General features: G+C 40.2%; 8 protein-coding genes and 1 pseudogene across 12 annotated transcripts; 5 read left to right on the top strand and 4 right to left on the bottom strand.

The window, feature by feature from the left end:
- Window positions 1-8,686: 8,686 nt before the first annotated feature.
- Window positions 8,687-38,390, bottom strand: LOC108428802 (annotated as a pseudogene).
- Window positions 35,745-39,334, top strand: si:ch211-256a21.4. Its single transcript, XM_017700010.2, has 4 exons — window positions 35,745-35,842; window positions 35,973-36,149; window positions 37,417-37,608; window positions 38,443-39,334. Exons 2-4 carry the CDS (start codon window positions 35,981-35,983, stop codon window positions 38,751-38,753), a joined length of 672 nt encoding a protein of 223 aa, XP_017555499.1. The 5' UTR covers window positions 35,745-35,842; window positions 35,973-35,980; the 3' UTR covers window positions 38,754-39,334.
- A 19,984-nt stretch (window positions 39,335-59,318) lies between these two features.
- Window positions 59,319-83,262, bottom strand: accs (1-aminocyclopropane-1-carboxylate synthase homolog (Arabidopsis)(non-functional)). Its single transcript, XM_017700097.2, has 15 exons — window positions 82,338-83,262; window positions 79,437-80,116; window positions 77,847-77,906; window positions 77,515-77,585; window positions 77,275-77,344; window positions 77,101-77,167; window positions 75,146-75,243; window positions 74,968-75,045; window positions 74,775-74,875; window positions 74,338-74,427; window positions 72,926-72,971; window positions 72,678-72,819; window positions 70,150-70,292; window positions 60,001-60,154; window positions 59,319-59,903 (listed from the first exon to the last, which is right to left on the bottom strand). Exons 1-15 carry the CDS (start codon window positions 82,966-82,968, stop codon window positions 59,476-59,478), a joined length of 2,859 nt encoding a protein of 952 aa, XP_017555586.1. The 5' UTR covers window positions 82,969-83,262; the 3' UTR covers window positions 59,319-59,475.
- On the bottom strand, window positions 63,569-67,486 carry LOC108428805 (E3 SUMO-protein ligase ZBED1-like). Its single transcript, XM_017700101.2, has 2 exons — window positions 65,564-67,486; window positions 63,569-64,879 (listed from the first exon to the last, which is right to left on the bottom strand). Exons 1-2 carry the CDS (start codon window positions 66,276-66,278, stop codon window positions 64,311-64,313), a joined length of 1,284 nt encoding a protein of 427 aa, XP_017555590.1. The 5' UTR covers window positions 66,279-67,486; the 3' UTR covers window positions 63,569-64,310.
- Window positions 83,263-85,006: 1,744 nt separating the features above from the next.
- furinb (furin (paired basic amino acid cleaving enzyme) b) lies at window positions 85,007-195,168 on the top strand. 2 transcript variants are annotated; one of them, XM_017700099.2, is made up of 16 exons: window positions 85,007-85,520; window positions 94,275-94,540; window positions 146,268-146,366; window positions 153,596-153,691; window positions 161,435-161,563; window positions 163,209-163,285; window positions 171,120-171,208; window positions 171,953-172,125; window positions 173,548-173,760; window positions 181,014-181,114; window positions 187,129-187,232; window positions 187,437-187,554; window positions 188,845-189,024; window positions 190,523-190,647; window positions 190,841-190,969; window positions 192,968-195,168. In XM_017700099.2, exons 2-16 carry the CDS (start codon window positions 94,364-94,366, stop codon window positions 193,660-193,662), a joined length of 2,505 nt encoding a protein of 834 aa, XP_017555588.1. In that variant the 5' UTR covers window positions 85,007-85,520; window positions 94,275-94,363; the 3' UTR covers window positions 193,663-195,168. The 2 variants fall into 2 exon arrangements, with proteins under 2 accessions (XP_017555588.1, XP_017555589.1); XM_017700100.2 differs by lacking the exons at window positions 85,007-85,520; window positions 94,275-94,540 and adding an exon at window positions 143,661-143,726.
- A 3,431-nt stretch (window positions 195,169-198,599) lies between these two features.
- On the bottom strand, window positions 198,600-225,363 carry man2a2 (mannosidase, alpha, class 2A, member 2). 3 transcript variants are annotated; one of them, XM_017700103.2, is made up of 23 exons: window positions 225,162-225,363; window positions 223,031-224,402; window positions 222,173-222,409; window positions 220,818-220,962; window positions 219,564-219,735; window positions 218,761-218,888; window positions 218,443-218,616; window positions 217,582-217,768; window positions 217,223-217,400; window positions 216,757-216,959; window positions 210,166-210,348; window positions 209,777-209,891; window positions 209,571-209,638; window positions 209,198-209,363; window positions 207,980-208,216; window positions 207,109-207,231; window positions 206,750-206,998; window positions 206,195-206,336; window positions 204,885-205,018; window positions 204,404-204,481; window positions 203,778-203,972; window positions 202,791-202,901; window positions 198,600-202,443 (listed from the first exon to the last, which is right to left on the bottom strand). In XM_017700103.2, exons 2-23 carry the CDS (start codon window positions 223,160-223,162, stop codon window positions 202,291-202,293), a joined length of 3,510 nt encoding a protein of 1,169 aa, XP_017555592.1. In that variant the 5' UTR covers window positions 223,163-224,402; window positions 225,162-225,363; the 3' UTR covers window positions 198,600-202,290. The 3 variants fall into 3 exon arrangements, with proteins under 3 accessions (XP_017555592.1, XP_017555591.1, XP_017555593.1); XM_017700102.2 differs by having other exon boundaries at window positions 222,173-222,430; window positions 225,162-225,362; XM_017700104.2 differs by lacking the exon at window positions 204,404-204,481 and having other exon boundaries at window positions 222,173-222,430; window positions 225,162-225,361.
- Window positions 225,364-228,732: 3,369 nt separating this feature from the next.
- unc45a (unc-45 myosin chaperone A) lies at window positions 228,733-240,988 on the top strand. 2 transcript variants are annotated; one of them, XM_037543045.1, is made up of 20 exons: window positions 228,733-228,914; window positions 229,203-229,308; window positions 229,404-229,599; window positions 229,774-229,949; window positions 230,290-230,379; window positions 230,464-230,631; window positions 230,837-231,005; window positions 231,750-231,920; window positions 232,175-232,346; window positions 232,585-232,885; window positions 233,090-233,184; window positions 234,920-235,061; window positions 235,534-235,674; window positions 235,798-235,925; window positions 236,582-236,648; window positions 236,751-236,864; window positions 238,334-238,449; window positions 238,530-238,647; window positions 238,767-238,922; window positions 239,900-240,988. In XM_037543045.1, the coding sequence occupies exons 3-20, from the start codon at window positions 229,404-229,406 to the stop codon at window positions 240,182-240,184; spliced, it is 2,805 nt and encodes a 934-aa protein (XP_037398942.1). In that variant the 5' UTR covers window positions 228,733-228,914; window positions 229,203-229,308; the 3' UTR covers window positions 240,185-240,988. The 2 variants fall into 2 exon arrangements, with proteins under 2 accessions (XP_037398942.1, XP_017555594.1); XM_017700105.2 differs by lacking the exon at window positions 229,203-229,308.
- A 2,364-nt stretch (window positions 240,989-243,352) lies between these two features.
- On the top strand, window positions 243,353-245,317 carry gdpgp1 (GDP-D-glucose phosphorylase 1). The gene has a single exon (XM_017700108.2). The coding sequence runs from the start codon at window positions 243,585-243,587 to the stop codon at window positions 244,677-244,679; it is 1,095 nt and encodes a 364-aa protein (XP_017555597.1). The 5' UTR covers window positions 243,353-243,584; the 3' UTR covers window positions 244,680-245,317.
- Window positions 245,318-260,441: 15,124 nt separating this feature from the next.
- rhcgb (Rh family, C glycoprotein b) lies at window positions 260,442-276,147 on the top strand. The gene is made up of 11 exons (XM_017700109.2): window positions 260,442-260,700; window positions 266,224-266,416; window positions 267,436-267,586; window positions 269,832-269,979; window positions 270,151-270,317; window positions 270,659-270,796; window positions 272,315-272,451; window positions 272,692-272,816; window positions 273,958-274,031; window positions 274,409-274,485; window positions 274,969-276,147. Exons 1-11 carry the CDS (start codon window positions 260,484-260,486, stop codon window positions 275,000-275,002), a joined length of 1,461 nt encoding a protein of 486 aa, XP_017555598.1. The 5' UTR covers window positions 260,442-260,483; the 3' UTR covers window positions 275,003-276,147.
- Window positions 276,148-288,358: the final 12,211 nt, after the last annotated feature.

Here is a 288,358-nt window from a genome sequence, read left to right as displayed (position 1 = left end):
TTCTGTCTGAACCTGACTATAGAACACCAGAATTCTGTCTGAACCTGACTATAGAACACCAACATTCTGTCTGACCCTGACTATAGAACACCAACATTCTGTCTGAACCTGACTATAGAACACCAGAATTCTGTCTGAACCTGACTATAGAACACCAACATTCTGTCTGACCCTGACTATAGAACACCAGAATTCTGTCTGACCATGACTATAGAACACCAGAATTCTGTCTGAACCTGACTATAGAACACCAACATTCTGTCTGACCCTGACTATAGAACACCAGCATTCTGTCTGAACCTGACTATAGAACACCAACATTCTGTCTGAACCTGACTATAGAACACCAACATTCTGTCTGACCCTGACTATAGAACACCAACATTCTGTCTGAACCTGACTATGGAACTCCAGAATTCTGTCTGAACCTGACTATAGAACACCAACATTCTGTCAGAACCTGACTATGGAACTCCAGAATTCTGTCTGAACCTGACTATAAAACACCAGAATTCTGTCTGAACCTGACTATCGAACACCAGAATTCTGTCTGACCCTGACTATAGAACACCAACATTCTGTCTGAACCTGACTATAGAACACCAGAATTCTGTATGAACCTGACTATAAAACACCAGAATTCTGTCTAAACCTGACTATAGAACACCAACATTCTGTCTGACCCTGACTATAGAACACCAACATTCTGTCTAAACCTGACTATAGAACACCAACATTCTGTCAGAACCTGACTATAGAACACCAGAATTCTGTTTGAACCTGACTGTAGAACACCAGAATTCTGTCTGAACCTGACTATAGAACACCAACATTCTGTCTGAACCTGACTATAGAACACCAACATTCGGGCTGAACCTGACTATAGAACACCAGAATTCTGTCTGAACCTGACTATAGAACACCAGAATTCTGTCGGAACCTGACTATAGAACACCAGAATTCTGTCTGACCCTGACTATAGAACACTAGAATTCTGTCTGATCCTGACTATAGAACACCAACATTCTGTCTGACCCTGACTATAGAACACCAACATTCTGTCTGAACCTGACTATAGAACACCAGAATTCTGCCTGAACCTGACTATAGAACACCAACATTCTGTCAGAACCTGACTATAGAACACCAGAATTCTGCCTGAACCTGACTATAGAACACCAGAATTCTGTCTGAACCTGACTATAGAACTCCAGAATTCTGCCTGAACCTGAATGCATTGCATAATTCTGTTTGAACAAACTGTAGACCGACAAATTTTTTTCCCAGCCTCTCTGTAGCCAAGTTTCTTTCTGAGGCTGACAAATTTCAGGTTTTGAATCCAAATAAAAAGCCTGACAAAATGCTGTCTGGACAGACAAACATTTGTCCAAATCTGACCTCATTCCAACAAGGTTCTGCTCATACCTGTTTTCAGAATGAAACGTTTCTTACTAGATTCTGTCCAAACCAGACTACTGCTTGATAAAATTCTTTCTGGACCCAGCTATAGTCTGAAAATTTCCATCTGAATCCAATTGATGCATCCTAAACACAACAACCCAAACTGTTATTACTGATAGTAGTGACAGCTGAAACACCTTAGCTACAATGAATGATTGTCATGGTCTTTCCTGCGTATCCATTTTAGCACGTTGGCCCTTTGGACCTGGCTACCAAAAACATAGGTTACTCCAGTATGCCAAATTAAAACAGTGATAAAGGTAGGTGGAAGAAAAAAGTAGGGAAAAAACTAAAGTGGGGGTCATTCAGGCCAAAATGAGTTAATAGTGGGAGGCAGCCTATAAGAATGTGAAATTGGACCTGAGGCCCAGAAATAATTGAGAAATGACACTCAAACTCGACTGAATCCAGCATGAATTTTAGGACCCATCGAGGTCAAACAAATGTTTCAATTCCAGTGATAGCGTTATAGCATTAGCCTTTGGGTTGTGCAGATGACAAGTTTAGCATACTGTACAGACCATAAAGTCTAATGCTCCTTCTGGCCTATGTAAAGTATAGACTGCAGTAAGGAAGCAAGGGGAAGACTTTGAGTGGGTAACTGAAGAACACTGTGGTAAAGGGGCTCAGTGGGGAGGAAACAGGATAAACACTCGTCATTAGTCTCTGGCAGTCGAGTGATAAATCTGAACGGCCTTGGGGAAACCGTTAAAAGATATATTGTGTCTGAGCGGAAGAAGTGCGTAAGTGAAGCACACTCGGGATAAGTAGGAAAGAGAGGGCTGAAGGACATGTGCCACAGCCAGGTCAAACACAGTCCAAACTGATAACGCCCCCGAATGAATTTAATCCTATTTTACACTCATCTCCAGTGTCACCTCACATTCTCTCCATCTTGCCATCTCTTTCTATCAATTTATCGGTTAAAGTGCAGACTCTCAGGCTGCCCCAGCCTGTGTTCCTGACCAAAAAGGCAGCCAAGCTGTGAAATCTCAAGTCAAATGAGATTTATTCAATGATCTAGAGCCTGAACAAAATGTATTCCATAATTTCTCATATTGCTGGACTCTGTGCTGCTTTTTTAAAATAAGTCAGAAATTGAAGTATTTTGTCTGAATTTGCACGTGTTGAACAGATGAGCTGTTTCACACAGTTACACATACACGTGCGTGTACACAGGCTCACATACACACACACGCACACACACACATAAGTGAGCACACGTTCGGCTCTGGCGTGAAACAGCCCACTCTGATTTCATTAAATGCAAAGAAAAGGAGGGTTGCTTGTTTCCACAGTTCATGCAGTGATGTCCATTTCCACTAGACAAGCTCCAACAGTGCCACCAAGTGGCCAAAGCTGAGAATGCGGTCTCCTCCAACAGTACAGGGGGGAAAGGCAGTTTACAGCTCGGAAAATCTGATTAAGGCCAGCTTGCCTTGGCAGTCTGTGTCTTTATTTATTTATCTCAATAAACACACACTCACTTTATTCTGGGTATGGGAAGCAGTGGCATAATTAGCAGGACGTGGCTCCCTAATTGGATTGTAATTGATACGAGGAGTGTGGCAGGGCCCTGCACACTGCCACCTGCTGAGCTGGGGGGCGTGGCCATGCTGTCACTCAATCACAGTGGCGCAGCTGACGGATGGTCACAAAGGAAAGCTCCGCCCACTAATTAGTTAGCAGGTGTAAAACATATTAGCGCTCCTCTGTGCCAGTTCCAATGTTGACTTATAGCATATGTTTGTCATGGCTCTGCAGCAGATACCTGAGCGTTTTTCTATGTTTTTTTTTTCTTTTTCTGTTTTTAAATAATTTAACATATTCAAGACGGATCGAGCTTATTCTGAGAAAAGCAATATCACACGTGTAAATCTTTAAGAGAATATAAGTATTTGCCTCTCACCAGAATTCTTCAATTTTTTCTAATTTGTCACATTTAAATGTTTCAGATCATCCAACTACTTTTAATACAAGATAAAGACAACATGAGTAAACACAACATGCCACTTTTACATGATCATTCCATTTATTAAAGATAAATATTTATTCTAACCTTCTATCACCTATGTGGAAAAATAATTGCACCCCTAAACCTAATAACTGGCTGCACCACCCTTGGCAGAAACAACTGCAATCACACGTTTGCAATAACTTGCAATGAGTATTTTTTTTTTTTACATCACTGTGGAGGAATGTTGGCACTCTCTTTTTTCACAGAATTATTGTAAATCGGCTACATTAGAGGATTTTTGACCCTGAACCCATTAGGTCTTGACACAGCATCTCAATGGGATTCAAGTCAGGACTTTGTCTCGGCCACTCCACTGTTTTTTTTTTTTTTTTTTAACCATTCAGAGTTGACTTGTGTGCTTTGGATCATTGTCCTGCTGCATAACCTAGCTGTGTTTGATCTTTAGATAAAGAACTGGCTTCAGGATTTCATGGTGTAGAGCGGAATTTATTTCCATCAGTTATGACAAGTCATGCAGATTCAAAGCAGCCCCAGACCATCACACTACCAGGACCATGTTTCAGATTCAGATTCAGATTCAAATTCCTTTATTGATCCCAGGGGGAAATTGACTGTTGGTATGATGTTCTTATGGTGGAATGTGATGTTAGCCTTATGCCAGATGTAACAGGACCTATATATTTCACCTGTGAATCATCAGTCCACAGAATATCATCCCAAAAGTCTTGGGGGTCTTCTAGATGTTGCTTGTCACATTCGAGTCAAGCCTTTGTGTTCTTTTTTGGTCAGCGGTGTTTTATGCCTTGCAGCTCTGCCGTGAATGCTGTTTTTGCCCAGTGTTTTTCTTATTGTGGATTCATATTCATTGTTTGTCTGGGTGTTTTCCTGACCTGGATGAGTTGTTGATGCGGTCTTGGTCAAATTTTGGTAGGCCGGCCACTCCTGGGAAAGTTAACTACTGTTCAGGGTTTTCTTCATTTGTGGATAATGGCTGTGACTGTGGTTCACTGGAGTCCCATAGACTTAGCAATGGCTTTCTAACCCTTTCCAGATGTTGTTTCTCATCTGTATTTGAAATTCTTCAGAGTGTGCTTTTGAGACCCTCTAGCCTGTTTCACATTGCTCTTTTGCTCAAGTGATCTTTAAATTCAACAGGTCTGGCAGTAATCATGTCTGGGTGTAGCTAGTGAAACTGAACTCAATGGTCAATTGAATTTGGTTAAATGGTTGATTTAGTAGCTATGGGGTGAATTACTTTTTCATGTTAGGGCTGATCAGATTTTTTCCTTCAATAAATTGATTCATTTAAAAACAGCAACCATATACAACTTCACCCCCCCCCCCCCCCCACACACACACACATACATACATATATGTGTAAATTTCATGAAGAATGGACCAAAAGAAACGACCCAAAATGACTTGGAAAAATACATTAAAAGTAAAGCAGTAAAGTTACCATTTTGGAGATACATGGTTTACACACTATATTGCCAAAAGTATTCAGGTGTTCCAATCACTTCCATGGCCACAGGTGTATAAAACCAAGCACCTAGGCCTACAGACTGCTTCTACAAACATTTGTGAAAGAATGGATTGCTCTCAGGAGCTCAGTGAATTCCAGCGTGGTACCATAATAGGACAGTCGTGAAATTTCCTCACTACTAAATATTCCACAGTCAACTGTCAGTGGTATTATAACAAAGTGGAAGCAATTGGGAATGACAGCAACTTAGCCATGAAGTGGTAAGCCATGTAAAATGACAGAGTGGGGTCAGCAGATGCTGAGGCACAAAGTGTGCAGAGGTCATCAATTTTCTGCACAGTCAATCACTACAGACCTTCAAACTTCATGTGGCTTTCAGTTGAGCTCAAGAACAGTGCATAGAGAGCTTCATGGAATGGGCTTCCATGGCTGAGTAGCTGCATCCAAGCCTTACATCACCAAGCGCAATGCAAAACTTCAAATGCAGTGGAAGCGTCACCACTGGACTCACAGTGGAGACATGTTCTCTAACATGGACACTGCGTCCACTGGGCTGAAGACCACTACGTTTGTTATCAGTGCACAGTTCAAAAGCCAGTATTCATGATGGTATAGGGGTGCATTAGTGCATGTGGCATAGGTGACGTGCACATCTGTGAAAGCGGCATTAATGCTGAACAATAGATATAGGTTTTGGCAAAATATGCTGCCATCCAGACGACGTCTTTTTCAGGGAAGGCCTTGCTTATGTCAGCAAGACAGTCTGAAACCACATTCTGCATATATTACAAAAGCATGGCTTTATATTAATTAGAGTCTAGGTGCTAAGCTGGCCTGTTTGAGGTCCAGACTTGTCACCCACTGATAACATTTGGTGCATTATGAAATGAACAATACAACAAAGGGGACCCCAAACAGTTGAGCAACTGAAATCATATATCAAACAAGAATGGGAAAATAGTTCACATTCAAAGCTACAGCAATTGGTCTCCTCAGTTCCTAAATGCTTACAGAGTGTTGTTAAAAGAAAAGGTGATGCAGCACAGTGGTAAACATGTCCCTGTCCAAACTTTTTTGGAACGTGTTGTTGGCATCAATTTCAAAATGGGCCTGTACTTTTCAAAAAACAATAACATTTCTGTTTCAACATTGATATATTGTCTTAGGATTTTCCTTTAAAAATATGGTTTACATGATTTGCATATCATTGCATGCTGTTTGTATTTACATTAGTGTCCCAACTTTTTGGAAATTATTGTTATTTAATACCCAGCTAAACTACTTATTTCCTCATGAGGCACAGTTTCTAGTTTGAATGATAAAATATTTCTACAGTCTATCAGAGCTCAGTGCATTATAAAGTTTAGGGCTTTTTTTTACTGTTCTGAGACACCTGACTTAACTTATCAAGCTTTGTATGAGTAGATTCAGGTGTATTAGAGCAGGAAAAGCCCATAACTGTGCAACACATGGGTCCCCAATGTCTGGCTCTGAACAGTTCCTGAGAGTGGAGCTGAGGAACTGCGCAACACCAGCACTCCCTTAGTATCTCCCTTAGTGTCACAGTTGACTCCTCCCAGTTGGCTCCTCCCACTACTCCATGTGCTTTTTCTGTTTACTTTCTGATCGTCCACATGCCCCTGTGTTTTGATCTTCCACATGTTTTCTTTGTTTTTGGTTTCCTAGTCCAGCCCCTTGTTTTGTAATTCCGCCCCTGATTGTCTCCACCTGTTTTCCACCTGTCCCTTGTTATCCCTGTGTTTTATAAGCCCCGTGTTTGCCCTTTGTTTTGCTGGTCTTTGTACTGGTTGATGTTTGTTTGTTGGATGTACTGGTTGAAGTGTATGTGTTGTTTGAAGTTTTGTTTATTTCTGGTCTGTTTGGAGTTCTGTGTTCATTTTCTCATCTCTGTCCCTCCTGCTCTCCGTACTGGCCATTTGAACCTGGACTATCTTGAACCTGATTTTGGATTTGCCCATAATAAATCTCGCTTGTCTCCGCACATGCGTCCACATCAACATCGCTCCCCATCATCACACTTGCCTTGCAGTACATGGTTGAGCTGCTGTATTGCAAAATGAAGATATGAAGAAGTTCTAAACAGCAGTCTTCAGTACATCTAAATGTATTTTTAGGGAGTCATACACAGAGTAAAAAGAGGAACTTTTCAAAGCTGCACTAGAGAAGTGAGAGGGACTGTATTTGACTCTCATTTGAACTGATTAATTCTGAGGAGCTTTGGTGTGTCAGTCAGAATTGGAAATGAGGAAATGAGAGGGTGTAGAAGGGCTGAGTAGAAACCATTATGTTTAAAGGGCTTCCTTTGGGAATTCTGGAATTCCAAAGTTGTCCCTATGTTGAAAATGCAGTGGTTAATTTACACACAGGCCACATGCAGACTCAGCCACACACACATAGTGACACATAAACTGGCTTTGATGCTGACTTGGAGGCAGGCTGGCTTGACATTCAGTGAACACTAAAGCACCCTGCTGTCATGACCTTCGAGGACACTCAACTCCCATTAAAACCAATAAAGCGTTATCCTGTTGGTAAATTAAAAAAAGAAGTCCTCTGTGGATTTAATAACAAACTCATTAGCCACTGCTAACAGGGCAGAACTGCCTTTTAATTAGTGCAGCACCTGATTAATGCACAATTAGCACAAGCCAGATCCACTTCATTCTTCTCTACTTTGGTGGGATCAAACAGTAAACACAGGCTCAGCAGCATCCTTGTCTGTCTGTTTCCACTTTCAACCTCTCTCTCTCTTTCTCCCCCTTCCTCCCTTCTCCTCCCTTCTCCTCCCTCTGTCTCTACACAGCATTCTAAATATCTGGCAGTAGCTGTGATTGGCCTGGTGACACATGGGAGGCCTTTATCTGCTTATATAAACTCCAAAGTATGAAATATTTACTTATAAACTGAAAAATTGAAAGCTAGAAAATCCATTTTCTGAAGAAAATGCAATGATTGTGCAGCTGAAACAAATGCCAACACTGGGTGCTGGTGTGTTGCTAAATGGTGGTTATGGAATCCCTGGTGGTTGCTAAGCAGTTCCTATGGCATCCCAGGTGGTTGCTAAGGTATTACTAGGTGGTTACTACTGTGGTTATCTCTGGTTGTTCCTAGGAGTTTGCTATGTGGTTGCCATGGTATTGCTAGGTGGTTGCTATGGTATCCCAGGTGGTTACTAGGGTGCTGCTAAGCGATTGTTGTGGTATCTCTGGTAGTTGCTAGGGTGCTGCCAGGCAGTTGCCATGGTATTTTGTCTACAGTCTTTTGGCCACATAGGTCTGCCATTCATTCTATAGGGAAAAACATTCTGAATCTGAACAGACGCGATGCAGAAGCTAATCATAAATCTCACAATCAAACCAAATGCGTTGGAGTTGTTTTTTGTCGATATCTCAAAAACTGTTGGACACAGGTGCAAATAAAAAGAAAAAAAACAGAAGAAAAGAAAAAACCTGTTCTGTCCTTGGATCCTCACGTTTGCATGTTTTTCACATCTTTCTTTGTCTAGCACACCTTACTCAGCTAGTGAGTGGTTTGATAATACAGCAGGCATAATATGTACATAATATGCAGGGAATATAAGCCAGGACTTAGAACCAGTGGCCTTGATGTTCAACATCCACTGCAAAGAGACCAAAACTTTGTCAAGTAAAGTTTTTGTTATGAGACAGCACTGCCACAAAACAGACCACAATACAAAGTCAAACAAAAATAGCACAAAGGAGACAGACTTATAAGCAATATACGCATGACTAATGCTTTAATTGTTAACTTATTTATAATTACAAGACAAGAATACAAAACATAAATCATTATATTATCAGTATAAAAACATTCTAGGTGACTACATTACATCATATCTGAGCTGGTCGGATAAGAGTATGAGCACCCTTTTGTTTGTAGATACAAATTGTAGCAATTGTTATAACACAAATTGACCACATGAGGGGGCTGGTACAACAAAAATAAATCATCTTCCCTCACATATCCTTGCTCACAATAACCTGTAGCCTTAAATTAATGCATGTTGATTGAAGTACAAAACTTTTCAACTAGGTCCATGGTTGCATTAAAGTCAGTATGTAATGTAACAGGGGTCTTCACCATGCACCACTTAGCTCACTGATGGTTTTAGTATTTTTAGTCTTTAATGTGTTGTAGTTTACAACATTAGCTTGAAAGAAATTATTAGGAAAAGAACAGTCCTTTAATGTCCATCCATCAATGAATTTCAGCCCATTCGTTCTTCAGGCTCTGAGGCCTGACAGATCCTGGCTAAAGTGCAATAAACCATCTACAGCCTTCTGAGATTCTGGAGGCCTTCTCCTGCTGCTCAGTCCTTCCACTGGCTAATCGAGGGTGCAGATACTGAGACAGCAGCAATATTCAACTCATCCTGTGTATCTACAGTCGTCCTCAGGGCACTGACAGGTGCCTCTTGAACCCATTGTCAAATTTTGCCCCCTTGTAGTAGCAGCTCTCGCTGAATGAGCGAGCGTACGCCACCTCGGGAGCTTTCCACCACGTCTCAGCTGCTCTCATCAGCTCAGGCAGGACGTCCGGCACCACACACTGCTCTACCAGAAACACGACCGGCAGCACGGCCAACAGCAGAGCCCAGCCCACCACGCCCAGCCAATAGGAGGAGCCCAGGCGTGTGATGTCGTCCTGGATTTCAGCAATGTGCTGACTGGTAAATAGTGCCCAGCTTAGAAGAAAGAGGAACCCTGTGGAGAGAGAGACAGAGAGATGTGGAAGGGAGTCAAAGACAGCTGAAGGAGCTGGAGGGAAAAGAGATCATTGCTTGTTCAGTGCAGTATTTGTTGATACAAGGAATCAGTTCACTGAAGCGGTTGTGGATTCTGTTCCCGCTGCGCTGAGAAAAAAGGGGAGAAGGAGGAAAGAAATGGGTAAAAGCGGCTAAATGTGAGGACGACTACAGCGCAGGTACACAAGACATCCTCCCCCATCTATCGTACTTACCAACCTGCCCTTGATACATAATGAGATGACAGGTATGACAGGTATGACAGGTACTGCTCTGAGTTTGCTGTGTTTTGCTGTGAGTTGGTTATCACCCCCATCTCCGACCCTGTCTAAGAACTTGAGTGATTTACATTTGTGTGAGTGGACAGAAGTGCTAGTTTGAGAAGCAGTAAAGGAGAGGGTGTTTGTGTGTGTGTGTCATTCTCCATTTGGGTTAGGAAACCCTGTCACAAAGGTTGCAGGGCTTAAAAAGATGTTTAAAAAATCAGGCACAGCTCCAGAAGTCAATATGTATAATGACACAGTTGATCTAAGATTAAATAATACATTTTAATCATCACAACACCAATTTTTGTTTCAACATTTTTTATATCATTAACGTTCTACTACATTTTAAAAATATGCATGTGGCACGCTGCCCTTAATGAGAGCAGCTGATGCTGATCTGGCTGGCAGCATGAGTGCTTTAAAAAGAGCTGAGAGGGAACAGTGAGGGAGAGAGATGAGCAGCAGCTAAGGAAGGCAGAGCTGAAAAGCTCCACTAAAGAGAAGGCCTGAAAAGTCTAACTAGCGTCGGCCGCTGAAAAGTGGCCAGCTGAGCGTTTGGTTTGTTTATTTTGGGAAATAAATAATGGCTGCTGCAATTGTGAACCCTGCCTCCAGTGTCCTCCTTGGGCCATGTTGTGCTACAATATATTTATTTATTTATTTATTTTTATTCATTTGTCACAGATTTTGGTCACAGGTGTTATCAGGACTCTTTCTTTTTTTATATTTTCAGCTCTTTTAAACTACCTCCTGGGGTCAAGGCTCATCAGAGAGGAAGCATCTCAATTCATGACCAGATGAGTCCACACTCGCTCTGTCACGGTTGGCCCCTCCCAGTCCTGTCCATGTGTTCTGTTTTGGTTTTGTTACTCCGCCCTTGATTGTGTTCACTCCCTCATTGTCCTGTGTATTTAAGCCCTGTGTTTGCCTCTTGTGTTTGCCAGTCTTTGTATGAATGTATTGGTCTGTTTCATGTCCTTGCTCTGTTTTTATGTTTGCTTCGTTGGACTCTGTTTGCATCATGTCTGAACCCCATTCTATCCGTGTCGGCTATATGACCTTGGACCGTTATGACCCTGATTCTGGATTTGCACTTAATAAATCTCGCTTATCTCAGCGCATGCATCCACCTCCTCGCTCCCCATTACACGCTCACTATATTTCAATAAGTTTAATTTTTTTTTATGAGGCAGCATGTAACGTCTATGCGTCACTCGTATTATGTGCTTTAATGGCTAAATAATTTTGCTTAAATAATGCTATACATCTCTTTTATAACTAATGTTATATAGTTGCACAGGGTCGCCTGACCACCAATGAGATGGCCAACTTTAACCAGAATGTCACTGGTGTTACACCATATTTATATAAAACCAATGACTTGTATGTTTAAAATTAAGCTCTCCTTTTTGCATATATGCTTATAGGAGATGTTAATGGACATATTAAGATTTTTTAGTTTTGGAAATTTTAGAAATTTTATTTTTAAAAAATTTATCCACCAGAATTCCCACTACAAATGGAGAGTGATCCAAATATTAGCAACTGATGGTGTCAACTTTACACTGTTAATGAGAAAAAAATGCCACAAAAATGTTGAAATTCTGGACATAACACGGAGACCTTTCTATTTCCAGCCAGAATTCAGCTGCATTCTGTTGTTTGCCTCTTATGTTCCTCTCAGTGTTAAAGGGACAGAAGCAGCCACTGTTACTGTGGATTGTGTATATCAACAGCATTGGAAACACCTGAATGCTCCAACTATAGTGCTGGGAGATTTAAATCTGTGCAAACTGAACAAGACGATTCCTGGGCTTCACCAATATGTTGGGAATGGGACAAGGAAGGAGAATATGTTGGACAAGTGTGTTGTGAATATAAAAAGGCTTATTTGTCAGAAATTAGGTCACCTTTAACAAAGTTTGATTATAATGTGGTATTTTTAATGACCAATAAGTCAAAATAAAAAAAATGTCCACCATTTCATTCTCAAACCTAGTAAAATGACTATTCAGTAAGTTTGAGATTTTAAAGTTATTTTCCATCATGTTCCTCATAGTGTCCCAGAGTCTCTTTAGGTTTTAAAGGGTTTTAAAAACCTCCTCCAGTCTTTTCTCATACATCCAGTGGAAGAAGAGAGGAAAGTACAAATGAGCTGAAAGCTTGATTTGAATGCAGAGATTGGAATATATTCCAACATAGTTCATTAGATAAAATTATTACAGTTACAAGTGATCATGTACGTTTTGTGTGTACAGACAATTTCTACAAAAAACATGAAGGTTTACCCAAATAATAAGACTTATATCACTAAGGACGTTAAACTTGCCATCAATAAGAGGAGGAAGGCTTTTAGAGATCGAGACTGGGGTGCTGCTAAACTGGTGGAAACTGAGAGTTGCAAAAATGATGTATAGGAAAAAGGATGCTTTTAAAACAAAGAACCCAAAGAGACTTTGGGTCACTATGAGGAACATGATAGGGGTATCTTCATTAAGGAAGTCCATTCCAGTGACTTTGAATTCTCAAACTTACTGAATGTTCATTTTACTAGGTTTAAGATTGAAAGAGTGGCATTGAGGACAAATGTACTGATATTCTCAGGGTTATTATACCATCTAGCAGAGATAGGATAGTAATTTCTGTAGATGATGTATTAAGAACATGCAAAGGCAGTAATGTAAGCAAAGTTCATGATCCAACTAATGTTAGTGCTTTTGTTCTAAAATCGTTTGCAAGAGGAACTGGCTTCAGTCTGGCAAACGATATTCCAGCTTTCTGTAGATGCACATGCTGTTTCTAGAATATGGAAGACATCATATATTACTTCAGCCACTAAGATACCCAGAATTGTTTTTCGTCCAGTAAAGGTTACATCAGTTGTTATGAAATCTTGTGAGCAGATCCTAGAAAATGCAGTAACTACACTGGTCCATTTTGTGTTAACTTATTTGGACAAGCCTCATACATACGCTATAACATGGATTTCTCATCTGCATTTAACACTATTGGACCTGATATTCTACTCTTAGAAATGGTTGAATTAGATATTAATCCTTATCTACTGGTATAGGGATTTTCTGATTGATAGAGTACAGCAGATGAAAGCAAATAAAGTGGTATCACTGTCTATTATAATTAATGTTGGAGCACCACAAGGATGTGTTGAGTTCTCTGCTTCTGTTTACATCGTATACAAATTATTTCAAAGTTCAGGAACCAAATGATTATTTGATTTTTAAATATTGTGATAATTCTATGTTATTAGCTTTGTTGATGAATAATAATAACAATCTATATCAACAGGGTGTTAATAGGCTGGTAGATTGGTGCAATCAGAATGCTCTTACTATGAATACAAAGAAGACAGGGGAGATTATCTTTGGTCTCTTTCTTGATTAATTTCCACCTCCTTTGAGAATTTACAATCAGGAAATTAAGCAGGTTATGTCATATGAATACTCTGATGTACATATAAATACAATGTTATCATGAAATAGTCATATTTATTATTTCTCTAGCAATGTACATCAACATATTTATTTTATTTATAGGTAAGATTGTTTGGGGTCAATAATCTTTTATCTTTGTTTTATATTACAGTAATCCAGAATGTGATGCAATACAGTGGAGCAGGCTTCTACAACAGCCTGTAGGAAAGGTATTGAAAGATTATCATGTGGTATTTTATCTAATCCACTGCATGTGCTATATAGAGAATATAATATTTTGCCTTCAAATAGACGTTTTAGAGTGCCAAAGTCAAGACTTAAACTAATTCCTTTATCCACTTGTTACTTAATCAAAAGAGCGAACTGTTTACATAGATACACATATAGTATCGTGTGCGCCTGTTCAGTATTAGGGGTAGTAGCTAGTACAGTGGAATTTGGTGGTGGTATAAAGTATATTGTTGTGGTTTGTTGTAATGTTTCTGTTTGTATGGTTGTGAAAGTCAACTCCTGCTCCCCCACTTCTCAAGCAGCCGCTGTGATGCGAGATAAATTGCACAGAAATCTGACATACCATATCGTTCTAAACAATGATCCTCACCCCAAAGAAAAGTTAATGTGGCAAAACCTTTGCAGGGCCAAAAACTCAATCATTTTCTTTGTAAAATTGTATAAGGAAAGCACAAAACTGGAGATAAATGTCTGAAATCCTTTTTTAGTTTTCATTTTAGTCCTTTGAACCCTGGGTTTAATGAAGTTTGTGTGGTTTCATGTACTAGAAACCATCATCATTCATTTTTACATAACCATTTTCTAACCTCTCCTTATCCCTAGAATTAAACATGTGTGTGTACATCGGGTGTTTAGTATTCAGGCTTATTATTCGATTATTTATTTAACACCTAAAAATCCCAGGTGTACCGTATACTGAGGCTGTTCTTAGGTTATAGAAGTATGTAATCAAGCTTTGGCCATTTAAGGGGTTAAAGGCTTAGATAACACCAATGATACATTCAGCAACTACCATGTGACTAATGTATAACTGATGTTATGAGAATGAGGAACTTAAGTGTAGAAATAAACCGTTCAAAAGGTTTTACTTCCACAAAGGGATTTACAGAATAAAAAGGTGATCACTGAACATCTGCTGTGTTAGTACTGACCTGTAGGGGCGAGTGTGATGAGTAGCAGGGTGGTGGGGTAGAGTGCCTGCCCTGCCATCAGCAGAGAGCGCGTGTTGGAGTAAGAGCGCACTGTCCGAGACGTCCAGCAGAAAGCAAAGACCAGACACAGAACTCCTGAGCTAATGGCCATGAGGAAAGAAATGGCAGCAAAGATCCTCTGAGCCCCCAGACCTGTTTACACCAAAACAAACAATAATTAATTACTGACAAATACTATTAAATTCCACTGACACAGTTATGACACTATATCTGTACAACAATTCAGATATTCCAAGACTTTCATTCCACAACATAAATCTGCTAAAGTAATCTACATGAATTTTCATGGTACAAGCAATCAATCTTACTACAATCTGTCTTGTCATTTACAGGAAAATGACAAACAGCCCTGCTGAAATTGTCATCCAAGTAGCTATGAAACCTCAAAAAATCTCATAAAAATTTTGTCTCTGGTAGTTAATATTCTGCTTTGCTCAAAGCAGAGGGGAATAGTGGGACATCCCCACAAGAAAAATTTCAGAAATTCTGGAAACACAAGCCTGAGCATGCCAGCTTGAACTCAGACCTACCATAAAAACTTGATTATGTATGAGTGGACAAACTTTGTGCATATCCAGCTCAACAATGGCAACAAAGATGTTTTTAAGGCATTTCACACCAACACCTTCTTTAATAAGAAACCACTGTTCTTTAAGATGCTTTATTAAAAGAGATATTCTTTCACAAGCACAAAGATTTTCCTGTCACTAATTCATAGCTTAACAAGTTGGAACCTGCAAGTCTTTCAACCTTTCATTAACCGTCCTGCTTTCAAATGGCTTCTGGAATTTCCATTCAACTTGTTTTCCTACAGCTATTCAAACAGAACATAATAGCACACTTTCAATTTACAATTGTTGCCGTATATGTGTACTATAAATGTTCATCTATAATTACTGTATTAGACCCCACATGAAAAATATATGTTGCCTGGAAAGGTTAAGGGAACAGTGTAGTGGAACCACACTCTTATAACAGCAAAGGTGCCAAAAGAGCTCTTTGGAGCAATGACACGAAGAACCAGTTAATGGATAGAAACAATAACACTAGAATAAATACAAATAACACACATCTTACGTTAATATGTTCTCTTCCAGACCTCTGGAAGGAAGGTCTTTATTTAGTTAATCAGTGATTCATTAAGTTAAATCAGGTGCTGCTTATGGAATTTTAAAAAAATCCCTTCAATGGCTGGAGGCAAAGAGGAGCCAAACCTGTGCTTTTCTAACCAGCTCATTAGGTGCTTTTTGAAAGCAATACTGCTTGTTACATTTTACTGTATTTATGTTTATTTGTGGGTGATGGTTTCTGCTTTGCACTTAGGTACATTGATTAAAACTGTATGTTGAAATGATGTATGTTGTTTATCCAAATCAACCTTCATCAGTCACCATCAGAATCACACTGCTGACCGCAGAGACTGGACTCAGGCACTCACCTTCGATGCCCTGTCCATCTGCCCAGCTACCATCTGGACTGGACTCATTCCTATTTGCCCACAGTCCCTTCTTGTCCAGCCAGTGAGGCGTCCAGACAGCGTAGCTGATACACAAGCAGCCTGCCAGGCCCAAACATGACTGAGCGAATCGAAAGCGGCTTGCGGAATCCTCTAGCTCTAGTCCTTTCATCACTCTCTCTTTGCAAGACAAAAGTCAAAACACAGAGAAAAGAAGGAAAGTTAGACATGGAGGTGAAAAACTCAACTTGCATATGAAGTGTTTTACAGAAATAATCCATGCCAGTAATCCAGATTAAAACATCCAGTACAATGCAGTCTAACATTGGCATACATTAAAGGTTAACATTTCAAGGGTTGTCCTACCTTAAGATGGAGTCAGTTGGAGCCTTTATAGATGATTCCACACAAACAAGAGAAAGACAGAGAGCCGTGGCGACACACTCCAGCGTTAAAGACGGTGAGAGTGAAACTGAGATGTGATGAACACTAGTCATACACACACGCACCCTCATTTCCCCCTCACACAGTGTAATATGACACCAGAGGTTTCCCTCTGCCTACAGTGGAGACTTACAGTAGATGGAAACTCCCCCTCACAGAAAAAGCACTCAAGACCAGTTTGGTTAAATTCCCCCAGAAGTCCATCTGACTCAAACTAAGGTTTGTGCTCACTGTAATTTTACAACACATATTGCATTCATACAGGGTGGGCTGTGACATTTTGTGTCAGTAACCAGAACAAAGCAGCTCTGACTGTAATCAGAACACAACTTTGTGGGCCTTCTGACCAGCACTGTGACTGCAATTTAAACTGTGATCTTTTCTTTATAAATTGAAGTCAAGGTTTTTTTAGACCACCAGCATTTCCACTTTTTCTGACTTGTGGTTGTGATGTCACAGCACATGGTTGCTTGTGTTTGGTCTAACTTATCTACAAGCTGTCACAGGCTCTGTGTTATTAGCTTAAAACTCCCCACTTAAAACTTGTTGATAATACTCAAATAAAAATTGCACTCTTTCATATTTTTCATATTTTGATTTAAAAATATAATTGATATTCCAGACCTATAAAAACATGAACACAGTCTGGGTTAAATAGTTAAATAAGATAAAAAATACACAAATAAGATGTTACAAAGACAATTTTTTAAATCATAAGACAACGTTTATACAAATATATTCGTCCTCACGTGTCACATATGGAATCATGTTCTCACGTATGAAGTCATGGTAACTTTCTGGCAACCCAAAATAAATAACAACCCTGTTTAAAGGCAACATAAAATGTGCTGTCAGTTGTGTTATTATCAGTATTATTTTTTTTTTTACATAATTCAACTTCTGAAATGTAAACAAACATTGAGAGTGGTTTGATATGAAATGCTTCGTTGTAGAGAAAGTTTTTTTCTCTCTTGTGAAGTTATCATTTTGACAGTCTGACAGTATATAATGTGTTTCACAACGCTGCACATGTACCTCTCTGATATAATTTTAAAAGTTCCCAAAGTTTATTGCAAAATTATCATAGAATAATGACTTAGGTATCAGACAATATATTCCTAACCATTACATAAAACAGCTTTCTGTGATGGACGTCTGGTTCCGATCACCACCATAATGAGCCATTCAGAGTCAGTAAGTTTCTCTAGAATGGAGCATTTCCCATCACCACTCTAAATGACTTTGTCTACATCTAAATGATTTACTTTAGATTTACATTTTAAAAGGTGTTATTTCCCCTCTAATAGCTCATGGTGTGTTGAGTTGAACACATGTAATCTTTAACATTATGCATGTTCTTCTGATGTCATACTACATTTTACATTTACATTACATTTACAGGATTTAGCAGACGTTCTTATTCAGAGCGACTTACAAAAAGTGTCTATCTAGAGAAAGTATCTTTGCCAAATAGGTTAGAGATAAAGCTAGTGCTGAGCTCAGATACTGCTAGTAACAAAAAGTCACTGTTGATACCCAGAGAAAAAAACGAACAAAGTGGAACACAGAACAATACAATGCATAAGTGCAGTACAATACATTACATACTGATGTCACACTTGTTTTGAGAGCGGAAGTTGAAGGTTAAGGGCAGGAGCCGCAACTCTTAGCTGTGGTGATTCGGGGTTGCTCTGTCGTCATAGCAACAAAAACCTACACAGGAAAATTGAGCCCACTCTTCACTCCACCAGCCCAGTGGGCTCAAAGCAAAGCCTGCCCTCTTTTACTTCCTCTTCATTAACTGCACATCTCACAGCAGTATTGCTCTCTCTTTTCATCCAGGCTCAGCATCGGGAAGATAGTTCTGACCTTAGAGCTAAAGCTTCTCAGGGTTGGCTCACCAGGACAAATAAAACATTAATAGCAATAAACAATACTCTCTTTAGTTTTAGCTGTTATTTAGTGAAGGGTCTGTATCCTGACAGTAATTTCACACTGAGAAAGCTCATGAAATATGCAACAGCACAAAAAACAAGTTTTTTAAGGTTGTAAACTCCTTAGATCCAGCAAAAGAATGCTTCAAAGCCTGTAAATAAGCCTTTTAAAGCTGTTTAGCGATGGCAGACTGAAAACCCTAAAGGCATCTGAAATCCCAGCCCTTTTCAAAACAAAGTACTAGTGCAATTCTTTATTGTGCCACATGAAAAATAAAACTGACAAAGGAATTTACAATATTTCAAGTAAAAAGACTCTGCTTATAATAAAAAGTGCATCATTAAATGTACTGTTAAAAACAGTAATTTCTTAACAGTAATTTGATGTATTGTTTATTACTTATTATAGAAAACAGTTGATCAGAATGCCAGTCTCATATGTTAAACATAATAACTAACTCTGCTGTTACTTACAAAGAACTGAACAAACACGGCCCTGGTATAAAGAATTCTGCTCTCTCTAATGTGTCATTATATCCTCGCCCGGTCCAACAGCTCCTTAAAAACATCCAGTTGTGTCGGGTCCTCTCCAGCAGCCAGCTCTGGCCTGTTTTTCCTTAACCAAACCAGACGACTGTATCTGTTGTCTCAGAGCACCAATCAGGGAGTCCAGACTCTCTGAGGTAGAGGAGGATTGACAGTTGAAGACCACAGTGTCCTCATCAGCCAATAATAAGCTTTCAGTCTCGGTATTATTTCCCTCACAATGCAGCTTTGTTGGTGCACTGAAGGTGGTGGTTGTCATTTCTCTGGCATTGTCTTCATAGTTTTTTTCCTCTCTATGTGTGGCGTTCTCTGTTTGTCTTTCTCTGTGTTCTCAGAAGTAGGCAGCATGCTGGAGGCCTGGAGCTCCTCTAACATCTCTCAGTTTCTCTTCAGGCCTGAAGAAAGAACAGAGCAGTATAAATGCATATGTACATACACCAAACACCAATTAACATGATACAGAATAGAGCTCAAGTTCAATTCAGAATCCTTCATAAGAGGTATAATGTGTAAACAGACCCAGTTAGAGGTGGCACTGCTGGTCAGAGAAGATGATCTGTGCTTCAGAAATCACCTCCACAAGCACAACTCCTCCATGAATGTCTGTTCCTTCAGATACGGAATCACACACACACACACTCACACAGACATACACACACCCACCCAGACAGATGTCAGAGTCAGTGCCACAGATCAGAAACAACTGTGCTTCAGAAAACACCTCCACTAATATGACCGGCCTGCTGATTATACACTATACTGTATGTCCAAAGGTTTGTAGACAACTGATTATCCAACATTTCTTCTGAAATTAGGGGTATTAATGCCAGGTTAGTGACCCTTTGTTGCAGGAACAGTTTCTACTCTTATGGGAAGCCTTTACACTAGATGTTGGAACTCTGCTGTGAAGATTTGATTGCATTCAGCCACAAGAGTGTTAATGAGGTCAGCATCTGATGTTGGATGATTAGTTCTAGATTACAAATGCCACTCCAACTCATCACAACTCAAGATGCTGATCCATCACTCCAAGTTGGTTTTGACTAGACCCTTCTGGGTTTAACTAACAGTGCTGTGCAAAAGTCAGAGCCCACCCTTTATTGGTCCTGTTCATTATGTTAATTTCAGCATATAAACAGTGTTGTGTAAATTCATGATTTGTGTGATGCAATAAACCCCAAAACGTAACAAGAGAACACCACAAATTGAATTTCAAAAGAAAAATAGATTACATACATAAATATAGATGCAAAAAAAATAGATGTGTAATAAGAATGACATATTCTGATGACAGCACCCACAGGTGTCTTCCTCTTCTAACATAGATTTGACCAAAGTTACCTTCAGAATTGAAATTGGTTCAGGTACATGACTGAACACAGTGGCACCAGGCCTCGATTCCCAGCTCTGTTCCCAGTTCTATAATGATGGAAATGCCCAGTTCCAACTCCAACTAGAATACACTGGAGATAAACATAAATAAGTTTTTATCTTGAGTCACAATAACTTTAGCAAAAAAGATGGCTATGTAGATGCTTTATGGGAAAGAGAGCATCTTTATAATTCACTGAGTTATAAGGCAACACTGTTAGGCTTCAAACTTCATTTGAAGCTTCTGCTTTTGGAAATGGAGAAGAAAATGAAGACAAAAATATTGACTATTGAATGACAGCCATAGCAACAAGATAATCTCTGTTTTGACCATTTATCAGTGCAGAAATACTGAAACAGGTTAAAACAAGATTCAGTGTTGTAAAAATTACACCAACACAGCACAGAAACATTGACATATTTCAGAGGATATTTTATAATCTGCAAACAGTGTTCTTGGCCTGTATTAGGGGCTTGTATCATGCTGAGAGTCACTTCTGAATCGAATGCATCGCCTGTGTGTAACGTGGGGGAGTGATAATGAGGCGGACACATACAATGAGAGAAGCAAGATTTATTAGGGGCAAATCCATAATTGTAGACCCAAGGCACTTACCTGGGATCTCATCGTTATAACACAAAGTGGGACCTTTCTTCAAAGTTCTACGAGAACAATGAGATGCCCGTGTACCCTCAGCGCCAGGGGATTTGCTGTGTCCAGCTTGGTGGCATTGAGACATGGCTAACTCGGGCTGCATCGAAACAGCCGGAGTTTCATCCCAATGAAACAATCACATACTGGAGTCTCTCTCTCTCGCTGCATCCTTGGTAGGCTGGTCTTTCCGTAATGTGGAGGAGCGCTGATGAGGTGGACGTATAAGATAAGATAAGATAAGATAAGATAAGATAAGATAAGATAAGATAAGATAATGCTTTATTAGTCCCACAGCAGGGAAATTCACAGTATTACAGCAGCAGCAGAGTAACAGGAGTAAGGCACTCAGTAATAAAAACGGGTGTACGCTGAGAAAAGTGAGATTTATTAGGTGCAAATCCATAGGGGTCTAAACAGGAGCAAATCTCATCAGGGTCTAAACAGTCCAGGGTCAAATAGCCAACACAGAGAGATCTAGACAATACAACAGAGGCCAGAAGAAACAACACCATACAAAGACCAGCAACCAACAAGGGAAAACACAGGGCTTAAATACAAGAACAATGAAGGTTAACAAGACACAGGTGAAAACTTCTAGGAGTCTAGAAACAAAGGGGCAGAACAGGGAAGAATTAAAACAAGGAAGCACATGGACAAGACCAAAGGTAAACAAAATCACATGGAGGACTGTGACACTGTTCCAGAAATATCATAGGAACGTGAATATTCAAGTGTTGTGAAGGGGCACATTCTATGTTATGGGGAAGGATCTAGTTGCAGTGAGAAGTAGAAATAATTGGAACAATGAGGTGAATCCTCAAGGACAACAAAACTACAAGGAAAATGTAACTTTTCTAGGCCCCCATGTTGTTTATGCCATGAAACCCCTTTTCTTACATTTTGTTTAATTACCCAATCATTGCTCATCAGACTAGGGCTGCAACAAACAATAAATTTCATAGTCGAATAATCTGTTGATTACTGAAAAGAATAAACGATTATTTGGATTATGAATTCCTACATTACCCAAATACTTTTATGTAGCTATTAGTTTTTAAATTTAGCTTGAGGTTGTTTTATGCATTTGTTAACTAACAACAAAGACAATAAAGATGAATAACATTAAAGAATTGACTGTTTTAATAAAATACAATACAAAAGATAAAAAAATAAACCTCCAATATATTTTTCCTGTCAAAATTTATAACTAAGGATGTGCAAAGTAGCAGTAATAAAGTATAAAAAAAACTAAATCAGTTTTCTTTTCATCAAGTAAATTAAGAAAAATCAATCTAAATGTTCATTTAAATGTTAAATGTAAACAGTGCAGTCTGTGCTTCTGCTGTCTGTTTACACTCTGCTGAAACTGAATTCTACAATCACAGGTCTTTATTGAAATGGAGGAAGCATCCAAATACGTTGTGGCAGTTTTGGAAATTAAATAAATGAACTGTGGTCTCTGACTTTTACACAGTGCTATACACTGAATATCTACTGCTTGTAGAGCACTGTGGCCTAGCAGTCACCAAAACAGAGAGTAAGTCACTGTGGCAGAGGTAAACAGAGAGTACACATACCTTTGTCTTTCAGCAGCTGAGCAACCTGGAGCTGTAAGGGTCCTGCTACTCCATGAAAGTTGCCCAGCTTATCCAGAGCCTGCAATCCCTGTTTTTTGAGTACACTGTACCCACACGCACACCTGCCATAGCAAAGTCCTGCACACACAACACAAAGCCAAGGAGATTTACACTCTCATGCTGTCTGTTGTACCAAAGCAAATTCAATTACTTTGAGCACATATGCACATTTCTTTGCTCTCACCTTGCTAAGACCTCACATGAGTTCTCTGAGCGTCTGGTATCCTGACGATAAACACTATGATTACTGCAAGTGATTATGATTGTGTATCCAAGACACACCAGAGTAAAAGGTGGTATTTGCTATTACACAGAGTGTTCAGTTTATTTTGTACACTGAGCTTGTATAACCACGCATTGGTAATTTTATCAGAAACACTGATGATATAGGTGCACTTTTTATGTTTGCAGTTACTGACTAAAGTCCATCTATTGCTGTACAATTTCTCAACCCCAATTATCAATGGAAATTGACACCAGAACCACCACTGAGCAAACAGTATTTAGGTGGTGAGCCATTCTCAGCACAGCACTGATGAAATACTAATAGCTACTTACATCAGAACTGTAAGAACATTTTTGTGTGTTGTAAGGCTGAATAAGGATGGGCTGTGTGACTGATGTAAAGCACTGAACTTATGAAGCATCAAAAGCTATTTGATTGCTAATGGCACCCCATTATGGAGAATCTGTAGCCTGCAAAATGTGAGTTCCATGAGGTGCTTTAGTGTAAAAATAATTAGGATTCCTTGAACACACACACACACACATTTTCTAAAGTGCTTATCCTTCTGGGTTGTAGGGGTACTAAAGCCTATCCTAACCTGTTCCTAGCTGTCATTGGCCAGAAGGTAGGAAACACCCTGGATGTTATGCCATTCTGTCACAGATTCAACAGCTTTTTCTAATTATGTTTGTAGTCAGTCTACAGACACAAATCAATATGTATATATATTTTTTTCAATTTAGGCCTACAAAAAATGCACTAGAAACCTGAAAGTGGACATTGAGATGTCAGTTCTTTGGACTCATGAGTCTAAATTTACTATTGGGATTAGTTGAGTCACACAGGAAATGCAAAGAACTGAGACTAAAATGTGGAGGTATTTTTGTCTGTTTTTCTTTCTCAGGAACAGCTTCTTGAAAACAACACATCATTTAGCAATAAGCTAGACTCATAGCAATAAGCTTTCATCTCAGAGTGGAAGGATGGACAGAAATACCTGTAGTTTTTTTCAAAGTACTGTTTATCTGATGGTGACACTTTTGGTGGTCTACCGGCTCCTGCATGTTTGTTAAGAGTCTCATTTTCTCTAAACATTTAATAAACTGCAGTATTGAAAACTTGTGATTTTCATGTTCCTTTGAAAAAGGAAAATTTAATAACTTGTACTTAATTGTCATTTTGGCAAGAAAATAAGGTGGCTAATTATGCACAGTCTAGGTACAAGTTCCATCCATCCATCCTCAACCTCTTATCCAAGTCCACCCGCGGGGGCAGCAGCCTAAGCAAAGAGGCCCAGGCCTCCCTCTCCCCCGCCACCTCCTCCAGCTCTTCCGGAGGGATACCAAGGCATTCCCATGACAATCGAGAGATATAATCCCTCCAACGTGTCCTGGGTCTTCCCTGGGGTCTCCTCCCCATCGAACATGTCTGGAACACCTCTCTAGGTAGGCGTCCAGAGACCATCCTTACCAGATGCCCAAACCACCTCAACTGGCTTCTCTAAACATGGAGGAGCAGCGGCTCTACTCCAGGCCTCTCCCGAATTGTCGATCTTCTCACCCTATCTCTAAGGGAGAGCCCAGCGACCCTGCAGAGAAAGCTCCTTTCGGCCGCTTGTATCCGCGATCTTGTTCTTTCGGTCACTAACCAAAGCTCGTGACCATAGGTGAGAGTCGGAACGTAGATTGACCATCCTTCTGGCTCAGCTCTCTTTTCACCATGACGGACCGGTATAGGGTCCGCATTACTGCAGACACCGCACCAATCCGCCTTTCAACCTCTCGCTCCATTCTTCCTTCACTTGTGAACAAAATCCCAAGATATTTAAACTCCTCCACTTGGGGCAAGAATTCACTCCCAAACTGGACAGAGCATTCGACCCTTTTCCAACTGAGGACCATGATCTCAGATTTAGAGGTGCTTACCTTCATCCCAGCCGCTTCACACCCGGCTGCAAACTGGTCCAGAGAGAGCTGGAGGTCCCGGCCTGATGACGCAAACAGGACCACATCATCCGCAAAAAGCAGATGTGAAATCCTGAGGCCACCATACTGGACACCCTCTGACACTTGGCTGTTCCGAGAAATTCTGTCCATAAAAGTTATGAACAGAATCGGTGACAATGGACAGCTCTGGTGGAGTCCAACTCTGACTGGAAACCAATCTGACTTACTGCCAGCTATATGAACCAAGCTTCTGCTCCATTTCTACAGGGACTGAAAGGCCCGAAACAACAAGCCCCTCACCCCGTACTCCCAGAGCACTCCCCATAGGATCCCCCAGGGACATGGTCAAATGCCTTCTCCAAATCCACAAAACACATGTAGACTGGTTGGGCATACTCCCACGCATCCTCCAGGACCCTGGTGAGGATAAAAAGCTGGTCCAGTGTTCCACGACCTGGGCGAAACCCGCATTGTTCCTCTTGTAGCTAAGATTCAACTATTGGTCGGACTCTCTTCTCCAGTATCTCCAGGGCACTCTTCCCCTGCATAGACCTTACCGGGTAGGCTGAGAAGTGTGATATTGCTGATAGTTGGAACACACCCTCTGGTCCCCTTTCTTAAAAAGCGGGACCACCACCCCGGTCTGCCATTCCACGGGGACTGCCCCAGATGTCCACACGATGTTGCAGAGGCATGTTAGCCAAGAGAATCCTACAACATCCAGAGCCCTCAGGAATTCCGGGCACCCCCAGTGCTCTGCCACCAAGGAGTTTTCCAACCACCATGGCTACCTCAGCCCAAGTGATGGACAGACCCTTGCTCGGATCTCCAAGCTCTGCCTCCTCTGGGGAAGGATCGTTGGTGGGATTGAGAAGATCCTTGAAGTATTCCTTCCACTGTCCAATGATGTCCCCAGTCAAAGTCAGCAGCCCCCCAGCCCCACTGTATACAGTGTTGGTCGGGAACTGCTTTCCTCTCCTGAGGCACCTGAAGGTTTGCCAGAACCTTCTCGGTGCCTGTCAATAGTCTTTCTCCATGGCCTCACCAAACTCCTCCCACACCCGAGTTTTTGCCTCAGCAACCGCCAAAGCCGCGACCCGCTTGGCCCTTCGGTACCCATCTTTTGCCTCCAGAGTCCCACAAGCCAACTAGGCCTGAAAGGACTCTTTCTTCAGCTTGACGGCTTCCTTTACCCAAGGTGTCCACCAACGGGTCCAGCCACAGCTCCGATTCGCTGCATTTACAATGGAGGCATGGAACCCAATTGGACTCAATGTCACCAGCCTCCCTCGGTACGTGGTTGAAGCTTTGTCCATTATTGAAGGTCTGTCCATTTATTTTCACCCGCCATCTGATCCAACTAGGTGGTGATCAGGTTGACAGCTCCAATCCTCTCTTCACCCGGGTGTCCAAAACACATGGTCGCAAATCCGATGACACAACTATGAAGTCAGTCAATGAACTGTGGTGTAAGGTGTCCTGATGCCATGTGCACTTATACACACCTTTGTGTTTGAACATGGTGTTTGTTGTGGACAGACTGTGGTGAGCACAGAACCCCAATAACAAAACACCACTCGGGTTCAGATTGGGGAGGCCGTTCCTCCCAATCACGCCCTTCCAGGTCTCACTGTCATTGCCCATGTGAGCGTTGAAGCCACCCAGCAAGACAGTGGAGTCCCCACAGGTGCACTTTCCAGTACCCCCTCCAGGGTCTCCAAGAAGGCCAGGTACTCCGAACTGCCATTCAGTGCATAAGCACAGAAAACAGTCAGAGCCCATTCCCTGACCCGAAGGCACAGGGAAATAACCCTCCACCGGAGAACACCCCAATGTACAGGCGCTGAGCCAGGGAGCTATGAGTAAGCCCACTCCTGCCCAACGCCTCTCACCCTGGACAACCCCAGAATGGAATAAGGTCCAACCCCTCTCGAGAGAGTCTGTTCCAGAGCCCCTGCCATGTGTTGAGGTGAGCCCAACTATATCTAGTTGGTATCTCTCAGCCTCATAAACTAGCTTGGGCTCTTTTCCTGCCAGAGAGGTAAGATTCCATGTTCCGAGAGCCAGTTTCCAGTAGCCGAGGATCGGAACGCCAAGGCGCCCACCTTCAGCCGGCACCCAATTCACATTGTACCGGACCCCCATAAGCGCCTCTCCCATGGGTGGTGGGTCCATGGGAGAGTGGTCCCATGTAGCTCTTTCGGGCTGAGCCCGGCTGGGACCCATGGGTAAAGACCCGGCCACAAGGCATTCACAGATAAGCCCCTCCCCCAGGTCTGGCTCCAGGGTGAGGCCATGGTAACCCTAATCCGGATGAGGGAAACTGGGTCCTGGTCTTTTTGGATCACCCTTTGACTGGCCCATCACCTAGGACCTGTTTGCCTTGGGAAACCCTACCAGGAGCTTATGCCCCTGACAACAAAGCTCCTAGGATCATGTATGCACGCAAACCTCTCCACCACGGTAAGGTGGTGATCCAAGGAGAGGATCAAGTTATTTAAAATAAACTGGCAACTCACTGTATCTGTGTGCACACAGTAGAAGCATTTGAACAAACAGCACAACTGTCACTGACCTCTCCAGACTGAGGACGCTGTGAAAGGAGAAATCCTCACCAAACACAGACAGCATGTAGACCTCATCCACTACAGCATGCAGCTCATGTCTGTGGCGCACCAAAGAAGAGAAATGTAAAGCATCAAAAGGAATGGAAGCACAACGTGTTGTTTATAAATTCATTATCAATCAACTACTTAATGAAAGTAAACCAAAGCAATGCAACTCCCTCTACACCAATATACAGCTTAATTACTGGCAGTTAAGACTAAATGTAACCGTGTAGAAATAACATCCAGTTGTGGACCACAGGGGATCATTAAAGATGAATTTTAGTAATTCACTTGGAAAACAAGTGCTTCTGCAGTATGTTTATGTGTTTGTTCCAAAAAGGAACAAATACAAACAGTCACCAGTTGTGATTTAGTACTGAATGAGTATTTGTTAAAATGACCTTTGGCAAAGTTCAGAAAGCTGGTCATCTCTTCAGCAGTGTAAATCTCCCCCAGAGGATTGTGGGGGTTAACCAGGATGACAGCTCTTACATTCACTCCCTGCAAAACACAACAGAGCTCATTCATTTTGTATGTGTGAGCTTATGAATGTTTATGTATATGTATGTGAAACTGTGAGCTCCATGAATCACCTCTTTCTTTGCCCTTTCAAGAGCGTGCTCCAGTTTTTCAGCAGAGAGATGGAATGGTCTAGCATCACTTTCACTGACCTGAAGGTAAACAAAAACAAATGATGCTTAAAATCACACACCACTCCAGAAATAAGCCCCACAGAATGTACTGAATATTCAATGGACCCTTGATGAGTACCTCACTGTCAAGAGGAACACAGTTGAGTTTCACACCACTGTACAAATCAACATCCTCTGTGATTACGCCATAGAACGGGCTTGGAATGAGGATTGCATCTGCAAAAGACAAAGAATAATAGATATATTAGTTTACACTGCTTGTCATAACTGGCACTTGGCTCATTTTTCTGAGTAATGCTTTTCAATTCTGTTATTTATCATTTAAGAAAGAAAAACACCTATTAATGTATCTACTAAATTAATCCAGCTACATTCCAGATAATCCAGTTTTAGGTACATTTTGTGACATGCAAATTCATGACAATCAAAGTGTCTTCACTGGTATTAAGAGTAGGTTTTGCTTAAATAATTCTTTAGTATCTTTCTTTTCCAATTATTGTTCTAACCAAAATCTTTTGACTCAAGGATTCATATAATTTATATGAATTTTTATTCATTTATATAATGAATTTATATAATTTGGAGACTGAAGATAATTCATTAAACTTGCCATGTTAATTAATTACAGGGAAACAAAAAGAGCCCAAAGCCAGAGTGTTCTCAGAAAGAAACTACTGGTCACGATTGCTATTGTCACAGTCACTCCTTGTTCTTGTGTATGTTTCTTGCCATGTGCTGTCTGTCATGTGCTTGTGTTTTTATTTTGGTTCCCCATTAGTATCTTCACTGTCTGTAGTCTGTCTCCTCCCTCTCCTAGGTGTTCCCCATTTGTTGTAACCTTTATCTAGCCCTTTGCTTCATTCAGTGTTGGTCTGGTCTACTTGTCACCTGTCACTCGTCCTGATGTTTTTGGTCTTCCCCTGACCCGTGTTGTGTTTACTCTTTGTTGCATTCCATACTTGACAGCTATAGAACAAAAGAAATATGAGAACAGTCTTAGAAATATGGTTTAAACATAAATTGTACCAGGAAAAATATTATATATGGTGGTTTTGATTTGAATAAATGGGTATACATTTGCATAATAATATATTATATATGGGTAACAAGAGAAAATACATCAACAGAAATTTTTTTGTCTCTTCCAAACAAGTTGTTAAACAATGTGTGGTTAAAAAGTGAAATATAAAATTATAAGGAACAATATAAATTTGCTGTAACATATCTTGACGTCTTTAATATGGCTGAAAACTATTTCTGAAAAATTATATGTGCATCTTGACTTAAAAATAATTTTCTGTAATGACTTTTGATATTGGGATGTGACAAAATACCTGCATAATGTGACACTTTGTAAAATGGTATGTGATGTGATTGTAATGACCTTTGTTGATATAGATGCAATGCTCATGGTACATTTTATTGTAATGAACGTGTTTTACGTAGATCGCAAGAAGTCGAAAAACTGACTACCTAGACTGGAGGTGGAACTTTGGAGGTGTGGAAAAACATCCCAACAGATTTCTTTGAGAAAATGAAAGCAAGCCTCTCGAAAAGAAGAAAAGCTGTAGTAAAGTCATAGGGTATACACACTATACACACTGGTCTCTACCTTTTACACAGCACTGTATACACAGGAAATTTGTGCTAAGCAAAGATTGTGGTCATATGGACTCTTACCATCAGGATCACAGAGCACAGCTGCCACAGCACAGAAGATAGACCCACAGCCGTTCATCACAACCATCTGAAAAACACAGACACACACACCATTGTGTCTTCTGCAAAGAGGAAATTTAAATCTAACAACAATTCACTTCTTGCTGATACGGCTAAAGTCTGCGAGAAACTTACATTCTCAGCTTTCAGTGGGACGGGAGAGCGGCAGTGTTCTGACAGAAACTTAGCTACTTCCTCTCTCAGGCTGAGGAAAAGAGAATTCAGCACAGTTAATAATATCATTACAATGAAAGTAAAGGGAAGAGGGCTTTTGACAAGTTTACCTATCGATACTGCTCACCTAGTCGTCAAAACCCCATTTGTTAAAAGTATAATATACCAGAAAAGCACTCAACAGACTGAATGTTTGCATACAAGCAGTGGCCTTTCCAGTCTGGATACTGCAGCAGGGACGGCTCCATGAGCAGCATGTCAGGCTGAGTCAGCTGAAGCAGAAAACACAGAGTCAGAGCCATGTGCAGTACACCATAAACAGCAACCATTTCCTGAAGCTAAAAGATCACTGCACTCCCTAACATTAGAGTCTAATGCATGATGGCTGATGTCTAAACAATAACAGAGAAAAATCCACGGCATGCTGACTGATGTGTGCCCTTTAGCCTCATGCTGTTTAAAACGCTTGTAAAAGCAGTGCATGTCTAATGTGACAGACTTGTGTGGGTGATTTTCACTTCAAAATGCCTCACCCGTTCTTGCAGCAGGTCAAAGCAAAGCTTGTTCTCACATCTAAATTATGCCCTGAAAAAAAGGACAGGAAAACACAGAATGATTAAAACTGGCAAAACACTTTACATGACTTTATGCAAAAAAATGACAACAATTAATACACACACAGGCTATATTGCTCTGCTTGGGGTAAACATAGTACAAAAAAAAACAAAAAAAAAAACTAATTTATATGCTTGTATTCGATTAGCCAAGACATGTTTGATGTCCAAAGTTTGCTTGCATCATGCATGACCTGTCTCTACCTGGCTGCTACTACTGTCTGTAGATATGCGACGTGTAGTCGAAAGTTTGAACACTCCTAGTCAGATGATGTTTTGTTGATTTTCTAAGTGAAAATATCTCAACATTCTATACAGAGAACAAACATATATGGCATATTACTGCAAATTTTAACATACTGAAAAAATAAAGCATAAAATACAAAAAGTGTTATTTTTCCCCAATATGGCAAATTCAAATTCATTCAATAAACAGTAACTGTGCATTAATTTGTGCAGAAGTGTGTTGTCTGTAGGGGGTGTGTAATATTTTCACTTAGGAAACCAATACAACTTTTGCATACATAAAACTGTACTTTAGTACTTTTATCCTTTAGAAGAGATGACAGCATGTCATACCACATCAGTACCAACATAACTGAGTGTATTTAAGATTACTTAATAGATTGACATGGATTCAGAAATGATGATCTAGACATGTAATTGAGTGATGACGTGTGTGCTAACCGATGTGACAATAAGCTTCCATTCAGGGCCTAAGTGGGGCTGGTTTTCAGACTGGGAGCTACTAGACGACCTGCCCTCAATATGTAAGTGTAGTCTTTCTATAGCTGATGTCACACCCATATTAGGAATTATAAGTCTAAACAGATTTCTAAACAGCCATTTTGATAAACTGTCTCATTCACTTCCCATGATAAACAAAAATGCTCCAAAGGCATGACATTTTAACCCATGTACATTTTCAATCTGCCCCTGGATCCTGTGAATAATGAGGTTGTTAAGGAGTGGAAATATGGATAAAATTAAATCCACGCAATAAGCAAGCTATAACTCCTACACATTGCATGAGAGTAAATAAATACTATAAAACCAACACCATCTACTCAAACTGTTGACTACTACCGCCAAAGTAATTTAAATACCATATTTGACAAAGCTCACTGGTTTATATGGGGTAATTTGGTGAGGTTATCAGTCTTACAATGTGTGTAGCACAGTGCACAGCTTGTAGGTCAGCATGTATGTAGCAATAGTCAGCAGTGTTAGCTTGCAAGTAGCAACAGTCACATTTCGACTTCTAAACTACCCCATAATTCAGAGGATCTGGTGACATGTAGAGCAAAAATGTTCGTACTGCAAAACATCAGGTTTGGAACACTTTTGTTCACTACATGTCGTAGAAGCTATTGGTATTAGCTAGGTTGAAAATGTGAAAGCCAACTACTTTTCTCTAAAAGCTGGTCATTTTCATCTCAACATTCAGTCGATACTGCTGACTCTTCTTATTTGGTATGGTGAGATAAACAGGGCTGCCAGCTTCAGATGAAAACTGAAGAAAACTTTATGTGAAATGTGACCTAACTACAAACCTAATTCCAAAAAAGCTGGAATAGTATGTGAAAAGCTCAGTCTAAAAGTAAAATGTATAAAAGTAAAGCCAAAAATCTCTCAGCTAATCAACTTGATCTGTGGTCTGTATTGACTTCATTTATCAAGTGTGATTTGTAAACACAAGCAGAAAAGGCGTGACACAAACAGAGAGACTAACATTAAAATTGCTGTTCTCATCATATTTGGTAGCATGGTACTGCACAAAGCCTTGCCACAGGATGCCTTGGTGCTGCTGGATGCTGTTACCTCTGTGGAACAGGTAACAGCTGTACTGGGGCACCTCGTCACATCTCAGCATACTGGATATAAAGGGGACTGTGGAAGGATGTACAGCGAGGGATACGGGTTCTGATGCTGCTGTGGAAGGAACTGGAAATAGGCAATTTTTCCACTTGCTGCATCCTGCGCTCCCTTCAGAGTCCTCTACATCACCATGGATACCCCCGTCTTCAATCACCACAGGAACTGTTGCCAAGGAAATGCCTGCATCACGAAAGCAAACCATGTTATAGTGGCTGAAACCTATGAGGAGAGACGTAAAAGGAAAAAGAATGATTGTTGCTGGCAGACACTGATGAAGTTTCTGAGACCATATGACCTACTATCATCTACAAAAATGGACATTAGTACATGCACATCTCAGGCTTCATAATATCTGCTGCCACTGTTTCTAGCTATGCAACATACTCTGTACTACTGTTCTACTGCATTAGTACTACAATGTAGTACTTCCATTTATACAACACTTAGTTCTGATGATTGAAAAGTATTCTACCCATACTGTTATTTATGATCACAGCATGTTTTATTTTCCACAATTACTGGAGCATTCTGTTGTTATTTGGCCAGAAATACTAAAGTATTGAACAAGCTGAGATGAACCTGTCATTGTGGCAGTTTTATAGCTCTATCCGTAACGCGGAAGAATTCTACTTTCATTGTGGAAGGAAGTGCCAATATTCTTCAGCAAACAAGAATTTATACAGCAAAACTAAAGAATTGAACATGTTTGGCTGATCAACAACATTTAGCATAAGAAAGTCACTGTGTAAACTTGACAAAACTTCTAAGAAAAGTGTTAGAAAACTGACAAAAACAGTGAACTGAAAGACAGAAATTCACATTATTCTATTCAGCAAACATCTTTAAATATTCAAACAACACTTACCTACAAATCTCACTCTTTAGATCAGTAATGAGGTCAATGTGCCTCAATTAGCAATGCCGAGCAAGATATAGCTCAAAGCACCACAGAAGTCTTTATTATGTAAAAGTGTGTTTTATTCATGAGTTTGTTAGAATCGAGCCTGTATTGAGGTGGGAAGCACTGTACACGGGTGTTCAATCAGATCAGGTCCAATTTCAGCTTTCTGTCACTTCACCACCAATTTTACGCATTCTGTGTCAAACCATGGAAACAGTGGAAAAGCCACTGAACAGGTTACCATCCATGCTCAGAACCATTCAGCCCTGCAGTGGAAAAGAGGCAATAGTGTTCTAGGCTCTTTTATGTCCTGAAGTCTACAGAGAATGTTTATGCACAAATTAATTGAGCTTAAAATGTTGAGTCAAGTGTGTTGTGGGCAGTGAGAATACAAGTATGTGCTGGACAGTGGTACTTCAATAAAAATGCAGCACTATCCCTGTATTGAATGACTTGTATGGAACATTTTCAGTGGGTGAAAATGTTGAGCACTGTTTTACAAACAGAGCAAATCTGTGCATGTCATATATACAAACACCCCGGCACCCAGGAAAAAGTTAATATGATCTATCAAACAAGACAGAACAACATTCTGTGTTTCTGTGACCTGTGCACTTTATTTCTTCTTAAAGTGATGGAAATTTTTGTACATACATTTGCATAAGTGCAACAGTTCCTTTAATTCTATTTGTTTCTGATTTTGTGATTAGTTTATGAAACTAAAAAGCTATTTGACACATCGATTTTTCCACTTAAAATTGAATCATTTCTCATTTTTCAATAATGGATTTTGACATTAAAATCAAATAAACAGAGGGTACACAGTCTGTGTATGTAACAGCCAAAAGATTTCCAATTTTTTAAAAAATGCGAAAACAGTTCCATCTTTAGTTTTAGCTTTCAATGTACAAATGAAAAATCGGTAAATACTACTGTGCCTAACCAATTCTAAGTAAGGGTCAAACGATTACTGGCCTGACTGCTAAGTGTTAATATAAAATAGCTCACTGGGGGCATCCTGGGGACATCCTGGACAAATAAAAATAATAATCTTGTTCCCACACTTTACTAAGTCGTGGCCACAACTCATCCCATTCCTACGACTTAGTAAAGGGTGGGAAAGAGATCTTAATGCATGGCAACGACTTAGTAAGCTGTGGTCTCGTTCCCACACCTTACTAAGTCATGGCCACAACACAATCATCTCGTTCCCATGCATTAATAAGGTGTGGCCATGCATTGTTTTTTATTCATGCAGGATATCACCAGTGGGGCTCTGTAGTTCATAGAGAGGTTCGCCACAAACATTCGCTACTTTCCCCTCTGCTATCAGAGCATCTCCTCTGCAGTGGGGAGTATCTGCTCTCAGAGGACAACGAGGCTCTCACAAGAGCACAGAGATGCTTAGTTTCCTCCATTTCAATACCTGTGATTGTAGAATTTAGTTTCAGCAGAATGTAAACAGAGAGCTACAGAGCCCTGCTGGTGACATCCTGTATAGATAACAACAATGTGTGGCTAATGCGACTTAGTAAGGCATGGGAATGAGATGATTAAGTCGTGGCCATGACTTAGTAAGGTGTGGGAACAAGATCACGGCTTACTAAGTCGTGGCCACGCATTAGGATCTCATTCCCACGCTTTACTAAGTTGTGGCCATGACTCAATTATCTCATTCCCATGCCTTACTAAGTCTTAGCTTTATTTTTAGTCTAAGTATTATTTTTATTTATACAGGATGTCACAAGCAGGGCTCTGTAAAAAGCAGAAAGCACAGACTGCACTGTTTACATTTAACATTTAAATTAAGATTTAGATTGATTTTTGTTAATTTAGTTGATTAAAGGATTTTTTTAAAATATAATTTATTGCTGCTACTTTGCACATCCTTGTTTATAAATATTGACAGGGAAAATATATAAGTTTTATTTTTTTTATCTTTTGTAATGGCAGGAAAGTTTATTAAAACAGTGAATGGTATTCATCTTTATTGTCTTCATTGTTAATTAACAAATACATAAAACAACCTCAAGCTAAATTTAAAAGCTACTGCTACATAAAAGTATTTTGGTAATGTTCCGCATGAATGCATTGTAAAATTACAGTTTATATACAATTACACACCTCGGTTTGAGTCAGATGGACTTCTGGGGGAATTTAGCCAAACTGTTTGGTTGTGTTTTTCTGTGAGGGGGAGTTTCCACCTACTGTAGAGGGAAGAGGTAGAGGGAAACCTCCACTGTCGTATTACACTGTATGTGTGTGTGTATATGACTAGTGATCATCAACTCTCAGTTTCACTTTCACTGTCTTTAGTGCTGGAGTGTGTTGGGTCACGGCTCTCCGTCTTTCTCTCGTGTGTGTAGTGTCATTTACAAAGGCTGTGACGGCAGTACACCACTTCACTCCAACTGACTTCATTTGAAAGTAGGTCGACTCTTTAAATGTAATGTGGTTGTTTATAAGTGGTATCCTGAAATGAATAATTTAATTGTTTTTTCACCTCCATGTCTAACTTTCCTTCTTTTCTCTGTGTTTTGACTTCTGTCTTGCAAAGAGAGAGTGATGAAAGGACTAGAGCTAGAGGATTCCACAAGTCGCTTTCGATTCGCTCAGTCATGTTTGGGCCTGGCAGGCTGCTTGTGTATCAGCTACGCTGTCTGGACGCCTCACTGGCTGGACGAGAAGGGACTGTGGGCGAACAGGAATGAGTCCAGTCCAGATGATATTGAAGGTGAGTGCCTGACTCCAGTCTCAGAGATCAAGGGTGTAATTTTGATGTTTGATGGAGTTTAATTTGGGATGCTTTATTGTTCTTTAAGGGTAAATTCTGTTTTACGGTCTGTGCCAAACACTTGTTTACTCAGACACTATTTTAACACAAAATTTTTAAACAGTGTGTGTAGGTGCCTAGTATATTTGCATACTGTTGTACATTAATGACCAAAGCAGAAACCATCACCCACAAATAAACATAAATACAGTAAAAATGTAACATCAGCTATACATTAACAGCCAGCCATTGAAGGTATTTTTTAAATTCCATGAGCAGCACCTGATTTAATTTAACTTAATGAAGCACTGATAAACTAAACAAGGACCTTCCATCCAGAGGTCTGGAAGAGAACATATTAACGTAAGATGTGTGTTATTTGTATTTATTCTAGTGTTATTGTTTCTATCCATTAACTGGTTCTTCGTGCCTCGCGCCTTTGCCAACTTTGTTTTAAGAGAGTGGTTCCACTACACTGTTCCCTTAATTTCTCATGTGGGGTCTAATACAGTAATTATAGATTAACATTTATAGTACACATATACGGCAACAATTGTAAATTGAAAGTGTGCTATTATGTTCTGTTTGAATAGCTGTAGGAAAACAAGATGAATGGAAATTCCAGAAGCCATTTAAAGGAAGGTTAATGAGAAGGCTCAAAGACATGCAGATGCCGACTTGCTATGAAACTATGAATTAGTGAGAAGAAATCCTTGGAGCCAGTGAAAGAACGTCTCTTTTAATGAAGTGTCTTATAGAATGGTGGTTTCTTATTAAAGCAGATGTTGGCGTGAAATGCCTTAAAAATATTATGGTTGCCACAGCCAGATCTGCACAAAGTTTGTCAACTCATACATAATAAAGTTTGGTTTTTATTGTAGGTATGAGTTCAAGCTTTTTCTTGTGGGGATGTCCCACTATTCCCCTCTGCTTTGAGCAAAGCAGAATATTAACTACCAGAGACAAAATTTTTAATGGGATTTTTTGAGATTCATAGCTACTTGGATGACAATTTCAGCAGGGCTGTTTGTCATTTTCCTGTAAATGACAAGACAGATTGTAGTAAGATTGATTGCTTGACCATGAAAATTCATGTAGATTACTTTAGCAGATTTATGTTGAGGAATGAAAGTCTTAAATTGTTGTACAGATATAGTGTCATAACTGTGTCAGTGGAATTTAATAGTATTTGTCAGTAATTAATTATTGTTTGTTTTGGTGTAAACAGGTCTGGGGGCTCAAAGAGTCTTTGCTGCTCTTTCTTTCCTCATGGCCATTAGCTCAGGAGTTCTGTGTCTGGTCTTCGCTTTCTGCTGGACGTCTCGGACAGTGCGCTCTTACTCCAACACGCGCTCTCTGCTGATGGCAGGGCAGACACTCTACCCCACCACCCTGTTATTTATCACACTCACCCCTACAGGTCAGTACTAACACAGCAGATGTTCAGTGATCACCTTTTTATTCTGTAAATCCCTTTGTGGAAGTAAAACCTTTCTGAAAAAACTGTTTATTTCTACACTTAAATTCCTCATTCTCATAACATCAGTTATACATTAGTTACATGGTAGTTACTGAATGTGTCATTGGTGTTATCTAAGCCTTTAACCCCTTGATTACAAACTTCTATAAATTAAGAACAGCTCAACCAGTTTGCACTGAAGTCCCTGTAGTTGCTGAATAATAAGTATGTGATCCATTTTTTAAGGGGTTAAATGTTTGGAAGGATAGGAGGATCCCAGAAGGATAAGCAGCTTAGATGATGTGTGTGTGTGTGTGTGTGTGTGATGTAGTATGTAAAATAGTATGTAAAATGTATGTAGTATGTAAAATGTAGAGTTCACTCCTCAGTCCATACAGCCTATTTATGTAAGCTGCAAAAACAGCCCATTTTGAATTAAATGTTTTTGTGATGTCACATAACAAATAATTTACACACTATGTCTGTCTACATCAGCTAGCCTTACCTTTTCATGTTGAATTTAAAAGGGGTGTTCTGGTCCAGACAGCCAATTTGCACAAACCAGCGCAGCCAATCTAAAGAGAACTCAGCTATATGTTCAGTCTTTAATGTATACCACCAAAACAGCCCGTTTAAATCTAGGGGGTAAAGAGAGCCACATTATCTATTTCCCTAGAGGTGAGGATCACTGTTTATAAGCCCAAATACTGGTCTGAAAGAAGGCAAGCAATGATCTCTTTTCTCTCCTCCAGCTGTCTTTGACTCCCTTCCACATCTCTGTCTCTCTCTTCACAGGGTTCTTCTTTCTTCTAAGCTGGGCACTCTTTACCAGTCAGCACATTGCCGAAATCCAGGACGACATCACACGCCTGGGCTCCTCCTATTGGCTGGGCGTGGTGGGCTGGGCTCTGCTGTTGGCCGTGCTGCCGGTCGTGTTTCTGGTAGAGCAGTGTGTGGTGCCGGACGTCCTGCCTGAGCTGATGAGAGCAGCTGAGACGTGGTGGAAAGCTCCCGAGGTGGCGTACGCTCACTCTTTCAGTGAGAGCTGCCATAACAAGGGGGAAGAATTTGACAATAGGTTAAAGAGGCACCTGTCAGTGCCCTGAGGACGACTGTAGATGCACAAGATGAGTTGAATATTGCTGCTGTCTCAATATCTGCACCCTTGATTAGCCAATGGAAGGACTGAGTAGCAGGGGAATGCCTCCAGAATCTCAGAAGGCTGTAGATAGTTTATTGCACTTTAGCCAGGATCTGTCAGGCCTCAGAGCCTGAAGAACAAATGGACTGAAATTCATTGATGGATGGACATTAAAGGACTGTTCTTTTCCTAATAATTTCTTTCAAGCTAATGTTGTAAACTACAACACATTAAAGACTAAAAATACTAAATGTTTGCCACCATCAGTGAGCTAAGACCACACTACTGTAAGTTGTTGGTGCATGGTGAAGACCCCTGTTATGTTATGTTGGATCATTTTGAACCTGCATTCTGAAGTTAATGCAACCATAGTCTGAGGTGCAAATTTGTACTATGATTAGCATGCATAGATTTAAGGCTACGATTTCATGTGAGCAAGGATAAGTGAGAGCAGACGATTTATTTTGTTGTAACAGCACCCTCATGTGGTCCATCTGTTTTGCAACAATTGCTCATGTACCTACCATCATTAAAGGTGTTTATACACTTACCGGATCAGCTCAGACTGAGCTTACATTAAGATATGGTATTATACTGTTCTGTATATATACTGTGTATATATGTATATGTACAATTCAAGTTGCTGAAATTGGCTTTTGGAACTTGGAACGTTACCTCACTGGCGGGGAAAGAGCCTGAGTTGGTGCGCGAGGTTGAGAGATACCGGCTAGATATAGTCGGGCTCACCTCAACACACAGCTTGGGATCTGGGTCCAATCTCCTTGAGAGGGGCTGGACTTTATTCTTTTCTGGAGTTGCCCATGGTGAGAGGCGGCGGGCAGGTGTGGGCTTTCTCATAGCCCCTCGACTCGGTGCCTGTATGTTGGGGTTTTCTCCGGTGGACGAGAGGGTAGCTTCCCTACGCCTTCGGGTTGGGGAACGGGTCCTGACTGTTGTCTGTGCTTATGCACCGAACAGCAGTTCAGAGTACCCAGCCTTCTTAGAGTCCTTGGGAAGGGTGCTTGAAGGTGCTCCTCCTGGAGACTCTATTGTCCTACTGGGGGACTTCAATGCTCACGTGGGCAATGACAGTGAGACCTGGAGGGGTGTGATTGGGAGGAATGGCCTCTCTGATCTGAACCCGAGTGGTGTTCAGTTTTTGGACTTCTGCGCAAACCACAGTTTGTCCATCACGAACACCATGTTTGAACACAAGGATGTCCATAAGTGCACATGGCACCAGGACACCCTAGGCCGCAGTTCAATGATTGACTTTGTAGTCGTGTCATCGGACTTGCGGCCATGTGTTTTGGACACTCGGGTAAAGAGAGGAGCTGAGCTGTCAACTGATCACCACCTGGTGGTGAGTTGGATCAGGTGGAGGGGGAAGATGCCGGTCAGACCAGGCAAGCCCAAACGTATAGTGAGGGTTTGCTGGGAACTTCTAGCAGAAGAACCTGTCAGATTGATCTTCAACTCACACCTCCGTCAGAACTTTGACCAGATATCGGGGGAGGTGGGGGACATTGACTCAGAATGGGCCATGTTCCGTTCCTCCATTGCTGAAGCGGCTGACTGTAGCTGTGGCCGTAAGGTAGTTGGTGCCTGTCGGGGCGGTAATCCTCGAACCCGGTGGTGGAAACCCCAGGTGAGAGATGCCATCAAGCTGAAGAAGGAGTCCTACCGGGCATGGTTGGCCTGTGGGACACCAGAGGCAGCTGGCAGGTATCGACAGGCCAAGCGATCTGCGGCTTCAGTTGTCGCCAAGGCAAAAACCCGTGTATGGGAGGAGTTTGGTGAGGCCTTGGAAAGTGACTTTAAGTCGGCTCCGAAAAGATTCTGGCAAACCGTCAGGCGACTCAGAAGGGGAAAGCAGTGTGCCACTAGCACTGTATATAGTGGAGATGGTGTGCTGCTGACTTCGACTGAAGACGTCATTGGGCGGTGGAAGGAGTACTTTGAGGACCTTCTCAATCCCACCGACACGTTCTCCAGTGAGGAGGCTGAGTCTGGGGACATGGGAATAGGCTTGTCCATTACTGAGGCCGAAGTCGCTAAGGTAGTTAAGAAGCTCCTTGGTGGCAAGGCTCCAGGGGTGGATGAGATCCGCCCTGAGTTCCTCAAGGCTCTGGATGTTGTGGGGCTGTCTTGGCTGACACGCCTTTTCAACATTGCGTGGACATCGGGGGCAGTGCCACTGGATTGGCAGACTGGGGTGGTGGTGCCTCTTTTTAAAAAAGGGGACCGGAGGGTGTGTTCCAACTACAGGGGAATCACACTCCTCAGCCTCCCTGGCAAGGTCTATGCAGGGGTACTGGATAAGAGAGTCCGGCTTATAGTCGAACCTCGGATCCAGGAGGAACAGTGCGGGTTCCGCCCTGGTCGTGGAACACTGGACCAACTCTTCACCCTCTCCAGGATTCTGGAGGGTTCATGGGAGTTTGCCCAACCAGTCCACATGTGCTTTGTGGATCTGGAGAAGGCATTCGACTGTGTTCCCCGGGGTATTCTGTGGGAGGTGCTTCGGGAGTACGGGGTACATGGCTCTTTGCTACGAGCCATTCAGGCCCTGTACAAACAAAGCAGGAGTTTGGTTCGCATGGCCGGCAGTAAGTCAGACTCGTTCCCAGTGAGAGTTGGACTCCGTCAGGGCTGCCCTTTGTCACCGATTCTATTCATAATTTTTATGGATAGAATTTCTAGGCGCAGTCAAGGGATGGAGGGTGTCCGGTTTGGTGACCTCAGGGTCACATCGCTGCTGTTTGCAGATGATGTGGTCCTATTGGGGACATCAGGCCGCGAACTTCAGCTTTCGCTGGATCGGTTTGCAGCCGAGTGTGAAGCGGCTGGGATGAGAATCAGTACCTCTAAATCCGAGACCATGGCTCTCAGGCGGAAAAGGGTGGAGAGCCCTCTCTGGGTCGGGGATAGGCTCTTGCCTCAAGTGGAGGAGTTCAAGTATCTCGGGGTCTTGTTCACGAGTGATGGTACAAGGGAGCGGGAGATTGACAGGCGGATTGGTGCTGGGTCAGCAGTGATGCGGGCTCTTTACCGGTCTGTTGTGGTAAAGAAAGAGCTGAGCCATAAGGCAAGGCTCTCGATTTACCGGTCGATCTACGTTCCCACCCTCACCTATGGTCATGAGCTTTGGGTAATGACCGAAAGAATAAGATCGCGAATACAAGCGGCCGAAATGAGTTTCCTCCGCAGGGTGTCTGGACTCTCCCTGAGAGATAGGGTGAGAAGTTCAGTCATCCGGGAGGGACTCGGAGTAGAGCCGCTGCTTCTTCACGTCGAGAGGAGCCAGCTGAGGTGGTTCGGGCATCTGGTTAGGATGCCTCCTGGACGCCTCCCTCGGGAGGTGTCACAGGCGAGTCCACCTGGGAGGAGACCCCGGGGAAGACCCAGGACACGCTGGCGCGACTATATCGCCCAGCTGGCCTGGGAGCGCCTCGGAATCCCCCTTGGAGAGCTTGTGGAAGTGGCTGGGGAAAGGGAGGTCTGGGCTTCATTGCTTAGGATGCTGCCCCCGCGACCCGAACCCCGGAGAAGCGGAAGATAATGGATGGATGGATGGATGGATGGATGGATGGACAATTCAACAGAAAGGCAAACTCTGCACGGGAGTCAGGATATAGCGTCCAAGCTCCAGTGCTTTTTTTGTATGACTAAATTGAGATTAAAGTTCAGTCCTTCTTTCTCATGAGCAGGATGACCCCAGATACATGTCTCAGGAACTTCTTGCATATCCCCTTTTTTACCTTAAGTGTGACTTTTCAAATCTTTCCATTATCACTTGGGAAAACACTGGTGACTAATGCCACTCACCGGTCATTTCTCACTGTCTGGTCATCTTTTAGCAGCACAACGTTGCCTGCTTGAGTGTTTGGTAGCGACTCTAGCTATTTATAATGCACTTACAATGTATACTGTCATTTCAAAAGGTTCCAAAACTGGTTTTCCAGGCTCTGAACTTGGTGCCACTGTTGTTTGTACCAATCTTTTCCTGTGAAGTTCCCAGGAGGAGGCTGAACGTTTGCCTTGTGGGTGAGTAGCATTTCTAGGGTAAATATCAATGGTGAGTGTACATCTGTGGAAACAGGAACAAGCGGTGTTGAGTTAATAATAGCTGACACTTCTGCCATAAGCATGCAAAGTACTTCATGGGTGAGGCTGGAGGACTCTGTGCATGTCAGAATAAAATCCAAGATTCTGTGTGCAACACCAGACATTCGTTCCCAAACTCCTCCTATGTGTGAAGAGTGTGGTGGATTAAAGATCCGAGTGCAGCCTTAACTGTTGCCATGTCTGTGAAGCATCAGCTTGTTTGCTACTTTTTGAAACTCAAGCTTGTTGCAGGCTCTAATTATTATTTGTTCTAATTATAATTAGTTCTGCAATTGGAAAGAAACTGATTAGCTGGACCAAGAGTGGCAAAGAACTCTTTATTGCATTATTGCATCGACTCAATGACCTCAATGTGAACTGCACGAGTGCTCATATAAGTAAAAAGCACCACACAGCATTTGGTGAAAGCCTGGCCTCCTCTTATGCAGTGTGCATTAACAGGCCAAGGGCTGAAAACATTCAGGCGAGTGTTTGTGAATGGCAACTCGGTCACTCTTCAGAGAGATTGGGAGACATCTTCTGTCTCTCTCTGTTCTGCCACAAAGCTTCCAACAGATGATACAAGAATGTAAAACACTGTTTATGCATCTTTTACCACCAATCAGACAAAATCCAGCAGCATGAATGGCACCTTCTGTGAATGTTCGGCCTTGATGCGGCACTTTTTAATAATAGTGGCATATAAGTAGTATAGAAACTTGGTGCTTTCCAAGTAGGATGAGGGGATTTTTCTTACCAGTTCTGATAGTTTCAGTTCTGAGGGAGACTGATTACAGCACACAGTATTAACAGAATGCAGCAAAGACTCAGAGACTGGCAGGTCTAGCTATTACAACCTAGGGAGAGCCAGAAGGTAACAAAGATACAAAGACAACCTGAGATGCCAGCACACCTCCGCTCCACCGTCAGCAAATTGAGTCAACACAACATCTGAGAGCAGAAGGAAGACAGCACCAACACTCCTAGTTTACCATAATAGCATGGTTCTCGTTCTGGACTATCTGCAGCTTGTTGAGGCTTTTGCTGGAAGATCCAGACAGCAGGGCAGTGAAGAAATCCAGCCTTGAGGTAATAAATGCATGAACTAACATTTCTGCATCCTGTGGAGATGCATTTCTCAATTTAGCAAAATGGCGAAGACAGAGGAAAGCTATTCTGCTAATGCTGGACATGTGCATTGAATGACAGATCGGGACCTATCGTGACACCAAGGTTTTATACAGATGTACCTAATGCAACTGAGAAACTATTAAGTCTAAACATTAAATTAGTCTGTTTGTAAGTTAGTTGTAGCGATGCTGGAGCCTATTCCAGCAGTCATCAGGCGGAAGGCAGGAAACACCCTGGACAGGTCAGAAGAACCTCTGTTTTGTCTAGTAGCATATATAATGTGAATAATAAAGGTCCTTAAACAGAGCCTTGTAAAATTTCCATTTACAGACTGATAGCAATCAGTCAGATAAGATCTGAACCACAAAAGAGCTATTCCTGTAACTCCTACAAGGTTTTCTCGCCTATCTTAAATTAGTAACATAGAGTGGTAGAGTGGTAAAATAGAGTAATCTATCATATCAAATGCCACGCTAAGAGCAAGCAGAACCAGCAAAGATACATTTCCTTGGTCAGAGAATAACAACATTTACCATTTTCACTAGTGCCGTCTCTGTACTATGCAAGGCCCAAAAATTGTCATGTATGTGATTCACATTCAAATAGGAACTTAATTGTTTTGCCACAGCTTTTTCCTAAATCTTTGGAATAAAGGAAAGATTTGAGATAGGCCTATAGTTTGATAGCCTGCAGGGATCAAGATTAGCCTTCTTAAACAGATGTCTAATTACAGTCTAGTGCTGTCTGTCAGTTACTGTGCGTTTTGTATATTTTGCCTGAATGTTTCAATATCCTTATTAAAGGAATTCATAAAATTGTGCTAAATAATAATCTAGGATTATTCTTATTGTTTTCAATCAGAGAGGAGAGATAGGTTGAGCATGCCACAGTAAGTACCCTTCTATAGTCTATAAGGCTCTCCTTCCAGGCTCACTGGAATACTTCTAGTTCAGTGGGGTGCCATTTTCACTGTGTGACAGTCTGATTTGAAGCTTGAGCTTGATCATTGTACCATGGGGCAAGCTTTTCTGCCTAATTCGTTTACTTTTTAATGGAGCTGCATTACCTAAAGTAGAACAAAAAGCATCCCACAAGCATGCAGTCATATTATTTTATTTGGTAGGTTCAGATGGATAGCTGATAGAAACGGATAGATCTGGGAGGTTTCTGATAAAGCTACTAACTGTGGAGGGTGTTATAGGTCACTTAACGACACTGTGGCAAAGAACATATATTATGATCAAAGCGACACTTAAGTGAGATTAGGTAATAATCTGACACTGTGCTCTGGGAAGAATGGCTAAATGATCTATGTTTATATCAAAGGTCAAAATTAAGTCAATACTGCGGTTGAAATAATGAAAGTGCCCCTTTGTATTTTGAGTGAAACCAGCAAATTCCTGTAAAGACTCAGAATACGGCCCTGGTTGCCTATAGACTGTAATTAGTGAAATTAAATTCTTATTTGTTCCTTGATCTATTTTACTAAGAAAAAGAATTTCAAAAGAAGACACTTTGTAGCCTGCTTTCTGGATCATGCCTGAAGCTTGCATAAAAGGTTGCCATACCTTCACCCTGGCCGCTTAAAGGAGAACTGTGTACATAAATGTAGCCTTTGGGGATGGCTTTGCTCATTTAGAGCAAAGAATTCATCAGGTCTAATCCACGTTTCTGTGAGTCACAAAGTGTCAAAATCATGATCAGTAATACGTTCATGTACAATGACGACCATGGATGTAAGAGCTCTTATGTTAAGCAGTCCTTGTTTAAGACCCACGGTGCTGTTATTGCAAGTTTGTTTTACTGGTCTGAAATTGATTAGGTAGTGATAGAGAAAGAGGACTTAAAGGAATGAGCTATATGGATGAGAGATGTGATAGCTCATACAATACAAAAAATATGTGCTCCAGGAAAAAAATCTTTCAAATCTGTCAGGGGAAAAGTTCTCTCTGTGCTGGTGACATAACTGATCACTCAGGGATCAATCTCTCTGTTTGCTTCGGGGTCACCCAGCTCATACACGTCCTCTGCTCTGCCATAAGCATTGTGAGGTTTGTACTGAGAGGCTGGTCCTGTGAACCATGTGGTGTTGACTAGCTGAGTTGCCTGAACAGACTTTGAGGCATTATCAGCAGGATTGTCGTCTGTGGGCACATAATGCCACTGCTCTGGTCATGTGGACTGACTAATCCTCTGCACTCTGTTATGGAGATATGGAAACATCTTGACTGTTTATGTATCCAATACACTGTTTATGTATCCAACCACCACCTTACTGTCGATGAAGAAAGTCACTGCATCCATCTTCAAATCAGTCTCTCGCACTATGGGCTCTGGGCCCAACTTGAGGTGCAAGTCGTGCCTTTCTCAGGGTGAAGCCAACATTGTCTTGGCTTTCATTGTTTGGTGTCTCGAGATTTGTGACTGCACTTATTTTCTTTGTGGGTGCATCTAAGTAGATACAGATGTCTCTTCTTTTTACAGAGAGAGCTTGCTGTGTACATGTGGGGAATATGAAGTTGCTGTAAGTCTTGCAGGGATCCTGGTCTTCCCACAATATGAAACTATAAAACATCTGTTCTGTGTCTGCTGTCACTGCCACTTGTTCTCTTTCTGAAACAGATTAGGACATCCAGTAGACTATTATTTAAGTCTGGCCCAGTAAGAATGACATTGTTCAGGGAGATGCCATTATACTTTGTGCTAGAGTCAAATACAACTCTGATTTGATCTGGCTTTTTTGGATGACGAACAACACATATTGGCAAATACCAGCAGTTTTTTCCCTCTCTTTAGTGGAGGTGCAGGATCAGCATCATCATTGTTGAATATCTTCTGCGTGAAAGTAATGAACCAATCTTTCATCTTAGGTTTTCTTTCCAGAGTGCCTTAAAGAGGAGAAGTGAGTTAAACCTTGTTCTCCATTGTTAGAAAGGGGCTGTCTGGGGCTTCTGAAAGCAAAAGGGGATACCCTGCTTTTTGAGTTGTCTTGGTAGACCTCTTCATCCGTAAGTGTTAAAAAGACATCATCTTTGATAGAAAGAGGGGGCTTGTCATCGTTGCAATCTCTTTTGAAGACAGTGAGCCCAAACCCATCATCTGATTTGCTCCTTCAGTGGCCTTTGAAAGCATGTAGCTCAAGGCTGCGGTTTACACTTTCTTTTAAGTGGATGTTGCTGTGGCACGGAGTGGAATGGAATGATGGCCTTCCATCCTCAAGCACATTCGTCCTGTAGCTTTGCACAGTGGGATTGTGGACTAGGCAAAAATCACCTATGAGAACCCACCCAAGATATTGTTTCTGAGCAAAGTGTGCAATATTAGGTCCATCGATCTGTCTCACTTTATGAACTCTGGGAATTTCTCTGCCCAAGAGGAGAATGTGGGCATCAGGTTCTACTTATGGGATCTTGGTTGCAATGTACTTAAGGTGAGAATGAGGTAAAGCTGGGGTGGGAATTTAATCTTGTTTTTAACAGGATTTTAACGTGTGAGGAAATGCACTGCTGCAAATGCCAAACAGATCAAAGAACTCTGATGTAGCTAAAGATCTGTTGCTCTGGTCATCAAGTGTGACACACATCTTAATGCAATGTCCAGGATTCTCTTTAGGACATACTTTGATGCGACATATTTTGAAGCAGGATTTCTCTGAAAACCCTTTACTACAATTCTCAGTGCACAGGGGGTTCACAGCAGGTGATGATGAAGCACACACTTCTTCCTCCCTGCCATGCTCTGATAATGGGTTTGATGCTTTCAGTGCCCATGGGGTAGACCAGGATGAAGGTTTGTACTGTGATTGCTGCTGTCACACTCATTACTTTCAGTGTAGCTTTACAGTTGTGGACAATGTGTGAAGCTGATGTGCAACACTTGAAGCATATTCCTTCATCTTTTAGGTAAGCTTTCCTTTCTTTGATCATTTTAAGCCACATCACTTTCTCAGTGGGTTGGTTTTGTTGTGAATGTGGCAGTGTTTGGCTGTATCATCTGTGAAAGTGCTGCTTGTGTTTGGGTCTACAGCTGGAGAAATATCAGTTTTGTGTACAGACTCCAACATCCTGTAACTAGCATGTTTCTGTTGGGATTTTTCAGTCCATGAGCTTTTGCTGTTTGAATCTTTGCTGTTGGGACATTCTTCATTTTATCTTGGAAAGGAGACATTATACACCTCCTTAAAAAAGCCTTTTTCCTGCAAACCATAGGGGAATTTCTCCACCACGGGCCCAATACCACTGGCAGTGTCCAAGTAGGCCAAGCCAGGTAAGTAGCCATCTTCCTTTACAGAGAGTAATTCCATGAAGAGATATTAAAGTTTCCTCAGCTTTAGACTGTCTTTATCTGAAATCTTAGGGAAGCTGTCTAGTTTCTTAAAAAGACCACTAATTTAGTCTGTCCCACACCATTTTCAAAGCTGTCTCAGCGTTGTATATGTCAACTGCCATAATGCACTTCACATATGCACAAGACTCTTTCCCAAGCCATTTTGATAACAAATCTAACTCCTTGCTAGCTTTAAGGCCTAAGTCTGTAATTGCGTGAACAAAAGAGGATTTCCATGCTTTGTAGCTTTCATGACGATAACTGAAGTGAAATATTTCACTAGTTCTTGTCGAGCTAAATATCTAGCTAAATCCATCATTAGAGGGCCCTCTGAGAGAGCCGGTGCTGATGAAGCTAGGGGCTGTGAGGGGGCTGACTTAGGTTGTTGAAACCAATCGCTAAACTTTGGGCCTTCCCTTTTAGCAAGAGGAGGAATCTACACAAGGTGTTAGCTGAATGTTGTGTTCTGTTGTGTAAGATGCATGACTTGATCACTAACATACTCACTTGTCTAGCTGTGCTTTGAGCCATGATGGGGTGGCTTTTCTAAATATAGAGCTCCTCACTCTCTTGTTCTGCAGCTGCCTCCAGTATCTTTGCTTTAGTGCAAGATACTTCCAAGTTAGCCTCCAGCTTCCAGAGAGAGAGAGAGAGAGAGAGAGAGAGAGAGAGAGAGAGAGAGAGAGAGAGAGGGAGAGAGAGAGAGAGAGAGAGAGAGAGCGAGAGAGAGGGGGGGGTTGAAAGTGGAAACAGACAGACAAGGATGCTGCTGAGCCTGTGTTTACTGTTTGATCCCACCAAAGTAAAGAAGAATGAAGTGGATCTGGCTTGTGCTACTTGTGCATTAATCAGGTGCTGCACTAATTAAAAGGCAATTCTGCCCTGTTAGCAGTGGCTAATGAGTTTGTTATTAAATAGAGGACTTCTTCTTTTTTTAATTTACCAACAGGATAACGCTTTATTGGTTTTAATGGGAGTTGAGTGTCCTCGAAGGTCATGACAGCAGGGTGCTTTAGTGTTCACTGAATGACAAGCCAGCCTGCCTCCAGTCAGCATCAAAGCCAGTTTATGTGTCACTATGTGTGTGTGGCTGAGTCTGCATGTGGCCTGTGTGTAAATTAACCACTGCATTTTCAACATAGGGACAACTTTGGAACTCCAGAATTCCCAAAGGAAGCCCTTTAAACGTAATGGTTTCTACTCAGCCCTTCTACACCCTCTCATTTCCTCATTTCCAATTCTGACTGACACACCAAAGCTCCTCAGAATTAATCCGTTCAAATGAGGGTCAAATACAGTCCCTCTCACTTCTCTAGTGCAGCTTTGAAAAATTCCCTTTTTTACTCTGTGTATGACTCCCTAAAAATACATTTAGATGTACTGAAGACTGCTGTTTAGAACTTCTTCATATCTTCATTTTGCAATACAGCAGCTCAACCATGTACTGCAAGCTAAGGGAGATGCTGGTGCTTGTGTTGCAGTTCCTTAGCTCCACTCTCAGGAAATCTACAGAGCCAGACATTGGGGACACATGTGTTGCACAGTTATGGGCTTTTCCTGCTGTACTACACCTGTTAAGCCAGGTGTCTTAGAACAGTAAAAAATGTCCTGAACGCACTGAGCTCTGATAGGCAGTAAACAAATTTTAGCAGAAAATGAGATAACAGTTTAGCTGGATTTCTTTGAGTCAAATGTAAGTAAACAAATAAGAATTTACACATGCACACACACACACACACACACACACACCTATATATATATATATAAATTGTGTCTGTTTCCTAACAGCCTTTCCTGCCCAGTGACCGCTGCGATAGGCTCCGCACACACACACACACACACACACACACACACACACACACACACACACACACACCTATATAATAATAATAATAATAATTAATTAAAAAGTATGCAAACCAGGAAATTCCAGTTCTGACTGCCCTAACATCTCTTCTGTCATCAGGTCAGGAGTTGCAATACAAATACATGTGGGCAATACAAAAATCACACCTGAAACCAGATAAAAAGGAGAGAAGTCTTTGCTTTGTGTGTCTGTGTGTGCCACACTAAGCATGGAGAGCAGAAAGAGGAGAAGAGAACTTGAGAACCAAAACTGTGGAAAAATACCAACGATCTCAAGGTTACAAGTCTATCTTCAGAGATCTTGATGTTCCTTTGTCCACAGTGCGCAACATAATCAAGACGTTTACAACCCATGGCACTGTAGGTAATCTCTCTGGACGTGGACGGAAGAAAAAAAATTGATGAAAGGTTGCAACGCAGGATAGTCCAGATGGTAGATAAGCAGCCCCAATCAAGTTCCAAAGAAATTCAAGCTGTCCTGCAGGCTCAGGGTACACCAGTGTCATCGCAAACTATCCGTCGATATTCGAATGGAATGAAACGCTATGGCAGGAGACCCAGGAGCAACCCACTGCTGACACAGAGACATAAAAAAGCTAGACTGCAGTTTGCCAAAATGTACATGAGTAAGCCAAAATCCTTCTGGGAAAACATCTTGCGGACAGATGAGACCAAGATAGAGCTTTTTGGTAAAGCACATCATTCCACTCTTTACCGAAAACAGAATAAAGCCTACAAAGAAAAGAATACACTACCTACAGTCAAATATGATAGAGGTTCAAAGATGTTTTGAGGTTGTTTTGCAGCCTCTGGCACTGGATGCCTTGACTGTGTGCAAGGCATCATGAAATCTAAAGATTACCAAAGATTTTGGGTTGCAATGTAGGGTCCAGTGTCAGAAACCTGGGTTTGTATCCTAGGTCATGGGTCTTCCAGCAGGACAATGATCTCAAACATACTTCAAAAAGCACCCAGAAATGAATGGAAACAAAGTACTGGAGAATTCTGAAGTGGCCAGCAACGAGTCCGGATCTAAATACCATTGAACACCTGTGGAGAGATCTTAAAATTGCTGTTGGGAGAAGGCACCCTTCAAATATGAGAGATCCCTCAGCAGTTTCAAAGAAGAGTGGTCCAAAATTCCAGTTGAGAGGTGTAAGAAGCTAGCTGATGGTTATAGGAAGCGATTGATTTCATTTCTTTTTTTCAAAGGGTATGCAACCAAATATTAAGTTGAGGGTGCCAATAATTTTGTCCGGCCCATTTTTGGAGTTTTGTGTGAAATTATATCCATTTTTATATGAAATTTTTTCTCTGTTTTTTGAGTTGTTCCAATACAATAATGTAGAAAACTAAAAAGTAGCTTATGGACCTGATTTAAATGTGTACATCATTTCACATTTATGAAGCAAATCAACATTTATGAAGTAAATCAACACAATCATTGCAAAAAGTAAGTAAATTAAAACATTTTCTCTTAAATGTATGACTGTGTCATTTTTATTCAAGCAGGTTTCCACACTTAATTTGTGAAAGAACATTTAGGCCTACATTCTAAATTCCCCAATCACAAAAATAGCCTACCTGTTGATAGCCTCTTTCTTTAAGTGTCATATACTTTAAAGAAAAATAGTTTTTATCTTTTGAAGTCATTACCTGAACTTGTTAATTTGCTTGTGCAGGTGCAGGTTTTAGAGTCTCAGCAATAGGAGACTTTCTTTTTCTGAACAATAATCACTGTATAAACAACAGGAATACCTGCAAAGTGCTAAAATTTCTTCACAGAAAGAATTTAGACTCACATTTAATCACTTTGCACATAGGGGAGCCATTCAGGAGCAATTTCTCCCTCTTCCCGTTCAGGCTATAGTTGCTCCAGACAGCTTTTGTTGCAACTGCCCACATCACTCTCCAGACACGCATTGTCTTGCAGAGAAAGTGAATCTGTAAAATAATGTATTAAGAAATCAAAACTAATTAACCAGATAATTTCAGTTCAAAGGCAATTTGTCATTGTGAAAGAACTTATTTAGAGTTCATGTTAGCAATGCAGTATTATTGTTTGAGCAATATTTCACCATTTAAAATTATAATGTATAATTAATATTTTTTTTTTTAGCTTCTACAATTTAATCAGTAAGGACAAAAAAAGCATGTACATTATTAACACACTGTTTAGCCATGGATTGGTATATACTTTAAGTGAGTTATCACATATACAGTGCCCTCCATAATTATTGGCACCCCTGGTTAAGATGTGTCAAAAGCCTTAAAATAAATTCAGTTTTTATTGTGGAAACATACTGTCACACTGAAAATTGTAGAAAAATGTAACCTTTAACTCAAGTAGAGTTTTAGGGGGAAAATAAAATCCCTGACTAAGAAATAATTTTTCTTCATAAAATCACCTGTTCCACAATTATTGGCACCCCTAACAATTCTTAGGAAATAAATGTAATTAAAGAATTTCTGTCACTTCTACAGTAGTTTACGAAGTTAATCAAAGTATGTAGGAACATTTAATTAGCAATTCACAACTTCCTGTTTCCCTGGGGTATAATTATGACGTGACACAGAGGCCATTTCTCTTCAACATGGGAAAGACAAAGGAACATAGCATTCAAGTAAGGCAGATGTGTGTTGACCTTCACAGGTCAGGCAATGGCTACAAGAAAATAGCCACTCACCTACACCTGTCCGTATCTACTGTCAGAGGAATTATTAAGAAGTTTAAAACAACTGGAACAGTGGTAAACAAGTCTGGACGAGGACGCAAGTTTATTTTGCCACCACGCACAGTGAGGAGGATGATAAGAGAAATAAAAAGTTCTCCAAAGCTCACTGTTACGGAACTGCAACAAATGGTAGCATCTTGGGGTCACGAAGTCTCCAAAACAACCATCAGACGCTATCTACACGCCAACAAGCTGTTTGGGAGGCATGCACGGAAAAAACCTTTTCTCACTCACAATCATAAACGTAAACGTTGGGAGTTTGCTAAGCAGTACTGGGACTTCAACTGGGACCGTGTGCTTTGGTCAGATGAAACAAAGATAGAGCTTTTTGGCAACAAATGCTGTAAGTGGGTCTGGCGTAACACAAGAGCTGAGTATGCAGAAAAGCACCTCATGCCCACTGTGAAATACGGGGGAGGATCAGTGATGCTGTGGGCCTGCTTTTCTTCCAAAGGCCCAGGGAACCTTGTTAGGGTGCATGGCATCATGAATGCTTTGAAATACCAGGACATTTTAAAACAAAATCTGGTGGCTTCTGCCCGAAAGCTGAAGATGGGTCGTCACTGTGTCTTTCAGCAAGATAATGACCCTAAACATATGGCAAGATCTACACAGAAATGGTTGACCACACACAGAATCAAGCTCCTCCCATGGCCATCTCAGTCCCCAGACCTTAACCCCATTGAAAACCTGTGGGGTGAGCTGAAGAGGAGAGTGCAGAGGAGAGGACCCAGGTCGCTGGATGATTTAGAGAGATTGTGCAAAGAGGAATGGTCGAAGATACCTCTTTCTGTGTTCTCCCATCTTGTGAAACATTATAGGAGAAGATTAGGTGCTGTTTTGTTGGCAAAGGGGGGTTGTACAAAGTATTAACATCAGGGGTGCTAATAATTGTGGCACACATTATTTGATGTTAAACAATTATTTCTTAATGTGGGATTTTTTTCCTACTGAATAAATGCACTTGAGATAAAGGTTGGATTTTGCTCTTCTTTCCATCGTGGTCCTATATTATTTAAAAAAACCCTCAATTTATTAGAAGCTAAAGAACACATCTTAACCAGGGGTGCCAATAATTATGGAGGGCACTGTATCTTGAAGGTTTTTCTTAGTTGGAGGCTTCCAGGTATCCTTTGTTCATGAAGGTCTCTCATCTAAAAAGGTCATACAATATACATGTGCTGGGTAAGACAGTCGGTGTGATATTACTCTGACCTGTTTTGCTGCTTCATTTCAGCAGTACACAGATATTTATACACAGAACAGCCAGTGTGTCATTTCTGGTTAGTTATCTCCTACCTTCACTGCTGTCTCCAAGTTTGACGGGTCTCTCTGTTGTCCATTTTGGATGTACAATGCCTTCTTCTCTTTCGACAGCAGATTTGTACTTTCTGCTCTGGGGGCTTTCTGAAACTTATCCAAATATCAAAAGGTAACAGTGAAATAAAAACAATCTTGTTAGGTAGAAGACTTGTGCTGCCTCAGGTTCATTCCACAACAACTCATTTGGGTCTGTCCATAAAGCTGATTTGTCAAGCTTTAAAAATGATTTGCTAAACAAAATATTTGGAGCACAGCTTTTAGAATTTACATGGTTTTCTAAGTCAAATAGAAGTTTTTATAGTTTTAAAGTAACCTTTAAACCTGGAAAAAGTGAATGGAATGGAAAGTGAATATTTGTGGCAGTTATGGCTGAATTAAAAGGCTTATTGAAAGATTGATTTCATGCAATCTTGTCAGCAATGAGTCAGCATGAGGTAAATGAAGTCTTCCTTCATGTGAAATGTGTCAAAAGAATTTTTTGTATATAGCCATCCTCCAAGGCTTTTTAATTCAGTGGAAGTGCCATGGACATTTTTTCCAAAGCTTTTAAAGACCAATTTATAAAAATCTTTCAAGATTTATTTCCCTTGCATTAGACCTTAAGATTTTGCAGTTTTTAGAAGGAATCTATAATGTATCAGGACTGGCTCTACGTGAGTTTGTGTGGAATTAACAGTGATGTACAGTCAATTAATCAAATAAGACTTTAAAATAAGACTACCCTTATAAAGCGTTTTAAATGGTTTACAATCAGCTTATTAATGGTTATTAATTAGGCTGTAAACACCTTAAAAATTATTATTAAGCAGTTGTAACAAAACAGGGCCAAAGTGATCTGTTACTTGCCCAATAGTGAACCAGCATTAATTTATATAGTCACTTAAAAAGGATGGTTTGTTAAGGGTTCTTCAGTAAAAAAAAAAATGGTTCTATATAGAACCATGAACACTCCAAGTACTCGGTGCATGATTAAAGGGTTCTTTGCATCATGAAAGGGTTCTTCAGAGTAATGGAGAATGTGCCGAAAAGTGTTCTAAATAGCACCAAAAAGGTTCTGTTATTGTTGTGATGTCAGGCTTGTTACAATAGATGAACTGTTTTTGATGCTATATAGAACCCTTTTCAAAAAGATTCTATTCTACATCAATCTGAAGAACCATTTCATAGTGCAAAGAACCCTTTAATCATACACAGGGATCTTTGAGTGTTCATGGTTCTATATAGAACAAATTTCTTGGCTAAAGAACCCTTAAAGAGCCATCATTTGTAAGTGTGTAGATAAACTGCAATTCATGCAGTTATAATGTGTTATAACTGTTTACTAATGATCGTTGAGGTTTTTATAATTAATAACAATTAATACATTCATTTTAAACCATTCATAAACCACTTATAAGGGTCGTCTTTTTCTGAAGTGGTAATCAAATAATTTGTCTTCTCACTCTGACTTTAGTTCAGTACATAAACCTCATACACATTAAAAACAAGTAAAAGAACTATGAACGCTGCATTGGCCACCATTGTATATAAATTTTGCATGCTTGGAAACTCAACTTTACCTGTTGTGGCAACGACACATATTTTTCTGGACATCTAGTTGTCTTCATCCAGGATCTCCTCCTTTTTCACCCTTCTGGTAGGACTGGTTTGCAGCCTGTAACTGTACTCTTACGGAAATACACACAGCTTGCACACAGCTACTGTATATTACTTTTAGAAAAGCTTTAAAAAGACAATTAGATTTTTATAAACGGTACAGTTCTGACATTTTTATTATCATAATAGAACATATAGAGCATAAAGGCTTTCGCCAGAGCATCACACACGCACACACATGCAACATCACACAAGCAAAGACTGTTAGTTCTTAACGTTCTCTCCTTGTACTGTAGGCCACTACTCAACACTTCTTTGAGGTCTGCTACTATGTCATCCAGAAAATGCAGACTGTTGGACATTTGTTTCCACATAATTCTCCCTGAGTTAGCCTTTCCACCACCATGGACATTTACACCTCCAGATGCAGAAAAAGGGCCACTGGCATCATGAAGGACCCCACTCACCCAGCACCCACACTTTTTGTCCCGCTCCCCTCAGGTAGGAGGTTGCGGAGCATTAAGAGTAAAACAACCAGACTGAGCAACAGCTTCTTCCCTGAAGCCATAAGACTCTTAAATTGCAATTAGACGTCACTGCAATGGCACTTTGTGTCCACTTATTTATCACCCCTAACACGTCACTTTATACATATCACTTATACATCACCAGTGGTTCATGCTGCTATTATTTGCACCTTTTATTTATTTTTTATGTTACTTTTGGGATTTAAGTGGGACCGAGAGTACAATGTTTAGTTCCACCACATGTACCACATGTGATGCAAATGAAAATAAAGCCTTATCTATCTATCTATCTATCTATCTATCTATCTATCTATCTATCTATCTATCTGAGCTCTAGAACAGTGACTGTCCATCAGCATTAAAAGACAGGTTAACTGTGTCATAATCTGACAGATGTTCACATCTACATGCCTGTTTAGGCATGTAGAGGTGGTCAAGACAACTTGCTGAAGTGCAGACCGAGCATCAGAATGGGGGAAGAAAGGGAATTTAAGTGACTTTGAACGTGGCGTGGTTGTTGGTGCCAGACTGGCTGGTCTGAGTATTTCATAAACTGCTGATCTACTGGGATTTTCACACCCAACCATCTCTAGGGTTTACAGAGAATGGTCAGAAAAAGAGGAAATATCCAGTGAGCGGTCAGTTGTGTGGACGAAAATGCCTTGTTGATGTGAGAGGTCAGAGGAGAATGGGCAGACTGGGTCGAGACGATAGAAAGGCAACAGGACTCAAATAACCAACCAAAATCTCTGAGGAATGTTTCCAACACCTGGTTGAAAGAATGCCACGAAGAATTAAAGCAGTTCTGAAGGCAAAAGGGGTCCAACCTTTTACTAGCACTAACCGGTGAGCATATTTTTCCTGTCAAAATGTATAACCAAGGATGTGCTCTTGTGAGAGTGTCTCCCCACTGCAGAGGAGATGCTCTGATAGCGGAGGGGAAAGTGGCGAATGTTTCAGCTCCATTAGCGATTCCAGAGAACAGCATTTTAACGGAAACAGTTCCGGCTCAGCTCACAACATGGCGCGAGGCGGGGTTTAGCATTAACATTAGCGAACTAGCTCGCTAGTGTCCCAAACCACACACTTCTGAACTTCGCATATTACAGTAATGAGTGCACTTCTAATGGTATATGTGCCATTTTACACTTAGTGGTCATGTGCGCGATTTGGGACGAGGCGTATCTTACTGCGATTAATCTTCTTCCCCCAACTGCTCCGGCATGGAGGATGTGCTCCCGTGCCAGCTACGGTCGGCTTTACAAAGCCGTCAGCACTGCTGACAACCTTTTTTCTGGGTTCAGCTTCCACACTTCTGAGGGCTTTGTTTTTGAGGCTGTCACCGCGCTGTTGTTAACTCTCCAGTAAGCGGTAATGTCTAAACATTCCTGGCGAGCGCGAGAAGGACGCGTAATGACGTCATCAACCAATCGACTACTAAATTAGTCGCCAACTCATTTGGACGTGGATTTTAGTCTAATAAGTCGAATAATCACTGCTCCCCTAATTGTTACTTCAATTTAATCTCTGATAGTTTTCTATTCATCGAAGTCTAAGTTTGTTTATTTTAGACCACCAGCATTTCCACTTTTTCTGTGGTTGTGATGTCTCAGCACATGGTTGTTTGCTTGCTTCTGAGTGACTGATCTACAAGCAGTTCACAGGCTCTGTGTTATCAGGTTAAACCTCCCCACTTAAAACTTGATAATATATGCTCGAATTAAAATTGCACTCAGTCATGATTTTATTCCACAACAACCGGTAAACTGACACACACTCTTCTGTGTTGTCGTTTCATCTTTTTTCCCTACTTTTTGCATAATTAGGAAACTCCAGATACACTTTGCATTGGGTTAAAATTCCATTATGATGGAACCAACAGAAAAAGTCATTAACAAGTCCTGTTAAAAATGTTAACAGGTTAAAAATGTTTTTTCCTTCTCTCATCAAGTTACCATTTTGGAGATACAAGGTTTTGACAGTTGTGTTTTCTTTGGTACTGTTCTGTTGCACAATGCTGTGCATGTACTTCTCTGCCATAATTTCAAAACTACCAAAAGCTTTTCAAAACTATCAGAAAACAATGACTTGGTGTGAGGCAATGTATTCCTAATCTCATCCAACAGCTTTCTGTGAGTCGGTAAGTTTCTCTAGAATGGAGCCTTTCCCCATCACCACTCTAAATGACTTTGTCTACGTCTAAATGATTTAATTTAGATTTACATTTTAAAAGGTGTTATTTCCCCTTTAATAGCTCATGGTGTGTTAATTTGAACACATGTAATCTTTAACCTTATGTATGTTCTTCTGACATCATACTGATGTCACACTTGTTTTGAGAGCAGAAGTTGAAGGTGTTAAGGGCAGGAGCCGCAACTCTTAGCTGCCGTGACTCAGGGGTTGCTGTCGTCATGGCAACAAAAACCTACACAAGAAAGTCAAGCCCACTCTTCACTCCACCAGCCCAGTGGGCTCAAAGCAAAGCCTGCCCTCTTTTACTTCCTGTTCAGTAACTGCTACGGCACATCTCACAGCAGTATTGCTCTCTCTGTTCATCCAGGCTTCTCTATGGGAAAATTCTTCTGACCTTAGAACTAAAGTTAATGTCTTGGTGTGGGCTCACCAGAACAAATAAAACATTAATAGCAACAACGAAATAAAAGCTTTTTTTTGTTCAAGCTGTTATTTATTGACAGTAATTTGGCGCCGAGAAAGTTCATGAAATCTGCAACAGCACAAAAAATGTTTTTAAGGTTGTAAACTCCTTAGATCTAATAAAAGAATGCTTCAAAACCTGTGAGCTTTTTAGCGATGGCGGACTGAAAACCCTAAAGGCATCTGAAATCCCAGAGCTTTTCAAAACAAAGTACTAGTGCAATTCTTCATTGTGCCACATGAAAAATAAAACTGAAAAAGGAATTTACAATATTTTGATGTATTATTTATTACCTGTGATAGAAAACAGTTGATCAGAATGCAAGTCTTATATGTTTAACATATTAAGAAACTCTCCTGTTACAAAGAACTGAACAAACACGGCCCTGGTATAAAGAAATCTGCTCTCTCTAACGTGTCATTATATCCTCGCCCGGTCCAACAGCTCCTTAAAAACATCCAGTTGTGTCGGGTCCTCTCCAGCAGCCAGCTCTGGCCTGTTTTTCTCTAACCAATCAGACGACTGTATCTGTTGTCTCAGAGAACCAATCAGGGAGTCCAGACTCTCTGAGGTAGAGGAGGATTGACAGTTGAAGACCACAGTGTCCTCATCAGCCAATAATAAGCTTTCAGTCTCGGTATTATTTCCCTTACAATGCAGCTTTGTTGGTGCACTGAATGTGGTGGTTGTCATTTCTCTGGCATTGTCTTCATTGTTTTGTTTCTCTCTTTGTGCAGTGCTCTCTGTTTGTCTATGGCTCTCCTGTTTGTCTTTCTCTGTGTTCTCAGTGGTAGGCGGCATGCTGGAGCCCTGGAGCTCCTCTAACGTCTCCCTGATTCTGTCCAGCCCTGAAGAAAGAAGAGAGCAGCATAAATGCATAAGTACAAAAAATATACCACCAGTGTAAATGCATATGTACATACACCAAACAGATTGTAAACAGACCCAGTTGGAGGTGGCGCTGCTGGTCAGTGAAAACAATCCGGAACCAGCCTGGAGAGGAACAGCTAAAGGCCTGGCTACAGCTCAGCAGCACTCTGTGCTTCACAAAACACCTCCATAAACACAGCTCCTCCACGAACGTCTGTTCCTTCAGATACTGAATCACACACACACAGATGTCAGAGTCAGTGGCACAGATCAGAAACAACTGTGCTTCAGGAAACACCTCCACTAATATGACCAGCCTGCTGATTATACACTATACTATACGTCAAAAAGTTTGTAGATAACTGATTATCCAACATTTCTTCTGAGACCAGGGGTATTAATGGGGAGTTACAGACCCTTCGTTTCCACTCTTCTGGGAAACCTTTACACTAGATGTTGGAACATTGCTGAGAGGATTTGATTGCATTCAAGCACAGCAGTGTTAATGAGGTCAGCATCTGATGTTGGATAATCAGTTCTGGATTACAAATGCCACTCCAAAATAATAATAATAATAAAAAAAAAGGAAATGTATTAAAAAAAAAAAAAAAAAAAAAACACAACATTCATATGTTATGGAATAAACCCCCAAAACTAAAAAGGGAAGACCACAAATTGAATTCAAAAGGAAAACAGAGTGTCCCTTATGTGCATCCTAATGGCATCAGTTAGTGTCACCCTCAGTCAGGCACCAGGCCTTGATTCCCACCTTTGTTCCCAGTTTTACAATGATGAAAATACCCACTTCCAATAACTGTACCATAGGCCGCCACCATGTCTCACAGGATAGACTAGAGACAAACATAAACAAGTTCTTATCTTGTGTCACTTTCTCAAATAAATCATTCTCCAAATGCCATGATGTTCATTAAAACAACAAACGCCACACAAAAAGACACATTCACACAAAAACACAGAGCCAAAGAAATATACTTTATAATAAAAACATACACGTTTGATAACAGGAGATAATCTATATCACTTCTGTAACTGTGCATGAAAATGTGCAGTAATGTTTTCAGTGTAGAGCATGTGTTAACTGATTTTCACGTAGAAAATCAACTAAACGTGTCGTTTAACCCGGGACTTCCAACTGTAATGCTTAAGGTCAATGCTCTGTATTATCTCTCTCTCCAGTATCAGTAAACAGGGCCTTGGCTGTGATGATGCTTTAAGGAAAAGAGAGCATCTTTATAATTCACTGTGTTTATTTTAGCAAAAATATATATATATATATATTAGCCAACAAGGCAACACTGTTAGGTTGCTGATTCTTCACATTTCATTTGAAGCTTCTGCTTTTGGAAATGGAGAAGAAAGTGAAGACAAAATATTGACTATTGAGTGACAGCAATAGCAACAAGATCATCTCTGTTTTGACCATTTATCAGTGCAGAAATACTGCATGAAACAGGTTAAAAGCAAGATTCAGTGTTGTAAAAAAATTACGTCAACACAGCACAGAAACATTGACATATTTCAGAGGATATTTTATAATCTGCAAATAGTGTTCTTGCTCAGTACATTTCTTGGCTTGTATCAGTGGCATCACGGTTGTCACAGTGGAATCAGTTCTCACTTCTCATGCTGATTGTCACTGAATCGAATGCATTGCCTGTGCCAGAAATATTGTAGGAATGTGTGAATATTCAAGTGTTGTGAAGAACAGGCATATTCTATGATATGGAGAACAATCTAGTCGCTCACACAGTGAGAAGCAGAATTAACTGGGACAATGAGGTAAAATGGGTTATTTTTTTATATGTATTCCAAATCAAAAGATGTGCAAAAGACTTAAGCGCAAAATTCCTGGGCAATGTTTTCCACACAATCAAACTTTGTCATTTGTTGTGTGAACATTTTCAGCTGAAAATAAACACTAGGACAAGTACATGATGGGAGATTCTGAAGACTCTGCTTTTATTTATTTATTTTTATTTTTTTTAAATGGAGCAATGATTTGAAGAAGAATATTTGTCAAAGTTTAGGGAAGGAAATGAAAGGTGAAAAGAGAGGGACTGCAAATATTCCTAAGGACAACACCTTATCTGTGAAGCATGGAGGAGGACTTGGGCATGCATGGCTGCTTCTGGAATGTGAAGAGTTTGTGACTGAACACTCATTTTAAACACCGTCATTTTGCTTCTAATTTATTTATACCAATACTTACACTAAGCCAAAAATACTTGTGTATTAATTACATTTTACCTTATGGTTTACACTGTATGGAAAACACTGCACAAGAATAAAAGCAGACATGCTATGCTCTAGTCTCAAATTTTTTATCTGGAAAATAAACATTATAAATACATAACTAATTGAACCCATAACTGTCTCTATATTTTTGCATCTCAGTATAGTACTTCCTAACCACGAATCTGTGTGTGCTGTACTGCGTATTGGATGATATGAAAGCTCTATGGGCGTGGGGTATCTTATACACAATTTGGATTTTAAGTTGGTTTGTGTTAAGGCACTCCAGATGTCTCTGGTGCTGCCCAGAAAAACAGGACAACATTAATTAGGATCAAAGGGAAGTTTTGGAATTAAGAGTCAACAGATGCAGTAGGGTCACCAGAAAGCTGTAGAAAACACATAGAAAAAGAGGAGAAATAAATGGAAAGAAGAAATGGTGGTAGTAGTTAAGGTGTTAGAAAGCTGAAGTAAACAAACTATCTGCAAGAGTGACAAAGAAAGAGGAGACGAGTTTCAGACATTCAAAAAACTTTATACAAGAAATGATGACCAGCTGTCATGATTGTACAATATCATGAGATGGACAACCGTTTATGTTCATTCATTAAAGTCTTTTTCGTGGGCAACCTGCAGTTTACTTCTTCAGCATGTTTTCACATTCCCACAACATCATGTGAATGCATTAGTGGGACTTTTGAAAGGAATAGTTGGATAGTGCAGTGTAAAATGCCATTGTCTTGCACAGAAGAGACGGGAGGTTTGATTCCCTTCCAGACAAGAACACCACCAGAACAACACTAATCAGATTATTGGGGCAAAACTCTGAACACTACATACACCATTACCATTCACCACTGTCAAGAGCATCTCCCAAATGTGCAAAATCATGAGGAAGGTTTTTTATGTTGATTTGTTTATGCTTCTATTCTGTTTTGCATCATTACAACACATAATGTTTTCTTTTGAAGGCATAATTTGCCTTCAATTAACCATCAAACCACAAATCTGTGAAAAACACAACTGAATCGTATTGTGACTCTAGTATCATAACACAACTGCATGTTTGGGGTTGTTGTCTTGTTGAAAAATCCACTGTTGTCCTAGATTGTTTCTTGATCTAAATTCTCTTTTAAGATCTCCTAGTGTGTTGTACCATCCAGGCAGGGCTGGACGATATGACAAACATATATATTATACGATATATTTCTTAATTTTGGTCGATACGATATAATTCCGATATCGATATGAACTACATAAAACCACAGAAAACTGCCAAGAACATCCACAACGAATGTCTGTACCTACAAACTTCTGAAAAATAAATTTGCCAAGTCTATGAAGCCTCCTCCCTTGTAAGCTTTTAGAAATACAAATGGTACAAATGAAACAGTGTTCACCTTTTATTTGTATTCAGCCGAACAAGAAACATGACATTGCCTTCAAATAAACAAACTTCTTGGCTTTGTCAATATTAATATCTTCAAACTACAACATGGGCTGATTATCTTATTCTTATGTACATATAATGAAACAAAAGTGCTTCATCCAAGATAAGGAATATGAAAAGTGCTCAGAGTTTCTGCAGAATACAGAAAAATGAGCGGGCAACAATAAAAACACATGTTGCTGGTGAAGTGACATGTTTGAGGGTTGATGACACCCTATGGTGGGCCCTAGAGGTTTCTGGCAAGAAATACAAGCTGGTCTACATTATCTGGCTTCAAAGCTGCCCTTTTACATGTGACGATGTTGCCACCTGTGCTAAAAGCCCTCTCAGAGGGGGAGCTTGTGGCCTGAATGCACAAGAACTGTTTTGCCAGTTTTCTTACATTGGGGAAATTCTTTTGATAGACTTTCCACCAATCCAGAGGATCTGAGTCACTGTCAGCATCTGGAGTCAGAAGGTAGTTGCCGAGCTCCCTCTCAACTGCCTGCTGTGCACTCAGACCTGCTGTATTGCTAATGGTGGGCTTGTTTGAAAAAAAGCTAGCCAGAGACCGCTTTGCTTTCTTGGCTGGTGGCACTGCTACAGAAGCTTCTTCCATGGCTTCTTCACTGGACTCTTCTGCCCTTACCACAACAGCTCTCTCTCCCTTCAGCATCTCCAACATGGCTCTGTCTTTGATGTATTATCTCTTCTCCTCCTGAGTGTAATGAAGCTTGAATCTTGGGTCAACAAGACATGCCATGTCAAGCAGATCATCCATTGCTGGGTCATCATACTTTTCGTTGAGGTATCCCATCACTGTCGTCTTTATGGTCCGGGTGAGCTCTGTGTCATCCTCTGCTTCCTTCAAGATGGAGGTGTTGAAGAGATGCATGACTGGTTTTAGGAATGACACACTGACGTAGGACTCACCGGACAAGGCATCAGTGAATTCAAGAAGTGGGCTCAGAGCTGCATCTATAGACTCTAAAATATCCACATCTTGCCAGGTGGGAACCAGTGACCTGGTCTTCTTGTCCTTTGAGAGGACCTCTGTGATGGCCCTTTTCTGCTCCAGAACCCGCTTCACCATTTGTTGACGGGAGCCCCATCTTGTTGGTGTCTCACTCACAAGCTTGTGCTTTGGCAAGTTATACTCTTCCTGAGCAGCTGCAAGGTCCCGCTTTTTCTTCCAGGAGAAGGAGAAGGCAGCCACCACCTTTTTACAGACCCCAACTGCTCTGTCTACTCCCTTGTCTTGGTTAACTTTCTCTGTAGATAGAGACAGAAAAATGTTGCAGTGTATGGTTCTCATTTGTAGCTGTATTTTAACTACAATTTTTAAATTATTTATATCACTCTTATAGGAAAAACACAATTCTCCTGCTTATTCACATTTTTGTTATTTCACACTTGATTTGGCAAACATCTGTTCCAACGGTAATAAAACACCTTTGAATTTGAGAGAATTGCTGTATGTATCACCCATACAAATATGTATTTCTTGACTAAAGATGAAATAAATGGCCTACAAAGTCACATAAATCAGGGAATTAAATCACCTAATCAAAACTTTAGTCCTAATAAGTAATAGTGTCTGGGTATGGTATGGAGCATTATGCTGAGTAGTGAGCAGTCTGTGAAGGGTGCAGTGCACCACATTTATCAAATGCACAGTGTAACACATGCTCAGTGAAATTGTCATGGCAAGCAACAACTAGAAAGCAGGCATAAACCTCACACAATAAAACTGTGTGAATATGAGAAATACAAACAAATATAAAGAATATAAAACAGATATCAAAAACATGCAAGCACTGCTGTGATAGGTTTAGGTTATTTTGTGTATGGTGTGAGTATATTTTTGTTAGGGAAGTCATTGTAGTAACAAATAGACTATGCCATACACAGAACTTAACACAGGCCTCAAAGGAATATTAACTGTGTATAACTTACCAATAGCAGAGTTCAGTCGGTGCCCGAAGCATTGTAGCCTTGTCCATCCGTTCAGCTCAGCAGCTTTGATGACATTGGTCCCGCTATCTGTGGTAACGCAGATCTGGCGGTCCTCGCCGAGTCCCCAGGAAACGAGCGCGTCGGCAAGTCCGGCGGCAACTGCTTCGCCCGTGTGTTCCTCAGGAAAGTAGACCGTCTGGAGGCATAAGCTGACAAGCTTCCAGTCTTTGTCGATGAAGTGGACTTTCAGGCTCATGTACGGTTCGGCTTGACCACAGGTCAGCTGTGGTCGCAAAAACGACGCGGACTTCAGCTGCTCCTCCACCCTTTCCCTAACTGCACCATAAAGCTTGGGTATAGAAGAACACCGGCGGCCAGGGAGTTCGTATCTGGGGTGGATGACTGAAATCATTTTCCTGAAGCCTACATTCTCCACTGTAGTAAACGGCATCATGTCCTTAGCCAAGAAGTCTGTTACAGCTTTAGTGCTGTCTTTATGACGCTTGGCCTGTTTGTCATACGGCATGAACGCAGCTATCCGTGTTTGCTGCGTGGGGTTCCCTTTGCTTAACACACCTGCTGGTGATGGTGGGGGTGCTGGTGATGTCTCAGGGACAGGTTGGCTTAAACTTTTATGGTGCCTCATCTTCACACTCTTCCCTTCATTCTGTCGAGTGGAACTCCCGCTGCTAGTCGGCACCACTCTACGGCACATTTTGCAGCACACTGAAACCTGAATCTTCGATAGCCGAACCACTTCCACACCACTGAACTTGTCTTTCCTCTCTTATCAACTATTTCGTCTGCTTTATTATCACTCGTGGAAGCTCGTTCAGTCACATTTGTATTGCGGTCAGCGGTACTCATTTTACAGCTAGAACGTGCCGCCGAACCTAGCCTAGCCTGCTATTGCTGAGCAGTGGCTGCTGCCTGTGGTGTACGTCATCAGCCACTGTGCTTTGCTTTTTCAGTTCGGCTTGAATGTAATGAACTGGTGGCAGCGCCCTGTAATGAACGTCAGCGCAGATGTTGTAAATAATATTTATCGAAATTTTGGAAATGTGCCTAAAAATCATATCACCGTTATTGAAATATTTTCTATCGCGATATATATTGATAGAGTTATTGTCCAGCCCTACATCCAGGTGTCTTTCAGTCGTGTGTTTTGCTTCAGTACTGATTGCAGAGAAGCAGCCACATATCATGACTCGCCCACCACCATACTTCACTGTGAATATGGTGTTCTTGGTATCATAAATGTCGCTCTTATTGTTCTAGACATAATGATCTAAATTATTGCCAAAGATCTCTTTTTATCTGCCCAGAGTATTAAAGCAGGAAAAATATGGCAAAGTTGCAAAAGCTGATCTAAGGTTGTTGACATTAATGCTTTTAAAAACATCAAATTTCAGATCTTTAAAAAGATGGCAGGAGAGTCTTTCGATATGTGATGAACATTAATTTGTATGATGAGGCAGTTAACAACAACTACTAGAATAGTGATTACGTAGCTGGACACAATTTCTAAATTTGAAACAGGAAAAGAGTAACAGAGCAGGAAGTCGAAGCCAGAGTCTTTATAGACCTGAGGGTCTTTGGCTTAAGTAGCCTAAATTACCAGTATGCACAATGATAAGTATGATGTAGCCGGACAATTTCTTGATATTTTACACTAAAACACCAAATGGTATGGTGAAGATGATGGAGAAAGAAGTTAAGGCTAAGACTCTTACAGATGCTCATCAGATCTTGTTGGCACTGAGACAACAATTGACATAGGTGTGTAAAGAAAATTAACACCAGATACTGTAATGACTATAACTATAACCACTGATGTTTGTTCATATTAAAGCAGGAAAGGAACAGCTGAAGAAGACATACTGAAGCTGAGGTTGAAAGCAGGAAACAGTTTACTAAAGCTGATGGCTGATATCTTTCAACATCAGATGCAAATTCAGTTAGATTTTAAAACAACAAATAACTTTTAGGTTAAGACAAAAAATGAATAAAATCTAAAGTTTTATCTGTAATCACTACAAGTGGGATAGATGCTTAATGCGTTATGTTAATGTTAGTTCAGTATTTAAAATGATTTATTTAACTGATACAAGCAAATCCAAGCCTAAATATACAGGTGGACAAGTACAGAAGGCTCAAACTCCCTCCTGATAAAAACATCCTCAAAAAGAGAGATGATTATATGTGAGAAAAGAACCAGAGGAACTAAAGAGGCCAATCTATGAAGATATAAAATACAAGAGGCGAGAGGGCCTACTCAAAGCTGAACTGAATCAAAGTCACTCAGAATTGGTACTTCAAACTGGCCTCCACAGAATAGAAGTGAGGAAGCAAGAAAGCATAAAGAGATCCTGCCTAATAGGAGGTGAGAAAAGTACAGTCCTTTACAGGCTTGGAGAAATGGCCAGGGGGAAAGAAGGAGAAGTGTAAGTGGATGAAAAGCATCACAAAACCACTAGCGGCAACATGATGACCAGCTTTTATCAGAGAATAAAAACAGAGGATGGAACAAGGCAAAAGTGGGTCACAAGATCTGCACACTCACATTCAAAAAAGGTGGGCCAGGCTCAACACAGTAATGGTTTTTACTGATGGTTACTGAGTCCAGATTTAAATCCTAAAGAAAATATTTTGGCTCACATTAATCACAAATTAGCTCTGCAATTTTTGTCAACTGTTTGAGGCCATCAGTGCTGAGAGGAAAAATATTGACTCTTCTTTCTCTAAAAAGGCTGTATGCAAGCTTACCCACATGACTTCAACATTTAAAGAACTCAGTGAGAAGAGTTATGCCAAACTGAGTTAATTAGCTATTTGTTTAATTTACTGACTAACAATTTGTTGTTAAGACCATAAAAATGTATGTAATTCTGTGCTTGGCCCATTTTTGGCAAAGAAGTATGGGTAAAAAGTGTGTAAGGAGCATCCCGCCTTGATTGAGACAACCTCAAACTGACCCACACTGGACAGAAGCTACAGCCAATTAAATAAACCTCAAGATTACCAAGACTACAAGAAATAAGGAACCCCCATGTTGTATATGCCAAAAACCCTTTTCTTACATTTTGTTTACTTACTCTCTCATATCTCATCAGAATATCTGTGGATTCTAAACTTTCAATCAATACTACATTGTATATGTATGTAGAAGACCATTTTTTTGACATCAAAACAAAAAGACAAAGTGCTGACATGACCTGCCAATACAGAACGTAAATTTGACTATAAAAGTAATTCATTATATGATTAAGTAGCTGTGTAATTATAAATCAATGATTGTGTAATGTAAAACATGTATAGCGACAATAGCTCTAGACCAGTGGTTTTCAACCTGTGGTTGCAGCCCCCCAGTGGATTGCAGTGGTACTGCTTGTGGGTGGGTTACATAATAATTATTGTCTTTACTGCAGAAATTCACTACTTTATGTAAGACATTTAACCAAACATATTTTTAAACATTTTTAAACAAACAAAAATTAGTATTAGTTATAAACAGGATCTTTCAAAAGGAAAGCTGGGCCATCTGCAAGTGAAGAATCCACCAAATCTCAAACTGAGAAAACCAAGTATAAAGTGAAGCAAAGAAAATACAGCAGTGAGTATCTGTGACTTACATGGGAACTGAAAACAAGTAACTGCTACTTTAGTTGTACATTTAGAGGTCTTTTCACATAAAGCTTTACAAAAGGATAAATTATACCTAAACAGTGAGTATGTACCTAATTCAAATCAAGCCAGACCTCGGTTTGCAACGTTTCTCTCTTCAGCCTGACAGCCCCACTTTGTAGCTGCCAAACATCATTAGCCATCTGATTACATTAGTCAAATTTGGACTCTTTTTTGGTGATGTGTTATAGTTTATTATGTTCTGTTATATTATACAGGCAAGCAAAATTCAATAGGCTACACTGATTATTAGTATTATATATATATATATATCTTAGTATTATACTTATTTTCTTTTGAAATGATCAGGTTGGTTAAATCCTGTTGGCCACAAAAGCTTTTGAGGTCTGGCTGTGTGGGCCATGAGTTGGGAACCTCTACTCAAGACTTCAAAGCACTAAGAATATTTAATAAACTATTAAAACTACGAAAAAAACTTCAGTAGCCACAGCCATGTTTTCTTTAGGTGCCGTTCAATCAATTAAGTTTTTCCTTCATCAATAATGCTTGATGCTTTTACAACTGCACATTAAACTTTAGAACACAGCTTGGACTTATACCAGTTAGCACTATCAACAAAGCTTCTGAATTACCTGAATTAGTCAGTAAGAGGAAGTGAGGGTTATCAATGGATAATAAATGTGTTCAAAGACTTCATCATAACAAGGGCTTGTGTGAGCAGTACTAACTAGACAGCCAGCTACACTACAGGCGTTCACCCAACATAAATCTGTGTTTTTCCATACAGAGGTCACAGAGTAAGACTAAATCACACTGTAATACAATCCAGTACACTCTAAAAGTGACTGTTCTGACATGAAATTCAGCTTTACATGTTTTTACAAGCATTATATGCATGGTAATATGTGTGTAATAGTGCAGTGCCTCTATTAGCACCTTACCTTACTGAAGTCAGCCCAGATAAAGAAGCCTGCGCCTCTGTGCAGATAGGGAATGCCTAGCTTCGTCAGCTGAGCGGCCACATATTGATGTGCCTTTTTTAGCCTGCGTCTGTTCTCCGGGAGAAACACCTCATTCAGCCACTCTGAAAATATCAACAGATTTCAGCTATGTATGAAATCCCTTAGGGTTTAAAAGGTTAGTTGTCATATGATGCAGGCTAGTTTTACTTCTAATGTTTGTCATATAAACAAAGACAAATCTTTGAGAAATAAATAGAGAACTGTGCAAATGCCAGAGACCCGTCAACTTTCCCCTTCCTTTATTTATTTCCAGGCCATTGTGGACAAATTATACATTTTTCAGCATCAGAAAAAAGCAGAAAACACAAACACTACATTGCCAAAAGTCTATGGACATCCCTCCTAATTACTGAGTTTGGATGTTTTATCCACACTTATCCCTAACAGGTGTATAAAATCAAGCACACAACCATGCAATCTCCATATACAAACATGGCAGTAGCACAGCTCATACCGAAGAGCTCAATGACTTTAAATGTGGCACTGTTACAGTGTACACCTTTGTCAAGTCAGGTTGTGGAATTTCTGCCCTGCTAGATTTGCTCCCATCAACTGTAAGTCATATCATCATAAAATGAAAGTGTCTAGGAGCAACAACAGCTCAGCCATGAAGCAGTAGACCATGCACAGCCACATGGACATACTGTATAACAGTCTTTTTATTTTTACTTATTCTTTGCTGCATCACTCACTACAGAGTTCCAAACTGCCCCTGGAACCAACATCAGCACAAGAACTGTCTGGTGGGAGCTTCATGAAATGGGTTTTCATGGCTAAGCAGCTTCACTGAAGCCTAAGACCACCATGCAAAATGCTAAGCATCGGCCGGAGTGGTCTAAACACACCACCACTTAAATCTACAGCAGCAGAAAAGTGTTCTCTGTAGTGATGAATCACGCTTTGCTATCTGCCAGTCTGATAGACAAATCTGGAGATCACTAATTACCAGAATGCATAGTGCCAACAGTAAAGTTTGGTAGAGGAGGGTTTGGTGATGTTTTTCAGGGTTTGGGCTCAGCCCCTTAGTTACAGTGAAGGATAAGGTTGATGCTATTGCAAAGACATTTTAGAAAATTATATGCTTCTAACTGTGTGGTAACATAGTCCATAAAGCCATGGTTTGAGTCCTGACCTCAAGATAAAAAAATTAACGTTTGGTTAAACTATAGCTATTCAAGCCTCACTTAGGCTAACATTTTGGTTTGTATAAGGAAGAAGATAAGTGTATACTTTCTTTATTGCTGTTTTACATTCTTTGGTCACAGGGTAAAATTAATGTATATAACAAACCCCTCTGGCTGGGGCAGTTTTGGGGCAGTCATGGGCTGGAGTGTAGGGAACCGGCCCTGTGACCAGAAGGTCGCCGGTTCAATCCCCAGCACCGACAGTCCATGACTGAGCAAGACACCTAACCACCAATTGCTCCCCGGGCGCCGTGGATAGGGCTGCCCACTGCTCCGGGCAAGTGTGCTCACTGCCCCCTAGTGTGTGTGTGCTCACTAGTGTGTATGTGGTTCACGGATGGGTTAAATGTAGAGGTGGAATTTCCCCAGTTGTGGGATTAAAAAAGTATCACTTCACTTAATTTAGCTCAATGTGTTTTTACAAGTGAACATACGCCTGACTTGCTGACATGTACACAAACCGAAAATTACACAGATGCCTTAACAAATAAATATAATATCAAAGGTTTCAGTAATTAGTGTGTCCAATTTTGCCTTTATTATATATTCCCTTATTTTTGGGACACTTGCTTCCAGTTTATCAAATGAATATGCAGGATTTTTTAAACCTTAGAAGATTCAGAGGTTGGTTTCATTTTCTGCTTTTCACAACCCAAGTAATCCCAAACACATCAAGTGATGTTGAGGTCTGGACTGATGTTGAGGTCTGGACTGATGTTGGTGGTCAGTCCATTGTTCTGAAAAAATTCCTTTTTTGTTTTTCTTCTTTTCTGCCGATTTCTTTTTCTCAGTAACAGCTTCTTGACGGCTACACATTCTTGTCTCAGATCTGAAGCAAGAGTGGAGTTTGATTTTCTCATCACTCTTAAGGATGAAAGCTTTAAGTACTGTCTGATGATGGCAGTTTTGATGATCTACAAGATCTTGCATGGTTGTTTGGGGTCTCAGTTTCTCTGTATTTTTTTAATAATTGAACTGCAGTTTTGGAAACTCCTGTTTTTTAACCTATATTTCTTTGACTGTCTACTTCCTTATGCAAGTGGATTATCCTATATCTCATCTGCCTGGAATCTTCCAAAAAAAAAAAAAAAGAAATTTAAATACTCTGTGGCAGTTTTGGAAATTAAATTAATTAAGTGTTGTCTCTGACTTTTGCACAGTGCTATACACTGAATATCTACTGCTTGGAGAGCACTGTGGCCTAGCAGTCACCAAAACAGAGAGTAAGTCACTGTGGCAGAGGTAAACAGAGAGTAAACATACCTTTGTCTTTCAGCAGCTGAGCAACCTGGCGCTGTAAGGGTCCTGCTACTCCATGAAAGTTGCCCAGCTTATCCAGAGCCTGCACCAAATCCCTGTTTTCTGAGTACACTGTACCCACACGCACACCTGCCATAGCAAAGTCCTGCACACACAACACAAAGCCAAGGAGATTTACACTCTCGTGCTGTCTGTTGTACCAAAGCAAATTCAATTACTTTGAGGACATATGCACATTTCTTTGCTCTCACCTTGCTAAGACCCCACAAAACATGAGTTCTCTGAGCATCTGGTATCCTGATGACAGACAATATAATTACTACAAATGAGTATGATTGTGTATCCAAGACACATCAGAATAAAAGTTGATCATAAAACTAACATCAACAAAAAAAACAATGAGTCGCTATTACACAAAGTGGCCAGTTTATTTTGTACACTGACCTTGTATAACCACACATTGGCCATTTTATCAGACACACTCACCATATAGGTGCACCTTGTACGTTTACAGTTACTGACTAAAGTCCATCTATTGCTGTACAATTTCTCAACCACTGTTTACCCTGATTATCAATGGAAATTGACACCAGAACCACCACAACTGTAAGAACATTTTTGTGTGCTGTAAAGCTGAATAAGGATGGGCTGTGTGACTGATGCAAAGCACTGAACTTATGAAGCATCAAAAGCTATTTGATTGCTAATGGCACCCCCTTATGGAGAATCTGTAGCCTGCAAAATGTGAGTTCCATGTATATATATATATATATATATATATATATATATATATATATATATATACACATATACACACACATATATATATATATATATATATATATATATATATATATATATATATATATATATACATATATATATTCACCAGCCACTTTATTAGTTACACCATGCTAGTAAAAGGTTGGACCCCCTTTTGCCTTCAGAACTGCCTTAATTCTTCATGACATACTTTCAGCCAGGTGTTGGAAACGTTCCTCAGAGATTTTGTTTATATATTTGATGCTGCGTTTTTATCATCTTGAACCAGTCTGCCCCTTCTCCTCTGACCTCTCACATCAACAAGGCATTTTCGTCCACACAACTGACCGCTCACTGGATATCTTCTCTTTTTTGGATCATTCTCTGTAAACCCTAGAGATGGTTGTGAAAATCCCAGTAGATCAACAGTTTCTGAAATACTCAGACCAGCCCGTCTGGCACCAACAACCACGCCACGTTCAAAGTCACTTATATCCCCTTTCTTCCCCATTCTGATGCCGGTGAGTGTATTTTTGGCTGTTTCTCTTTCTCAGTAACAGCTTCTTGACAGCAATATATCATTTTAGACTCATAGTGTTGAGTGGTCTTGTCTGTTTTCTCTATAACTTTTAATAATATTTGAGTTAGTTTTAGAGACTTCTGTTCACTTTCCTTTGACTTTTCCATTTTTTATGCAAGTGGATCATCTTATATCTGATTTCAATTAAAATATCTATTAAAAGTTGAATTGAACTTGTACTATTCTGGGTAGAAATTAGATAAATGTCTCTGACTTTTCCACAGTCTAGGTACAAGTTAGTTAATTCAATAAACTGGCAACTCACTGTATCTGTGTGCACACAGTAGAAGCATTTGAACAAACAGCACAACTGTCACTGACCTCTCCAGACTGAGGACGCTGTGAAAGGAGAAATCCTCACCAAACACAGACAGCATGTAGACCTCATCCACTATAGCATGCAGCTCATGTCTGTGGCGCACCAAAGAAGAGAAATGTAAAGCGTCAAAAGGAATGGAAGCACAACGTGTTGTTTATAAATTCATTATCAATCAATATCTTAATGAAAGTAAACCAAAGCAATGCAACTCCCTCTACACCAATATACAGCTTAATTACTGGCAGTTAAGACTAAATGTAACCGTGTAGAAATAACATCCAGTTGTGGACCACAGGGGATCATTAAAGATGAATTTTAGTAATTCACTTGGAAAACAAGTGCTTCTGCAGTATGTTTATGTGTTTGTTCCAAAAAGGAACAAATACAAACACAGTCACCAGTTGTGATTTAGTACTGAATGAGTATTTGTTAAAATGACCTTTTGGCAAAGTTCAGAAAGCTGGTCATCTCTTCAGCAGTGTAAATCTCCCCCAGAGGATTGTGGGGGTTAACCAGGATGACAGCTCTTACATTCACTCCCTGCAAAACACAACAGAGCTCATTCATTTTGTATGTGTGAGCTTATGAATGTTTATGTATATGTATGTGAAACTGTGAGCTCCATGAATCACCTCTTTCTTTGCCCTTTCAAGAGCGTGCTCCAGTTTTTCAGCAGAGAGATGGAATGGTCTAGCATCACTTTCACTGACCTGAAGGTAAACAAAAACAAATGGTGCATAAAATCACACACCACTCCAGAAATAAGCCCCACAGAATGTACTGAATATTCTATGGACCCTTGATGAGTACCTCACTGTCAAGAGGAACACAGTAGAGTTTCACACCACTGTACAAATCAACATCCTCTGTGATTACGCCATAGAACGGGCTTGGAATGAGGATTGCATCTGCAAAAGACAAAGAATCACTAGATATATTAGTTTAAACTGCTTGTCATAACTGGCACTTGGCTCATTTTTCCAAGTAATGCTTTTCAATTCTGTTATTTATCATTTAAGAAAGAAAAATACCTACAAACGTATCTACTAAGATAATCCAGCTATTTTACAAGATTTGGGGTATGTTTTGCAGCACCCAAATCCAAGATAATCAAAGTGTCTTCACTGGAATGAAGAGTAGGTTTTGCTGAAATAATCCTGCATGGCGAACGGGACAATTACAAGCTTTAGCAGTGTTCATATACATCAAAAAGTGAGGATATTTCATTCATAATAGGCTCTTAAATCATTCAAGCTATTGCAAATTGAAAAAGAGTTTTGCTTTAAAAAACAAAACAAACATTATGAACAGCAGTTCATACAGTGCAGCGCAAAAGAAGTTTCCAAAACTACAGTTTTAAAAGCTAACAACCTGGTAGACCACCTAAACTGTCATCATCGGATAAACCGTACTTAAAGCTTGTAACCTGCTGGAATATCCCATCATTGTGGAAGTATGTGATGTCCATGAAGGGCTGCAAATGGTCACCACATAACACATAGCAGCCAATGGGTCAATGTTTAGACAAACCAGTGGACCCAACCCATGCCATGAGAACACACCCCACAGCAGTATGGAAACACCAGCCTGCACAGTGCCTTGTTGACAACTGGGGTCCATGGCTTCATGGAGACTGTAGAAGGTCCAGGTAGCAACCTCACAAGCCCAGGTAAGGCATTGTGTCCGGTGTTGTGGAGGCACTCTGTTGGGTCCTCTGCTGCCATCTTCCATGGAAACTAAAGAATGTTGCATGGACCTGCGGAATATGCATGCGGGGCCTTCTAAATGAATGTGGATCTGACTTCTGAGTCGCTCATCTGTTCGCACAGATAATTCTAGCCAGACGTCACCGGTCGCGATCATTAGGTACCCGTAGGCAGCCCAAATATTGGTAAACAAAAGCAAATACATCAACAGAAAATGTTTTTATGTCTTCAAAACAAATTGTTAAACCAAAGTGTGGTCTTGACTTTTGATATTGTGATGTGACAAAATACTTGCATAATGCGACATATTTTCTAAAATGGCATGTAATGCATTATAGATACACTGCAATGACCATTGTTGACCATATAGATACAACACTTATGGTACATTCTATTGTATTGTACGTGATATGATTTCAACAGATTTCTTTAAAAAACTGAAAGCAAGCCTCTCAAAAAAAGGGAAGCTGTAATAAAGTCATACACTGTTAGAAATAAAGGTTCTGCGCAGGTACAAATAATGTACATGTCCAAAGGTATTAAAGGCACAACAGTGGTTTTAAGGTCGAGTTGCGCACCCTGAATATGCTTTAGATGAAAAGTACACATTTTACCTCTTCATAACCAAATGTTTTAAAAAAAGAACAATAAAAAAAAAAGCCTGGAGACGGGATGGGGTGTGTGGAGTTAATGCAACTTCGAAAATATAATTTCAGTGGATTATGGTGCAATTATGCTCCCTGACTAAAGGTACTGAGATGTACCCATGAGGTTACCATGCCAAGGACAAGAGGGGTGCTGCATGTTTCTGAGAGTGTAGGGTAAACACATTAAATAATGAAGAAAATGATAGATTTCATTGTTGAGGCTTATATGTAATTTTCAGTTCAACAAAAGTTTTCTACTTTTTTTCTGATAACAAAAAAAATTAACAAACTCTTCTTAATAGCCACTTGGACTGGAAATTAAATTAATGAACGGTGGTCTCTACCTTTTGCACAGCACTGTATACACAGGAAATTTGTGCTAAGCAAAGATTGTGGTCATATGGACTCTTACCATCAGGATCACAGAGCACAGCTGCCACAGCACAGAAGATAGACCCACAGCCGTTCATCACAACCATCTGAAAAACACAGACACACACACCATTGTGTCTTCTGCAAAGAGGAAATTTAAATCTAACAACAATTCACTTCTTGCTGATACGGCTAAAGTCTGCGAGAAACTTACATTCTCAGCTTTCAGTGGGACGGGAGAGCGGCAGTGTTCTGACAGAAACTTAGCTACTTCCTCTCTCAGGCTGAGGAAAAGAGAATTCAGCACAGTTAATAATATCATTACAATGAAAGTAAAGGGAAGAGGGCTTTTGACAAGTTTACCTATCGATACTGCTCACCTAGTCGTCAAAACCCCATTTGTTAAAAGTATAATATACCAGAAAAGCACTCAACAGACTGAATGTTTGCATACAAGCAGTGGCCTTTCCAGTCTGGATACTGCAGCAGGGACGGCTCCATGAGCAGCATGTCAGGCTGAGTCAGCTGAAGCAGAAAACACAGAGTCAGAGCCATGTGCAGTACACCATAAACAGCAACCATTTCCTGAAGCTAAAAGATCACTGCACTCCCTAACATTAGAGTCTAATGCATGATGGCTGATGTCTAAACAATAACAGAGAAAAATCCACGGCATGCTGACTGATGTGTGCCCTTTAGCCTCATGCTGTTTAAAACGCTTGTAAAAGCAGTGCATGTCTAATGTGACAGACTTGTGTGGGTGATTTTCACTTCAAAATGCCTCACCCGTTCTTGCAGCAGGTCAAAGCAAAGCTTGTTCTCACTCGTTCCCATATTAATTATGCCCTGAAAAAAAGGACAGGAAAAACACAGAATGATTAAAACTGGCAAAACTCTTTACATGACTTTATGCAAAGAAACGAAAAGACAGATAGTGGCATACACATAGGCTATACTGCTTTGCTTGAGGTGAACATGCCAACAACAAAAACAAATAAATAAATAAATGCAAACGCCTGTATTCGATTAGCCAAGACATGTTTGATGCCCAAAGTTTGATTCCATGAGTTTCTCCTGAACTACGAGGCTAATTAAGCTAACAAATAATGGAAAGACACACCCTACTGATCAGCATCATGCAAAATGCATGACTCAGTTCCCACACAATTGTCTAAAATCTGGCTGCTACTACTGCCTGTAGATATGTGACGTACAGTCTCATGCAAAAGTTCAAAAAGTGAACATTCTATACAAATAGTGAACATTTTTTAAAATAAGTGAACGTTCTCTACAGATTTTAGTGCACAATTTCTATTTAATTCTTAGTTTAACATACTGATAAAAAACAAAACATAATTTTATTTCCCCACTATGTTGAATTCAGCAAATAAACAGTAATTGTGGATTGAAGTGTGTAGAAGTATGTTCAACAAAACTTGTCATTTGACCAGGGTCACCAAACTTTTTACATACAACTGTACTTTTATCCTTTTTAAGAGATAACAGCAAGTCATACCACATCAGAACCCACATAAGCAAGTGTATATAAGATTACTTAACAAACTGACATGGATTCAGGCAAGAGTATAATGATCTAGGCATTTACTTTAGTTTAGTAGTCTGTGCTTACTAATTGATGGGACAATAGGCCTCCATTCAGGACCTAAGTGGGAATGGATTTTAGACTGGGACTTACATGATGTGGACTAGTTGCCTTCAACATGTAAGTCTAGACATGTCCAAATTAATGTGTCATTCTGTAGTTGGTGACAATATTGAGAATAATGGGTCTAAACAGATTTTCTTTTTTGAAAATTTCCTCATTCGTTCCCTGTGGCCAACTAAAATTCTCCAAAACCAATACAATTTGTCCTGTGATCTGCCACTGACCCCTGTGAATAAAGAGGCTGTTAAGGAGTTAAAATTGTATGAAATATGAAATATTAATAATGTTAAATCCATGTTAATAAGCAAGCTATAACTTCTACATATTAAAAGGAAACTGCATGAGAGAAAGTCTACTATAAAACCAGCACCAGCTACTCAAACTGTTGACTACTACTGACAATTTAAATAACATATTTGACAAAGCTCACTGGTCTGTGGGGGGTATTTTGGTGGGGCTGTCACTTTTGATGTGTGCAGCACAGTGCATAGTTTGTATATCTGTATATAGTATTGTATATATAGTGTCTTTAAGGAGGGGGCTTCCAATTTACCAATTTCTGTCTCCGCTGATCAACTTAATCTGGGGTACATGTCAAAACTGTGTAGACTTCATTAACTAAGCGTGACTTGTAAACACATAAGAAGAAAAGCTGTGACTCTCCATGAACTAGGACACTGGCTGACACAAACACAAACAGAGGGACTAACATCAGGATTGCTGTTCTCATCATATTTGTTGGCATGGTACTGCGTGTAGCCTTCCTGCAGGATGCCCTGGTGCTGCCGGATGCTGTTACCTCTGCGGGACAGGTAACAACTGTACTGAGGCACCTGGTCACCCCTCAGCATACTGGGTGTAAAGGGGAGTGCAGAAGGGTCAGGTGATGACCCCTGCACTGGAGGTGGAGAAGAAGGATGTACAGAGAGAGATTCTGGCTCTGGTACTGCTGTTGAAGGAGCTGGAATCACTCCTTGTTTACTGGTGCTAATACTAATACCATCTGCTTTCTCTCTAGCTGCAGCGAGGACCCCTGTAAATAAAGAAAAAAGACGCAGCTCATGTTCCCTGTTCTGCTGTGCCCGTCTTTCCTCTTGCTGCTCCCTGCGCTCCTCAGCCTGCGCCTCCTGCTGCATCCGTGCTTCCTCCAGAGAGAGGTACCTCTCCTCCATCATTTGCTGCCAGCCAAGGAAATCCGCCAGCGCTCTCTCCAACAACCTCCCACTGGCTATCCCTCGACCCGCCCATCGCCGCTTCCTCTGCCGAAACAAGACAGAACTTTTAGGGTCCTCCACGTCACCATGGATACCCCCATCTCTAATCCCCGCAGAGGCTGTTGCCGGGGAAATGCCTGCACCGGAAAAGCCAGCCACGTTATGGTCGCTGTACCCTATGAGGAAAGACATAAAAGAAAAAATAACAGATTGTTGGTGGCAGACAAGATTACAGCAAAACTGATACAATTTGAGTAATTGCAAACAGACTAGCTGATGTAGTTCCTAACACTATATGACCTACTATCATCCATTAAAATGGACATCAGTACAGACAAATCTCAGGCTTCATAATATCTGCTACTACCATTTCTGGGTATGCGACATACTCTGTACTACTGTTCTACTGCATTAGTACTAAAATGTAGCATTTTCATTTATACAACAGCCAGAATTCTACCTGTACTGCTATTTATGATAACAGCATGTTTTTTCCACAATTACTGTATCATTCTGTTGCTATTTAGCCAGAAACAAATAAAACACAACTCAAAAAACAAGATGGGCTATAAAGTACTTCTTATGGAACAAGAAATATAACTATATGGAACAAAACAACATCCAGATTAATCTTATAAGTACTAAAGTATTGAAAAAGCTGAGATGAACCTGTCATTGTGGCAGTTTTATAGCTCTATCCATAACGCAGAAGAATTCTACTTTCATTGTGGAAGGAAGTGCCAATATTCTTCAGCAAACAAGAATTTAAACAAAACTAAAGAATTGAACATGTTTGGCTGATCAACAACATTCAGCATAAGAAAGCCACTGAGTAAACTTGACAAAACTTCTAAGAAAGGTGTTGCTAGAAAACTGACTCAAAAACAGTGAACTGAAAGACAGAAATTCACATTATTCTATTCAGCAAACATCTTTAAAGATTCAAACAACACTTACCTACAAATCTCACTCTTTAGATCAGTAATGAGGTCAAATGATCACCAAAACCTGCTGTCACACATCTGTCTAGCTTTGAACAGAATTTCTCTTACCAATAAGTTGTTCAACTTGTTTCTCCTCAGACGTGACTAATTGTAGAAATGTAGCTTCTTTAGCACCTTTATCCATATCGCCATCCGAAAAAGTAAAAGTGTGCTTTGGTGTCCTAGTCTCTTTATTACCTTAAAGTTTACAGAGTGAACGTTCATATACTGAATCCATGAATCATATAAGTACTGCACTTGGGACAAAGAGCAAGGTCCAGTAAGCACTTCTGTATATGCTTAACTTGTTAATGAGCTGAATGAGTTGAGTTTGGGGTGTTGGGGGCAGTGAGAATACGAAAATATGCTGGACCGTGGTACTAAAAATGCAGTAGTATCACTGTAGTCCAAATACCTCTATCACTGTATAGAATGACTTGTATACTATTGAGCTTAATGACTGCTATTATATTCTACACAACATATGCATTATCATTATCTTAAGTGTTGCTGTATGTGCCCATTGTGTAATCAACTGTAGGGGTGATTTTGGGTAATACTCTGTGGCTTGCGCCCACGGGCATAAACCATAACTGGACACACATTACCTGCCCATCTACAGTAGTTTTATTTATAAAAATAAAAATGGTTAGGAATATAATGCCTGATACATTGTATTACACTGGTTTTAACAAAGGTTTTGTCCCAAAAATAAGATCTTAAAAAAGATCTTAAACCTAAATCTGGCCTTAGATGTTTTAAATCACTGGTGCTTGTTAGACACTACATTGGCCACTTTGACATCAAAAAAGACTTCTGGACAAAGGGAGGAGAGAACATCTGTAGGATGGAGAATTGGGGCATTATAGAACACCAGATGATATGTGCTTAATGTGTTTACTCAGTAACTCAGGTCACGAGTGCTTACTCAGCAACTAACTAGTGTGAATTCAGGGACAGACTGTCATGAGCAATATTATAGCCAAGAGGGTCAAAGTGTTACGTAACGTAGACCAGTGTTTTTCAACCATGGTCCACTGCCCTGCCCTAGTGTGTTTCCTGCTTTAACACATCCTCTTTAACCCAATAACGGCTTGTTGAACAGATGATTAGTTGGACGGGGCGCTGGACTCGTTTAATTCAATCTACCACAAAACTATTTTTGTAATTTAATCGATAACCATTTAACCTGTTGACAGTATTTCTATTTGTTTATTTATAACTAATAAACTACAAACACTAGTCTGATTGTTCCCCCTATGGCCTGATGTGCCGTTATATTACATATTGCCTCATTATATCCCATTATATACTGCATGATCCTGCTTGATGTCTTATTACGTTACACGATTTTACCTGGCACTCCAATCACACCTGAACCTGAACCTTTGTGAACACCCCTGCGCTGCGGTACCTGAAGGAGAACTGGCCGCGTGCGCAGCAGCAGCGCCCTCCCCCCTGGTCAGCTCTCCCAGCCCCTGCTCCTCTGTGTCCGCCCCGGCTGATTTGCTCTCGGCGTCGTGCTCGTCCTCCTCTGAGCCGATGTGGTAGATCAGCTCTGGCGGCGCGTGCTCTGCGCTCAGCAGCTCGTCTTCTGCGTGCAGCTCCTCGCGCTTGATGTCCAGCAGCTCTCCCGGGTTGGGCGGCCGGGTGAAAGTGAATGGCTCTGAGCTGGAGCAGCACGAGGCAGGCAAAACGGGTAAAAGGCGCTGCTGCTGTAACTGCAACACGGGCCTGCCGTTCAGCACACGGTCCATCACCTCGTAAAACTTCCACGTCCTCCCTCCGCGCACGGTCTTCTGGTTCTCTCTGATGCGCCGGTACTCCAGCTTCAGCTTCTTGATCTTCTCCCTGCACTGGTCGCCTGTGCGGTACACCCCTCTGCCGTGCAGGGCCGCGGCTATTCGGTTAAAAACGTGCTGGTTCCGCAGGCAGCTCTCAAGCTCGGCTTGGATCGCCTCGTCCGACCACAGCTGCAGGAGCTCCACCACCTCGGGCTCGGACCAGTTACTCCCTCGTTCATACTTTTTCCCGTGAAAGTCCATGCTAACCCTTAAAACGACTGCAAAAACGAGCCTCGAGGGGGAAAAAACACAATGCTTTGTGATCGCTGAGAAATGTGTTCATCTGCTGCCTGTCGTTATGGGCTGATGCTTGATTAAGTTATTTAAAGCCTGGATCGTGCATATTAAATAATATCTAATAACTACAGCAGACTACACACTAGTCAATCCTGTAGTCTGGTCTGGACCAAGTGTCCCCTTTTCCATCGAGCCACACGTGCAAGCTCAACTGTTTGTTGTTTCTTAGCTGCTGCTTCTGAGACAGAACGGCTAGAATATTACATCCGGGTTTACGGCACATGCGTGCTGTCCTTATTCCGGGATAACTTTGGCCCGTGTTAGTGAGAGCACTGTGCTTCAGGAGGACGAGGGAGACTCAGGCTTCTTGTTTCTGACTCTATGGCGCCCTCTAGTGAGCGTTCTACATCTACAGTCATGTTTAATGTTTAATCTGCCTCTCAGAAGTTCTGCGTGGACAAAAGCTCCCCTTTGGTTTGTGTCTCTACTGCATTTTGTTTAAGGAGTGTCCTAGTTCAAGGTTACGGTAAGATATAAGGCTTGCTTCTGACTGGAATGAGTTCAGATAGTAGCTGCTCTCTGGTCAGAAGGGTTAAACATGGTTATGACTGAAGGTCTAGTCAAAAAGTCCTAACCTCACGTTTTCTGGTGCACTTGACCATCACCTACTTTATAAAGACTATTTTCTCATTTTTGGCCCAGTTAACCTTTCACAGAAACTGTCCTATACGGACAGCATCCTGGTGTAAAACATTTCTCTCTTGAAGTGGGGGTGCATTTCAGCTATACTCAGAAATCGGATGTGAACTGCTGAAAGTCTGTCTTATTATGAACAAGTAAGGTTTTCTTTATTACGAATAATTCTGTCTGTTTTCCTAATAAGATTAAGTGGTTTTCATGAAGCTATAATTATACAGCTTTTACAGTTTATTATGCCTTAATCACCAGTGTTTAATGATTTAAGTCTAATATAATTTCAACATATAAATTGCAACAATTATGTGCACTTGGAGCATCTGCTGAATAGCTGTGCCTCTCCAGCCCACCGATAAAGTCTACAATAAAGTCTACTCCAGAGTGGTCACCACAAATAGAAACACAGTGGCCTGTAAAGTAGGCTATATTTGCTATCGATGATGATTTCTAGCTATTGCCATGCTATGATTTTTAGTCACCAAACTACACAGAGTATGAAGCATCATGTTATTACACCATGGTGGTTCTCACTGGAAATCGTGACTGAAAATGTTTTTGTTACTGTGATTTTAAGACTGGTGCATGTAAATGTGCCTCGTTCTGAAACACCTCTTATAACTTCTACATGTGTAGGTGAACAAGTGGAAATATATAAACGTGCTATTTTTGTCACAAAAAACATTAAAAACTGGCATTTTCTGTATAATATGGACTTAATAATATGTTCTGTATAATATGGGTTAACAATGTTTACACGCTACATAAAATTTCTCTTATTGGAAAAAAAAAACTTTTAAAGTATTTTATTTACATTACACATCACACTAATATAGGATGTAGATGACGAGTCACATGTTTGGTGTCCAAATTGTGTTTCCTTGGTGAAGAGCTGGAGCTCAAAGACCAACACTTAGAAATCAGTCGACACCCAAAGTATTCAAAATCGTTTTGTCGTTGTTATCTTCACTCTAAATATGGCTGTTCATGAAGTGACAGATCATTTCAATCACGCTATTCCAAAGCGGGAAGAGAGGGTTTTATTTTACAGAAAGAGTAGGACGACTGTTTACTTCTCGCGTTAGCAGCGTTAGCCTCCAGTGCTAAGCTACGGGAGAAAAGCTTGGACACAGAACAGGTCTCGGCTGAGTGAGTCAACGAGCCAAGACCTGTTTTCCGTGCAAACGTTTAACACGGGATCTATTCGCTTCAGCCTTTGGCTGCTTCGTGTGTCAGCTTTCGGTCTTTACCCTCTAGGTGGTGCTGACAGCTCGCACACCGCCATCGCGCTCACGCCATGACGCACTTCCTGGGACTTGTAGGCCGTGCGAGAGCGGATGTGCTCTCGGGTTTGTAGTCCTCGGTCCAGCTACGTCCTGTTGAGCGTGTAACGTGGGTGATGCGCTTTCGGGAACCTGTCTTCACACCGCGCTCCTGCTTCGGCGGCGCGGCCGTGCGTTCCTCCGGCAGAGGAGCACAACACTGAAAGTTTCTTCGGTGCGCGCGTGTATGAGCGCGCGAGCGAGCACGCGTGCTGCCCGACGTGAGCGCGCGCAGGGAGGCGGGGGACGCTTCAGAGTAACGGCACCGGGGCGCGCGCGAGGTTTTGAGTCAGAGCCCCCAGTTTTCTTCTTGTGGATACATCGGTGAGAGAAACTCCTGGGAAAATGAGCGAAACATGACTCCACAGCCGTCGGGAGTGAAGAACAGGGGAGCTGCGAATGACAGCTAGGACTGGTCCGCCGGCTATGGCTCTGCGCCGCGGGGAGAGTTAGCGAGCGCCTCTCGGGCTGAGGAGTGGTTGACACACACCGCGAACGGAGGTAATGGAAGTTAACGTAGTGTCAGAAAGCCAGTTTTAGTATTTCTTTAAAGAATAGTCTTGCTCGCGTAGTGTAACCTGTGCAAAGACAGGTTAAGGTTGACTTACTTTGCTGCACGGTAACACAAAACGGTCTTGTTGTTATGCCAAGCTCAGGACGGCGCTTAGTAACTATTGCTGTTAGAGTTTGTACTGACCGAAAACAATCTTACACTCTGGGAGTTTGGAGTTGGGTCACGCTTTTGAGTCCCTTTAAAGCAACTGTGAGCAAGTTTTGAGTGTTTTAGTTGTTTTGGCGCACGTCCTTCACGCGGTGTTTTTGTTTATGTATTTAACTAGCTGACTTCCTCGTCGCATCCGTGTTAGCAGTGAACTATTGTCCCGTTTAAATAACCTGGCTAACTAGCGCAGCTAGCTAACGTTACATTCTCAGGAAACCGTTATTTTGATGTTAGCTTTACCTGAGGGCGAGAAGGTCTCTAATCCTCCCGTGAACCGATGTCACTCAAATTAGACTCTTGTGCTCCTGTAGGATTTAATGTTACATAACCATAAGCTGGGCTGGGTTCTCGCACCTCTTGCCCTGCTCCTCATCCCGAGTTCATACTCTTGGCAGTTACATTATCGCGTGTACTTCTCCGCTGCATCTGGAGGAAAGTGGGAACAATACAAGCTGCGGCGCTTTTCCTGCAGCGCTTTTAAGACACGCTGTAATCGTGAGCACAAAAGATAACAACCACCCTGAGTGGTGTGCTAACATCTAATAATAGCAGAGCCGCGCTTAGAGGCATAATAACGGGTTTCACAACAACGAAGTGGCTCAGAATGAGACGAGCAAGGAGCTTAAACTCACCGGGAATAAAAAATAATACATATGCGTATCTGGATGGGACAGTCATTGGTCAGCTCTGGGCTATTAATTTAAAATGTGTTCACCGTGATATAAAAGTAAATGAGCAGAAACGCTTCTGAGATCGTAATGCATCCACACCACCGTTCACTTGTCTGTGTAGTTGATGTTGTTATTCTGTTCTGTAATCATTTAAATTGTATGCAGTGAGATGTTGACATGAAGAAATTTTAATAAGACGTTTTTGGGGAACATTAGGAAATTATCTGCGTCGAGATTTGATCACTGCTTTTCAACTGCGAGGCGTTCTAAATGTTAATTTTAGAACAATGTCATTGTCAATGTCAGCTGTCTTATTCATGAGGAAGTCATCTACTGCTCTGTGGGTGTATATTTCTTTATTTTATTCCCACTATTTTCAACTGGAGAAAATAAGATTTTAAAATAAGATTCTAAAATACATTAAGTAAAACAGAATTGTCTTGTACCTGAAATAAAATTGCTGTGTATAAATAAATGTATTGAGTGAATAATGTATGTTGAGGGTTGGTTCGGGAGGCCAAAACCAGATGTAATGTTATTTACATATTTACGTAATGTTAAATGTTATTTGCAGTGGCCTTTCAGGGTAAAATATACGCTGAACTAAACATAATACTTGTAGAAGTTTTTTTATAAAGCAGAGGATAGTGGCGATTTTTGAAAACGACCACTTTCAGAGTTTATATAGCGGTTTCTGTGAAAGGCAGCAAATGAGACCCCAGAAGAGGGTGAGGGGTGTATCAGTGCTAGAGTTTTAACCTGTGGTAGATTGTATTGACTTTTTTGTGTCTAAAACAGAAAACCTGGAGAAATGTTTTAGTACTAGATGTAAAGAAAGTAAAAGGTCAGTGATATAAAGAACTAGTCTGAACATTTCTGAAGTTCTGTTTGTGTTTTTGTTTACAGTGGAATTAAATACCTGGTAGGCAGCACTGTCCTCAAGGTCAGCTGGAATATGATGTACATTTGATGAAAACTAATGATGGCTTTAATATCCCTAGAGATGCTTTAATAATCTTCAGGCGGTAGCTCCATGCAGCATGTTTTATTATCCACCACTACTGGTCACTGCATAGGTTCAATAGAGTAGCAGATTAAATTTCACATATCGTTATTTTAATTATTATGTTGGTGCTGTGGTGTCATGCTGCCCTGAAGTTTCACTTCAGTGAACCTTCCCATCACCCCCACCCCAACAAACCACATAATAGCTTCTGCCAGCTAAACGGAGCCGCATCAACCCGAAAAATCCCATCAGTGTGGCCTATTCATAGCACACTCCCTGCAATTTACTGGGAAAAAGCTGAAGCACTTGTAACTGCTTGTAACTGCCTTACCTTTTATACCTTTTTTTTTGTTGTTAGGCCGAGATAACAGCTGAGAAGTTTGATGGTGGTAGAAGGGGAGAAATCAAGATTAAAATGTTAATCTGTTAAGAAGGAAGCAACTCCCTTTTAATATTGTTACTTATCTGCTTACTGACTGACAGCAGAACAGTTTTAAGCCCTCACACATACTGAGTTGAACACATAGCACATCTCTTCTCATACCAGCATGTATTTCTCACATCTACAGTACAGGCACTACTGACTTATAAATAACTCTGGAAGAAAATAGACTGGTTTGTAAGAGCAAATGCTCAAACAGACAAGCGTATGTGTAGACAGCTGGAAAAGACAAAACAGACAATCTGAGGTGTGCCTGTACTACAATACCAAGACATCTTAGATATCTGATGTATTTATGGGCAGAGAAAGAGAGCGAGAGAGCAAAAAGTGGAAAAAGTAGAAGCCTGTGTGTGTTCACTTTTGTGTGTGTGTGTGTGTGTGTGTGTGTCTGTGTATATACACGTCCAGGCCTTAATGAGTCATCATGCTCCACAGGTCTTGCCCTGACAACGCGAGTGCGGGTCATTAAAGCTGTGTGTAGCTGTGCGCGATGAGTAGTTATTAAGCAATGATAATTACTGTTCCTCACTTCCCCAGAGAACACACTGCAGCAGACATGCTGTGGAAGTCTCTGAGCTCTGAACTCCTCTTCTGCTCTGCATACTTTATAATTGCACATTTAAAGAATAAGATGACCCCTTGGTCACGTCTGTGTTTGAAGAAGACATGTAGCACTTTAAACCACTGCCTCCTGAAGAGGGAGGCCATCATAACCTAACACAAACACATTGAATGTTAACCTTTACAAGACTCGGGTTTTTACTGTCATTTTCTTGTACTCTGTAAAATCAGCCTGAAATATTTATTTACCTTGTTAGTTCATGTTCCTGCTCATATTAAGCATGGTCCATCATATCTTGTTGTTCAAAAGACAACAACCTTGTTTTCCCATAATCTTGCCCACCTTCGAAAGTTTTGATTACATCACCAGACACCAGCTGGCAAGGAAAAATAGTATTAACCAGAAAACTCATTTCATTTCCCCTTCACTCCATCCCCACCAAGAGAACCCTCCCTGATACTGTATTTCACTCAGAAATACATCACGGTTTGGAGGAAAATGTTAAATAATGACAAATGTCTTATCTGCTCAAATTGACCCTAAGGAGCACATGTTAGTATAGCTTTGTCAATGGACATATTAATCTTAATCAGAATGTGTCTATTACTTTAAATAATTCAGTGCCATCATTTTCATCATGTGAAACTGAAACCTGAAAATGAAACATGAGCTTGAAAGCAAAAGTCACATGAGATTCAAAAACAGAGTCATTGAAACTTACAGTGCATGAGTAGCTGAGCTTCAGGGCGGAGCTACAGATGCTTCGAAAGGTCAAATTGGAAAATTATATTACTAAATAAAACAATTTAATCATTTATCAAATTAACAAGCTATTAATGTGTCAACTTTAGCACCACTAGAAGTTACATATTATCCAATTAGTTACATAGTTACTTACAAACTTACAGACTTTGTACGTTTGACTTATTTTTTCCAGCTACATGAGAAACGATATCAAATCACAATGTTTGTCACCAGCAGTAACTGGGATGTATCAGGTTGGTTTAATATTATGAAACTTATGCCTGCAACATAATTTCCGTGCAACGTGATAACTACATGAAATCATTAAAGAGCATTACACAAGGCGAGTTAGCAGCCCGTGTTTTTGATACACGATATTATTCTCATTATAAAGCCATTGGAGATGTTTAATGTGAAGTCTTAGAAGAACAAGCTGAAGAACAAGCTAAACAAGGCGCACTTCACTCTGAGAATATTCATAGTTTAGTTCCCTAAAAAAGGAGCATCTGGAGAGGAGAAAAAGTTTACAGCTACGTAAATCTCAAAAATAGCAGACTAACAAAGAATAGATGGTGACACAAGTAGCCCTTTAAATGGTTGTTACTGTTAGCTGACTAGCTATTGCAGCTGGTAACAGAAACATTTAGCTTTGAGAAATGCATTACTCAGGAAACTGACAGAATGAATAACTACCAGCCTTGAGTGATTTGGGTTGATTTTCAGCTGCCCAATTAACCATCTCCTGTTTTATTTTCTTGACTGTTGATCCAGTAAAGTCAGTTATTTTAAAGAATGTAATCTGATGTAATCACATGATATATTTTCGCTGTTCTGATTGGCTGTTTCATGAAACTTGTGTCATGAAATTGAGAAGTTTGCGAAAGGTTCAAGTAAGTTCATTATACAACTCAGGTGCAGTTTAGTTTCCTGTAGGTTTCAAGCAACAGATGTCACACTAAAGTTTCTCTGTGTAAAGAAATAAAGGTATTAAACCATGGATCTGGTCCAGCTTGTGCTCATCTCAGAATATGATGGTGCTGATCTGTCATCACATTAATGTCAATTAGCATGGCATGATAGTGCCTTTCTGCTTTTCTGACTTTACTAGAAATGCAGCCTAATTTGCCAGCTCAGTTTCATGATGCTCAGTTACGGGTAGGCTGACTGATAATGGGTCATTTGGATCATTCGTGTTTGGTAGCAATTACAGCCTTCACTGCACGTGATTACTGTCAACACTTTGGCAGTGTTCCAAACTCTTCTTGTTAGTTCAGTTAGGGTTACACTGTGTGCGCATGTAGATTGATTTTCCAGTCTGTTTTACCCCCTTGCAATTGCACTGTGGTAGTTACTTCCCGATAAAAGCGACGTAAGCTGAAGTACTGAGATTTTTTTTACTGAAAGAGACAGGCAGCCTTGACTGTGGTGAAAAAGCAGCCAGGGTCGGAGCTCTCCCAGGGCTGCTTTTACAGGTGAGATGTCAGTTTCTGCAGCGTTTATTCCAGCTTTAACAATAGATTGTATCCTAGAATGTTACGTCAGCAGGAAACTGAACCAGCAGGGAGCCTTTTTTTCCATTTATTTTGGAGTCGTCTTTTAAAGAGGGTGAGAAATGCTTCAGCGTGTTGATGTCTGCTGTTCACTTACAGTTAGCTCTTTTACAGCTCCTTTTTTCTTATTACTGTGGCCATATTGTCTGCCGATATCCAGGGCCAAACCGACGACAGCTTTTTCTTTTTCATGAAAAGTAGTTGTGTGTGAGCTCTGTGCATAGCTGTGCCGCGCTTTGTGTCAACCATGTAAAACGACTTTTCTCAAGCTGGGCAGTGTTAACCGAGTATTGCATTTCAAAAAGTTGCATAAGATGATGGAATAGTTGCATAAGATGATGGAAAAGTTGCACAAGATGGGTTTCATAACTCAGCGTAACATCACTTAAAATTATTAGTGTTGAGTGTCCAGAATGAAAAAAGGAAGATTTAACAGTGAAGATTTCAGCAAAGTGAATGAGTCGGTGCACTTGCATATGCTTATCACTTAGCGTCCCATGTCAGAGCACTCTGAGTTTCCTAATGCAGCACACTCATTTGCATCATGATATTATCATTATCTCTTACTGATACCCAGTAATGATAACCTTGTGTTAGTGTGACTTTTCATAGCTGTGAATAAACACAACCTGTACCTGAGGGTTGGAATGCAAATGAGCATTCAAGAAATTTAATATCAGTAGGTCTAATAACTATTCTGATTTCCCTGAAGTCCTTTTTTTCTAGTCATTTGTATCTCAAATAAATACAGAAGCTGGGTTTGCTGTGCTGTGTTCACGTGACATCATTGTGCATTTACTTAGCATTTTGATGAGCTGATGTTCCTCAACAGAACCAACATAGTAACCAGGTCGACAAGTAATTAGCCTGCATTACATTCGTCTTGAGTCTATCGGGTCACTTAGCAAAACCTGAACTCTGTTATCCTCTGTATGTCTTAAGTGTATTAATAAAGGAGCTAAATAAAGGAGCAGACCTGCCATAACAAACAGCTTCTACATTATACGCATCCCTACATACCCATGGTGAGCATTACAAATGGGTTAGTAAGTTAATTATTGGTCCAGTTTAACATCATATTAAGTTTGACCAATAGTTCCTTTGTTGATCAGGCTTTCTTATGCTGAACTATGTTGTATTCAGAAGGATTTGCCTCATCTGTTACATCAGCTACATAAAAGTATGTAGTGAATGTTTTTTTGATGAACCAGTTTCAGTAAATACATGTGGAAGTGCAGTTGCAGGTGTTAAAGTGTGTTCTATGGTTTTTCCTGTTTTTACGTTTTGCTTCTGTTGAGGGTCAAGAGTTGCTGTTGTTTTGTATGACAGGGTTTTTACTGGAGCTTGCTGTTTTAGAGACCACTGTATGATGTCTCCCTCGCTCTTCAGTCTTCTTCTTCTGTATCTCTCTTTGTCTCTCTCGCTATCTCGCTCTCTCATTCTCTTTATCGCTTTCTGTCTTTCCTTGTCTTTCTTTGTGGGTTTTCTTTCTGCTTTTCTCTTTCTGTCTCTTTCCTTTCCCTGTCTTCGTCATTCTCTCTTCTCAGTATTGGTTTTCTTTTTCTTTCTGCCCCCTCTGTTCTTTGCATTGTTTTTCCCTCTTTCTCTTTCTATCTCTCTCTCCCTCTCAATTTCTTTCTCTCTTTTTCTCTCTCTCTGCCCCCCACTTTGTATTGTTTCATTTTTTTCCTCACTGTCTCTCTTCTCTCTCTCTCTCTCTCTCTCTCTCTCTCTCCCTTTTTTCTCTTCTCCCTCTCTTTCTTTCTCTCTCTCTCTGAGAGGTTCTTTGAGAGTTTTCTGACAGGCAGGTAACATGCTTTCGTTTCCAGCTCAGTGCACACTGCCAAGCTTTAATGAGCTTGCCAATGCAGATTTTCGACGTGACGTTTCTTTTCTGAGCGTTGCAGGGTTCTGCTTGCACTTTGCTAATTTTATCCTACACGTTTTCAGACATACAGTATTAGCTTGAAGTGGTTGACCAGTCAAATAATGCGTGTTTCACATACTAAACATTTCTGTTGGTGCTATAATCCCGTACTGGCTGACTTTAAGAAATTTCCTATTAATTTTGGTTTATGACTTAATGGACAGGAATATCTCAAGCAACAATATGAATACAAATTTACAAATTCCCACTCCTTCTAATCTGAGATTAGACTTACATGGTGTTGGAAAAAGCAGGTCCGTGGGCAGGCTCTGTTGTTTGGGCTTTGTCTTCCTGTAGAGTGTCTTTGGTGTTGTGCTGGGCCCTTGGGAGAACTGAGCTTGCTCCATATTCAGCATATGCAGCCTAGTCTCTGAAGACCTGCTCAAATCTCAGATTGACCCAACTGTATCACGATCCTGAAGGGAGTTTCCCTCAGGCAAGAACAACTGTGTAAGGATAGAAAATAGAGGAACCCTTTCATATTTCTGTTCCTATAAAAATCTCTGTGGTTTAGTCATATCCTGTATGAGCGTGCACTCATAGCACTTCTCTGAGTCCTAAGCATTTAAGCAGACAAAACAGACTAACAAATTATGGATGCTAGTTGCTCATGACATTGTGTTGGGATGCAACTGCAGACTCTGTGGTGATAAGACTGCAGATAGCCTGGAATCAGGTTACAGTCTTGTTCTTTTCACAGCTGAGCTGTGGAAGTTTTAATGGTTTATAAAGTAAGTGTACATTGTCACTTAAATGATTATATTTTATAATTAATCTAGTAAAATATGTGCCCAAGCAATAAAATATTTCATTTGAACTGTTTCTTTCTTCATGTTTCTTCCAGTAGGAGGATTTATTTATTTTTGCATCTCACTGCAAATTGCCAACTAATCATTATTGATTTATCAACAAGTCCATTTTAATTCAAGATGTTTTTTTAACAGAGGAATTGAGTTTAATCGAGAAATTGTGTCTGCCTGACAACAATGTAGGGCTGGTGAAAAATAAAGATATGTATTCAGTGAGTATTTATTGTTTATCATTCATTACTGTTATGGTTTACACTTCTGCTGCATTTCCAAAGATTCTGCTCATCACTGTTGAGAATCATATTCATAAGCTCTGCAAATTCTAAAAAGCAGCCTTGAACATCCAGTAAAACACTTTGTGATCTTGCTGCATGATATCTAGCTTGGATCTTTCTAGAAAATGCCAAATAACCTTTCTGGAAATCAAAGCTTATCTGAAAGTATGTCCAGATATCTTTTTCTCCTTGTTTACAAAGTAAAACTAGGGCTCTGTAAGGACACTCAACGTCGTTGAGTCTGTCTCTGCGAATCTGGCCTAGTTTGAGGTCTTTATGTTCTTGTTCCAAAAACAACCGTTAAGCAAGGTCAGATTTGAATTTGCATTCTTCTTGCTGCTCAACTTTCCTCCTAGGTCAGTTTTGCCCAGGTGTGGTGCTCCAAGTAGGATAGCTCTAAAAGTAAATTTGTTTGTGGGCTTGTGGTCCTCCCTGTGGAGATTGGATTTCTGTAGAACCAGCTATATTTGTCCTTCCGCACTATATAAAAGAACTTGTGCATTTTCTAATTAGGCTCTGTTCTAAGTGCTCTGCTTTGTCCCTTGTAGGTCTTTGCAGTGGTTGATGTGGTCCAGAGTGGTTGTTGAATCCTTTCAGCAGTAGACCAGAGTGTTCAGGGCCCCTGCACTGGTCGTTCATGGAGGTCCGCTGGGTCCTGCTGCAGCTCGGGACCAGCCTGCTCCTCCTGAGCGCGGTGGCACAGTCTGCAGAGAGCCAAGGCTTTTACACCAACTCCTGGGCCGTTCACATCCACGGGGGGGAGGAAGAGGCCCAGTGCATAGCACGCAAACATAACTTCATCTACCATGGCAATGTGAGTGGGAACCATGCATTTTCCAACCAAATTAAAGTGTTTCATGTGGCTGGTTTGAAGTTTGCTTACGCTTTGAGGTGACTGTGTGAGTGATGCTTGAAGTATAAATCACACACAAAAAATGAGTTAGAGGAAAGACCAAAAGCTTGTTTGTGACTGTGGGCATGCGTGTGCGTGCGTGTGTATGTGGTCCTGCTCTCATATTTTATTCCTATAACAACAGGTAATGGTGCCAGAACTGTGAGAAAGAAGGCATTTTTATTTTGTTTTGTTTTCCTTTGTTTTTTACCATGTGTTACCGCAGTTAGAATTTAATTACAGTTTAAATTCATGGTAGGTTACAAAATATCTTCTCAAATATTATGACCACTGTTTGCAAGGATTAAAGTCAACTGAAAATCAAAATGGTTCTGCTTTTACTTTTTTAGTTCATGTCTCTGCCTGTTTTATCATAACATGACATAACCTTTAAGGGCGCTGCAAAAATGTGCCTATTGCCACAGTTTATTCTGCTGTTCTCCAGTAATTATATGGTTTCCCAGTGCTGTGCGTTTAATTAATATGTAAAGAGCGCTGTTTAATAAAGCTGAAAATTCATGGATTATTGTTTTAGCTTTGTCTTTACTCTGATTGAACAAAACAATAATAAGCACATACTAATCTAAACTGCGCTCTGAATGAACTTGTACTTTCATTCTGAAAATAATCACAGTATATCCTACACTAAAAGAACCCTTGTGCATCTTTTACATAATGATAGAGACACGGTAACACACACAAAACTCTGCTTCTGTGTGCTTTCACTATAGCCAGCATGGACATACACCCACCGTTGCTGTTCTGTCAGAAGATTTGATAGGGTTACATGTCCAGATTCTCAGAATGGACTGGAAGCAAGATGCTCGATCTTTTGTTAAAATGTAATGACTTTTGCGCACCTCGTGTGCTAGTGGGGGAAAATAATATTAAGTAATATTGTGTTTTACCTCTGTTTTCTACTATTCCCAGTTATCATCTTGTGACAACACTCAGCTCACTCAGATACCCTTCTTGATACCTTGTTTTACTCGGAAATATGTCACAGCACACAAGGAACATGCATTTTGATTTCTGAATCATGTTGCCTTTGAGTTAATTAGACCTAGCACCAATAAAAATCTGTTTTGAGACTTCATAATTAATTCATTTGGCTGGATAATGCCCCGGATTTAAGTGATTTTTTCGGTTATACAAACAAACAAAAATGTTTCATGTGGCTGTTTTGCAGTTTTCAAATGCTTTGAGGTGATGGTGTGAGTGATGATAGAGCTGGATGCTTTAGGCATTAACTGTATATATGAAAACCAAGATAAGGAAGTGGAAGATCGGAAGCACAAATGTTTTTGTCCCTGTGTCCTTTGTGTATTTTGTGGTATTTCCATCTCTTCCTTATCCTTCTGTTATGGTGCCAGAATTGTGGGAAATCATTTCTGTATTTCATTGTTATTTGCATTCTAAATGCAAAATGTTTAATCCTGTGACAGACAGTCAATAGAGTCTAATTCCAATTTATATTCAATGTAGGCTACAGAAGGTCTACTAAAATATTCTGATTACTGTTTGTAAGGATTAAAAGTTAATCAGGCCTAGCAACAGAGGAAATCAGTAGTCTGTTTTGGACAAACAAATATTTGTATCCCCAGGCTACAGTCCAATGCAGTCTTTTTGTTTGCCACATATTTTCATATTACTCTGCAAAAATATGATGTCTGGGATCATGGAGTGAGAAAAGAACATTTACTCATGATCATTTTAAACAAAGATCATTAGCTTCATGCAGATCTGCACAGATTAGCAGCTCATTAGGCCCTGGAAAGTCTGTGATATAGGAGCTATAGATTTTAACATCCATGAAGTTTGCAGATATTCTGGGGTACTCAAGTTACATTAATATGTTTACATATATACTATGCTGGTTTGACATTTGGCTGCTTGATATTCGTCTAAGTCTGCTAGTCAAACTAAGATATGATCATGAAACAGCATGATTTGATTGTCACTGCTGGACTCAAGCCTTAGTCAGCCATAGCTTACCAAGATTATTGGTCACACTGTCTGGATCGCTCCACTGATTCATACATCGAGCTTTTGTGTCATTTTGCGGCTTTTTCTGCAGTATCGCATATGTGATGACCACTTCATAACAACAATATAAATGTGAGTGAAAGCAGGTAACAAGGCTGCTCTTTTGCAAAGAGGAAAATACAGCCCTCATGTTCAAAATTTTCTCAGCAATACACATGATTAGGCATTGAAATCGATGGAGACCAAAGCATCAGCAATATTATAAACAGTGGGGAACTCATTCATAAATAAGCGCCAGTGTTTCATGAAGGGGTCCCTTCACATTCAAAGTCAGACTGTGCTGGTTTGCATGTAACCAGTACTATAAATGGAATAGTCTTTTATACAGCTGTTGTGCAAATCACAGTTCAGTTTAAGTTCTTGGACAAGTGGTCTCACACCAGTCCTCGGAGAACCCCGAGACAGGCCACGTTTATGCTCCATTGTGAGTTAGGCTGGATAAAAATCTGCAACATCAGTCAGCTTATATTATCAGGGAATTATTAACCCCCTAAAATCATTAGTGTTTTTGAACATATTTTAATAGTGATCAGGCCCACTAAGAACTCTATTATGTGCATGCAAATGTAATATCTTAAAAATTAAAAAGGGTCTTTTGCAGTGATGCCATACAAGAACAATATTTGTTTGCTTGATCCTTTCAGTAGACGATTCCTTAAAGAGATCAATTGAAAGCACCGAATTGAAAAGTTAGAGAACCACAAGTAGTTTGTGGCATTTATTTTCAGTGTTTTTCCAAGTTTTTTTTTTTTTTTTTTTTTTTACTTCTAAATTTATCTCATTTTGTTTACTCAAGGTTAGAGTGAAGATGCTTCTCTTGCTCTCACTGCTAATTAAACAAGGTTCTGAATAAAACTGTCATAAAAAGACTGTCACTACAGATAGTACAGTCCTCGGCGCCTGCTTATGTAGACTTGGCTTTCTTTCATTCCAGTGTTCTATTTTTACTCCACATGGACATTCTGTCACTGTGCACACCCCCAACTCTCTTAGGCCTGTTTGCCGTGTGAGTGCACGTGAGAGATAGAAGGGGTGTGTCTTTTCTGTCCTCTGTGGCTTTATTGCTGCTCTGTCGCATTCTCTCTCTGTACTCTTATTTATCTGTGCCTCCCTAATTAGCTACATGCCCACATGTACACGCACATACAAGAACATCTTTCAAGAAAGGTTCACAGGGGTGTGCATGTGTGGGTGGGTGTCTTTTCCCGCTATGCTCAGCATTTAATTGATAAAGACATAGACGTGTTGGTGCAGACTAGGGAAATGAATTTGGGCTTATCTGCATTTGCGTTATCTAATGGGAGAATGCTACTTGCATTGTGTCTCGCTTGTGTTGCTGCGTGTTCCTTTTCCTGTCATTATGGCATTAGCTGCGGGGCCTTTGAGCAACGGGAGTCATATCTGACTGTGGAAATGTTTTTTTGTTTTTTTTTGTTGTTTTTTTAACCTGATTAGGTCCCTGTGCTGTGCTGTGTGTGCTGTGGACGGCTTGAATAGCATGTGTGTGGGAGGAGAGGGGGCATGGAGACTTAGTTTGGCCACAAACACCTTTTACTGTTGACTTACTTTACGCTAGGGTTGCACAGTTTATCAACAGCCAATATATTATTTACTGATAAATAAGAATTGTATTGCTGTCATCAGTCAGATATTTGGATTCTAGCCAATAACTGATTGTTTAACACTGTTGTTAGAAAGGAATAATCACTAGTGCTGGGCTTTTGCATTCTTTTTAGCTCTTTCAGTGGATGGCATTGTGGAGAATGCCACTGGTGTATGCATGAATGCAAGATTCGATTCTCCAACCGGGCTGGAACACCGCTTGTATAGATACAGACCAGAGAATAAAAGAAGGTGAATGTGCTTGTTTTGATTTGAGTGGAAGCCCATCAAAGAAAGAAAGAAAAGCTCCTACCATGAAGAAGAATGCTTGCCAAAGGATGAAAATCTTCTGTCAAGAACAACTTAGCTCTTATATGAATATCAGTGTAGTGACTGCATAATAAACCTGATTTAGATGATTTCTTAGATTTGTAACAGATAATTTGATGTTGCTTACTCTATACAAATAAGAGTCCTTGGGAAATGCACATGGCTAACAGTGTCTGTTAAATAATGCAAGATATGTTTGCTAAATAATATAAATGTTTGCAACAATTGTCATGCCTGGTGTAGCCATCTTGATGTAGACTATCTAAAATTCATCAGTGAGTTGTCTTTAGATTTTTAACCTGCATTTAATCTGTGGATTATAATATACAGTCATTTGCAAAAGTTTGAACACCCCTGGACAAATGACCTTTTGTTCATTTTTAAACAGAAATAAGATGACACATCCTCTATAGAGAACAAACTTAAATATAGCATTTTTCTGCAAATTTCAAGTGCCCAATTTCTGCTTATATATAATTATAGCACAAAATAAATGTGCTTTAAAATGTGCAAGAATGTTCTCTGTAAAAGGATACGTTAACTTTTTTCACTTCGAAAATCTACAAAACAATTTGACTGGGGGACCCAAATGTTTGCATATGACTACATATATAGGTTATTTTGGTCAATACTGACTACAGCAGGACATTCATTATTGGTTATTATTGCCCAGTTATTCTGCATTGGAGATTCCTACTTTGCACCCACAACCTCTCTCACTGCTGATTTACTATACCCCCAGAATCCATCACCCACCCAAATCATCATCTTTTCTATTTATAGCTGTTTGTTTGTTTCTTTCATCAAGTGTGCAAAAATACTTGGTATGCATCAAGGTGCCTTAGTCTGAACTGCATTCAACTGCATTGATTTGTGATTATAATAATAATAATAATCATCATCATCATCATCGTCATCATCAGTAAAGTATTCATTAATTTTTTTTGGGACAAAATAAAATTATTTTGCTTTAGTTTCCAACAATCCTTTTTCATGAACTTCTTGAAAATAGATGTGCTGATGATGCAAAAAAAAAAGTGTGGCATATTCTTTTTAATGTCTACGTCCATTCTACTGTGATGACCTCCAGTCAGTTTGGAATTTGATGATACGCTGAATTATTTCCCAAAGAATCCGAATGGAATTCTTGTGAGGTCAGAGATTTACACTCCATTCTTTATTTTTCTTTTTTCTGTCCTTCCTTTCTTCTGTCTTCTCTCTTGCCTTTTGTTTTTTGAGCAGTCGCAGTAATGCTGACTGACAGAGCTGAACTAATAATGGGCCTCAGTTACAGTTGACACAAACAGGCTTTCTTGATGCTTACTCATCAGTCCTCCGCTTCATGGCAAATAGCAGGTGGGCAAAGAAGGAATCAGTATTTACACACTGGAATTCATTTCTAATGCTGTGTTTATTTTGTCTTGAAATACAGTCAGTCATACAAGTGGCTGCTACAGGAACCCACACCCGCTCCAATTACCCTAAATTCTCCAGCACCTGCTGCCCTTAGGGAAGCTGTTAAAGAGGGAGTGAATGGGTGAAAAGGGACGGATGCTATGGTCATCATTTGACTTCTGAGGAGCTTTCCAGCTGTAGTAGAGTGGAAAGTACCAGTTCTATACACACACAGATTGGTTAAACAGCCACTATATTTCATATTCTCAGTCCCTGTCAACAGTTTCTGTCAGCACTGTAACAGTGTGTGGATAGAAATAGGTGTGCATGTAAACATCCATCTGCCTTCACTGTATTATTATGCTTTCATTAGTTAAGTATGAAGAGCGTGCTCTCTTTGCTTTTCCATTGAGTTGCCACAATCACTGACCTGTCAATCATGGAGGAGACCAAATTGTGCAAAATATGGTGGATGTCTTCTTTCATAATTCATCTCAACCACTCAAACAGCTTAAGAGAGTCCTTGAAAGATCCTGCTCAGAGACGATTTTCTGATGCCATATGGTGGCAACTTCCACTCTTTTGCTTCTCCTATCATTTGTTTTTTCTGAGCGTGCCTTAAAAGCCTTGGGATGTGGCTGTGGCAACAGAGCAGCGTGACATACAAGTCTGTAGTGCCGATGCATCGGCCTTATGCCAGAGCCTGCTAACTCACAGCAAGACTCTGCAAAACCATTACTACTGGAAATAACTGGAAAAAATTGTGATCTCTCAAGGAGAGAGAAAAAGGACAGGAAGAAACTAAAAAGTAGAGAGAGGAGCTGCGGAGAGAGCTCTGCAAGATGGCTGCACAGATTCAGCATCAGACATGCATGAAGTGAGTGACTGATAGATTGAAAAAAAAAAGGATGAGTCCAGGAGAAGCATAGCAAAAGAGCGAGAGCTTGGATGAAAAGTGGAGCAAACGCTGTAGTGAAACTGACAGCAGAACACAATTTTCTCATCCACTTCATACTCTTGCTCTTAAGCAATGGAAAAAGATATGTCCATTAATCTCCTATTCCTCCACCTTTTTAAAAGAAATGCAGCACTTAATGCTACACTGCAACCTGTTGCCACCAGTAGAGAAATATTTATATTATTATATATATAGAGTCACGTAAATCATGGCATGTACATTTTCCTTAACAAGCATATAGACTGTGTTGTAACAAATCCTTGAATCTCTGAAATGGTAGCTGTGTAGGACAAGGAAAAATTTCCTACTTCAGTGTATATTAAAGGGCCAGTGTTATAGAAAATCCAGTTTGCCTCATATGTTTTTATCGAAAAGTTTATGTATGTATTTAGCATATTTGTGATAGTATGAAAACCAATGCATTTACATGTATCCGCCAGTTCAGCCCATGGCAGTTTAGCTTTGGTCGTTCGTGTCGAGGTTATAAGGAGTGCAGAATGCAGGACAGCAGATCGGAACAGAGGTTTACATATATTAGTAACATAACAGCTTGTTTAATTCTAAAAGAATAAAAGATGATAGAAAAGTATGACTGTTTTAGTACATTTACCTGCACAAACGTAAGTGGACCTCGGGAGGAAAAATAAAATGAGAGATGGGATGACTAATGTAATGAGGTTTTATTCCAAATAATTTGTATCTGTTTGTAATGATCCATTTGTCATTAAGCATTCATACATATGAAGGCTAGCTAATTTTCAAATAAATGGAATTGGATCAGATATTGGAGGGAAAAAAGAACTAATCCAATCCAGTATCATGAGAAATCTAGCCTTAAATACCAAAAGGGATTCCTGGCTACGGCAAACCAAATAAAGATCCACAGAGCTGTAGTGTGGTTACGTTTAGGCAGGATTCTGACTAAGGCGAGATTAGGTGGGATTTCTGCCACCAAAACATGTCAGCTGAAAAAATGTTTGAAATTGGCTCTTCTGCTTTTCAGCCAAAAATAAGGCTGAAACATGGAAAAGATGAAGTAGTTCCACAAAGAAGTGGTAAATGAGAAATGGTGATTAAAAATTTGCTTCTCTTTCCAGCGCCAATCAGCACAAACACATTTAGGCAGTTTGAGCAGCAGCAGATCAACACTGAAAAAACCTAACACTGTCCGCTGCAGCTATACAGTCTTTAGCCTACATGCTTTTCAGTATTAACTGATTTAATGAAATTCAGTGTCTGGGAAATCCCATAAATAATTCTAAGTACAGTTAGAAATAAAGGTACCATGCAGGTACATGATTAGTTCATCAAGGTACAAACAATGTAAGTGTACTCTCAAACGTACAACAGCTGTTTTAATGTCCAATTGTGTACCTTAAATATGTTTTTCCTAGTGGAAAAGTAGATATTTGTATCTTTTTATAAACTAATGTTTTAAAACAGAACAACGCCTGGAGATGAGACAGGGTGTGTGGAGTCAGTACAGCTTAGAAAATATAATTTCAATGGATTCTGGTACAGTTATGTTCCCTGACTAAAGGTACTGGGATGTACACCTGAGGGTACCACCACAGTGACAAGAGGGGTACTGCCCCAGTGACGGTGTCGTACCTTTTTTTCCTGAGAGTGTATCTCAGTGTCTTATGGGATTAAACTTAAAGTACTATGAAGTACTGCATTTTCCAAATTTTACACTATTTAATAGTTATTAGCAAGCGGTTTAAAATGAAAAGAGTCATTCCAGTTGTATCAGTTCAGCATTTCACAACATGGCCATTATCACCTTTAAAGCATTGTTAGCGCTATTATGTTAATTAAAAAACATGAATAAAATGACAAATTATGTATAGAAGAATCTTTTCTTTTTGTTTTCTGCTGAGTGTGTCTCGAATTTTGATTTTGGTGTTGGTCAAGAATTTGCATTTCGTTGCATCACTAGTTACAGTAATGGTATCTACATTAGAAAACTAATACCATGCCATCCCTATTTACCAGTGCCCTACATTTTTAGTGTACGTTGTGGCCTGTAGTTGCACAGAACTGTGGGTACTCTGCTCAAGTTCAGGGAGAAAAGGCTAAAGTCATCAGAGCTTGGTCAAATATAATTGCTGAAACCAAGTGCTGTGTTATTATGTGCTTCAATTTAGTAAAACAAACAGAATTAACAGCAGTCATGTTTTTATGCTGATAGTGAATCTGATTCTGTCCCTTTTAGGGACATGTAGAGTTTAAACCCATTAAACCGCACGCAGAGCTGAAGTGTGCTGTACAGCTGTGATTCAGGTTCGAATCTGGGCTGGGCCACCTACCACTTGTGCGTAGACGTTGCCGTAGCCGAGGCCCTCTCTCTCCTGTTGCTAAGCAACATGGTAGTCATTCGGGCATCTGTATGGTCATGTGTGATTGAAGCGGAATGATGTGTTTAACAATGCTGTGTGGTCAGTAGTCCAAACACATGCACTGATGGACACGCATGCTGGGAAACTGATGATCACTGACACTGATGATCACAGGCACTGTCATATGACAGGCTAGAAGCTCACTTTAACCCTCCTTGGTTTCCTATGGCATGTAAATCTTGAAAGACCTCTTCTTACATTTTGTGGAAGTAATACCCACTTGTACTTATTGAAATAAGAGGTGAAAGTACCGATATATGTGCACTATTGACAATAAAACAATCATTAAAAATCAAAATAAAAAATAAAGCACATATAATGATGTTCACTATCATACAGGACTGTTAGTATTTGGGACTGGAGTTGAGAACCCTACCATAGACCTTTTCCAAGAGCCATGTATCTGCGTGAACATAAAATCCTACTTCATGGAACACCCTACTAGTACCTGTACTTTATCACTGTACAAATGCCGTATACTGCACTGTTCATTTAATCATGAACAATCATTAAATATATATCGTTGCTGTCTGAAGTGAGAAAAAATTCTGGCTCCATTGACTTACATTGAAAGTAAAGCAGGTTTTTTCCTTCTCCTGTAAAGTTACCTTTTTGGAGATACAAGGTTTTCTTCCGACAACAGCGATATGGAAATGACATTCTCTATTATATATCGTTAAGCTAACATTGGAGTTTTTCCACGCTGGGTTCAGTACTAATATGATTCGCGTCTATACATAAGACTGCCGACAAACGAAGCTTGTAACTGACATTCAGGTAACCTTTTTGTTCCTGTGAATCATTCAGTAAATATTTCAACTATATGATGAATTACTGGAGCTCATTCACAAAGCAGTCTGTTGAGCTGCTTATGTCATAGGTCTCCAGTCTTATCCACAAGGCCAGTGTGGCTGTAGGTTTTTGTTCCAACAAAGCAGGAGCACACCTGATAATTTGCAATTGATTAAACAAGTAGAATCAGCTGTGCTCCTGCTCATTTGAAATGAAAACCTGCAGCCTCATCGGCCCCTTGTGGATACGATTGGATACCACTCGTTTAGGTTGAGTTGCAGATGGTTTTGCACCTTTTACTTAATACACACAAAGTTTATAGCTGCAAAGATAAGACTATTAATGAGACTGAGCAAAGCAGACCTGCTCTGCTTGTCTAAGACATCTCACGCAAAACTGCAGCTTGTTTGATTGATTACATCCCAGTGATGGTAGTTCAAAGTGGTCACTAATGTTACCATGTGCATTTAATGTTGCGGTACATAGAATTACTGAAAACCAGCATGCCTAATTTATATGCAGAAGTCGAGATATTTTATTATGATTTGAATTTAGTAAAGAGTCATTGTTGCATCTACAGTCTTATTGTGAGGATAGAAAAAGCACACGCGCACGCACACACATACACACACACACATATATGTATATATCAGAACAAACGAAAAAAGGTCTTGCTGATAGAGAATGTAAATTGAAAGTAAATGTTATTCTCATAATAATTATGTAATTAGTCTGTAATTAAATTTAAATTGTATAGTAAAACAACAGTCCAAGCTTTAGACTTCTAAAGGATGTCGAAGAATTAAGTTGACTAATTTATATAAAAAGAATAAACACATGCTATTCAAACTACTGCCTTTGCTTTAAAAGATAAAGGGAAGGTCATTCATAGAATGAGTCACAGTGGCCAAAACGGAGGACGAAAGAGGCTTACTCATCTCCAAAAGCACCTGTCATCCTCCATCAAGCAGCATGGGTGCACAAAGATGATGAAAGCATTTTTCCAGAGCCATAATTGCATGATCATCTGCCCCTGAGTGATTGCACTGAGGTGTGCTGGTCTCGTGCGTCGTAGGTGGGTGGAGAGAGGGTATAGAGGAATGAGTGGGAGGGAGAGAGAGAGACAGAGACACTGGTTTAAATATCATCTTTCTTGGCTTGTCATCTCTCAGGGCTTTGTGATTGTCTCACAGCCCTAGAGTGGAGAACTGCTGAGAGAGTGGCACTGAGTCATGCAGGCACAGTGAATATTTAATGCCAGTGAACAGGTAAACCCAGTATGTGAGATTTTTTTTATTTAGGGCCACTCCTAGTGCATGTTTGCCTGCATTTTTCTATAAGTGAGGAGGACAAATCCACAATAAAATTTAAAAATATAATATTTGTGACATATGATTTAACATTTTCTGGATTTTGTTGAAGTTAAAATATTTATTGAAATTTTCTGCAAACAAAAACTTAGTTTTTTACTTTTGCAGTTACTTGCATAGATGGGTGGGTAGGGTAAATATTAATACAAACCACACAAAGACACCATTAGGGTCAGTGTGTATATGTTCTATAAATTAATCATGAATCATAATGCCTTGAGCTTGGTCTTCTCATTAATTTATTAACTCACGGAATAATGTACAAAATCTAATTTGTCAACCACGCTATTTTTATAAGCCTTTACATCGTACATCACGATTATCATACATACAATTTTTACTGTAGGCCGCAATTATCTATCATGGACCAACATAAGTTCTAACCACTGTTTTTCAGCTTGGTGGTGTGGGCTTATAGATTTATTGATAATTGTTGATAACAGCCATGAAATCGATAAGTATAATTTGTAGTTTACTTTGTCCCATTTTGTTTGCGTGAGTGCCGTGTGCTCTGATCTGTGATCTGAAACTCCAGTCATGGTTTTACTTAAATTGCACACAGAGCAGTGATTTGCCTGTGTGCCACCACATGAGTGAGTGCCATGGTGGTATTATGGCATGCAGGGAAAGCAGCATATCACTGCTGTCGGAAGAAAACCTTGTATCTCCAAAATAGTAACTTTACAGGAGAAGGAAAAAACCTACTTCAATTTCAATGTAAGTCAATGGAACCAGGATTTTTCCCATGTCATTTTGGGTAATTTCTTTTTGGCCACTCATCACAAAATTTACAAATAATGTAAAGAGTAACAGATACTTTCAAATTTTGTCAAAAACTATAAAATGCCAAAAATGGAGATACAAGGTTTTCTTCTGACAGCAACAATATGAATATTGAGTATTCAATAAAATTCTATAAATGTCATAAATAAAATATTGAAAAACAGAAAGGCATTTCAAATAACTAGTCCTTTTTAGGGTTGTACTGATACTGTATCAGAGCACCATACGGATACCAGGTAATGCATGCATGTGCGCCAGTAGATGGAACTCTGTAATCTGTAATGCCAAAGTACAAACCAAAAGACACTAAGTGAAAGTGATCCTTTACCTGAATGGCTCAGCCAGGCTTCTTTCAGTAATTACTCATTAGAAAGATTAGCGGTGTAACATTTTACACAGCCTTATTTGTTGCCAATATTTGAGGTTTCATTAAAAATGTGTAATAAAATATAATAAAATGAATTAATAAATAGCAGCGATCACACAGAAAACTAAATCAGTAATGAATAATAATAATAATAATAAATAAGAATAAATTTTTTCATTCTGTTATTATAGCAAAACATGTCTTGAGTGTTTCTTGTGCTTTGAGAATGCTTTGAGTCCAGCCCTAGAAACAGTATTTTTTGTGGATAATTATAGTTTAATATTTTTTTAAGGTCTTTTCTCACTGAGTTGTTTTTTTGGATTTAGCTCTCTGAAACCTTCAGAACAACTTCGATGACTGTTAATGGAAGAAGAAGAAAAAGAGGCAGGAAAAAAGAAAACACATTCTTGCATTTATAACAGTGACAAAGATGCTCTTCTTTTAGCCAGCAAGTCTCAAAGACAGTTACTAAGTAACAGCCCATTCTGCTAAAAAGTCACAAATAGCTCCAAGCAAGTGAGTGAAACAATTACAGGTGCAGCCATGAGATCTGATATGAAAGACAACATTAACACTAATGTGTACATTTTCAAAGCTCATTGTTTTTGTTGTTGTTGATGGTTTTTGTCTGACTTGGTAGAAAAATGATTTAAGGCTTTGTAAGTAGAAACTGTATCTGAATGTTCTGTAAAATAGCAGTGGTTTTAAATAACAAAAAAAATCTATATTCATCAATAATTGTTTAACATCGTATCCTGATTTGCTTATCATCCTAGCCCTCTTCTTGGCTGATTCACAGGATTTGCAACACCTTGATGCTAAAATTCAATGAGCAGGCTCTGAATATTTCACGTTCATTAAGCATTTTTCTGATTTTTTTTTTCTCTGATCAAAATTAAGTGGCCTTGTTAATACACCTTTAGCTGGACCTGTTTTACAGGTCAAGCACACTGGGGGTGTGTCTGTTGTTGTCTAAAGTTTTCTGTCCTCTCCTGACGTCCAAATTTTACTCTTTTGTGAAGAGCCCAACTGGACCTATTCATCAAGAGCCTACTGGTGAGCAGAGTTAGGTGTGCTGCTGCTTTGATGGAATGGGTTTAGTGTCCCCAGAGACTGCCTGAGGGAAGGAGCTTCCTTTGTTGTTGTGCCTGCAGTTTGAGTTGTTTTTGTGATTCACATGTCTGTCGTATTGCTGCTGTGTGTATGTGCGCAGTGAGTGTTGTGATTGGCGCCTCTCTCTCCTGCGCGTCTGTGCACAAAAGCACCCATGATTAGTTGCATCTTGGCGCCCAGCCTCTCCAAAGGCTCTTTGGCAAGAAGGTTGCTATGGAGAAAATGGTGCCTGTTTTATTTTTGGCTGATTGTATAAGGCGCAGCACTTGATATGATTGCAGAACTTTTTGTCTGTTTTGGTCCAAACAATTAGGCTACTGAACGCACAGAAACAACAGGGACATTATGCTTTTCACAGGTTCGCTCGCTAACAAGCTCCTTTGTTACACACATCTGAAGTGGTCTTCCCTTCCGCTGATTTTTAAACTGCTGTTGACTGGCACGGATGCAGTGTAAACCAATAGCTCCCCAGCAGGGGATTACAGAGCATTGTAGCATGCAGCTCTTGTCAACTGTTTTGACTTTTTCTTCCTATCTTTTCCACCTTCCTGTACTTCTAACCTTCATCCTTAATTCCTCACCTTTCTATCTCACTTCTGCTAGCTCCCAGACGATCAGTCCCCACACTTGCTTGGTCCCAAATCCCCATCACATCCACCACATGCAGACTACTGATCCTTAATGAAGTGCTGTGAGCGCTGCCTCCCCGCCTGCCTTCAGCCTGCAGCCAAGACGCTGCTTTGCTTTTGGGGAAAAGCTGGGCGCTAGGCCAGCTTTTCAGAAATTATTACTCAGAGGCCACTGGAGAAGCAGAGGGAGTTTGACACACACATCTTCCTTGCACAGGGGTCTGAGGTGAGCAAGGAATGCATACTGATGGGTCTGTCCATCCTGCTCTTGGTTTCCTCCTTCAGACACACATACACATAAAAAAAAATGTTGCCCGTAGTGCCTTTGAAGATGGGGTGAACCATATAATGTCAGCTGAGATACACAGGCATTCGAGAAGAATTGCCCATGTGACAGTACTGCATGATGCTTAGCAGCTGTTCACTTTAAGGGAATAAACATAAAATAGCTGAATATACCAACAAGATAATGTAAGATTTAAGTGAGGAAGTGGTGTGAAGAATTTCAGGTGATGGCGCAGTCAGCACAATCTCTACATTAAAATCCTGTTGAGAACTTGTGAGAAATGTGCAGAGAAGAATCCAATGGATAGCAAACGAGTATGTGGGAAGCAATTCCATTAGATCAGTGTTTTTTAGGCCTGGTCCTGAAGATCTGAGGGTCTCTGTGCCGCATGTTGTAGTGTTTATCTGTTCTAACGTGCCTGGACTAACTGCTGATCAAAAGGAACTGCTTCCTGCTTCTTCAAACCCAGACACTGGTTCGATTTTTTTTTTTTTTTTTCTCACATTTTCCCTGTTCTCAATAGGGTATAAATCTTACACGCAATCATTTTTTTTGTTCCTCTTTTAAGTGAAAAGACTAGATTTCTTTGAACACATTAGAAACAGCTGCATTACATGCTATTTGTGTGCCTGAGCAGTTCTTTTTGACTGCAAGTGTATTCACTGGTAAAGGGAAAGAAGTACACACACACACACACACACACACACACACACACACACTAACTGCATGTCTTTGGACTGTGGGAGGAAACTGGAGAACCCAGAGGAAACCCACGCAGACATGGGGAGAACATGCAAACTCCACACAGAGAGGACCCCAGTCACCTGGCGGGGGAATCGAACCCAGGCCCTCCTTGCTGTGAGGTGACAGCACTACCCATAGCGCCACCGTGCGGGAAAGAAGTAATGCTAGATTAATACTAATTACTATTATTGCAGCTGATAATTACCTATGATAATTTGGTGCCCCATTTTTGACCACAGACACATCTATATTGTTTCATTCTGATGCTACGAAATGAAAATTATAGATATTTTTACATGGTTTCAGCAAGTGACAACAGAGCTAGTCTGCAACAAACTAAAATCATATTAATAAATCTTAAGCATCATTAAAACCTGGAATCTTTTTTTTCCTCCCAATTTTTCTCAATTTCACCATGGGAGGATGAAGGCCAGTGTGGGCTGCCTTTAGCTCAATGTCATTGGGCTGCTCAACATGTCTGTAGGAGAACAATCACTGCCAGTCCTGTTACATCAACTAACAGACGTGCAATGACTAGCATTGTAGTGGCTCAGATGGAGGACCATCCTATCGACCCAGAGATAGCGAGGCCACTTATGCTGTCTTGGACAATCAAACTCCTCTGATGATAGGCACATTTAACCTGTTTTACACTCACTGCACTTTATTTATGAATTGTAGAGTTTTCAAATGCAAATATATAAATAAATATATAATTATTGGTTATTGGTATCAATAATGACCATAACAAGATCTTAATTAGAGATTACTATTATTGACCTATTGAAATTCTCTATCAGTGCGCATGCACACACACACACACACACACACACACACACACACACACACACACACACACACACACACACACAAACTCATGCTTTCAGAGGAAATCACTTAAATTTCTGAAGCGCGTCCTCACACCAGCAACTCTCGGCTTGCTTCTTCAGGTCCTTCTTCCAGCAGCGCACAGAACTCCCCTGTGCGTTTCTGGGCACTCACAGAGAACTGAGGAGACTCGAGGAAGGCACACTTAAGGATTACAAAGCACCAAGACAAAGTTTTTTGCCAAACTCTCTGACACTGACACAAATGAAACAGAGTTGCAGAGTTGCTACTTGATCTGTGTAACCTGAGAAATTGCTGTCTGAAGTTCTGTGGGTGGTCAATACAAGATGAATACGATCAGCGGCCGCAGAGGAACGTGAAATATCAAGGCTGATGTGCTCCATCAAGCACAGTGAGTGAGTGCGAGTCTGCACAAAAAGCAGAGCCACAGGATTTATTATTGACTGAGGCTTTAATGAGCAAACAGCTGTGGATGTGCAGGGCAGGTGGATGCTAGCCTTTGCTTCTGATCTGAGATCAGATACATGTACGCTCCTGCTGGTTAAAATATAGGTTGGAGTGTAAAAGTGCAGTTTTGTAGCATTTTAACTGATGTGTTCAAAGAGAATACATTTCACAAGTCTAGGTGAAGACGAAGTTGAGGCAACCAACTACTTGTTACATAACTGCACTAATATAATACTCTTTAAAATTTGCAAACTGATTTTGTGCCACATAAGACAAACAGAATCCCCAGTATGGCAAGGTCACTAAAGACTACTTTTCCTGTTAGCAGAGAGAACCTGATGTGTTTCGTTGCTCACTGTGCAAACTAAACAACCCCAAAGCAGCTGTTTGTTGCTAGCTAATATTTAGCTTAATAAAATAAAATATGTACATAGCTTTTTTTAGTGTGAACTTTTGTCCCATTCACTTTTTAATCAAGTATCTAATTTACCATATAGCAAGGAAAATAAAGCCCAGTTCTGTTTCTGTTATAAATGGTTGCTGTGAATAAAGCTTTTTGTTTGTCAGACTGTTAGATTTAGATTACTGTACCACAAAATTACTAGAAATGCCTATTTAAATGCCTATTAGTGAGGACTTTGGGTATTTGCCTGTGTCGATAGGAGTTCAGAGGCATAAGTTTGTGTCTGTATGTCAGAGAGAGAGCCATCGTTTGGACAGTACAGAGCAGAGAAACTCTAATTTGCATGGATTTTAAATGTGAACTACTGCTGAAAATGCAGATTGGCGTGTCACTGTAAGATTAACAACTTATTTGGAATGTCGCACATCATTTATACTGGAAAGAGTAGATACACACGGCGTAGTAGTGAACAGACTCAGCTCAGATGTGATTTAAGCTTTCTAACATGCTTAAGATAAAGCACCATCTCAAATTGATACAGAGCACATTGTATGCACACAAAAAGCCGATCAAAGGCCTTTCTGTTTCTGAAGTGGGAGAAATTGGGGGAATTTACGCACATTAAAAAGAATCCATGCATACTAAACGGGCAGAGGATCCTGCCATAATGTTGTCAAAAAGAGCCTAGCCATAAACTTTATCTCTGAGACATCAATGGTTTATAAAATAAGGCTTTGCATTCAGCTGATGCTGCAAATTATTTATGAGAGGCTCTTCAGCTGCTACCCTTTTATTTATGGAGCCTTGCGTTGAGGTAACATTTTCTCCTGTTCTTCATGTAGCTACTGTATGTTTCCCAGAAGAGCACATGTGCTCTGTTGTCTATTTAAAGGAAGTTGTGTGTCCAGGCATAGTATTTTTCTCTCTCTCTCTCTCTCTCTCTCTCTCTCTCTCTCTCTCTCTCTCTCTCTCTCTCTCTCTCTCTGTCCCTGCTTGTATTGCTTTCTTTGCTCCATGCAAGCTGCAAAAAGCTAGCTGAGGAAGCAGCTCTGCATGTGTGTGAGTCATGCTGAGGGAAGAGGCCTTGAATATTCATTACACTTCCAAAAGCACTTTCCCCAAAAGAGAATTACTCATATGCTCATAAGTCATTGAAACCACAGCTCTACGTATGCAGAATCTAGGAATGTTCTGCTGCCCTGCTGCGCTCCTGCTTCTAACACTTGTTAAGCAAGCTCCAAAAGCATTGCAGTCCTGCATTCTGCTCTTCCTGCATCTCCAGGGGTGGTTTAGGCATTTGCATTCACTCAAATTGTTGTAGTACAATAAGATACTGATTAAAGTTCAGTTGTGCATTCTCTCTATGCACATCATGCTGTGCGTCTTTGCATGTATGGTGGGTTTTGGGAAAGGCAAAGCACCAGGTATTTTGGTGCATTGGAAGATTTCTGCAATTTTCAACTTTCCCCAAATGTAATCAATCAACCAAGACAGGTTTGGTGCCTGAATGTTGCTTTTTGGGTTTCGTTATGAGCAACGAGGCTAACCAGGCAGCAGTTAACGTGAACAAAACATCATACACTTGCCTCAAACTGTGTCAAGTTGCTAAACTCTTAACAGATCTGCTTTTCTGGTTAGTGGCACTATAAGATGTACTGTTATGTAAAAAATCATCAGAACTACTTTGCATAGGTAAAACAATAGTAGCAGCTGTGTTGTAGCCTGAATTTAATAGCATGTCATGGAATAGGGCTGCAGCAATTACCTCGACAACAGAATGCGGTAATCACACCGCTTCTGCACTTGCATTTCTGATGTTTTCAAAGTAGTTCTATATCATCAGTGTGGCCCTTTATCCTGTCCATGTGTCAAGCACCGTTACAGCACTCGTGAACACTAAACACAGTTCTGCATTTTGCATTAATTGGCTTTTGGATGATGACGGAAGGGATGAGCTGTTATGATTAAATCTTCTAATCAATTTTTTCTGTATACTGTGAGCTACATGCCTCTGGACACATAAACAAAATACTCCTATAGTGTTTACCCCTAAATAAGCCAACTTGAGACACAAAATATTTACTGGCTAATGGACTTCACTTAAACTTTCCCCTAACCATCAGTTTAATTTGACACCACTTGCATTCTTACCAGTGCTTTGTTGGAGGTGTCAGCAGAGAGGTTGTTCTTGGTTACAGGGTACAATGTGTCCTTCTTGTCTGTCAGTCTGGTTTCTCAGAGGTATTTTGGAAAAGATTGGTCCTAGAGCACAGCCTCCGGGATGATGTTGGTGCGTCACGTCTTCTGCAGACACTGTGGCTCCGTTTTAGATGCAGGAGCAGCACCACACCCCGTCTGGAGACCACAGTGTCTTATTTGTCTTCAGACTCCCTCAACACTCCTATTTGTTTAATCGAACTTCGGCTTTTAGGCTGCAAGAGTACATGCCTACAGATGCACACACAGTGGAAATGTACTGGGTTAACACTGTACAGTGAATACATCTGATTATAGCCTTCTGTTCTGGCCTTGTTGAGAAGTTGCAGGCAGAGGAAGGTTGAGTAATTACTCCTCCATTGTGCTCAAGAGAGGATGGAGGCTGCGTCCACTCTTGCAAAACACGTTCATTCTTCACGCCCTCTCTCACACCTCTTTTTCTCTTTCTCTCACTTTTCTCCTCAGCCTTATACTTGTGCTGATGATTGCTCCTCTGCTCTTTCCCCTTTCTTGTGTTCTTGTCTTTTGTAAACGTCTTAGAATTTGTTGATTCATTTGGATGCTTTCACACATATAGCATATAAAAATCAATTTGTTCTGCCAATTCAATCTATAACATTTGTTTACCTTCAAGGCTGAACATTGCTTCATTCAGCTTAGTGTAAGCCTGTACATTAATAGCTATCGAATATGCATTTGACCTTTTCGGGTGCTGTTCTATTTGAATTTCAATTAGAAGAATATAAGAAAAATAAATGTTATTAATTATTATTATTATTATTATTAATTGCTAATTACATTTTTGGTGCATTATATATTAACAGTAGTGGTACATTGCTGTTAGTCTGTACATTAATAGTAGTGGTATATTGTTGGAATGCTGTACAATAATAGTAACAGAACATTTTTGGCACGCTGTATTATATACTATACTTAACAGTAGTATTCTTGCTATTGTACATCTGTAGAAATGCACAATGTATATTAATAGTAGTGGTATACTGTTTGTACACTCTACAATAGTAGCAGTGGTACTCTGTTGCTACAATGTACATTAATAGTAGTGGTATATTCTTGGTGTACTGTACAATAAAAGTAGTGGTGCACTGTACATTAATATTAAAGGTAGATTCTTGGTACAGTGTATATTAATAGTAGTTTAACATAGAGGTGGACAGTATAGTAAAAATGTTATCATGATACTTGTAGATGTTGTCAGAATACACTGTGTGCCAAAGTTTTTATTTCTTTTGGCATCTGATAAGTTGAAACAAAGTAGCACCACTACTGAGAAATATTATCAAAAACTATGGAAACGTTATGGTGATTTCTGTTTAACATTTCACACACTGTGCTGCATAAATCCAAATTCAAGTACTGATGATATCCACAATATGCTCAGAGACACATATTGTAACATATTGTGATGTAATTTATCACAATAATCATAAATATTGTTATATTTCCCAGTTCCAGTTGTACATTGAACATCAGTAGTAGTGGTACACTTGTCTTTTGTGCCTATAACGAAGAAGTAAACACAAGTAGCTGAGAGTCGAATGGCATTTTGCACTAGCTGTTTCTGTGCATTTCTTTCAGTGTCTTTCTTATTTTGCCTGTCCTTCCAAAGCTGACTGCATGTTTTCAGACAATACTAGTTTTCAGGACCAGAAACTTGGATTAAGGATCATATATTACAGTTCTTTTATCTGTTAGAATATGCGACACGCTCTGTATTTTTAATTTTTTTTTAAATCCTCAAGATTATAGTCATAACCACTGACATGCATAGCCATTATGAACCATAATTCAAATATAGGTAGCTGTAAAACCTCATTGCCCTTGTAATCTCATCTCAAATGACCACTTTACCATGAGCAAAGCTTGGCTGGGTTATATATGACAGCCTTGTAATGGTCAGTCTTTCTTTCATTTACTCCTGTTTTTGGATTTGGGTTTAGGTGACAAAGATAGCTCATTAGGCTGATTCTGAAAAAGCACTTTGAATGATGATGGGAAATAAATAAAGTCCAATTATATTGATAGCATGGGTGTCTGTCTGTGTGTGTTACTACATGCTTCTCGGTCAACACCTCAGCTACTTATTCTGTAGATTATGTAAGGGTTGTATTGAGGCCTATCAGAGATGGATTTCTGTGCTCTTTCAATGATGCACTCTTCATTCCAACTCCAGAGTGATAGAAAGAGCCTGCTCCTCAGTTTAATGTCTGTGTCATTATAGACATTGCTGTGTGTGAATCAGAAGGTCTCTCTCTCTTTCTCACACTCAGTCCGTCATGCGCTCTCTTTCAGAAAGATTAATTGGCATGAGCATAGTACAGCATTGCCAAAACATTATTGAAATAAGAGATAACGAAGAGATTCGTTAGTTTTAATTACAAAAAATATATTTTCATGACTCTACAGAGCTCTAACACAGTTTGGCTTGGTTCATATAAATAAAATGTGTTAAATAAAATGTTTTTCTGGGGAAAACACATTTTTATTTCTCTAATAAAGGTGATATTAATTTTGATTGTGGTTTTCAATTAAACCCTTAATATATTGGCCAAGTCAAAGTCCTGACCTTAATCCCATCGAAATGTTGTGGAAGGACCTGAAGCGAGCAGTTAATGTGAGGAAACCCACCAACATCCCAGAGTTGAAGCTGTTCTGTATGGAGGAATGGGCTAAAATTTCTCCAAGCCGGTGTGCAGGCCTGATCAGCAGTTACCGGAAATGTTTAGTTGCAGTTATTGCTGCACAGGGGGGTCACACCAGATACTGAAAGCAAAGGTTCACAAACTTTTACAAATATGAATTATATTTGTAAAATATAAAAAATTATATCAATAAACAAATGGCCAAGTATAACATTTTTGTGTCATTTGTTTAACTGGGTTCTCTTTATCTACTTTTAGGACTTGTGTGAAAATCTGATGATGTTTTAGGTCATCATTATGCAGAAATATAGAAAATTCTAAAGGGTTCACAAACTTTCAAGCACCACGGTAGCTTAAATGAAGCACCAGCTGGTTAACCTGTATGTTGCCTATGCGTTTTTCACAGTCTTGCGTTGTGAAAATGACATTGTATTGCATGTGGTTCATGACAACAATGAATAGTACAGGCATTAGTAAGGACAATATTCTTTTTATTTATTTGTTTGTTTATTTATTTATTTATTTTTATCCAATTTTCTCCCCAATTTAGTCATCTCCAATTCCACCCGCTACTTAGGACTGCCCCAATCACACAATGCTACCAACACTTCCTCTGAGTCCTGTGAAACCAACCACCGCTTCTTTACGAACTGCCACTCACGCGACGTCATTGGACAGACGAACGCTCTCGGAGGAACGCGCCAACCACAGATCTGTTACGTCAGCTAACAGACCCCTGCGCTGACTAGCGCCGTGTTGAGTGATGGGAGGAGAAGGTGGCCGTCCTATCCACCCAGAGAGAGTGAGGCCAGTTGTGCTCTCTTGGACTCGCGACTACGGATGGCTGTAGCATCACCAGGGATCGAACTCGTGATGATAGGGCCAACGCTTAGACGGTTGCGCCACTCAAGAGCCCACAGACATTATTCTTAACAGCTGTCAGCTTGTAAACAATGTAAGATATGAACAACAACTTGGAAAATCATTCATAAATCACCTTCATTCATTTTCACCATTCTCTTAGATTCTTTTATCTTAGATAAAAGAAAATGTAGAGGTATTTACCATGACTGCCTGGCCGAGATGTCCAGAATAGAGCAAATCAACAGATAATTGTGGATGGTCAGAGCAATTGTACCTTTACGGTCATTAGACTAATCTTGATTGTGATGGTGCTAAAATGGACTCAGCTCGGTAGCTCAAAGCAAATAAGCCTGCTTTAAATATTCAAATTAGTGTCATTTAGTCAGTTTGTATTTCATTAACATATTCATTCAAATATTCCCTCAATTAGTGTTACATAAACATCGTTGTTGCTTAACTGACTTTTGGATAAAAGGATTTTAAACCAACTACCGCCCAGCCTTTTGTAGCCATCTCTCTAATCAGCCTCAATGAAGAGGAAGAAAGCAAACTGATAGACCACTTTTGAAAACACTGTAAGCTGCATTTTCTGCATTTTCCCTGCTCCAGCTCACCTGAGTCAACTAGTGAAGGGGTTGATAATGAGCTGATGGATTGCAGCAGAGGTGTTAGAGTGGTGAAAAACACAAAACTGTGAAGAGCTTAGGGAACCACTTTTGTATGTGTGAGCTTTTCAACAGAAGTTAAAGCGCCTTTCTACCTACATACTCCACACTCATTAATTAATTCATGCAGAATTCTGGTCATGGTTAGATTAGTATTTCTCATTAAGGCTGAACAGATAATCCTCCCCTGCAGAAATCTGCACTCCGTTAATGCACAGGATACAGCCTAGCTTATTGCCGCACTGTGAGCTAATGAGCAACAAGCTGATGTAATGAACGTGTCAGGAACACCTGATGCATGCTGGTGTCATTAAAGTAATACCCAGTTTCTTATATGCACATTACGCTTAGTTGCGGAGCAAATTATGCTTCTCCTTTGGAAATCTTTCTCAGTCTAGTACTATTTAGACAAGATTGACTTTACAGGTAGGTGGGGTAATGTAATTTTACCACAGGTTGACCAATTTGCACAGGATAAGAAATCTCTGTATGTTTTATGGAGACTGGAATGGCAACTCGTTTTACGCTGTCTCTGTCGATATAAGAAATCTCAGTATAAATTACAGATGCAGGAATGGCTTCTCACTTTACACGTTGCTATCATACCAAAAAACGCTCCAGACATTCCAATACGTTCAGCTGCTCATAAGCAGAAAATGTCCAAAGACTTAATTTAATTGTAATTTAATTTATCTTAACCATCTGTGTAGCTGTCTTTAATCAATGCAGCGTCATTAGTATTATCATTAGTGTGAGAATTTACAGCATATTAAAAACCTTTTTAGTTTTAATGTTCAGAGTTGTACTCTATGGGTAGGATATTAGTGGGGCAGTCGTGGGCTGGAGGTTAGGGAACTGGCCTTGTGACCGGAAGGTTGCCGGTTCAATCCCCAGCGCCGACAGTCCATGACTGAGCAAGACACCTAACCCCCAATTGCTCCCCGGGCGCCGTGGATAGGGCTGCCCACTGCTCCGGGCAAGTGTGCTCACTGCCCCCTAGTGTCTGTGTGGTGTTTCACTTGCATGGATGGGTTAAATGCGGAGATGGAATTTCCCCGGTTGTGGGATCAAAAACAGTATCACTTAAATTAGCCTGATACATATTATAGATATTAGCTTGATTTGGTCCACAGAGAATACAAGTAAATCCTTTTGCTCAAGAAAAAACACAAAAGCTCCAAAAACCTTTTCCACAGGATATGATGGAGTATTTACTAGAGATGGGCCGATCAGTGTTTTTGGGGCCAATACTGATCAAGGATCGGTTGAGTGCTGCAACTAAATGGTGCATACAGTGGGTACATCCCATTCTACAAAAAAGACACCACCACACCACCTCTTACAAGAGCTAGCTGAAGCTGCATGACAAGCATTTCTACAGGTATTTTCTCACTGGGGGACTCTGCTCCTGCTTGTTGCTCTTCTCATTAAAAATGAGCAAATGAATGACAGTTAAATTCACTCCCTGTGACATACTCACTGTCATTCATAGCCTTTCAGCTCTCATCCTCCATATATTGTCTTTAACTTCACATTTTTTTAGTCAGTATTTGCTTGTCATTTAGGAGTTCTGCCGCTGTCCTGACGCATGATTGTTTGGGCTGCAATCGTGACAGCGGGGCTTGATTTTTAATGCATTTGTACACAGCGGAAATTAGAGCAGGCACAGATAGAAAATGTACACAGCATTGCAGTCCATCAGTTTTGGATGGCATTAATATATGCATGTTCATTTTCAAAACTTGACGTATTTTTTTTCCCATTTGCAAAAATCAGACTCCATGAATAGGCCTTTACTCCTGTAGTCAAAGGTCAAAAGGTCTGTATTTGCATCTATCGTGTGAAAGAGGAACTGTAGGGTTCTGTGGCCAAAAACCGCACGCAGTCCTTAACTCATGTAATAGAGCTCATATATTTTGTCACTAATCACATCTCAGGAGTTAGAGAAATATCAGCCAATTGCATATTTAGGCTGAAACATGAAACACCATTCCATTTCTAGTATATACCAGCATGGCGATTTGCACAGCATTAATAGACCGTGAGGTTCCTATTACAGAGCATTTTATATTATGTAAAAACTGCCAGAATCTTTACTGATGCAGGAGCAAGCAGTCTGTTAAAAAATAAATAAATAAAAAAAACCCTGACATGGTGAAATCAGATATAACTGAAATCACTGAGAAACACCGATACTAATTACCGTACCCAGCCTTCTCATGTAAAACTAATCCCGTCTGAATAGTTTTTAAGAATAGTCCAGGAAAGTATTATCTGCCCCTTTTCACTGGAGCACAGGAACATTCTCTTGTGGTTTCTGCATTGAACTGCATATTAGCAATTAGATGGATAGAAAGCATCAGTGAGGCTGGAAATGGACTTGGTTAGAATATTTGTCTCAGTGTCTTTGACGCAGTATGAAAAGTATCCATTTTTTACCTCAAGATAATTGGTGGTAGACATGTCGCTTATTTTGATCAACAGTGGTTTCCTGTTATTCTGTGACTCAACAGCTATAACATTTGAGAGGAAATGGAGCGTTTTATCTTCTGCTCATTAATGACCATGTTTGGTAGTATAAAGGGCAGTATAAAAAGGTATTGAGAATTTGTTTGCATTTTGTTGTACATTATTATAATCAGTAAACAGAAGCTTTCAATTGCAGTGAACCAGAGAACATTATTTAGGCTTACAGCTAAGAATAGCTAACGCTCCTCTCTCTCTCTCTCTCTCTATATATATATATATATATATATATATATATATATAAATATATATATTTGACTGAATACAAATTCAGAATAAAGTATCCAAGGATAAATGGCCTAAGTGAACTGAAACAGTTTTAGTTGCATTCCCAAAGGAACTTGAAGATTTGTAACTGTGTGGCCCAGTGGAGGGTGTTTGGGAGATGGATATTCACCTGGGATCTGGACTATATGAGGCAGAAAACAGATCCAGTTCTTATGGTTAAAACACACCAATGAATCTTTTATGAGCTTTTAGTATCTCCCTTATCTCTGCCGCCTGGTTTATGTAGTGCTGGAAGAGTTTGTTCTTTCATAGTGCTCTGGAATCAGCAGCTTTGCAGTGTTATATGTTTGAGGTTTCGAGAAACTTGTAGTAGATCACCGAAAAAAACAGGAACTTCCGTTTTTGATAGTGAGTTCAGAGGGTGAGGGTCAGTGGCATAACAATGTGGACCCTTTTCGCCTTGGCACTGGGCTGGTTTCGAAGGCTGGCAGTGCTGCTTCTGCTTTTTTTCTCACCTTCAGGAGTTTCTGCCTCAGGCAAATAAAATAAAACAATAAAAATAAATAAGTATAAGCAGCAGAATTGGCTTGGTTTCTGGAATATCATGTACGGCACTATATATAATCTGTTAATTTATGCATTAGAATGTGGTAGACTGGAAGACTAGAATTTTGCAGCCTCCATATGCAAGGGGAATTTTTTCATTTGATCTGCTGCTTTGATGATCTGATTTGTCTCAAACACATGTCATTATTGGCACCACTAGAAATTCATAGGAACCAAATATAACTGACATGTTCTGATACATATTTCATATTTTAAGCACATTAGAATCTCAAATGGTCATCAATGATTGTTTCACAAGGATAAGAATATGACATGCTGGCTGAACACATTGTCAACCATCAAGCTAAGGTTCAGAGAATACAAAAATGAATTGAGACAAAAGGTGGTCAGGCTTTGTAAATTAGGCAGTGTCATTAAAACATGGCTTCACCCATAAAAAATCTCCACTATTAAAGCAGTAATTAAGAAGTTACTGAAAAGACACAATTGTATCCCTCCTTTATTCATAATCTAGCAGATCTCATGAGAGAGAATCTTTTCTCCACTGAAAACTTGAGCTGAAGAGGACATTCCACAAGCAAAGACCAGTGACTCTGAAGGGTCTGGAGAGGTTGTGTATGGAGGAATGTTGTCAGATTAATTTATTTGTCCTACCACTTCATTCAGCTTCATGATATAGTCTTAGTACTGTTATCCTGGCACCAGAAGGGTGTACAGAGCGCTAAATGCAGGGGTGCCAGTAATTCTTATGGTTCTGTGCACTGTCCAGATGAATAGGGTTTACATGCCCTAACGTGTGCACATAAGTTTTCTCTAAACTCTTAAATCCTGTTTTGCTTCATGTCACTAGCACCCAACTCTTGGAGTAATGACTTTTCCTCCCTCAAGTGCAAGAATCGTCCTCAAGTCTTATTCCCTCCAAATCCATTTTAAATTGGTTTCCTGAAAATTCAGGCTCACTGACACTTTCTCTTCAATTCTAATCACTTGTTTTTTTTTTTTGTTTTTTTGCATGCCAGATGTCTGGCCCATATTGGAGGGTTTTACATTTTTTTTCTCCATACTATTTTATGGTTTGTTAGTCATAACTCACTCGAGGATGACTGGCAGTTTCTTAAATTGTCCAAATTATAATACTTAAGTTATTCACCATCATAGCTCATGACATTGTGTAAACTCTTCAGATATACACTACTTTGTGAATGGTATAGTGCCAAGTTTTTCACTTCATATTTGGCAAAACATGTTCTTGATCTGTGAACCATGCATCTAGGCACTTTCTGTTAAAAGAAGCCTCACTGATTTGGAATCGAGTTGGTTTACTGAAGGATTATAGATTCTCATTGTAATGCATACTGCACCCTACCTGCTGCAATGATATGGTATCTAAAAACGCAGCTGTCCGTTGTATTGAAAGTAATTGACTCTGAGCACAAGCCTTATTGTGATTGATTTATTCCACTGCTGGGTTCTATTTTCCCGAATTGAGGTCAGTCATGGGTTAAATTAATTGGTCAGAGCCTCTGTGTTTCAGGATGTTTGTTCTTGCTTCGAGTTCATTAGGAGGTGATTGGTTGGCCTTTTGGACACAGCATTGCTGTACATGCCATTTCACTGCTCCAGTGGGATGTGGTAGAGTTAGTTCTCTCACAGCAGCATCTTGCATCAGCCTTTAGAGACCTGGACGTGTGTGTGTGTGTGTGTGTGTGTGTGTGTGTGTGTGTATCTGTGTGAAGAGAGAGAGAGCTGCAGAGAATCCTGGCATGTACGCTGCTGTAGGTAGACTTTGTGCAGCACTCTTCCACTTAAATTTAAATGGTTAAATTGCGTTCATGCAACTGAACAATATTAATGCATAGAAAAATATGCCCAAGGGCAAGAGCGCAGTCTGTGTTGCCACCAGCTTACTTTTGGCAAATTTTCAAAACATTCACATTGCATTTTTAAAGTCCAGTGTCACTGACAGTTAGCTGGAGGCTCAAAAGACACTCCTACCAGAGTCACAGTGTCTGTCCGCCCAACATTTCACATCTCTCCACTTTCATTACCTTCATTTCTTCTCTTCCTGCACCCCCCCCCCACAGACACACACACACACACAAACACACACACTTTTCTCCACCTCTTAACTCCTTTCTGTCCTTTACTTTTTATGAAAAATGAAATGATATCAAAGCAAAGCCTGGAGGCCAAATAACAAACAAATCTATATCATCTTTTTATATTCATGAGAAATTTTCAGATCTTTGCCCGATGATTGCTCTGTGCACAGAGAAAAATGCACAATCACTGTTGAGTCTTGCTGAGGACTGTGTCTCCTAAACATAGTCAGTTGTACCATAGATTGGAAATAAGACATGAATCTAATTAATTAGTCTCAATATATTAGAATCAGGGTTTCTCGTTTGTAAATAAAATAGCTGTATTCATGGATAAGAAGTGAGGGTTTTCTGGAAGTATGGAGTTTGTTGATAGTAATGCCTGAATGATATGTTAACACTTCACTTAGTAATAATTAGACACAAAGCTATTTGGGGAATTGGGGTCCATGCTGATGTTTTGATGTACATATGTGCTGATGCCAATAAACATTAAAAAAAAAACTTAATTAGAAATACAGTGCTCTACAGTGCAGGGCAACATCTGAATACCATATACGCAATATGTATTTTTACTTTTCTAGCTACAGTTCTAATTAATTTATTTGTATCTATCAGAAAAGTCAAAACAATCAGCAATAATGAACTGGTTTACTAATTGAAACTCACTAATTGAGAACTTGATGGCACCCACCATGGCAGACGTCTGTGTGTGTTTCTCCTGCAACCAACACTATTTATTATTTATTTCAATATTAGTATTTATTTTAAATGTTATTTTAAATACCTATGGTACAGTTAGGTACAGTAGAAGGGCATGAATTTACCTTTAGCCTTTCAGACTTGAACTTTCTTTTACACTCATACTCCACCAGCACCAGCTGGCCAGGACAGTACGCCAGACTCAGCGATCCAGTTAGAAATGCACTCCATCCACTGCGCGGATCACACGGCAATGTTGGGGAAGAACAAAGGCGGTGGTGTCTGCATCTATGTGAACAACAGGTGCTGTTCTGATGTAAAGACTGTTGAAAAACATTGTTTAGCTGACTTAGAACTGCTGATGGTGAAGTGCCGACCCTTCTATCTCCCCAGAGAGTTCAGCGCTGTGTTTATTCTGGCTGTTGACACATCCTGCCACCCACAAACTCGGCCGCAAAGTTTGGAATGAAAAAACTGATTTAGTGCTTCAGGACTACTTTGACAGTACAAACTGGGATGTGTTCAGAACTGCTACTGTGAGAGTACTGTTGATCTAGAGGACTATGCTTCTGGGGTAACAGTGATCAGCAGCTGCATTGAAAGCACTGTTTCTACAAAGTGCTGCAGAAAATACCCCAACCAGAAGCCTTGGATAAATGGTGTTCGGTCCATGCTACGTGTTTGCCATGCTGCATTTCTTTCAGACAATGCTGAAGACTACAAAAGGTCTAGATATGATCTATGAATAGACAAATACAGGCTGTAGGGCTGCTACACCACCACTGTGTGCAAGGACTTTAGCACATCACCTACTACCAACAGATGAGCAGGGTGGTCACAACCAGCCACACTACACTACCTGAGGAGCTGAAAGAGTTCTATGCTCGCTTCGAGGCCCTCAACCTTGGACGACTGAGAGACACTATGGCCAAGGAGAGCACACAGAGCACATCACTCACTGTGACGTTAGTGTATGTGCGCAAGACCTTGAAGAGAATAAACCCATGGAGAGCAGCCAGCCCAGACAACATCCCCAGGCGTGCACTCGAGCTCCATCAGCTCATCAGAACTGGCTGACCTGTTTCTGGACTTATTCAATCTGTCCCTCACGCAAGCTTTTGTGCCATCCTGCTTCAAGACTACCACCACTGTGCTCCTCCGAAAGAAAAGCGTTGTAACCTGCCTAAATATTGCCCTGTTGCACTCACTGCAATCGTGATGAAGTACTTTGAAAGAATAGTCATGACTCATATCCAGGAGACAATTCCGAACACTATATAGATCCTCTCCAGTTTGCATGCCATCGGACCGGTCCACAGACGACACAGTCAACACTGTCCTTCACACAGCCCTCACATACCTAGAGGGCAAGGACACATGTCAGAATGCTCTTTATTGACTACAGCTCAGCTTTTAACATGGTCATCCCTTATAAACTCTCAGAAAAGCTCCTCACTCTCGGACTGACACCCACCCTCTGCAACTAGGTACTGAACTTTCTAACAGACAGACCCAAGTCATTCAGAGTCAGCAGCCGCACATCCAGCACAAGAATAGTGACTACAGGGGTCCCCCAGGGCTCTATTGAGCCCCCTTCTGTACACGCTCTTGCATTGAATGGCACGCTCTTGCATTGAATGGAGTTCAACTCTGTTTCTTTTTCTCTTGGTGTCTGCAGTGACATATTTGTTTCTAGCAGTATCTGAGCTCACGACTGTCTTTTTCTCTAAGCTATTGGTAACTAGCAGCAAAGATACTTACTCTAGATTGACAAAGCCCCTAAACAACACCAGCATCATCAAGTTTGTTGATGATACTACAGTCATTGGACTGATTGCTGGTGGGGATGAGACAGCATACAGGAAGGAGATGGCTGAGCTGGTGGCCTGGTGTCATGACAACAATCTTTCCTTGAATGCAGACAAGACCAAGGAAATGATTGTTGATCCAAGGGGGAAGCGGGAGCTGCACAAACCCCTGTACATAAGCGAGACAGAGGTAGAAAGGGTGAAAACCTTGAAATTTGTTGGCATCCACATCAGTGAGGATCTCACCTGGTCTCACAACGCAACCTTATCATCAGGAAGTCCCAGCAGCGACTTTCTGAGAAGTCTGAGAAAATTTGGCATGCCGGCAAAAAATTTCACCATCTTCTACAGGAGTATGATTGAGAGTGTTCTTACCAGCTCCATCACAGTCTGTTATGGAAACTGCACTGCTCAGGAAAAAAAGGCTGCCCAGCATGTTCAAAACTGCACAGTCCATCTCAGGAGCAGCCTTCCCCTCACTACAGGACACACCAGGGTCATCAGGAGGGACCAAAACATCATCAGGGACAGCACACACCCCCAGCACACTCTTTCCTGTAGCGTCTGCCTGAAGGTAGGAGTGTAGTGTCAAGTCCAGGACTACAAGACTGACGAACAGTTTCTATTCACAGGCCATCAGGCTTGTGAACACCTCACTCACTAACCCCCCCGCACCTTACATAGCTGCACCTTACATACACTGTACTGCTGTCAGAACACTACTGTTTAAATCTCTTACTGCACAGAAGGCTACAGTTTACATCTGTTACTGCACAGAATGCTACAGTTTACATCTCTTACTGCACAGAACGCTACAGTTTACATCTCTTACTGCACAGAACGCTACAGTTTACATCTCTCACTGCACAGAACGCTACAGTTTACATCTCTTACTGCACAGAACGCTACTGTTTACATCTCTTACTGCACAGAACGCTACTGTTTACATCTCTTACTGCACAGAACGCTACCGTTTACATCTCTTACTGCACAGAACGCTACCGTTTACATCTCTTACTGCACAGAACGCTACCGTTTACATCTCTTACTGCACAGAACGCTACCGTTTACATCTCTTACTGCACAGAACGCTACCGTTTACATCTCTTACTGCACAGAACGCTACCGTTTACATCTCTTACTGCACAGAACGCTACTGTTTACATCTCTTACTCCACAGAACGCTACTGTTTACATCTCTTACTGCACAGAACGCTACAGTTTACATCTCTTACTGCACAGAACGCTACAGTTTACATCTCTTACTGCACAGAACGCTACAGTTTACATCTCTTACTGCACAGAACGCTACCATTTACATCTCTTACTGCACAGAACGCTAGAGTTTACATCTCTTACTGCACAGACCGCTACCATTTACATCTCTTACTGCACAGACCGCTACCATTTACATCTCTTACTGCACAGAACGCTACCGTTTACATCTCTTACTGCACAGAACGCTACTGTTTACATCTGTTACTTGCAACATGCACTTTATGAACCGCTGCTCTACATACTTGCGCATACGCATGTATAACTTTAATTTTCTTTCAACTTTGCACATATAACTGTACTTTTTACTATTATTTTACTATTGATTTTAGTGTTTTGTAGTATTGTTTTTTTTTCTATTTTTCTGTTTTTTATTAATTAGATTATATGAAGATTACATTTGGTGAATGTACGATCAGCAAAGTAAGAATTTCTGTGGTGCATATGACAATAAAACTCTTGAAAGTGAATTTTTTAAATTTTTCATTGAAAGCCTGAAGTCTTGAAGTCACAGAATGCATGAGTTTACAGTGACCCTTAACCAGGCTTATCAGGCTTGTTAACATGATGAGTGTCTGTATTTTAATTACTGTCCCAACACTTTGATGTAAAATATAAGGTTAGGTAAAAGTTTTCTTGTTGCTTATTGTTCAGTTGGAACCAAAGTACTGATTGATAAATTGTAATATAGTGGTTATAATATGCCTAACAAATCAAGCACTGAGCACTATACATCTACCTGGACCGTCATTAGGGAAAATTACAATATTTATTTCTGTAGGGTTATAAATGCAGTACAAACTCACCATCATGTAAACATTCTGCTGTTCTGGAATGCAATAAATACAAACATTTAAACATCTGTCCAATGTTGATTGTTTTTCAAGCAGTTATCTATTACTACTAATATGATTCGAGTATCATCATGCTCCCCTGGTTATAATAAATTGGAAACTTTTTGGTATACAAAAATGTAATTCTGTAAATTTTTGGACTATGACTGTATATTTAACATATGCCATATTTATGGGAAAGGGCCTTTGTGGCAGAAATGTGTGCGTGTGCATATGGGTCAGTGATGGCATCACTGATCTCAGCTCCCAGTGTGTATCTTTGTGAAGCAGAGGAGTGCAAAACTGAGTGAGAGGCTTTTTAGGGAAGGAAAAAAAACACACTGTCAAAGGATTAATCTTCTCTGCGCCAGTGAAGCAGGGGAAATATGCAGTGTTTACTAATTTGGTTAACATATTCTGGAGCCCACTGAGAGAGTTAAGGCTGAAGAAGCACACAGATGGGAGCCTCTTGAATTTAGTTGGAATTGTTTATTTCCTATTGTCTCTCTTGTCTCTGCATGTGTGAGAGAAAGAGAGATGGAGAGAGAGAAAGACACACACATAACTGCGACTTTATACACACATACTTGCTATTATTCATAGCCAGTAGATTTATAGGAATGTCCTATTGCATTGCTTTGTCTTGCTTTTATGCATTTATTGATAGACGTGTTGGCATTTCACAAACAAATTTGCACACAGTAGAGCAAGGTCACATCTGTTGCTAGGTCAAATCTTTGCTACTATGTCTTGTTAATGTTAGTAATGTATTCCGTATTCTGACTTTGATGTAGCACAACTGAAATATGAGGCCTTAGCATATTTGGATAGCATTTTGCCATCTTCTTTTCCAGCATCATGCTGTTGTTCAGTATTTAGTTTATTTTGGTTAAAAAACTTGTCAGTGGTCTGCTGTTTTCATTCAATTTTTAAAATTGTATTGCCTACTCGTTTCACTTTGAAAAATAGCCCTTCTGCAGCGTACCCATGTGACTCAATAGTATGCTCTTCAAATTAGGTTTCTTCAGGTTAATGCCATAGAAAAACCACCTTTTCTTCTCTAAAGAACCTTTTAGTCTATGGCTCTTTAAAGGACATTTTTCAACCTACACTGTTAAAAATAAACATACTATGCAGGTACATGATGTATTCATCAAGGTACAAACATTGTAAGTGTACCCTCAAAGGTACAAAAGCAGTTTTAAGGTCCAATGATGTACCTTACATGAGTTTTTCCTAGTGGAAAAGTAGATATTTGTACCTTTTCACAGCCAAATGTTTTAAATCAGAACATTAAAATAAAAAGCCTGGAGGTGAGACGGGGTGTGTGGAGTCAGTACAACTTAAATAAAATATCATTTCAATGGATTCTGGTACAGTTATGTTCCCTGACTAAAGGTACTGGGCTGTACCCCTGAGGGAACCACCACAGTGACAAGAGGGGTACTGCCCGAGTGAAAGTGTCGTACCTTTTTTTCTGAGAATGTAGTAAACAATATCTGCTGATACTGATACATAAACATTTGTACAAAGTTGTGACCATATCTACCTGGACTAGCATTACAGATAAATGTTAGATTACAAATGTAGTAAAATTAATAAAATGCTGACATGTTTGCAGAGTAACCTAGCATCACCTAAACATTTTGCTTGTCTGGATTGTTAGTGTATATGTACACACACACACACACACACACACACACACACACACACACACTCTCTCACACACACACACACACACACACACACACACAGCCAGCCACACACACACACACACACTCTTATTGAACCCCCCTGATCAGGTTACGTGTTTTCTTTAAGGTAAGACAACACCTTATGAACAGGTAACAAATATGAACTTATGTTGAGAAGTACCTCAGGTGGCTCCTCATTAAGCTGCTTGAGAAAATGCCACAAGTGTGCAAAACTTTATGATTGTAAAGGGGGCTTAAAATAATAATAATAAAAAAAAAATTTGGTTTCTGCATAATTTCAAAGTTTTGATGTCTTTACTATTAGTCTAAAACATGGAAAAGAGTAAAAATAAGAAAATTCTTCCGTGGGTACGAGAATCTTTTGACTGGTAGTGCATGTTGACACCTTGGTGAACATCTGGGACATGTTTGCAAATTTACAGACACCGAAGTTTGCTCTTTACAGTCAATCACCTTTTGACTTTCTAGGCTATATGGCTGCACTGGGTTTAAGCCAGTAGTGTTGAATTGTCTTGGTTATGATTTAAAGCTGAGTCTGAGTACAATTGCCTTTGTGAAACATCCCATTTCGTACAGGCTGGCTTGTGCCACAGGCTTCCTCCAATAACTCTGGCCCCCACAGGCCTCTGTGGCCTATAGAAAGGAATTATAGCTTTTTATGGCATGAAGCAGCTGTGTGGATCAAATCAAGTGAGCAGACGCAAAGATCCTAAGCCCAGCTTTTTGCCATGAGAAGTACTAGGGCGTTATTAGTCACGTTTGGAGCTTATTTCCAGGCCACTTTGAATTCAGAAAATCACATGCACTGATTAATCTGATCAGCATCCCTAGAGAAGCACTTGTGGTCTGGTCTGCTGAGTATGCGGTGTGAGGAAAGCTCTTCACTCCACGTGCAGCCATACGGAGGCGTATTCCCTGAGAGAGAAGAGCCTACTCACATTTTAGCTGATCGCTCCAGGCCTAATCTGAGTGCAGTGGGAGCAGTCTATGACTGACTGACCATGAAGCTCAGTGTTTCTAGCAGTGCCTAAGGACAAGCTTAGCAATAATTCACAGAATGCACAGAAATGTACATATTGGTAGTTCTTGCTTGTTCATGTTGTTTGACATTCCCAGTTGTTGCAGTTCCAAATACCAGCTAACTAAACTCCCTAAATGCTCTTTTTGGAACCACTTTTTGTAGTATTAGTATGTTTGAAACAATAATATATAGTATATCGACAGTTGCAGTGAAAGGGAAATGTAAGAAAAGATTATCATGCTCATGTCCTAATTCAGTATGAAAAAGAAAAATGCCACAGAACTTGTATTGATTGGTCTAAAGTGGTGGGATTATGCATAGTTCCATATTGAATGAACACCTGACAGTAGCCATTGGATATTTTTGATTACAATTGCTTTTCAGAATTTTATTCACAATCAAATTTGTAAATTATTTTAGTTGTATTTTTCCCTTATGATTTTATATTTGTAATGCTTTTCTTAACCCTCCCATGTGTTATCCTGTACAACTATTAATTGTTCTGTGCTTGTGTATATCTACCCATTTGTTCAGCTTTGTTTTTGTTTTTTATGCTGTGTATTGTGTTTGTTGTTTCTTGGATGTTTCCCCATTTGCTTTGCATTATTCCTTGATTCTTTTATTTATCCATGTTTTAAATCCAATTTATCTGTTTTTTTGTTATTTATTCAATTTTCTGGATTTATTTTGTTTGCTTTCTTCAGTTTCCTGTTTCAGGATTTTTATTTTTTTTTATCAGTTTGTTTTTCTGTCTTTTTTTGAGACAGACAGACAGACAGACAGAAAGAGAGAGTGTGTTAGAGTGGATGAATTTACTATTAAACAGCTTGAAAAATACTCTGGTAGAACAGGTTCACATTTAAGAAGTGTGGGACCTATGCACAGTAGTCAGTTTGGGAGGGAGGGAGAGAGGGAGAGAGAGCACAAGAAAAAGAAAAGAGAGGGGTTTGTTAAGAAACTGCATTATTTCTCTCTGCTATGCACTGCAATGCTTTTCCGCACAGATTCCCCTTAATTTACTTTACGTTAAAGGAATAAAAAATAAATGCCAACATGGCTTTGAAACTTCAGCTTTCCTCAAAGTGACTCACTCCAGTAAAAAATGAGCTACAATGACTGAAAGTTAGTGTAGAGCAGTGTAGTGTAACTCTAACCTGGAGAGAAAGTTTCTGGAGCGAAAACACTGCTTTGGAAATCACTTGCAGTGTGAATTGTCTCCAGCAGGGGTGCTATTAGCATGCAAGTCACTGCGAATCTGCAGCAGCAGAAGCTCATGAACTGACGTGTTTGCAGTAACGTTTATTACAATAGCATGATACAATGGATAATCGTGAACAACTAGAAAATATTGTGCTAATCATTTTTAGATATTATCTATTGTAATCTCTTTAGTTTTTTGCCCCATATACAGCTCTTTTAGATGCATTATATGTATGTAAGGTACTATACTAATAAAACTAGTTATTATAATGATTATTGGTGTTGTTGAGCAAATAGAAAGTTAAAAGTAATAGTACAAATGCTAGTGTAACAGTTCTTTTACTTGAGCATAACTAAATTATGCTTTTGTGACCATGGTGGATGATAAACTAACTGATAATATGTTGATAAAATATGTTATTGTGCCATCCTCATGACTTCTTGCAGCACAACACTCTTTCAAGGTTAGAGGTATTTGCACACAGTGTATTCTCGCGCTCACTAATTCTGGGAACAAAATGTCAAGGAAAGCATATATTCAACTTTTTTGTTTCTTTTTCTTTTTAAACTGTATTGCACAGCATGTATTCACTGTGTGTCATCTGTGCCTTTGCCATTCATTGCCATTCACTAGCAGGGCGACATCGGCCTGTCTGAATTGATGTATTGTTATGTAAGGCCAAAAATGCATCTGAAATCATGCAGCAGCATCTAAAGATCAATACGTATCGACCCTGTTCGACTTGTCCAGTACACTGCTAATGAAGGCTGTGAAAATCTTATTAAAGCATTCAGATTCATCTTTGTCGAGCAGTTGCTGAAGTGTACAGTAAATAATACCCACCTAGCTTTTAGGAATGAGGCGTCTCTGTATTTAAAAATCTATTACAAGATATATAGAGAGAGACATATGTCTTCTACTGTCCCTCTGCAATGCACACTTATATTAATATCTATCTGCAATTAGAACAGCACACACACTTAGCTTTTAAGAACATTTGTCTGCATTTAAAGAATTGAAGTGTTTGAAAATTTTCTGAATGCCGTGTTTTATAACACGTTACTCTTAAATTGCCTGTTAAAATACTTGTGTGTGAAATAGACACGCTGGAATCTGTTTGAATTCCTGTACTGACGCTGCAACTTGTCGTATAAATGTCTTTGCTCTCTCTCTGTTGAACCAGCAGAGAACATGTTGGGGTCACCAGATGACCTTCTCCTGATAAATCACAATTGCTGCACACACACACACAGGTGTGCTTTTATACAATGTCAGGATATGTGGTCATATGTACACTGCTCAAAAAAATAAAGGGAACACTTAAACAACACCAACACCAACTCCAAGTAAATCAAACTTCTGTGAAATCAAACGGTCCACTTAGGAAGCAACACTGATTGACAATCAATGTCACATGCTGTTGTGCAAATGGAATAGACAACAAGTGGAAATTATTGGTGATTAGCAAGACATACTCAATAAAGGAGTGGTTCTGTAGGTGGGGACAACAGACCACTTCTCAGTACCTTTCTGCTTTCTGGCTGATGTTTTGGCCACTTTTGAATGTTGGTGGTGCTTTCACACTCGTGGTAGCATGAGACGGACTCTACAACCCACACAAGTGACTCAGGTAGTGCAGCTGATCCAGGATGGCACATCAATGCGAGCTGTGGCAAGAAGGTTTGCTGTGTCTGTTAGCATAGTGTCCAGAGGCTGGAGGTGCTACCAGGAGACAGGCCAGTACACCAGGAGATGTGGAGGAGGCCGTAGGAGGGCAAGAACCCAGCAGCAGGACCGCTACCTCCACCTTTGTGCAAGGAGGAACAGGAGGAGCACTGCCAGAGCCCTGCAAAATGACCTCTAGCAGGCCACAAATGTGCATGTGTCTGCACAGACGGTTAGAAACCGACTCCATGAGGATGGTATGAGGGCCCGATGTCCACAGATGGGGTTTGTGCTCACAGCCCAACACCGTGCAACACACTTGCCAGAGAACACCAGGATTGGCACATTCGCCACTGGCGCCCTGTGCTCTTCACAGATGAAAGCAGGTTCACACTGAGCACATGTGACAGACGTGACAGAGTCTGGAGTCGCCGTGGAGAGCGATCTGCTGCCTGCAACATCCTTCAGCATGACCGGTTTGGCAGTGGGTCAGTAATGGTGTGGGGTGGCATTTCTTTGGAGGGCCGCATAGCCCTCCATGTGCTCACCAGAGGTAGCCTGACTGCCATTAGGTACCGAGACGAGATCCTCAGACCCCTTGTGACACCATATGCTGGTGCGATTGGCCCTGGGTTCCTCCTAATACAGGACAATGCTAGACCTCATGTGGCTGGAGTGTGTCAGCAGTTCCTGCAAGATGAAGGCATTGAAGCTATGGACTGGCCTGACCGTTCCTCAGACCTGAATCCGATTGAGCACATATGGGACATCATGTCTCGCTCCATCCACCAATGCCATGTTGTACCACAGACTGTCCAGGAGTTGGCAGATGCTTTAGTCCAGGTCTGGGAGGAGATCCCTCAGGAGACCATCCACCACCTCTTCAGGAGCATGCCCAGGCGTTGTAGGGAGGTCATAGAGGCACGTGGAGGCCACACACAATACTGAGCCTCATTTTGACTTGTTTTAAGGACATTGCATCAAAGTTGGATCAGCCTGTAGTGTGTTTTTCCACTTTAATTTTGTGTGTGTGACTCCAAATCCAGGCCTCCATTGGTTAATAAATTTGATTTCCATTGATGATTTTTGTGTGATTTTGTTGTCAGCATATTCAACTTTGAAAGATTCTCATTGAATACTTTGTTCTGTACATTCATTCAGATCTAGGATGTTATTTGAGTGTTCCCTTTATTTTTTTGAGCAGTGTATATATGTATGTATGTATCTACCTGTATGTACATATGTACGTATGTAGCCTGTATGTTTAATATGTAGTATATATGTAATATACAGTTCTGTGCAAAAATCAACAACCACCTGTATATATAATATCTAGGTTGTATTTTCTGCTTTTCCTATTACAAATGTATACTTATCTGTCTATAAAGCCTCATACCATGTCTGAGAGATACAGATTTTAGTGTTCTAGTGCATATTTTCCTCTTCTGTCTATTTCCTTTTCTCAGCAACAACTTCTAGTTAGCTACACATCCTTTCAGATCCAGCTCACTCAAAGATGAACGTCCCATTTTTTAAATTAGAATTTTCCAAAAACTTATTTAACTTATTTTCCCTTCACTTTATTGTTGCTTATGCAGGTGTTTTTTCTAAAATCTCATCTCCTGAGACATATATTCTAAAGCTGAATAACATGTACTTAGTGGTTGTTTTCACTGTACATTAAATAAAAAATCTGGTCTCTAATTTTGATCAGTATTACACATGTCAGTTATGTAATTATTCAGATATATAAGTATGTGTAAGTAATAATAACTGTTATATAACTGTCCAAATGTTATATATACATACTGAGATATATATATATATATATATATATATATATATATATATATATATATATATATATATATACACATACACACACATATATATATATATATACACACATATATATAGACCACAACTACGAGAGACAAAATGAGGGGAAAAAATCAGAAAATCACATTGTCTGATTTTTAAAGAATTTATTTGTAAATAATGGTGGAAAATAAGTATTTGGTCACCTACAAACAAGCAAGAATTCTGGCTGTCACAGACCTGTAACTTCTTCTTTAAGAGGCTCCTCTGTCCTCCACTCATTACCTGTATTAATGGCACCTGTTTGACCTTGTTATCTGTATAAAAGACACCTGTCCACAGCCTCAAACAGTCAGACTCCAAACTCCACTATGGTGAAGACCAAAGAGCTGTCGAAAGACACCAGAAACAAGATTGTAGACCTGCACCAGGCTGAGAAGACTGAATCTGCAATAGGCAAGCAGCTTGGTGTGAAGAAATCTATTGTGGGAGCGATAATCAGAAAATGGAAGACCTACAAGACCACTGCTAATCTCCATCGATCAGGGGCTCCACGCAAGATCTGAGCCTGTGGGGTCAAAATGATCACAAGAACGGTGAACAGAAATCCCAGAACCACACGGGGGGCCTAGTGAATGACCTGCAGAAAGCTGGGACCAACGTTACAAAGGCTACTGTCAGTAACACACTACGCCGCTAGGGACTCAGAACTTGCAGTGCCAGACATGTCCCCCTACTTAAGCCAGTACATATCCGGGCGTGTCTGAAGTTTGCTAGAGAGTATTTGGATGTTCCGGAAGAGTATTGGGAGAATGTCATATGGTCAGATGAAACCAAGGTAGAACTGTTTGGTACAAACACAACTCGTCGTGTTTAGAGGAGAGTGAATGCTGAGTTGCATCCAAAGATCACCATACTATTATCTGGGGGAAAGAAAAACTGCAATTTCCCCCTGGGATCAATAAAGGAATCTGAATCTGAATCTGAATACCAACTGTGAAGCATGGGAGTGGCAACATCATGCTTTGGGGCTGTTTCTCTGCAAAGGGACCAGGACGACTGGTCCATGTACATGAAAGAATGAATGGGGCCATGTATTGTGAGATTTTGAGTGCAAACCTCCTTCCATCAGCAAGGGCATTGAAGATGAAACGTGGCTGGGTCTTTCAGCATGACAATGATCCCAAGCACACTGCCAGGGCAACAAAGGAGTGGCTTCGTAAGAAGCATTTCAAGGTCCTGGAGTGGCCTAGCCAGTCTCCAGATCTCAACCCCATAGAAAACCTTTGGAGGGAGTTGAAAGTCCGTGTTGCCCTCCGACAGCCCCAAAACATCACTGCTCTAGGAGATCTGCATGGAGGAATGGGCCAACATACCAGCAGCGGTGTGTGCCAACTTTGTAAAGACTTTGACCTCTGTCATTGCCAACAAAGGATATATTACAAAGTATTGAGATGAACTTTTATTGACCAAATACTTATTTTCCACCATTATTTGCAAATAACTTCTTTAAAATTCAGACAATGTCGTTTTCTGAATTTTTTTTTTCCTCGTTTTGTCTCTCATAGTTGAGGTCTACCTATGATGTCAATTACAGGCCTCTCTCATCTTTTTAAGTAGGAGAACTTGCACAATTGGTGACTGACTAAATACTTTTTCCCCCCACTGTTTCTATGGTATTTATGCGTGTGACATTTTTGTCCTGAAAATGTTTGGAACACACACACACACACAAATTACGTTCTCAAGTACCACAAAGTTTACAACTCACACTCCCCATTTTCAGGATCCATTTCCTCCAGGCAGAGAAGCCAGAGAGTGCAGTGTTGTCAGAAAGCTTTTTATGAGATGAAATGTTAAATTGCAATGCTATCAAATCCAAATACCAGGTAGAGAAATGTGCAGGTTCTGTTGCTTCTCTTTTTAGTAGAGTCTGATAAAGGGGAATTGCTGGTGAGGAGGCAGCTTCTTCTGCTTATCTCCCTCCAGCCCGGCTCAACAGGGGGGAAGAGCAGTAGTGTCTGTTGGATCTGCTGGCAAATGAGTCGATGAATTATACATCCAGACAGCGGGCCAGAAGCACTAATGTTGCTCTGTTTTGCTTCTTGAGTAGCTGAAAGTTATCCATTTCTTTCTCTCTCTCTCTTCTCATAGTTTCTAATTCTCTCATTCAATCTATCTCTGCCCTCTTTCTTCTCTCTTTCAAAATCTTTCTTTCCACCTCTATGCAAGCTCTCTCTCTCTCTTTCTCTCTCTCTCTCGCGCTCGCTCACTCGCTTGTTTTCTCTCTCAGATATAGATATATATATAATGTCTCATTCTGTCTGTCTTGCTATCTCTCTCTGTCACACCTTTTCCTTCTTCATTTCTCACTTTCTCTCTTCATCTTGTGTGTGTTGTCAGATTTTATGCAACTGTATGCTCACGCTGGTCAGTATAAATGCACACACATTCACGCTCACTCATTAACATAAGTCAGAGTGCAGGTCTTTTGAGAGAAGAGAGTGAGAGAGACACTGGAAGAGAGAGATGGAGAGAGAGAGGGAGAAGAGAGAAGATAAAAGATAGATCATTAAAAAGCAGTTTCCTGGGTGACTCATCTGCAGTGCAAGGACATGCACTGTGATGTACAGTGTGTGAATGTGTCTCAGCCTCTGGAGGTCTCTGCTACCGGCCGTGTGTCTGATTAATTAGGGTCAGATCAGTTTAGAGGCCCCAGGACACAAGACCAGGTGTTCTGCTATGCAGATAGCAAGGTTACTGGAAGGTTAAGGGTACGTTCTTTAAAAGAAACATGCCAGAAAGGGTGCTTTGGAGAGATGCCATAGAAGAATCTTGTCTGGTTTCCCCAAAAAGGGAGTGGTTTCAGTTGATTTTTTTAAAGAACCATCCGTTCTAATGTTTTTTAGGGAATTAAAAGAGGTTAAGGGATTGAAACAAATGGCGTCGCTCCAAAGAACCCTTTTTAACACTTTAAAAAAATTTTTTTTTATTAAAAAGCTTGTCCCCTTACCCTTGCTGTGATGGACTACCTGGACTTGTAGCATCTGTGAGCTGTGGTTGAGGTGGGTGTTTTAAATCTCTTCCAGTCAAATAAATAATCACAGAGGCCAGGGAAAGCTGTCACTCAAGCTGCTGTGCCTTGTTTATGATGTACAACACCCTGTCTGATCCAGTCCACTCAGTTCCACACAATATATAGACAATATTTTCACAGTGTTTGTTATGGAGCCCATATTTTTGGAAAAACCCTTTTTTTCATTGCTTTATTTAAAGCCCTGGGGAATCTCAGTCTGTTTTCTTTCTAATTAGTTTCATTTTGGTATTGTGGGTACACAATATACATGTATAAATCAGTGTCTGATAAACAGGTGATGTATTTTGGAAAATTTCTCCCCTCTTTTTGTAAATTGAGCAGTCCTGATCTTGATATAGATCTTACATAGGATTTACTTTAACCCCTTCTAAGGCCGATTTGGCCTGTCCTGTCCACACAGCTTTAATCCAGCAATAAAGTGAATAAGAACCTTACCTTATTTAAGGCATCGCCATGGAAAAGTTGTATAATGTTTTTTGTGAGCCTTTGATACAGGAGGGTTCTACTTGTATCACTTGCATATGCGCAGACTGTTTCCCTCATTTCTCACTGTTCACGCTGTTATATTTGGTTCTATTTGGTGTAGCAAACAGTGTTAGACAGAGAGGTGTCAATCAAGCATGCTTATTAGATGACACTCAAGACAAGTCAAAGATCTGATCAGCTGAATTTAGCTGGTTTATGAGTAATTTTATCACTCTTCTTAGTTTTTTACCCTTTTCATTTAAACACTCCAGTTTAGAATTAAACAAATATTTTAATGCAATACATTACCTGGGTCTTTAAATAAGAGAATGTAAATATTTTTTTAAATGTACCAAACCATATATGGAAAGTAAGCTGCTAAAACAGCCTGTTCTAAATCTTTTGGGTTTGTAATATCACAAGCATGAACATGTTTACCTCTGACTACACAGCCTACAGCAGTTTAGCTGCCCTTTCAAAGTGAAGTAATAAAGAGTGTTGTTACAGTTGAAAGTCTGTAGCAAAGTTTTTGAAGTGAAAGAACTGGGGAAAGCAAACATATCAAACGTGTCCAAAAAAAGTGAGTCCGTCCACCCCCCCTTGGATCATCAAGTTATTGGCCCCTTGGCATAAATATTTGGTAGATCCCTATATAGCTACCTTGTATGGATGGTCAGTGAATTTTATATCACAGCAGGTTACACAAAACCTGTGGCAGCATACTAACCGCACTCTTAGACACATCACCACCATAAACGCATATTAAGAGCTAAAAAAAAAAAAAAACAGAAAACATAAAAACCCAAACCATTAAGCATCTTGGATAACTGAATGAGCATTGAATGACAGTTCACAGATCACTGCTGACAAGGACAAAGCAAGCTTTATCTTTAACTCAGACTGACATTTTATATTTGACTTTGGAAGCAGACATCCTCTGTTCTGTTAAAGAATCAGGTCTCACAGTGGCCCCCAGGTATGTTTCTTGAATATCTGCAGTATAAAATTAAAAATACGTTCACAGGAATGCTAACTCACTTCTGAAAACCCTGAGAGCTTGACTGAAGTAATGATGGATAGGGTACTGGTTCCTAACCAGTGATTGGAGGAGAAAATGAAGCAGACATTTAAGAAAGACATGGAGAGTGCTGTGTTGCTAGTACATTTCCCACTGCGAGTCACAACAGCTGTTTAAATTTTCTCATAATTGCTAGAAGGTGCCCCTTGTGGCTCGGGCCCCTGGGTACATGCCCTCAAAGCCCATTGGATGATCCAGGCCTTCTTGCAGCACTGTGTGCAGTGCACTCTTGTGTTAATCAACATAGCTTTTAACACCAGTAATTGTCTATGTCAGCCACTTGTCATGTGTGAATATTTTATGCAGTTTTAGGTAGAAACTGTACACCATTCAGTATGTTTGCTAAATGGTTTAATCTTGTCCCTTAATACAGCAAACAGCTATATTTTAAGTTGTAGCAGCAACACTGCACTATTACAAACTTTGAGAAATTACTAGTCTGTTGGACTGAGGAAAAGAAATGAGGAATCAATTCTAAACCGCTTTTAAGCCATTTATACTTAACAGCTATGCTCACGTGATCTTCAAGAAGTTAAATAAAGTTCACTGTAGGGGTAAACTGAATAAATACTTTTGCAGAATGTACTGTGGCGTTGGCATAGAAGTCACATTGTGCATAGAGGCAAATGCTCTTTTACTTTGAACAGGCACTTCAACAGGCAGCAGGAAATGTCCCACCCAGCACTAACCCGTAACATGCAACTTGGGAGGGGTAATGCATGAGGATAAAACATACAAGCAGGGTAGACACTTCAAACTACTAGTTATGCTACAAAGCCCACCCTTCTCAGACAGTTTACTCTACACAACTACACTATTAATAACATCAGCAATGACAGCAGCAAAGTGTTTACATGCAGAGATTTTTGCCAATCCCATAAAAAATAAACACATTGCAATTACAAATTAAGACTGAGGTCTTTATATCTCACTCTGTTCAACAATTTGATGGAAAATCTTCGTTAACGTGCACTACAAGTAATCTGATCCAAAATCCAAATTGCCACTAAGAGTAAACATTAGCATGACAGCGAACATCACGTGAAGTTCAGTCAGAGAGATGAGTTTTCAGCTTGTGTTATTTGCTTTAAAATGATGTCAGACTCAGGAAAATATGCTTCACATGTACTTATTAAAGAAGGCTGAGAGGAAGGATGTTCTGAGACACACAAACTTTATGCCTGACCTACCGCCATCTTTTAGAGCTCAGAGCATAAATGCTGTCTCCTTTGCAGACCAGTTTCCCTGCTGTGTTGAACATTTTGAAACTTGGCTATGGTGCAAATGCACATGCACAGAACATGCTTACACGTTCCCATTGAAAATGTAATCGGATACAAGCGTTTACATGGCTATTATTTTTCTATTTAATGAATTATTTAGAGGACTACCCACCTCGGCCAGTTGGATAGAAATTATATTCCAATTGGCCTCAATTGTATTACACTATTCCAACTGTATACATGGACATATTCTATTCCGATTGGGCTATTAGTCGGATTATTAACGGATAATTAGGCAGCATGTAAACGTGGCTGAACGTCTCTCTTACCCAGGAGTGTGGCATGCTCCGAGAGCCACTTTGCATGGCTGCATCTCACAAAGCTCCTCATAGTAGCACGGCATGTGGTGGACACCAAAAGGAACTTATCCATTACTGTAAAAAATAAAAAAGAAAACAAATATGGGCAATATTCCTCCAACGCATCACACGTGAGTCATAACCAGTGTGAAATAGCAAGTGTCACAGAGCTTCAGGCTTGCTGTATGTGTCAGGCTGCTGGTGTAAAATCAGCTTAAAGGAAAAAAAAAGAGGCTGTAAAATGAATTTGGACTGTGTTTGGTTCATAAATGCTTAGACAAAAGTGATGAAGTGGACTTCCGGGAAGAAAATGAAAGAAAAAAAACTGTACTATATGGGCCCTTTCAGGCAGTTTGCCTGACTAGACTTCTAAGACCATCATTGACCCTGTCTGAACATGCTACGATGGGACTCTTACAGGCTCTTTCCTTTCTTGCTGAGGCAGATAGAACCAAAAATCAAATACACAGTCTGGGTCCAACTCTATTCCCTTAATGTCCAGGCATGTGCTGCTGCACTGTGGGTAACGCACACTGTTCTCACTAACAGCTTTATTGTACTGACCATGAGGCCAAAAGCACAAGCCAAGATAGTTAAAAGATGTGCAGTACAGTAGGGATGCCCTCTACTCAGAAAAAGGGGTGCAGAGCAAGTAGAAAAACCCTGGAGAGAGAGCAGCAGGAGTCTGAGGGTAATTTATAATAGGCCTCAAGATGCGAATGACTGCACTCACATCTGACTGGGAGACAAGACATCTGAGAAAGACAGACGCAGATAGGAGGAAGAGAGACGGAAAGTGAGATGGAGATAGAAAACAAGGAACGAAGGAGACGGGCTGAGAGAGAGAAAGAAGCAGGGGTTCCTCGTCATGGTCAGAGATATGAGTAAGTCAGTTCTTCATCATACTTCCATCACTTTGACATCACCTCTGTAGGATGGGTTGATAGGGCTGAGTGTGCCTGAAAACCATTTTATAGGTTTTCAATACTCCAATATTTCTGAATGAGAACTCAAATATTCATTTTCAAAATGACTCCGATAACAACCAAACAATAATATCTGAAGCGTTTTAATCATTTATCTGACAGAACAGATATGCTTCCATTTAAATTTGTGTTCAGTCCACATCGGCTGCACTCGACACCTCTGTCAAAACCCAGGCCATTTTTTTTCACTTGTGTGCTCCATATGGAACCAATAAAGTCAAATAACACTCCCATAATGATGTAGACTAGCGGCGGACTGATCTGGTGGTATAAAACTTCAGTTGTTCATTATAAGCAGTCTGCAGATCTGCTGTTTGTGCTGTCAGTTTTAAACCTGCTGTAAAACTATTTAATTAGAAAAGAAAGGGAGAAGTTAGCTTATATTTCCACCTGTTTACATGACAGAGCTGAGTGGGAAGCAGTGTGGACTGGACTCATTTGTGGTACTCTGATAAGCATCACTGTTATAATGTTGAATACAGTGTTAAGGACATCCACCCACCATTTTGGTTTGCAAGCTGCAACTCAGACATAGCTTGTCTCATCACAGCTACAGGCCTGCAGGTGTGTGAAGGCTAAGCAGGATGGACCAAAATGACCACAGAAAAGATATGTGGACACCTCAGATACACTCTCTAGAAGACACTTGAAAATTTGATTGAAACTTGATACAAACGGCATGTCTCTCAAGTTCAGAACATTCGCATGGCAATCAAAACTGCCAAAGCTCCTACATAATAAACACGTGTGTGTGTGTGTGTGTGTGTGTGTGTGCGCGTGTGCCTACCAGCTTCTTATATAAAAATTAGTTTTAAAAAAAATATTATTTCAGTTTAAATTCAGCATTAATGCCGCCTTCACAAATGAGCATGTCGCCAATGCCATGTGCACTAATGCCTATATTATCATGAGTACTGGCTTTTCAACTGTGCACTGATAATAAGCTGAATGGTCTTTAGCACGGAGGAGAGTGTCCATGATTTGCAAAAAAAAATCAGCCCACAGGACACTTTTCCACTTCCCCTCAGTCCATTTTAAATGAGATCGGGCCCAAAAAGGGCGCAGCGTTTCTGGATCCTGTTTATGTATGGTTTCTTCGTTGCATTTTAGAGTTTTATCTTGCATGAACTCTTTTCACAGACAGTGGTTTTCAGAAGTGTTTCTGAGCCCATGCAGTGATTTGCACTATAGAATCATATCTGTTTTTAATGAAGTGCTGCCTGAAGGCCCAAAGATCCTGTCCAACAAATACTGTTTTTTGGCCTTGTGCCTTGCATACAGAGATTTCTCCAGATCTTTCAGAATTTGATGATGCTTGTGCAGTCTTTCACAGAGTGCATATACTGACAAAGGTGTGTGTGTGTGTGTGTATGTGTGTGTTTGTGCGCATGAAGAAGACTGGATCTTTTGGGATATCTATGTGTGTGTGTTTTAGAAACATAAAGGCAGGTGAAAAGGTCACTGTCCTTGTGCTGAAGAAACAGCTGCTGAGAGCAGAGACAGGATGAGTAATGACAGAAGTAAGCTTATATCTCAGCAGACACACACACAGACACATCTCACTACATCCACTGTAGCTCATACACACAAACACACAGTACACACATGAAATATTGCACTGTATCAGCTCTGCAAATCAGATGTGTGACGTTTCTGTTGGATATATTACTTTCTATCAACTTTTTTGTGCGCTGTGCTCCAACACTTTCAGAGCTCTGACTAAGTGAGGCTAATAAAACAGCACACTGCTCTGAGCTCCAAACAGGCCAGCAGCTACACTACAGCAGTACAGTCAGTACAATAGAGAAAACCCAGGAGAGCTCACACTGCTGTGTATGCACTTCACTACACACAGCGCACACAAGCAGTACACACACATCCATCTTCCTCTCAGCTGTCTGTCAGAGCCGAGCTGTTCCTTACGCAGCCTACAGGGTCGTTTGAAGGTGGGGAGGCGCAAAAGTAAATGAGGAGTTTAGCTTTAATTGCCCCGCTATTCTCCTTTCAACACAGTACTCAAAACACTGTTTTCTCTCTCTCTCACTCTCTCTCTCTCTCTCTTTCTGTCTTACCCAGTCCCCTTCCAATTGCTGTTCTGCTTCATTAGTAATTTCTCACTAAGTTCTGCCGCCTCTGACTCTCCCGGGATGGAGGTTCTTATAGTGTGTGTGTGTGTGTATACATGCGTACAGCGTTAGTGCACACAGTGAGTGTAAAGTGAATTAGCTGCTTCATTGAGTGCAGCTGCAGTTGGGTTGTCTTTGCCATAGAAGCACTGCATGTGTCTCACACTCTTTAGAGACCCTTTACGACAGCACGAATCCAAACCTCAGTGTATCCAAGCAGATGACATTTTAATGCACACTATATCTATTGAGGATGATGATGAATAGTGTGTGTGTGTGCTTCTTTAATGTTTAAAGTCAAGTATATGTTGCAGAGGGGAAAAAAGGGGGGTGGGCTTACAAAACTGACCAATTGCATACTTCAATACAAGGTGAGCATAAGAATTCCTGTTTCACTGAATTTAGTGCAGTGCAGTAGGTGAGACCTTTTTCTCAGAAACGTGCCTCGTGTCATTATGTTAAACCTTTCATTTTCAGTTTATTACAGTGTTTAACATTATAAAAGTACAATATCTGATGCACCAGCCATTAGATAATATGCACTTAAGGGGAGTGTACTTTTCCTCTCTGCTCTCAATTTTGAAGTAAAGATAAAGTATTTTCATATGTGTTCATTTTTAATTATTATACTTCATGCAAGTTTTGCCAGTTTCTTTTTCTTAAGTTATGCTCCAATCTTAAATAGTGAGAGTTGGTAGTTAGCTTAGCACTTGGCTATATTAGAATGAGTTTTTAAGTGTTTTGCAGACCACACTATGCTACATCCAGTTATGCAGAACTGATTTGGCTGTTTTTGGAATAAAACATACAGTTGATGTTTTTTGAGTACTGACTATATTAGCAGTGTGCTCTGAAAAGCTTATTTATTTAAAATATTATCACATTGCCCACATATATCCACACATATAACACTCACCAAGCACTTTATCAGGAACATCTCTTAATATCTGCACTACATTTTATCAGCTCCATTTGCCATATAGGTGTCCTTTATAGTTGTACAATCACAGACTGTAGATGTTTCTCTGCATACTTTGCTAGTCCCCTTTTAGCCTGTTCTTCAGTGGGCAGAACCCCAACAGGACTACCAAAACTCCAGCAGCACTGCTACATCTCACACTCATACTATCACAACACCCACTTACACACCACCACTACATCAATGTCAATGTAGTGATGAGAATGATCCACCACCCAAATAATACCTGCTCTATGGTGGTCCTTTGGGGGTCCTGACCATTGAAGAACAGGGTGAAAGGAGGCTAACAAAGTATGCAGAGAAACAGGTGGACTACAGTCTGTAATTGTAGAACTACAGAGTGAATATATGTGGTAAGTGGAGCTGATAAAGTGGCCAGTGAGTGTAGATACAAGGAAGTATTCCTAAAAAATTGCTCAGGGAATGTAGTTCTTGGAATATCCACTAGCATTATTAACATATTCACTTACCTATAAAATGTGAGTTAAAATTTGATCGTTAATGCAAAGAATGTCTGTCATTCTCCCCAGCCTTCATTTTTATTCATTATTATTGCATTTTTACAGTAATAAATATGTGGCTTTAAAAAGATTATGCTTCTCTGTTTATACTGTACAGAAAGAAATAACAATGTAATGATTTAATAATTAAGTATTCAAATTATTTAGCCCTAAAAGAGTGACTGTAAGAGATAAATGTGTGCATCCTTGTTTCTATAGGTGTAATAGAGGGGTGTGTGTGTGTGTGTGTGTGTGTGTGTGTGTGTGAGAGAGAGAGAGAGAGAGAGAGAGCGAGAGAGAGAGAAATGGGCTGGTTCCTGAGCACAGGTGTTAAAGTTAACGAGTGTATTTTCCCTCAGGTGTGTTAGACCATCTGACCTTTTCTCAGCAGGTAGAACATGCTCATCTAATAGACCACTGTTCTGTGTGTGTGCATGTGTGTGTGTTTGTTTACAGGTGTTTGGGGACTATTACCACTTTCAGCACAGGAGAGTGGTGAAGAGGTCTCTGTCTGGCCATCGTGGGGTTCATGTTCGTTTGCACAGCGAGCCGCAGGTAGACACACACACACACACACACTGACTCTCACTGAGAGTAGAGACCGAAGAAAGCTGAGAATGAGAAGGGCAGTTATGTAGGGCTGCGAACAGGAAGACTGCACAAATTCAGTATTAATAACAGAGGAGTTCCCACAGGCCTGGAGGGCTGATCAGAGTTTGCGTGTGTGTTGGTCTGTGTGTGTGGGAGATGTATGCTAAGGAGCACGACCCTGCCTTTGGTGATAAGATATCAGCTCCTGCAGGCAGGGGAAGGCTGCAGGTTTGGCCTGCCAACCCTGCGCCCCCATAGATCTCTCACAAACGATGGCCTTATCAGCCTCTACTCTAGAGGCTCCTCCACTGGTTGGTAATCACCACATACAGTCAGACTTCAGCCTTCACTCCTAAAGCTCCTTTCACATCCTTTCATTTTCTTCCATCATTTGCTTCTCACACCCTGACCACACGGTGGCCTAAGCACTGTGGGGGCTAAATCTCTGGCTTTGCAGTGGTTCGATTCAGTTACAAATTCTTTAGATTTACACAGTGCAACTGTCATGCAACTACACCAGCTTGAAACCTACATGAAAATGTGCATAATTGGGATGCTTAATGTTATTTCATTCCTGCAACTCGCTTGAAACTTGATTGAAAGGCAGCGACAGAGACTTCAGCTGTCGCAGTTTAATGAAATGTTCCATGAAGGAGCCAGTCAAAAGGCAGATGATGTACCATGTGATCATGTGAACCGATCTCATTTCAACTGATTGATTTTACTCTTTGTCATGGACAGTACTGTTAAATAGAGGATCTCCTAATGTGATAATGTTTGTAACCAGTTACCTTTACTAAGTTATTAACTAGTCAGTTTGAATGGCTGCTTGTGCCAGCATTAGCTGTGGTTTGTTAACTTGCTGTATCCTAATCTATGGCTAGGTTAGTAATTTTCCCAATGTTTCCAAAATTTTTACATTTACATTTATGGCATTTGGCTAACGCTCTTATCCAGAGTGACTTACAAGTTGATCATTTTACTCAAGTAGGCGAAGGTAGTGTTAGGAATCTTGCCCAAGGACTCTTATTGGTATAGTGTAGGGTGCTTACCCAGATGGGGGATTGAACCCCAGTCTACAGCGTAGAAGGCAGAGGTGTTAACCACTACACTAACCAACCACATAAAATGTTATGTAAAGAGGCTAAATAACACAATAAGCATGATTTTATTTAGTCAGAGCAATACAATAATTAAAAATACTACTCTATTATTATTATTATTATATGTTGAAAGCAACTGCTTATGAGTTACAAAAAGCACAGAATGCATCATTAATTAGTAAATGTCATTTTTTGCAACAGAATTGTTCAAACAGAACTTGAAGGTTTGTGTTATATTATTTACTCTGTGAAATAATATAACAAATGAACAGAATATGTCCTTAAAATGGCCAAATGAGGACATTGATCGGGCTTCACTGTGTAAAGCTAGCCTGAGGAAATTATTGTGTATCGTAAAGTGTTCCCTGTGATTTAATTTAATGCAATCCAGTTATATTGATATGATTCCGAATTATGTTTATTTATACAACAGTCACACAAAATCATTGTTATATCTGTTAAAAACACATTTTTCACCTTATTTGTATCATTCCACTGACTGCTGCTAAGAAACAACAGCTGTTGCAAAATGTCACTCATGGCATAACTGCTTTTTGGTGGAAACTTTTCCTAGTTCTCTTCCTAGAGCTCTTTACTCTGCAAAACTGTATAAAAGCAACAGAACACAAAGTAATGTATTATTCTTAAATAACGTGATGGCTTGGATAATCACTCTAGATTATCATGATTGGGACCAAATCACAACCATGTTATGTTGGATAACAAACACACTCCCTCTCCTGTTCTGCTGATTAAAACTACACTGAACATGTAAACATATCTGGAGGAACTATTATTAAGTGGAATATACACCATAAAAACAATGCACAAGCCTTGTAAATGAATTATAATCAATTCTAACATTCTCATAATTGGTGCCTTTGAATTACCACCTTCAGACGAATGATTCATGTTTTTATTTCCCTTTCCAACCAGACATGGTTAGCCTTCAGCCACCCACCTAACAGTTTTTTCACATTCCCCCATCATCCACTTACTACACACCGACCACACTCATCATGCATAGATGGAGTGATAAAGACTGGATACATAGTAAATACATAGAAAGTTGATAGACCCCTGTATTCTAGCCTTTATTGCTATAAGGCTATCATCAGTTGGAAGGGTTTAGCTTAAGGTCTTCAAGCTACACCTCAGTCTCTCAGCCTGGCACATGCACATGCGCGCACACACACACATACACACACACACACACATACACACACATACTCTTCTGAAGTCAGGAGAGCTTTGCTAATGAAGTAGCTTCTGTAACACACAGGCCTGGCTAGTGGGCTGCTATGCTGAAGTCTAAATCAAGGCTAAATGCTAAATCATTACACAGAAAATCCAGTGGTTCCCGCATAAAAATCTCGACTAGCGTTAATTCAGACTGTGACTACACTGCAACAGAAGAGTGTTTTACTGAAAGAAGCCTTACTCAGCCATTCAGCCATTCATAGTAGTGTGTTTTTCCTACGAAATACTGCTTTTACAGATTTTTCCATGAGCATTTTTAATGCTGCTTGCCATCCCACACTGCTGATATCTTGCTAAGTTCACGTCAGAAATTGTTTTGTAGTGCTGGTCATAGGTATTGGTATCTCCATTACTGATACTGTGCTTAAAAGCATAAAATTGTTCATTTATTATATCAGCATCAGCCACAATATGCTAATTTACATTTTTTGTATCAGGTCCAGAAGTTCCTGTAAGCTCATTTCTAATAAAGAGAACAAATATATAAATTATACTCTAGATATTTATTATTATATTATATTATACTGGAGATATTTTTTGTAAGATGCTGTAGTTGATACTTAATTGCAGACATGTCGGTGTCAGAGAGAGTGCAGGGTGAGCTGGGTGTTTGCCCTCTGCAGGGTTCTTCCCTTCTTCATATTCATTGTTTCCTTTTGCTTACACTGCACTTTCAAAAACACTTCCCCAAATTAAATCACACACACACACACACACACTGTCTTACACCCAAATTGCATCTCAGAAAGAAAAACCCTGCCAGCACAACTTACCCCACCATTTTACATAGAGGTGGTTGATGTGCTGCTGACACTGACTAATAAATTAATACCTCCAAGTCAACATTACGAACCATGTAATTATGCACCTGAAGCTTGTATGATTAAGTAAACACTGCTCTCTGTCCTCCACCTTTCCTCAGCAGTCACACTGAGATGATAAAAATGTATTGAGATGTTTTCTTTACTGGGGAAAAAAAAAGCTAAGATGAAAAAATGTTCTCTCTAGTGAAGTTATGTGAGCAAGAGCGGGAGATAGGAAAAGAACATGCAACAGAGGGATATAGAAAGAAAGAAACAGAAAAGGCCAAATAAGGCAAAGAGCCACCAAGAGAAGAAGGCAAAGAGAGACAGATAAAAGAAAGAGTGAGCAAGTGAAAGAGAGACAGACAGAAAGGCATGTAAGGCTGAATGTTTCTTTACCCTCCCTGGAAAGAAGATCAGATTAAAGAGTAACCGGATTGTAAAACGCTGGGATACACCCTGGATGGGTCACCAGTCCATCGCAGGGCACCAAATAAACACTAAAATAAAAACTGATGGTTTATACACAGTGTAAAGTATTTTGGAAAGTAGTTAGAAGAATTTATAAAAACATCATTACATAAATAACTGTAATGATCTATTCATAGAAATTTATTTGCACTAAATTACTATGAATAGCTGTTTGGTTACCTCCGCTGTCATGGAGCATTCTTTAATTTTGTTGTAGTACAACTTTGTCAATTATTATGAAATCTGTAAGGGATGAGCGTGCCAACAGAGGGCGGCGAAGTTTGACCAGCCCATGGAACTCCATGGGGGGGGGGGGGAGAAGCGGGGAGCGGGGAGCTAACCCCAAGAAGTTTACTGGGGACCCGGTCGGTTTCATACTCCTGCTGTAGTTCTCATTAGTATTCAAACAGCAAAGTTTTCTCTTAGTTCCCCATGGAGAAGTCCAGTATAGCCTACATCATCTCACTATCAACACGTAGGGTTCTGGCTTGGGGCCCTTCTCTGTGGGAACAAAACTACCCTGATTGTGCCATGGGTGAGGCTTGCACGAGATCTTCTATTGACACTCTCCCAAGGCGCCAGCTGAGTGCCCAATTACGTCATCGACATTCACACCGTAGCTACTAACAGTGCATGCAAAGAAGTTCAATGATGAGCTAGCTCTTAGGAAGCTGCCCTCCACTCTGAAAAGTCTTTGCAATGTATGCATTCGCCTCACTATTCTCATATATCAAAGAGACCTGGGCCAGTTTCCAGTTCCCCCACGTTCCTCTTTTATTCGGGTATCGCCTAGTAGCATGACCCTGTGCAGCTAGATGGTACATCCTTCCTAGCCTTAGGCTGGGGACCGTCCGCAGGCTTCTGAGCTCGGACATCCAGTAATACTCGTTCACTGGGAAACGTAAGGACCAGACCCTGCCAGGGTGACTGTTGAGTGGCTCACATTTGTCCTCCCCCCACATCAGGGCTCAATTTGAAAGCGATCTTTCATGGGGACACTGTCAACACTTTGTCCTGTGTGCCTTCATTGTTTCAAGGGTAGCTTCTTTAACACCTTGGCTTTTGACCTGGGCCTGCACTTTGAGGCCTTGCTTGGACACTAGGATCTAGGCCTACCAGAGTTTCCCCATTGAGTCCAGTGTACAGTTCCTAGGATCTAGGCCTGTTACTCACTGCTCTAGACAAATCACTCTGTTTTTGTGTGGGGGGCCTCATTATAAGGGTCATTGCCTAGGGGACTCTAGGTCCACACAAATGCCAACCCTACTAAGGATCAGATAACACTGGACTGGAAGGTCTTTAGCAAGAAAAAAGCCCCGGCGCTGATGCCCCACTGGGCATATGATTGCACTTTCAACCTGCTCCTGGGCACTTCACCACCCCACGGATGGCTGTTTTCACTTTCTCTGGGATCCATTCCTGCTCTTCAGATCCTGCCCTCCCTTCCTTGTGAGCTGGAGACCACCAACAGGGAGGCCTTATAGCAAGAACCAGATCCTAGATCCTAGGGGTGATTCCCCCCCCCCAGGGAAACTGAATGCCCACAGCTGAGTATATGCCAACATACAAGTCCCACAGTGAGACTTGCCTCCTTGTTCTTGGGGCATCAGGGGTGTCTAGGAATATCTCCACAGGCAATTCTCGTGAGACGTGCATAACAAGACACCCAGAGCAAGGCCCCATGGGCTTCTTCACCCCTTTCCTCCAAGACAACAGTGTTACCTCATGTGGTCAGGGTGCATAGCAGTCTGGTGTCTGACCAAGAACCTCAGTTCATTAGCCACTTTTTGAAGCCCTTCCGCTGGGTAAGGGGAGCCTCCGATTGTCTCTTCTCAAGAGACAATGACCAGTCTAATGGCCAGACTGAGATGGTCAATAACGACCTTGGACGCTATGCAGTGCTTGATATGCACCAACCCCTGATCTTGGGTGAAGTGGAATACTCCCACAATATCCTTTGGCATTTGTCATTGGGCATGTCACCCTTTAAATGCCAGTTCTGTTTCCTGTACTTTTGTTCACTGAGCAGGAGTGAGTCCCAAATTCTGAGCAATTTGTGCAGTGATGCTAGAGGGCATCTTGGAAGGCTAGCACTGCCCTCCTGACCGTGACCAAAGCAAGGAAGCAGGTGGTGGATCGTAAGAGGCACCTAGCATCAACTTTTTATCTAGGCCAGTAATTTTGGCTCTCAGCCATGAACCTCTGGCACATCAGTGTGGTCACCTACCAGTTACCTTCATTCCTCGCACCTTAAACCTCTCCTGTGCAGAGAGGAGGCCCTGTTGGTTCGACCATCCGACACAACGCCTCTTCATCGACTCCCCTGCCTACACACTCCGACACTTTCTAGACTCCTTCCAGGTATGGCACCCAGGTCCTGGTAGACTGGTATGGCTACAGATTTGAGGAATAGTCCATGGTCCTGGCTTGCCACATCCTACATTCAGAACTTGTTAAGGAGTTCTGGCAGACGCAGACTGTGGGCCTTGAGACCTCTGGAGCCATCTCTAGGAGGGGAGGTCCTGTAAGGGATCAACCTGTGTCACTGTGTACCAGCAGAGGGTGGCAGCGTTGACTAAAGAGAGAAAAAGGGTTTGAACAAGAGACGTCTCGGAGCCAAACAAAAATAGAACAAAAGGGAAAATAATAAACATGATTGTCCTTTAATAACTAGAGAGGAATTGACTTTGTATTTTGGCCCAAGCAATAATGTATGAAACACACTGTTAAGTTCAGGCAATACGATAATGGCTTTTTTCCAAAAATCTTCTGCTCCAGTAAGAATTTTATTCTCGTTTTTCATGTGACATCACACTGTAATGTCGCCATCATTTTGAGGAGTGACTTAAGGGAGTGACTGTGCTAGCGTGATGACTTCAGTTTGCTGTGCAGCGAAGCCAGAAATTCGCTCTCAATAATGGAGGCCACAACAGGAAAATCATGTGACTGAAACTCTAGGATAGACTGCCTGCAGCAGCAACACTGCTTATCCCTTCAACATGAATGGCTGGCTAAATTATAGTGCAGTCATATGTTCATGGTTGTGATGTTAGAACAATCTATGGTATGGGCTATATGAACTGAGAGTAAGCAGTGCATTCTGAAACAATGTTTGCATACATCCTTGCATACATTCATTTAAAAAAAAAACGGAGATTAGTTTTTACAGGATATGGGATCTTCAGAATCTCTGGCTGGCTCTAATGGTGCTTTTTTGTCCCTGTAGCTCTCGCTCAGTGGAAGATTCTTGGAACAGGAGCGTGAGGGAGACTTATTCATACTAATCATAGACACATAGGCACACACACACACAAACACACAAAACAGGTCCGGCAGATAAAATTTAGTGTACTTTGAACTTTACTGCAGAAAGAGGCCATTTAGGATTCAGAATTAATGTTGCAGGAGGAATTAGATGGCTCAGATGAAGATGCAGAGGTAGAGAAATGTGTGGGTGAGTGAACTTTTGTTATCTGTACGTGTGTGTGTGTGTGTGTGTGTGTGTGTGTGTGTGTGTGTGTGTGTGTGTGTGTGTGTGTCTTTGATCTGTTTTTAGGTGGTTTGGGCAGAACAGCAGGTTGCCAAGCGGAGGAGGAAGAGAGATATTTACAGTGAACCCACAGATCCAAAGTTCCCCCAGCAGTGGTACCTGGTAAGTGGACGAGCTTTAGCCTGCAGACTCCTCCTCAAATCTCCCCTTTATCAGTCAGCAACAGTTAAACCCTTCACTTAAACTGCTCGGTCACACCAAAATAGATTAGATTTTGGCATTTGCAGTTAAAGGCCTTACAGCAGTTACTCTGAATATTTTAATTGAATTTGTCAGTGGAGCTCAATCATATGTACTCGCCGACAAACTGCGCCCGTTTAAACAATTTGATTGAGATTTTGTATTCATGATCACGTGTTATAGATAAATCTGCCTCAGACCAACAAACTACACAGAAAAAATAGAAAGAACCAGTAGAACAAAGAAATAAAGATGAATGAGTGCAATGGGGGATTGTAGACACTGTACTTTAGTCAACTGTGCGATATGTTAGAATGCAGCTGCAGTGTGGCTTTGGCTTTGTCCTGATCTCTCCTCCACAACGTATGCAGTCCACGAATTGCATGTATACTAATGTGTTTTGCTTGTCCCTGACACAAATTACCTGAAAACATCAAACCAAAAGCCATCACTGCCATCGAGTATTAGATGTGTAATCTGTTAGATATTCAGCTCTTTCAGGCCAGCTGACAGGCCATCTGCATTTGAAAACACGCAGAGCTGCTTCTGAAGGCGCTGTGCTAGGAGCACAGATGCCATGTGGTGATAGAGGACTTTCTAAATTATATTTAATGCATCAAATACTGAGATTCTTTTCAGAGGAGAGCTGGTAAAACAGCTGAAGTAAAGCAAAGAAAACAAGGTGAGGCTAGCAAGAGTAAAAATTAAGAAAAATACAGAAAGAGAAGAAGAGAGGATGAAGGAAAAGAAAGAAGTCAAGAAAAAAGGAAAGATGTTAAAATAATTAATTGTCCTAGTATGTGGTCACCCATACATCACATCTGTATGTGCTAAACATCTTATTCCAAAACCCCTTCAGCTGCGGTGACAGCCCCTGCTTTTCTGGGAAGCTTTTCCAGTAGATGTTGGAACGTGGCTGAAGGAATTCTGTCCTGTTCAGCCATAACAGCATTAGTGAAGTCATGTCTGATGTTGGATGACAAGGTCTGCACAGGTCAATCAAGTTTGTAAGTGTAGTCTCCATGGAAACCAATCCATGAAGCTCCTGATGAAAAAGTCTTGAACAGACATTTACTACCACTCACTAACCTAAAATTGTGAATATAATAGCATTTGTGTGTCTTTATTACAAAAAACAAACACAACAACACATAAGAGTTTGTAAAACAATCTGAAAAACAATTGGGGAAAATAAGTAGGCTACACTGTTTGAATTCTTATCATTGAAAGTAATTTCATATTTTTTCTTTTTTTTCCATAATAATAAAAAGAAATTCTCATGGATCCCTGCAATTATGCAAATTGACACGTTACTCAACATAATGTTGCTCCTTGACAGCTGGCAGTAGGGCTAGTTCATTGGTAGGGCTATGGGAATTGATGAGGAGACTTGCATTGTAAGTGAAACATGTTATCAGTGTATGGGAGCCAGCCAGCACGAGTCATTTATGACAAAAATAAAAAAAATGAAAACATATTTGTCATTTCATTTTAGTCATTATTCTGGTAATTCATGGCCCAATCTAAAATGAAAAAATAAGAGAAAAGAAATACAAGCTTCACTTTGGCTTTGGCTGTTCTTTGTGAAATGTAGAATATGTGTCAAAACTAAAATCAGAATGCAATGTTTACATTGTTATTTGTTTTTCATAGCAGTCGGTTGCATATCTGACAAAATGAAAATGAAAATTTTAAATGGATAAATCAACAGCATGTGACAGTTTGTGATTTAGCTTTCAGCGTGGACACGCTTTAACTGTCAGAATGAAAAGGCAAAAGCAAACGAACATCAGTGCCACCTGCTGGAGATTTACTTTTCATTTGCCACTTTGCTTTTTTATTTTTAAACTGACCAATATGCAAACATATGTTAATTAGCACTAGGCGGGGCTATTGGGTACATTTTAGGACATCCTCATCCTAAACGACTTCAAGTCTCGAGAATAAACACCGTCATGATTCAAATCTGGTGAAACAGAACATCAGATCAAACAGCCTCAGAATCAGACCAAACGCAAGCCTGGTTGAGCATATACTGGTTCGTATAACTTAGAAAACTTTGTGTATCTTGATATAAATGCCAATATAATATTTTCACAGTTTTTTCTGAGGCTGTTTGGTCACCAGATTTGAGACATGACGGTGGGTTTTCTTGAGACTCGAAGTCGTTTAGCTTGAGAAATGATGGCGATTCTGACGCAGAGGGCCGAGGATGTACTAAAATGTATCCCGTAGCCCCGCCTGGTGTTAATTAACGTGTATTTGCATGTTGGTCAGTTTACATTTTATTGTTTTAATTTTAATTATCTTTTTGGCTGGATTTGCCTCCCATAATCAGTGATCATAGGTCAATAAATAATAAATGTTGAAAAAATTACCTAATGTCCAAATAGGTTTTGGGGCCACTCTAATTTAGAGGCCCTAAGAGTTATGTGTTATGCTTCAGCACTCAGAAGTCCACTTATGTGAGTTTGTATGGTCCATTGCTTCACAACTGAGCTGCTGTTGCTCATAGAACTTTCTCATCCAGTAACAATGCTGCATTTAATGAAATGACCCAATCTGCTGCTATTGTTTGTCTGTAGAGATTGCATGGCTTGAGTATATGCACCTCTTAGAAATGGGTATTGATGGTATAACTAAACCTAATTAGAAGGACAATACTTGGTAGGCCACTGAACTAGAGAAACAATACTTAAAGCTTTCATCATTGTGAGATAGAAGAAAATCAAGCTCCACTCTTGCGTCAAATCCATCCTTCCACTGTGAGAAAACAGCTCAATGCTGTTTGTCTGAAAGGATGTGTAGGTATCAAGAAGCTGATAATGAGAAAGGAAAATAAAAAAAAAGATAAAAATTTGCAGACTAAACAAAGAAGCTGCTGGTGTTCAGCCCAGGACAGCCCAGCCCAGAGTGCAGACCTCAATGTCACTTAATGTGTTTGGAGTTAGTTGGATCATAATAAGCAGAAAATACAAACTTAAAACTGAGCTGTGGAGGTGAGGAAAAAGACCTGAGATTGCAGATGTCTTTAAAAGGCTAAAAGCAACTCTCCCAAAATGAATGGAACCTGTAATAAAGACACAGAGTGGACACACTAAATACCTAAAAGTATTTAGTCATATTTAGTTGTTGAGGCTTCTGTGTAATGTTCAGTTAAATTTGTTTTCTGCTAAATATGTATCCCCCTATTATGCTGAAAAATAAAGAACTTATGTTTTATGGCTGGAAATTAAATAAATGAAAGGGTGATCTCTGACCTTGAAACAGTACTGTAGTGCAGGCAGAAAAAATATGGATGCAAAAATAAAATAGAAATAAAGGAAGGAAAAGGAAGAGAAAAAAGATGGAGAGTAAAATGGCAGAAAGAAAAGCAGAGTGAATCTAGAGAGCCTTGCATCATGTTTGCTGTACATTTGAATATGTGTGGAGTGATGGTGTGTGTGCTGCCTCCCCACGCTGGGTGAGTGAATATGACTTCCTGCAGCACTCTGGGCTTTCCTGCCAACAGATGCTGTTTGGGAGAAAATGGGCTGTATGTGTGAGGCACATCAGGAATTTTCTCTTATTAGCATTAGCTCATTGGGTGGGCTTCCCCCCGCTGGAAAGGGTGTGTCATGAATGTGTGTATGTGATGATGCGTGGGTGAGTGTATTCTTTCAGCATGCGGGCTTCTGCACACTGGGCTGTCAGTCAGAGAGTGTGACTGGTTAACTCTTCCTCAATGCAGTGAGACACCAAGACTTCATGTGGAGAAGCTTCCACACTGAGCTGTACTGCTGCGCTCTCCACATCAAACGTTCACTCTCCTACTGGCACATCTGCACTGCAGAAATGTACTTCTTCACTTATTATTTGTTTTGTTCTGCTGTATTGCATTGCATCCAAGATTTGAGTGTGTGTGTGTGTGTGTGTGTGTGTGTGTGTGTGTGTGTGTGTGTGTGTGTGTGTGTGTGTGTGTGTGTTAGGGCCGAAGCAATAAGTGTTTTAATATTTAACAATATAAACTAGCTCATTTTAATCAGTTTTAGGAAAAACATTTTCAAGTTGCATGGACCCTCGTATATGTGTGTAGGTAGTATGTGTGTAGCTTGTATGTGTTTTCATCATTTTCAGGACAGAGAACTAGCCTGCAATGTCAGGGCCATCAAATATGTAGCTTTGTAAAGTGGCTTTTACTAAACCTCTATGACAAATTTTTAAACTCAAAGACTAAACCATTTTTTTTGTCTACTGGGGTTGGGGTTAGACTTGGGTTTAAGGTTAGGCAAAGAAAATTCAGGCACTTACGTGTATGTAATGAATATGGGGCATATCTGTGTAATACATATGCACCATCTTATTGCACACGCAGCGACCTGCCTTTCATGTATTCAAGTTCCAGTCAAAACAGTCTTTAAGTACAAGTTATTTATTTTTCTGTCTCAGAAAAAAACCAACAGTTGGTGTTCAACCAACAATTACACAGAAGCCGCCAACACTAATTCATCGATATTTGTCTGCTCTTCAATTTTGTTCACTACCTTAACTCCTCCATTCTTCCAATAAAAAAATCAACCAGTACAGCTGTGTCCCCCCAGTGAAAGCTGTACCCAAAGCACTGACATAATGTTCCTCTTCCAAAAATCTCATAACATTCACACAAGCACCTACCCAAACTCACTTAAGCTGCTTTGCACATTTTTTTTCATATGTGTAGCTAAAATGGAGATATTTCTGAGTCAGATATAGATATTTGATGTATAGAGCTATTCCGCTTGCATAAAGAAGGGAAATGTCAAAGGAAAATAAGTAAAAAAAAAATGGCCTATTCTGACAAAAAAAAGAAATTAGACAGAAAAGAATAAAAAATGCACTACAGCATTGAAACAGATCATCTGAGTTAAAGAGGAAGGTTTTTGCACTGATGGTATAAATTTGTCATTGGAATTACTTGAATCATTACAAGCTGTAAGCACACAGCATGTAAGATTGAACTTGTGTTCAAGAACTTGGATATGTGGAAAAATATCCCTGTGGGTTTCTTTAAAAAAACCTAAAAGCTTCCTGAAAAGAAAGGAAGCAGTGGTAAAGGAAGAGTGTGGACACACTGAATACTGAAAACGATATATAAGCAGTTATTAAGCTGTTTGTGTATTTTTTGGTCAAATATATGTTTTTTTTTTTTCCTGGTCACTAAAAATAAATTGTGCTTATGTGTACGTCCAACCCCAATTCCAATGAAGTTGGGACGTTGTGTAAAACATAAATAAAAAACAGAATACGATGATTTGCAAATCCTTTTCAACCTGCATTCAATTGAATACACTACAAAGACAAGATATTTAATGTTCAAACTGATAAAATTTTATGTTTTTTGCAAATATTCACTCATTTTGAATTTGATGCCTGCAACACGGTCCAAAGAAGTTGGGACAGATGCAACAAAAGACTGGGAAAGTTGAGGAATGCTCAAAAAACACCTGTTTGGAACATTCCACAGGTGAACAGGTTAATTGGACACAGGTGAGTCTCATGATTGGGTATAAAGAGAGCATCCCTGAAAGGCTCAGTTGTTCACAAGCAAGGATGGGGTGAGGTTCACCACTTTGTGACCAACTGCGTGAGCAAATAGTCCAACAGCTTAAGAACGTTTCTCAACGTGCAATTGCAAGGAATTTAGGGATTTCATCATCTACAGTCCATAATATCATCAAAAGATTCAGAGAATCTGGAGAAATCTCTGCAAGTAAGCAGCAAGGCAGAAAACCAACACTGAATGCCCGTGACCTTCGATCCCTCAGGCGGCACTGCATTAAAAACCGACATCATTCTGTAACAGATATTACCACATGGGCTCAGGAACACTTCAGAAAACCACTGTCAGTGAACTCAGTTCGTCACTCCATCTGAGTGCAAGTTAAAACTCTGCCATGCAAAGTGAAAGCCATATATCAACAACACCCAGAAACGCCGCCGGCTTCTCTGGGCCCGAGCTCATCTGAGATGGACTGACGCAAAGTGGAAAAGTGTTCTGTGGTCTGACGAGTCCACATTTCAAATTGGTTTTGGAAATCATGGACGTCGTGTCCTCTGGGCCAAAGAGGAAAAGGACTGTCCGGATTGTTATTAGCGCAAAGTTCAAAAGCCAGCATCTCTGATGGTCTGGGGGTGTGTTAGTGCCCATGGTATGGGTAACTTGCACATCTGTGAAGGCACCATTAATGCTGAAAGGTACATGCAGGTTTTGGAGCAACATATGCTGCAGTCCAAGCAACGTCTTTTTCAGGGACGTTCCTGCTTATTTCAGCAAGACAATGCCAAGCCACATTCTACACGTGTTACAACAGCGTGGCTTCGTAGTAAAAGAGTGCGAGTACTAGACTGGCCTGCCTGCAGTCCAGACCTGTCTCCCATTGAAAATGTGTGGCACATTATGAAGCGCAAAATACGACAAAGGAGACCCCGGACTGTTGAACAACTGAAGTTGTACATCAAGCAAGAATGGGAAAGAATTCCACCTACAAAGCTCCAACAATTAGTGTCCCCTGTCCCAACTTCTTTGGAATGTGTTGCAGGCACCAAATTCAAAATGAGTGAATATTTGCAAAAAACAATAAAGTTTATCTGTTTGAACATTAAATATCTTGTATTTGTACTGTATTTAATTAAATATAGGTTGAAAAGGATTTGCACATCATCGTATGGTTTTTATTTGTTTTACACAATGTCCCAATTGGGGTTGTACATGGGATCCCACATCCTTACATCCTGACTTTATAAAACAAATTGTGTGTGTGTGTGTGTCTGTCTGTGTGTGTGTGCACACTTCAGCTCAGTGTCCTAATCAGCAAAAGAGCTTTTTTTGCAAACTTATTTTGCCTTAAATTAAGATTGCTTTGAAATGAAAGTGAGTAAAATGTGAGACCAAATTCCATGCATACATAATTATATCTGGTGAAATTATTTTAGACTCTAGAAAAACTTTAATTTCATATGATTAGATACATAATTGGTTTCAGCATAGCTTTTCCATGTCTACAGCCAAAATAGGGTGAGGATAAGAGCCTTACTGTCTTATAGTACATAACTATGATGCTGTGACAAAATGCAATTGGACATGTTGTTAAACCAGCCATTTGCCTAGCTGTTTACAAAGGGTGCATTTGTTCCAGCATTAGAAATACTGCCAGTGTGTCTTACTGCACAATAAATGTGGTGTAGAGTACAATATATAAACCGTACTGGGCTATAATGATGCAGATGCCTGAGGAAAGTGTGGGTTGTGCATTGTACTTTGTTTAATATGTGGAATGTGGAATACTGCAAGTACAAAGTAACAATTAAATAACAATTGAAATAAAAAAAACTTCAAATCGCAAACTTCCCAAGTCAAGTGTGCTTCCTGATCTGTTGAAGTGTACCTTTGTTTTACTTTATTATTTTTTTGGTAGATTTTTTTTTTCTTTTTTTGGTGTTCAGATTCTAGATACACATTTCAGTTACTGAGTTTTAATTTTCCCTCTGACTTGCATTTGGCTTAGATACGCTTCAGTGTGCTAATCCATAGAGAAACTAGATAGCAGTCTCATCTTTTCTGCTGTTGAATGCATGGGTTACATGCCCTATCTCTTTAATCCCGCCAGTCTGTGATGGGTCGTCTAACATCTACCTTTAATTTGGCAGTACAACATCAACCGACGGGACCTGCATGTAAAAGAGGCTTGGGCCCAGGGCTTCACTGGGAGGGGAGTGGTCATCACCATACTGGACGACGGGATTGAGAAAGACCACCCTGATCTCGCGCAGAATTACGTAAGTCACTGGATTACTTTAGAAACCTGTGCTAGAGCTTCATCTCAGCATGCATTAGACTTCAGAATGGTTCAGGTTAGAAGAGGTTTTGTCCTCTCGCTTGGCCACAGCCATCTGTGGAGAGCAGTTTTCCCTGCTGTTTTCTGTGTGAGAGAAATCTTTTCTGCTCGCTGATCACAGTAACGCTAGCCAATCATGAATGTCTGTCGGGTCATGTATACACAATTGGGTAATTTGGGCTCTTCTCCAAGCGTGTTCAGCAGTGCTCTGACTTTGACTAGACATGTAATTAGACATACTACACACAATACAGAGACTTCAGTGTAAAAACATGAAAGTGAAGTGAAAATGAAATCACAGGTCGCAGAATGAATAATGAATAAATATGTGGTTTCCCTATACTTATGGGATGCAGGTTATTTAGAGGTCTGGAATATGACAATATTTGTCACTATGGTAATAAATTACATCACATTACATTCTGAACATATAATTTTTCATTATAATAAGAGCATAATTAGTCCTGTTTAATTTAGTGCAGTTTTATTAGTATAATATAATAAAATGATTATATTCATAGTTTTTGATAATATTTTTTAAATGTTACTTCTTTATTGTTCTGTTTCCTCCCACGGTCCAAAGGCATGCAGTCTTTTGGACATGCTATATTGCCCCTAAGTGTCATTGTGTGTGTGTGACTGTATATGTCTGTGTGTTTGCCCTGCAATGGAATGGTGACCTGTCCAGGGTGTTTCCTGCCTTCCACCCAAAGACCAATGAGAGAGGCTCCAGCACCCTGTGTGACCCAGAAGGATTATCGGCTTAGATAATGTGTGTGTGTGTGTGTGTGTGTGTGTGTGTGTGTGTGTGTGTGTGTGTGTGTGTGTGTGTGTGTGTGTGTGTGTGTATGCTTCCTTTGTCTGTTCTAACTGGTGTGATTTTTTTTTTTTTTTTCCCATTTCCATCACATACTGCAAAATGCTCCTGTTTGACTGCTTATGCAGACTTAAGACTAAAAAAACGTCAATGTCTGTCTGTCATATTTTTGCTGTATTGCCCACCCATAGGGTTATTGTGTGCATCAAAGTCTGTCCTATTATTCATTCCGAAAGACTGAGTCTATGCAAGTACACTGAGAGCAGGCATTGTGAAGCCTGATAGCAGCCAACAGAAAATTCCTCAACAGGGCTGCTTAACACTTTGGTACAAAGAGCCAGTAGCTAAAGGAGCTTCAGGATATCACATTATGATGGACAAAATTGTTCACAATGTTCTCTAATTTTCCTGCCATCACCTTCTTTAATTACATGCCTACAGTGAGTCCTACATTGGCTATACATATCTAAGCCTTCATTCTCCCAGGTTGGTAGCTAGCATGCAATAGGGCAGACCTAGATAGACTAACTTTGGGAAGAAAATTTTCCAGAAAAAAAAAACGACTTCAGTGACCTTCAGTGTGGCACAGCTCCATCATACAGTACAAACCAATTTTGCAGACGATGTATTAAACACTGAGCTTTTTCTCTAGCAAGATGTTCCTTTTCTTTTAACCCAGCCTTTCTTCAGGCTACTAAGGTCTAAGGACACATTCACAGACATGAAAAATATACTATTCCTGTTCAGTGGATTGTATCTGTTTCTCTAGGATCCCGATGCAAGTTATGATGTGAATGACAGAGATCCAGACCCACAGCCCAGATACACACAGCTGAATGACAACAGGTACAACTGATCATCTTTTATCATGTTATATGATGCTTTTTCTCAGTGTTTTATTTAAATATGATCATGTCAAGAACTGTGTGAAAGTCAGAGACCATGCATTCTTTTATTTAATATCCAGTCAAAATAGCCATTAAGTACAAGTTATTCATTTTTCAGCATCAGGGAAAAAAGCAGGAAACCTACAGTATATTTAAGAAAAACATTACACAAAAGCCCCCAGCACAAAATCCAGTGTTTAATCTGTCCACTCTCTACTTTTGTGCCAACCAGTTGTACTATAAGCTAACCAGTTACATTTGTGTTCTGCCAACAAAAGCTGCTCCCGAAGCTTACACAAGCAACCGCCCAACCTCATATTAACTGCCTTACACATTTCTTTCTTATGTACACCTGAAATGACTAAAATAGATATTCCTTAGGATTCGATACAGAATAATCCGCTTGCATAAGGAAAGCAAAAGTCAAATGAAAATAAGTGGAAGAAAAACAAGAGTTTCCAAAGCTGAAGTTCAAAAAATTGTTAAAAGATTGTAAAAACTCTAACAATCAAGCAAGACCTGGTAGACCATAGTTTTTTTGTCCATTATTTCAGTGTGAGAATACAACTCACTGTGGATCTGAAATAATGTGTAGCTGTCAAGAAGCTGTTACTGATCTGCACCTAAATACCAAAACTAGACATCATCTAGATGTGAAGTAAGGTTTTATGGACTTATGAGTATATATTTGTAATATAATATAAGACTGCTATAATATAAGACATTGGCGATGTGGTATAATATACTTGCAGATTTCTTTGGAAAACTGAAATCAATTCTGCTGAAAATAATGGAAGCTGTAAATAGGGCAATGGATATAGACACAATAAATACTGAACATTTTAATATTACATTTTTAGTTGTTGAGGCTTCTGTGTGATTTTCTGCAAAATATGTTTTCTATTTTTTTTAGCTTTGAAAAATTAACAACCTGTACTTAGTGTACTTTATTATGAGCACTGTGAGTGACATGTGAGTCGAACATATTGCAGAACATGCTTTCTTTTGAAATATTTAAATGACACCATATGTTGCATAGTGACAGCACAAATCATACACATACACTATAGACACGTATTTTCACCCACATCTTCCTTCCTCATAAAAGAAAGAGTAAACCTTCTGCAATTTATGATTTGTTTGGTATGTAAAACCTCAAAAACCTGGCCAACTTCTCATTCGGTGCCTTTTTATGTAGTCTGTGCACCTGGCCTGAACCAAAAGGCTCTCCCCTCTAAAAACCCATGAAAGATTCATTTGGGAGGAAATCTCATAACTGTCTAATGCGGAGACGTGCTGTTAGCTCCCCTTGGGAGAGGGTGTCCTTCACTGCCTTTTCCCTCTTCAGACTCTCATTTCCACTTTCTCTCCTCCTCTTCTCCTCTATTTCCTTCACTCTCCTTCCTTCAAGCTGCGAATGTCAGTCGCCTGCAACAGCACGACAGCAATTAACCTCCCTCTCCCTCCCTCCTCCTGTCTCCCTCTCTCTCTCTCTGCTTCTCTCTGTTCCCCTATAACTTTCTCTCTGTCTCGGTCTTTCACTCTCTTGCGTGCTCTCTTTTTCTTTTTTTGTAATTCATATACTTCATATACATTTATTCAAACATTCAAAACCATTTTACAACCAACATGTACACACAAAATATCCTTAAGATACTTTACATATTACAGTTTAATCATTTTCCTCTCTTTTTTCTCTCTCATTCTTTCTCAGTGTCTGTCTCATTCTTTTGCTCTCTCACTCTCATCCACTCACTTGTTCTCTTTTTTTCTCTCACTCACTGTCTGCCCCTCTCTCTGTCTCCCTGTCTCTCTCTGTCTCTCTATCTCTCTCTGTCTTTCTCACTCTCACTCTCTTTCTCTTTGTCTGTCTCTGTTGGCCTGTTGGGATGCCTGGAAGTCTACATGTAGTTTTAATGTTATGCTTCCGAACACTCTGCTGTACTTCAAAGATTCTGTCTCTCTCCTGGAGGATATTTGTTTCCTTTTTCTGACTCTTTCCCTCGTTCTGTCTCTCATCTCCTTTTCTGTTTCACTTTCTAGGATGTCTTCCATCTGTCTCTCTCTCTCCGTCTTCTGCAGTGAACCCACTGAGATTAAATTATCATCACTACTAAGGATGATCTTTTGTTGTTTACTTTGGCTGTTGCTGAAATCTCTCATAGTCACAGCTTTTCGTAAAGTAAATTAAAGATCAATGGTTAAACTGTTAGAGAAGCAGATGGAGCCCAGGGAATGCTCCTCTCTGTCTCTCCCCAGCCTGTTCATCAGCCCGCCCCCAGTGCGCATCAGACCCAAAACCCTGTTCCGGAAATGTTGGGGGATTTGTCTCAAATCCCATGCTTTCTGGGCTGCTTGCCAGAGTGTCTTTTCGCACATTGCTCTGCTTTTTTGTTCTTCTCTGGAATTCCACAGTGAGTGTACAGAGAAAAAGGAGTGCAGAAGCCAATATCTCCTTGGAGTAGTAGAGCTCACAAAGTACCCAAAGCAAACCTGGTGTAATGAGTTTCTTAAAACCAATGCCATGATCTCCCAGCTTTCCTGACCAGCTGTTCTAGCTGGTATCTGGGAGTTTGCGCCTGTTTGTATGGGTGTGTTTGCTTTTCAGGGTACTGGTTATCGCCAGATGGAGAGTAGAGAAGTGAAAGACTGGTTAGAGGTTCCTCTCTTGTCTTTCTATGAGAGCAGAGTGGAGAAGCATAGGTGAACAGATGAGTGCCTGCTTTCTTTCATTTTACCACAGCTCACCAGCTCCGAAAAAGCCAACAAGAAGCATGGCACCACTCACGCACTTGAGCCGTCAAGACAATTATACTCTAGTGAATCAGTTTGAGCCCATGAAATGAGAAGCAAATTTGTGTTTTCTGTCCAGAGCACCGAAACTGTACAGCCCTCTTTTGTTGAGCCAAAGAGAGAAGATATTACATCAGATGAGTGGTGTTATTCCCCACTAAGGGCCCAGCCAACTGTGAGGAACGTATACACTCACCTCCCAATGAGATTATATGAATATATTCATAAGGAACTTGGATTAAAGAGAGAGGAAAGCCATCTGTTCTGTGAAGGTCAGCTCATTTGTAACTTTTTATTGCCAGTTTTGAATTCATCTTCATTCACATTTGCACCCATATCCATAATTTAAGGCTGTTCCCAGCCAGATGCCCCCCTCCTCCCCCAGCAGCAGTTAATGCTTATTGAACCCTTTTGTGTGCTTCCACCTCCAGTGGCTCTGTCTTGTTTCCTTTGCCGTAATGTACAGTCAATACCACAGGCCCCAGCAAATGAAGGAGATTGCAAAGGTAGTCCATGCAGAGCTTGTCTCTCCAGCCATTCCAATCTGTATTCATCAATCGTTTAGCTGCAGATTTCTCCACTGCTCCACCACTCCAACCTTGAGACTTCAGTCTCCTCAATCAAGCCGGACTGTTGGCCACAGCCAGCCTGACCTGGCCAGTGTTCCGTCTGTTTAGATTATCTCCTTGGAGCTCTTATTAGTGCTGAATAGCTCAGTAGAATGACTTCTCCATTAGCTAGTCTCTGTGTAGAGCTGGCAGAGCAATCGTTGTGTTTGTTTATGGTTCTTGTTCAGATGGCCTGTTTGTTTGGATTTGTGATTTTCAGGTGTTTGAACTGCTGTCTGCAGAAGTTCCTCTAGGCATTTCTGGCAATGCAGCTATCATCACACTTCATCTTTGCTTCGTTGTCCATTTCAGTCTCAGTCCATCTGCCATATTATATCCATTCTTCTCACGGTCATTATTCTGTTTTCTGTCTTTTTTTTTGTACTATTTATTTTCTCTGTCTCTTCATCTCTCATTACTGTTTATAGACAGGTGTAGTTGAGCCCCTCTAATGAAACATATTAACCATTCGATCCTATTTATTAGTATGTGATTTTGGCTAATAAAAAGCACTGGAGATGTACTAGAAGGTTTCATGTGTTTACTTAGCCTATATGTTGTAAGCTTTAGGTTAAAATAAAAAAGACTGGCTAATATAAATCAGCCTAAAAAATCAGCCACCGCACAATTTAACTATAAGGAATTAAAAATCAAACCAAATGATCAGTGGACCTCTAGGTAAAATGATTAAAATGCCCTTCCTTATTAACAACATACACAATGGATTGTGTGTATCTCCCTTAAAAAAGAGTCTTCTTCAGCTTGGACTGAGCATCACATGACCCAGACCAAATCATTCTGGTCCTCCATAGCAACTACATGCCAGCAGCTCTTCAGAGAGGTTTGAAAGAGAATCTCTCATGCCTCAGCCCTCTCCACTCAAGGGATGGAAGCAAATTAAGTAGGAATCAAACCGTTATCAAACCAGTGTGTTTAGGGGTGGACAATGTTTTAGTTACAGAAAGCACCTGAATGAAAGCTGCCCTAGTTGAAGGATGGATTTGGGACACTTAACTCACTTTCTATTGTTTTTCACCCAGCTTCCTTTTTCTTTCTCTTTCCTTCATTCAGAACATGTGGGCTTCTAAAACCTTGCCTGAGGGTTGAGTTTAGCAGGCTGGAAAATGCACTAATCCCTTTAGTCAAGACGTAATCCAGCCCCATTGAAGAGTGGAGCAAAGATACCGCGCTGCTCTACACACATGGACAGATTCTGACACTCAACACAGCATAACATTGACATCTTTCATGTTGAATAATGTGGACTGGAACCAAGTAGGACTGGATAAAAGACATCAAAAAGATTAATAAATGAATGAAGTGAATGGGTGGCCAGCAGGGAAGCTGAAAAGAAAGAGCAACATCAGTGCCATATTAAAACCTCAATGTTTATATGTCAGTTGAAAATACCTGTTACCATAGTGCATTGTGAGACAAATTGGTCAATAGAGATGGTCAATTGCTTCGTTGCAGTTTATTTTCACTTTGTCTCCAGCCAAGCTGAGGAGGGACTAGACATGACAACCTCAGGGAAGAACCGCTCATCATAGTTGTTCAGATACACTTTGCACCTGAAATTGATATGGGATGAAGAGAGAGGGTGATGATTTTTTCAGTCTAGACGGAGTTTACTGGGGTTTTTTTTTTTTAAACAGTGAGTATTGAGTGTAACTCCTTCCATTTTGGTTCAGAATTTGAGGCTGATATGCAGCATGTTGTGCTTCACAACATACATCCTTTTCACTTTTATCTGTGACTGAGCGTCTTCATTGTTCTGTTAATAAGGGCAGGGTAATGTGGCGGTGACGCTTGTCATTTCATGGCCTGTCAGTGCTGTTTGACGCGTGATAAAACAAAGCTGCCAGCTGCATGTGCGTCTCACCATGTAGCTTGTCAGCTTTATCTGTGTTTGCAATAGGAAGATGCATCAGGATTCAACCATGGTGTCCTCCAATGAATGTTTGAAAGCTATTGAAAGGATATTTGAAAGCACTCTTGTTGGAAAGCACCACAGCACTGTCAGAGCAGTAGCTTTAGTTGTGGAAAAAAAAAAGAAAAAAAACTGTAGACATCACCACAGTCTTAACTTCATTGGGATTAAATAGTGTTAGCGAGTTAGCCTTCGCTATCCATCCTGTTTAAAATGAAAACTATAGTTCTTATGAATTGACATGATACAAGGCTTGCTGTCCGCACTCAGGAATAAATGATGGTTTGATGGCTTTTATGCTTGGAAGGCTGCCACTGGGTTGGCCTCGATATGTTTCCCTTTCAAAGGGAGAGGCTTTTCATTGTGTTACTGTCTGGAAGACTGAGAAATGTTGCAGCCATTAGTGGTGCTGCATGCAGACAAAACATCATGAATTCATAAGCAAATAAGAAGTTTTGGTATTAGTTGTTGGTTTTGAATCCTTAGACTGGATTTTCCCAAAAAATCTGAGCAGTATTCAGGTCTAGGATCAGATTCCCTTGCTCAGAGTCACTCAGTGCAGTGCAGAATGAATAAAAGGAGGGTGGGGAGTGTGAGGGTTCTTTTTAAAGGGCCAAGGGGTTTGGAGAATATGTTTCCTGCAGGCTGTTCCAGTGTGCATCACCATATAAATGGCCTTTGGTAAAGCATGCTTTTCTGAGTGTGATACACAGACCTCACTGTAGATTATGGCTTGTGCTATGAACGACTTGCAATATGAGCTGACATGAGCACAGCATCGCTTATTCATGAGCCGTTTTGCGGCGTTGGCCGTTTGTCATGATAACTGTCATCTAGCCTCACTGTGAAAACGGCCACGGAATCATTTCACATGAATCGACAAGTTTCTCCTCTCAGCCGTGCAAGATTTGATGCATTATTATCTGAAATCTTTATTTCTAGTATTGTGTACGTTTCAAGATAATAAAAAGTAATGTAACATGCCTTTGAGAAACACTAACAAGCTCAACATGAGGTAAATCGCCCGGTCAGAAATGAAATGCTAATCTCCATTCACAGCTTGGAAGAAATAGACCTTGATTGATGAAACAATGTATTTTCTGAGGAAAATATTGAGAGCCTGGCACAAATAAGCTGTTTCAAATTCAAGGGCCGGATTAAAGAAAAGTTGCAATTAGCCTGTGTTTTAAATTGGGTAAATGAAGCATGTCATCTATGAGGGTAAGCTATGTGAGGATACTTCTAAATCAGATATGTGCATTGTAATCATGAATAGATGTTAACCTGTCTAATGACTTTGTCACGGCAAAGCAATTCAAAGCCTTTGTTGGAAGCTATCTAATGCACAATCATTAGCAAAAATCATTTGAGATATAGATTTTTAAAAAAAATCCCATTTTTTGGATGGAACGCAGGGCTCTGTTTAAAAGTAATGAGCTCATAAACCAAATATTTATTAAGCATCTCTGTCATGGACTATAAACTTACATTTCAAGCTTCGTTTGTGCAATTTGATGTTTGATGTAATATGTAAACATTATTAAATTTTCAAAATGCCCATTCGTTCCTCAGTTCACACAGTCCATTTATGGAAACTGAGCTGCACGAGAACTCGTTTCGAATTCGTTGTTCAAGGCAACACAGTTGTTGCGGTTTACCTGTTCAGCCTGCAACATTTTGGCCCCACCCATTCATGATTGAAATTTAAAGAGTTTTAGCTTACATTGCTTTTTAAATTACGCATAATACAAGGTAGCCTATCAGAACACAGAGAGGAGGACAGGCCTTGAACCTTCTGCTTGCTTATTTCTGTGTAATGGAAGGATCAATCGGATGTGCTTGAATGAAAATCCCTCTTTGTGTGTGTGTAGGAAAATGTAATAGCACACAGAATGAAAGTTTTACTGAAGTGGGGCCAGAAGGAGGCCTCAGCTGTTTTCTGGGGGTCCCATAGAGCCTCCAGCACTTTCTCAGAAGCACTTTACTGTCCTCAGCTCATCGCTTCGTCTCAGAGAGCGAGCGTTCAGAGCAAGAGAGCTCTGTAGCTGAACACAGACACCATCATTTACATCACCATCATCAAGCCCTCCAGATACGTCTGTATTGCTATGGGAACAGGGACAAAAGAACTATCAAATACAAACATATTCTTTTTTTTTTTTTTTTTTTGGGAAACGCTGTTCACAGTCCGACTATAAGCAATGAGACGCTAATGCTTTTTCATTGGATTAGGCTTGTTGGCTGTTCATGCCATGAGATGACACCAGAGCATCTGGCACACAGTTTCTTGTTTATTTAGAGGATGAAATGGAATTTAAACTTGAATTGCAACTGAATCGAATGTGAATTGAATTTAAATTGGGTCATATTAGATGTAGATGAAGAAAGACTCCTTTGGTGATGAGCTGATGCAAAGGATTCCCTCTCTTTCCTTTTCTCTTTCTCTCTTTTGCACTTACTAGACATGGGACTCGCTGTGCCGGAGAGGTGGCCGCTGCAGCAAACAATGGCGTCTGTGGAGTTGGTGTGGCTTACAATGCCAGAATTGGAGGTGAGCCCCAGGATGGAAAGTTTTCATTTGATGAGCTGATCTAATCAAGCAACTGTCAGGATCCTACTGCCTTTGCACTAAAAGCTAATCCTGAAACATTACTAGATCATAGTTATTGATTTGCCTGCAGCTTGTTTGTTCTGAATGCCCAGAGTTACGTTTAGAGTTACAAAACTGAGTCATCATGTGGTTTATAAATATCTTGGGTAATAAGCGTCACTCCGAGCCCCAGTCCCAGACAGTGTGTGAAGCTGCTGTGACTTGAATGCTATGCCTTTTATTTTAATGATGTCATGTTTAAGACATCTGTCAACTTTGTCTCTGATCTTTTGGTAGATGCAGCACGGCTGAGGAGGAGAGCAGTGTTTTTGTGTGCATGTGTATGTGTGGCGAGGCGTTTGTCTGCCCTTGCTTTTGCATGTTTAATGGAAGAGAGAGAACAGAAAGGCTACTGTAATTGCAAGCTGCAGTGTATTTGTGGGAGAAAAAAGCAAGAGATTAGGTATCTGAGTACATTACTGAATCACCATGTCTGGTACTATGGCAACTTATTTAGGCCGCAGCTCTATTCACTCCATGTTCTCTTCATTTACTGTGATTTTAATCACAGGGGTTACTGCCAGCTCACTCACACCAGCTGAGAGAAAGCTGTGTGGACTTTTTCTCCGACGTTCATTCGTTCTCCGTTCTTCGTCTCTGAATTGACATTCTCTATAGCAGTTGTTAACTCTTCTCTGTTGGCAGGTGTGCGTATGCTGGATGGCGAGGTAACAGATGTGGTGGAGGCTCAGTCTTTAAGCCTCAACTCGCAGCACATTCACATCTACAGTGCCAGCTGGGGTCCTGAGGATGATGGGAAAACAGTGGATGGCCCTGCCAAGCTGGCCAAGGAAGCTTTTCTACAAGGGGTCACCGAGGTCAGTCTTAGGGCCCTTTAAGCTGATCTCTAATGAACTACGTATGTCCTTGCCTTTGTCCTCCCATTCGAGTCTCATGCATACCACAGACCAGTGAATGCTGCAACGTTAAACCATTACGGCCTGTTTACGCCAGTTGCCCCCAGGATTAGAGCATTCGAAGAGAAGCGTGTTGTCACAGTGCTTAACAGGGCTGTCAACTAGAGAAATAAATCAGTATTTAAAGAGATTTCCCAGATCTTTGAGGATAGAAAAGTGCACATACTGAAGCTCTTTGTTTTTGTCGGGGGTGTTTTTTCGTGATAATGTTGTTTTTTTCCCATGGTGCACACACCTCCTCTCGTCATCTTGCACACTGCTGGAGCTTACACATCCACACGCCGCACAGTATGAGGTGGAAGTGAATGCCAGTGGCACGTTTTTGAGTTCTTTATTTCTTTTTCTTCCCCTGCCATAATTCTTTCATTATTGTCTCTGTCTTTTTGCCTCCTCCCACTTCTGTCTTCTACTCACTCAAACCTTTCCTGTCTTTTCCCACGTGTTTTGTTAAGCTATTTAATGATGCTGCTGTCGTTCTCTTTGTCAGGTCAGAGGCTGCTCTGGCTCTTTTTCCGTCCTCACTGAATAAGAAAATCCTTCTTCCATTTTTTTTATTCAGTGACTCAAATTAGAATGACATTTGAGTGTTGATTCAGTTTGCTGGTCTCTTTAATTTGCTCATTTATTTATATAGAAGTGGAGGATTTGAAAAGGTAAAAGATAGATACAGTGGCTTGCATTCCTCTCTTCATTGCTGATATGAGACGTGTTTGTTTGCACTGTAAGTCCACCACCAGCGTCTCCAGTCAAACATTGAAAGCTATTCATAGTGAGTGACAGTGTGAAATTATCTACATTGCCTTTGACAAGCGAATACTGTGTGACCTTTCCAAGCCTGCACCCTGCAGTCAGCCCTCCTTGGTTTAATTTGCTACATTCTAACTGTGCTACTCTTAATCCACATCCAGGCTTTCATTTCAGCATTACAAAAAATCACTCTCAATCCTTTGTTTACTCTTAGTTTTCAAGGTATTACTGCTTGAATAGAGGTTCTCTGCCCAGTACTCATAAATATCGTTACCATTACCTTAGTAATCTGCCTAGTCACAGTAACTGATGTTTCATTTCTGCATCTTCTGGCCTAAAAACAACAAAAAGGTATTTTAGCCTTTTCAGCCCAGTCAACCTTGACTGTTGTTGAAACAAAGCAGATAATGGTAGTAAGAAATTAATCAAATATATTGCATGACTGCAGAGATAGGTTTCTTACACTATTGAAATTGCTATGTGGAGGAAGATGAATTATTCATATTCGTTGGCCAATTTGTATGAATGTGTACTCCTTTGTGGCATATTACGCAACAGTGTTTTCTTGTTGTATAGGGTCGAGGCGGCCTTGGATCTATCTTTGTGTGGGCGTCTGGTAATGGTGGCCGGGAGAAGGACAGCTGTAATTGTGATGGCTATACCAACAGCATCTACACACTGTCCATTAGCAGCACCACTCAGTATGGCAACGTGCCATGGTACAGTGAGGCCTGTTCTTCTACACTCGCTACAACATACAGCAGCGGAAACCTCAATGAGAAACAGATTGTAAGTATCACACATACACATGCTCTTATACCAAGGCAATCCATTTCGGTTCTGAAGGGCTGCAGTTCAGAACAGTTAAATGCAACCCTATTCACACTTAGCATTAACTTGCATTTTGGATGATCCAATAATAAGTGAACAGCACTAGGAGCAGGTGTGAACAAGGTCCACTGTGTCTTGGAGATGTATTGTAATCCAATTACTCACAGTGCATCAGAGACTGGAATAATAACTGTGCACATTACCCCTCAATCTAATCTTTGGGAATCACTGTAAAACATGCATGAGTTGCTTGGAAAAGTGAGGTGTAAATGAATCTCACTGATCAGATCACTTGGGAAATTTCTACATAATTCAGGTAAATAAGTTTAAAAAAGCAATAAGGTAAAAAAAGTGGTTTGGTGTAAATTGTTTTACTGTAGAGAAATTTACTAGATATCTTTATAGTGGTGGTGATAGGGACCAAGCATTGCAAGTTTTCTTTGGGGGCTATTTTCCTTCAGAATGCCCTGCGTGTCACCTCGTCACCATGAATGTAGAGTAAAGTACATTTTAGCCCAAAACCTTCTCAGAATTATGCATAAACTGAAAAATATGTGAAATTCCCCTTATAAGCACATACACATTTAGGAGTTAACAGTTCAGAAAATTCACAAATTTATTGTTAATTTTTCCATGTTATTATAGTAGAGGATTTAACATTTATAAATGTATTTGTGATTCTGAAAGGTACAGTGATGTTTTGATCCATTCAGACTTTGTTTTTAGTCAGATGTTAACATGCTAGTCATCAACAACGATACAATACTATATGTTATTATACAGTACAGTATATTGTGTTGTTACACCCCTAATACACATTCACCACTCTTGGACCACATCCGAATTTAATTTATACAGAGACAAGTGCATTGTATCTATGTTAATGTAAAATCACTAACTCATGTGTTTGATTCATGTGTTATATTTTGACCCCCTGTGATGTGATATATATTGTATTATGAAATACCTGACAGTACCCCCCAGAAACAGGTCATATTACCTGACCCTTGCTAGAGTCCATTTCCTGGCGAATGCACAGTGAGCACACTCAATCTCATACATATTAATGACCGTAGTTAGGTTTAATTTGTGCAAATAGTGCTCTTGAGGCCATGTCTCTACTAGACATAGATTTGCTAGAATATGATTCTCCATGCAGTTTTGTTCATTGTGTGTGTGTGTTTGTGTGTGTGTTGGTGTGTTTGTGTGTGTGTGTGTGTGTGTGTGTGTGTGTGTGTGTGTGTGTGTGTGTGTGTGTGTGTGTGTCTCCGTCACTTGTTCATACACACACACACACACACACACACACACACACACACACACACACACAGAGCCGTGCCAGGCTTCAGTGAAGACAGCAGAAACAGAATTGGAGTGGATAAATTACATGTGAAGTGTCTGACTATCAGTCGTTTACCTATTTATTCTACAGGCCACGCGTTCTACACCTCTCACACACATGCAGGCACACAAACACAAACCTACATGCTCATTACTACCTATTTCTAGGTGCACATCTAAAGGGATGTGTATGAATGAGGAACAGACGCCAGCCTTCCGATGCGGTTACAATGAGTATGTGGCTCTACACAAGGATGAGTAAACCTGTGGTGAAAACCATGTATGATTCAAGACTGGAGAAATGGCTCCCCCGCATCATTCCGCCTGCATATTTTCACAGGCTGTAGAGCAAAAAGTGGTGGAAATTTTAACAATTCGTGGCCTCAGGGGATTCAAAACACATCACACAGGGGGTTCAAAAACACCTTCAGACATACTTGAGGCACTGCACACTGAAAAGAAATACTGCAATGAATTTACAGACATATGTACATCAAGGAGAAAAACATCTGCACCTTTATAATAAGAAAGCATCTTTCTTATTAATTTATTAGCATTTTAAAGTGTAATAAGCCTACTGGTCAATTATTAGGACACCAAAATGCATTGTTGTCTTAATTCTTTCTTCTAAAAGTGCAGTTTGCAGTTCAAAGTAGTATTTAACAAAATGGATAGACAGTATGGAAAAAAATATAATATGATACTTCAAGACATTTCATAATACATAAGTTTAAGGTTTAATTTTTTTTTCCTTCTTAAATAACATGATACTGCATTGCATTAAATCAGATAACGAATAGATGATTATGCTCTCACTGTAGTGAATCGTCGGTCAGTGTTCTGTAAGTGCTGACAATATCCATGAATTGCTTGGAAAAGAATATTGCGACATACAGTCAACTTGTGAATTATTGGCATCCTTCATATCGTTGAGCTAAAATCAATATATTAAATAAGCCATTTATGCCTTTCTTGTTTGCTCAGATTTTTACATTTTGCAAGCTGTTAATTTTGTCATAGCTTTGCAAGTGGACAAAATGATCTTCATCAGAATGTATTTTTTACCTTTAATAACTCAATCATCTTCATTACTTGAATGCTGAGTTCACATGAACCCAAACATGAAAATCATGTAGTTTCCAGTTTTCATCACCAGTGTCCAGTGAAAGCAACGGTGGCACATCTCTTATAACCTCTCGCTCTTGTACTGCTAGGTCAAGTCTTGTTTCAAGGGGAATGGTAAGTCTCCAATTTGCCATTTGCTTTGGTCAAGTTTGTTCATCTTTGATTGTTTTTGATTGAGACTTGATGATAAACTTTGGTTTAAACTTTGGTGAAAGATTCACAGCATGACAGTAGCAGGAAATAACTTTGCTTTTATCAATAAAGCCATCTGCCTTTTAAAAACTGTCTTTGAATGAGAGGACAATCAAAGAGTCATAGCAGCATACAGCACTTCAGGGTCGAACTACAGATGGTTTGAAGGGTCTCATTAAGAAAATTTGTTAACAGCTTTAACATCAACAGGCCCAATGTTTAATTAAACACTTCTATAACCTAAGAATAGTTCAACCAGTTTGCACTGAAGTCACTGAACTTCTGAATAAGAAGCCCTAGTCTGTAATAAGCCTGGGATTGATCAAGGAGTGAATCTAATATAAATGTAATGTAATATATAAAATTAATGTGTTTATGTACATTTGAGTCAAGTAAATTCAGTGTATTGCTTCTTTCAGTGCAGCTTTGTCCCCATGTCACACTTTCCAGATGGGTGAGAGAATGTGTATGTGTGTTAGAGACAATGAGAGAAGGGGAGAAAAAAACAAAGAAAGGCAAAAGAGAGGTGAAAAGTCAGTGGATCTAAGAGAGAGAGGCACATTTGATGGGTGGAGTACAATCTGCATAGCGTGCAGTGCAGGGTTACATAGTGTGTATTTTTAGTACACTGTTGTGCCTTTTCAGCAGAGCCTAACTGGCTTTAGCCATGCCACACAGACATGGATAATTTAGACACAGCCTTCAAAGCTAATTAAATCTTTTAAGCTCAAAGCATATTATGTTTTTTTTGTGAATAACCTTCAGAGTTTCAACAATACTGTCTGATGAGAGTCTTTTTAAACATTTCATGCTACTTGTTGGTGTGTGCGCTCACCCTATTCTCTCTGCCTGTGGGGAATTAGCCTAATTCTGCCTGATTCGCCAGTAATTATATGTGCCAGTGAGAGTGATTGTGGATTCTGGAAGCGAGCTACAGCTCACTCTCTCGCTCTCCTTTTCTTTCTCCCTCTCTTTTTCTTCTCTCTCTGTCTCACACTCGCCTCTTTTCACCGTGGCACAGGAGAGGAAACCGATCGCAAACGGCTCTGTTGAAAATGTAGAATGTGTCCCTGTGTTTGCATTTGAAACCGATAGCAATTCTCTCGCTCTCTTTCGAGCCCTGTGTTTCATTTTAGTGACACAGGTAATGCTGATTTTGGCTGAAAATGTTGGCACTCTGACAACAGTTTGGCTTTTATTGGGTGTGAGCATGCAGACCTGGTTGTGTGTGTGAATGTCTGCCTGTATGTGTATGAATAATAAGTATACAATACTGTGCAAAAGTCAGAAACCAATTTCTAGTCAAAATGACCATTGAGTACAAATGATTCCTTTTTCTGCATCAGGAAAAGTAGAAAACATATGTTTGACAGAAAATTACACATAAGCCACAACAACTCAAAATATTGTAATATTTTTCTGTATTTAGGGTACTCATCCTTTTTTATTACAGCTTCCATTCTTCAAGGAGACTTGCTTTTAGTTTTTCAAAGAAACCTGCAACACCTCCAAAGTTCAGTGTTAGAAGTTGACTCAGGTAACTCATGACTCATGACTCAGGTAACCCCAAATACACTAAATGATCACTCAAATGGAGTCTGGTGTAGTCAGTCCATTGTTTTGAGATTTTTTTCATTAAAGGCTCTTTGACAGCTACACATTCTTTTAGACTTACAGTGTTGAGTTGTCTTCTCACAGTGAAAGGATGAACAGATACACCTGTCAAGTACTGTTTATCTGATGGTGACAGTTTTGGTGGTCCACCAAGTCTTGAATGGATGTTAGGGGTCCCATTTTTTAACTTTAACTTTTAATAATGTTTTGAACACATTTCCACTTATGTTCCTTTGACTTTCCCCTGCCTTATGCAAGTGGAACATCTAAAACTCCTGCGAAATATCCTAACATGGCCATTTTGAATGGAAATTAAATAAACAAATGTGGTATATGACTTTTGTACAGTACAATATAAACTATATTGCCAAAAGTATTCGCTCGTGTGCCTTCACACGCATATGAATTTGAGTGACATCCCAATCTTAATCCATAGGGTATAATATGACATCGGCCCACCCTTTACTGCTATAACAGGGAAGGCTTTCCGCAAGGTGTAGGAGTGTGTTTATGGGAATTTGTTCCATTGTTCTAGAAGGTAGTTTGTGAGGTCAGACACTGATGAGTCTCCACTCTAATTCATCCCAAAGGTGTTCTATCAGGTTGAGGTCAGGACTCTCTGCAGGCCAGTCAAGTTCTTCCACACCAAACTCGCTCATCCATGTCTTTATGGACATTGCTTTGTGCACTGGTGCGCAGTCATGTTGGAACAAGAAGGGGCAAATCCCCAAACTGTTCCCACAAATTTGGTAGTTTGAAATTGTCAAATCTCTTGGTCTGCTGAAGCATTAAGAGTTCCTTACACTGGAACTAAGGGGCCGAGTCCAATTCCTGAAATGCAACCCCTCACCAAAATCCCCCCTCCAGCAAACTTTATACTTGGCACAATGCAGTCAGACAAGTACCGTTCTCCTGGCAACACCAAACCCAGGCTCGTCCATCGGCTTACCAGACAGAGAAGCGTGATTTGTCACTCCAGAGAACATGTCTTTACTGCTCTAGAGTCCAGTGGCGGCATTTTACACCACTGCGTTTTAACGTTTTGCATTGCACTTGGTGATGTAAGACTTGAATGCAGCTACTCAGCCATGGAAACCCATTACATGAAGCTCTCTACTCACTGTTCTTGAGTTAATCTGAAAGCCACATGAAGGAGGTCTGTAGTGATTGACTCTGCAGAAAGTTGGTGACCTCTGTTCACTATGCGCCTCAGCATCCGCTGACCCCGCTGTCATTTTACATGGCCTACCACTTCGTGGCTGAGTTGCTGTCGCTCCCAATTGCAATTTATTACAATACCACTGACAGTTGACTGTGAAATATTTAGTAACAAGTAAATGTCACGACTGGACTTGCACAGGTGGCATCCTATCAGGGTACCACGCTGGAATTCAGTGAGCTATTGAGAGTGACCCATTCTTTCACAAATGTTTGTAGAAACAGCCTAGCATGCCTAGGTGCTTGGTTTTATACACCTGTGGCCATGGAAGTGATTGTAATACCTGAATTCAGTTATTTGGATGGGTGAGTGAATACCTTTGGCAATATACTGTATGTGCATGTGAGGTTGCAGGGATGTATGCAAAAGACAGAATACCATATTGGGATTGTATTGCTCTATAATTTAACTATGATATGCCCTGCAGTGTAGTAATAACACACTGGAGAACTCATAACAATGTGGTTAACAATTAGCCTGCCTTATTTTGACCAAAACTATTTACATTTGTCGGATCATGCAAATGTCTTGATTCCCAAAGAGTATCTGCAATTAGTCAAAATGCTCACAGCACCCAAAACATTCAGGGGCTGTTACGCGTATGGGTGCAAGTGCAGCACAGAACATACCTTGATATGACTTCAGTATGCACCCACGCTGTAGCTGAATTTAACACAGCTTATTATACAAATGGTGCGTAGCCCCACCCACTAACTTTTTTGCTGGTGAAGCAGGGGGCTTAGAAGGTGCAGTGAAATAATTGTGCTGTCAACGCTGGAAACAAGAAAGAAAAGTGAAAGTTTAGTGATGAAGAGATAGAGGAATGAGATTCTTTAATGACATTCTTTCCCACTAAAACATTTTACAAGGGTGTTGTTTTATGTCACATTGCACTTTTCACATATATACATCTGGGTCTGAGAGTTAAACAGTGTTATTCAAATTGTGAAAATTCTTTCAGCGCATGTTCAAGGCTTGTGCCGCTGTCAAATATTTAACCATGTCAATATTAGACCCTGCTACAAATTTACATTTACACTTGGTTTTAAAAGGTAGAGAAACATTCACACTAGCTGGTCACCATGATTTAGTCATATTTCAATAAATAGAGCAGAACATATAATGGGACACACTTTGAATATCTTCACATTTTTCTTGTAGTTTTCCGAAGGTTCTGCAATACATTAGGAAGACAGACTGCATCAGCAAAATGCTTAGTACATCAAGCTTATTACATTACTCATTTACGTGTTGCAAATTCTTGTGATATCAGTAACCTGAAGGCCTGTATTGCGATACCAGTTAGCAAGCAATATATTGTGCAGCCCTATTCTGTTACTCTGCATTAGTCTTGATGATGACGTTGCCGGAGGGTGGACCATTTCTTATCCTAAACAGTGAAAGCCAGTCCCCAGGTCTCAAAGGCCCTAATTAAACTTGGGCCCAGCCAGCCAGTATGATGAGGATGTCTTCTTATTAGTCTCTGGGGCGGCCATGGCTCCAGCAGCAGTGTATGTGAGATTTAGTGAGGCCGTCCCCCCTGCTGCCAGCGCTGTCATATCTGTCAGCCAGGCCAGCTCTCGCCTCTGGCAGTTCTCTGCTAACCATTCATTTCTGGATGTTTCTGATGGCTTTTTCATATCTGACCACTCACCTTTGTGTGTGTGTGTGTGTGTGTGTGTGTGTGTGTGTGTGTCTGTGTGTGTGTGTATGAGAATAGGTGACAACAGATCTAAGGAAAAAATGTACAGACTCGCACACCGGCACATCTGCCTCAGCCCCCCTGGCTGCCGGCATCATTGCTCTCGCCCTGGAAGCCAAGTGAGTGAGAGACCTTCCTACACACAGACATACACACCCTTTTTCCTGTAGCTAAGTAATTAGGGCCCAATTAGTATAGAAATACCCATACTGGTGTTAAAGGAAGTTGTAGGCATCAGCCATTTTATACAGTCAAAAATTAATCAGACTCTAGTAATTTTAGGTAATCCCTTAAAAGGACAGGGCCTACCAGAGGGCTCAAAGTTTTATTACGCACTTCTATAACCTAAGAATAGCTCAGCCTGTTTGCACTGAGGTCTGTATTGTTAATGGATAATCAAATATGATATTTTCAATTTCTTGATTTCAAAACAACTTACGTAAGTAATATAAATATTTTAAAATCTGCCAGAATTCTATGCCAAATTCCTTATTAGTTATTTTTGTAATATTAAGCTGTTTTCTAATTTTTCAGCAGTTCTCTTCACAGTTTTTGTGGGTTGTTAGTGTAAAGTTAAAGTTTAGGTTTGAATGTATTCTACATGTTTTGTTATTACCATGGTGGTGTTTGTGTTCAAGTTTACTGATTTAGCCTGTGTTCTTGTCATAAAAATGGGTTGCGACTCCTGTTGGGCCTGTTGTTAGGAGATAACAGATCGGTAATAAAAGGGTAATCTTATGGTAAAGGGTGGAATGCTCTGTCCAGGTCGGGAGTGAATTCTTGCCCCAAGTGGAGGAGTTTAAATATCTTGGGATTTTGTTTACGAGTGAAGGAAGCATGGAGTGAGAGGTTGACAGGCAGATTGGCACAGCGTCTGCAGTAATGCGGACCCTATACCACTCCATCATGGTGAAGAGAGAGCTGAGCCAGAATGCAACGCTGTCAATTTACCGGTCAATCTACGTTCCGACTTTCACCTATGGTCACGAGCTTTGGGTAGTGACCGAAAGAACGAGATCGCAGATACAAGTGGCCGAAATGAGCTTTCTCCGCAGGGTCGCCGGGCTCTCCCTTAGAAATAGGGTGAGAAGATCGGCGATTTGGGAGAGGCTCGGAGTAGAGCTGCTGCTCCTCCACATTGAGAGAAGCCAGTTGAGGTGGTTCGGGCATCTGGTAAGGATGGCCTCTGGACGCCTCCCTAGGGAGGTGTTCCAGACATGTCCAATGGGGAGGAGCACACAGGGAAGACCCAGGACACGTTGGAGGGATTATATCTCTCGACTGTCTTGCCTTGGTATCCCTCTGGAAGAGCTGGAGGAGGTGGCAGGGAGAGGGAGGCCTGGGCCACTTTGCTTAGGCTGCTGCCCCTGTGACCCAGACCTGGATAAGCGGTTGAGGATGGATGGATGGATGTTATGGTAATGTTGTGGTAATGAGTTGTATTTATCCATAAGTTAAATGTCAATGTCATAGTTCTTATGAAATAATAAATTGGTAATTGTAGCTGTAACAAGTCAGGAATAAAATGGTAAAATAGTTGTACTTAACAAAATATTACTTGTGTACTTTCCAGTTCATAATGAATAATAAGCTGGTGTTTTGTAGTGATAACAAAATTGTAATAAGATGGTAAAATAAAGGTGGGGCTGTCTTGGCTGACATGCTTTTTCAACATTGCGTGGACATCGGGGGCGGTGCCACTGGATTGGCAGACTGGGGTGGTGGGGCCTCTTTTTAAAAAAGGAACAGGGGAATCACACTCCTCAGCCTCCCTGGTAAGGTCTATGCAGGGGTACTGGTGAAGAGAGTCCAGCTTATAGTCGAACCTCGGATTCAGGAGGAGCAGTGCGGGTTCCGCCCTGGTCGTGGAACACTGGACCAATTCTTCACCCTCTCCAGGATCCTAGAGGGCTAATGGGAGTTTGCCCAACCACTCCACATGTGCTTTGTGGATCTGGAGAAGGCATTCGACTGTGCTCCCCGGGGTATTCGGTGCTTCGGGAGTACGGGGTATATGGCTCTTTGCTACGAGCTTTGGATACATGTGATGTTGCATTTTCCAGCCGATTCTGCGTAATCTCAGTACATTTACCTCATCTATTCCTGTGTAAGTGCACTTGTAAAGTAGTAGAACAACCATGAGATCTAATGCAGTAATTTAGTGACTGTTTCAGTGCAGTTACCCAGACTGTTCTGCTGAGCTGATGCTATTATATGATGTGAGATGTAGTAAGTGGGGAAAAACGATGGAAAGAAGCAAGTTTGCATTTTACAGCTCCGATACCATTTAGTTCCACTGTAATTCCAGCATGTAACATCATCCAGCCCCTGACCACTTAAAGACAAAACAGCTAAGAAACAAAGTAGAACAAGTGAATTAGTATTTTACAGCACTAAAACCCCATAATTTCAGCAAAACTACTGCTTTGTTTTTGGGCTAATAAGCCTAATATTACTGCCCTTTTGATTGATGGGTAATTAAAGTTTGTTACCGATATTTTCCCACTTTATTATCAACTAGTCATCTCTACAGTTACTGACTTACTTATATACTTATACTACTCTTATTTACTAAGAACTAGAACATTTGTATGAATTATCTAGGTAAGTTCAACTTGTTACCATTATTTTACTATTTTATTACTGACCACTTATTAATTATTGACTAACAAATGTGCATGTCATTTTTAGGTAAATACATCTTGTTATCTTGTTACAAATTTGTTGTCACTACAAAACACAAGCTTATTATTCATTATGAACTGGAAAGTACACAAGTAATATTTTACTAAGTACAACTTGTTACCATTAGTTTACCCTTTTATTTCTGACTTGTTACCGCTACAATTACCATTTTATTTATTTTTTCCAGAAATATTTTTATTTGGTTTTCCAAATACAACTCAAAGAGATTATGTATATGTTGTAAACCTTTTTATTATTTCATAACAACTATGAAATTGACATTTGATTTATGGATAAATACAACTCATTACCATGATACTACCATACCATTAACCACTTATTACCGATCTGTAAAGTAAAGTGCTACCGCAAGTTCATTTCCCAGCGATGCCACAGCCATCTGTGGATGAGGGTCCAAGAGAGTATAATTGGCCTTGCTCTCTCTGGGTGGGTCAGGTTTTCCTCCCTTGCTCCCCCATCGCTCAGCATAATGCTCCCCAGGTGTCCGATAGCTGCCAGCTACCTCTTCACTCATTCCTCATTGTTGATTAACTAACACACTTTATATCACACACATATACACAAACACACACATACACACACATGTACATTTTGCATTAATGCACATGTCACACATGACATGTAGTCATACATCCATCACCTGTAACTCATATATTACACTTCTCCATGACCCACCTTCCCATCCTACTTTCACTCAATCACACACACAGACACACACACACACACTTCCCCTCATACCTCACACTCCACTTTTATAAATCTGACACTCTGCTGACGTGTGCTTGACATTTGTCCTCCGCTAAAGGAGACAGAGAGAGTTGAGAAGAAAGAATGGTGCTGGCTGCACCTGCCCTTCTCCAGTCCAGCTGAATGAGGCATGCATTTATGGCTCAGTGACCACATCACCTTCTCACGAGTCATCATACTCAATTATCAGCTCTCACTGAGCTGCATAATATTTTGGCCTTCCACGCTGAAGAGTGGTAATAAGACATTGAAATGTATTATGGTTCAGCAAGTTTCTCTCTCTCTCTCTCTCTCTCTCTCTCTCTCTCTCTCTCTCTCTCTCTCTCTCTCTCTCTCTCTCCCTCTCCCTCTCCCTCTCCCTCTCCCTCTCCCTCTCTCTCCCTCTCCCTCTCCCTCTCCCTTCATCATGGGATGAGTGAGAGAAGAATATCGTTTAGAAGGCCGTGGATCATTGGCTGGAACACTCTGTTCAGACAGTGTGAAATGTGGACTTGTTCACAGTATATGGTAGGAGGAGTGTATAGAGGGGAGCAGAAGGGAGCTCTTCTATTTTGGTCCCTGCCGTTCGGGGCAGTAAACCCCGCTGACACATACTTTGATTGTATTCGTCTGAAGTGCCTTTGTGTTCGCTCCCTCTGTCTCCCCGTAGGCTTCCGTTACTTCGCTTTTTTCTCCCCATTAAATCAGGTGGAGCTCTTTATGGTGTTGCTGTTTAGCTGAAGGTGACTTCAAAGCCTGTGTATGTATATTTCTCTCTCTGTATGTGAGTAAGCCACAGGGCCTCTGGTGTTTTCCCTTCAGGAGGTCTTCTTACCTGTATTACCACTTACCCAGTCATCTCTAGGTCACCCTTTGTACTATATTAAGCCCTAATTAAAAATTGTGTCTATGAGATTATGAATTTGTCCGCTGGGTCATTTATCAAGGGGCAAATAAAAATGTAGCTAGCTTGACCTTTCATAAATTATCCTGCTAGATTTATGGAAGTAGGAGCAAATACATCTGAAAGTATGAGGTAGTCTACAAAACATGTGCTTTTCAGTTTTCATGTTCATTTGCTGTAATAAATAAATATCAGTGCATGAATATATCACTCCTTCAGTGTTTGGCCACCTGTTCCAGTTAGATACAGTATGTCCTGAGCAGCACCGCTGGACTTCTGTGTGCCTCTGACAGAGCTGTCTATACCCTCCGGGCTGTGCGTTCTGCTGTGCAGTGCAACAGCTGATCCAGTCAAAGAGCACATGCTCTGAGCCAAAATGTTTAAAGTAGGAGGTGTAAGTGCTTTTTGATGATGCTGTCCCAACGGATGTGTTAAGTTCTTTTTGCTAGCAATTTGAAAGTTAAGTGTTTGTTAATTATGATTTTAGTTTGCAAGGTTTCACAGCGCATGACAGTCCATGCTGTTGTGCACTAATGTTCATAATACCACTATCATCATGTGCTCTGTGGGCTCTGTTGTATAGGAAGGAATATAAGTATTGTCACAGGGTGATGAGCAAGCCCATGGAACATTATTATATGAATTCATAGAATTCATTCTGTTTCATATGATCGTGTACTGGGCATAGACTGATTGGTTGAGAAAGGGTTCTTCTCATTATTTGTGACAACAGCATAGTTCTTTATGAAAACTGTAGCACCAGTTGGTAAATATTTGCTTTACATTGCAGCATGCCATTACTAAGTTTGTACTTTAGCACATACCAGATACAAAATGGACATCTTAGCAAAATGTTTTATTCTTCATGTGAGCATTGTATTTCGAGATTATGGCTTAAATATTTGCCATTCATTATGAAGTGAAGTGTCATTCATTACCATTTTAGTTAAGTGAAGGAAAGTGTGCTTACTTGTTATTGTTTCATATCTTATTAAGTGTCTTTGTGGTGTTTCTTCAAAAAATGAAAGAGTGAGCAGGTAATTATCCAGAATTCAGCAAATGTGATGGGCTCTGAAATGCTTTACAGACTGGCTGGAACCATAGGACATTCAGGTTAAGCATGAAAGGCTGAGCTACACCTGATATTGCAACAGTGTTATGGTTCTATCTCACTACTACTTTTTGCTGGAAGAAAATGCCAGTATTAAAACACATTTGAAACAATATTTGAGGCTTCTTGACGTTACTTTTTCTTTTTATTTTGTAGAACTGATGTTCAAAAGCAATAGAACACTATTCTTTAAATAAAGAGTACTGAAATCCAAAACTGTTGTGGTACTGACTGAATTACCACTAACACTACAGAATTAACGTACACTACAATTAACGCTACAGAATCTTAAACCGTCCAATCACATTCAATACTAAATTTCAGTGTCTGAATAGTCTGTCTTTTCAGGATCTGTGAACCAGTAATCTTGCTAGTCTAGATAGCTGAATGGTTGTCTAAATTACATTTACATGCATGTTACAAATTACATGAATGTAATTAAGTTCCGAGCTCAGGTTTAGTCCATTGTAGTCTGTAAATATACTCACCATCATCACCTCTCACTCATTTCTGGTTTAAGCCACACCCACTTTTATTTGTTCCAAAAAAGTAGCGTTCAGCAATCAGTATCAAAGTCAATTTATTAATATATCTGGTATACAAACATTTTTAATGGTTCCCTAGCAGGGAACAGTGATTATGAACATATTTCAAACAGTGTTTTTTTTTTTTTTTTTATTAAACAGTATGAATCTGACCTGGAGGGACATGCAGCACCTGGTGGTTAGAACGGCACATCCCGCCCATCTCATCACAAGTGACTGGAGGACCAATGGCGTGGGACGCTTAGGTAACAAGCAGATCCCAGCTGGAACCTGGTCACACCTGCATTGGCTCAGTGCACTCATCTGATCTGACCTCACCCCTCTCTCTCTCTCTCTCTCTCTCTCTCTCTCTCTCTCTCTCTCTCTCTCTCTCTCTCCCTCTCTCCCTCTCTCTCTCTCTCTCTCTCTCTCTCTCTCTCTCTCTCTCTCTCTCTCTCTCTCCCTGGCAGTGAGCCACTCCTATGGCTATGGTCTGCTGGATGCAAGTGCGATGGTGGCACTGGCCCGGAACTGGAGCAGCGTGGGGCCACAGCACAAATGTGTTATCGACATGCTGACGGAGCCCAGGTAAGAAAGGTCAAAACAGCCACGCAGCTCGCCGAATCCAGTGCCAGCTGCCTGTGGATCCGGCGCTGCAGAATAGGTCAGCTTCAAGAACTATGTAATACTTTGTCCTTGTAGCTCCAGTATGACACAAACAACCTTAAAATAACCCAGCGGTGGGTCATGTATTTTCTGAGAGTTTTCTGGCTTAAGGGTGGCCTCAATTTCCTGGCAAGTATGTTACCCTTGCTCATAGCTGCTCCAAAGTGGGTTATGTCAGTGTTGTCCATTTCCACTTTTGCAGAAGTCTTGCGCTGCTTGTTTTTTTGTTTTCTCTGCTCTAACACACTCGTTTTAACCTCATTGAAAGGCTTGTTAATTAGCTGATGAGTTGGCTCAGGTGTGCCAGGAGCAACAAGAACACTAATGTGCACTGCAGCAGTGCTCCAGGAACAGGAGTGACACCGCATCATCTAGTTATGCTGTCCTCGACAGATTGGCAACTGCATGCTCATTACTGCTCAACTGATGGATCACCATTTGAGTATGTTAATGTTGCTTTGTGTTTTCCTACTTAAGAGCTCCCAGGCTAGTGCTAACTGACTGACCAAATGACATTTTTATTTTCTAGACCTTATTCTGATGTGGCTAGCTAGGAGACTCTTTCCCTTCACCAGACTATTACAGATCCAGGTGCTAAAATGTAGTGGGTAGATACAAAACTGAAATCAAATATTAAAAGCTAAGTAGAAACACCTGCAAACGAGACAGTGAACCTCTTTACTGCTCTATGGACTACACTATCCGATGTTTGGACCTAGAGCTTGTAATAGCTGTTGTTATATGTTGTTAGAACAAATTTCATTTCCGTGTGTAATTGACTTCCCAGCTGCACGTTGTTCCAAAACCAAAAAAGGTCCAAGACAAACAAACCACTTTATAAACAATGCAGTGCAGTCTGACTGGGATTTTAGATTTCAAAAGTTGCACATCAATGTATCAGAACCACTATTTCAGGTAGTTTTCACAGAAAATCCAGCATGAGCCGGCTGAACGGTCTTCAAACATATTGAAATTATGGCCCAACCTACAGTGATCACATTGTGTCCAGCCATCAGTACAGAATTAAATTTTCAACACTGTCGAACTCTATCTGCCCACAGAGCGCAGTCTATTCAACCATTCTGTTTTGTGATCATGCTTTGTAGTTGGCATTTAGTGTAGCCTGCTTACTTATGCTTTTTGAATTTGAGGCTCAGTACTGAAAAATATTTGGAGAATATGTTGGTCTGAGCTGCTCTCTTTCTATTGTAGGGAAGTGAGGAATCAGCTGTTGTTCAGTAAGAGTGTGGAAGCATGTTCAGGACAGCTGGATTTCGTGAGTTCTCTGGAGCATGTGCAGGCCAGACTCACTCTGTCCTACAGCCACAGAGGAAACTTGGCCATTCACCTTATCAGTCCACTGGGGACCCGCTCCACACTGCTGGCACCAAGGTAGAAACACATGAACACACACCCCCTCTCTAATAATACTGCGCAACTTAAAATCTTAAAAATACTAACATTGGATATTTGTATTCAGTCATATACAAATCCTCTTTGATTACTCCACCAAAAAATGGACATTTTCAGATAAACACGGTCTAAAATATTGTTCCTGCCTTTGGAATGTGAATTTTCTTACTCTTACTTTTCAAATACAACTGAATTAAATCTGCAAAGGTTAGAGTCGTGACTGAGGTACAGTACTGTACAAATGTCAGGGACTCCCCATTATTTATTTAATAATCAGTTAAAGCGGCCATTGTGTAGTTACTCATTTTTCAGTGCTAGAAAAAAAATATTTTTAACAGAAAATTACAAGGAGGCCTGAACAGCTAAATATACTATTTATTTACTATTTAATTACTAAATTTACTATTTAGTGTTGGTACCGATTACTTTTTATGACAGCTTCTATTCTTTCCAGCCGGGAGACTTTCTCTCTGTTTTTTAAAGAAATCTGAAGGGATATTTCTCCATGCTTCTTGTTAACATGTAAAGTTCAGCCTTAGATGTTGGTTACATTTTCTGCTTTTCTCAATCTAAGTAATATCTATCACAAGTTCATACTTACAGTGCATAAAACCTTACTCCACTCTATTTTTGTTCTAATTTCTTTTTTCAATTATGGCTTCTTGAAAGTTACAAGTTACACATCCTTTCAGACTCATAGTGTTGAGTTGTCTTCTCACAGTGGAAGGATGGACAAACACCTGTGGATGTTTTTTTTTTTCTGGCGGTGACAGTTTTGATGGTGTTCCAGGTCTTGCATGGTTGTTAGGTTTCAGAAGCTCCTGTTTTTTATTTGTTTTCCTTTGACTTATACAAATGGATTGTGTTGTACATAATCTCAGAAATAGTTCCTTTAGCCATTTTAGATGCACATAAGAAAGAAATGTGTAAGGTCGCTGAGGTGAGTTTGGATAGTTTGTGTGAATGTTAAGTCTCATTATAGGGAAACAATGTCAGTACGAGCTTTGGAAACAGCTTTTTTGGGAGTACACAGCTGGAATTGATTGGTTTTAAGATTGGAAGAATGGCAGTTATAGTGACAGCAAAGTCCACAAGATTGGACAAGAGTTAACTAATTAATAACTGACAGATTTAATATTGTACTTGGTGTTGGGGGCTTTTGTGTAAGTTTGTTAAATATTTGTTTCCTGCTTTACACTGAAAAATGTGCAACTTGTATTTAAGGGCATTTTGACTGGGATTTGAATAAACGAAAAGGTGGTCTCTCTGACACAGTACTGTATGTTATAAAGTTCCTATAGCTACCCATAAGTCATGCCTGTAAAATTGCATAAGTAGCAAAATAAACTGTCTAATGGAGATGGTTACCCTGGCTACACTACCAGGACGTTCTGAATAAGAGCACTGCATCAACTATCTTAGTTTCAAGATGTTTTCATTGCACTGAGCCACCTCTGCTGTTGTGTGTTTGACTCAGGCCGCAGGACAACTCTGCAGAAGGTTTCAATGACTGGGCATTCATGACCACACATGCATGGGACGAGGACCCTCGAGGAGAGTGGACCCTTGAAATAGAGAATGTGGCCGGGCTTAATGACTATGGTAAGAGATATTGGGAATCTTATAGAAATGTTTTAGAAATCTAATTGTCTCAGACAAAACATTTGATCAGACAGAAATAAATGTGAAAGACATGTTCTGAGGGCTCTGGCTAAGACCATTTCTCTCTCGTTTGTCTCTCTGCTGCTCCCTCTCACACTCTCTCTGTCACACTGTCTCTCTTTTATGCCCCAAGGTGTTCTTTCTCAGTTCACACTCATCCTATATGGAACAGGCTCCAGCTCTGCAGACCTGTCTGCGTCTGACTTCAGTAGGCCTTCCAACAACAGCTGCAAAACCTTTGATGCTCAACAGATCTGCATTGGTGAGAAGATACGGATGCGCGCACACACACACTAATCCCTGGGTTGTGTCATGATAATTCGTTCTTTTATCAGCTCAGCATGACTCTTTTCCATTATAAATGCGCATTTGTCTTTATGAATATTAACACAAGAACACTATAGTGGTAGTCGCTGCCAAAAGGGATTGAATTAGTGTAAATTGCATTGAAAGGAAAACACTTTTGAAGTGTTCTTTCTTTTCTCATTTTGATGCAGAAGGCTTTCATAGTTGCCTCCTCCTGCGACAAATAATTGTTGATGTGTAACTGACTGTTACTTTAACTTTACTGTTAGGCTATGAATACATTTGAATTTTGGAATTGTACCTGACGAAAATAAATAGAAATTACAATGAACACAAATGAAGCAGTTGTATAATACAGTCATGTGCAAACCATATAATTTATCTGAGGTAACATCTTCTCTGAGTGAACCACTGAAGTGTGGTTCTAATTTTGTCTCCAATGTTCTCGTTCCATTTAAGTGCTTTAAGTGCTGATAAGTGCCTTTCCTGGACACATTTTATTACAGTAACAGGGGAGCGTTACTGACTACTGAGGCATAAGCAAAGCTGTTTTAATGTTCGTGTTTTAACATTCAGACAAAGCAATCAGTGAGTCTGGTTGTGGTCCTTCCTTTCCGTCCTCTGCTCACTCATGCTTTAAGAGGTTGAACTGTGGGGAAATTGGTTGGTGATGTTATGGTTGAATGTTTGGCCCCCATTCCCATTCAGAGTTATTTAATGCAAAGTATGTGTTTGTACCGAATCCTAATCTGATTTTAGTGCTTTTGTAGATATTATAGCCACACAGCATACATTCAAGTTCAATCCTGTGAATCCAAAGCAATTCAAGTAAAATATACTACGCTGCCAGTTACTTAAAAATGCTGCACTAAAACCGGCAATGGGGAGTACTTTCATTTCTTCAGATGCTCTAACGTGCAAAGTGTCTTGCTCAGTTTTCTTGTATAGTCGAATGTGTCTGGTAGACCCTGGTATACATATACACTATATTGCCAAAGGTATTTGGTTGTCTGCCTTCACACGCATATGAGCTTGAATGATATCCCAATCTTAATCCATAGGATTGAATATGATGTCAGCCCACCCATTGCAGCTATAACAGCTTCTGGAAAGGCTTTCCACAGGGTTAAGGAGTGTGTTTATGGGAATTTTTGACCACTCTTCCAGAAGCACATTTTTTTGAGGTCAGACACTGATATTGGACAAGAAGGCCTGGCTCAGAGTCTCTGTGCTCTAATCCATTCCAAAGGTGTTCTATCGGGTTGAGCTCAGGCCTCTATGCAGGTCACTCAAGTTCTCCCCAAACGTTTCCCACAAAGTTGGGAGTATGAAATTGTCCAAAATCTCTTGGTCTGCTGAAGCATGAAGAGTTTCTTTCACTGGAACTAAGTGGCCGAGCCCAACTCCTGAAAAACAACCCCACTGCATTGCGCTTAATGATATGAGGATGCAACTGCTCAGCCATGGAAATCCATGCCATGAAGCTCTCTACTCACTGTTCTTGAGCTAATCTGAATGCCACATGAAGGTCTGTAGCAATTGACTCCGCAGAAAGTTGGTGACCTCTGCACGCTATGCACCTCAGCATCCGCTGACCCCAGCATACGCTCTGTCATTTTACGTGGCCTACCATTTCAATCGCTTCCACTTTGTTATATCACTGACAGATGACTGTGGAATATTTAGTAACAAGGAAATGTCACGACTGGACTTGCACAGGTGGCATCCTATCACGGTACGATTATATATAAAAAAATGGAACATCATTGGCTATTAGTTTCATTGTGGTTACCATGTAATTCATGGTACTACTGAAAAGCCTTAAGATTACCTGTTTCAGGGGTTTAAATATCTTGTTTGACTCAGACATTGGCATTTACTAAAACTACTATCTGCTTGAAGTGGATGTGGTGTTTGTAAACAAACCCTCCTTTCTTTTTGTGTTGTTTTGCAGAGTGCAGCGCTGGATCTTCACTCTATCTGCAGGGCTGTGTAAAAGCTTGTCCTCCGGGCTTCACGTCAGGTCTGCAGCTGCTCAATCTGTCACTGGAGAACTGGGTGGAGCAGTCGTCCGTTCAGGCCTGCCTGCCCTGCCACCCGGCCTGCCTCACCTGCTCCGGCCCTGGGGAGGCAGAGTGCCTGTCCTGCCCCTCTCACAGCCACCTGGTGGCCACATCCTGCCTGCGCCAGAACCAGGTGCAGCGCAAGTCTCCTGCTGGACCCACACAAAATGTCCAAAGAGGGGATGGTTCAGACTCGGATCCAGACTTGGACTCAGATGGGCCCTCACCCCAAAAAGGACTGTCCTCGCATTTACCCGTGCTGGTGGCAGTGCTCAGCTGTGCCTTCATCCTGGCCACGTTCGCGGCTGTTTTTGTGCTGCTGCAGCTGCACTCTGGTGCGGCCAACGCCTCCTTCTACCGGAGGACCAAACTACCCGTCACAGACTCCAGCGGCCGAGGCATGCGAGTGGCCTTTGGTTTTGGCCTGAGCCGTGATTGGACAAGCAGCAGAGTGGCATACCGCGGGATCCCCACCGTGTGGGGGGATGAGGACACTGCAGGTGGCATGAATTCAGAATCGGACAGTGAGGAACTGGACTGCCACAGTGAGAAAACTGCTTTTATACGGACACAAAGCGCTCTCTAGCACCACCTACCTTTTCAGACTTCTCTGTCTTCCTCTGACAGGGCGAGCAAGCTGGTGTAGCCACTTTCTCTCTGCCGTCCTGCCATGTCCTGGACTGCTCCGAGAAGAGCTGAGAAGTAAAAACACGCAGCACTGCGCCTGTTCATAAGCTGTAGAGTGAGATATTCAGGTGAGGCAGCTGTTCAGTAGAGACACAGATGTTTGACTTGAATATTGGATGAATCTCAGTCGGACAGGTCGGCGGTGCAGTGTTGAAATTTCCCTTTATTTTCACTTTAAATTCTCTTAGAGGTTTGAGTCATGAGGTTTAAACAGCGAAAAAGGACCAGTGTGCGTGTGTATGAATGCTAATGTTTCCTTTAGAGTTAAAAAGGGCTGAATTTACTCCAGTCCATCTTTTACTATCAGAGTGCTGGACTGGATTTATGCACAACACTTAGAAGAGTAAGGTGGCCATTGCAGTAAGTCCATACATTTGCATTGTTTTGTTAGCGGTCACTGAAGCATTATATACCTAATGCTGATAACCAGTAACCAGTCTCTGCCTGTCTGTCCTGGTCTTGCTACATTACTACATTTGTGGCAGTTATAGCCAGTTATAGGAGTTCTCAGAGACATCACATTATTTCAGAAGATTGCCTTGTTCAGTGTCAAAACAGTAGAGGTGGTTTGTAGGAGGCCTTATGTATGACTTCAGAAGTTCAGCCAAAAAAAAGGATCCAAATATTTAAAACATTTTCTCATGTTTAAATTTCTGCTTAAAGTATTCAGCCTCCTGAGTGTCGAAGAGTTGAATTTGATTGTAACAGACACAGTTCACACAGTTTGTGGAGTGGAACATTTTGATATATTTTCTTACTAGTTTCAATCTGCTGTTCACAAACCACTAATATAAAGGTATAAACCCAATAATTATCAAAAGCACTAAGCTGTGTGCAGTCCACTGGATGTGCTAGTGTTATACCTATATATTATTCATACCTTAGACTCATTGTCTGAAATCCCTGAACAAGAAAGTCTAGCTTTTTGCAAAATTCACAAACCATAATCCACAACGAATATATATATATATGCTGGGGTTGGCTCAAACTTGAGTATTAAGTACACTTACTTTGACTGAATCAATCTCGAGGAAAACCTGCTGGGAGCTGACAAACTTTTATGAGTGTTTACCTTTTTTCTTCTGATGGACAAAGTAATTTTCTTTACCCCAAAGGAAGCATTATTGATTTTGAGGTTTGATGCACTAAAACCTGTCAGAACTGGTGTGGTAAGGAGCTCAAGACAGTGTTTTGCATTTGTTTTATGGAAGGTCTGTCTGAAGCTTTCATGCTTTTAAACTACAAAGTCTGTGATGGAAATGATGCCACCAATAAGACTTCTGTAACAGGAATAGGAGGGATAAAGAGCAAAGATTTTCACTGAACTGTCTTTCAGTCGCTTTTTCTAGTATTTATCATTTTTATTTAATAGACTCTAATTATGCTCATTAAATTAATTGCGGAAGTCCAGTGTTTGTGTTTTACTCAAAGCTTTGTCTCATCTTGTAAACAGTTGTAATTCTGAATAACAGCATCTGTCTCTATCACTGCCAGCAGTAATCAGCAGTTTTCTGCTGTCCCAGCCGCTCTACGACAATTCATTTGTGAGCAATTCATTTGAAAATGGCGTGCTTTTGGCTTTATAGAAGTAGGGCTGCTCAAACACATGCAGTACAGCTCACTAGGCCAGAAAAAGAAAAAACGACCAAGCCTCCAGAGGTTATATGCATTATTTATACCTGGACATGCACATAGTTAAACATGCAGACTGATGACTAAACCTTTAAACCTTTTTGTAATTCATCTGCAGTCATGGGCTTGATAGCTTCATTGGTTTTCTTCTCTATGTAGGCCATATGTAGTGGGAAGACAATACTACGTATTTATATGACTGACAAATCTCTTGCCTTTCCAGCGACTGATGAGACAGTCTCCCCTCCCTAAAGCGTAGACAGATCTAGTTTATGGAAATAGTCCATTTAAAATGCTTTCCATAATTAGCTCAGCTGGGAGAGAGGGGCAACTCTAATTCACGCCTGAAGCAAGTGCATGCCTGGCATTCTAACTCGGACTGGGACTTGGGCATTCATGTGCTATTAGAGGGCAGTGGAGAGGCAGAGGTTTCCTTACTGACCAGGAGATCGAAGACATGTTCACTATTCATCATTAAAGTTCTCTTACAGAGGGATTGTGAAAAATACATATCTGCCCTTCCACATATTTCTCTCCTACTAATTTGAGCCAAGCCTGCTGAGAGCTTGTTAAAAGTTCCGGTAGAGTCGGTGTGGTTCAGCTGCTGTAGCATTGCTACAGTTGCCAGTTTGTCATCTTCTTTCGGCTGCTCCCTTTAGGGGTCGCCACAGCGGATCATCTGCCTCAATCTTGCCCTATCCACTGCCTCCTCTACTTTTACACCACCCATCTCCATGTCCACCTTCACTACATCCATAAACCTCTGAGGTCTACCTCTTCTTCTTCTACCCGGCAGCTCCATCGCCAACATTCTTTGACCAATATATCCACTATTCCTCCTCAACACATGTCCAAACCATCTCAACCTGGCCTCTCTGGCTTTATCTCCAAGCTACTCCACCTTCACTGTCCCTCTGATCTGCTCATTTCTAATCTTGTCCATCCTCGTCACTCCCAACGAAAATCTCACCATCTTCATCTCCACCACCTCCAGCTCAGCCTCCTGTCTTTTAGACAGAGCCACAGTCTCCAAACCATACATCATAGCAGGACGCACTACTGTCTTGTAAACCTTCCCTTTCACTCTTGCTGCTATCCTTCTGTCACGCATCAGCCCTGACACCCGTCTCCACCCACTCCATCCTGCCTGCACCCTCTTCACCTCTTTTCTACACTGTCCATTACTCTGGATGGTTGACCCAAGATATTTGAAGTCATGCACCTTTACAACCTCTACTCCTTGCATCTTCATACATTCATCCTCATACAGTACCACAGTTCCTCTCTTGGCACCCTATCATATGCCTTCTCTAGATCCACAAAGACACAATGTAGCTCCTTCTGACCTTCTATGTACTTCTCTACCAACACTCTCAATGCAAAAACTGCATCTGTGGTACTCTTTCTGGGCATGAAACCAAACTGCTGCTCACTGATCTGAACCTCTCGCCTTAGCCTTGCTTCAACAACTCTTTCCCATACCTTCATGGTGTGGCTACTCAACTTTATACCTCTGTAGTTACTGCAGCTCTGCACATCACCCTTGTTCTTAAAAATGGGGACCAGTGCACTGCTTCTCCACTCTCCAGGATTTTGTTAAACAACCTGGTTAAAAAGTCCACTCTCCTAAACATCTCCATATGTCCACAGGTATTTCATCTGGACCAACTGCTTTTCCATTCTTCATCCTTTTTAAAGCTGCCCTCACTTCCACCTTACCAATTCTCTGCACTTCCTGATCCACTATCTCTCCCCCCGTTGTCCTCCTCTCTCTCGTTTTCCTCATTCATTAGCTCTTCAAAGGACTCCTTCCATCTACTCAACACTCTCTGTTCACTCACTAGTACATTTCCCTCTCTATCCTTTATCAGCCTAACCTGCTTCCTTCATCTCTCTGGTTATCCCACTTTTTCTAAGCTGCCTTCTTCTTCTTTATACTCTGCCTTCTGAATAGTTGCCAGTTTGTCATATTGTACCATATTTAAGCCATTTGTTGCAAGCCTTACTAAGTACACCTGATTATTCCCTCCAGATGTTCTCTCCATTCTCAAATTAATTGCATTAGTCCTGCACAGGTAAGTGTGGTAGCCTGCATACCAACTTCTCTTGAATGATGAAGCGTTACTGTGAAACAACCTTGAGTTCAGCCTCGAGTCCCATGGCATAAATGTTTGCTCGATGTGTGAATTAAGCGGACCAAAAAAAAAATGCACATAATTTGCACAGAATTTATACCTTCAAAATATTAACTTTACAAAAGAAAGTCCATTCTTTAATATAATGAGATTTTATTCCAAGTCATTTTGGGCCTCTTCTATTGGTCCATTCATCATCAAATGTTCACAAAATGTAAAGGACAGGTGGCATAAAACAATAATAAATGGAGCGGGGGAAAAAAAGGTAGGGGGTTTCGATGTGTTTAACCAGACATCTCTCTGTATTGAAGAGCTCCTCGTTACTTCAGCTAATGCTTGTCCCCTGAACAGACAAACTTCTCCATGACTCCATAGTGTACCTGATCTGCACGCTTGTCTTCTTTCATCAGGCTCCCAGACACAAGACTGCAATTTGAATCACCGCTCTGCATCTCTATGCCTCTGTTCTGACAGGCAGCCTGATTGAGAATGGGGGAGCACTCACTCATATGCCTTCTGTGCTCTGAGACAGCTTTAGAATCAGCATTCCTCACCTAAAATGCTAACCTCAGCCACTAAGCAAAGCTACTAAATTGGTGTCAGATCAGAGTACAGGCAGTTTCCAATATACTCCTATGAGCGAGTTATGGAAGAGAGTCAGCCGGTCTTGCATAGAGCTAGCAGCTCAGCAGGGATCAGAGCTTTCTCACTCTTTCCCAAGACTCAGGGCCTCTTGCTGCAGGGGGCACAGGCTGAGATATCAGACAGCTACGGTAGTTGTTGTGAAGCTTCTTGGGATGTGGGTGGTAGATAAAAAGGGAAGTATCACTAGAAGACCTCCACTCGGTTTCAAATCACACTGCTATACAGAAGACAACCCCCTACTGCCCCCTGCCTATGCACTAAGGAGAAGCATCAGAAAAGGCTTCTGGCATAGGAGCAGGCAAAGACAGGCCTGTGGCAATGTCTCCAATTTTTCAGCAAAGAACAATATATTCTCTCTAACTTTGTTTTCAGCTTGGACATGTGTAGACTATAGCAGAGTAAAGACAGGCAAAATGACATCAACTCATGTCCATGGCTGATGTTTATTAAGTGTCAACTTTAGCTGCACTTCTTTTTATGCACGCCCCCCCCACCCCATTAGCACAAGTCCAGAAGAGAATAGACATAGCAAGGGAAAAAAAAAAATCTTCATCTCGAACAAAACATAAAAACCCAATCTGTTTGTTCACATCATATTACACAAATGAGAAACAGCTACAAAGGGACTTGTCCAAACAGCTCTAGGGCAAGTATACATGGTCTGAGGGCAAAGCAGGCCAGGAGGAACGGCATGGCTGTGAGATACACGAGGTAAACAGACAGTGTAAAAGTGTAAGGACAAAGCAGCTTAAGGAAGAGGCTACTCTAGAGCAGTCAAAAGAAGGAAAGAATAAAGCAAACAGAATAGCTTCCGAAAAAAAAAAAAAAAAAAAAAAATAATCTCAACTACAAACTTTGCAGCTTAGGCAAGCTTGATAAACATTTTATGCAATTTTAGCAGAGTGATTATCAAGGAGTAAAGCTAAAGCTCTCTAGGAGAGATGGCACCCAATTCTGACTTTAATCAATAGCTTCTCCTTGGTTTTCCACTTTTAGCACAGACTGACCTTGTCAGTTAACAGTGGAGTTGTGCAGGGTTTGAAAAAGGAATACAGTAGTACCAGAGTTTCTGTAGCTTAGACATGAGCAACAGTGACATCTCCCTCCCAGAGGTTTCATGAGTGCCTCTGATCCCTGCTCCAACAGCAGCACATGTAGAGAAATAGTGAGGGTGCTCGGTTTTCACAGTAATTCATAAGTTTGAAGCTGAGCTCTACACATGTAAGCTACTTTAAGCTGAGCAGTGCATGGAGGTCAGCAGCAGAGCGAGTAAAACTGGAGACAGCGTCACGGTTTAATAGACATCTTCCTCCTGGCAAAATGTAATGCATTTACATTTAATGGCAGTGGTAAGTATCGAGTGGATGACTGCACCCAGACAAAGAGAGACACTATGCATAGACATTATGATGGACACCACTGGAATGGAACTTTACAATGCATCTGCTGTGGCTCCTCAGCACACGGCCATTAGTGTCAGCATCCACTGATCTCTATACATATGATCTTTATATTCATATGAATTGACCCTTCCAGATCTTCACACTATGTACAAGATTGTAAGCAGGGGTCTGTCTCACGAAGCAGGATGTGTCGTTTAGCCAGCTAACTAAGTTTAGCTCAATCTAACTCTTGACTTTCTGTCTCATGTCTCTCTTCACCAGGCTACATCCCCATGGCAATTTGTGCTGCACGCATAACCTACTCCAGGGCAGGCTACGGATTTTGGATTGTAAACAGCTCTTGGACTAATCAGGGGCTAAGGGGAGGTGGACCCTTTTGGTCACTTTTTGTTCCTTCATGTGGTCTATGGCATCAATTATGTGAAGATGATAGCAGAGGAAGCAAATAAGCTCTAACGTGCTGGCAATGACAACAGTGTTGCTTTTTTACTGTTATAATTGCTTTACTTTCAACATAATTATGTAGATTTCCTTATCCTTCTTTGATAAACAAGAGGCTTGACTCATTATGTTCTACACAACTGGATGTTTGTCCAAAATGTCATGTGCATGAGGATTAATCTAAACCACAGTTAACAGAATGTTAGAGACTTTTCCCACGATTTTCCACATAATTAGACAAGATGTAAACAGTCGTTTGATGTGAAATGTGCAGTTCTAGAAAAACTTAATGGCTCTAAAACCTAACTCGCAGAAAGCCATTACATAAAAAGGTTATGAAGATGGTGCCTGATGCCCAAGACATTCTTTTTTTTCCTCCTCAACAGTTTTACAAGAAAGTTTTGTCATAAAATGCATTTTTAAAAAGCATTCACAATTCATAGTGGAGAGGTACATGCAGGGTGTTGTAAGGCAAAATATTCATCAAAGAAAACTTTTTTCCCCTCTTAGACTTACCACCATTTTACTACAATCAGCATTAAATATATAATCTCAGAGTATACATATAGGGTGAATAAAACAATCTGATAGTGACCCCCCCCCCCCCCCCGAGTTCCTATCACCACCATTACGAAGAAATCAGTCATTCAGTAAGTTTTTCCACAGTGAACCATTTCACATCAAGCCATTCTAAATGACACCCCCTCCATCCCTGTGACTGAATTATTCAGAAACCTGGGAAAAGTAGTGGATTCCCCTATTCCGCTTTTGTGAAACAAGTTAACCACAGTCTCATTTATTAGGTTTTGTGAAGCTAACCCAAGTTGAACTTGCTTCAAGGGACAGGCCCCAGTGCACTAGACATATATTCTGCTCTCATTACCTCTCCACTCTGCCATCCATAATCATCTCAGTATTATACTGCACATTTCAAAGTTTTATGTAGCTTATAGGAGGTATCATTTTCTACTGCATGGGTATCAACCTCCATTCCTGGTGGGCAATAGCACTATAGAGTTCAGTGCTCTTCCTCATTCAAACGTCTGATTCAACTCATCAGCTACACTACAAATAAAATGCCTTTATTAGTTGAATTCAGAGTGTTAGAAGAGGGTAAATACTCGTTTCTGAAGGGTCGCTGGCCTCCAGGACTTGAGTTTGAGACCCTGATCTACTGCATACCTTATGCTACACCATCCTTAGCACTGCAGGCCAGGAAAAAATGCAGATAATCCATCACTGGCTTCTTTGTAGAGAACAGCATTTTTCAAAAACAAAAAGGGGCCAACAGTGAAAGACAAACTCGGTAAAAAGGGAAGGGATAGTTCTGCCAACCACTACACTCATTCCACATAATCAGAAAAAGAGAACCCAACCAGGTTCAACCACTGACTGACTTAAGTGGGAGCAAGGCGTTCTGTAGGGCAAGTCCCTAGACGGATATGAGACGACAATAACAGTCTTCACTCAGCTGCCAAAATGAGTGAGCGAGCACACATTCACAGGAACATGCAGCTATGGCAAGCAGCACAGTCCACTGAAGTACAAAACGGGCGAGAAAAAAAAAAAAAAGAGAAAAGAGGTTGGAGCTCAGATGACAGCAACAGTTTCAAGCACAGCTTCTGCGGAATGGAGTCAACATAAAACCATAAGCCCCAAAAGCAGCTTCATATATTGCACTCGGTCCCACTAGTTTGTGAAGAGCCAATGACATATTTACATACAGTATAGAGTCCCCAGAATGTCAACAAGAGTAAGATACAGAAGAGGGGGGGGGGGGGGGGGGGGGGGGGGAGCGAGAGAGCGAGAGAGAGCGCTAGAGAGCGAGAGAGAGTGCAAGAGAGCGAGGGCGCGCGCGCGAGAGAAGGAAATAAATGTCAGTGGTTCCAGCCAGGACGACAAATAAAAATAATGACACCCTCGAATGATCTTCATCAATCACCCATGTCTAATAAAAATCCACTAGTCATTTTCTGGAATGAATCTCAAGCATATTAAAAAGAAAAAAAGAAAAAAAAAATCAAAGGTTCTTCATATCCCTCCCTTTTGGGACAGCTACTGTATCTGTAACTGGTGCCGAAATCTCTCTTTATAAAAAAAGTCTTTTAGAGTGTCCAGCAACTTCCATGTTGATACATACGTTATCTGGGTTTCATGTATTTAAGCTTATCCTCTGACAGTCAGCCAGAAAAACTGCCAATGTCCTGCCATTCTACACTGACAGCAGTGTGTAGCCTGCTGTGGTGGGCCTGGACCCGAGTACATCGAGGTCTAGCGCAGTTTGAGCTTGAAGGCAGACAGCTCCATGGGCTCCAGGCTGATGATGGAGCTGTTGGAGAGAGGAGCGGCCGAGTACATGAGTGTCAGAGACATGGGCTGCAGCAGCTGCAGGTCCAAACCCCGGAATAGTGCCGACACAGCCAGCTATAGATATGAAAGCACACAACAGGCTTATCAGAACAAGTACATCTCTTGTGGAATTAATTACAGTACAACTTTAAAAGAAAATTACATAACTTCAAATCAGCTTGAAAGAGCAATAGATAAAAAAAGAAGAAAAAAAAAAAAAAAAAAAAAAAATGCACTCACCAAAGATAATTTAATTCATAAAAAGCAAGCTTGGGGACATAGTTGGACTTTAAGCCTACATAAGCTTTGTCAGCCCCCCCCACCTTTCTCATTCTCAAAATAGACTTCTGCTGCACCTTATATTAAAAGCCTTTTTAAGTTGCTATGACTAGGGATCCTCTGTTTTCGCTTCTAGGACTGACCTTGCCTTGTGTGGTACTGCAGTTAAAGCCAGGGTTCTGAGCCTCTAGGCCACAGTCCAGTCCCAGGCGGTGCAGCAGGAGAGCTGTGTATGGGGAGGGTGAATGAGCGTCCTGTGAACAACACACACAAAGTACAATACTGCTGAGATACAAACTAGCACAATCAAAAGAGGTGGCAAAGTATTGAAATCCTCAAGTGAAAGACCCTCTCCTATCTCCAATCAACTGTACTACAATAGTAATATGGCCAACTAGAAACAGACAAGCCAAGCTAGAAAACTGCTGCTCGAATTCACATATATTTGAGTAGGTTTTCATATATGTTCGCATGAACATTGTGCTTGGTTGGCAAGTAAAAAGCATCATACTAAGCACACATAAGGCCAAAAACCATCTACATTAAGAAATGCATACTTTGAAAAGAAAGGGCACAAACCTTTTTTTGTGCAATGTGTAGGGCTAGGTGATTTTCAAAATGTGGCAACACCATAAAACACACTTTATGTGACTTTTCACAGTGCTCAGAGCAGGTAACTGTTGGCAAAACTGTATCTCCCATGAGACAGATGAAAACTGGTGCACAGCAATGTGTACACAGGGATGTGTGAACAGGACAGCCAATCAGCTGATAAAATTCCACAAGTTATAGAGAGCTTACTGTGCAATAGATATCAGATGGTCCATGTCTCTGTGGGCAGAGTGTTTGAACTTGATGTGGACATACTAAAATTAAACACAGGCATGACAAAAAATGCAGAACACGGAAGAGAAGAGCAGGGGTAGGGAACCAAGGGCCTGAGTCCAGCACAGTTTGGTGAGTTCTCTAGAATACCAACTAAACCTGGTAATTAGCTAATGAGTTGAATCAGAAGTGCTTGAGCAGGAAAATCATCAAATTGTGCAGGAATCCAGCCCTCCAGGGGCACACTTCCCCACCTCTGTAGTAGAGGATGCCAAAAACAGAGCTGCAGATGTGTGAAGGTTAACCTGGTTCTGAATGCTTCTGAGGTTGAGCAGATGGAAGTCACAGGGTAGTGCAGCAGCCAGTGGGGAGAAGGTGCGGAGAGGTGGCACACCTCGTTTCTTCGGAATGACCGGCAGAGCCAGTACCTCGTGGTTCAAGATAGCAGAGGTCATGTGACTCAGCAGGGATGGAAAACTGACTGGTCCACTGTCAACAGCCTGCAGAACCATATGCACATATTAAATAAGTAAGCTTACAGTACACACGACATAAGCTCATTTATAAAGGAGTTGTGTTTCACAGGCAAAAAACAATGCAGCCAAGAAATAAATATGATACACCAGCTACATTAATGGAGCAAGGGGCAAATTAAATAAATAGCCCTAAAAGCCCCAAAGCTGGCAGCACTTCCTAAATATTAATCATAGCCCTACATCTCATCCTGCAGCAGTTCGTCTACAGGACGAGCAAATAGTACAGAAAGCAGAAGTGAACACTTCACTAAATCATTCACAGTGACACACAGAATAGAAAGCAGCTAAGGTAATGGACAGGAACGAAGTACTACCTATTAGCCTAAAGCTACAATGGAGAAAGGGGGGTGGCATAAGAGTGTGCTACAACCCCTCTGTTGCTGTGGTAACATTACCTCTTTCTTGCTTTCTCCAAAAACATGAGCGATGATTTTATTTAACATGTGGCTGACTTTGGCATAAGAGCCCACAGGCTGCATGCAGTGAGAGAGGGAGTAAGTGATACAGAGATAGTGACACCGAAAATGAGATGAAAACAGAGTAATAAAGAGAAAAGGATGAGTAAGCATGAAATGAAAGCCAGTGAGAATGCATTGGACAGAAGGCACAAGATCTGACCAAAGCAGACAATCACGCAAACCTATTTCCATTCTATGTCTATTCAAACATTTTACTTCACTCAAATCAGCATGGATCAAAAAACACTAATGAAAACACCAAACAAAAAGAGTGAATTCATCTGTACAAATGAGCCAAGTACAAAAATTGATTTTCACTTGGCTACGCCCATCAGTAAGACTTTCTCAGCAATATGGGAACAGTGCCATCTAATGGCCGAGCCTCCTCACTCCCTTGGGCTGGGCCGGTTCCACTCACCCTACTGCTGCTAGACCTTCTCTCCAACAGTAGACGGAAGCGGTTGGCTGTCCTCTTGTTGTCCTTCAGACCTTGTCCAAGACCCCTGTTATCATCCTGCATTAATCTGCGGTCCAGAATCACCTCCAGCTGACCTGTGGAGAGAACAAGGAGAGAAAGAGGAAAGTGCAAATGAGGTAAAGTGAAAAGTAGAAATAATACCAGAAATAAATCATTTTTACTAAGGATGCATCAATACAGATACTGGTAACAGGTTGATATAGTGCTTATTTACTCACTCAAAAAATTCACCAACATTAACATCCAATACCAGTTGATACCATGTGACATAAGCCGAGTGTATACAGCCATAAGACGAATCACAGCCACTTCCCCAATACAGACAGAGACACGTAGGCTAGCAAAGCAAATGCAAAACAGCTCTATGTTCCTACCAAAGTCTATCTATGCCAACTTTACTCTGTCTGACTGAGTGGCAGTACGAGGTATAAACAAAAGGGATAAAACAGTTATTTTCTTTCATAACATGGGCTGTATAGAGACTGCAGTGTCCTACTGTGTACACCCACACCTGCTTTTACCAGTAGTGCAGTGTTAGAACTGCTGTAACTCAGTAGCTCAGTTTGGTAGCAGGTTTGCTCAGTACTCTGTGTGCAGCGTGTTATTTTGAGTGAAAGTTTCATTTTAAACTGTTTACAGACAGAACTGCCTGTAAGGGCTGCGTTTAGCATGGGCGGCATTTTCGTTCAGTGTATGTGAACCGCAAGCTTTGTCCTTACACAACAGTCTATTCAAACGTACAGTGTGAGAATGATTTCTAAAATCACACAGTGCATGTTTAGCTTTAGAGGACATTCAACTACAGCTTAAACCAGCCAAACAAGACTGAGAACACATAAAACACCACGTGAGCTCCTCAGATGCAGTAGCTTCAGATGCGATTCCTGCTGTCATTGTGCTACAGAGACCCAAAAGAGACAAAAGAACCTTTCAGCTGTACAGAATCACTTTACCGACATGGAACAAAACTGACCCTGCAACACAACTGATGTAACATAGCTAGCTAATGAACTTTGTTTAAAATCAGTGTGATTTTACCAATTTAACTGTTAGGGTAAATAAGTGCAGTGTACCTTAACAATTACATCATTCTATATAGTTACTATGGATGAAAATGAGACTATCAGCAAGTACTAAAAACCATGTACTTGTACTCTTGTAAAGTTTTACATTTTACTTTCAGGGTGACAAAACTGAACCCAAGTATCTTTTCCCCCTATATTCCTCTAAATCTGCTACAAGGTACTGACCACTGGCAAGGCTGCTGACTCCCAGGGCTTGCCCTGTGTGCAAGGTCAGGCGGTACTGGCTGTCCTGGATATAGGCCATGGTGGGCATGGGGTAGAAATTGGCCTGCAGCGGCAGTTTCTGCAAGTATCTTCGTGGCTGAATCTGAGGGGGGAAATCAATACCCATCAGTGCAAAATCATAGGCTAGTCCTCACCTAAAACTGCTATAAACCATTTAAAGGGGGGGGTACATACTAGACTCTGAGGCTTAAAAATCAGTTATAAAAAGTATAAACACAATCAAATGTGGCTTAATTTTCCATCAAAGATAAAAGGTTTAGTGTATGAAATTAGCCATAAAGTCATATTTAATTACACTTGACTAAATTATATTGTTAATCAGGATTCTCCACATTAGGGTAAGACTAGGCTTAATCAGTGTACTGATGACAAAGAAATTCATTACCAAGATGGTAGAGAAAGCACCACTGCTGCTTTTGCAGTGTTCGTGAGAGAGAGCACACTTTTAGATTCCTAAGAGGATCAGAGGGTGAATGACGTTCCAGTCAGACTGACCTGAAAGCCATTGAGGTCTGTGTAAAAAGTGTCTTCACTCTGAATGTCTGTGAGCAAACGCATGGCCAGCTCTTTATTAGTCTGGTCCCTGATGTCCACCATGGTGGTGATGTCCAGAGACAGACCATCCACCCCTGGCACATTATGTATGCGGATCGTCTGCTGAAAGTGTTGGTAGTATGTGACCACCTCAGCAAAAAGTGGACCCTCCACCACACGCACAATAGGAGGATCTCTTTGTGTGTATGGCTAAGAGACAGACAATAACAAATATTAACTTTTATTCCAAGCTTTAGACTGTCTTGTACAATTAAATTCCAATGCAGACAGATGAATTAAGACTACAGGAAAGAACTTACCTTAGCATTGCCATCTGGTAAGAAAAGGTAAGCTCCGCTCTTGTCCTTGGAAGGTCGAGTTCCATAAGTAAAGAACTGGATCTGCACCCTAACCTCCTGAGGGTCATCTTTACGACGAATACTCTGACAGCCACAGAGACAGAAATCAGTTTATCAATATTACATCTCACATGTATTTATTTCACCGATTACTATTTGTACTGCACATTAATTCTACTGATAAGGACATTGATAATAAGCTGAAGGTGCTTTTCCCTAAATTATGTTTCACTGAATTAGGCAAGCAGAGTTTTGAGAGCAAGTGGGGTTGCTGAAGTATGCATGCAGGTGTTTCAAAACTATGTTACGAAATACACTTCATTACAACTTCTGACGCTTGTGTTGCCAAGTTTACAAGCCACAAATGCAAATACTTCAGTGTATTTCATAGCAATACTAAATGATTCAAGTCACAGATGCTGTGAACTGCAAAGCATTAAACCAAACAAGTATTCTGTAGAAATTCATGATGTTACACAAAGCAAAGAGCTAAAAAAGACTAAAAACTGAAAATCAGATTTTCAGCTTTTAGCCAAAACTTAAACAGCCAATGGACCATTTTTGACCAATTTTGTAAAACACGTTTTTAATCATCTTTTATAACATCAAACTCAAACTATTTATAGCATAAAGCACCACTCACAGGCAGAGAAACACAGGACAAATATTATTTGTATAACCTGAGCATTTATATTTTAGTAGCAGAGTGGTATGTACAACCTAGACTCAAGCTAAAACTGCAAATGCACATACTGAACATTGTTTAGTCCACTTTGAGAACATAGTTAATATTGTAACATAACCAACAATCCTCTCTGAGTATCCTGCTCACCTCAAGCAGGCCTGTGGTACCAGAGAAGCCCAGCGTGAGAGACTGGCTCTGGATGTAGAACGGCTGAGGATCAGCCACCTGCGAGCGCACGGGCAGGGGGTCTATTCCCCGCACGCTCTGACTACGGCCAGGAAGTCTCAGCAGTGTGTCAGAGCGCAGAGTCATCGGGGAGTCTACAGAGTCGTACAAGTGGAACACAGCCAATCCCAGTGCAGGGAGGCGGGCCATGAAGGAAGCCTGCGCAAAGGCAAGCAGAAATGAAACAGGACAGTCAGACACAGGGAGCATCTTCAGACAGGCTCAAAACAACTGACACAAACACACCATCATATCGTAATCTAAGAAATACTGGGTTACCAAGCAAGCTTAAGACACTTTAATACAGTTACAAGCACTTGTACAAGAACATGCGTTTTAATCAAATGCATGTCACTGTAAACACATCAGCCATCTCAAACATGGCAGATTCACCGTTTACTGGCCCTGACTGATAATTACCAAACTGTAACATTTTCCCATATCAGTAATGTATGGTTCAGGAATAATATATCCATTTGATCCAGTATTAGCAGAAAAAAAAAAAGCTACTTCAGCCTTTACTAACTAAACAGGGAGGGAAAAGTCATCTTGCCACTAACTCAACTCAAAAGCCACAACAGCGGTCATGTTCAGTGGTGAGATTAGGAAGTATAAATTATTATTCATATTTATTGAGGCTTTGTTCCATCTTGATAACTAAAACAACAAAAACAAAAATGTTATTGTTTACCATTCAGAGTTGACATTGAGCTAGAGCTAAATTACTTTTTTTTTTAATCACAACTGCAATTTGAAAAACTGCAGTTTTCAAACTGCACCAGCTGCTGTCTTACATTAACCACAGTTTTCTCAAGTTTTATGAGGAGAAACACAACCCAATAGCACAGAGCTTGTGAACTTGCAGTCTCGCACACTAAATTTAGTATTCAATTCTCAAGCCAGAAAAATTGATGTGCTGGACATCTTGGCCAAAAAGACCTGGAGTTTAATTTAAAGAAAAATCACATCCAAATCACAACACTGGCCAGAAAAATCTCATTTAGATATTTTCACCAAAGCATCCAGTCCTAAACTGAATATTACAAAAGACATAATAATTACTAAGAACTGTCTACTTCAAACAACACAGAAAAAAAAAAAAAACAAACACTCATTTTATAGTCACATACAGCCACTCACCTGGTAGACCTCTCCACTCATCTGTACAGCCGAGCTCCACTGTGCACTGAGCTGCACCGGCAGAGTCTGTCCATCCTCAGTGAGCACCCTGACTCTTGCGGAGTTCACCAGTACAGTAACTACACACAGGCGCTCCTGCTCCACAGGGTTAAACAGAACCAGGTACCTGAGGAAGAGCAGCAACACTCAAGTTAAAGATTCCATTCATCACATCTACTCTTCCTTGGGGCAGGACGGTCAGTACAGTACGTTTGGAGATGTACAGCATTACATTAAGTCATTTCATTTAAACCTTCCTATTTGCTGTACTGGAATGCCAACTTTTTACACTGCACTCTTACTGGTCTGCAGTCAAACTAAGAGGGAGCCTTACCGGGGAGAGGAATCCAGCTCAATCAGTGTCTGCTGGGGTAGGGAATCGTGTGTGGCACGTCGATCATCCTGCACACATGCCAAGCACCCAGAGTCACATCACACATATTCACAACAGCAAGAGGAGGTTAAACTTTAAATGAGATATGCCGTTTACATAAATAAATATAATGCATGTATTAAGGAGAAATAGTCTGCTCTCCTCACCGTCTCCAAGAAGGGCTCTGTCTGGTAAAAGCGATACACATCTTTGTTCTTCATTATGAGGAAGTGTGCAGCGTTAATGATCACTCTTTTCAAGCCAATAAGAGAACGCAGTAACCTATACAAGCACAAAACACAGCAAATTTTTAATAATAATTCTTAATTAATTAATTAATTAATTAATTAAAAATATAAATAATAATGTCGTCCAATTAGCCATTTTCAAACTATAGTTTATCACTTTTACTAATTGCTTTGTCAAACATTTCACAATTTATTGCAACTTACAGTTTAATTTTGGGTTAGTCACTTTACACAGGTAGACTCTCTGGCATTAACCTAATGGGTTTTCTAAAAGCTTCAGTTCACTCAGCCTGGCATTAAAGACTGACCTAGTCCCATAGTCAATGACAACAGCCTCTTTGGCAGTTCCAGCGATGGCATCATGGTGCTGAAAAAGACCTATATTGCGCCTTGCATCCGTCAGAAGGGAGTAGTCCGAGGTGGGGTAGCGCCCTTCCATCCCTGCATGGCGCGCATGGGCCACAGCCAGACTATACAGAATCTCTGCACCCCTACAACCACAAACAAAATTTTCATGCGTATAGCAGCAAGGTGACAATCCAAGCAAGAAAGTGGAAAAATAAAATTTCGAAGCATTGTTTATAATTTCTCCCAGCTGCATCCATCATAGAAGAGGAACTGAATCGTACACATCAGTCAAAAAACATTTTTAAATGCATATTGAACAAACTGTGATTTATTATCTAACTTGTTAAACCAACCATGTAATACATAAATAAATGGAAACAAATTCTCAGACTTCAGCCCCAGTGTTTGCTACAAGACCCACTCATATGCCTGCCTTCTGCCTGCCTGCCAGCCAGCCTACTGGTTTTAATTTATCAGTCTATATGTCAACACTCTATAGGAGAATATTTTGTAGTAGCAGAGAGGGCAATAAAATACAATGTAATAAAAATCTAATATGAGGCATATAAAAAAAAATTAGTTTTTTTCCTGAGTTCTGATAAGTTGGAACAGACAAAAATGTGACCCTTTTGATCCAGTATTTAAAAAAATACTATCAAAATTATGAATACAATTTTTTTTTTGCTTTAATTCAGTCTTCTCGCACCTTAACTCACCCACCAGTCACTCTGACTTCGCTTACATAGCATGACATTTTAGTAATGAAGGTGAAGAATGAAGCAAAAGAATGTTGCCAAGAATCAAAAGAAGAGGGGACTTCCGGTGGTAATGGCGGAGTAGGACGCAATCTGGGTAGCTCCCGCGAATTTCGCTTAAAATTTCACTTAACATGACGCTGAGTTGGAACTCAGTAAACTGGCTGTGGAGTGATTCTACACCACTTAAGAGCCTGAGTGTTTCGGTTGGCTTGCGAAAAATGTCCTTGAAAAGAGCCGGGAAGAAAGGGAGCACTGAAGAGAGCGATGGCGCAGGTGAAAGTGTGCAGCAACAGGTTAACAAACCAATTCTTCAAGCTATGGGGCTTCTACGTTCTGACCTCAGTAAAATGAAGTCTGATATCTGCGCTACAATTGATGCCAAGCCTAGAGAGGTTACTGACTCTTTAAGGGGAGAAATTGCGATTTTGGAATCGCATGTTAAAGCGAGGATAGACGTGCTGAAGGCGACGGTTGATAGCCACCATGCTACGTTAGGGCACGTCGAGCAGGCTACATCAGCTAACTCCGACTCCATCCCAACCCTTCAGGCTCAAGTCAAAACGCTGGCTGCTGAAGTAGCGGACCTTTCTGAGAAATGCCTTGATCTGGAAGGTCGCTCCAAGAGGCAAAACTTGAGGATTGCAGAAGTACAAGAACGACTGACGCATGGCCAAAATGAGGGACTTTGTAGCGGAGTTACTAGTAAGACGTGCTCGAACTAGAGGAGCCGCCACTTCTCGACCGAGCCCACCGAGCCCTGCAAGTCCAGCCCAAGGACGGAAGACCTCCGCGCCATCTCATTCTCCGGGGTCCACTACAATCATGTGTTGGAGAACATTATACAACATTATTGTTGGAGAACATTATACAAATTCTATATTTACATAGGTTAAGCGTTTTAACGCTGGTGTTTACAGTGTGTGCCTTATAATTGCAGCGCTAAAGCATGTACAGCTATACTCATTCATTTGTCATGCCAGAGATCGATGTTATACTTTACTTTCAATCTGATATTTGGGTGGATCATTCTGCATGTTTTAGCTGAGCTTTTGAATCTAGCTTCGTGTTAACCCAGCGTGTTTATATAGCAGGACTATAATTGGTTGATAAGAGTTAGTCCAGTTGATGGTGGATGGATTTGTTTTTACTTTTTTCTTTAAGACCTGTTTTACTGATTTGCTTCTCTGTCCACGTGAGTCGTGCTGTACCGTTTGTGGTATCAGCCAGACAGTTTTTGTTAGTGTTATATTGGGTTTGTATGGGTGGGGGGTGGGACAATATGAATGCTGCAAATTGTCATAAATGTTCTATTTCATCTGATTGGATGATCTGTTTATACGGTCTTTATGCAGAATGCTCCTGACAATTCTAGTAGGAAGGGTCTGGATCTAACGTTTACTAGTTGGAATGTGCGTGGGGTTAATGAACCAGTTAAGAAAGTCTTGATGCATTTGAAATCTCTCTCTTCGGATGTAATATTTCTGCAAGAAACCCATTTTAAACGGGATCTCCATCTCCGATGTGATATACTTGCCCTACCCAGTTACATCTCTTTTTCCGCCAAAGCCAGAGGTGTGGCAATTTTAATTCGCAAAGGAGTTCTATTTAAAACACCATTCTACTATTGCGGATAAGGAGAATGGATATATTATTGTCACTGCTGAATTGCGATCTATACCTGTAACCTTACTGAATGTATATGGGCCAAATTATGATTCCCCTGACTTTTTCAGGAAGGTAATTGACAAGATTCCTGATATTTCTCATTCAAATTTAATATTTGGGGGTGACTTCAATTGTGTTTTGGACCAATGCCTAGATAAATCAGCAACAGCAAAGAATCCCTCTTCCAGCACAAGCACTTTTTTTAAAGGCATTTACCAATAACTAATATATATGACATTTGGAGGATCTTAAACGGTGCTAAGTATCATAATATTATTATATCCGATCATAGTCCAGTGGCCCTTTCCTTGACATTGGGAAAGGTAGATAAACCACAAAACATTTGGCGGCTTAATCCCCAGCTGCTGACAGATCCTACCTACTTTTTCTCTTATTTGGAGCTTGAAATTAAATTTTTCTTTGAGTCTAATGACGAACCTGACAAATCAGCATCTGTACTTTGGGATACATTTAAGGCTTACATAAGAGGTAGTATTATATCTTATCAGGCATCACAGAGGAAAAGAGAAAGCAGAGCAGGCAGAACTTGAAAATCAAATAGAAAATCTAGAGAGGGAAAATGCAGCTAATCCTACGATATGATATAAAAGATATCAGCACTTAAATTCAAGCTTAACCAGATTCTGTCGATGAGAATTAGTAAATCCTTTCTTTATTTAAAACAAAAAAGCTTAGAATTTGGGGATAAACCACAGAAACTTTTAGCAAGGCAACTTCGTAAAGCAGAATCTGACCGGACAATTCATATAGTTAAATCAGAATCTGTTGTCATTCTTACTAAGGCAGTAGACATAAATAGGAGATTTCAACAATTTTACGAGCACTTGTATACTACTAAATCCAATGCAGATCCAAAGATAGTAGACGATTTCTTACAGGATTGTGCACTACCCACATTAAATCAGGATGAGCAAGATAAGCTTGGTGCTGAAATCACAATTGAGGAAATTTCTAAATCTATAATGTCTACATGGTGTGGTAGAACTTCTGGCCCTGATGGGATTTGCAACAAACTGTACAAAAAATTTGATAAATTACTTTCCCCTTACCTGCAAAGGGTTTATAAACATGCCTGTGAGAACATGTGTCTACCCCCCACAATGGCTGAGGCAATTATTACACCGATTCCTAAAAAAGGTAAAGATCCAAAATTTCTAGCAAACAGATTGAGTTTGGTGGTGGCCCAGTTAGTACACCCTGATCAGACAGGCTTTATACCACACCCTAATTCCTCTGACAACCTTAGACACCTTTTTAACATTATACACACACCTAGAGCTGCTGTTTCAGATTTTGCTGTGCTCTCACTTGATGCAGAGAAGGCATTTGACCAAATTGAGTGATCTTATTTGTTTGCTGTTTTGAAAAGGTTTGATCTTGGAGACTCTTTTATATCTTGGATTAAGCTGCTATATGTCAATCCTTGTGCAAGGATCTTGACTAATAAAACACTTTCCCCCACAGTTCAAGCTGCATAGGGGTACAAGGCAAGGCTGCTGTTTATCCCCTTTACTGTTCTCCTTAGGAATAGAGCCTTTAGCTCAGTCTATCCGGGCCCATCCTGGTATTTTTGGTTATGATATTAGTAGCACGTCAAACAAAATTTCCCTGTATGCTGATGACATTCTTTTATTTATTTCAGACCCCAAACTTAGTATTCCAAACTTTTTAAACTCGATTAGTTATTTTGGGACATTTTCTGGATACAGGACAAATTGGGGCAAAAGTGAATTAATGCCGATTTATGTTAAGGATACATCCTGGCCCCATTCCTTCCGCTTTAAAACTTCTATTGACAAATTTACTTATTTAGGTATTGAGGTAACAAGGTCACACACTTCTTTGTTTGAAGCAAACTTCAACCCCTTGCTGATTTAGCTCAAAAATAATATAAAATTTTGGAAAACTTTGCCAATCTCCTTACTGGGTAGGGTCAACGCTATTAAAATAACCTTTCTTCCACAATTATTGTAGCTTTTGCAGAATATCCCACTGTTAGTAAAATCTTTTTTTTTCCCCATTATAATTCCTTTCGTGTGGGATTACAAAGCATGTAGAATCAGTAAGGATCATCTTTGTAAATCTAAATCAGAAGAAGGATTGGCCTTACTAAATTTCATACATTACTATTGGGCAGCCAATGTGAGAAATATTGTCCAACATGTTGAGAATCCATCAGTGTGCGCTAATTGGTTGAAAATGGAAAGAGAGGATTGTTTGCCCTACACTATAGACGCCGTCATTTTATCTCCTACAGCTCAATCATTCTTTATGTAAAAGAAATCCTATTATTTATGATACAATCCGTATTTGGAATCAATTAAGAAGCCACTTCAGTTTTATGAAAATGCCTTTCTTGCTTCCAGTTGTGTCAAACCCTTCTTTCATTCCGTCTACTTTGGATGGTTCATTTGGTATTTGGGAAATTCAGGGATTATGTAAGATTGGAGACTTATATGTGTCTGGGACTTTTGCCTCATTTCAGCAGTTGCAGGAGAAGTATAGTATACCTGGAAATCATTTTTTTAATATCTTCAGGTCAGAAATTGTCAAATCATATTTGCCCGATTATACTGCAGCAAAATTAGATAGTCTTGATCAGTGTAGGAAACAGGCAGTAGGAATGAACAGGGTGATTTCTTATCTATATTTCAGAGCTTTAAGTCTCCGAGCACGCAATCATTCAAAAATGCATGGGAAGAAGAATTAGGCATAAAAATTTCTGAGGATGTTTGGGAAGCTAGTCTCGAACACATTCATTCTTGCTCTATTAATGCTAGGCACTGTTTGATTCAGTTTAAAATATTACATAGACTACATTACTCAATGGTAAAGCTGCATAAACTGTTTTCAGATATATCACCCTTGTGTGATAAGTGTAAGTAAATTGAGGCCACCCTCTCTCATAGCTGTACTCGGTCCTAAGATTCAGAAGTTTTGGGCTGACATTTTTTCAGCCCTATCTGATATGTTGAAGGTACACCTGGAGCCAGACCCAGTTCTTATCATATTTGGAATATCAGAAGTATTACTGGAGCTCTCCTCAGCTCAGAAGCAGTTGATTTCCTATAGTTTAATTACTGCTAAAAAACTCGTTATTAATTTCTGGAAACATGCAGGAGTACCATCGATTAAGCAGTGGATTGCAGAAATGACACATACAGTACAGTTGGAGAAAATTAGGTTTATGCTGAAGGACAAACTTAAGTTATATGACGAGATCTGGATCCGTTTAATATTATTCCTTAAAGGAGACTGAAACTAAACAAGACCTACTTTGTACATCCACATCTTACAGGCAGCATTCATAGGAGGGTGGTGGGTTGGGGATATTGGTTCGCTTTGCTTTTCCTGTGTTTTTGTTTAGTTGGATCATTGTTACTGCTTTCATATCATATCATTGCATGTGTGTCATTCAAGACAATTGAATTGTGAGCAAAAAACGAAATGCTTCTTAATAGAAATATTGAATCAAGAATCAAAAGAAGCTTTACCCGAAAAAAGTGCACACAGGCTATACTCGTTGCAGAACAACTAGACTGAGTTTTTTTTTGGGTATCAACCAAGTCACATTTTTTACAGCAGCAGTGACGAGTGTTTAGTACTACACTTGAATGAAAAATATTTCTCTACATGGTTCAAGAAGCCCAAATATTGTCTGTGGGTAGGAAGTCACTGCATACCTAGGCAATATCAATTAGTATAATGCTAGGAGCTAGTGTAAACAATCACCAGTTGCAGCTTTAAAAAAATGCTAATTACAAGCACAGGTCCATGAAGTATTTTGCCAGACCTTTTGGGGAGGGGAATAAAGAAAATCCTTAGGCCACCTGGCAAGTGCAAATGCCTTTCATTTTTCTTGGGGATACCAAACACAAGTGGGTAGTTTTTGACAATACAAATTAATTCCTGCCAAACAAGAAAGCTACAGCCAAAGCAGTAATTAAATCATTAAGCTAAAGCAGAGACATCTCTGTGCCAATTTCAGCTAGACAAAAGGCTGAACAATACCAAGCTGTCATACAAAGTCTTGTCACAGAAGGCATAGTATGTGGTTAAAAGCTCAGTGGAAGTTTATGCAGAGTTAAAGACTGATTGTGGACTCACCTAAGGTGGGACTCCAGCACACGGTCCAGGTTTTTGTAGAATGGTCGGGAAGTGTAGTAGCCACTCCAATAATGATCCTCTCGGTCAGCATAAGCAAAAAAATCTCCACTTAGTACCGGGTAACCAGGTGGTCTTTGCCCCTGGGCCACTCCATTAGCCTTATATACTGCACTGAAGTAGTCCGTCAGCGTGGCAAACTGGGCCTTTGGAAACAAAGAAATCTACTATTAACTATCTTAACCACTTTGGGCAAATTTAGACAAAATGCTGTGCAAATAGTGCTTATGCATTCACTGAAATTAACAAGTAAGCCTGCATTTAGAATACTGTGCTGGTTATTCTTGTTTATGAAATGTAATCTGCTCCAGGCACACGTAATTATTTACTAGCTGGGTTTTGCTCTAATGTGGGAAAACCAAATCAAAAAGTCTATTAAGGGTTTCGATGACAGAATGGCTACGCTTACCTGTACATGCATTTCTGGGTGAGAGTTCATGTAATCAAAAAGCTTCTGGTAGTTGACATATTGTTGATCCCACTCTAGGGCTTTGTCATAGCGGAAATCGTCTCCCAATGGTACAAGCACCACCTTGCTACGGAAAAGCTTGGACTTCTTACGGTACTGGTCCAAAAGGACATTGGCCCTGGGACACAGAAACAAGGATGGAAACCATCTATTACCCCTCATTCAATCAGTGCTTCACCAGGGTTCTTTTTGCCAACAGGAAAAAGTGAGCAGAAGAGATACAAAAGAGCTTGTGTCTGCCAAGAGTAAAATAAAGAAAGGTGCCAAGTGTCACCAATGATCTACTTTTCTCTTCTTACCTCTCTGCTACGTTGGCATCTGAGATAGCCCGAGGAGGCACCTTCCAGGGGCAGTTGACCCGGCTGCCTGGCAGCCTCTTAAAATCAAACTGGCAGCAGATCTTTGGGTCAGGCCCACAAGTGTGGGGCACATCGTAGCTATAGAAGGGCATCATGTGACAGAACAGGTCTGTGCCTGACTCCGGATCTGTAAACCAAAAAACAATGCAGTAAAAGATTTAATAAAATACATTTTAAAAAAAGGTTTATTTTCACAACAAATGAATTTGGAGAGGTACAACTCTTGGTGATACATTCTGCAAGGAACACTTGGCTGGATGTACTATAGCTTCTGGCACAAACTCTCAAAAACCTACAAGGGAGCTTTTTAACAGCTTACTGAAGCCATGTCTAATTAATTATGGCTTCTTATTCTTAATTTAAGCTTCTTATTCTTGAACACAAAATCAGTTGATTATTTTATTGGAATGAAAACTGTTGACTGCAATCTACACTGTGCATTGTACAGAGCTTTGACATAGAACATGGTTGCATCATTTTATTGTTCACACCAGTATTAGTTGTTGCCAAGGGTGCCGGCTGATGTGCTTCCTCCATGTAGAGAAGCAAGCAAGAACATCTTTCTAAGCAATGGTGCAGGAAAGCTGAGCATGCTTAATGTAGAACACTAACAGCGCTGCTCTGATTAACCAAAGACAGCAACTAAGCCATATTTCCTTGCCAAAGAACAATTGTGCTCTTCCAGACTCCTGTAGGGATCTGATCTTGAGAAGAGGACCAGGTACCAGCTGCATCTTAGGTACCAGCTCGAAATCCATTGATTACATGATTTGTTGAGGCTCCAAAGGGAAGAGAACTCACCCCAAGCCTGTCTCCACATGAACTCCAGACTACGCGAGGAGGAAAAATGCTTCTTAACAGAGTAGTGCACCCTTTGGATGAGCATGCTGGTCAGGTTAGCCCTCTTCAGCAGGTAAGGCATGGTAGCACTGTGGCCAAAAGGGTCAACAGCCCATCCTGAGCGAGGAGTCACACCTGAGCAAAAACAATTTTAAAAATGGGAGCATAGCAAAGAATACATTAATGGAATATGCTGTGTGTACACAAGAGTTGAACAAGCAAAATATTTGAGGACATTAGCTACCACTGTTTACTGTTTGCATTGTCCTTTGAGCATACCCAAGTTCTTCTCCAGCCACTGATGGCCCTCGATAAGCTGGTCAATCATGGCAAAGTAGTGAGCATTGGCTTCGTCCGTCATTACCCAGCCTCCTGTCACGATCTCTAGCTGCCCTCCCAGGATAAGTCTATAAAAGAGGATTTAAAATTACAGATCTGATCAGCAGAAAGGAAAATCCACTTCTAACTACAAGACTTTGCTACAGGACATGAATCTTTGTCAGGAGCATCCTACTTGCTCTGCTACAGAATGAAAGCTAATAAGAACTTGGTTTTAAGTAGTGGGACAGAATACAGCAAACAGAGGGAGTCAATATGGCAAAAAGGTGATCACGATCCTTCAAGAATCTTTCACGATATACAACATCTAATAAATTAGACAAGACAAAGAACTACCACAGAAAAAAAAAAACTATCAATAGAGTGATTTACATTAAAACATTTCACATGCTGTGCCTCTAAACTAAATCCAAAAAACAGCACTAATTAGGCTTTCTCTGTACTCAAACATGTAACTGGGAAGTGTTTTCAGGTTTTTTTTTTTTTTTGAGTTGACACAACTTTATCCCTTGTTCACAATAGCAATGCAATAATAACTGCAATTCAGACGAAGTCACCGTTTCTGCATTAAGATGTAACCCATTTAGCCCGATCATTCACTATTTAACATATTAATACATTTTCTTAATGATTAATTTGGCATTCTATTGCACACGTAATACGCATTGATGCATATTCCTTATGACCCATCTGTCCCCACACTGCGACCCACCAGAACCCAAACTTTGAAAACTGACACTTACTTGCGCATTACGTCTTGTTTGTGAGCGTCTGCGCTCTCCCACCACTTAACAAAAAAGGATATCTCAGACCAGATGAACTTCCTGCGTGGGTCCTCTGCCAGCTTGACCACCATGTTATTGAGAATGTGCTGTGTTTGATCATTGTAGTATTTGTCAAAGGTTTTGACCCAGCCTGCCAGAGCAGAAAGAGAGAGTAATCATCACACTTGATCCAGGTCTTCAGACACTGCACTAGATCCAGCTGTGATGGATTTGGCTTGAAAATCAGCTCTGCAGGACATTAGTTCTCCAGGAGTGAAACTGGACAACATTGCAATACAGTGCCTTAGAAAAGTTATTCAAATCACAATGTAAAAATAGTAGGTTAGCTACCCAACACAAAAACACATCACCATGACCAGTTCTTACTGTAGCCACTTCTTATCAAAGCAGCAAATACTCTCTTTACAAAAACTCAAAATACTTAAGCACTTCTGCAGCACTTTGTTATACTAAGAACAACTTTTTAAAAATAACATTTGTTTTATTATTTAAAAGGAAACGGTGCTGTGCAGTGTTAAAGGGTTCGAACCTCTGTGTCAGCATGAATAAGAACAAAACAGGACTGCTCATGTGTGTGACAGACACTATTTCAGCTCTGCTGAACCCCATTAAGTCAACATGCAGCAGCCAGCACGTACACTGCATTGTTACATAAAGAGGACTGGTAGACAAAGTTCTACTCCAGGGCTGCAGTTCCACACAGCAGCGCATGTATGCACTTCTAGGTCACGGAGATTAAGTGTCAGGTACTAAAATTCTTTTAATAAGCTAGGCATTTGGAGCTCAATATTTTGAGGTCACTTGACATACCGGTCTGTAGCTCATTCCACAATGACCAGAGATCCTCAGTGCATGTCCTGCACAGCACCACAGCATATCTTGACCTGCACTCCTGCTGCCTGACCTACTTTATCTACAGTGAACCATCATGCTCCTGCTGATGTACCAGCTGAATTTGCTGTATTTATTTCCTTTACTCCAAGGCAAAATAACAGATGTCAAGTCTGCTTAATGGTGGAAGTGCTAAAAGATTAATTAAAGAGAGACTTGTATGCGCTCTTCTTTAAAGTTTGCACTTCAAGTACAAACAAATATAATTAATGCTAGAGCACCAGCAAATCTATGTTCTACAGAACTTAAAATCACTGCACACAAAAGCTTGCCGAACTAAATAAAAGACAACCAGAAACTGTGATTGTTTGTTTTACCTACCTGGGTCATTGTGGGAGTGCGGTACCACAAAAACCTGCAGGGGTTCATTGTCCCACTCAGTGGGCTCATATGTGATCTCAAAGCCTTGTTTCCACACACCTCCATCCACATTATCAAAGCTCAGCAAGGAGTACACATCCAACATCTATGGATATACAGACATACAAACACAAGCAGGCATTTCAATGAAGCACTGGCTTTCAACCCAGCTCAATATTAAAAGGTCTCCCAGCATTTAGTGCTACTAAAAAGACTTTAAAATGCTTGCCAGCATGTCTGCACTTCATTTAATTACAGCAAAGATTCAACAAGTGTATGGTAAACCAACAGCATGCACCAAACACAAGTGTGCAATGATTGTCATTTTTGTTAATATACGTAGAACAACAACCTAACATTTTCCAAGGTGGACTCCAAAAGCTCTAGTCAACTTTCATACCTCAAGATTTAAAATGACACACTCCAGCTTCTATTATTATTATTATTATTATTATTATTATTACTATTATTTATTACTACATTACATGTGAAGTTGCACAGTACAAGCTTCAATAGAATAATTTTACAACAAATCAACAAAAAGTCTTCAACAAATTTGATTTTATGTAACGTCTGTCACAACTATCATGTAATAACCTGATGCCAATTATTTGAATAATTTTAGACAGTTGTCAGGATTATTATCGCCAGCTGATGTCACTTGAGTGCTACTAAGCATCAACAACTAGGAACAAGACGGTTAATCAGCCAGTTTAGTTTGCTTTAGGCTTGCACATTTAATCAGACAGTAAAACACATGAGCAGTGAAAAAGGTGGCAAAAACCAACCCCCTGGGAGAGGAATCAGTCCTGAGAAACAGCTGCAGATTTTAATAAGATTATTCATATGCATTCTGAAACTAAGATACAGGGATACTAAATGAGTACTAAGATGCAATACTAAAATAGCTGCTTGGAATTTATTTTAAATATGTATTTTGGTGTTCTTGCTAGGAATTGGTTGCATATTGGTTGCATAAAATTGTTCACTGAATAATGACCCTCAACTGCTGTGCTCAGTTTAGGGGACAGAAAGGATTTTCTTCAAAAAACGAATCAAACCTACACAATTCACATGAATGGCATATTCATTACTAATATTCATTACTGAAACCGGCGAATTTTGCTAAAAGGTGATTAGTTCACATGCGTATTTAGAAGTTGCTTACAATATTAATCATGCTGACTCTGCAATTAATCTGCAGTTTTAAAAAAATCGTGATGACAGGCTTGTTTTGTGTCATTGAAAAATAATTCTTCCAAACTTTTTAAACAGTACAGAAATTCACCCCTACATGAACTCTGAAGTGCATTCACCTGTAGGTCAGTCTGGCCACGGCGGCCCAGTGCAAACTGGCAGTCTTGGGGCTTGACAGAGAGAAAGGTGGGTCTGCCATCAAAGGGCAGTACCCAGGAGCCATTGGCGCTGCGAAAGGGCAGCTGGCCACTGGGAGAGACGGCGCCCGTGTCTGTGAGCTCCAGCACTGAGTCTTTAATGTGACTGATGATCTGATGGTTCTCCTCCAGAAGCTGCTCCAGCTGCTCAATGCGGTTCTGCAACACCGAAATCTGGCTCTGAAATGGAAGGGAGGAAAGGCAGGGGAAGGGAGGCGTAATCTACCACCACACTTCTACAAAACCACAGATCAGACTTCTACAGGCAAAGACAGCTAGGACTGCAAGACTGACATGATCTTGGTCATTTTATGTACCATGTTAATCCTTTTTTTGGAGCTGATGTACAACTAACACAAACATTCTAGACATATTTGCAATGCTTTTAATTCATATGTACTGAACATTGTTTTTATACTGCTTGAAATATTGGAATAACTTTGTCAGAGGTCAATGATTACATTGCATTAGTCATTAGGCTTTTTGTATGACCATGCCATTATGCAGTCCACTTATTACCGAAATTCTACAACACAATCTAGACAGTTTAGTCTGATTTAAAAAGCTTTTGGGTTTGACAATGACCATTCGGCTCCTTCAAAGCTAGCTGCCAGTTCCTGATGGGCTGCAAACTGATTAAATGACTACCAGACAGTCAACTCAAAAACACCAAAAGCTTTAAAAAGTATGGCTTTAAAGCATATGCAAGCAACACTGTAGAAATAACCAACAATCTTCAGCAAGAAGACAGAAGTGCTTTACATCTTTTAGCGCTCTTACCCTTGGAAAGTTCCCCCCATTCTGTCTTCTGGCAGGATCATGCTGGACCCGGTCCAGCATCAGATAGAGGGAGAAAACGGCCACACAGAAAATGGCCCCGCCACACACAGTCACCTGCTTTTTCAGTTTCATCCTGCCCTTTTAGACAAAAAGCACTGCAGCAAGGGCTGAATGGGGGGAAAAAATCCAAAACACAATGAAAAAGGAGTAAACCTGAAAACCTTAAAAGCCCCAATAGGTCCAGGGTCCAGGCTTTGTCAGCCGGACTTCATGTCCTCTCCTGCAGTCCCATAGAGCTCCAATCTCTGGAGCAGGGGCCAGGGGGCAGGCAGCACCGGGGACGATGGTCAAATAGAACAGGCCAGCAGCCTGTCAACTGCAACCAAACCCCCGCCAAACACTGTTCCTTCAAAGTGGCCCTTGTCCTCAAGCCGCACACATTCAAGCCCAAAGGGACAGAAGGGGGGGGGCAGAGAGGAAAAAAAAAAAAAAAAAAAGAACAACACAGGTCCCAAACAGTGGGAGCCCAAACAGGAAGCCTACTGTTCCTGCAGCATACTGTGTGTATGCGTGTGTGCTGCTTTGATTCACAGGGTTAAGATTAGTCCCTCATACGCCCGAGATCTCCTCTCTCTCAGTTGGCTGAGGAGACAAAGCCATCACAGTGAATGTAGGTTTCCACAGAGTAGTTCAGAGGCGAAGGCTGAATGAGAAAGACTTGGCTCATCACATCCCCCCTTTCTTCAGTGTTTTTTTTTTTTAAGCAGGCTGAAGGAGGCTGCTGGCTTACTCTGAATGTCACTATGCTCTCGAGGCCCCAATACAACAGACTAAGCAGTCTCCCCTATACTAAAGATGCTGAAAACAAGCAATGATTGCCTCTGTTCTCACACAGCAGAAGAGTGGAAAGCAAATAGAGGAACAGAGAAAAGAAGAGACTGCCTTCTACACAAAAGTAAACTCAAAAATAGCAGGAGTAAAGTGGCCTGGATTTCACTGTTTAGTCAAACAGGTGTTCATCCTCCACTTCTCTCTTAAACCTAACAGGAGCTTAATCTTCTCGGCTCAGGGCCTGTCACTGACTTAGCCGCCCTCAAAAGGGATTTGGGATTACTATCCAAACATTTAAATTGGCCTGGCTAGTTGTTAACGGCAAAACAAGATTCCCTGTCTTGCATTAGAAATATTACTCTTGCCAGTTTCATTAAATGAAAAAGACACATAAGAAAAGTTCAAGGACATCCATAAAGACGGTGCTGAACTACCGTCATCCAGATTTACAACAGTGCCCTTGTGTAGATGAAGCCCTTCGAGTTCTCATGCGGCCATGCTGTGGTTCCAACATGAGGACACCTCGGAGAACAGAAAATATCTGTGAACAAGAGAAAACCCGTTTCAGGTGTCTACAAGACTTATAACTGTATTATAAAACAATCTGCTGCTATCCAATGAAGATTAGGCGAGCCGTCAGCCGATAAACATACTACAAAAATGACTGAACATGGATGTTTAACCTTGTTTCATGAGCAGGTGCTCGCCGAGCTTTCACACTAAAGCGGTAAGCTAGTTAGCTAATCTAGCTAGGTGACAACTATGCTGCTCAATATAGCTAACAAGCTAGCTGACACAACACAGAAGTGCAGTTGCTTAAATGAGATAATATCAACGTGACCGGGTTTCAAAAGTTGTAGTAAAAGCAATGCGGCTTTCGTTTCATTCTGCATGTTTATCTGCAAACGTGTCTAAGCCGAAATAACAGCAGCAAAACGAAGCTTTAGCGTGCTAGCTAGCTAATGTTAACCTAGTTACCTACCGGGCTACGTACTAATAACATGTGTGCTAGACGGAAAGCTGTACTGCCAACTGGGGGTTACCCCGTCACTGTTTAAAACCATAATGACACAGCTGATGCCAAGTACCGCAGTCTGCACACAGACTGACTCACCGCTACTCCTATCACTAACGCTGGACGCCGTACCGTGTTAGCCTGTTAGCCAGTTAGCATTAGATAATCCACTCCACTCGCCCGCTAGCTTGTTGGCTAATTCTCCCAGCTCCAGCTCACCTAGCAAATTCAGTTCTGGTCCATTTTTTGGACACAATCGACCCTTCTATCCAATTTGCTGCCTACCGTTAGCTATGAAGAGCCGTCCTCGTCTTTATGCATTTTCGTTCCTAGAAAAAGTCCCTACCGCAAAGCAATACAAACGGTAGTGTGTGTTATCCAAGAAAAACAGTGTTCGTCCGTAATTCCTCCTCCAGAGCCGCCTGCTAGATCAGCGCCACCGCGGTCGTAGTGCTCGGGACACGGAGAGGCATGATGGGAAGAAGAGGGGCCATGTGACCGGATAGATGGAGGGAGATAGGAGCAGATAGCCTACCTCTACAGCAGAGCCCTGCGTGTGGCCTTTGATCTGTGAGGATAAGGGTGGCTCACCCTGGGAAATTGTGTCTGGGGCGATCAGTTTCATTTTTTGGCCTTTGTGCGTTAAGTTTTCTTATTAGATCCACCAAGCGTATTTCTGTTGACTAAGAAGATGAGCTGTGGCTTTTTACTTTCCACTCTGTCCACACAGACATTAAAGGAATGGTTCACTGACAACTAAAAAGTACACCCTTTACCCCCCTTACCACAAACAGAGTCAACTAACCAAGACAGATTTGGTGTCTCTTTAGTTTTGTGCTGGAGCTACAACACTAATGTAGCTAACAAGTCATTGAAGTCTATGATGCTCAAAAGTATTATGTAAACGTTGTAAGACAAAATTAGACACCAAACTTGTCTTGGTCAGTCGGCTCTGTTTGAAGTAAAGGCAAAATAAAAAATTACTGGCAAGATCACCAGAGATGCAAGAAAATCAGCTGTTACTGAAGTTCACAAACATTTTAGAGTGCAAAAAGGTCGGTTCTGTAAAGAAGACAAATGCAATGTCATTTTAAGGCCAAATGAGAATAATGAGCCAATGTAACTGGAACACTGAGAAACTGAAAAAACTGCAGATCACTTAATGACTTGCTGACAAGGAACTGTCAGAACAAACACAAAAATGCTGGTTTCCCCATACATGCACTAACCCTGGTCTCGGACTAAATTGCCAAGCAAGCAGTGAGCCTACTACTTGAAATTCTGTTTAGACTTCTGGGTCTAAGAAAGTGGCTTACTATAAATAAGAACTAGGTTTGCTTGTGCCAAAGATACATATTACGTTCCTTACCTTGAGCTTTAGACGACTTTGGTGGATATATATATATATATATAAAGAATATCCATGGACAGCTGTGTACATGACACACTGAACAACGCTCTGAAACATAGAGTTGAATGAGGCCTACATTTAAGATACAGTATTATGTTAGAAAGACACTGTGGAAGAGCCTCACTGAGATAAAAGCTGGGCTAAGATTCAATTATTTATATAGGCTACAGGCTGTCGAGCAGACAGTCCATGAGAAATCCCTTCCAGATATGTGTGTGCTGAGGAATGTTCTGAAGCCCTATTGAAGATGTCATTCTACCACTCGACTGTTTTCAGGACACACCTGGCTTTTGTATCTGAGTAGGAACTAATAATATCATCTGTCTTAGAGTCCCAGTTCTCTGCTGCTAAATGGGACAGAATGACACTATGCAAGGCCTATATTGTTTCTTTCAATTCAATGCCTCACCTCCACTGGTCATGCGTCAGTTGTGAGGATCTCAAAGCAAAAGCATGAGTACACATGCTTCTCAACTCCCACCCTGGGGCAACAAGCACTAGCATTACCAGATGAGAAGTGGGTCTCCAGATCTCTCACGCCTCTGCCTCTCTCTAAGGCAACCTGCTACACAGAGAAACATTTCCTGAAGGAGTCTTTTGACAGTGAAGCCTATTTAGATAAATCCTAACTCAAAGCACGGACAACAAAAATTTTAAAAATAAATAATTAAGCATAAAATTAAGAATGTGCGCACACATTCTTGTAATTCACATATTCAGATATCTTGGGTCAACCATCCAGAGCAATGGACAGTGCAAAAAAGAGGTGAGGAAGAGGGTGCAGGCAGGATGGAGTGGGTGGAGATGGATGTCAGGGCTGATGTGTGACAGAAAGATAGCAGCAATAGTGAAAGGGAAGGTTTACAAGACAGTAGTGCGTCCTGCTATGATGTATGGTTTGGAGACTGTGGCTCTGTCTAAAAGACAGGAGGCTGAGCTGGAGGTGGCGGAGATGAAGATGCTGAGATTTTCATTGGGAGTGACAAGGATGGACAAGATGAATGGACAAGAAATGAGCAGATCAGAGGGACAGTGAAGGTGGAGTAGTTTGGAGATAAAGCCTGAGAGGCCAGGTTGAGATGGTCTGGACATGTGCTGAGGAGGAATAGTGGATATATTGGTCAAAGAATGTTAGAGATGGAGCTGCCGGGTAGAAGGAGAAGAGGTAGACCTCAGAGGAGGTTTATGGATGTAGTGAAGGTGGACATGGAGATGGTTGGTGTGAAAGTGGAGGAGGCAGTGGATAGGGCAAGATTGAGGCAGATGATCCGTTGTGGCGACCCCTAAAGGGAGCAGCCAAAGAAGAAGAAGAAGAAGAAGAAGAAGAAGAAGAAGAAGTAAAAGAAAGCCATTTTTTCTAAGCTGTTAAATATTGGTTTTAAAAACAATTGTTTGGGGGTGAGAAAGAACATTAAACGTAATTTTGAAAAGTCTGGAGCAAAAGGAATATTTGGGGATATAAAGGCTTTTATGAACTGATCTAGGTTCAACCCATGCACTTCCCCTGAATTGCACCTTCTATCTACTGAACTGTGATTTCCTGAATTACACCTTAGGTTACTGTGAAAAAAAAGACCACCCTCCATCTCTTTAATGTCCAGTCAAATGGCCACTATTTACAAGCTATTCATTTTCAGGAGATAATTCTGAAGAAAATGTGATACAAGAATGGGGGCTGTAATAAAGGCAAAAAGTGGACACACTAAATACTGACAAAATCAAATTTAGTCATTAAGGCATCGGTATAATTTCCTGTAATGTATTTTTTTCTGTTTTTTCATGGTGCGAGCAAATAATTTTCACAATAATTTTCTCTGACTTTTGCACAGCACTCTATGCACCTAATATCTATCTGAACCGACCACATGCACTTTACATGCATGACTCACAGATCACAGCGTGTTAATATCTCTGCACCTTATTCCACCACCTCGTGTCTAGAATGAGTGCTGTGTCAGTGCTGCACTGTCCTGTCTGTTTACTCTGTCTAATGTCTGGTTAATTTGTCGTATTTATTGATTCTACTTTACTTTTTGTTTGCACACGTTGTCTGCACGTTCGACGTTGTACTTTTTGTTTCTTGTTGCCCCGTGTCGTTCCTGGAGGAACGTACTCTCACTCCACTGTGTACTTGTACAAAGATGGAATGACAATAAAAGCCTCTTGACTTGACCCCCACCGCAGTGTATACCCCTGATGCCTAAACCCACCAGATACCTCACTTCACCCTTCCTCACTAATGATTTTCAATTGTTTAATTCACAAGAGGACCAGTTATGAAGCCCATATCGTCAGTCAATGTACATTTTCTTGTACAGAAGCCCTAATCAGAAGGGCGCGCTGGCGACTTGACCGCAGGTCCACTATCCAATGTTGACGGAGCTCAGCGGCCTTTTATGGTAAAGCGTCCCGGCGATGGGGCGGGGCTTAACGGGTTGCGTCATCACTGCGCACCCTCTGTCTGGGAAAACACGGAATACTCCAGAAAAACGGCAGAGAAATCGTTGGCTGAGTTAACGCACCGTCGGTTTGGGGACTGTTTGTTTTTAGTGAAGCTAGGGGCTCACTCGGGGATTGCTGTGTGTAAACCCGTTTTCTGGAGCAGCAGCGCGCAGACGCAGAGCAAGGTAAGATGAATGAGGTAGTTAGTTAACGTTAGCTAGCAACGCTATGGCGAAGTACTTTTCTCTTCACAGACACCCTGCCCCGTTATTTACACAGACACGGTGTAAACAGGGCGACCTGTGCCCTGTGGATCAGATCTGTTGCTTTGTATGTGCATATTTTTGTATCTAAAAGTATCTAGAGCCCTTTAGTCCTTGTGAAATAGGCAGACTGTTATACCATGACTGTTAGGTTAAGGGTTTCTAGTTCTGGTCCTGCTCTGCAAATATGAATGTGTTTTCCTGCTGCAGCACACCCAGTTCAGCTCCAGAAGAAGAACTGGCTGATCAGTTGGCTCAGATGTTTTAGAGCAAGAAAACACTAAAATGTGGAGTGCAGGTTTGCCCCAGGACCAAGGTTGGGAACCTCTGACCTCCATGTCCAGATGTTTCAGCAGACTGGGCTTGCTTTCTGTTAGCTAGTGCTCACTTTCTGCTCCTTCTCCTCATTAGATGGACCCCTCAGCTCTGAGAGAAGAGGGAAACAACTTGTTTAAAAGTGGTGATGTTGAAGGAGCCATCAGCTGCTATACCAAAGCTCTGAAAGTGAGCACATGTGACTCAGAGAGTGCTGTGCTCTACCGCAACCGCTCAGCCTGCTACCTCAAACTGGAAGACTACAGCCAGGCTGAGGAAGATGCCACCAAAGGTAGACTAGTTTCTGAAGATAAAATAGGTTATTGCACTGACACAATGTGTTTTGATAATTTAGTACAGAGCAAAGCAGAACAATCACAGTAACTGCAGACATACTTCAAAGCAGATACATTTTGCTTGTTTTGTAAGTTGTAAGCCCAGGATGGTAGCATGTCTTTTTCTCTAGCCCTTGACACAGACCAAGGGGACATAAAGGCCCGGTTCCGCAGGGCCCAGGCTTTGCACAAGCTTGGCCGTCTGGATCAGGCCTTCCTGGATGCCCAGAAATGTGCACAGCTGGAGCCCAAGAATAAGGCATTTCAAGAGTTACTCAGACAACTAAGTGCTCAGATCCAGCAGAAGGTACGTTATGCAATATGAAGGTAGTCCTTTAGTATTTAATTATTGAACAGTCATCAGTTTTAATACCCTACTGTGATACCTGTTAACTGTATTTATTGCATGAGATTGGTTTAATGTATGCATGTATATATTCATAGTTTAGAGTGATTAGTAGTAAGTTGATGGGTGTAAAAGTAGCATTGAAGTAAATGGTTGAAAGTAACGCCTCTGGTCAGACGCTGAAAGCGTGGTGATGGCACCTAAAATATCCTGCATGAATGGTTTTCTTCACTGTTTAGATTGAGATTGCACTTGATGGTGACATGATGATAACTGTTTATGCATACTCTCATTCCTTCAGGCTGTGCAGCTTTCATCTACAGACTCCCGAGTTCAGCAGATGTTCAAACTTCTCTTGGACAACTCTGCCCAGGCTTCAGATAGACAGAAGGTACTTAAATGTCTTGAGACCATGGTTTTAAAATTTGACCTAATATTACATTCTACTGTGTAAAATCCACTTTCTTTGGCCCAGGCTGCTCAGAACCTGGTGGTGCTCTCTCGTGAAGATGCAGGAGCAGAGCAGATCTTCAGGAATGATGGTGTAAAGCTTCTGCAGAGGCTGCTGGAGTCTCAGCAGGAGGATTTTGTCCTCTCTGCACTCAGAACACTGGTTGGCTTATGCACAGGGCACCAGTCAAGGGTGAGGCACTTTAAGATCCATTAGATTCTTTAACTCATTTAGAGATATCCACCTACGTAAATATGGTGTTAAATGCAGTTTTAGTTGATAAATATACTTATTTTGGCTTTATGCAAACCACTCCAGCCTCAAGCTGGAAAGTTTAGCTGAATTCCCTCACTTTGTCGCAACAGCTTTTGTTTGTCCAAATCTCTTTTTTGTCTAGACCATGGCCATAGTGAATGAGCTCGGCATGGACAGGCTGTGTGGGGTCATGGGCTCTGGGGCATCCTCTGTGTCCCTGTCTGCCTGTCACCTGTTCCAAGTGATGTTTGAGGCTCTTACTGAAGGCATGAAGAAGGATGTCAGAGGGAAGGATGAGGCTATACTGCCAGGTGAGGGCCTGGTCATGCACAATTAGTAAGAAGTACTCAGTGGATCTCATTTAAAATGTAAAATATTTAACATGCACATTAATAAGCAGAAAACATGTTTGTTGATGTCAAAAAAGTTCTAACCTCTGACTGCTGCTATAATACCTTTAGAGGGCAGCGGTGAGAAATGTTGAGGTTCAGTTGTTTTCTGTTGTTGGGAGCCAAGTATTGACATCTAAGAAGCAAGATAGCTGATCAGCCAGTTTGGCCACTTTAGGCTTGTACTTTAAAGTTGTATACAAAGAACGGTAGTTGTCAAGTAAGTTGTTAATTGTATTTATTTATACAGAAATCAACTGTAAAGCTAAACTGTGTAGCTAAAATGTCATGATTTTGAAAGGCCTATATAATTCAAAGTACTATAGAGTAATAAGAACATGAAAGATTTTTTTCCTCAGTGTTGTGTACAGATATGCCATTATGCCTTTATTATACAGATTTTGCTTTGCAGTCGTAAACTGCCCACATTTTAGATCTTTTGCAACATTTATTGCCAGTAAAAACCTAAAAATGATCACAACTGAGTTAAAACCCCTGTAAAGCTGAACAATGCAAAGGCTGCTATGTGGAGGTCACCACAGTGAAATTCCCCTTACCTTCCAAATCTCTCATTCATTCTGCCAAATCAGCAGCAGTATAGAGTGTGAGTATAGATCTGTATGGTGATGTTTTAATGTGTCTTTATGACTTGTGCCTTTTCTGCAGAGCCTTCACGTGAGCTGCGTTCCATGCTGCGTCATCTTATCGACATGCTTGCTGCACCAAATGTGTCTGGGCCAGGGCGTGACAGTGCCATCAATCTGCTGGTCAAACAGGTGCCCAGGAAATCCCAGAAACACCCAGACAACTCTCTCACATTGTGGGTCATCGACAATGGTGAGGGCCACATCACTTCCTCTTACTTGATTGTAGACTCTCACTCAGCCTAGACCACATTGGATATGGAATAAATTATTCAAAACACATTGACATGATAATTAATTAATTTAGTCTGCTTGCAAAACTGTCATTTAAACTTTCCAGGGACACTGTCCATGTGCTTCTCAGAATGTTTCTTCTGCAGCAGAGCTACTTACATTAACTCTTACATCTATTCTATCAAACTTTGTACTCCGTTGTGTTCTCCACAGGTTTGAAAAAGATTTTGGAAGTGGCTGGTACAGTACCAGAGATTACAGATGGGCCACCACTGACTGACAACACCCTCTTGAGCTGTTCTGTCCTCCTCAATAAGCTATATGATGATCTGAAGAGTGACAAAGAGAGGGAGAACTTCAGCACGCTGTGTGAGGAATATGTCCAGTGAGTATTTGTTTGCATCAGGGCTGGAAAAGTACTGAAAATCCCTACTAAAGTGAAAGTAATGTATTGATTAGAGTTACTTGAGTAGAAATAAAAGTATGTACTTTATTGACTATTATTATAATTATTATCACAATGTTAAAACACCAAAATTCATGCAGTTGAATTGCTTTCAGATGCATTTTACACCTGTGTGCACCACCTATATGTAACTTCTAGGAGCCTCTTTTCTGTGCAGACACCACTTTAGGGGCCCAGGCTTGGAGAGTAAACTACGTTCAATACAGACAGTTTCAGTTCTACTCCAAGGCCCTAGTGATGTGGGCAACCGCACCCTGGAGATGTCGGGCATCATGGATGCTGTCATTTCTCTGTGCGCTTCTGATAACATCACCCACCAGCAGGTGGCAGTAGAGACTCTCATCCATGCTGCAGGGAAGGCCAAGAGAGCCTCCTTTATCACAGCCAATGGAGTGGCCCTGCTGAAGGACCTTTATAAGAAGAGTGAAAACGAGCAGATAAGAGTGCGAGCTCTTGTGGTGAGTCACTGCAGCTGGTAGAGTGAATAAAGGTTTCTCTACATAATGAGGTGTTATTAATGACAGTGCATTTATTGATTAATAAAGTTATGCGCATGAAGTGAAGTACCATAATCTGGCATACAATATATGACTGTTCAGCTATTGGGGTGATATATGAGAATGTGTTTTGATTTTTTTAAACTGTGGTGTGTTGTTTTGCAGGGATTGTGTAAACTTGGCTCAGCTGGAGGAACAGATTTCAGCATGAAGCAGTTTGCAGAGGGGTCAACTCTCAAACTCGCCAAACAGTGCAGGAAGTATGTTTCTTGTTTCTCCATCTCAGACAGCATTAAAGGAGATGTAGCAAACAAATCTGCATTTTTCTTGTTAGTTCACATATACATGTGACTTATCATTTTATCTGCCATTTGAGAAAAATATCTAATGCAAAGTCTCTGCCATTTTACTGTATTTCCTTTTTACAAAAAACATGTTGCTTGATTCAGTGTCACATCAAGCAGATATTCCATCCCACTCAAACAAACACTGCCACTCTCTCAGCTTTCATCTTTTTCAGTCGTTGCAGCTTCTGTCTTGTACATAGATTGCAAAGCAAAAACACTAGATTGTGTTGGCAACTGATTTAGTTGACTGTTCATGTTATCGGTGGTAAAGAAATCCAAGGCCAAATACCATTTCACCCCTTGATCCTACCGCTCAGCCCTTAGCCCTCTGTTTTTGTGCGTTCACGTCTAGGGGTAAGGTGTCCTGATTTTTGTTGATATAGACTGGTAGGGCAAAGTGTTAAGGCTTCATAAGGCTCTCCAAAGGGAATTTTTTCAGAGGCACGCTCTGAACAGTGTTATGAGAAAAAGAAACATTTTAATGTCATTTTAATGTGTTGAGATGCTTCCTTTCATAACAATAGTATTCTAATGTTTCAGTAGCTAGCTAGCTCAACGTACCTCTGCTGTGACTGCAGACTGGCAGGGTCACCAGAAACCTGATATTGAGGCCTTTATTTGAGGGTTGTCCTATTTCATAGAAAAGATTTCAACTGCCACCCCTTGAACTCAGTTCCAAGGGGTTGGGTGACTCTCGAAAACAAGAGGTAGGAGTAACAATAAGAAATCGGATTGGGCAAGTCTTTACAGTTTTCTACATTGCACTATTTAATGTCAAACCACTTTCGAGTACTTTTCTTTACATCTCTGTGAATGAACTATAAGTACTACGAAGTGTACTTATCTGCTGTTGTTGATCATCTCATCAGTGCAAAGTAACCACACCTTCTACCCTTCCCCTCCAGTGACACAGCTGATGAGAGTAGTGATCATTAGCATTCAAATTCAACACCAAAAAGTAACTCATTCACAGTTCTTCTTCACAGAGGAGAAAATGACAGGTTATACAAAGACTGAAATAAAGTGTATTTTTTTTCTATACATTTGTCTTTCACAAAGCACATGGAAATATGTTAAATTGAGAAAAGACAGATGGTCTCCTTTAAAGATTGTGATAGGAAATACACGGAAGGGCCAGAATGTGGGTGGTTTGTTGACCCCGGGCTCAAGGAGGACGCTTGAGCCAGGGTTCAGGATTGCAGCAGCCATGTTTCTTTACTTTCATCCAAATAAACAAACAAAACCAACACTATGTTAAGCTGGCCACTGTGCAGTGGCTTAAGCTGGCTAGACTTTAGTCTCTTCCTCAAGCTTTTTAGCTCTCCAGTCTATTGCTGCTTCTCGTCTCTCTCTCTCTCTCTCTCTCTCTCTCTCTCTCTCTCTCTCTCTCTCTCTCTCTCGCGCGCGCGCGCTCTTGCTCTCTCTCTATACTCGCCGCTCCACCTCCTCATTACCGCTCCCAACTGGCAGCTTGGCCACCGGAATTGAACATGAGGTGTAGTGAAGCGGCCTCGCTGCATAACATGGGGCGGAGCTCTGGCGGCGGAGCTCGGGACTCGCTCGTTGTTCTTTCTGGTGCCTCTCGTGGCAATCATAATAATAACATAAACATAACATAACCAGGTCCCGTAATGATTTATCTTGGCAGGTGGCTTTGCAATGACTCTCTTCCACCAAACTCTCGGCGCTGGGCTATTGAAGGTCTGGCCTACCTCACCTTTGATGCAGATGTGAAGGAGGACTTCGTGGATGATAAGAATGCTCTTCAGGCCATGTTTCAACTGGCTAAGGTACAGTATAACTGGTTTACAAAGGTCACAGAGTGTAATTTAATCCAAGATTGGGAAAGCCAGCCCTGCTGTATGCTGGTTCAGAGACAGACATAAGCAAGAAATATGAAAATATGTTGTTTCATTTAAATAAATTCATTTTTCTTTCTCATGCTTATGATAGATTTTCTGTGTAATTGAACAGAAACCAAAAGATGCATGTTGAGGCCTCAGTAGAATCACTTCTACTAACTGTCATTTAATGCTTGTTCGTAAAGACCTGCCAGCTTAAAATGTCAAAATATCTTTATGAGAATGAATGTCTGCTCTTTCTGCATATATTTATTGGATAATATGAGACCTCTAAAACACTGCAGTAATAGGAAGGTTATTTCATGATCCCACAAAATGATGGATTAAAAAATTCATAGCCCACTCAGTCATTCTGTATAACACACTGTTCATTAATGAATTCTTTTTTTTCTCTCTGTAGTCTGAGGATAAGACAGTATTGTTTGCCATTGGATCCACTTTGGTAAACTGCACCAACAGTTATGATGTGGAGAAACCAGATCCACAGTTGGTGGAATTAGCCAAGTATGCCAAACAGCATGTGCCTGAGGAGCATCCAAAGGTATTTGTGTACAACAGCACACTAGTCACACAATAGGTCAGAAATACAATCACCAAAATCAGCAAGTCCCTAGTGAAACTATGTAAATTAAAAAGCAATAACATTTACTGCTTTTATATGTAGGATGCTCAGTCTTTTGTGGAGAAACGGGTGGTTAAGCTGTTGGAGGCTGGAGTGGTATCTGCTCTGGTGTGCATGGTCAAACAGGAAAGTCCTGCCCTCACTGAGACTTGCAGAGAATGCATTGCCAGGTCTGTGTCTGCTTCTACTGTCTGATCTCCTATCAGCATTAATGATATGATTATATTTAGGTATTGCTTTAAAAGCCATTTAAAAGATATATTTGAAAGAGAGGACTGCAATCGCAGATTCTGTCATTTGCGCTTGCATTACTATGGATGGTTTAAAAGGTCAGACTAGGAAAGTTTATTAACAGTGTTTAAAAATAGTGCTGTTAATACTTTATTGTCAGCATGTTAATAACCTTTTGACAGCCCTGAAAATACATTAGGAATTGTAGGCTGTTGACATGGTTGTCCAATTCCAATCCTGGAGGGCTAGAGTCCAGCATGGTTTGGTGGTTTTCCTGGTAAAACACACCTCTTAAAGCCACTGAGTTGAATCAGATGTGTCTGAAGAGAAAAATCATGAGACTCATGAGTGAAGTTTACAGATGTACTCTGTCATTGCAGATACTGTTTTATGTTCTCTCTCTCTCTCTCTCTCTCTCTCTCTCTCTCTCTCTCTCTCTCTCTCTCTCTCTCTCTCTCTCTCTCTCTCTCTCTCTGAATCTCTGAATCTCTCTCTCTCTCTCTCTCTGAATCTCTGAATCTCTCTCTCTCTCTCTCTCTGAATCTCTGAATCTCTGAATCTTGCTCATAACAGATGGTTTTCACTCTTCTTATAGGGTGTTCCTGGCTCTGGTAGAACGCCAAGAGGACAGAGGAATGGTAGTGGCTCAGGGAGGAGGAAAAGTAAGATCCCCTAAACAATATACTTAGTCCACCATGTAAGATTATTCACATTATTTCTATAGATGCTGATGTATTTATAAGATATATGTATTACTTTTACAGGCCTTATTACCCCTGGTGTCAGAGAGCACAGATGTGGGCAAGATCAAAGCAGCACAAGCACTGGCTAAGATCACGATCACCTCAAACCCTGAGATTGCTTTCCCTGGAGAGAGGGTCAGACTAGTTGTTTTGACTTCTCTGTCTTTAGGTTGAAAGCTGGTCTAAACATAATTTCCAACTTATATATGTATTTATTAGGGATGCAGTGATACTGTGTTTTGTGTATCGTCCTGATACTGTGACATTTATTCATACTGATAAAAATGCTCATATATCAACATCCAATACCACCTAACAGCTAGAGACATACGCCTCATGTACGCTGTTGTGCTAATGAACAAACAACTCAAGCTGGCAGTGCATGAGGGTCTGCTCACAAACAGAATTGTTGCTGATGCCGTGGCAGTCTAACACAAAGTTGCCAGTCACTTTAAACATTCTGCGTGCATGCATTCCCAACAGGCATATATTGTGTGATTTTCAGCTTGTTTTTAATCGCACACAAACACAATCGCAAACACCTTCCCAGTATGGGTGTAAACATGTAGGTTAGCAAAACGGAGACAAGAGAGTCAATATCTTCTTTATTAAACTCTGTATACGCAAATTTTGTCAAAAATTCTGTTTGTCCGAATAGAATTTTGAGGTTTAAATTTTAGTTTACTTTTTTTTAATCATCTTTGTAAAATAGGCTAGAGACAGACCATATTGTTCTACCATCATCACCGCCTGCTTTTAGTTTTAATGCACAGCATGGCACAGGCTAGCTATGCTGCTGTAGCTCAGCGTTTCTGCTCGATACTAGTGCATAGCATGTTTTCAGTGAAACAGCTTTATTGATAATTATCTGTAGACAGTGCTGTCTGTGGGGATGCGTTTCACGCAGCATGTCAAACAGACTGAGTGACAGTAAGAGAATAAGTTCAGACATACCAAAGAACAAGATTTATATAATCACAGTGTTTGCCTGGTTTCAAGTATAGCTCAACCAGCTACAAAGACTCCAACAAGACATAAATCTCAAACCATTAGGTTCGGCTAGCCTTGGATGCAATTCTTCCTGTCACTGCGCTAACAGAGACTGTTGTTGAAAGACACATATGAGGAATGGGGATCAAAACTATTAAACATACTTTACTTACAACTGGACAGAAGTGCTTTTCTGATGTGGAACAAAAGCAGCTCTTCTTCACTGCAGCACTACTCTATATAAGATAACTAATGCAACATAGCTGGCTAATTTACTTCATTTCAAAATCAGCTAGATTTTAAGGATTTAAGTCTACATTGCACTCAATTATACTAACAACTACTTAAGGTTTAAGTAGGTGACTAAATATGGTATAACGTAATCGGTATCGGCAAGTACTAAAAATGTCTACAAAATGGTATCAATGCATCTCTAGTATTTATGTTGTTTTAGATTTAGCTTTAGTCATGGTGTAACCAGTTAAGGGAATGGAAATGCATGCATATTTTAATGTAATTGATATATCAAACCTGTGATAGAAATGTTTTAAAATGACAGTCAGCAAACTCTTTGTCATATTTTTAACCTTTGAAGTTATTGTCTTTGTGTGTAGGTTTATGAGGTGGTGCGTCCTCTAGCCAGTCTCTTGGCCCTTGACTGTTCTCTCCTGCAGAATTTTGAGGCTCTTATGGCTCTCACTAACCTGGCTGGCATTAGTGACCGACTCAGGTTGGCGCAGCACCATACAATATTTAGATTTCTAGATAAGAGAGAAAATGAATAAATGTAAACCTGTTTTTGGTCCACAGACAGAAGATCATTAAAGAGAAAGCTGTGCCTAAAGTGGAGGGCTACATGTTTGAGGAGCATGACCTAGTGCGAGCAGCAGCCACCGAGTGTATGTGTAATTTAATCTTAAGCCCTGAAGTAAGTCCCAACTCTGCGCAAGATCTAGAATGATTGAGAGATGTTTTTTTAACAAGTCCTAACATCACCAGTCTCCTATGTGGTTTTTAGAATGCTTTTCTGTTTGTCTGATCCCTCAGGTGCAGAAGCTTTACTTGGTCACAGACAGCGACCGTTTGAAACTCTTAGTATTATACAGTGGTGAGGATGATGAGAGGCTGAGGAAGGCTGCGGCCGGGACTCTGGCTGTGCTGACTGGGGAAATGCCAGAGGTGTGTGCACGGATTCCCAGTACGGTAAGTTACTTCAGCATATTTGTTTGTTGTTTGTTGTTCAACAGGTTTTAGTAGGACATATTGTGCAATTTATACATTACAAACACTAAAAACACAAAAAAGATCAGGATATTTGGCAAGCACCGAACAAGGGAAGTCAGTAATGCTTTTTTTTCTCATAACAGATGCTCATATTGATTTTGCAGCATCAGTTGCTGCTAATAATAACAGAAAAACAATAAAATAATAAGGAAGATCAGGATTCTGGCTAAGCATCAGCAACCCAATTGGTTAAATTCAAATTGACAAACCATTCATAAAGAAGCAGATAGCAAATAATATTTATGATTGATTTGATTGTGATACACACAGACTTTAAGACTTTCAAGCTTTTTGCTATTTTTCTATTTTAGCTAATGCAGTAGTTGTGAAAATTGCCTTACTTAAGTATAACCTCAGCCAGTCTGCACTGTTTTCCAGGTAGTTCTTGAGCAATAATCCTTAGGATGTAATGAAATTCCAAGGAGTTTAAAAAAGATTCATCTGAAGTTGCCATATTTGACATTTTAAGCAATAGTCATTTAAGACATTAACACATAACATTTACCACTGTGAATTAGGTAGCTTGTAAGATTTTCAAATATTTCAATCCTAAATTTTTTAAGCCAGTAATTGCCAAATTTTAAGATAATATTTGTAAAAAAATCTATGATTATATTCATTATGCTGTAACTGAATTGCCTTTTCATTAATAAAACTAAAGCTGTACAACACGAAAATTTACTCCCAAAATTCTCCCATGTTTCATTGCATTTTTCACTTTTTAAGGAATCCGACAACATAATTACTCCCCTTATCTTTGGAAACTCTTTATGATCTAGGCTTAGGCTTAATCTAAGTTTGAAAAACTGGCATGAAGACATTTACTTTTTTTTCAAGCCCATTAGTATTCTTTGCAAAATAAATTTCACTCTCCCCATGTCCCCTGCTTTCTGTAGACCAGTCACTGGCTGGAGATCCTGCAGGCACTGCTGCTGAGTGAGAGTCAGGACCTGCGGCACCGTGGTGTGGTCATCACTCTGAACCTGATGCAGGCAGAGAGGAGTCTGGCTGAGAAGCTTATGGAGAGTGAGGCGCTGGAGATCCTCTCAGTACTGGCTAAAGCAGCTGATGCCAGCCAGGCCTCAGTCACCAGAGCAGCCCAGTGCTGCCTAGACCTGTGTCTGGAATATGGGCTCATTAGGAGCAATGACGGAGAAGCCAATGGGAAGTCTGCGCCATAATCAGAAGGATCCTCCATGCAGACAAATCTCACTACATGTCTTAAAATAACAGTTTTTAATGTTTTGTATTTAATGTGTGATAAGAGTCCCCCGTGTGAGGTTTCAGAGCTGTAACACTGAAGACTTAAAAATGGACAGTTGTCAGAATGGACAAGTTAAGGGCTATGCAAAGGGCAAGCAAGAGAGGAGCGTCCTTGTAAACTCAAAAGTCTTGTGTAATATCACATTTTATTTCTTAATTTATATGGAACAGAAACATAAATGGTAAAATGCAACAGTTATGACTGTTCAGAGGTAACACTTTGAAGCCTTTAGGACACTGAAACTAAGCTGCAGCCACTTGCTTTCTGCTGTGGGGTGTTTCACATTCACAAAATTAGAGACCAAATAATTCACCATCATTCCTGTACTTGCACTCAAGGTTTCGTTTTGTGTTTTGTAATTATGTTATTTCACCACTTATTTTCAAGCACTGTGCATTCCAGTCAGTCATTCGTTTACTTCAAGTAAGCTGTTGACCCTTTGTGAAGTTGTGGCACATGTTTTTGATTTAAGTCACTGTCAAATTATTTAAATGTCTGTTTTTTCCTACCTGACTGAAAGAACCATGGCACCTAGTTATCTTTAAACATTACAGTACATTACAGAGTTTAGCATGCTGCATCAATATTCATTTCATTTTTCAGTACACCTGTGAAATCCTGCTCTCAGTGCCTTTTATAGCCTGCATGTTTGATGCAGTTTTTATACTGTTGATGAACTACTGTTTAGCAAAAGACAAATAAACACAGTGTGTAAAAGTGATTTAAGACATTTATTCCCCCCCTAAATCACAGTTTCCCAGCCCTGGTCCTGGAGTACCCCTGCCCTGTAATTTTAGTGTTTCCCTTGCTCCCAGTACACCTACTTCAAGCCATATCGGGCTGGTTAATGAGCTAATTAGTTGGATCACATGCATTGGGATCAGGGAAAATACTAAAATGTTCAGAAGAGGGTGGGGAACTTATGCCCTGAACACATATCTTCGCAGGATATGCATCCTGTTTGTCCAGCTCTGAATCCGTTTCTCGTACCCTGCATCTATCTACCAACCACTAACACGCTACCTACTGCTAGGGCTGGGAGTCAATCCCCAAAAGAATCAGTTCCTCAATTCCAGGCATTTGGATGTTGAGGATCGACTCCAAAGCTTTGAGCTCGATTCCACACCGTGGCATTCAAGTTTGCTCGCACCTGTGTGTACACAGATTGTGAGTGAGATACTCTGAAGTCCAGTTGTGAAATTTCCTCACTACTAAATATTCCACAGTCAATCGTCAGTGGTATTATAACAAAGTGGAAGTGATTGGAAACGACAGCAACTCAGCCACAAAATGGTAGGCCAGGTAAAATGACAGAGCGGGGGCAGCAGATACTGAGGCGCATAGTGTGCAGAGGTCACCAACTTTCTGCAGTGTCAATGGCTACAGACCTCCAATCTTCATGTGGCCTTCAGATTAGCTCAAGAACAGTGCATAGACAGCTTCATGAATGGGTTTCCATAGCAGAGCAGCTGCATCAAAGCCTTGCGTCATGAAGCGCAATGCAAAGCATCAAATGCAGTGGTGTCAAGCGCCACCACTGGACTCTAGAGCAGTGGAGACGTGTTCTCTGGAGTGATGAATTTACATTTACAGCATTTAGCAGATGCTCTTATCCAGAGCGACTTACAAGAAGTGCTTTGACTTACATGAATCATGCTTCTCTGTGAAAATTCCCCAAATTCCCATAAACACCCTAACCCTTGTGGAATGGGATCTCACTCAATTTCATATGCATGTAAAGGCAGACGAGCAAATACTTTTGGCAAAATAGTGTGTATATATGTATGTTCACACAACTGTATACTTGAACAATAAAAAAAACAATATTTCAATTCAACAGCAAAACAGATACACCTCTCTTTCACTGCTCTTTCAGAAACACCACCTTGCAAATTCCTGGAAGGCAAGGCAAAAGACACCGACCTCGCGAACTTTTTTTTTTTAGATCATCATGGCCCTTAAACCCTTCACAGACGTCATATACAAATACTATAACAACTGTGAGCGAACAATCACATAGCAGCTAATGTAAGCTAGGTTGTGGGCCAGCAAACTTTCACTACAATTGCTGTTGTCGAGGTTAACCAGTTGGGATTAGCTATCCTGAACATTAGCATAGTAATACTGACCTACTGATCCTGCGACCAAACAAAAATGTCTTAGTTACCCAGCTGTCAAGCAGAAACAGAGCGGCCTCCTCACCTCTTTTCATGGCTTTCAACTCTCAAAGAAGCTGAAGCCCCCACCCCCCATTGCTCACTGAGTGGAATAGTGTTGAACAGTGTTTGGACATTGTGTTTATTTCCCATTTAGAGAGCCGGGGCTGTGCCTGATTTTTTTAAAAACAACAATAGAATAGAATAGAATAGAACTGGCCAAGCACCCTATTTAGGGCACATGTACGCTTATTGGAGCGCACCCTGAGTGAACTGATGTGACGCTGGGTTTCTTCTGACCAATCAGAGACACGCACCGGTATGATGTATCACAGAGGACTGAATGGAAGCAGTGAACTTGTAGAGAGGAGAGTCCTCACTCTGCAGTGTCTTCCGGTTTTCTCAAACGCTAGAGGGCGCTCCCGAGTGAGTCCAAAATGAATGGGTTGATATGGAGCATTCCAGCACAATCACAGTTTATAAATGCTTAAAATTTTTTAATGTAAAAGAATGCAATCATTTCCTAAACATTGAATATTACAAAACATTTTAACACCGCTGTTATATCTTTAAGAGCTTTTAAATTCGAGTTATAGGAGTTTAAAACGGCGCCTCGTGTAGGTCCATGACGTCAGTGAGCGCGAACAGCCAATGAGCTGCTGCGCTCGCCCATCAATCATCACGCTCTGGCAATAAAGCCCGCCTCCTGCTGCACAAAACAAGTTTGCTTTAGAAAAAAGGAAACAGTTCAGTTTTCTTTGTTTTTTTGTGAAAAAATATCCTTCAGCTTTTTAAAATTAAAGAAACGTTCTGGGTAAAAGATTAGAAATTATTTTAACTGTCCGTTTTTAGCCGTTGAGCTCCATTCACTCCCATTTACTGAGGACTCACTCGCGGGCGCCCTCTGCTGTTCAGCAGTCCTGTTTTAGCTGTTACGGGGCGGGTAGGAAGTGGCCAGGCTCCTCATACACCGGCTCTGATTGAAGTAAACGTGTGAATCAGGGTGAAGGTATCTTCACGACTTAAAGGCAGAAGACTACGAAGAGAGTTTTGTGCCCTAGTTATCGGATCCTAGGATCGACGTGGTGTTTCACTCGCTCTATGGGACTTTCATTTTCAGGGGGCGGTGAAGTGTAAAGCCTGGATAGCCTCGCTCCAGGTATGGAGGGTCGCCGTCACGTTTTCACCTACACCAAGCAGGACCTCGTGCGTGACGTGGGCCGGACTGACGGGGGGATCGCAGGTCAGGCGCTGTCCGGATACGACACAGCTCTGAGATCCGGCTGGGCGGAGAAGATGAGCCGCGGGCTTTTCAGATACCACCTCGGAGAGCTGGAGACGAGGGTCCTACCCGGCGAGGCGACATATGTCGCCCAGCTGAACATCCAGAGAGGCATCGAGAGGCGGAAACCTCAGGAGATCCTGAGCGTCCGACAGAACTTCGACCCCAAACAGTTCAACTTCAACAGGATAAAGCCGGAGGAGGTGCTGTTTGAAATGTGTAAGGCTGAACCGAGCTCCACGGAGAGCTGTTTACAGAACGGCACGACCACCGCGACCACCGGCTCATGTGTGGTGATCATTAACGTGAGCCCGCTGGAATTTGGACACAGCCTGCTGCTGCCTGACCCAGAGCGGTGCCAGCCGCAGATCTTAACGCCCCATGCCGTGCAAGTCGGCCTCGAGTCGATGTTTCTCAGCGCTGATCCGGGCTATCGGGTCGGCTTCAACAGCCTGGGCGCCTTCGCCTCTGTCAATCACCTACATCTTCACGGATATTACCTGAAGCACGCGCTGAGGGTCGAGTGGGCCCCCACGGAGCCCCTCGCTCCAGAGAAGAGCCTGTATCGCGTCGATTGTTTCCCCAAAGGCTTCATGTTCTACACTGAGGGTGAGGACCCGGGTGGGACCGCAGAGGCCGTGTGTGAGCTCACAGATATTCTGGTTGACGGAGACATCGCGCACAACGTGTTCATGAGCCGAGGCTGCCCGCCCAGCAGAGAGGCCCGGCGCTCAGCCCTCAGACGGGGAGTGCGCGTTTATGTCTGGCCCAGAGTTTCCTGTTTCGGGGCCAAAGAGGAATCCGCCTTCAACGTGGCCCTGTGTGAGCTGGCCGGACACCTTCCCTTCAAAAACAAGGAGGACTTCAGCAAGATAGACGAGGACGGAGTGAAGGCCATCGTTCAGAGATACGTCATCAACGACGAAGAGTTCACTGAACTAGAAAAACGACTTGTTGAAAAGTTACGAGCTTGATTTTGTTAGCTTTATGGTGTTTTGAATAGCTGATAACGGGGTTAATTAATTCTATTCATCATATCTCAGTAAATGATTGTTTCTTTGAAAAAAGTCAGAGTACTTGACACATAATTTTGGGTGAAAATCCTAATCAGAAAAGCGTTCTCGAGGTTTGAATTGACCCCAAGGCTAAAGTGCTTTTCTACATTTGAAGATAACAGATAAAAGGAGGGTTAAAGGGGCTCCATTACTACTTTACTGTAAACGTGCCAGTACATTTCCTCTTGCCTACAGAGGTGTTACAGTTGTTTGGATGGGTTACTGTGGAGCATTTGAGCAAAATTACAGTTTGTAAATGCTTGAACATGTTGATATAGAAGAATACATTCATTTCCTGAACACAGAACAGCACAAAACATTTTAACACCACTGTTAAATTTTTGAACTCCGGTTTTAGGAGTTAGAGACTTCAAACCTGTACTGGGCCATTGAGCCAATCGGCACTCGGCAGTAGTGACGCTATCCAATTGGCACTCAGTAGCAGTGACGCTACCCAATTGGCACTCAGTAGCAGTGACGCTACCCAATTGGCACTCAGCAGCAGTGACCTATCCAATTGGCACTCAGCAGCAGTGACCTATCCAATTGGCACTCAGCAGCAGTGACCTATCCAATTGGCACTCAGTAGCAGTGACGCTACCCAATTGGCACTCAGTAGCAGTGACGCTACCCAATTGGCACTCAGCAGCAGTAACCTATCCAACTGGCACTCAGCAGCAGTGACGCTATCCAATTGGCACTCAGCAGCAGTGACGCTACCCAATTGGCACTCAGCAGCAGTGACGCTACCCAATTGGCACTCAGCAGCAGTGACGCTACCCAATTGGCACTCAGCAGCAGTGACGCTATCCAATTGGCACTCAGCAGCAGTGACGCTACCCAATTGGCACTCAGCAGCAGTGACGCTACCTAATTGGCACTCAGCAGCAGTGACGCTATCCAATTGACACTCAGTAGCAGTGACGCTACCAAATTGGCACTCGGTAGTAGTGACGCTATCCAATTGGCACTCGGCAGTAGTGACGCTATCCAATTGGCACTCAGCAGCAGTGACGCTATCCAATTGGCACTCAGCAGCAGTGACGCTACCCAATTGGCACTCAGCAGCAGTGACGCTACCTAATTGGCACTCAGCAGCAGTGACGCTATCCAATTGACACTCAGTAGCAGTGACGCTACCCAATTGGCACTCAGTAGCAGTGACGCTACCCAATTGGCACTCAGCAGCAGTAACCTATCCAACTGGCACTCAGCAGCAGTGACGCTATCCAATTGGCACTCAGCAGCAGTGACGCTATCCAATTGGCACTCAGCAGCAGTGACGCTATCCAATTGGCACTCAGCAGCAGTGACGCTACCCAATTGGCACTCAGCAGCAGTGACGCTACCTAATTGGCACTCAGCAGCAGTGACGCTATCCAATTGACACTCAGTAGCAGTGACGCTACCAAATTGGCACTCGGTAGTAGTGACGCTATCCAATTGGCACTCGGCAGTAGTGACGCTATCCAATTGGCACTTGGCAGCAGTGACGCTATCCAATTGGCACTCGGAAGCAGTGACGCTACCCAATTGGCACTCGGCAGCAGTGACGCTACCCAATTGGCACTCGGCAGCAGTGACGCTATCCAATTGGCACTCGGCAGCAGTGACGCTATCCAATTGGCACTCGGCAGCAGTGACGCTACCCAATCGGAACTCGGCTGTAGTGACGCTATCCAAACGGCACTTAGTAGCAGTGACGCTACCCAATCGGCACTCATTACTACTGCTTAAAAAAAGATAATGTACCTTCACCTTTCTGAAATTAAAGTCCTGGATAAATGCTTAGAAGCTTTTCCTCTTTCAGCCGTTTAGCGCCGTTCATCCCCATTCCTTGATGACTTGCTCGAAGGCATCTTCTGGTTTTCTGCATTCTATTTTTTTTTTTTTTTTCTTTCATAAATAGGAAGCGGCCAGGCTCCTCTTTTGAGACTGATGATGTATCTTGAAGGTGGGAGGAACAAAAAACTAAACTGTAAAAAGTAGTTAATTTACTGCACAAGGAAACCTGACAGGTAATGTTACTACTACAAGTTGAGAATTAAGTCTGTATTTGATAGCCTCTACATTGCTGGTACATCAGTGGATTTTTTTATTGCCATGGGCGGGATTCCCAGCGGTGATGTATTTGTGTAATGCATGCTGAGCATCTTCGCACGAGAACGCCAAAGGACAAAAACAATATGAAATCATGAACCGTGTCAGACCATTAAGGCTGAGGGATGCAGTGCTGTACTGTAGAACAGTACATAAGATGATAACATTTAAGTGTTGGTTTTAGTTCAGAATGCCACAATGAAGATGTTAAACTACAGATAAGTAAGATATATTTAAATATGTACTTAGAAATAAATAGGACTTATTTCTTAATTTGTTCATTTGTTCTGTGTATATTTATTAGATATTGTATTTCTTTAAGGATTTGTAATATTTTATTGTATTATGATATTTTGCCATCTTTATTTTTTTTAATAGATCGAAGAATATGTATGTCAAATTATGTCAATCAGAATGGAAGTGGATTATTTTTAAGGTTGTGATTGGCAATCAAGCTTTGTTACGAGCAGATATGGGTTCTAAACTGAATGTTTACAACATTTTCTGAACTGTAATTATCTGCCAACAGTCAGACATATGACTTTGTTTGCAGTCATTAAGGGCTGGTTTTCTGGACTAGACTAGACTTGATCCTAGACGTAAACATTTTCATCAGTTAGTCCTTTTTTTTATCTACACTGATTTGTCAAGGGTTCGTTAGTAAAGACAATGGTTCAATATGTAGAGAGCCATTTGAATGCTTAAATGCTGCTTTGCATGGTGAAACGGTTCTTCAGACCGATGGATAATGTGCTGTGTATAGTTCTATATAGAACCAAAAGGCGTTCTTCTATTGTTACGATGTCAAGCTTGCCCCTGTTTTTAAAGGTAAATGAGAGACAGAAAAGCCTGAGTATTTTTCTATCCAGTTCACCTCACTTTATTTATGAAATGCTTTTGTTTTATGAATGGTGTTTGAGTTCGGCCTTTGTAGACTAGTGAGGCAATGCTTGAAGTACACATGAAAAGTAAACCAAAAAACAACTGAACAACATTTCTGTTGCCCATTATGGAGGTGTAGCAGGGGTGTAGCCAGGGTAAAACATGGCCAACCTTCTGGCCACTGCAATAAATTTAAACAAAGTAACATGACAGTAAACAAAGATGACAGTCAGCTGTCATCATTGGTGCAGTCTCTGCTGTGTTGTACAAGTGGTTTTACGGTCAAAATCTGCCCTCAGGGCAGTTACCCCTCAGTTATAATGCTGTACTCAGTACTCAGCATATTTGACAGGTGAGTGAACTCAAAACCTTAAAATTATTGTTTTATTGTTTGTTTTGCCTAAGGAAGCTACTAGCGCTGGCTTTGTATGTTAGGGAAACAATTAAAAGCACCTACATCAATCTATACTTCAGTGTATTACAGTATTACAGCAGAGTGCATGCATATGTTTGCTGATGCAGTTTCTTCAGAGGCAAATGCAGTGCTGAATAAGTTCCTGCTAAAGCTACTGTAGGTTAGCCTGTTACCCAGCCAAATATTTTTTCTCCTAATGTGACCTTTTTACCCTCGTATTTTACCACCCTAAAAACATCACTGGAAAGGGGACTGGGTAGTTTACTGGACAGACCTCATTGTCCCCGACATGCACAATAGACATGAAGAGGTACAGTTCATGTCTAGTGCAGCTGAATCTTAAATCACTTAATATTTTCTTTGCAGGTCTGCTGCTACTCAGCGCAGGTGTCATAGACTCAGTGCAACTGTGGAATTACTGCTGCTTGTTCCCTTAGTAGGTTGATAAAAAAACATAGTTTAGCCAGGTGCTCTGTGTACTGCTGTAGAAAATCTACCATTTTCCTGGCATGCGTGAGATTAGCAAGACCTCTTGGCTAGATTTGTGAACAGAATGTGTAGAATGTGCTCTTCCCTGAAGAGTATAATATATTACCCCAAACCTGCTGTCTGTCTACAGAGTAAGCTACCTCTAACATATTCACTTGAGGCTTGTTAGATAATGATTTAAAAAAAAAAAAAAAGGTTTAATCATAAAGCTATTAGGCTTTATATATGCATACATATTTACATACATAAAGTGCTTTATAATAATCATTTGACTTTTCTCTGGTGATTGGATGTAAATGCTAAGTGTAAACAAGGTTGTCGTTGTGATGTCAGAGTGTTTGTGAGCCACTGATGATTTGTCTTCATATAGAGAGACTCTTGTGTTGCCATCTCATACAAGCACCCACATGTCAACAGAAACACGACATGGTCCATGTCTCTGTATGGGGAAGTTGCCCATGAATCTTGAGTCATACTTTCTAAAAATAATAAAAGGTTGTGATGACCTTATGATGTCTTTATACATATGACACACTATGCTGTCAGCAAGCATAAAGACAACGTGAAGCATGAGTTTCAGATTGGCAGAAAAGGATTCCAAATACAGATAATGCCTTCTTCATCACAGATTATCACCTGGATAAAGCTTCTTTACACGTTTTATCAGATAATATGTAGCACAGTAGCTTTGTTATTTGCTGAAGAACTGAGATGTTGTAGATAGAGCTGTCTATCTTTAAAGCTTGCCTGCTCATGACTTCATGCTCTTGACTACCAGGTCATGTGCAATGACATGGAGGATGTCGCAATAAAGACTCCAATTCACTTCTAATCCGGTCTATTGTTGGAAATAAGCCAAACCTGGTTCTCTCAGTCATGATAGACCTGCTATAAGCACCTGCCTTTCAAATCCATTTGGATTTGCTCGATGCATTGATGTAGTTCTGCAGTGAAACTGAAGAGGACAGAGATGTTTTTGCAAAACTCATGGTAGCATAATCAGGACCAATTCATTACTAGTCTATACCAACAGATGTCCATAATACTAGTCATCTGTCATGTCAACAGAAGTAAGCAATATAAAACATGTTGATATGTTGCAGATAAGTTTGTTGCAATTCATTTGAAACAAATATGCTAAAATGGATAGATGGAAAGTGGAAGTTATAGAAGAACCACTTTTGCTTCCCTAAAGGATCTCTTCCATAGAACTTTCACATAATATAAAGGTTCTATACCAGTTATAGATTTCTAGACCCATATTAAGCACATTTATGGTTGTCCCATTCTCACTTTTGCCTGTATGTGGATTCAATATTATAATTTTGGTATTAATGGTAGGAAAAACATGTTTATTGCTTATTATTATGTCATTTGGTTAATGATTTACTACTGTCTGCTTCAACCAAGGCTGTATCTTGCCATATGCGCTGTAAGCCGTTGTTCAGGATTGCTGAGCTACCACAGGAGCCCAGAGTACTTAATATAATTTGTCAGTTAAAGTTCAGTAAGTCTAAAGACTTTTGTATGCGTTTTCTGAGCTAAACATTCATTCTTTTTCAGTTTTGCATACAAAAGAATATGATTACAGTGGATTAGAGGCTCCCTGGTAGCATGTTGCTTTGATGCTCCTGTGTTCTAGAATAAAGTGGTAATTATTGATTCTTTCTCTTATTATGTTACCAAGTCTTCCTTGTAGAGGCTTGTGTGGTAATTGCTGTGCTGTCACACTGTCATCTTTTCTTGGTGCAGGAAGATGCTGAACATTAAGCAGAAGTTGCCAGGGCGTTCCCAGTCGCCTGGGAACTGTGGGCATGGCTGTGGCCAGAAGAGCAGACAGTAATCAGAATGCTGTCTGTACCACCACAGGAAGTTCACCCCTTTTAAAATGTCTAGTCTGTGATAGTAACCTTTCTTACTGTGCACATTGTATCCATATACACTTCCTGCGTGCGATGGTCACTGCCTCACTTATTTTTTCAAATAGTAATTATTGTTCCATTTCAGATTGAATTAGAGGTTCACATTGTGGATTCCTTTTTCTGGCAAATATATTCCATCATTACATAGTGTGTGAAAATTGAGGCAGCCAGGAAGAGAGGTCAGGGTCTGAAGCAGAGAGGGAGGGAGAAAGATTGCTTAGACTTTAGAGGTGTGGGTCTCATTCTCAACCTCCCACAAGACAGATTAAACTAGAACACACTGCTGAGGCTTAATCTTCCACCTACAGTTCACATGGAGAAATGTTCTATAAGTTGTAATACTTTAGCCCCAGAAATTGTATGGTTACCAAATCTAACTGTGACAGGATAAGCACAAGTGTTTTGTCAGTGATTTTGCAATAGTCTTCTAACAGTTTTGAAAAAGTCACCCCATTTCAGGTATAAAGAACACTTTGATGTATAGGAGAAAATTTGTATTATTATACACTTCTGAAGATAAAGGTTCCTGAATGGCTCTTGGCTTGGATGTATAGTTCCAAGAGAATTTTATTTCTGTGGAACCCTTACACTGTGTGGAGAAAAGTCTCATTTGCAAAACAGAAATATCTGTTGAGAGATTCTCTAGGAAACCAAAAGCAGTTCTTCTATGGCTTCACTCCAAAGAACACTTGTTGGACCTTTATATACATATACACATATATACATATATACATATATATATATATATTGCTGGTTACTTTTGTTATCATTGAGAGATTGTCTCTTGCTTGAAACCACTTATAAATAAATAGCTGAAGCAATGGTGACATTAGAATAGCACTGGCCTGGACATCCTTAGCTAGTCTTTTAGAAATTTGTGTTGCAAGTGGGAATACTCAATCTTCCTAGAGTTTATTAAACAAACACATACATTAAAAATGAAACAGTCTGTTTTACTTCTTCCCAGTGTGGCTTATGTAACATGAAAAGTATGCATTTCAGTCACCCATGGCAGGGTAGGTTTACAAAATCATAAAGGGACTGAAACATCATCTGATGTTGGACAAAAAAAGCCTTTGGCTCTCATTTTCCAGGAATATCTATTAGGAAACAATTCTGAGTGTATTTTTGTTTAAGACTGCAGGCTGTGATCCAGCACCACTAGCAGTTCGAGCCCAGCTAGGAAGCTCCATGGCCTAGCGAAAGTTTACTTAGTATACAGTATCTGCCCTGTAGTAACATGTAAAATATATAAGCTCTTAAGATGGGTGAAGCTCATAGCCTGTGTATTATAATACCTCAGTTATAAAGCATTTAGGTGGCTGGAGATACTCGCATCCTTGTTCATGAGGTGACCAGGTTGTGTTAAATAATCATTACTGAAATATAGGTGATCAAAGATGACCCACAAAGACCCACATAAAGTGCACTTCATGAGTGCATAGCAAGTAAGCAAAGTTTATTTACATAGGACTTGCCGTAAATGTAAATGACTTTTTACAACAGGTGTTGTCATAAAGCAGCTTTACAGAAAAATCTGGGTCCAAGCCCCCATGAGCAAGCCAGTGGTGGCAGTGGCAAGGAAAAACTCTATTAGAGCAAGAGGAAGGAACCTTGAGAGGAACCAAGGCTCAGAAGGGGAACCCATCCTCCTCTGGTCGACAACAGATAGCAAACATTGTTAGTATAAAGTATTATAGTACAAAGCAAGAAAAACAGGTGGAGCAATGTTAGATTAGTTTATGCAACAGCAGCATCATCGGGATGGTCAGTTCATGAGGGTAAGGTTTGCACAGCGTTGTACAGCATGAAGCTCAAATGGTGGTCCAGAAGGCTGGCGAGCAGTGGGCACCTGATCAAGCCAGAAGAAGCAGCAGCATCAGATGCACAGAATGGGCAGCTGTTCAACTCAGCAAAGAAAGGAAAACACACAGAGAGTTAGCTCTGTAATGAGTGACTGATCACAGATTACAGTATTAACAAAGCAGCAGAAACTCAGTCAGACCTAGTTATTACAGACCTTTACTGAAGGGGAGAAACCAAAAGGTAACAGAGATCCGAGGGCTCCCTGAGATGTTGGTGCCCCCTCTGCTCCACCGTCAGCAAACCTGAGTGAAACGGTTATTTCACTGATACCTGTGAACAGAGAACTGAGGAAGGCCACCTGGGCATCTTTTGATTTAAATGACCAAGCATCGACCAAGTTATGATGGATACTTATAGATAATTCACCGGCACCAACCAACCCTTGAGATGACTTTGGGCTACTAGACTAAGTGGAAGCTGTTCAGGAGTTGCTGCCACTGCTAATGTGCTGGTCTTCTGTGTGGGTAAGACACCTAAACACTAAACTAAACCCTTCAGAGTGCAGCTGAAGGTCTGTAACCGTTGCTGTTATATGACTTGGAGCTGGATTTGTGCAACCCTTACCCTATGCAAATCTCAGTCATCAGCATCAGCAACTATTACATTTGGCAAGGTTTTCTGTCAGCATAGAAGAAAGACTCTTGCACAAGAGGCAGATTAGTGTTTACTTAGAGATTCAGGTATATAGATAAGGATACACAACAACAGCACCTGACGTCAATCACAGAACATAGAGTGACACTTCTCCATGCATAGTAGAAACACTGGCCATACATACAGGCAGTAATAATGCTGATGACACAACATGCAAGGTGAACCATGGCAACTGTGACACACTGTTTTAAATCAATCTTAGCAGAATCTATTATTTTATCTAAGACTCATTTATCTGTGTAATTCAGTCATTGAGATATAAACAAAGTCATTTGTGGTTTCATGTTAAATGGTGCAGAATAGAGAACTTTCTTTATAGTGGTGGTGATGTGAACCAGGGGTCCACAACACAATTATAGCCACTGTATACACTATCTAAAATAATCAGTGAACTCATGCACGTCTTCTGCGTTATACATTTTTTCTTATATTTTAGATTTATTTGAAGCACTTTTTGAGTGTAACTTAAAGATGTAATTCATTATAGGAACTTCCCATCTTTAACTTCCCATCTGGTTACAAAAGGTGTCCAACAAGGGCCAATATTAGGTCCTACACTGTTTTCTGTGTGTGTGTGTGTGTGTGTATATATATATATATATTACTAATATTCCCCTTGTTGCTGACTTTCATTCTCTTATATTCCAATGACACAATCCTGTATGTAACTTGCTTGTAACTTGTAACTTGTATTGTCAGTGCCCTAGGACAGCTTACTCCAGGTCCAAAATTCCTTCGTCAGCCTTAAATTGTCATTAAAATGCAATTAAGACCAAGACCATGCAGTTCATTTGAAAGGATGTCACGACTGCCCCCAGTTTTAAATTTACTAGGAATAAGGAAGCCATCCTGGAACTGATTACAACATGTAAATATCTAGGCATTAGGCTAGATAGTTCATTATCCTTCTCTAACTGTATAACCCAATTACAGTCAAAGGTTACGGCCAAGCTTTTTTTTTAAACAGAAATTGTTCTCCCCTTTCCAACGGAAAGTCCCATGTCTTTTGCTTCCTCTTCCATTGAGCCTGCTGTTGCAAAAGACAGGAGTAATTTATCTCAATTTCTAATTTTTGTCTTAATGATGTGCTTGGTTAAATTAAAGGTTAAATAGAAAAAGGCATGATGGCAAACCACTTTCACTCTAAAATGCAGATTTGTACAGTGAGCTTAGTATCACATACATGAGAAAATACTGAATTAAATCAGCTTTGATGTACTGAAAACTAACAAAAAGCCTCTTTAGACAGCAGCATGGAACTTCACACTTTTAGAACCCCCTCTAATTACTTGAATTACACTTTCAATATCTGCAGTCTCTAATTCTGCAATGATGTAATAACATAACCTTTTGTGGAACTGAGTGTTAATCCTGAGTGTTAATCCTTTTAAGGGAAACCAATGTCAGTCATTATCCAGGATTGTAGTCCTTATTTTGTAGTCACTGTTTTGTGTCAATAGGAGTACAAGACCCAACACAAACCTTTCCAGGCAACACACATCCATTCAGTAAACAGCAGTGTAGATTTACCTCATCATAAAAGGACTGAAAGATGACGAACTTTCCCCCGAAACACTGTCACCACAAAAAGCACTGAAAGATGATATAAAGTGTACCGCTTTACCTTGTTTAATATATCTTATCACTCTAAGGGGCTGGCTCAAGTGCCCTATTAGTCTTTTTTATAACTTGCCTCAAAACATGTTGAATTTGTACGTAATCTCAAATAGACTTGCACGTGAGGTTTCTGAGACTGTATTGCTATTGCTATCTCTAAAAAGTAAAGGACAGGTAAAACTCAGGATCCAAGAAGGCTGCTAAGAATGTCTGGGCATTTAGTACAGGCAAGAAGTCTTCTTCTTAAATGTCTAATTGTCTCTATATCTGACAAAATATTTAAAATGAGAGATATCTCTTCCTTTCTTCAAAAGTGCAAGCCTTTTTATTACTCATGTTTGCTCTGATGTTATTAAGCTGTCATGACATGAATGCTACTGCCAAAAAAACTGCAAAATGTTGCAAAAGCTTTGTGTGAGTTTGTGGAGTGATTTAATTGCCCAGTATTTCAAATAGTCCAGCAAATATTGGCCCATGGAACATGTTTTAATCGGGGTAAAGCCTAAACTAAAGGTGGTACCTTCAAGGGTACATTTAATTGCCTTTAGTCAGGAATCATAATTGTACCATAATCCACTGAAACTATATTTTCTAAATGATATTTTCTTCATTTGTAAGTTTTCTAACTCCACACACCCCATCTCATCTCCAGGCTATTTATTTTAGTGTTCTGTTTTAATAGATTTGGTTATGAAAAGACATAAATATGTACTTTTCCACTGGGAAAAACTTATTGCAAGGTTCACAATTGGACTTTAAAACCACTATTGTAACTTTGAGGGTACATTTATATTGTTTGTACCTCGATGAACAAGAAATGTACCTGCACAGTACCTTTATTTCTAACAGTGTACTATCTTGCCTCACAATTTCCTGCATGTGCATCTTACCTCAAAGTTAGCGTTAAATCTCGCAATATGTCCAGAATCATTAACCTTGTTTGAGGAAGCTTTTGATTTTTGATTCAATTGCATTGAATTCTTCAGACATCTGGTTCCTATCACCAACACTTCTGAAAAAAAAATACTGTTTTGAATATTTTTTTCTAGAATCGAGCATTTCACATCAAACCATCCTAAATTACTTTGTTTACACCCCCTTTAAGTGCCTACTATGAAATTAATATGTAAAGAATGTAGTTCAAAAGTAAGAAAGGGAGATCTGTACTAGTTTAATGGCTTAAAGCCTCACATTTCCAGCACAGACGTTCCTTATAAAACCTGAATGCACACTCAGATCTCTAACCAAACACTTTCTTATTTTGTGCATCTAAGCTGCACAAACAAAAAACATACGTCGCTTTAAGACTGAATACTGGAGTCTTTCACAACTAGATTCTACAAATAAGGTACAATCAGCAGGGCAGGTCTTCAACACAGGGGTTCTACAGGACTATAGAGCATTATTAATGTGTGTGTTAGGCAGGTGCATTGGGGCAGAATTAACTATAATCAACAAGTAGTTTGCAGTGTTCATTCTAACATTTTTTCTTTTCTTTGTTATTTTTTTACAATTGCTTTTCATGTCTCTTCTTTTCACAGACACTCTGTCTTTTGACTGCCTTTTCTTTCTCCCTTCATCTTCTTTCTTTGTTAAAGGAGCCATTTAATTGAGGCTGTGGCCACAAATGCTTATTAATTCCAGGTGATGGCTTCCGTAACTGAGATTAGGTTAGTCAGAAGAGACCTGAGTCATCTATTTACTCTAAATGAGCACCCATGGTGTAATCTGTGCGCAGTGTACTCTCATATATTATATCTAATCTTTAACATTACACTGTTATTGTTAAAAGTTATTTGCTGTTTTCTTGAAATCGATGTAGGAAGTACAGTTCTATGTTTATACTGTCCCCTTTGTGGTGCTGCTTGTGACAGTATAGATTAGAACTACTGAAAGAGGTCATGTAGTGGTAACCTTGTCATATGTTAAACAAACATTACATGCTTATTCCTGTGATGCGGGCCAACAGTTCCATATCTCTTAAGATATTAATAAACAACCCTCACATGAAAAAAGAACAGTAGTACTACTATGGGATTTTTGCAGAATTCCTATAAAAACTACAGGAGATTACACAAGTATAATTAGATTTATATATTAGATGACTATAAGACAGGAAAACTGCAATGGAAGTTGCCTATTTCATTTAAAATGCCCTGTGGATAGTGAGTACTAGCATAGCACATTTTTTCCTGGCACATAGGAATATAAGAAACATATATTCCTACCCAGATAGCAGTGAAATTCTGGCCCAAATGTGGCCCACATCTGCAGTTCTGTTATGGCTGTGTTGACTCATGGTGAGTCTGGCTGCCTCAACTTAGCCACAGGTCCACCAAATATGGGCCAAATAAATTTACCATATACTCACCTTACATGGGCCATGTCTGGGCCAAATCAGGGCCAGAGGACTTAACCTCAACTTCACCTTATATGGGCCAGATGTCACGTGTTGTGGACCAGACCCAGGCCAAATTAAATTTACCATACTCTCACCTTACATGGGCCATGTCTGGGCCAAAGAATCTAACCTCAGCTTCACCTAAAATGGGCCAGATGTGTGCCAGATCCAGGGCCTTACCCTACATTGGGCATGTTATGGGCCAGACAAAAGTACCGTGTTATAGGCTGTACATCAGGTACCGCAGCCAGCATTTCAACATTTATTTATAATTGAGCCAATGTTGTGAATCAATGTTAAATCATTGTTCAATTTTGGTTTGTTTTTCGAAAGTGAATCAACATAAACGGACAAAGCTGAACAATCAATGGTTTGCTGCAGTTTTCAGAACATGATGTGCATTATCATGCATTAAGCCAGTATGTAGTGTATTACTTTGTAAAAAGCACAGATTCTTAAAACTCACCTGTATGCATACATTAATTTCAGTGACAACACTAGAAATCATTTGGAAACAGCTTTAATGATCTTACAAAAATATACAGAACTTGCACAGACAAAATGGGTGGAATAGCAAGTATACAGGTTTCCATATACCAATAAACAATTAAAGAACAACACACAATAAAAGTCAAGTGTGAAGTATACCATTGTGCTTGATTATGTGTATATACTCATTGGCCACTTTCTGTACAGCTACCCTGGATTTAAAATCATTGTCCATTTTATCAGCTCCACTTACTATATAGGTGCACTTTGTAGTTCTACAATTACAGACTGTAGTCCAACTGTTTCTCTGCATACTTTCTTATCCTGTTCTTCAATGGTCATGAGCCCCACAGAGCAGGCATCATTTGTCACACTGTAGTGTACTTGAGTCTTTAAACACTTAAGTGTATTTGCTGGACTGAGAATAAATTTCCAGCCAACAGCATCCTGTAGGCACTGATGAAGAACTAGAAAATAACAAACTGGGCAGTAACAGATGAGCTTACATTTCTAACTTTACCTGTAAAAGGACTAACAAGGTAGGTATGTAATTGGACACAGTGTTTTAAAACTCCAGCAGCACTGCTGTGTCTGATCCAGTTGTACCAGTACAACCCTCAATAACATACCACTACCAAGTCAATATCACTACCGTGCTGAGAAGGAAACCACCTGCCAAATGATACCTATTCTGTGGTCCTGTGAATTGATGGAGTAAACAAATTATGCTGAGAAACAGATGGACTACAATTTTTAATATGTTGTATGCACAGAATATAATCCTCTGCTCCAAGTGACCGCCTAAAGCAGCCTCTTTTTTTACTAGTTTACCAGGCCTCCCAAGTAGAAAATCACTTCCTGACCTCCCTCTGCAACTTGGTCATACGCAAACAGGCTCAACTAGTTAAACAAATTTAGGTGTATAAAAAGTGTCCAGTGAGTGTGTACACAGAGCATGTGTAAGAGAGAGAGAGGCAGACATAGAATGGACATCTGATCCCTACCCTTCAATGTTAAAAATACACAGCACTTAACAGATGTGGATGTCTCTAGTCAATTTTACTGTCACCACCAGCTTGTGATTGTGGATTCTTCAAGGCTGCATCTAAACCTAACATGCCTAACATGCCTATGTCTGGCCCACACAACATGTGCCGTAACCCAAGTCTAGCCCGGCTCGTGACATTTGGCCCACGTCTGGCCCGCGCAACACATGCCATAACCCAAGTCTAGACCGGATCATGATATTCGGCTCACGTTTGGCCCACACAACACTTGCCAGTGCCAAAACTGGGCCGTAAGAGCCGAAAGTGGCACAGATTAGGCCCAAATGTGCCTGCTATCTGCGTAGGTGTCAGAAGTAGATTCTATATAATTAAAAGACCTACAATTGAAATTTTATCTCATTTGGGTCTTTCATAGAGCTTGAAGATAGGGCTGTTCAACAGTGATTTTATTTATTAGAGATACGTAAATCTAGTAGCAGTGACCTTTCTGGGCCCCAGTAAATTATTATTTGTTAAAGTGGAGAAAGTTTAAGGGAACCCATCAGATACATCTCTCCAAAGCTCTGTGGGAAGGCAGCAGTCAGGCACTATTCCATTAAAACATGCCCTGGAGCCATGATTTCACTAACGTTATTTAACGTTTAATATCACATAAAATGTCATTTTAGAGCAGTCTTTTAAGTGATCCTCACCCTGTATTACCCATTTTGTGTATTAAGTGTCAGTCTAGTGCCACTAGACTGTAACTAGATTACACAGTGTGCAGCGAGCAATAACTTGGCTTGCTAGGCTACGGCATCATAAATCACACAGCTGAAGAGCTAGCTAGCTCACCTAGCTTAACTGCTAACTAACTTGATGAATACCCCTCGTTATCCTATACCAGCTCTTGTTGCAGCTAAATAGCAAAATTAGAGTAAACATAAAGATAATCATCATTTGCAGGACAATAAAGGTCTTAAACGCTGGAGAAAACGTGTAACTGCTAGCTAATTCACTGACCTCTAAGACTGGCACACAGACCGCTGGTCTCCATAGTAATGCAGACAGCAGTCTCGCTTAGCTAGCGGCTAATGAATTGTCATTCAGAAAGTTTTAAGACAAACATCAGTAATTTGGAGACAAACGGACTTATTTGCATTCATAAGCTGGTTTCCTGGTACGTTTAATCTGCAGCGAGAAACTGTTAAACACTGAAAGATCCTGAGGCTGAAGTTTTCCCATTTCCCCGTTCCACCTTAAGTGTCGTAGCAGTTACAATCTAGCGCCTCACGCACCATTTAAAGTGGAAGAGGAAAATTCACAGCTTGAAGCAGAGCACAGTAAGTCTGCGTTTTCGTTTATATTTTTGCCATTACAAATATACATTAGCATATACTGAGACATATTTACAGCCAAGACAGTAAAACGGACATGAAATATTGTGGCTCTCAAGGTGGTTTGATTTTTGTTGAAAGGACAAAATGGCGCTTCTTAACGTTGCCGACCTCTGGCCTATACTCAACACTATTTTTCTTGCTTTACTAACGCTCCTGAACCATTGCGCCCCATTTGATGCTGTAACTGCAAACACGTGTTTGTAAGCCACGTTGAAGACCTATTTCTAGTTTCTGAACTATTTGAGAACTTCTCACAGAATCATTCTCAACCCAAAACCGTCAAAACCTTCGACTGTCCTGATCACATCATCTCTGCCAACACTGACGCTGCTACAGCGTCACTAGGTAAGGTTTTGAGCTAAGCCCGTGTTTCTCACGGTTCAGGTGTAGTGCTGATGGGCGGCCCCTCCTCCTCCTCCTCCTCCTCCATCCTCTCCCAGGTTTAAAGCCCGGTTCCTCCGGAGCTCCTCTCACCTCGCTGCTCTCTCTGCTCGCGGCTGAGATGGGGAACTGCATCGTGCCGTACTGTGATGGGCCCAAGAACACCAACGTCAGGTGGACCCTGCCAGCCGTCTGCTTCGTGTGGCAGACGGCCATGGTCATCCTCTTCGGCGCGTTTGTCCGTTACAACAAGGAGGTGGACGCCCACTGGCCTGAGACCAAAATCCACGAAAATATAACGAGTGACATTGAGAATGATTTCTACTTCAGGTACCCGAGTAAGTGACTCCATTCCCTACTGTTAGCACTGCTGATGTGCTTTAGTGCTGTCCAGTAATGCGATGTTAGAGCTCACATCTTACACTTAGCACATCTTCATTTTCACGATGCTCTCTTTATGTTCTGTTGTGTTGCTCCGTGATCTCTTTTTTATCATCATGCACAACAGACGAACGCAGTGAGGATTAAGGTGCAAAAGAGTAGAGCAACAAACAAAACAAAGCAGGGAAACTACAAAAGCCCAAAGGACTTCCTCTAGGCAGGTGTACTGGGTACTAGGTGCATTGATTTAATGAACCTACATTTAGATGTTTTTCTGTTTTTTTTTTTCTGAAAAGAAAGTGAAATGATAAAGAAAAAAAAAACACGTCAGTGACTAATAATTCAGCGCGTAATCATTTCATGTTAGTGTCTTGTCTTAGTTTCTTTTCCTTTTTTAATCTTTCACATTTAACTGGCTTGCCCTTTAATCTGGTCATTTTGTGTTGCTAATGCTGTGGTCAGTTAAAGGGGGAAAATTCTGAATAGTTCAGTGGTTGAGATGAGTCATTCAGGCTGATTTGATGTCAAATGTCTCATAGTAGAGAAACAGTGGCGGTGATAGGAACCAGGAGTTGTGACGTCTGCAGCGCAGTTATAGTCATTTCCTTTACTATTCAAAATGACTAGTGACCATACACATCTTCTGGGGTTTTACACGTAATGTTGACAATGATCAAATTAAAGGTTAAGAGTTAAACTTAAGTTTTCTTCAGGTACTGGTTTTCCTTATGGCCCTCGACATGTACCTCTCCAGCTTGTACATGTTTTAAAAGCCATCTGAAAATGTCTCAGGCGTCAGGCCACATATTTCTAACCATTGCAGGTTATAAGCTTTTAGAGGTACTCAGATGTCTGCTTCCTGTCACCACCACTGTGAAAAATTCTGTTTTTTCTCCAGGAGCACATTCATATCATGACTTTGTTTATATCTCAACCATTTAATTATGTAGAAATTTGGAAAACTCAGTGAAATTCTCCTTTAAAATCTCTCTCTCTCTCTCTCTCTCTCTCTCTCTCTCTCTCTCTCTCTCTCTCTCTCTCTCTCTCTCTCTCTCTCTCTCTCTCTCTCTCTCTACTCCGTTTTCGATGACTATGTAACTTAATGTGTTTGATGTCTGGACATTGCACTTTTCTCCTGGGCACACAAAGCTTTCAGTGCATTCATTGTCACAGTGAGGAAGCTGTACAATGGCTGTCTACACAGAATGCATTCATCTAGGAGGTGGAGGGTGTATGTTTGACTTTAAAATGAGATCATATGCCAACTATAGGATTACGAAAGGAGTGATTAGCATATACCTTAATAAGCCAATTCATTAATTAACGCATTCTTTAATAATGTTTTCTGCAATGCACAAAATATCGTTTTAAAAATCATCTATGATTATGTATCGTATTGAGAATTAGTTAAAGATTTTATTCTGAATTCATCCTTTACGGTATGATGTGGTGTCGGGTCAGCTCTAGTTACAGAACTACTAAGGGTGTCTTTGAGTTTATTCATTGCGAAAAATCCCTTCATAGATATCCATGACTGACTATCACTGAGTAATCAGACATTCTGTCATACTATCTGGTATTGAAAGAAGGAACACTGGACAAAAAGCAGTTCTATTATTATTTTTTTATAGGAATGTGCCTTTTTTGGACAATGTCTTCATTTGTATAGGTTTTTGATTGGTTTTTATCGTGCATTTCTGCACTTCACATTTAGATCAAATAAATATTTGGTAATATAATCAGATTTTTGCAACCAACCAAAAAAAACTAAACAAAAAAATACATGCTTACCAAGCCCTCTGTTACTAAACACAAGCAGTGGTGCTGTATCAGCCACATCTGTCTGGAACTTTAACTGTCCTGTTATCTTCAGATTTGACCCCAGCAGTTTGAACTTCCACTACCTTTTAAAGTTCTGGTGGGAATTTTGTTTTCCCCTCTCCATGTCATGTGAGCGACCAGTGATTTTCACACTACTACAGGTGGGGTTCTGTTAGATTAGCTCTGTTACTGGTGTAGCTATGTTAGGGTAGCTATGTTACAGGTGTGGCTATGTTAGGGTAGCTATGTTACAGGTGTGGCTATGTTAGGGTAGCTATGTTACAGGTGTGGTTATGTTAGGGTAGCTATGTTACAGGTGTGGTTATGTTAGGGTAGCTATGTTACAGGTGTGGCTATGTTAGGGAGGCTATGTTACAGGTGTGGTTATGTTAGGGTAGCTATGTTACAGGTGTGGTTATGTTAGGGTAGCTATGTTACAGGTGTGGCTATGTTATTGAAGCTATGTTACAGGTGTGGTTATGTTAGGGTAGCTATGTTACAGGTGTGGCTATGTTAGGGTAGCTATGTTACAGGTGTGGTTATGTTAGGGTAGCTATGTTACAGGTGTGGTTATGTTAGGGTAGCTATGTTACAGGTGTGGCTATGTTAGGGAGGCTATGTTACAGGTGTGGTTATGTTAGGGTAGCTATGTTACAGGTGTGGCTATGTTAGGGTAGCTATGTTACAGGTGTGGCTATGTTATTGAAGCTATGTTACAGGTGTGGTTATGTTAGGGTAGCTATGTTGCAGGCGTGGTTATGTTAGGGTAGCTATGTTACAGGTGTGGCTATGTTAGGGTAGCTATGTTGCAGGCGTGGTTATGTTAGGGTAGCTATGTTACAGGTGTGGCTATGTTAGGGTAGCTATGTTACAGGTGTGGCTATGTTATTGAAGCTATGTTACAGGTGTGGTTATGTTAGGGTAGCTATGTTGCAGGCGTGGTTATGTTAGGGTAGCTATGTTACAGGTGTGGCTATGTTAGGGTAGCTATGTTGCAGGCGTGGTTATGTTAGGGTAGCTATGTTACAGGTGTGGCTATGTTATTGAAGCTATGTTACAGGTGTGGTTATGTTAGGGTAGCTATGTTACAGGTGTGGCTATGTTAGGGTAGCTATGTTACAGGTGTGGCTATGTTAGAGTAGCTATGTTACAGGTGTGGCTATGTTATTGAAGCTATGTTACAGGTGTGGTTATGTTAGGGTAGCTATGTTACAGGTGTGGCTATGTTAAGGTAGCTATGTTACAGGTGTGGTTATGTTAGGGTAGCTATGTTACAGGTGGGGCTATGTTATTGAAGCTATGTTACAGGTGTGGTTATGTTAGAGTAGCTATGTTACAGGTGTGGCTATGTTATTGAAGCTATGTTACAGGTGTGGTTATGTTAGGGTAGCTATGTTACAGGTGGGGCTATGTTAGGGTAGCTATGTTACAGGTGTGGCTATGTTATTGAAGCTATGTTACAGGTGTGGTTATGTTTGGGTAGCTATGTTACAGGTGTGGCTATGTTAGGGTAGCTATGTTACAGGTGTGGCTATGTTATTGAAGCTATGTTACAGGTGTGGTTATGTTAGGGTAGCTATGTTACAGGTGTGGCTATGTTATTGAAGCTATGTTACAGGTGGGGCTATGTTAGGGTAGCTATGTTACAGGTGTGGCTATGTTATTGAAGCTATGTTACAGGTGTGGTTATGTTAGGGTAGCTATGTTACAGGTGTGGTTATGTTAGGGTAGCTATGTTACAGGTGTGGTTATGTTAGGGTAGCTATGTTACAGGTGTGGCTATGTTAGGCTAAGGCCCTAAAGCTGAGGAAAGTTTTATGAAGTTTGTAAAATTGCATGTTATAGCGAACTCATCCAAAACAACCAAAGTAAATGTTGCTGTGTAAAATGTTGCCATTTTTTAATGTTTTGTACAGCATAAACAGGCTGGGGTCACATTGACTCCAAGGATCACCAATGTGTACAAAATGTATACAGGACATTGAAAACATATCATCATCTAATTTTATGTTTACCCAGTTATCCCCTTTATTTTACGAAATGTCATAAAATGTAAAGCAAATAAATTCAGTCATTAAACTGATATTAAACATTGAATGGAGTCAAATTACCCCCAAAGATAAGAGAAGGGTTAATGTGCAAGATGAACCACTCACATTATGCTCGTAGATCAGTTTGTGTTCTCGAGTTAGCTTTGTCACAAAGTCACCCTCACCAAGGGCAATGAGAACTGCACAAACTGTTTAGTAAACACAGATTGGTGACATGTGTACAGGGTAGCTTGCTTCAGAAAGTAGCATTCACAAACACTGGCATTTAGTGGCACTAAGTGTTTTCCCCTGTATGGGAGCAGTTTGTTTCTGTTAAACTATAAACAAACTGGAGCACATTAGTGCGTCTTTGTCTACATATAAACAGCCCACATGGCTGTGCTGAAATGCGTATTGAAAAAAGCCCCTGAGGCAGTTTTTTAAAGGTTACCCTATTAGAATTACTTTATCCTTTTGGTTTTCATACACCCATAAGTATCCAGGTACCCCTTCTAATTAGTGCACTGAGTTACATTAAGGTGAACCCAGTGCTGACACTGGTGTTGTGCAGCTTGTATAATTTCCATAGGGAAGCATTGGTGTAGCATTTGTGATTCAGAATTAATCATCCAACATCAGTTGCTGACCTCACTAATTACTTTTGTGGTTGGCATGCAATAAAATCCTCACAGCAATGTTTCAACATCTAGTGAATCTAGATGAATTTCCTATTAAAACCCAACATTTCAAAGAAACATTAGATGAGCAGGTACACACAGCATTTCATCTAATTTAATCTAGAAAATACAATTAATTTTTGAAAAGCTGGAACACAATTTAGTTATTTAAATGTGTAATTTACTGATCAGTGAAGAAACGTCTGTGTAGCTCTCTTATGGTTAAGCTAATACTGGATTGGCAGTGGTCAAAATCACGAAGTGATAGAACATGAGAACATCAGAGGTAGGTGTGTTATGTTTGGGTTAGAATTAAAGAGTGTAGAAAGTTAAAACTCTAGGAGAATTTCTGGGGCAGGCCTGGGTTGCTAAAAGTTCACGAAGCCTGTTGATTCAAAGACATAACAAATCATAATTTACAGTGCTACCTAGATCAGGGGCTTCATGCCCCTGCCTCAGCTGTAACATAACAAGCTTTGAAATGCATCACCAGAACAACAACTGGAAACCCCTGTCTCACTATCCTAATATTATTGATTTCAGTGTGATTTCTCTGACTTTTAATGTCTTGAATGCAAAATCCTCTTCATATTTCTTAAAGGGCCCAAACATTCCTTACCTTTTTACATACAAAAGATTGGTGTAGTATGTAAATATTGACCATACAGTCAATTTCTGGAAACCTAGTTGAAAAAATAGCCTCTTTTTTAATGATAATTTTTTTTGTGTTGTCACAAAAAACAAATTTATATATCTATTCAGCCTAGTGCAGCTAAGCCCCTTCATAAAGTTATAAGGAGTGTTGTAGCTTGGACCGCCTTTTTAATGAGGCACAATACAGGGCAGTCAGGCTGGGAAGGGGGCTAGTTTTATATCTATCTTCTAGAGTCTTGATGTGATATTGTGTAAATTGATGTGATTGTATACATTAATCTTTCCTCTCATCTCTTAGGTTTTCAGGATGTCCATGTCATGATTTTTGTGGGCTTTGGTTTCCTCATGACATTTATGAAGCGCTACAGCTTTGGTGCTGTTGGATTCAACTTCCTTATTGCAGCCTTTGGGATTCAGTGGGCTCTGCTAATGCAAGGCTGGTTCCACCATATTGATTCTACTGATGGGATGATCAAAATCGGTGTAGAAAAGTAGGCTATTGTCACATTATTATCGTTCCAAATCATTTATGATCCCTTTGGCTTAGTTTACACTGAAAAAACAACCACAAGCAGTTGACTCAACAAATTGTACTGTGTCAGTTTAAAGCAGGGCAGGTTGGCTGGATTCTACAGTTTGATTGTTTATCTGTTCTTTCTACTAAACCTACTAAACTAGGCAATTGATTCAGTCAGTTGTATTTGAGCAAGAATATCAATGAACTGTGAAGGAATGTGGCCTCCTAGACCAGATATCCCCACTCCTTCTTTAAACCAATTACAACTTTGCAACATGTAGTATTGGCTCATTACTATTCATAGTCTGTATTAGTCTTGTTCCTTAAATGTGTGGCATTGCATTCATAGCACTGTCTATGAATTTGACATCAATGAGAACAGAGCCCCAATTACATTTGTGCAAATGTGCAAATGTGCAGCTGCAATATTTTTAGAAAGGTATTTACAGTGTAATGTTAATTTACAGCTGATACAATATTACAGTAACTATAGTTTAGGCAAGTTGATTTTTAATGGATTGTATTTGCACTTTGCGACTCTGTGTTAATCTATGGGCCAGCCAGTTTTTCATTTCCATATGGCGTTCACCTGTCACATATCACTGATACAGTGATGTGAGAAGCTGCTACAAAAAATTATGCTTTGGAATATTAGTTCATTTGCTGTAAGACTGTAACTGTATCAGGACTATACAATATAAATTAGTTAATGTCCCCAAATATTATATATGCATTAAATACTCCTGCATACCTCAGCTGAGGCGCAATGCAGCTGTCTTTGCTGATTTTTTTAAGGGAGATTGAGTTTCACTTAAGCCAAAACAGAGTTAGACTGAATCCATAGAAGATATTTATTACTTTGTACAGTATTTGCATAACTAGTTAAAATGAGTTCAGTTGTAAACAAATAAAACTGAAATAAGTGCAAAAAACATGTAATCTTCTGAATTGTTGTAATTTATAAGGTGCTTTTTTCCTTTTCTCTATGTTTAGCTTAATCAATGCAGACTTCTGTGTAGCGAGCTGTCTGATTGCATTTGGAGCGGTGCTGGGGAAGGTCAGTCCTGTACAGCTGATGGTGATGACCCTGTTTGAAGTCACCTTGTTTGCTGTAGAAGAATATATTATACTCAACCTTATTCATGTGAGTCTACTCATATTATTACTTTTTAACATTCTCTGAAAATTAGTACTATCATTATAATTAATCAGGGACATTGTCTACTGCCTAGTGTCCCTGGATAGTGATGTAAATTAAAGATTCTCAAAATTAAAACGCCATGTATTATGCAGGATAAACCATAAATAAAGGCCTAGCACATTGGAGTAAGTGCCCTAAAACAAGCTTCCTCAGTAGGGCGTAAGAGAGCAGACAGACACTTTATAGGGAGCGAGTGAACTTGTGAACTTCTCAAGGCCAAAAGCCGAGATGGAAAAGTACCAGCGTACGCCTGGCACAATGCTTTTAAAAAAATGATTCAGACTAGACTTGGAGATAATGGTTTACACAAGACCCTATATGATAGACGTATGAAGGTCAATTTGGATATAATGGTGGTTTTATGAAATCAGGAGATGACAAAAAGAGGTGGGGCGATGTCACCCCACCTTCACCGAGGGTATTAAACATGTGTACAAACTCTGTATATTATTTCCCATTGGGAATACACTCTCCATGCTCAAAAGGAATAAAGGACCTGCACTTCTGAATTCTGAAGAGTCTTCTCGTATTTCTTAGTTCGTTTGATTCTTTTTATTTTCTTTCAACAAACAATTGAATTCGTTTTATTTTACAAACCATAAGTAGTACTTAGGCTTGGTGGTCAAACAAGTGTCGAGCCACGACAATACCTAATGTGATGACCCTCAAGAGGTGTTCCTCTCGCTGTGCTGGTCTACCTGGTGTCCTGCTGTTCCATTTACTGAAGTTTGCTAATATCATTCTATAAAATAAGCTCTTAGATAAAATGAGGTGTTAAGGTGTGAAATAACTTAGATCAAATGGACCCTGTTTGGCAGAGGGACCAGAACAGTCACTCCACAGCGATGGATGGATGGATGGATGGATGGATGGATGGATGTGTAGATAGACAGACAGACAGACAGACAGACAGACAGACAGACAGACAGACAGACAGACAGACAGACAGATAGATAGATAGATAGATAGATAGATAGATAGATAGAACTGTATTGATCCCAAAGGGAAATTGTTCACTTTAATGAAGCATTTTAAATAAACATTTTTTACTGATGTATGTACAAATTCTTTCATTTCAATTCTTTCACGATTCATTGGCTTAGTTGCTCAAGTGGTCAGTGCAGTAGTTATGGTAACACTTTTTTTAAAGATGATTGATAAACTCTTAACAGAGTGTCTGTAACACATCAAATACATATAAGTAAAGAAGCAATAGTAAAGCATCTGCATTGAAATATAATATGTATAATGTCTTGAAGATGTAATGTTGATTCATTGCTTACATTAAGTAAGTAACCTTATTATTGATATATTACTTAAAGTTGACTTAATATGTAATACTTCCATTATGCAAACTATAATGTTACTCAACCTTTCACCAAAAGCTAACCCTAAATCTGGCTCTAATCCTAATCCTCACCCTGGCCCTAATCCTAACCCTTACCTTAACCTAAACCCAATACAATTAAGCTCTACATACAGAATGGTGTCAGCAGCACGTCTACAGCTTGTTGAGGATGTTAAGATGGTCTGTTTTAAACCTATTACGTGCTCAGTGACCTCTCAGGTTAACATCTACAGGTATGAACTTGGATCCTCCAAATAAAGTGAAAAGCAACTGAATTCAGCCAAAAAAAAAATTCATATATATATATATATATATATATATATATATATATATATGTGTGTGTGTGTATATATATATATATATATATATATATATATATATATATATATATATATATATATATATGTGTGTGTGTGTGTGTGTGTGTGTGTATATGTATGTATGTAAATATATATATATATATATATATATATACAGTTATTCGTAAGCCTCCTTATAATCTGCTGAATTTATTCACTGCTGCTTCATCATTGATATTTTGTTGAAATGTTACCGCAAGTCTGTTGAGTATTTATTTCTTCTAAAAATGACCACTTAAAATGAAATGTCACTGTCGTTGTAGTAGTTATTGTAGTAATAGTAGTGATGGTATAAGAAAAAGTATGGGTATTAATGGTGACAACAAGTTTTAATAATGCTCATTTATATTATAGACTTGTAGCAATCCACTGAGATATAAGATATAGATTCTTATCTGTGAGTCACAAAGAACAAAAGCCTAGTAGATGGTTACTGACTGCATTTAATTGGCTCCTATGAAGAGGTGACTTTGTCTAATAGGCGAATGATGCTGGAGGATCTATGGTGATCCACGCCTTTGGAGCTTACTTTGGTCTGGCCGTCTCATGGGTCCTCTATCGGCCAAACTTGAAGGAGAGCAGTCAGCTGAATGGTTCAGTGTACCACTCTGATGTGTTTGCAATGATTGGTAAGTTTCCTTCATCTCTCTTATAGCTGTGGACTGCTAGTTAATTAATTGTATGCTACAGAAAAGCTTGTCACAAATCTCACAAATATTTATATGTTTCCATGCCTTCAGAATAATTCATGCACAGAGAATGTCAATACAGTCGATGTTACATTTGAACTCTTTTCATAGGAACTCTGTTTCTTTGGATGTTCTGGCCCAGTTTTAATTCTGCCATTTGTAAGCATGGAGATGGTCAGCACAGAGCAGCCATTAACACCTACCTGTCACTCGCTGCCACTGTCCTCACCACCTTCGCCATCTCCAGCCTCTTTCAGAAGCATGGAAAACTGGACATGGTACTGGGCCTTCTTTTCTTTCAATACTAAAAGTGACGATAATATTATCAACCAGAGTTTTAATTAGGTACATTATATTTCATGAACAAGATAGCACCTCTGGTAGCTTTCTACTTCAAGTGTGCCGAGTGGATTTTTACTGCTGTATAGCAGTTTGAAAAGATCATATAAAATGGACAGTGTAAAGACAGTGTAATGAAGACTAGTTATATTAAATTTAATGGCAAGTCAGTAGATTTTACATTTCTTTTCATTTTAATTTCAGTTTAGTTTCCCAGACTCTGTCATACAATTAGCAGTGGGTTTGATTGCCTAGGTAACAAAATAATGGTTTGTTCCAGGTACACATCCAGAATTCCACCCTGGCAGGGGGCGTCGCTGTAGGAACAGCGGCTGAGTTCATGCTGATGCCATATGGGTCTCTGATAGTAGGATTCTTCTGTGGACTTATCTCAACCTTGGGCTACATATACCTCACAGTAGGAACTTCTGTTTATAAACAATTATAAACCCTAAATATATTATTCAGTTATTAAACTTAAGATATATCATTCAGTAACTGCTATGATGCTAGTATGTACACAAACATTCAAAACTTTGAAATCACTGGTCATATTAATAATGACTATTATTTTATTCAATAATAACAAATAAATATATAATGGTAATTGAAATACTATAAGCTAGACACCATAAGGCACAATATTTTGTGTTTTTGGGAAACATTGAGCAGTTATAAAATGATAAATGATAAAACGGATCCAGTCCTGAAATCTGATTGGCTGAGCTGTGTTTGAAACCATTGTAAAATCCATGATATACGCACACCTATGACTGCCTCACAACAACTGAACTCTGTATTACTGCCCACGTTATGAAAAACCCTTGTGCTGTTAATGGATTAATATTTGACTCCCATTCTGCTCACGTTGCAAGATTTTGCTGGCCAGTTAGCTAACAGGCTAAAAATCACTTAACAGGCTGCACAGTGTCTTCATTAATATAACAGGGTTAAATTAAGGTATTTAAAAATCTTAAGAATGTCGCTTGAGCACTTCACACACATCAAAAGTCTGTGTTTTGGTCAGATTTAGCGTAAAACTCAGGCTAAATTCCAAGTACTTAAGTACTCCCTAAATAGTGTACTAGTTCACATAGTGCACTATATAGGGAGCAGTAATCCATTTGAGGTTCAGCACCAGCATGAGAAGAGGGACGGCACTGGATTGGTGCTATATAAGAGTTACGGTGACAATTTGGTTACCAGAAAAATACTTATAAAGCCAAGGTTTTTGCATTAAATAGAGCTAAATTATTATATGTTCATTAATACAGTTATGAGCAACTGAACCTTCTTCTCTGCATTTAGCAGTTTGTGGTTGATTGGCAACATTACCACATGCTAAGGGAACTATATTTCTTGTCAGAATACTTTATGTAAAATTATGTATTTTACTCATAATTTATGTTGGCTGCCATTTAAAAAAGCAATAAACCAGGCTTATTGCATTAATACTATACCGTAGTGATCTATTTGTAGTAGATTCTTGATCAATTATACTCTTGAAATTTGATCACCAGTTTTGAAATATGAGGATCTTTAGATTTTAATGTTATTATCATTATTCTAATTTTATTATTATTTATTGTGGAGTCATCTACAGCCCTATTCAGCATTCTGGACACAATGCATTTAGTTTTCACTGTTTCCTACAAATTAGTTCTTATGGTGTAGAATAGCAGCATTACAATAATAAATTTTACACTACAAAAATGTTTCATATTAATGAAGGTTTCGATTGGTGATTCAAAACTTTTGAGAAAAAATAATTTATTGCACTTGATTATAATGAATTAACTGTATATTTGTTTGCATTTCATTGCGGTGGAATAATTAAAATGAAACCATTCTGTAAACTTTGTCCATTCATGGCTTTTGTACGGCGGTGCTGGCCATAAGGACAGAAAGTATAGAACTGAAATCTTCTTTCTCCCAGCCCTTCATGGAAAGGAAGCTAAAGATCCAGGACACATGTGGCATTCATAATCTGCACGGTATGCCTGGTGTAATTGGAGGGATTGTGGGAGCAATATCAGCTGCTGGTGCTACTGAATCTGTTTATGGTCAACAAGGGTAAGCTCAGTCCACCTCATTTAAAGTAAAGTACAAAATATTTATATTACATATTTATACACAAGGCAAAAAAATAAAATGTCAGATTTGCTGTGAAGATTTGACAAAAACAAATTTACAGCTGCATGGATGCACCATCTCCTTTCTTTTTTAGAAGTGATTAAAACTTGCAGCCTTGTTTTTTTTATTGCTGCAAAGTAAGTGCTCCTTTTCAATTTTTATTTTATTTTTTTATTACAGGTTGATAAACACATTTGTTTTTAAGGATGACTTCAAGCACAGGACTCCTGCTGTCCAAGGTGGCTACCAGGCTGCTGCAATGTGCATCGCTGTGAGCTTTGGTATAGGAGGTGGAATACTTGTGGGTATGTCAACGTGTAGCGTGCACCAGGGTTAGGCATACAAAAGAGCAACTTACTGCACCACCAATGCTCCTTTCAGTGGCACAGAAAACTAGTTATTATGTGCCATTGTTCAGTGTATTTGATGGAAATACTTGAAGAACTTGTAGTGGTTTGTCTGGTCGTATGAGTGAAAGGTGGAACAATACCGGTGAAACAGGTCATTTCAATACAAACCTTTCCAATGGATAAATCATGTAAAATTCAGGATTCTATTAACTTGGATTTTTGGTTCTGAATGTCAAGAAAAGTATACTTTGAAAAAAAACTTAAGAATGGGCTCTCAGAACAGCATTATCCTGTGAGATCTCGGATAACAGGCACTGTTTGTGTGAATGCCGCTATTATTACAAAAGAAATAATAAAGGATATGGTACAAGATAGCTATGATATAGTAGTTTTGCCTAAGTTCTCTTTAAATGCCTTCTCAACATCTGCTCAGGGAAGGGATTCTAAGCATGACTGATGTTACAAAATCTTTTTCTGCATGATGCAGGCAATTACACTTTTCCACCAGAGAGGTATCCAAAGTCCCAAATCTTACACAGCGCAGCTTTAAAATAACAAATCATTTTTGCACACAGAAATCTGAGAAACTTCAGAGGCTCTGGAGCAATGTAACAGAATAGGCAGGGGAATGTGAGTTTGAAAGCTGTTTTGGGCTTAAAATTTAGGCTATCTTGATGTTGGGCGAACGATGAGATGGTTGGACATTACTATAGATTACTGTGTAAAGTTAAAGCTGCAATATGAAAGATTTTTTTGTCATTAAAACGGAAAGAAATGGCATTACTGATTCAGAAGAAAAAATACAGTATTATGTGGTGTGTGCACTGCTGTGAGTTGCCTTTTAAACATTTTTAAAAGATACAGAAATCTGAGAAACGGGCTTTAAAGTACTGTGACAGGCCTAGCATACACCCCAACTTTAGGAGAATGTGAGTTTGAATGCCAGCAATGTCACAGTTTAAACCATCCATGAGCCTAAGCAGAGAAAATGCTTGGTGAGATTAAAGGATACAGAGTAAAAATCTTTCATAACCTCTCATAAAAGTGGAACATAATTGAATCTGTTAAAATATTAATGTGTTTCTTTTCTCTAAAGGTCTGATTCTGAGGATGCCTCTTTGGGGAGATCCCACAGATGATAACTGCTTTGATGATGAAGTCTACTGGGAGGTAAGATTGGGCTTCATTTAACCACCAAAAGTAGTACAGCGTGAGAAGAACTTTGAGGTTGTGATTTTATTTCCGTGACTAGTTACTAGTAAATATAAATGATGTTTCATCTTTCCACAAATAGTGAAGGTTAAGCAAGCTGTGTGTGGTAAATGCCTGTATGACCCTGACTAGGCGTCTCTATGTGTGTGTCATCATTACTAGAAATTACTTGCATAATGTACCAGCTCTTCTCCACGGATCACTGAAACATGTGAATGAGGGAACTAAGGGACAAGGCGACCAAAAGTCGCATTTTAGGTTTCATGTGGGTGTGTTCTTCTGCTGTCGGCCTGGCTGAATGTGACTTTTAGAATCAACTTATCTTTATCTTACAGGTGCCTGAAGAAGAGGACTCTGCTGATCCAGTTTTACAGTACAACAATCACACAGTGGTCAACAAACATGCAGAGGTGTAAGTTTTAAAATAACAGTGATATTTATCATACAGTAAATATGGATGTATAAAAGCTGAAGCTTTTAAGAGACTGGAAAAGAATAGTTATATAAAAAAGTTTGGGCACACCTGGTCAGTTTACATGTTTTGTTGATTTTCTAAGTGAAAGTCAGTTAAGACATCCACTACAGAGAACACACTTCAAAGAGAGAGGTTTATAAATGGTCATGTAAAAATGAATTATAGTTTCCGGTACTTAAAATCATGCAAATGGGAAGAGCAGACCTTATATCATTAAAATAATGAAAGATTAAGTAAAATATAGGATATGGGCATTTGAAAGCTTAATTTTTTTTTCAATTAATTCAACAGTGTTGTTCAAAGGCAGTTTGTCTGTTTATCCTGGTATGTTACAGCTTTATGCCACAAGGTGGCACACAGTCAACACTATTTCTTTAAAGAACTCTGTAAGATGACCTGTGTTTTATGTGCCGTTCACAGAACTGAGACAGGCTTCACTGTGGAACAGCACTAACCCTGGAAAAGAAGTGTGCTTCCAGCCTTCACTCCGCAACTCTGTGGCCATGCGCTCTTCCCTGCCAACAGCAGCACAGCAAGATCTCATCAACTGCTTCCCCAGAACAAACAGCTCTCTTCACAATGTCTGTGTCTCCGAAATGTGGGTTCCCTTAATGTTATCACTATATTTTTTGGATCATAGACTATACAATATACAAGTAGGTGTTTAAAGTAGTCTGTATCTTAGAGCTGTGCATTCATTTTTTTTCAAATATTTATGAAAATATTCCAAAGTACTGTGTGCATAGTATTTTTCCCAAATAACCATGTGAGAGGCTGAAGTTCTACCATATCAGAGAAACATTTTTAAATTGTTTTTCATATGCAAACAGAGGTGGATCACTGCCTTTTTTGGTAGAGTGTGCCTTTTTTGCAGTATTTCCTGCTAATAATGCTTTTAGCTTTACCCAGCAATAATTGCAAGGATGGAAAGAGACTTTTTCTCAAGGAAATACTGCCTCTGATTGTTTCAGTGTATTTATTTTGTGTGTTCAGGTTTGCCATGTGCTTTTGCTGACTAGATAATTCACTGTGAGTTAGTAACTAACCTATCTAATTTATATGCAGGTATATAGATATAAATATACAGCAGTAAAAATACATAATATAATCCAGGTCTAATAAAGGAAATAAATGAATTTGAATTATAAGGTAAATTTGGTATGGGTGTCAGTTAAATGGTAGAAAATATACCTGTATTTTTTTTCTTTATTTGAAGTTAGATCTATACTCTTTTTATGCACCTCAACCTAACTTGCATAATAATGTCATTAATCCATTGGTTCTCATGTATGTTACTCAAATTCCAGGTTCAGGTTTTTCATTTCATTTTTAAGCATTTCATGTAGATTCAGAACCCAATTCCATAACACAGATCTTCTAGGAACATTTCTTACTTTGTAAGGGATTTAATCTGATTTTATACAACGTACATATTAATTTCTGTTTTCACTCTCACGTTTTTGTAAGTAAAAATGTGGTAAATTCAACACTGTGTGGTTAATTCAGTCTTTATTATGCCCGTTGATGATTTTTATCATACAGGGCGGTTCCTTAGGTGAATGAAATAAAAGTGTGCCACAGCTCTGGAGCACCAAATTATTTGTGTTCCTCCCTCTTAATCCTTTCAATCCCACCAGTCAAAATTGAGGTCGAAATTCTGTTTTGAGTTTGTAAAGTTGTAAAATAGTTAATGCCCTGAGCTTCAAGCGGACACCTGAGAAAGATATCTGCATTACTGCTCTAAGAAAAGGAAGTCAGCAAAACACTTTACAGTGCAGCTACAACCACCATATTTGTTACATGTAATCTTTAAATAGTCTGTTCTTGATAGTGTAGTAAGATTGTGCTGCCACATATATGTCATGCTTACAGGAGACATAAACAGGATCTGTCATATCTGAGACCAATGGGGAAAACACTGTGGCTCACAGTTATTACTGATAATCCTATCCTATAATCCAATCTCCAGTTGATTATCTCCATACAGCTTGAAGATTTGGACACTGTAGAAGATGATGACCCAACAGAGAATATATGAAACATACTGTGGGAGTCCCAGAAAAACATTTGTCAGTTAAGGACAACTTTGCCTTTTATGCCTTTTAATTATATCAGTCCTCAGATTGATTAATTTTTGATTGTATTACTTTTTATATATCACTGTTTATCAATTGAACTATTCTGGATTTGTTTTATTTATCAACTGATTTTGATCTTGTCGTTTCCCAATACTCCCAATTGCGACTAAGAATAAAATGTATATTTTCTCTAACATTTCCAAAACAATTTCTGGAAAGCCATAGAGACTGTATATTGTCCAAGGACTAAAGGGTTAAGTTTAATCTGAGCTCAAATCAAAATAGTATTGCATTTTTTGTCAATATAGAAAGAAATCAATATTTTTAAAATTTTAAACCAAGTATAAACTAAATTGATTAACTTGTGTATATGTACACATTTTGTTGTTCAATGTTTTGTCCTTTTTTGAATGCAAAGATACATTTAGTCTTATGCAGAAGTTTTTAAATCCCTAGAAAGAGTAAACATTTTTTGACTATCTGAGGAAAAACAATTTACATATGGCATTACATGGCATTTTTTCTATATTTTTTTTTACATCAACTAAACAAACTGGAATAATAAATCACAAAACAAAAATTGAGCCATAACTTATGCAAAGGCCACAAGCATGTAATTTATCCAATAGCGCACAGACGTTTGTATATCATTGTAACGGTGTGCTATTATTGCTCTTCTTTGGTTTGGTACTTTGGCGTGTTGTGGTTAGACTTATATGATACGCATTTACGTCCATGTCAGTGCCATTTCGGACACGTAGTGAGATGAAAGTTCATGACCTTTGCACATGTAGGTCAGCAGAATGATGTCGAAGATGACCATGCCACATGTCCCTTTGATTGTGTGTGTTATTGAGACAGCCCAAAGGCCAAAGGGTCAGGAGTTAAATTACATTGTCCAGCAGGTGATTCAACTGAGGAAACTGTGTACTTTTTCAGTAAATCGATACCCTGTTTCAGATATAGCAGATATAATATGTTTATAATAAGAAAACAACTAATTAATCTCTAATGAATCTAGTCAAATCACAAAGACCACAGAATAAAATAGAACAGAACAGAATAGAATAGAATAGAATAGAACAGAATAAAATAGAACAGAATAGAATAGAATAGAAAAGAATAGAACAGAACAGAATAGAATGTTAAATACGTTTTCTAAAGAGTTTCATGCAGTTCTCGTGTTAGAATGCTGCAACTTTACAATCCTGCTTACAAGCCCAGCCATCAAAAATATTTCTCTTCCTGCGATTGGTGAGGAAAGTGGGCAGTAATCTGTCACTACAGGGGGCCTGGGTGTAAAGCACTCTGATCTCAGCAGCCATGTGAGTAGAGAAAGCGCTCTAATTAACTGCTTCTGGGCTACTGTGGAGAAGAAGAGGGAGAGAAGGAGTGCTCCCCATTTTTCTTACGCTCCAATAACTCGCTCACCCACCTCCTGCGTATTCAGGGCCTTCCCCTCCACTCCCCAACCCGCAGGCCTCTCTCGTCTTATGTTTATTCATTTGCCACTTAAAGGCCGGACACAGCACCCTGTTAAAACTAAATCAAGCCCCTTTCGTGACATGATCCTTTTGCCAAGGCTGAAAGGGCCCCAGGCTGAGGGGGGGCCTGACCCTGAGGACACTGAGCTGGGGCCTTGGTGGGGGGTGGGGGGTGGTTGTTGAAGGGTGGGCTTGATGTTGTGAAAAAAAAAAAAGCCAGCACTGTCTGCACTGCTGGTGATTAAGGCAGCCAATGGCGGAGAGCGAGTGAGACAGCGGCGGGAACTGAGAGGAGGAGTGTGGGAGATTAAGACCGTCACGCCCATTCAGAAAGAGAGGGGACAGGAGAGATAAAGGAGGCAAAGAGCGTTAAAAGAGGCTAAGGAGGGAAGAGAGAGGGCTCTTTTCATGGCTGATGACTGATTGCCTGTCTGGATCAGTGCTCTGGCTTGATTGACAGCCATGCTGAGCTGAAGGGTGGGAAAGTGGGGAAAGCGCACTTGGGTGGAGCTGTTAGTGTGTGAGAAACAACGTTTGGGATAGGGGGGTATGTGTGGAGGGGAGTACACTGTGCATGCTAAGCACTAGATACAATACACACACTGACTCACACCATCAGTCCTTCTTGTTAGAGACAGAATGTGAAGTTTAATTAGTGATGTAAAAAAATCACATACTGCAGAATGAGACTTTAATAAAAAAATCTATATATTTTTTTATAACTATCCTGAATGTACAATACTTTACGCACAAATGTGGACGAGGCGAAATGTACAGTATATGTACAGTACTCTGCAAAAGTCTCAGACACCTGATAGTTTAAAACCATTTATCTGAGAAATCAGAGTTCTTCACCTGTACAAACTCTTACTATACAACAAACGTAAATGCAAACGAACACAAAACATAATAAGAATATTATTTTTTTCCAATAAAAGCTAAAGGATGAAAAGGGCAAGGGTTTGGTTCTGGATTTCTCTTTGATTCTCTGGCCATCACATAGATTTCTTTAAATCCATTACCAGCAAATCTGATTCAACTTAGTCAATGATTTATTAGTCAAACCAGGTATTGGATAAGAGTTACAATTAATACTGGCCTGCCTTGAGGAGAAGTTTGAAATACATAAAATAACTACTTACTGTATAAATATTATTTGTATTTTTGAACAACAGTGTTTCCTGTGCAAGTAGATGTGTACTGGTCAGTTAAATAGCTTTTCGAATACAATTTTCTGCTGAAAATGTCTGCAAAAACTGTGTATTCAGACATGTGCCAAGGCATTAACACCCTCAGCCAATTTGATTTTCTAAATGAATCCTCTACAGGAATAAACTAAAACATTTTTTTCTGCCAATGACTGTGCACAATTTCTATTTATTTAAAAAGTTTAACTTAATGACAGAAAAAATAAAATATAAAATGCGCCATAACCTCGCATACTTTGACACATTTTATGTTTATTTTTCCCCAAAATGTTAAATTCAGCAAATAAACAGTAATTGTGCATTACAATGTGCAGAAGTGCACATCCTCTGTAGAGGTAGAATTAACTTATTTAACGTAATTTCTTCCCCCAAACATTTGCACATCACTGTAGGTTTGTCACTATACATTTATGTGGTTCATTCTGAATTGAAAATTTGTTTACATGTTTAGTGTCCAGTGTCATGTCCTTAAGCCAAGGATAAGAAAGTCTTTTAAAGCCCTGTGCATGGGCCATGTTAACTGCCCTGTAAACGCCTGAAAGAAGTCCATAAACACTTTTATACACTGAGCAGAGCTCATCTATTTCTGTCACCACTGAACTCCAGTTCTGTTGGGAAGAGCCTTGTTATTATGAGAAATTCTCTGTACAGGTCCTCTGTACTTGTGGCCCATCCAGTTTAAGTAGACTAACTGTTGGCTTTTGTTGTTGATTCTTTTATGCAGAATTAATAACTTTTAATGTAGAATAATATTTTTAACTGGTTTTTCAGGGCTATGGGTCATCTCAAACATGACTGGTCTTAAAATATCTCTCCAGGACAGAACGCACCGGTTGAAATATTCAAAAGCAAACAAGGTTGACAAGTCAAATGAATTGGAGTACATTTAGAGAGAACATTGTGCGTTATCCCGACAATGAAACATAGGTATAACACACCAACCAATGCTTCTGTTTGAGTTTTTTTGATTGGTCAGTAACCTCTGGCCTTTGAGCTCTCATTATACTTTAATACCAACATAACTTACATATCGTCACTGTCCAACGAAAACCACACGTCTCCATTTTTGTCGATTTTCAATTTTCAACATCACTTCAACACACCAGCTACCCTCTGTTAATGTTAATGACGAATGGACCCATCCACACTCACTTACTGCTGCTAGGTTGGACAATCTTTAAAGAACTTTAACAAAAATTCCTTTCAAACAAAAAAACTGCATATGTTCAACTTAGTTTTTGTCAAAAGACATAATTGATTCTTTTATTGTGACCGGCTACAGCACATGTCTAGTTTAACGAGTATATAATAATAATAATAACAACAACAGTGTAAACACTGCTAAAGTTTCAAATTGTACTGGTCACTACATATAGTGAGTAGTACACTATATATGGAAATAGCTGCAAACATTTGTACATGTCGCCAGTCAGAGTAGAGGTAATTTACCAATCTATCTTATCAGCACATTAACAAAAACAGTCTGTTTAACTAAAAAGAATAAAGGGATATTGGAAGTGTTTGGGTGTTTGGTATATAACAACTAACATGAATGTCATAAGTGAACTTCAGGGTAAAAAATAAAGATGCAGGAACAAATGTAAAAATTGGCTCTTTAAAATGCAGCACTACTAAACTAGGTTGTAAATGACAATGGCACATAATCTGCCAGCAAAAACCTTAACTGGACAACACAACAAAATAAGAAAGTACACCAACTGCATCTTAACACTGGCACTCTAAAGGTAGGTGTGGCCAGAAACTGAGCTGTTGTCTCATTAGATTGAACAGGAATTTTGCCAAAGTTTAGCCGAGCTTGTCCAAAAGAATGCATTTGTGGGTGAAGCATGGATAGGCCATCCTGCACAGCAACCCTTGGAACTGGGGAGTGCCTAATCCTGGTCTTGGACATGGACCCTGCAGAGTTTACCTCCAAACCCTAATCTATTACACCTCATCCAGGTATTGAAGGCTTTCAGAGGCATCTGAATATAAGAGCCAGTTGTATTGGATCTGAGCTCTCCAGAACGGTAGATCTCCAGGACTAGGACTGGGCACCCCTGAACACCTGAACAACAAGCCTAGAGTTAAAGGGGTTAGTTAGCTTTTCTTGACAAAAGAAAAGGCGTTGTGGCCTAAGGCTGTCTCTATGGTGCGTTTCCTGCTCTTGGCCCTCCAGCGGGGCATTGCCTTTTCTTCAATTCCTCCACAGAGCCCCTCTGTGCTGACGCTCTGCAGGCCGCGTGTCTCACTGCAGCCCACCTGCAGCTGTGCTCTGTGAGCTGGTTAAGTGTGCTGTTAGAGCGGAGGATTAGCTCTGATCCATTCCGCCTCCTCCTCTGCTCTACACACCGAGCGTCTGTGCAGAGGAGGAGCTGTGACTTACAGCTCAGCGCAGGAATCATCTACTGACAAAGAGTCACACCCCCGTACACCACCACCACCTTCCCTCAGCCCCGCCCGAGCCCTGGCTGGATACCTTTCAGTGCGTGTGTCCTGGAGCTCTGGACAAAGCCTCCCACTGAGGGGCCTGAATGAGCAGGAGGAGAGCAAAGAGAGACAGAGAGCACTGAGCTGAGGTGGGACTAACGTGTGGAGGCACACTGCTCTCTTTCTCTCTCCCTCTCTCTGTCTCTCTGCTTCTCTCTCTTCTTTTATTTCATTTTCTTTCAGTTCATTGTTACAAAAACTCATGGTTACTTTACAAGAGAAGGAAAAAAAAAACATTTTAGTGGAGGTTAATGGGCTTGAAAATGCAGCTGATTCAAAGTGGTTCATGCAAATACTAATCAGTTAATTGCTAATCGTTATTATGGAACATAATAAAGATATATAAGAATATAACCATTACTCTCTGAGTGGGGTCGCGGGTTGTAGGAACATGACAGCATGTAAGACAGCTCGAATCTGTCTCAGAGAATAACCTGGCCAATTTAGCCCCAGAGAACAGAAAAAGATGTAGCACTTTAAACTGTTATAAACCATAGATGATACATATTGACCAACATCCAAGGTTTTGCTCTGTTATGTATACTGATATGTTTTAAGGTGTTTAGATTCACAGAGAATCTGAACAATAACTACAAAAATAGCATAATTAAAAGCATCAGTGAAAGCAATGGGACCATGCCTGTTTGTGAGTGTGTGGGCAGGGAGGCATTTTCTGTGCTGTAGATTGTGAGGAGGATTTAATATGAGAGTAAATGTATAAGAGATAGAAGCTAGAGGCACTGATTTCATTTCTAAATTAAATTTAGGACCTCTTTTATAAAACAGTATTTTAACAGTTTTCTCTCTTTGTTCTGTCTGGGGACAGTCATGGGATGGAGGTTAGGGAACCAGCCCTGTGACTGGAAGGTTGCCGGTTCGATCCCCTTGGCTGACAGTCCATGACTGAAGTACTCTTGCGCAAGGCACCTAACTCCCAATTGCTCCCTGTGTCCCATGGATAGGGCTGCCTACTGCTCTGTGTGTGTGTGTGTGTGTGTGTGTGTGTGTGTGTGTGTGTGTGTGTGTGTGTGTGTGTGTGTGTGTGTGTGTGTGTGTGTGTGTGTGTGTGTTCACTAGTGTGCATGTATGTGGGTGTTTCACTACACGGATGGGTTAAATGCAGAGGTCTAATTTCACATGTGCAAACACAGTGACAAATGGTTGTCAACTCTAATTTCTAATTCATGTGTTACAGTGACAAATTTCCAGTGTTGACCTGAAGGTGGCATCTTAATGCACATATCAAAGTAGCCTAAAACCATCCTCCAGCAAGAAAATCTCCCCAGCGATTTGAGAAAAAGTAGCCTCCAGATAAAATAAACATCTAAAATTTAAAAACATCAAAAAAAAAAAACCCTCCAAAAACTTCTCAACTACTGAATTGAATTCTTTGCAGAACTTCTTTGTACATCCAGCATCTCTCAGCACAGGAATACCAGATGCTGTTCTTTTGATCTTTTTCTTCTACAATAAAATGCAAAAGCGCTTGCATCTTCACAGAGTGACCCCACACTCAGATGGACTGCAAGATCACTGTGATGCGACTTAGTAGCCATTAATTTACTGTAAATTTACATGTAAAAACAGACATTTATTTTGAACAATTTTTAGAAAATGTAAATAAAGTGACAGATAAACTAAACCACAATAAAAAATCTGTTAACACATTTTGTCACCATGTTTTGCATTGTATACGTTCAGAATATCTGAAGCTTTAATGTTCAAAAGCAATTACACAGACAGTTTCACAGGCACAGACAGTTACAACAAATTTTAGAAATTTCACAAACATGACCAAAAAAATGCAATACTAATAAACAGTATATCACCAAAACAACATAGAAACTACAACAAAATAATTAAAACAGTGTAAAACTTTAAAAGCCTTTAAAGCACCAAAACCTGAAACATCAGAATAAAAACTATTTTTTAAAAATGTTTGTGCCTTTTCAACATTCAGTTGCTGTCATTTCTCATAATGAACCTCACATTTATATTGATTTCATAATCATGTGTGTTTTACCTTGGAAACCTTGTGTTGAATGTCATGAAATCCTGGAAATAACAAACAGCTGTACATGTTATTGTTCACAGTCTCACAGATTCTAATAAATAATTCTAATGAATAAGATGTGAAACAAAAGACTTTGTTGTACAGGAGTTTATAGTCTCTGTCCAGTGCATTGTCAAATGTCCGGCGCATTGACTCACCTGAACCTCTGTGTGCTGGTCTATTTGAACACATGTGTCTCAGTATTTGCTTGGAGCTTCATACTTTTACCATTTTGCTTCCTGTTAAAGCATTAGAACAGGTCTCTTCAGTTCCACTCCTGAAGGGTCAGTGTGCAGCACAGTTTGATGATTTTCTTGATTAATTCAATTCAATTCAAATCAACTTTATTGTCATTATACAATACAGGGTAGTACAGTATAACGAAACACTATTGGGCTACTTTTCCAGTGCAGTAATAAAAGATAAATAGCAAACAGTGCAAAGACAAAAGATTGTAAAAGACAAGACAATATGTGCATAGTCAGTAAGTACAAGGATCGAACATAGACAAAAAATGCATCTGATTTTTTTCATCTGTTAATTTTCAACTGTAGCAGGTGTGCATGCGCAGGGAAATCACCAAACTCTGCCCCTCTTGGACTGGAACTGAAGACTTCTGAAGCAGACAGTAGATGGTAGGTATGGTTTAACAGTTCACTCCCACCCGGCACATGACTCCAGTTTAAAGAGCCTATTTCAAAACCACTAAATCACAAAAAGAAATCTCTGAAACCACTTGAAAAAAAGGAGTTTGAACTAATACATAATCATTTTTACAACTTCATACTATTCACTCTCCTGTCTACATGTCAAACAATCTACATTTGGAAACTATGCTGCAGAAACAGCCCGTTATAAACTCACTGTTTCTGTGATATCATTAGAACCAACCCATCTTCGTTTATTCACCTCCTTAGCCTACAGCAGTTTAGCTTCATCCATTCAAATAGAAGTTATGAGGAGAGTTACACCTCTGAGTGCTCATTTTTGAATGAGGCGTAATGAACAGCGTCCAGGAAAAATAGCCTGTTTAATTCTAAAGGAAGTGGAAAGGCTGGTTTTAAACATTAATTATGACTATTTTTGGTACAGAAAACAGCAAAAATGTTAAAAGTGGACATCAAGGGAAAAAAATAAAATACAAGTAAGATGTATAATGTCCTTAAACATTCAGATCAGTACAGAGGCCTGGTGGCAGGTGTGAATGTATTTATAAGAAATTTTTATCTTGCAGGACTGCTGTGGCTAAGCTTTTCCCCTGCTCTCCTCTACTGCACTAAGTCAATGAGCAGCACAAGATGTGGGATTAGTAGAAACAATGGCCCCTATTCTTTGTGTTCTCAGTCCTGGAGGGCTGATCTGGGAACAGTTTATGCTTTTTCATTTACACTAAGGGTGCAGTGACTGTGTTTTTTTATATGATCATTGGTACGTCATGACATCACATCACAGACTTGATGAAATAGTTTAAAGAAAGCGAAATGATTGATGATCATGTCAGGACCAAAAATCATCCAATTCCAGTTCTGGATGATTTTGAACGTGCGCCTGTAAACTGACCGCTGAACATCAGTGTTCTGTGATATACTTGATAAACATGGGCTATTATTAGCCCGTTAGACCAGCATTGTTTTTGTGCTGGGCACATAAAGAAAAGTTTTTTTGTAAAACATGTTTTACAGTGTTGTGTGTAGTATAATTTATTACTATATGCTATTTATTACTATATACTATATACTGTATTTCTCCTTCTTCTAAATGAATTAGTTACTATATTTTCCTACAAATGTTGCAGACATTTATTACATTAATTGGAGGTAATTCATTAAGCAATATCTGAATTCTGATTTGTATGAATCATTAGTTCACACAACCTCAAGCACTCTTGAATCCAAGTTTTGGAATACAGTTAGGACTTTAATACTTTTGTTGTAGTGCCTACACTTTAAGTCCAGCAGACAGCAACAAACAGGAAAACGTCACCAAAAACAAAGACAGTGCTTTGAATGTGGCCAGTGATTGCAGATGAATGAACACATCAGTACAGTTCTTGCCAAATAGGTAGACCTAAAAATGGCAGTTGTGTACAACCAGACAGAACTGAGTCATCAAAGATGATTTTTTTTAAATCTTCAGTTACAATATCACCAGTCATGAAATATGTTAATCACACAACACAAAGGAAACAAAACATTTTATTTGAATTTTATTTGATAATGTTTTATAGAGCTAACTAGAGACAACTTCCAAATGAACTTATGAATGCTTAGGCAGAAAACAGTCCAGCTAGTTAAAAGCAGAGTGCAGCAGAAATGTTTTGCAGGCTTGAATTGATGTAAAATATTGCTAAATTACTTTGTGAGAAATATTATTATTTTTTAAAAAAATATTTTTAATATTTCTAGTGTGGTATAGCAAAGCAGCTTTTTTCCTTCTTCTAAATTAAGTGGTTACTGTATTTTCCTAAATAAATATTCTTAACATTAATTACATTAATTTAAATTATATAATATATAATAATAATTATATAAAGTAACCTATGGTAAGTTTAGTTTGGGAAATTCCTGTTTTGGGTTTCATTCAAAATATTAACTTGAGGAGAATAAAATGTGTTGAATTGCTTGTGATCACATGATGTAATGTTTTAGGTTGAACTGACATAATATTTTTTGTTGTATATAGTTGTGTGCTGCTGGGCAAATGGCTTGTTTTATTTCTGTTTTCTAATATATCCTCTACAGAGAGCACCTTCTGCACATTTTAATGCACAGTTACATTTACTTGATGAACTTCACATATAGGGGGAAAAAATAAAATGTAACATGTCGCCTGTGCAAAAGTTATGGCACATTTTATGCTGTATGCTTTATTCTTTCCAAGATGTTAAAATGTGCACTAGATGTGACAGAAAAATTCTTAATATATTATAAAAAGTTATATTAGTTCAGAGGACGTGTTAGATTATTTTCACTAAGAAAATCAATATACTATGTAATTTGACCAAGAGTGAGAAAGAAGCCATCACATGCACTTTAATGCACACACTGCAATGTACCTACTGTATACGTCACACCATAATGCTTCTGAATAAGTTCCTTTTCCTCTTTCCTCTGCTGTGGTCAGTGCACACATGCACAGTAACTAGAAAATATACATATGATATATGTATGTACACACATTTATAAATATATATATATATATATATATATATATATATATATATATATATATATATATATATATATTCACTGCTTACTCCTTTAGCTGTACGTATTGTTTATATGTATCTCAGTACTTGATTGTAACTCCCATTTTACATCCTTTACATTACTCACTGGTCCTTTATATATTGTACATATTTTAATCTTATTTTGTTGGAGTTTATAACTAATTTTATAATGTCATGTTGACAGCTGCACTGAGAGAAAATCCTTGTACATCTAGCAAACACAGATTTTGAATCTAATTTGACTGGGGATGCTCAAACCTTTACATGAGACTGCACTTATAGTTTATTTAAAACAAAGTTGTGTTGGCAGAGGGCAGAGTTTACTGAAATTGCAGTTATACTGCATCACTTTGTTTTGTCATCAGCAACAGAATCTGACTTGAGAACATTTGCAGTGATGCTTGCTCCGTATAGCTGAGGCATGGCAACTGTCCTATATCATCTGAGCTATATCATCAGAACTATTTCAGATACTTGACTAATACAGTGTAAAAAAGAAAAAAGTTGTTACTTTACTTTAAAGGAGAATTTAACCTGCCTGACAAAAAAAAAACTTAAAACAGTCTGCTAACGATAATTTTGGTTTCATATGATGTTAATCATTTGAAATTTGATGAAATCTAAATTTTAAGAATTTTAAGGCAGGCTTTTACTCACTTTCTTGTTAAAATACCAAATCTTTATTTTACAGTGTAAGCTAAAAGTATAACTGAGCAGAGCCTTAAATTATTTATTAATGTTTTTATTTTTGCAGCTTAAATTGGTATAAAATATTATTCATTTCAACCTAAAAAATGATGTAAATTAACTCATTTTATTAAACCTTAATCAACTGTTTTTTTTTATTCAGAGACAAATAAAATCAGGTAAATCGTTTAATACCACACTGTCAGTTTTATTTTTACAGTGTACAGTATAATCATTGTACACTAGTTTAATGTTCATAGAGTGGGAGAAAAAATCCGTCGATGTTCATGGAGTCTGTCCCCTGATAATTATCCGCAGGGTTTTTGAACCCATGGGTACACACATGATCCCATGTGGTAAAGAAAGAGTCTGTGTGTGTCTTGCCCCATGTGTTTGTCTATTCTGATCACTCCTACTCTGTCTAGCCCCCACGCCCCAGCCAGGGCCCTAAGGTGGGGCCACTCTGCTCCCACCCATACAGCCAGTCAGACAGAGTGAAAAGAGGAGCAGAGTGGGCCCCTGTCCCCTCACCCTGCCCCATCCAGACAGCTTCCAGCTCTGTCTGGCCTGGCTGTGGTAGA

This window comes from Pygocentrus nattereri, chromosome 11 (genome assembly GCF_015220715.1).
Source record: "Pygocentrus nattereri isolate fPygNat1 chromosome 11, fPygNat1.pri, whole genome shotgun sequence".
NCBI lineage: Eukaryota > Metazoa > Chordata > Actinopteri > Characiformes > Serrasalmidae > Pygocentrus > Pygocentrus nattereri.
The sequence above is the reverse complement of the archived record's forward strand: the minus strand, read 5'-3'. Positions and strand labels throughout refer to the sequence as shown.

Coding starts and splice junctions, on each gene's coding strand:
- si:ch211-256a21.4 (XM_017700010.2), top strand. CDS start 35,981: ATGAAAGGACTAGAGCTAGAGGATTCCACAAGTCGCTTTCGATTCGCT. Junction 36,150..37,416: donor CAGTCCAGATGATATTGAAG/GTGAGTGCCTGA, acceptor TGGTGTAAACAG/GTCTGGGGGCTCAAAGAGTC. Junction 37,609..38,442: donor TATCACACTCACCCCTACAG/GTCAGTACTAAC, acceptor CTCTCTTCACAG/GGTTCTTCTTTCTTCTAAGC.
- LOC108428805 (XM_017700101.2), bottom strand. CDS start 66,278: ATGTGCCGTAGAGTGGTGCCGACTAGCAGCGGGAGTTCCACTCGACAG. Junction 64,880..65,563: donor CCGACTGAACTCTGCTATTG/GTAAGTTATACA, acceptor CTCTATCTACAG/AGAAAGTTAACCAAGACAAG.
- accs (XM_017700097.2), bottom strand. CDS start 82,968: ATGGACTTTCACGGGAAAAAGTATGAACGAGGGAGTAACTGGTCCGAG. Junction 77,907..79,436: donor ATGAGAACAGCAATCCTGAT/GTTAGTCCCTCT, acceptor CCTTTTTTTCAG/GGCATAATTAATATGGGAAC. Junction 74,428..74,774: donor TTTCTGAACTTTGCCAAAAG/GTCATTTTAACA, acceptor GGTGCGCCACAG/ACATGAGCTGCATGCTATAG.
- furinb (XM_017700099.2), top strand. CDS start 94,364: ATGGAGGTCCGCTGGGTCCTGCTGCAGCTCGGGACCAGCCTGCTCCTC. Junction 153,692..161,434: donor TCCCCCAGCAGTGGTACCTG/GTAAGTGGACGA, acceptor TTAATTTGGCAG/TACAACATCAACCGACGGGA. Junction 190,648..190,840: donor GGCCGGGCTTAATGACTATG/GTAAGAGATATT, acceptor TTATGCCCCAAG/GTGTTCTTTCTCAGTTCACA.
- man2a2 (XM_017700102.2), bottom strand. CDS start 223,162: ATGAAACTGAAAAAGCAGGTGACTGTGTGTGGCGGGGCCATTTTCTGT. Junction 217,769..218,442: donor CATGTGGAGACAGGCTTGGG/GTGAGTTCTCTT, acceptor TTTGGTTTACAG/ATCCGGAGTCAGGCACAGAC. Junction 206,999..207,108: donor TACCAGATGGCAATGCTAAG/GTAAGTTCTTTC, acceptor TCTGTCTCTTAG/CCATACACACAAAGAGATCC.
- unc45a (XM_017700105.2), top strand. CDS start 229,404: ATGGACCCCTCAGCTCTGAGAGAAGAGGGAAACAACTTGTTTAAAAGT. Junction 232,886..233,089: donor TAAGAGTGCGAGCTCTTGTG/GTGAGTCACTGC, acceptor GTTGTTTTGCAG/GGATTGTGTAAACTTGGCTC. Junction 233,185..234,919: donor CTCGCCAAACAGTGCAGGAA/GTATGTTTCTTG, acceptor TTATCTTGGCAG/GTGGCTTTGCAATGACTCTC.
- gdpgp1 (XM_017700108.2), top strand. CDS start 243,585: ATGGAGGGTCGCCGTCACGTTTTCACCTACACCAAGCAGGACCTCGTG.
- rhcgb (XM_017700109.2), top strand. CDS start 260,484: ATGGGGAACTGCATCGTGCCGTACTGTGATGGGCCCAAGAACACCAAC. Junction 267,587..269,831: donor TTATACTCAACCTTATTCAT/GTGAGTCTACTC, acceptor TTTGTCTAATAG/GCGAATGATGCTGGAGGATC. Junction 270,797..272,314: donor TGGGCTACATATACCTCACA/GTAGGAACTTCT, acceptor TCTTTCTCCCAG/CCCTTCATGGAAAGGAAGCT.